This window comes from Manacus candei, unplaced genomic scaffold (assembly GCF_025592945.1).
Source record: "Manacus candei isolate 608988 ecotype Guabito, Panama unplaced genomic scaffold, ASM2559294v1 h1tg000107l, whole genome shotgun sequence".
Classification (NCBI taxonomy): Eukaryota; Metazoa; Chordata; class Aves; order Passeriformes; family Pipridae; genus Manacus; species Manacus candei.
Window position 1 is genome coordinate 426,577 of NW_026138155.1, and position 277,888 is coordinate 704,464.

The window sequence follows — 277,888 nt, forward strand, 5'->3', positions numbered from 1 at the left end:
TTGTATATTCCTGTACTCCTGTATTTATCTCCAATTTGGGGACAACAGCCCTGGCGTTGGAGCGTGTGCATCAGGAGATCCTCACTGGAAAACAGAAGTCATGGAGCAGTTAAACTACCTGAGGTGAGACAAGAAAAATTTCTCCATTGCATTGTTTCAGCAGCCGTGGAAAATGTGTTTCATGTGCTGCAGGAGGAGCGAGCTGCTTGTAAACAATGTCACTGCAGCTGGTCCCCACCAAAGGCCAATATTTTATGGTGGAAGGGAAGGTTTATGGTTTCGGAGAGAGAATTCCCATGGAAGACTCCTTCTAAGGGGAGAATTCTATTGCTGTAGTTAAATTAGTCTTTAAAACCAGATTCTAATTATGTACTCTGTTGCTTGGGGTTTTTGGTTGGGGGTTTGTTGGGGGGGTTTTGAGTGCTAATGATAAAACAGGGCTAAGAACAACACTCTGGAATGGGAATCTAAACAAAAACAAGCTGCCAGAACAATATTTTTTTTTTTTATTAGCCTGGGTGGAACCACAAAAATTCTGGTCTTCCAAACAACTGTGAAATGTGACCTCAGAACCTTTTCTAAACAAAAATACCCAGAAGGGCACATGTTAACATAACACTGTTACTGCAATCACAATGACAGGAAGAAAAATTTATAAAGGAAAATTATTTCAGTCCATCTTAGCAGGAAATCCACCTGATGGGCTACTTGCCCTCTGCTAGGCAAGGCATTATTTGGATCAGGCTGCTGCTGGCGACCTGCCAGTCTCGTGATTTGGGGAGGGAACTGACTCATGGGTTTGGGAAACGCTAATGCTGCTGGAAGCTCGGTGATGGCACAGGAGCCCTTTGGCAGCTGAAATGCGTTGTATTGTGGCATAATCCGATCCCTGGGAAGCTTCACGTCCCCTACAAGTTTTTCCCTAATAATCTGGCCGGAGAATTTTTTTCCTCTCGTTTCCCAGCGAAGCCCGTGACGATGCACGGAGCGAGGCGCACTAGCAGCTCCCGTCGCCGGCACACGGGAAGATTCCGGCTGTGCCAGGGCCGGCGGGCAGGAAGCAAACCTTCAGTTCTTTCGGGATACATCCAGCCTTTCCCGGCGAGCCGGGAGAGCATCCCCCGGGAGAGCCGCGGTCCACCCCCAGCCCCGCGGGGCGGAGGCGGCGGCTCCTCCCGGCGCGGGCAGGCGGGGCCCGGTGTCCGCCCGCCCCCGGAGCCGGCGCCCGGCGGAGCTCGGGGTGTCCCCGTTCGGCGGCGACAGCAGCAGCCGCAGCCATGAAGTCGCTGTGCCTCGTCACCGTGGGGGTCCTGGCCATGACGCTGCTCATCGCCAGCATCTCCCTGCTGGTAGCGCACGTCTTCCAGACGGTGGTGGATCTGCAGGTGAAGCAGGTGAGAGAACACGGCCGCGCGCCCGCCCCGCTCCTTGTTTACCGCCTTATTCCCGCTGAAAATAGCCCTGGGAGGGAGGGAGCGGGCTGGCTCCTTCCTTGCACCAGCCGTGGTTGGGTGAGCAGGAGCATCCTCGGGCAGTGAACACCCCCGTGCCCAGTGACAGCCCCCCCCGGGCAGTGAGCCCCCCTTGCCCTGCACCACCCGGCTGGGCTGGGGCTCGGGCTCAGAATGGAGCTCACAGTGCACTGGCCCCTGGGCTGAGTAGAGATTGGGTGAATATGCATAAAAATCAGCCCTCTCGAGGCTGTGGTGCAGCAGCTGTAGCGAGGAGGCCTCTCCAGAGCAGGAGCACATAGGGGGAGCAGGGGACACCTAAAGCACCCTTCCTTTTTGCCATTCCTGTTATAGATTTCTTGCAGCCTGCTCTGCTGCTCCGTTTACAGCTGCCTCTGGAGCACGGCCAGAGGTGCCATGGGCTGAAGCACGTGGTGTCTCTCAGGCTGGGTGATGGCAGCAAGGCATTGCACCCTGTTGTTCTACGCCTGCGGACATCCATCCTGGCCTTGCTGGGGGTGCAGAGCCCTGCACTGTTCCTGCTCTGCCTAGGCTTTTGTTCCTCTCCCAGAGTGGCTCTGTGCATTTATCCAGTGATCCAGTGAGGAGGGTCAGCTCTGTTAGGAACTCCCTGTGTAAATAAACAATTATTTCTCTTCCTGGCCTGAGGAATATCATCTTGGCTCTTCTTCTGACAGAGAGACCAGCACTGCGAACAAAAGCAGGGGTTTGACAAGTGCTATCCTCTTAACTGGTGACCAGATCACCTGTGATCTCCTAACCTACTGTTCTTCCCTTTGGGCCGTGGACAGGGAGTATTTCCTGCCACAGAAACTGTGTTGTCTTAACTTAGATCAGTTTGGGTTTAGTGCCATTTTAGGTCGGCAGTGAGCTTACAGCAGGTCGTGGCGCTTTGAGATGTGCCCGTAAACTTCAGCACAGCTCCATCTCCCAGGCCTTGGCTCTCCTTGGGAAGGAGTCTGCCATCCTCTGCATCCCAGAATTCTGCTGTCAGGTCTGTTTCATCCAAAGAGCAGCGGGGTGAGAGCGGTGGTTTGGTGTAGGACTGCCAGGAATTAGGTGTGATCCTCCTTACGCGCATTATCTCCTGGCTGCTGCTCCTTCCCCGGAATGGGGGGTTATGTAAGAGCAAGTTGGTGTTCGCTCAGCAGGGCTTTCAGTAATGCAGGATAAAGTTTCCAGAGCTCAGTCCTTTCCTGCTTGCTGCTCTCCGGCTCGTCCTGGCATAGGTCTGGATTGCAGGGAATGAGGCATGCTGGCTCCCCCGCCGACTGCCTGCTGGCCTTTTCCAGGATCCACACCACACACAGGCTGTGGAAGTGCAGCTCACAGCCCCAGAGCAGTGTGCTCCCAGTCACTCTGCTGATCCGGCTGCTTTCCACATGTGCTTTATCCCACATGAGCTTTTCCTCATTTGTGTGCAGTCTAGAAAGCTGCTGTCTCTTGTGTAACCTCGTGTGTAAGCTTAGAAAACCTTGTGCAAATAGACAAATCTCAATTTGCCTTTGAACTGGGGCAAAACCTCAGCTTTTGCAAGCAGTTCCTGTTCCTTTGAGGGCTTTCCCAGCCGTCCTGAAGCAGAGCTGACTCGCAGGGAAGGGCTGTCTGTGCAGTTTCAAGTGCAGCTGAAGTGCAAGACTTTATTTTGGAGCAGCTGGAGCCCCTGTGTGTCCAAACCCAGCACCTGTGAACCACTGAGGATGGCTCTGCTTTCAGCAGGGGGTTGTGTACAGCACCCTTTCCAGCCAAAGGCAGGATCTTGGATACAGAGGGGGTGTGGGAAGAGTGGGAAATCCAACCAGGTGCCAGACTTCACATCCCTTTTAAAATCCCCAGGCAGATGTGTAGTGACAAGGACAGTGGGAGCACCTTTCCCAGAAGGTGTTCAAATCATGCCAACTTACTCTTTGTTTTATTTGCAGTTTTATTTTTGTGAATTAAAAGTGCCATCCCAGATCGGGTGTCCAATACCTGTTTGTTATCAGGGGCTAGCACCTGAAACTCCAGAAAATAATGGGAAAGAACCTATAATGAACAAGAATAAATCAGCTGCCCCTAGGAGAAAGGCCTTCTCCACAAGGTTGCCTTGTTCTCTCTGTTGGGTAGATGCCTATGTATTTGTTGCAATAAATATGCTCTTCATGAATATAACCTAATATTTTATATAGATGGATATGCTGTTCGGAACACTTAACTAATCACCTTAAAAAGTTGCAGTTAAATTCTGTCAAAGATGAAGACATGAAAGCACATCTTGGAATTAAAATGTTTTGGAGTTCCAGGGGAAAAAAATGTGAAATTTAATAGAATGTTCAGTTTCCCACCATCGCTACCAGTAAGTTGTATTTGGGTGGGGAAGCTCCCTTTTCATTTCCTGTGTGTGAAGAACAGTCAAGACAAGGAAACACCGGTGAATAAGAGAGCTGCAAGTTCAGGGCTGGCTGGTAAATGCAGCCAGCAGGAAGGATGCTTTGCAACACTGGAGATGAGCATGGACTCCACTCGTGAAGGAGAAGCCCTGATGTGCTTGTAATATCATGTGAGAGACCCAAATATCCCTGGTAACAGTTGGTGGAGTTTTTGGGAGTCAATCTGAACCAGCTCTAAATACATTAATTTTTGTGATGTGCACAGAATACATGGGTTTTAATCCTTAGGGGAAACCAGTCTGCAAATGCAAAGTGCCACCAGCTGGGTCGGCTTTCGCTGCCATTCAGCAATAGTCCTGCCATCTCAAGCTCCTGCCAATAAGTTTGTCTTTGAAACAGTCTTCTCTTTATCTAATCCTTCAAAATTAAGGTCTACACAGAGAGAAAATGGCGTCTTAAGTGGGAAGGCCAAGAATGAGTCCTGAGGCAACTGTGGCTGATAAGACCCCATCAACAGTGACCAAGAGCTGGCAGCTGCCCAGCCTGCCCTGCTTTTGAGCTTCCACTTACAATATTTGACTTGTTTGCTCTGAAGAATAAAAAGAACAAGTGTTGATGAGACCCATTTAATTGCAAATCATTTCCCCCCCCCCTTTCTTCCGCCTACAGGTGATGTGGTTTTCAAAGACAGAGTTTTCATTGTGCCTATTCCTGGAAATTCACTCTGTGAGCCAGATTTCACTTCGTGACCACTGCAGCAGTACCAGTGTTATTACTGGGTGAAAGGCCTTGATTTTGGTGGTGGTGATGCTTCATGTTTGGGGTGAATTTGTCTAAAATGGGATGATAATGAAATGAGGGATTGAGGCCTGTGTTATGGAGCAACATGACAGGAGTGTTTGTGACTTTCTGTATAACTTGTATATGCTGATAGATGAGGGAATTAGTCTTTCATTTCTCAAGTGCTTCTGTTATAAAACAATGATTTATAGCTTTGCTTTTGTAGGGCCACGTTTTATTGATTACAGAATAGAGTGACAGACTGTGGGTCTGGAGATGCATGTGCTGCCATTGCTGTAGGAAAGTAATTAAAGGCAGAGGGCAAAGAATCTTGGCCCTATTCCAAGACCTTGGAAAGGTATGAATCGTAGGACACGTACAGGAAAGGAGTTTCTGTCACTTGCAGGTTTTCCTCTGAAAAACAAAGCCTGATTGCTTTGGAGACAGAATCTCACGGAATTCCTCCCTTTCCTGTAAATATCACCCAGCATCTACATCAGCATTAACAGCTAATCTGTCTTTTCTCTTGTTCCAGGGGACAGTATTGAAGAATGGCACAGAAACCTTTGAAGCCTGGGAGGACCCTCCTCCCCCAGTCTACATGCAGTTCTACTTTTTTAATGTGACAAATCCTTTGGAAGTGCTCCAAGGTGCTAGTCCTCTTGTAGAGGAAATAGGACCATACACCTACAGGTAGGACCCTTTCACTGTTTTCAAGTGTCATGAAAGCTGTTGTGTGTGAGGAAGCCAAAAGGTGGGATCCAGAACGCTTGGGATCCCATTCTAGGAGAAAACCTAGCTGTTAATGTGGGAGGGAAAGCTGATCCAGGGGGGCATGGTCACACCCCACCCAGCCAGCACTGACACTTGCAGCCAGTTGCAGATGAAGCCAGTGACTTCTGTCAGATTTTGGGCAAGGTTTTGCTGGTGTGCTGCTGTTCCTCAGCTGCTGAACGAAGAGGAAGCTGTTTGCATCCTGGCCTGCTGTCTTGTGAGAGGAAAAACAGTTGGGTGGTGTTTGAGAGTCTGGGGAGAGGAGTGTTGCATAAAAAGAGTGTGACTCCTGCTCACTCAGGAATTAGTTCCCAGCCAAAGTTGCGCAATCCACGTTGGTGAAATGCGGCCAGAGAAGCAGTTGGAGTGGTGCTTCAGGGATCTTCCTCAGCCAACCCTCACTGTAAAACCTGCTTAGGTTTTAGAGTTGTCTTTTCCTAAGCTGCAAAATGACCAGAATCTGTTGGTATTTCAAAAAAATGCTGGGGAACGAAAGCAAGAGCCTTGGTTCTGCAGTATCTCCTGCCTTTCCGTTTCTTCCCTCCCACACCTCAGCTTTGTTTCTGCCTCTGCCAACAGTCCTTTCCCCTGTCTCCTCTGCATTCCAGTCCTGTGTCTGTTTAGGCCTGGCAAACTCCACGTGGTACGTTGGCAAAATCCCTGGTGTTACATAAACCATTAGAGCCGGAGAAAAGATCCACAAGCTCTCAAGTTCCTAAATTTTTCCTTAGGTGTGTGTAGTGTAACACTGGTCCTTGGTCAGCAGTGCACTCTCTGTGTCTGGAGGATAAACAGGGGCAGCTCCAGGGCTAACAGAACTGCAGGAAAACACACAGGCTGGTGCTCAGTCCCTTTGCCAGCTGCTTCTTTCCCCTTTCCTCAGCTCCCAGTCTGTGCCGGCTGTCCCGCATAGCCCGGTCTGGGAAGCTGCACCTTATCCATGAAGGAGCATCATGGGATGGATGGGGCTGGTGGTGTGCTGGCCGGGTTGGGCCGTGCCTGAGGGAAGGCCCAGCCTAAGCTTGGTTTGCTGGGAGAGTCTTTCCCTGCATCCCACGCCACAGCCCCAGCTGTTTGTGTGTTTGTGGGAGGGAGGGAGGGAGGCTGCGCATTCCAGTTGCTTCTGGCTTGTTTGCTTAGCATGACATGTCTGGACAGGATCCCCTGGTGCTGTGCTCTGTCTGATAGAGGAAAGTTAGGAAGTGGAGCGCCCTTTTCCAGCAGATCCTTTAATCCCTGCCTAGCTGTCGCTGCAGCAGCCTGTCAGCAGTGGGTGGGAGGAGAGGAGGCGTGTGGGAGCAGAGGGAGCAGGGAGGGATGGTGCAGCCATACTGCACGCTGGAGCCAGGGAATAAATACCCAGCTGCTCTCACAGGCCCCATGTGGCAAAGCACTAAAGATTCATTTAGGTTTAGCATGTGGCAGAACACCCCATGAAGCTCATGGCTCCGTGTTTTTACGAACCAGGGTGTTTGGGAAAGGCTGGAAGTGAACTGGGCCAGAGAAGCAGAGGAAAAACATCCGGTGAGCGACAGAGAGGAGGTGGGAGGCCTCAGTGGAGTCTCTTCCTGCAGCTCAGAGTTTTGACCAGTGTACATTGCAAAGCAGTTGGTGCAGGGGTAGATTCTGTAACAAAAATGCAGTCCTGCTGGTGTTTTTAAATCATGGAAGTTGAATTGGCAGCATGTAAAACAACTAATTATAAAGTGCAAGCTGCTTATCTGCCTGAGCCTGCTGAGTCCCAAAGAACGCTGGAATATTGTCTGGTCTTGCACACATTTACAGCTTTCTGTCTTTAATATCTGAGAGCCTCCTACTCGTATCCCTCATCAGGGAGTATTATTTTCCTCTCCAGAGCTGGAAACGTGTCTCAGGTTACCCCCGGCCTATTTTAGGAAGGCATTTCACAACTGTCCATTTCCATCCCCTCAGTTCCAGCCCTGGGGTATAAAATAGATTGCTGTCCAAATCAGGTTGCCAGACCAAAATGTTGCTGGGTGGCAGGGATGCTGAAAGGGGTAGATACGCTTTTTGGGTAAGGAGGATGGGAAGTGGTTGGTTTCTAACAACAATAGTTCTGTGGGCCTTTCCAGTTTGCTTTCAATTTGAAGGACTGGAGCAGGGTAATGCAGCCTCTTGTGAAGCTGCATTGCTGGATGTGGTGCAGCCAGGATAGAATCTGGGATCTGAACTGAATGCAGAACAGCAGAACACAGGGGCTGGCACAATAATTCACTCTCACGTCTTGTGACTTGACGTTTACCCAGGCAGCAAAGCAACGAGCAAGTCGCTCTTGAGTGAGTGCAGGGTTAAGAAATACAGGGTATTGCTCTTCATGTGGGTGCCATGAGCAGCCAGCCTTTTGCCATTTCTCTTTTGGGGTTTGCTGGAGACACGTGTGTGGCTCATGCTGAGCCCGAGCCAACCTGTTCTGCAGAACTTCAGACTTCTTGTTGGTAGAATGGTAATGGCAGTGAAAATTGAATTATGCTTCTGACATGTGTTTCGAGGTAATTAAGGCCTGACTTCCTCATTAAGCCAGCAGGTAGCAGTTGATGTTTCTTGCCAATTGGACTGGTTTGTCAGCAATCCTGAGTTCTGTTCTGCTGTCTGAATACTTAGACAGGAACAGCAGCAACCTCCCAGGCCATGGGGAGCGCACAGCAAAAATGCAGTCGACTTTCTCTCGTGTCCAGGATTCCTGCCTGAGAATTAGAGGAGAAGAACTAAAATGAGTGTTGCTCTGTGGTTGTGTTACATGTCAGCCCAGAAGTCCTAGTGCCTAGTGCAGTGAATCCAGCTGAAAGATTCTGGTAGGTTCTTAGGTCAGGGCACTGAGACTTACTTGGAGCCTGCATCTGCCTGGGAGTGAATTATACCTGCAGCAAAGAGGCAAAAAATTCATTTTCAAACTGTACTTCAAGGGCAGTCCCCTATATGATGCCTCCAAATCCTTCTGTACCATCTGAAATTGTTCTCCTTACTTGGAAGTTTTTAAAGATGAGGCAGAAATATGAAATGGAATTAACACATGGGGTGGCATTTTTGGAAGTGCCCCATGAGGTCTGACTCAGCTCACTCTGACACAACGAGGAGTTTGTGTCAGTGAGGGAACCTACTCCCAAAGCACTGAAAATCCCACCCTTTCTGTGCTCAGAGCACTAGAATAGCCATAATTTAATTGCAGTTAATGCTGTGGGTACTTGTTTAACTTGATTAGAGAACTCTCTTGTTTTTCAGAGAATACAGGCCAAGAGTCCACGTTCAGTTTTTGGACAATGGGACCAAAGTGTCTGCCCTGAACCCAAAGACTTACGTATTTGAACCTCAGAAGTCAGTCGGAGACCCTGAAGTGGACCTGATCAGAACAGTAAATATTCCTGCAGTGGTGAGTTCTCTTTCATTCCTGCTTGGAAATCATCCTGGCACACTTCAGAAGGAGCAGCTCCTTGCTTCATCCTGTCCCTTGCCTTTGTGGTAGATAAGTGGGATTGGAGAACAAGAGAGGCAGCTCGTGTCTGGGGCAGGTGCCGCTCTCAGTTTTGGGTTGGGCTGTTGTGGGGTTCTTATTTTGTTCCTCCCTCCCCTCACAGCTCTGCAGGGTTGGTGCTGAGAGCTGGCAGAAATCAGGCTTGCTGGTTTGCCATGAGTAAGTGAAACTAGGGAATTTGCAGTGTCAAGTGCTTAGGAGGATCTTTGACTTCTGAATGGGAAGCTTAGGAATGCCCGGGGGTATGTTGTCAAAATTGCAGAAGTTGCCTCCAAGTCTGCTGCTCAAACTGAAACAAAACCACAGCAGAGGAGTTTCAGACAGGGCTGGATGAAAAGGACCTCTCAGAGTGAAATGAAGGTTAAAAGATGCACCCCTAAATCGTGTTAGGTGAAAGAAAGTGTCAATTTGGTGAGCAGAGGCAGACCATTATTCTGGTCTCAGACAGGATTAGCATGAGAACAAGCAGATCTAAAGCTGTCACTGCTTCCCGAGGAAATCAGACTGTACTCAAATACTCAGGTGTGTGACTAAGCCTTTACTCCCCATCCCAGTTTAATTTACTTCAGTTGCAGGCTAGTCATTTCTACTTTTTCCCCAGCCTTGCCAAAAATGTCTGATTTTATGAATGGCTACAAAAATGCCCTGGATACAGTCGTAGATAGGACTCAGCTTACTGAAAGTTGGAGACGGTGCAGACACTGTGTTTTCAGTTCCTCCCAGGCATCTCAGTGGTGGTCAGGATTATCTCTCCTTCAGATTTTTGGCTGGGATGTGCTAGGATGGCACAGGATGTAACAGGCAGCAGAAGAGCTACAGGTTGGTTTACCCAAAGAAATGCCCTTCTTTCGTTACTGCTTTCTTAAAGCCATGTTGTAAAATGACATTGTCAGCTGGGAAGGAAATAAACGTTTGCATTTTGGGGCAGTGAGTATCCTGAGACGTGTGCGGTGCCGAAGCGTGCCTGCCTTTGGCTGCAGCTGGTATGACTTGCTGCCCAATAAACCTGACCGTGGCTCCCTCGTTCCAACCCCCTGGCAGACTGCCATGGAGTGGACCAGGTCGACCCCTCTTCAGTTTGCCACGGAGGTGCTGCTGCTGCTGTACCAGGAGTCGCTGTTCACCGTGCGCAGCGTCCACGAGCTGCTGTGGGGCTACAAGGACCGGCTCCTGTCCACCATCCACGTCCTGCACCCCGAGATCGACCCCGTCTTCGGGCTCTTCAATAAGGTACCCGAACGGCCAGGCCTGATGGTGCTTTAGATGGGGAGCAGTGCCACTGTTACAGAGTCACTGTGGTCAGCCAGCTGGGAGGGACGTGCCTGGACTGCAGCTGCAGGGGTAGCAGGATGTTCCCTCTTCGGTTTGGCTGTGTCTGGGCACTGGCTGTGAGTGTTTTATCTGTTTATACACTTTATCAGGTATGGATAAGCTTTCCAAGGGCAAACCCTTCCACTGTTGCCTGGATAACATGGGCCTTGTGGGGCTGGTTGTGCAAACTCCTAGAAGATTTTCCTGACTAATTTCCTTAGTAATGCATTGAAATTGGATGTTATTTCTGTGCTGAAGCCATTTTGGTCCAGTCCCCACGTGATTTTGGGTTGTGGGGACTCCTCGTTTCTCAGAGATGTCTGCAGTGCTCAGGTTATTTTCTGTGGGGTTGTTTTCTTGCTGAGGGCTGTTTTTTCAGGGCCAGTTTTCAAAGGGAGAAAAGGCTCATCTGGTGTTGTATTTCCTGCCCTTGGGAGGTGTAAGAACCTTGCCCAGTCGCTTCCACATCATTCATGTTCAAGGTGGAGTTCAATGATCTGCACAGACCTCAGGGGGAGTCCATTGCTCCCGGGGTGGATTTGAAGTGATGGCATCTCAAACTCCTGCCAGCCCCTTGCAGTGGCCAGCCAGGTGTCACAGGATGAGTGGAGGGACTGAAAACTCCTGCCTCTGTTTGCAGATGAATGGAACCGATGATGGAGAATATGTGTTCCTGAGTGGGGAAACAAACTACCTAAACTTCTCCAGGATTGTGGAGTGGAAAGGAAAAGAGTAAGTTTTTCAGCGTGGTGTGGCCTCTGTCAGAATCTGCCCCTTGCTTGCCTGGCACCAGTTCAAAGAGGCTGGAGATGCAATTTAAACCCATTTTAATCCCTTTTCTTGTTAGCAGAGCTGAGATAAGAGGACTCAGCGCTGTGCGGGTCTGATTCTCGTTTGCCAAGAGCTGGCATTGCCTGACCACTGCACAAAGATCTTTTAGCCCTTGCTGTCTTTTCTTCCTTTTCTTCAGGTCCCTGAGCTGGTGGACAACAGAGGCGTGTAACATGATCAATGGCACAGATGGGACATCCTTTCACCCGCTGATTAGCAAAGATGAGAACATTTATATCTTCTCTTCTGATTTCTGCAGGTGAGGAGAACACACCTTAAGACTTTAAAGCAGAGCATTTATATCCATTTCTCCTGAGGTTTGTTGTTTAGACTGGTGTTTTTCCTTCCGTGATTTCATTTAACAGTTGTGTTGTGAGGGATGAGAGTGTTACAACAAAAAAAAAACCCAATCTGCAGCAAGTTAAGGATGTGCTATTTCAAAAGGAAGATAAGGGGAAAATTTTGAAGCTGAGTGGAAAGACAGACTGGACTGCCTTGCAAGGCTAGTAACAAGGGGAATGGAAGGATTTATGTGAACCTTCTTTCCTCCAAAATCTTCCTCTGTGCCCTGCTTTTTTTAGAGAACCCACTTTGCCCTCTTCAGAGATTCATGCCTTGATGCTGTTTAAAATGCAACAAGAAGCAGAAAATCCTGGTGTTTCCTTCCTTATGTTCCACCTTGTCTCCTCCCTCGCCCGTTCCCCGGTCTGTGGAGAACAAAACCGACCCAAAATTAGATGTGTGTTAGCCTGAACTCAGGACTAGCCAAACCTGGGCCTGGCTTTGCTTCCTTTCAGGTCTCTGTACCTGGTGTACGACAGCTCGGGAGCCGTGGCGGGCGTCCCCACCTACCGCTTCGTGCCCTCCTCCATGGTCTTTGCCAACACCACGGTGAACCCGGACAACGCCGGGTTCTGCATCCCGCCGGGAAACTGCCCCGGCACCGGGGTCCTCAACGTCAGCATCTGCAAGCAAGGTGTGTCCCCAGGGAAAACTTGGCCTGTCCTGGAGACAAGGAGCTGCTGTTGGTTTTGTAGCTCCAGAATGGGCTCTTCCCTGCGCTGTAAATGGCACAGTGGCAACAGTTCTGAGGCCCTCAAAGACTTCCCTGAAACCTGCTCTGCCTTTTTTTCTTTAGGTGGTGACTTTCTGTGTTTTCTCATTCCAGGTGCTCCGATATTTCTGTCAGCTCCACATTTTTACCAAGCGGATCCAAAGTTTGTAGAGGACATACAGGGCATGCATCCCAGAAAGGAATACCATGAGACTTTTCTGGACATCAATCCTGTAAGTGCAGCCTTTTTTTCAAGGGTTCTGTGGACGAATCCAAGCACCTCCTTGGATGGTGTGTATGGATTGTAGTCCCATTGACCTCAAGGAATCTGTACCAGTTGCATGATGCTGGATGGAAAGGGAGAATCCCTCTGGGCAGTTTGGGTCAGCTGTCCTGTCCCTGTCCCCTCCCAGCTTCTCACTCACCCTCTCTGCCTCTGGGAAACACAAAAAAACCTTGAGGCTGTGCAAGCACAGCTCAGCAATCACTAAAACATCCCTGTGATGTCCTGCTACCCAGCTACTATGGAGCAAGTGAATTCTCTCCCAGCTAAAACCAGTACCACGGTGACCTCTACGCCCACACACACACACACACACACACACACACACACACACACACACACACACACACGAATGTGGGTCGAGGAAAAGAGCACAGCCATGACCTGCCTGGCTCACAGAAACAGTGCTCTGACTCATCGAGCTGTTATGTGCGGCTAAAGCGGGAGGAAATTCCACAGTTCTCCTCTCGAGGTCTAGTGCAGATGCTGCTGGGTGTCTGGTTTGGTGCCAGGATCTTGCTGTGTTCTCGCAGTTCTTATTCTTTCGTGTTTACTCTTGGTTTTTTTGACGCTGATCTCTGTTGTTCCCCAGCTGACAGGGCTCGTCCTGCGGGCAGCCAAGCGCATGCAGATCAACGTTCACGTCAGAAAACTACCTGAGTTTTTGTAAGTGTTCCCTGCTGCCTGGGGGGTGTCTCAGGGCTGATCTGGCATTCAGAATTAATTCCTTTTGCAGTGCCCAGATGGAATATTGGTTGGAGAGAGCAGGTGTGAGAGAGGGAAATCCAGCTGAATCTCAGTTACAAGAGGCAGTGTCCTCTCTTCCCACAGATCCAGTAGATTTTTCAGTTCCAGCTGCAGAGTAAAGGCAGTATTCAAGAAGGGCAGGTAGATCGGGTACAGAGAAGTGTCTTGCCTGTAACTGCATTGGTATCAGAGAGAGAAATCTTTGCACTGCAGCTTTGGCAGTCAGGACAATCCTGCAAATGGGAACAGTGTAGAATCCCAGGTCACATGTGAGTAAAAATCCCCATTTTTATTTGATAGCAAGTGTGCTCTGCCGGTTTTCTGGGTGTCCCAGTGTGAGGGGCATGTCCCCAGATTGCAGCTCAGCTGTGCAGAAACACAGTCCCCTTCATCCTATGTCTTCCTGACACCTTGTTTTATTTGTCACTGGTGCTGTGTGGCAGCTATTCCTCCTACTCAGCTGATGTTTACTGGCACAGCTTGGCTATAACAACTAAAAAGCATTTTATCTGGCCAAACCCCTTAGGAGAGTCAGAGATGTTCCTTCAGAACAGCAGCACCTTGTTTCCTAGTGCCCAGGAGCTTCCACAGTAACAACTTCTGCCTGAGCTGGGATTCCATGTGTGCCAAATGTTGAGGGATTTTTGCTGCTGTGCCCGTGTTGCTTGGACAATAGTTCCTGTGTTTTACAAAAAGGAGTAACCTCCAACGTCAGCTTAGCTTCACATTCCTGCTGCCTGGCACAGATCTGTCACTCAGTTAGGAATGAACTCCGTGTGGATCCCTCTCATTCTCTCCCCACCAAATCCCCAAAAATGCCACTGCTCCAAATCCAGAACGTGTGATTCACCTCGGAGACTGAAGCTGTTTTACCCCAGTAAGGGAGGTAAAAGCCAACGATAAAAACAAACAGCTCAGAGGTTTCTTAGGGACACTTTCCTCATTCACTGTTCTATCATAATCTGTCTCACAACCCTCGAGCCGAAAAGCTTCCAAACCGTAATTTTTGGTTGTTGTTTTATTTTTGACGCAGTGAAACGGGCAACATCCGAACTCTGGTTTTCCCAGTGATGTACATAAACGAGGTAAATAGCTCTGTCCTGGCCTGGCAGCCTTGTGTTTGTGCTTGCAAAAACGCCCTCTGTGAGCCAACCAGAAAAGAAAATGCTGCTTTCCTTGTTGTTTTATACAGCGACAGGTAGGAAGATGTTGCTGTTTCTTATCTAACACCCTCCTGCTGCTTGTTGACCATAGTATTGAGCTCAGCCCTGCAAAACACCCTCAGTCAGACATTCCTTTTGGTTTCAAAGGAACTGGCCACGAGGAGAAGGGGGGAATTCACAAGATAACATCTTTTTTTGATCCCTCTTTTGTGAATGTTCCTGTGCTGTGGTTAGACCACTGAATTAATTGGATTCAGGGAGGACTCTAGGGGACTACTTTTCATGATGCACACCAATATTCCAGGCCTGTATTAGTCCATTCCTAATCCAAAAGTTAAACATCCCAGTTTTCCTTGGAAATACAGACCAGGGGATCCCTCTGGCCCCTGGAAGAATTCTTGGAAGGGGAGAGAGTATGTCAGGACGCGATGAAGCAGTGGTGGAGAGCTGTGGGAATGTTGTTTCCCTGCCCTTCGCAGAAGTGATCTTATATAAAGAACAGAAATAAGTTCTTTCTCTTTTTTTCTTCTTCATCTCTCTGCTCCAGAGTGTTCTGATCGATGAGGCCTCTGCCAGCAAACTCAGGCACGTCCTGCTGGAAGCCAGTGTTGTAACTGGAATCCCCTTCGTAATCATGGCTCTAGGGATTGCCTTTGGGATAGTTTTTACCGTGCTGGTGTGCAGGTCCCGGGGGACAAGCGAAGAGGTAAGAAGCACTTGAACTTCCTTACTGCCCATCTGCCTGTATTTGATTTCCTTTTGGTTGATTTGACCCGTTTGGTGTCTCTCTGCACGCGTTTTTATATGTTGTTTTTGTTTAAAATGACCTTTCCAGGGAGGGGAAGTTTTAATAGACTCAGAATAAACGCGCCAAAGCAAAGGAATGGAGTTAATCTAAGAAACCTGGTAAGGCAGGTCGTGTGTCTGTGCCTAATTCCCCTGCCAACAGCAGTGAAAAAATAAACCAGCCTGTCTAGAGGACCCTGAGGGATAACATGCAAAAATCTGAGGGCAGATTCAGTTGGCAGTCTGTCAGTGTTCTCAGTAGAAGCAGCTGTGTTGTGCCAGTGGATTGTTTCTGAATTTATGTCCAAAAGGACAGCTGAATTTCACAGACAGCAGCCTGTAGAGAGTTTTCTCTGAAGAGTTTGTAAATCAGTTTTTCTGTGACAGAAAAGTTCTGTCACAAGGTGACACACTGGCATTAACGTGCTTGTCAGGGTGAAAGCTGGTGCTAAAATTTCACCCTAACAGGCAAGTCAGTGGGGTTCAGATGACACAAACTGTGGAGCCTTTGTTTAGAGAAGTACTGGGTACTCTAGGAGGCTGTTTTGTCCTTGTAGTTGCTGTGGGCTTAGTGTGGTCTTGTGTGTTTAGTGTTCCCTGAGTGCTGCCTTAAAACCTCCAGAGCACCCAGCCACCCCTCTGGATCATTGGGTCCCATCACATCCCAGTGGAACTGTACTCCAGGCTCCTTTACAGGAGAGGCTGGTCCTTTTTCCTTGGAGCTTTGAAGCCTGCCTGTGTTATCAGCACCTCAGAGAATCAAACTGTGCCATTGCCCGAGGCCTGCCCCAAGCATTCCTGCCCCACCCTACATGTACAGCTCTCCTGGATGTGCTGGAATGCTCCAGGGGGATCAAAATGACAAAGGGGCACCTACATTCCATGTTTTTTCTGCTTTGCTTTAGTTGCTTTTCCTGCAAATAAAGGTAATTCAGCAGTTTGTAGCTCTCCTTGTGATCCCCTGGGTGGTTCTGGCCTTCTGTCCTCTGTCAGGTGCTAGAGCAGGTACCTGCCCAAGCTGCCACCCACCCTCTGGTGCTTTTTAAGGAAATTGTACTTAGCAGTAGGAGCCAAGAGCTTTTCCCTTCCCTGCCTGGGGTCTGGGCAGCCCAGCTGGAGGCACTGTCGTGTGCCACCTTTAAACTGCTGTGGTTTTTCTCTTCCAGAGTACTGAGGAGGAGAGGTCCCCGCTCATCAGGACGTCTTAGTAGATTTTCTTTACCATGTGAGCTTGGAGAATGAACTCTTAGAGCTGAGCTAACACCAACTACCACTTCCCAGCATGTCCCCTGCGGAGACATGGCCGTGTCCACATCACTTTTTGTGGGACAGAGCTGGAAGAGAACCCGCCCCGTCAGCCAGGGAGGAGGCTTTTCTCGCCAGCTGCTTTAAAACTCCATTTTAAAACTGCTCCAGACCCTGCTTTTCTCACCCCTGCCCTCTGTGTGTACGCATGGGGGGCCATAACCACTGTGTGGGCGGCAGCACACCGGCCTCATTCCCTACGGAAACAACACGGGAAGCCTCTGCAAACAGCCCTCTGGGAACACAGCAGGCTCCTGCGTGGCCCGGGGACAAGGGACAGTCCTGCTGGTGGTGTCTCTGCTGTAACTTAGTCCCGAGTGTTTGTTACTCATGTCCTTTACAGCACTGGTGTGTCACTAACCCCAGCCAGAACTTTGTGCAGCGCCGGCGGCTCCGGGTGGAACCAGACGGCTGGAAACGCTTTTCCACACCCACCTCCCGGCTGTCCCCGCCGTGCATGTTCGCCAGGCTTTCGTCCTTGGGGGTTGGGGTTGTCCTTCAGCTTAGAAACCCACGGCTCGGCGTTGTTCCTGGGGCGGGGGGGCCCAGAGCTGGGGGTTTGGCCTGGGGGTTTGGGGTGAACTGGGCATGTTTGGGATGGGAGCAACCCTTCCGTGTTAAACATGGACGGGGGCCCGGCAGCTCCTCGCACTGTTTTTTACTTGTCAAGCACAAACTTGTTTTAAAAATCACAAGTGTTGTTGGGTTTTTTTTCTCCCCGCCCCTCCAATTAAAAGACTGTTCTCGTGTGTTTCCATTAGACAGTGAAACGTGTTTTAAAAAGGTGTTATTGTCTTATGACCAGGGGCATTTGGGGTTTGCACTGGTTGGGTTTGGGGGGGTTGTCCTGGTTTGTGCTCCGGTGTTATCCCTGCGAGGTTGGTGAGAGGCTGGAATGGAATTCCCGGAGAAGCTGTGGCTGCCCATCCCGGCGACTGCCCAAGGCCAGGCTGGACGGGGCTTGGAGCAACCTGGGATAGTGGGAGGTGTCCAAAGGAATGGTGCCGGGAGGGGGACAGCGGGAACTGTGTTTCCAGAGGGAGAGAATCCAGGGAATCCCGCGGGAGGGGACGCAGGGATGGGGAAATCCCGGCCTGGGGCGATCATTATTTTCGCCCGCGCGATCATTTTTAATCCCTGTTCAGCCCAAAGAAGGGCATTTTCTCCCTTCGATACACGGGGGAAAGAGCTGTTTGGGTTTATTACCGTTAATTAGCCCTTTATTTCCCTGTCTCCCATGGTACAGTCCCCCGTCCCGTCCCCACCCCCTTCCGCCCTACAGCCAGCTGGCGCGCGCCGATTACGTAAGCAGCCGGCGCCCGCGCGTCGCGTCGCCCGCGCCACCCGGAAGCGCTTTGGCGGTAGAGGCGGTGTCTCGTGCGGCCGGTTTTGTTCGCGGCCGGACCCGCCGCGGGGGCTTGCACGCGCCTCCCGCGGGGGATCTCCCCCCGCGCCGCCACCCGAGCGGCCCCATGGCCTTCAACTTCGGCGCGACGGCGGGAGCCGGGGCCGCCAACCCGAGCGGTGAGCGCAGGGGTAGCGGGGCGGGGCGGGGTCGGGAGGGGCGGGGGGAGCCGGGCGGCGGGCAGCGCGCGCCCCCCCTCCGGCCAATGGGAACCGCGGCGCGTGCCCCTCGGCCAATGAGATCCCCGGCCCGCTCAGCGGCCCGCGCGTGCCCCCCCGCCAATAAGGAACGACCGCCGGCTGCACGTGCGCCCCCGGCTTTGAGAACCGCACGTGCCCCGCGCGCGATAGGAACCGCGGTGGCGGCCCGCGCGCGCCCCCCCGCCAATGGGAACCGCAGCCGCCTCAGAGCCCACGCGCGCCCCCTCTCCAATGGGAACCGCGGTGGCGGCCCGCGCGTGCCCCCCCGCCAATCGGAACGGCGGTCGCCTCAGAGCCCGCGCGCGCCCCCCCGCCAATGGGAACGGCGGTCGCCTCAGAGCCCGCGCGCGCCCCCCCGCCAATGGGAACCGTGGCCGCCTCAGAGCCCGCGCGTGCCCCCCCCGTGGGAACCGCGGTGACGGCCGGGGCGCGCCCCCCGGCCAATGGGCTGCGCGGTCCCCTCACGGCCGCCCCTCAGTGCCCCCCCCCGGCCACGACGGGACCCGCGAGTCGCTGCCGGGGCGCCCGTGACGGGGCCGTGCGGCTCATTCCGGGCAGCACTTTGCTTGCAATGACGTTCCCAGTTGGATGAGGTGCCCTGGGAAGTTCGCTTTTGGGCAAGGTAAAACACGGATTTTTAACTTGTAAAGGAAGAAAAACCTTTTCCCCCCTCTTATTTTGTCGCTGTCAGTCGCGGTGAAGTGTAAGCCTGAGCCTTCCTTACGCTCACTTGGTAAAATAAATCATTGCTGGCTCCTAGTAGACCGTCTGAGCAAGTACTTTGGGCAGGTCCCACGTTCACTGCAGCTAACCTGAATTTTACTGTGTGATTTCCCACTCCGAGTGTTTCACACGCTCTTTCTGACCCCATCTGAAAGTGAAGAACAACCTCGTGCTGTTTGTACACCGTGACAAGGTTTATTACACACACAGCCCAATATCAGAGGGAATTCTGGGATCGCATCCCAGGTCTTCCCTCTGTCTGTGCAGCATGGACCTGTTCCAGCCGCACCCCGGGCACACTGAGATGGGATGCAGAAGGTAATTCACCAGCAAGGCTGGGGTGGGCAGATTTTGGGATGTAACTTGGGTAAGTCCACCCTGGAATAACTGAGGCATGTGTAGTGCCTCAGGTGATGGAGGTGTGTTTTCATACTTCCAGCAGTGATGTGCAGAGCTTTTAACTGTCCTCCTTGTGTCCAATAAATAATACCTTACTCTTGTTTTTAACTGTGCCTGTCTGGTCCACGGGGATGTTAAAATATTTCAGGTTTTCTCTCCTGCCTTTTACTCAGAAGAACTAATGTTGCCTTGCTCTTTTTCTGCTTCCCACTCGTCAGGATTTGGTGGGCTTGAAACTGCAAACTCCACTGCCAGTGGGTTTAATTTTGGGGGTTTCGGATTAACTGCTAATCCTGCGGTGAATTTTAATATTGGGAATTTCGGTGTTTCCACTACCTCAACTCCACCGTTCAATTTTGGTAACAGTCTGGCAAGTGCAGGTAGATAATGAGGAAATACTTGTTCTGTGGTAAATGTTCCTAGCAGGGGTCCAAGAATGACGTCCCTAACTGGGAATCTGGGACAGTACTAATCTTCATATCCAGTGAAGACTGGGGAGAAAAGCTCTGGAAGTGGAGTGGGTCTGAGAGCCATAGGCTTGTAGGGGTTTTGCCTGTTAAATTCTGAAGGAATAACTTTTAAAGGAAAAACAACCCTGTACCAAATACTCAGTCTCTGAAATGGGAATGAATTGGGGTCACCCACCAGTCTGAAATTGGGCCTCAGTCAGAGCCAAACGGCGCCGTCAGGTCTCCATTCAGATCCAGGCGATTCCGAACAACCCCAGAGCTGCTCCCCATGCCACGTTTCCTGACATGAGATTCTTGGACTGCTGCAGTCATGTTTCCATCTTCCCCCTGTGTTCTCATTGGCCTTGCGTTGGCTGTCATGAATGCACCACACCCCAGCAGTTTCTGTGGAGAAACAAACTGTATACGACCGGCACAAAAACGCAGCCCAGCCCTGACCTGTTCCCCAAATGCTGCCGAGCATCCCAAAACCTCCCCGGCTCTCCGGAGGGAGGCTCGGTGCTCCGGGAAGGGCCCTGGGTGTCATGGGTGTGCTGGGTGGTGGTTAAGAATACCCTTCGTGGCCCCATGTAGAACCATCGGTGATGTGATTTCACCTTAAATCTTTCCCATTTCTTGTGAAAACACTGGGCTAGATGGATTTCTAATGCCTTTGCTCACGTGGAATTATCCCGGGGATCCCGTTGCCGCTGCTCGTATAGGAATTCCATCCATTCCACAGTGCCATCTCTCCCTGTGTCAGCGACTGTCACCTGCTGTGTGCACTCCAGGGACCTGGTTTTATTTGGGTTTATTTGCTGGGGACACTCTTGGACTGTATTTCTTTGGCTGAATTTGAGCTGCTCCAAAAGAGAACTTGGGCACTTAATTTGGTTTCCCGATTTGCACTCCCAGATCCCTTTCAAAGGAAGGATGACTAAAGAGTACAAAACCACCTAGAGACTGTGTCATCTGCTGGTGCTCCTGAGAGGGCGTTTCACTCGCTGGTAGGACAGAAATATGGATGTTAGAGGGAACAACTTCTTACGACCACTGGCATTAATATGACTGCTGAACGGAAATAAAATGTGATTGCACGTCAGCCTTGGTTTAAGCTTTTTAACTTGGCTGTGTACAGGAGGACTGTGAGTGTAGTAGATTTAAAGAACTTTTTTTTTTTTTTTTGGCATAGGCATGTGAGTTAGCAGTGGCAGCATCTTTTTGACAAATCCTTTGTAGTGTCTTTTTAAATTTGAACATGTGTCAAACCAGGCAGACACAGAGAGAACTTGGTTTCCTGGGCTGTCAGCACTCCACAGGCTGCACCTTGGGCCAGTGCTGCATTGGCACCACTGGAGCTCAGGCTCTCCCTTAGGCCCTCTGCTGCTGCCCATTGACTGCTTTTCCTGAAAATCTGTGGGAGACTGATTGCTTTTGCATCCGTCTTCCTATACTAGTGGTTGAATCTCTGAATGAGGTTTAATGGGGAAGATAATAGGGAATCTAGGCTTAAAGAAGAAAGGACCTTCTAGAATTTTACCTGTGAATTTTCCCTGTAAGCACTGTGACCATGGGCACGCTAGCCTCAGGCTGTGATTTGTTTCAAAGGGTTAGCAGTGTTTGAAAAGTTTAGAAAACATCAGGTTGTTTATTAAACACCCAGCAGTGACATTGAGCAGAGGTATTCCTGAGAATGAATGTAAGCAATACTACAATTAGTTGTGTCTGTCACAAGGGAAAGCACATCCTGCTGGTAAAGGAACAGGATGTCAGTTGACAGCTGCCTTTTTGTTTACTCTCTTGACACATCACACAAGTTCTGGCTTTCTGGTCCATGTTTTCTCCCCCATTTCCTCAGACAACGAGCTCGATCCCCCAGACCGTTGTTTAGCACATGCTTGTGACATGTCCCATCCATGTGTCAGCCCTGTTCTCATCACACCCCGCAGTGCGGTCGCTCGTGGCGCTGTGTCCGCTCCGCTCCGTGAGCCGCTGCCTGACTCCCGCTCTTTGTTTGGCAGGAGCGTTCGGAGGGTTTGGCACCACCACCACCACCGCAGCACCGGCGTTCAGCTTCTCTGCTCCCACCAACACGGGCACCGGCGGTAAGAGAGTCTGACCTGCTGGCTTTAGAACAACCCATGAGTGCTTTGGATTGCACAGGCACTATCCTCCTCTCAAAAATCCTCTCCTTTTCCCCCCAGGACTCTTCGGTGCCACCCAGAACAAAGGCTTTGGATTTGGCACTAGTTTTGGCACAGGAACTGGAACTGGCTTGGGTAGTGGGTTGGGAACTGGGCTAGGCTTTGGAGGCTTCGGAACCCAGCAGCAGCAGACCAGTGAGTATGGCCTTCTCTGCACTTACCCCTCTCTTTGCAGTGAGAGTGTAAGACTGTCACAGTTACTCAGGTAGCGGGGCAGAAGTGTACTGTAAAAGGAGGCTGTTACACACTTACCTCCTGATTGAGGGAGACTCCCTCAGAAATTTGGCATTTGAAGTGCCTACATTTGCAGCACTTGCCTTTTTCTTAACTAACTTTACTAGAGTTCAGTCGAGTTCCTGAGCTTCTGACAATATGTACCCCTTTGGTTTAGTGGTGGTAGAAATTGTAGTTACAAAACTGATGTTGCAGTCACAGCATTACTAGAAAGGGGAGGAAAACAGCATTTAAAACTCACGTGTTTAAATGTGAGTTGGATAATGAGCTGCTGCAGGCTCTGAGTCTGCTGAGTTTGTAACAACCAATCTGCTCTTCAGGTTTAGATATTGAAGGTGCCAAATGATCCCATGGATCACTACAGACCTCTTGTTAAAGAATAAAGAAAAATTAATTTTCTTCTAACTCAGCATTCAAGAACTACTGTTGTAGTTGAAGATTAGGAGTAAAAAAAAAATTATTTATTTATTCTGTACTTTTATTCTGCTTCTCAGAATGTGAAGTGGTGCCAATGATAGGTGATAGTAAGTGAGTCTGGCACGGTTAGTCAAGGAATTAATTTGGATTTTCCATCCACCACAGCATTAGGAAGCGGGTTGTTCAGCCAGCCTGCCCAGACACCCGCCCAGTCCAACCAGCTCATCAATACAGCCAGTGCCCTGTCGGCTCCCACACTCCTGGGGGATGAGAGGGATGCCATCCTGGCCAAGTGGAATCAGCTGCAGGCCTTCTGGGGAACGGGCAAAGGGTACTTCAACAACAACATCGCTCCTGTGGAGTTCACACAGGAAAACCCCTTCTGCAGATTTAAGGTAAGGAGTTGTACAGCTGCCCACAAAGGGCTCTGACACCCTTATTCTGTTTGCTGAGTCTGAGCATCTCATGGGTGTTAAATCAGATTTTGTTACTGGTAAGAGTATTCTGAAACAGTGTTTTTCCAGGTAATCCACACAGTTCTGGTGCATGCTCATTAAAAGGTTCGAAGATGCTGAAAATCTGGGTGGTGTGGAGGGACTAGATCATGAGCCCAGATGTGGATCATAAAAGTAACATTTTCTGATAGCATTCAGGTTAGTGTGTGTGTCACTGGAGCAAGTCTCTGGAAATGAATTTTAATGTGTATTTGTGGAAGTGACAGTATGACAGAAACCATGTAAAATAACTGTGTTAAAATAACCCTCTATGAACCTGGCCTGTGCCAGGTTTAAAGTCCACCAGCCTTCAGATTTGTGCCTTTTTCCCTCCCATGCTCCCACTGTAAGAGCTCACATGCTCCATTCCCTGTCTGAGATCGTCAGCAGTTCTCCTGTGGACAGAGAATTCGTGGCTCTTCATCCTCTGCCAATCCTGCCCCTGCTGACTGCCTTGCTAAGCCTCAGGCCTGGCAGGGATTTGGGGCAGGTGTGGTGATACCCTCCTTCCCCAAGCTGATTCTTACTTTGAGACTTGAATGTAGGTTAATACTTAATTAAGTCTAGTTTTGATTATGCACATCCTGAGACTTGTATAAAATTTTTGCAGCAACCAAGTGCCTGCCTAACAGATGTTTGGCTTGTGTTGCATCGCCTTATTCAGTGTTACCTTGGATATTTTGTTGGCAATGCACCTGGAAGCTTACTTTATTGTAAGTTGTCTGAAATCGCTTTAGAGGCTTTGAAAAATTGCCAAGTGTAAGTTGTGTCATGAAAACTCAGTTATTTTAGAGTTTTATTTACCAAAAAGAGTGGTTTTCGTTTTAGACAATGCCACATACTAGGTTCACTCTTGTACCTATGACTTGAGTGTTTCTAATGCTGTTATGAATTCATATACCTTAGTGAAACACTGAAAAATCCCATCTATGCCAGCAATGGAAGATGCCTAAATAAAATAGGGAGAAGTTGGTGGCACAGAGATAGGAACAAAGCATCATGAACTAGTTTGGTTATTACCTCTGAAAGCGTCAGGCACCTGATAAGAATGAGGCATTACCTGGAGGGCTTCACAGGCGTTCAAGGAATCCACTTGTACACACTTCCAGATGTAGGGCAAATGAAAAGCACGCAGCTCTTAGCCAAGAAAAGTGTGCTTCTAAAGTACGTGTTACAGGCTGCTGTTTGAAGGACCACAGTTAAGTAAATAAAATGTCATAGTTTGAAAATATTTTGTTGCATAAAAAATCATGAAGGATTTATTTGTTTAAAACAGAAATAGCAGAGGAGTGCTGTGCTTAAAACCAAATTCTTCCCTGGCTGTCACTGTTGTGCTCTATGACAGGATGGCTGATTCTGTGAGGCTCACTGTGGCAGGGGATTACTCACTGCTGACAAAACCAGGCTCTGGGGCACATCCCCAACTCGTTTCTCTCTTCAGCTGAACTTGCAGGAAGGGAAAGGTGCGGGTCACCCACCCACATGCAGTGTCAGGGCCTCAAAAAGCCCCCACTGTCCACCCTGTCACCTGTGGTATGTTGGTGTGACAGCTCTTGGGCAAGAGGAGATGAAAGCTGCCACTCTGCTTCTGCATGTAATGAGGTCTGGTCCTCTGGTCCCTTTTGCAGTTTGGGAAAAGGGTAAATTTTAAAATGTTCCTGATTTGCTGTCAGCTCTGCAGAACTCTCAATCCATAGGTTTTTCTTTAAGATGGGAAATCGCTACTTAGGAACTTTTTGTAAAAATCCGCTCTGTTTCAAAAGCTGCTCTACTGATATTTGTGTGAGAGAATGATTTAGAGAAGGATTGATTTTATGTTTCTGCAGCTCTGAGTATGTTGTAAGTTAAATTTTGAACCAATTGCTCTAATCAGAGGGGTTTATCCTGTCCCCTTCATGCCACATTGGATATGCTTTTGCTGAGTAATATTTCCTCATTCTTCATTTGTTCCTTTGCAGGCTGTGGGTTACAGTCTAATGCCCAACAACAAAGATGAAGATGGCCTCGTGGTTTTGGTGTTTAACAGAAAAGAAGCAGATATTCGAAGCCAGCAGCAGCAGCTCGTGGAGTCACTACACAAAATTCTGGGGGGAAACCAGACCCTCACTGTCAACGTCGAAGGGGTTAAAACGATGCCAGATGACCAGTATGTGAACTTCCCATAGTTCTGCCTTTTTATCCAGTACTGCATGTTGGAGAGGGTTGGTGCTTAAGTGTACTGCCTCCCCTTCTCCTTGATTTTGGATCTGTTCATCCTGAGTTCGATTGGTATCTCTCACTCCTTCATATTGCTTTTTATTAAGGCGTTAAACCTTTCCAGAGGTTTTAGGTTATTCCCAGTGTAGTACTAGTGTCACCATATAATGTAATGGTATGCACAGCTTTGCTCTCTCTGCCTCGCTGTGTTAAACCCTGCAGTTACTGGTACTTCACATCTCAGTGAGCTAAAGGGAGTTAAGAGCCAGGCAGGAGAAGTGGTCAGTTGGATTTCGGGCTGGTTTTGTTGTGTTAGTTCCTGCACGCTGCTGCCCCTTTGCTGACATTCTGCACTTTGCCTTGCTCAGGACAGAGGTGATCATTTACGTTGTGGAGCGCTCGCCCAACGGCACCTCGAGGAGAGTTCCCGCCACCACCCTCTACGCCCACTTCGAGCAAGCCAACATCAAGTCGTCCCTGCAGCAGCTGGGGGTCAGCCTCTCCATGGCCAGGACAGAGCTCTCCCCAGCACAGGTCAAGCAGCTCCTGCAGAACCCTCCTGCCGGTACGTGGGCTCGGCTTTTTGGGATAAACACAGGTGTCAGCCCGCTGGAAAACACCTTCGAAAGCTACAAGAGCTACACACAGTGCACATGCAGCTTTGTGTTAGAGTAGTTAAGTGTTTTTCATGCCATTTCATAAGATAACTTATCTTTACGTCTCTAGCTTTAATATATGTCTGTGTTTAAGATATGAAAAGCTATGAAATCAGGATTGCAAAAAGAACTGGGCCTACTCCTGCAGAAAAATCAGAGCTAGTTCCTGCTGGGATTACTTTGCCAGCTGGTTTTGGGTTTTGATCATTTATTTACTGATTTTTTTAAGATTTGGTATTTTTTACACAACTTGAAAAGGACAGATGACCCAAGTGTGGAATACAGTGGAAACAGTAGGAATTTCTCCCTTTAATGTATGAATTATATGATGGGATCACCTATGGGTTATTCCTTTCCCCTGCCCTCAAACAAGCAGGAGCATGTGACAGCCTTTGGGACTGAACTTACTGCCACAGCTCAGGAACTGGACTTTTAAGAACTACCCTCATTTAATTAACCTTAATTTGTGTAACAGTTCAGCATAGTTCATAGGGTTTATGTATGCCATAGCAATTTTTCCTGCTTAAGAGCTGTAAGATGAGAAAGCTATTCAGATTTATCCATACTAAAAAATTCCTTTGTTTGTTTTTTCCAGGTGTTGATCCTATTATATGGGAACAAGCCAAAGTTGATAATCCTGATCCTGACAAGTAAGTCCAATAGTCTGAGTATTGCAACAAAACTTGGAAAGGGGAGAAAGATAGTAATTGCATAGTACCCTTCAGGTAACTTGCAAGAAGCATATTAGAGAAGAACATGGCCAAGTGTTGATCTCCTTGCAAACACTGAAGATTACTAGAAGTGCCTCTGTTAATCCCTTTACCCATTTAGGTGCTTAGGAGCTGTCAGGATAAAGAGCCTTACTCACATGACTCAGAGCTGTGGTGTCCTCCATTGCATGCACTAGTTATTGTGACTTGTGTTTTGCAGCCGTTATGTTTTTTTCCCCTCTTCTTGCAGTTGAGGGTGATGCACCTTTGTACCCTCAGTAGCTACAGATAATTTGGGCTGATTTCTTTACAACAAAGGACCAGGTTGTTGGGAATAGTGAGGATATTAGAGCTTAGCAAAAGAAGATATTTTTATTTATTAGCTTACAAAAGGCCATGATTATCTGTGACTTCATATTAGACTCTATTCATAATTATTAATCTATACCACATGTCCAGTAAAAAAAAAAACCAAACATGATGCAAGAAACATTTGTGTTTTTGCAGGCTTATTCCTGTGCCAATGGTGGGTTTCAAGGAACTGTTGAGAAGATTGAAGGTCCAAGATCAGATGACCAAGCAGCATCAAACTCGATTAGATGTAAGGTTGCTCATCTTTATCATGACTGCTTGCTACTACTGAAGGATGTGCTATTAAAATAAACCTCCCCCTGTGCCTCCTGTGTGTTGAAAACTGAAACCAGAACTATGTTGTTAATGTATTTCTTAAATATATCTTTTGCCCAAAAGGGAGCAGCATGGTTTCACTTTTGTTTCAGGGTCAAGCTCGCTGTGTTGTTAGAGTAAATTAGACTAGCTCAATGAAAGTATGCTGGTATGGACTCTAGGCAACCAGTTTTCCAATGCCTTCTGAAAATCCCAGTTGCAGATGAAAATAAATACAAAGCAGAATAGTTGAGGTAGCAGAAGGCTTTCTAAAAGCATCTGTGGCAAGGACATGAAGTTGCTGGGCTGGGTACTGCTGTGAAACTCCCCATTTCAAATCAGGAGTGACATGTTCTGTTATCACAAACTCCTCTGACTTCCAACTGCCTCCATGTCCTCTGCAGATAATATCAGAAGATATCAGCGAGCTGCAGAAAAACCAAACGACAACTATGGCAAAAATTGCACAGTACAAAAGGAAGCTGATGGCACTTTCTCACAGAACACTACAGGTAACAGGGGTAGTGTAAATAGCTCCTTTGACACACAGTCTAGTGCCAGAGAGGGCAGGAGGACCTGTGCCAGCTTGTGCAGAACCAGTGTTGAAAAGGAAGTTCTGACTTCAGCTAAATGGTGTTCATTTAAGTACCAGGCAGAGCTGTTGGGGAAAGGTTTAGGTCCACGGTACTCGGGAGCCTTCTCTCTCCCTTCTCAGGGCAGTCCTGTAGCTCCTGGGTGTCTCAGAGCAGCAGACTAAGTGACAGAAAAGTTCAATGAGACCCATACTGGAAGAAGGGCAAAAAGACATATGAATGGAGTGGTGGGGAAAGAGATGGGCCAAGTCTTCTCTACTGAACCTATGAGGCTTCTTTTGTAGGTGTTAATCAAGCAGGAGATCCAAAGGAAAAGTGGTTATGCTATCCAAGCAGATGAGGAGCAGCTCCGTGTACAGTTGGATACAATTCAGTGTGAACTTAATGCACCAACACAGTTCAAGGTAGGTAGTTAGTAGAACTCTGCTACTCTTTTCTTACTAAAAAAAGTTAGTTTTCCAAACCATGCATGTATGTTTGTTGTGCAAAGCTGTCAGCAGTCCAGCAGCATTACCAAGACTAGCATTGCGGACGTTGCTGCATGACCAATAATTACTTGAGTATTTTTGAGTTCTTGAAAGTATTTGAGTCACGTGCCCTTTGTACATCTTCCAAAACATTTAAAAATCGAATGAGCAGCAATAGTTCCAGTCCTGGTGACTCAAGCAACAGTACATGGTGGAGCTCTGGCAGATGTTTGATTGAAGCCTGTTCCTCCTGCAGGGCAGACTGAATGAGCTCATGTCCCAGATCAGGATGCAGAACCACTTTGGAGCAGTGCGAGCTGAAGAGCGCTATTACATAGATGCAGACCTCTTAAGGGAAATCAAGCAAGTAAGTATGACTGGGTAGAATCCTCTTTGAACTTCATTTAAGCCAGATACACACTTGACTATACCTAGAATGCCATATTCTTGGAATTGTTTGCTGTTCTCAGTGCCAGCGCATCAATGTTACACAAAACCACTCTATAGAGTTAGGCTTTTGGTGCAGAAAATGCTGTTATTCCTTCTTCCAAGAAATTATGCCAGGCTTCTCCGTGTGCCAGAGGCACCAGTCACGACACCTTTGGGAAATATTACTTACAGTCTGCAAAGTTGGACTGTACTCACAGTGGTTTCTTTAACTACCTGCAGCACCTGAAGCAGCAGCAAGAAGGGCTCAGTCACCTAATCAGCATCATCAAGGATGACTTGGAAGACATCAAGCTAATAGAACACGGGCTGAACGAGAGCATTCCCATCAGAGGAGGAGTCTTCAGTTGACTGGATGCTGCTGGGCTTACACAGAACACGTTAGTCAAGTTCATGGTTCACCTTCCAAGGCTAAAACTGTTGAGGTAAAATAAAACATATCTTGTAGGAGCAATGGTATTTTGGCTGTTACCTTTAGAATTAGCAAAGCCTCTTCTAAGCTTTTAAAATTGACCTTTGGAAGGTTTATATTTTGTAAAGCTGTATATGCTTTAACAAAAGAAGGAAAACTGAATCTGTTCAGATACCGGTTTACTATAAAACTATATGTACTATTGTACATTTTTTCTTTTTTTTCCTCTCCTTTTTTTACAACAGCATTGTCCTAGAAATGCAGTGCTGAGGGGATTGCTTCACTTGTGACTTGGTTTGTGGAAAGCTTAGCCCCCTTCCGTGTTTCTGTTCAAACAATCAAGTAACATTGTGTAAACATTTAAGTTAAATCATTATGGGGATGGTAGTTGCTGTAACTATGTTGGTCCCTGCAATACCAGTAGTTTACTGGGGCAAGGAACTTCTTTCCAGTTTCTGTTCTTCCTTTGGACTGCACAGATCTGCAGGTCATGTTTTTATCACTTTACATATGTGATTTATACAGAGCTTTGGTGCCCCTCTAAGTAACAGGATGTCTGGACATTGTCTTCTGCCTTTTTTTAATTGCCCAAGAGTAATAAATTCAGTCTGACTTTGTAATAACTGGTGTGTGGTGTTGGCTCTCGGTTACATCAGTGACGCTGCTCACAGCTCCAGGTAAGTGCACTTCACTCTGCTCCAGGCACTGCAAGTCATGGGCACAGAGATGGTACCTGATGGCACAGAGCTGCTGGCAGCCTCAGTCCCCAAACCAAGATACAGAGCCATCTCCCTTGCACATCCTACCTGGGAGCAAGTGCTGCAGGGCAGGTACCTACTCCATGCAGTGGAGAGCAGTTTTTAACCCCCCCATTAAAAAATTCACTGATAATAACTGAAACAAAAGAACTTGTGTTACCTGCAGTAAGAGTTTGTACAGCAGAAACAGAGGAAGCAGAATAATTTTGTCCCTTAGCCACCAGAACAAAATAAATCCCATTCATAAAATTTGATAGATGGAAAAACCAAAAACACAGCCTAAGCATGCTGCAGCATGTATAGTCATGAGAGAGCATTTGTGGAAGCCTAGTTTCACTACAACTGAAAAAAGTGGGAAAAGGACTCGTTTGCTTTTGAAAGCACAGTTCCAATTAATTAAGTGTCTCCACTGTGCAATACAGGCTCTAACATGGGCTCTTTAAAGAACTCAAATGACTGTAAAATTCTCTTTTTCAGGGCCTCAGGTAGCTTAAGTGAATTCTTCTGCCATGGTCTGCTAGTCTGACTGTGCTGTGTGTTTGACATACCTTTTTTTTTTTTTGCTTTGTAAGCTTTTCAAACCCCCCACACTTTGCTCCCCTTAAGCTACAGTTGTACCACGCTCTGAAAATATCATGAATGTGAAGGACAGGCTCCCTAACAGGGAGCGCTTCCCTCACTTTTGAAAAAGTCAGTTACCTCAATCACTTTCTTAAACAAGACCCCCTGCTAGAGACACTTTGGAGGTGTTTGGTTTTTTTTTCAAAAGTATTGCTCCACTGCACTTATTTAGTTGCTTCAAACTTGTGGAACAAGCTTACCACAGCAAAGGAACACCAGCAGAAGTACATGTCATCACTGGAACAGCACTGCTGCTCACAGAGCTTACAAGCTAGGGAAAACAAGAACAGCCAAGAAACAGCAATCTAGAAAAAACTGTTTATTAAAAGGAAACCCCTGATCAAATAGGCGCTACCTTGTTAAAACCAAGTAATACCTTTACTTCCATTTTACTACTTTTGGATAGACCTGTAACTAAGTTGCATCTTCCCTTTGCACAGTCATTTCTACTTAAAATATAGCTTCTTGTACAAATGGTCAGAATTGCAGGGCATGTATTTTGCCTGTTGCCTCCCTAATGGGTCAGAGCTGCTGGTCTCTGCTTGGGGTACCCGCCGTCCCTTTCCCTGCTCGGCATCTGCAGGCACTCTGCAGTTGGGTGGGACACAGTCCCAGCTGCTCAGACATGAAGGCATTGCACATGACAGCCTCCTGAGGGCTCTCACGCCCGGCACTGCCTGACAAGGCGGAAGGCCTCCAGGAACTCGTTGAAGTCAATGTTCCCATCCTTATTGAAATCGATGCTGCGAACCAAGTCATTGATGCCATCATCCGTGAGCTCGATGTTCATGTGGGAGCTGAACAGCTTCCAGGTCTGCTGGAATTCTTCAAACGAGATGAGACCTGTGGAGAAGCATTTCACATGCTGCAACTCCATCTCCTAGTGTGGAGAACACTGACTAAAACACAACTTAAAGCAGGAAGGAGACATAACACAAATTGTGAGAACAAAAGGCAAAGACTATTTTCTCTTTCCCAAAGTAATTTGATGGAGATGACTACCTGAAAGCAGGTAACACTCCAGATCCCAATTACACTGCATTACTGTCACTGCTCACATCACAACTTTTCTGCTGAACTCCTCCAGAAAAAAGAACTATTAATTCTCTAGCTGGATTGCACACACTTGAAAATGCATCCTGTTTATGGAAACATGCAATGACATTTCAGAAGCTTGGGAGGGAGCAGAAGGATCCAAGCCTTAAACAGTTAAATAAAAACACTTCTGTATGTACTAAAGGGAGCCCTAAAGTAGAAGGGAACACAAGGCAGTCACCAACACCCCCTGCACACCTGCTTACCTGAATGGTCCTTGTCTATGATCCTGAATATTGTCTCCAAGTTGGATCTGTTCCGGTAAATGACTTCCAGCAGGCTTGACTGGATGTGCTGAAAGAAAACATGATCAGACTCACTCTACCCTTCTGACAGCCCTCTGTCCTGAGTGATTACTGCCCACCTCCCCATAAACACAAACATTTCTTGCTCTCAATAATGTGCCAGTAGTGTGTGATAACTAGACCCTCCATGCAACTGCATGGACCATCAGCAGCCTGTCCCTTCCGAACAGCACTTTTCCAGGCTGTGACCATTGCAGAGCTGGATTTGCTGGGTGTAATTAGGAAGCCACAACTCAGACTGAAACACAGTTTTCCCACCTGAAAGCCTGCATCCAAAGCTACCTCTTGGTAGTCCTTACCTCTTGGCTCCGCTGCTCCATGGCCAGGTCATCCAGCCAGGATTTGTACTCCAGCATGCCATCCTCCGTGCTGCGCACCAGCTGCGGTCTCAGCATTCGCCAGGGCAGGCCCAGGCGCAGGACTGACTCCACTGCTGTTGCCCAGTTGCTCAGTGTGATCCTTCCTGGAGGGAGAGAGACATGGAGACTTCTGGGACACTGGCAGCTGAAAGCACATGAAGTGAGGGGTCTCCCGACCAGCCACTCACTCAGCTTTGTCACTTCAACCTTGCCCTACCAGAGAATTAGCTTATACATCCCTCGGCTCAGCTGTACCTGTGTTGTCCTCATCGTAGGCCTTGAATGCACTGATGAGGGCGGAGGTGTGAGCAAAGAGCTTCTCCCGCAGGGCTCGGAAGGCAGACTCCTCTACTCTGCTGATTCTGGAGGATGCAGAACAGAGAGAAGCACATGAAGGACTTGCAAGAGAAGCTGCACCTTCCCAGTCCTCTGGCTTGTCTGTGGGTTTCCTAGACCCTCACACAACTGCTCTGCACAGCTACAGCTGCATTTCTGCTCATGGCAAGGCACTGCATGCCCAGGGCACAGTTCCCCACAGCTGATGCAGCAAATCCCCACGTCAGTATGTGAAGTAATAAAGCAGAAGGGAACCTCAAAGGTCAAAAGTTAAAAGTTGACTTGGAAAAGAAAAACTGAAAAAATCAGCAGTCTGTAAAAAAAATCCCCTTGGGATCTTGTAACACTCCCTCTTCAACCCTTGAGGAGCCTCCCTCTAACTTTTGCACAAGGTTTGAATCCTCCTCAAAGGATATTATTTAGCAAAATCAAGCTGTGAAAGTTTAGCTCCAGAATCAAAGTTTCTCAAAACCCACAAAGTTCTCCCTTTTGGAATTCTGATTTGTAATCCAGAGCAACCAGAACACCTTGCCTTTGGGTCATAGTGAGCATATGGGCCGACTTGTTTGCTTGGTACTGAACAAAGTGAGGGACGAGGTCTGGTCCCAGCTTCACATAGGCTCCCCTGTTGCTGCCAATCTCATAGTAGTTTGAGGCTGAAAATATGGTCAGCACCTAATCCCAAAAAAAGAGAGGCACTTACAGTCAGTACATGCATCCTGTAATATATATGTACATGTAAACAACATATGTGATCCCATCTAGAATCCAGACTGTGAACACACCTTGTTTTGTGTGGAAAAGGGAGAGTGAGGTTGCAGCTGGCCTGGAAGCCTTACACATGCAAGCTCCAGAAGGGCAGCACAGATCTCATGGACCTGGCCACATGTTGGGCTTGTGATTTCAGAGTGGTCTCCCAGCAACCACTGCCTGGAGTCAGAGAGTGTCCCTGATGAAGTCATTGAAGTGACAACACCGAGTCCTCTGAGAGCAGAGCTAGGCTGCAGCAGCTCAGTAACACCTTTTGTATGCCATCTTCAGGAACAGTTGCACTTAGTAGGGGCCATGGTACAAGTGGGTTCACACCTTCCCTGATGCCCCACATGAGAACATCCTCTACCTGCACAACCATTGTCCCCAGCAGAGCAGGTGGCTCCAGACAGCCCCAACAGTTGGAAACACTTCAGAAACTCCCAGTAAGGCTGTTCAGTGGTGTTGCACGTACTTAAAGCCCCATTGGAAGAAACTCAGAGCTGAGAAAAGCCACTCCTACAGCAACCCTACCCTGGAAGGATGCAGACACGAGCCATCCCCCTCACACCGACCTTCCGCCTGTGACAGAACTCGTAGCCCTCTTGCTTGCACTCATGGGAGCGGATAAGGAACTGCAAGTTGTACTTCTCAAGGATCTTCTCTGTCACATCAGGCCCAAAGTAGCAGCCGCCACCTCGCACCTTGTTTGCTCTGCAGCCCTCCTGAGGCATGGGGTCACTCCAGAGAATGTCTAAGATCTGAAAGGATTGGAAGAGTTCACTGAATAAAGTGTACCCACAGCAGATATCACCTGTCAGGGTTTACTAGGCAAATATAGCTCAGTCTCTGAACCCTTCCCTGCACTGCTGCAGTTATCATAGTGCAGAGGAGCAGACATGTTTCCTGCATTCCAGCTGAGCTGTCACAGACCTGGGCCACCTTAGAGATGACAATATTACTGGCCTGAAGCTACAGGCACACCCAAAGTGCCTGGGGAAAGAGGTGTGTCCAAAAATCAGATCTGATACAAGCTTTGCCTTTGCTGCCTCTAAGATGTCCAAGAGCCTTGCTTGTCCTTCTCCATCCCAAAGCACAAGTCCCAGGGCAAGAACACCCACCAGATTCTGAGGGCGCGAGCAGGCTTAGTATTAAACTCCTCTGTTCTCTACCCAGGACATTTTGCAGCCTCCAGAAATGCAAGTGCTGACTCAGTAACCACTGTCTGGATTAAAGTTTAATCTCTTTAACCCTGACCTCAATATACAGCTTTACACTGAGAAGATGTGCAGCACTGGAATGTCTTATGTAATGTGGAATAAGTACCCATGGTTACAGAACACACAGAGGAGAATTACAGACAAGAAAACCAAGGAAACCAAGTCCCCAAGGAGGTAGCACAGGTACCTAACAAAATATCCCCAGGCAGCAGAGATCATCACATGCTCACAGTACAGCCCTTACCAGCTATTTAGCACTGAAGGATCAACTGCTGCAGGAAGCACCCACGGCCCACCAAGCTCAGGGCCCCACAGACTCCTCACCTGCTGCCACTCCTCCTGATGAGGCTGGCACGGCTCATCCCCATACTTCAGGGAGACTGAGCTGGAGTAGGTGAGCTCCTCTGGCTCCGACTCGCTGATGTCCACCAGCCGGCGGCACGTGTCGATTTGCTCCTGCACCGTCTGCCGGATCCACCTGGAGAACTCCAGCCTGTTGGCCATGCTGGGAGCCTGGGCTGGCTGGGGCTGCAGAGACAGCCTGGGAGCTGCCTCGTTCCCTGCTGCATCAGCCTCTGATTTGCTCTCCCCGTTTATGTCCTGCATTTCCACTTTTCTATTTGACTCTTTCCTTTTCTTCATTCTTAGTACAGAAATAAACTGAAAGAAATTAGACAAATGGAGCTGATCACACCGCTTGGAAACCCAAAGCTCCAGCTGTATCATCTTCCATTGGCTGACCAAGTGACCCAACCTCCAAGCCCCAATTCCCTTTGCTGCCATCAACTGCTGATGAACTGTGGGAGATATTAGCACCTCTTGGATGTGCCATTCTGGGTTTACAGCTGGGCCCTGCACCCATCAGATCTCTTTATGGACTCCATGGTGCTCAGACACAGCACAAAAGGGAGAGCACATGGATTTAATATGCAATGGGAACTACGCTGCAGAACAAAGGAAGGGAAGTAGGAAATAAAACCTACTTTGTCCCTTTGAATTTTCTCAAGCATGTCCAAGTCAGTGGTGTCAGAGATGCCCCCGTGTAGAATAAGGACTTTCTGATCAATCAGGGTGGCCAGAGGCAGCCAGCAGAAGACATTTTGGAACATCCTTAAGATTTTCTTCCCATGCACCTATGAGGGCAGGTCAGAAAGGAAAAGATGAAGCATCCACTCTTCAAAGTCTCACACATAAAGGAGACACACACATATGCCTACCTTGTATTTCTGCATCACTTCCTTGGTGAAGCCATAGCTAAAGGAACAGGAGAAGAGCAGTTGAGTGGGATTTCACACAAAACCCTCAACATGGTGCTCAGCCCCACACAGAACCCGTACCGTAAGTTGACCATGTGGTCCTCGTGGTTCCCACGGTTGAGGTGAACCTCCTTTGGATAGATCAGCAGGAAGGTAAAGAGGATGATGAGGACCTCAAGGGACTGTTTGCCTCTGTCTACAAAGTCTCCATTGAACACGTAGGACTTGGAAGGGGAAGGAAGGCCATTCTGTAAAAGCAAGGAACAGGTGGATGTTACAAGAGAGGCCTCCCCATGGTCTCCATATTCCTCCCCCCCCAGCTGCACAGTCTGTCACTCCTGTCTCAAGTTACCTTATACAATACACATCCTGACTTAGCTTTATCCTGTAGGGCCCCAGTGCCAAAAGCAGTGGAAGTTTGAAGTCAGCAAGGGTTGCCATTGGTATCAGCACTCAAAAAATGCCCACTGGCACTTCCAAAATGGACATGGATATCAGATGTCAAAGTCACCAAGGGGATAAGCTAGCTGCTGCTTTATGAAGCCTTTTAAAACCAATTAAACTGACCTGGAGAACTGGACATGAAGGGCCCCATTTTGCAAACATTTCTCAGCATGACCCGTGCAATACCTCTCGCAATGCCTGGCCAGCCTCACTCGCCAAATTCGGTGCCTACCTTATAAAATATGAGGAACAAGTCGTCCAGCTGGCCGTGCAAGTCTCCTGAGAGGCACAAAGACAAGTCAGTGTGTTTACCTTGAACTTAAAAAGACACTAACTTCCTACAAAGTATATCCTTTATAAGTTAACAACCACTGAAACACTTTGGGAAGTGTAAAGTCAAAGTTTCCTTACAGTAAGGCAATGTGCCTGGACATGATGTAAGGCTTGAGTTGAAGCCTCAAAAGGACAGTTAAAAATATACACCAGCTGCTGAAGAGTGACTTAGAAATTTTGTTTATCTCTTGCAGTGACAACACAGTACAAGATTGTCATTATGTGGGAGAAAGCTTTGCATACAAAATAACAAATCTTAACTAAATTCTCATTTAACATGATACTGGAGAGAGAAAGGTTTGTTTTCCAGAAGCTGACTGAATGCAGAAGTTTTGAGGTCAGTCCTCGACTGGAGCAGTTTCTGTGATTTAGTAAAACTTGGAGAAGTTTGGGGTGACAGAACAAAGACAACCCAGGTATTTCAGACAGACAGTTGCCTCTCAGTGCATCACACGTCTTGCTTACAGACAGCATTTGCGTTTCATGTTCCACGTTAAATACAGAGGAGGGCATTGTGCTCTCCCTACCATTCCATGCCTTTCCCACGTGAGCATCCCACAGCCTCTGACGTACCACACACGGTGACCTCCTCGCTGTAGCAGGTGGAGACGTGGCTGATGTTTGGCAGCTGCTTGAGGTGCTTCCTGGTCTCATGCAGAAGGTTTAAGACATAGCGAGCGTGGAGCTGCTACTGGGAGAAAGGCAAGGGATTAAAGCAGGAAATCAGTGGCCTCTGAGCAGCACCGTGGCTCTGTCTGCAAAGGCCCCACCGGGACAGCCCAGATGGGAGAAACTCGCCCTGGGACAAATTCCACGGAAATTCCAGCCCAGTATCACAGGTAAGAGGCTGCTCCTCTAGATCCTTATTAGCTTTTCCACATTAAACCAAGCCATGAGTTTCCACCTGTCCTGCAGAAATATATTTGCTCAAAGCCAGGGTGTAAGCATTTCATATAGTTGGGACACAAGACATTTGGTTTAGGAATTGGGTTTTTTTGGAGAAGGGATATTTTGGCCTATTTTGCAGTTCAGCACCTTGGCTGAGGATGGCAGCGGAACACTGCAGTTGTACGAGGGCTTGTTCTGTTAGTGCTGCTCAAGTGGTACTGGACTTCCTCAAAGACCTCACAATTTACATTTTAAATGCAAGTCAAAGTTGAGTGGCACAAAACATTTTAATTGGCCGTTTCCATCTGGGTCATGCTACGCTTTTTTACAAGTGCAAAAATTTCAACAAAAAATAAGAAAAAGGTTCAACATGAGCTGTTACGGATTTCTTCCTTTAGAAATAAAATTCAGGTTGATACTGGTACACGCCCCCATGTAAAGTTTTCAGTTTTGTCAGAATTGCTTTCAGAAAGGAAACCACTCCCATGGCAGGGGAAGATATCGTATCATTTCCACCCCCCTCTGTTTAACAGCCTGCCAGCTCATTACACCCCAGTCAGTTTAGCTTGTTGGAAAGGCTAAAACCAGGTTATCTATCCTACAACCCCCACCGAGAAGGGGAAAGCATAATTCCTGTTGGGATCCTTACTTGTTTCTGTTTGAAAGCTTCCAGCAAGGCAGTTGCATGGTCAGGAAGGAGTGGGAAAGAGAGATGGGGTCCAGTGTAGGAGTCTGGCACCTCTATGGACTCATAGTCACAGTATTTTTCCAGCTCTGCCTCTTTGTAGCTTTCTCCACTTATGAACATGCGACTGATAAAATCCCCTGGATGGCAGATCAGGGGATTTGATTGATTTTTTTTTTCAAAAGAGAGAGACAAGAAAAAGTTGATTAGTTCAAGGTACCATTCTAGTAATTTTCAGAGAAAAGCTGTTTGGTTCAGCTGCAATTCAGCCTCCACAGAGCCTGAGTCCCGATTTGAAACCACTACACAATCTGCAGTGGGGAAAGGCTATAGGGACAAATTTCCATGTGTATCTGTCAGGCAAGATGGCTTCTTGCTTCAGAAATGGCCTCTGCAAAGCCCTGCTTAGCAGGGATCATGAGACCCCACCTGCAGTGCTGCAGCCAGCTCCAGATACATCACAGGGAAACTTACTCTCTTTGCTGCTGCTTGGTGTGAACTGCTCCATGAGGTAACTGAAGAAGTTGTGAAGCTGCAAGAGAGAGAGCCCATCATTCATCCTGGAATTAAATTCTGCAGAGTGGCAACTTAGCATGATCATCTTTCTGGAAGTATTATGTCTGCCCTTCTAATGTTGCCCAGTATGTAAAACAAATCACACTGTACCAATGCAAGTTTGGAATACCTTGTGATGAAGGTAAACAGTAGCTTTACCTGCAGCCAAACAGGCACAAGTACAGCTACAAGCCCTCCCTTCTCCCTGCCTGACAGCAAGGCAGCCATCTAAGAGAATCTTATTGAAGGATTCTTTCAAGGCTCATAACTTCAGGTTTCATCAGACACAAGCAGGTAGGGAATCAAATAGGCTAAGAGGGGGCACGAAACCCAGTCTTTAGCCCACTGAAGCACTTATGGGGTTACCAGCCAGCAGACAGAACCAAGCAAGCCTGTGGCACAGGAAACACCTTGCTATGTGTTTCCCTCCTTCCTTGGCACCATACCTTGATCTGGTCCTGCTCACAGGCGTACTCGATGGATTGGAAGATTCTCCAGGTGCAGCGGCGGCGCATCTCCAGCCGAGCAACATAGCGCCGGTACCACTGCTGGATCAGAACAGCTGCCTTGAAAGCTGGGGGACAAACAGAACCCAGCTGAGGTACCCTGCTACTGCTCCTTCACCAGCCCTGAAAACTGTAGAGCAACCTCCCTTTTACAGGAAAAGTCCTCACTAATTGTACTCTGACACCCCAATATTAAGGGTAATAAATCATCCACTTTTCAACACATTGCAAGAGGTTGACCTGATCCTGCCTGACCAGACCTCTGAAGCACTCCTAGCCATCACTGCTGGCTTCTCAGCACCACCATTAACAGCTTAAAGATCCAAACATATTCTTCAGTATCAATAGACAGCTGTTTGCCCTGATCTTTTCAACATAATCATTCCTCTGCATTTTCCCAATTCCAGTGTTTCATTAAAAGATTATTTCAGTTAAGATGTGTGCATATTTAGACTCAAGTACACTGGTGCAGTTTCCTATTTCCTCTTTCAAGTTCTGCCACAGAACTTTATGTACCTCTAGAAACTCTTCCATCCTCCCTTGCTGGCTTTGACCCCACTTGCACCAGCTCTGCTACTTGGCATTTCTCATTACACTCTGTCCCTTCCTGTTCATTTCTGGATCCCTACCCTTGAGCCCTGTGCTTAAAACATTTTCTAACTGTTTCTCCATCATCTTGAAATGAGGGTGGGAAGGATGGTTACTCTATCCACAGGTTGGCCCTGAAATCTGGTGGAAGCAACTGAGTTAGGCAGCTAGCCCTGCTGCAGGTGGTTTATTCCCTTGGCATTATGGTTTGTGAGAGGGCCCTGTCACATTCACCAAAGCAGAGAGAGCAATGCAGAGTGCAGGGGAAAAAAAAAGAACTTGATTAAGGAAATCCCCCACCCCTATTCAAAAGGCTGCTCCAGGCTTGCAAGAGACAAAGAGATCATATTAATTCAATTAGCTTGTATTAATTACATAACATAAACCACTCCTCATGTACTCCAGCAGGAAACAGTGACCTTTCCTTAGAGAAGATATCCTGATGGCTTACATATTGAAAATAATAATCTTTTTAAATATGGTTCTGTTTCAGCACTGGGAATTGCAGAGCACAAGAAGAAAAGTGTTACAGCTGCTGTGCAGCAGGGACCTGAGTCACAAGAAGGTAAAGACTTGGCCAGTTATTCATGTATAACTTCTGTATTCCGTGCCTGAGCCTTCCCTCATGTTGAGCAAATGCTTACTGGTCTGCTGGGCTTGGAAAGAAATTCCTAGTGGTGACTCCACACATGCCAATCAAAACCAGATCCTTTGAAACAGTAAAAACAGAACTTAGGGAAGACACATTATCAAGTGCACATATACCACCATCCACAGCATTTAAGCTTCAGATGGGCAAGGCACTGTTTTTTTTATTCTGCTTTTACATAGACTGACTCTGCAATACCTGCAAGGCCAGTTATTCTAATTTACCAGCTTACCTGGGTGAGTTTCACCTGGAAGGATTTGTAGCAGTTTAGATAAAACATGGATGAATCTTTCTCCCCTTTTTGATTAGTTTTATGAGGGTCCAAGCCATGTATCATGATAAGCTCCTGAAAGCATTGCAGAGTGGCAGCACTCAAGCCAAAATATGAACACTTGTGTAAGCAGCATAGCTCACACATCAGCTTCCAGGAGGGACTCCCCATCCCCTTCTTCACTCAAGGGCAGGGCCAGTTGAACAGCTCTGCTGGCTACACTTTCCATAATGAACAGCCCCTGGACCTGGTACAGGTAAAATTAGACAACACCTGGCACATTGTATGTGGGTGTAAAGTCCTAAGCAGCTCCTCATCTGCAGATCACCAGATCTGAAGGATTGAGAACCAAAGGTAAGAAATTCAGAGAGGTTTTACTGCCATGGGAAACTGTTGCTGAGGTATCAGATGTAATGCAGGGTTTCAAATAAATAACTGGTTTTGTGTTACACTGTTATCTGAAAATAACCCTGAACTTAGCAAAGTCCATGGTTCTCTGGTGCTATGGGTGATAGACAAGTAACTTAAAAGGTGGAGTTTTTCAACAAACAAAAATTACAAAGTCAGTGTATCCCTACTTTCTTAGTTTCTAAACACAATCCCCCTTTTCTTTTTAAAGCACTTGCAAACAGTTGGCCCCATCCCGATGTTCTGCCAATGCCTGATACAAACAATAAAGAAGTGAAAGTTTATTTTTAATCCTTCCCTATGTGTAAAGTCCCCTTCAAACTCCCTTTGTTCCACAGCAGATCTAGGCACACACACAAAATTGGTGCTGTCACACAGAGGGTTTCATACAAATTGATCGTTACAGCTTTGAGAGCCATAAACAGGTTAAGATCATTAGCAGAGATTAAGAGCATTGTGCTGATATAATTAGAAAAAAAGGCACACTTTGCTTTTCAGCTTTCTGTAGCCACACCATCTCACCTTCTTTAGAGCCAGGTTTATTTTGGCTTTGTTAATGCTTCTGCTTTAACAGTCCTGCACCACTAACAGCCTTGGAAAACAGCCCAGGAGAACGAGCAGGTTGGCACGTCTGTCTCACTGCCAGCACCCGACAACACACACTTGAGCCAGCAAGTCATTAGGCCATTAGGTGTCAATTTTAACTGCTGCTTCACATCTGGTCAGGTTTGGGTTGATTTTAATCTAATCCTGGCCTAAATAGCTGCTGTTTTCTCAAGCCTGTTCGTCTTCTGCTGAGAATCCTTGTCACAGGATGCTGAAATACAGAACCTCACCTCAGTGCTATCAGGAAAACCAGGTAACCCAGCACAAACACATCCACTGCACCCTCCTTAAAGCACACACAGCAAACAGGAAAAGATGACTTCTCAAAGAATCACTCACCATTTTCAGACTTCTGCAGGGAGTACTTGTAATCGACATTCACAGAACTACCAGATCCCATGTTCTCCAACCAATGCTCCAGTGTTGCAGACTGGCCCAGTGTCACCAGAACCACCAGAGAGATGCAGCAAACACCATTCAGTCAAAATCAAAACAGCTGCAACATGTCCCACAGTGCTGAGAATCTACAATTAAATACATTAACACTTAAGATCAATGATCAGATAGCCTCTCGTGCTCCATTACCACTACCAGGTTTTTACCAGCTACTTGGGCGTCTTTCAGATGATCCAAAATGAGGATTTTTGTCTCACTCTTTCCAATTTCAAGTCAGCTATATAAATAGGAACCAGTTCAGCACCTTTCTTACTTTCATATCTAGATACTGTGATTGTATGGCAGATGTGTAAAAAGTTTTTCAGTACTGGTCAGGAACTATAAAAGCCATGAAGTTGATTGATTACCAGTCAGTATGTGCAGATAAATATTCATGCATGTAGTCACCTGTGAAGGATAACTCATTATGAGGGATGAACACACACGGTATTTAATCTTGTTATCTGTGCAGTACCACAGCTGGAGGGTAGGTAAGTCTAAAACAACAATTACCTATCATAAGAAAATAATCAGCTTTGTTAAACACTGCTTTCCTTCACCTCATGCATATACTACAGTGTAGGAGCACATGATGCCATCGCTTGCCAGCATAAAAGGGCAAGACAGCCAGACTTTGGTAACTGGAAGGAAGCTCTGGTCAGAGCAAACAGATCCTATATCCTGATCAGGTCAAATTCTGAAGTATCTCACTGTGAGGACAACCAAAATGCCATTCACAGACACCTTTCCCCCTGGTAAAAAATCCAGTCACACACTACTGCCAAAGCAGCCCCAGGCTGTATTGCAAAATGATTGGATTTTTAATCTAACCCAGAATTTGCGGGGGAGAAAGCTGAGAAATGGAGGAAAGGAAATAAACACCTGTAAAAATGTTAAGCCTGGGTGCTTGCAGGAGACCACAGCTCATAGGGTTTTGAGGAGTCTGGACAAAGCAACTACAGAGGTGCTTCTCCCCGGCAGAGAGAAAAGTCCTTCTCCTTTTCTCACCTCCTGCAATCCTTGTGCCTCCTTCCATCTCCTTTCACCCATCCCACATCTCTCCTCCCAGAATAGCTCCGATCCAAAAATACTGATCGCAGGAGCACGTCCGGTGTTGCGTAAGGTGAGCACGTGCCATGTTGGCTCAGGAAGGTGAGCCCTGCTCAGCCACACTGCAGCACGGCAAAGTTCCAAGGCAGAGTAAGTGCTGCAATTCTCTCCCTTGCCCAGGATGCCCAAATTGTACCATGGCATCTTCACAGTAACTGGATGATGCAACAGGAAGGTACAAAGCAATGCTCTCATTTTATTCTAACATCATTTCATATCAGTGTCAGAAGTGGCCTGAAATCACCACTGAATTATATCCAACTTGACCTGGTGCTTTACAGCCTTTATGCTTAAATAATGCAGGTGCTCTGACAACTTTTCAGGTTAACTACTCCAAGGGACAATTGCACACAAAATCAGGATCCCTAACACTTAAGGGGCTCTTATTTGTAACCTCCTGTGCCAGCTTCAAGGGGAGGAGGTGGCTTCAGCTCTTCAACAAGATGAGTACCTTTAAAGATACCCTTAAAAAAGCAAACATGAGCAAAAGAGTCCTTTTTCAGGAACTAGGACACTTCAGATGACTTCTGAAAAATGGAGAACAGATTTGAAGCAAACACTTAAGTACAAGGTTTGGTACTTTGCTTTGAGGATGCGTTCAGGGGTACTGCCTGTTTTGTTGAAATGGGACTTCGAAATTAAGATTACCTTTGGCAACACAGAATAAAGTTTTCCCTCATTTCCTTCCTAACCTGCAAAACAAAGACTATTATTCAGGCAGCCCTACCTGAAACAAATTTTGGCCATCCATCCCAGGAAATGGTTTAGTATTAGTGTGCTCTAGGAGCACCTGTGGAGTACCAGCATAAGCAACAGCACCAACCTGTTTATCATATGAACAGGCTTATCAACAGGTCCCTCCCAAGCAGCTCCTGGAGCTGTGAAGTCTTTCAAGTTCATTACCCTCAGATCTTTGTGAGGGCCACAGCCCAAAGAGGACACAGCAGTAAACCAGAATCCAGTGGAATCAAAGCTGTTCCAGGGGTGGGAGGAGTGAGAAAAAAAATCCACCAGTCCAACTGCTCAGCACCTCTGATTCTTCTCATCCACCCAACAGTGAGGTGCACCCTTCCCTTCCTAAAGAAAGGCATGACCTGGAAGACTTGCTCAAGTTGAACACCAGCATCAGCTCAAATACAGGCTGTCCTAAACAGCCAGGTGAGACAACATGATGCATCGAGGGAATGACCAGCTACTGACCGCTCCTTCCTCTCCATGCTCTTGGCCACCATTCAGAGTCTCAGTAGGGAAGTAGCCACAGACATGTAGGGAAGATGATCCCTGTTCACCAGAGGTAATATTCCAAAGGCAGGAGAAAAACACATGACAGCCAGACTTCAAAGCTTCACAAGCCATTGGATACCACTTCTTGGAAGTCTTCAAACACAAGCTGCCGACTTGTTTAATAACAGTATCTAATACCACAAAACTCAGGAAAACTCACGGAAACCCATTTGGGTCAAGCACCCCAAAACAGGAACAACAAAAACCTAGGTCAGCTTCCTGCCTTAGCACAAATATTATTTTAACTTCTTCAAAACAAAAGCAAGTGACAGCATTAACTAAATCCCACATACTCTGAGCCTGTGCACATTGCAGATCTGTGCAGAACCCACAGGCCAGGAACACCACAGCTAACAGGAATCCTACTCCAAAACATGGCTCCTAGGAAAAGTGACATTGCATGGATCATACACAACAGGAGCCCTACTAACCTGCCCATTTTATAGACAGTCCAGCAGCTGAGGGAACAGATGAGCAGAACATGGAAGGCAACAAGAAGACAGACTTACTGAGATTTTAACAGGGAAAAACCTGAAAGACATCGGAGGGAAAGTTTCACTGAAAGAAAACAGCAACAGTTTAAGAGCTACAGATTAATTGATAAAATAACCAAATACTTCTCTCAAGAAAGCAAATCCCAGGTAGCACTAGGGAAAGTGATAATCCTGCCTTGCCCCCAAGAGTAAATACTTATGTATGGCCCATGTGTACATTGGACTCAGCACATCTTGTAGCTGGAAAGGAGATGGTGAAGCTTGTATACAGCTCAGTATATAAAAAGGATATTTCACCTCAAACTACGGGTGCTGAACATAACACCCTGTCACAAAAATAAAACGAAAAATGGAACTTACCTTGCCAATTCCTAAGTTAGGGATTTGTTGAGATAAACACAATAGAAGCTCTCCGCTTGGTAGATTTTTGTTCTATTCTGTACTCAAATAAATGAATGATCTTTGAAGTGATTGGTTTGATTACAGATGCAGAAACTCCTCCTCAGAATGCAATCAAGTGAGGTGCTCCCTTGAGCACGCAGCAGGACAGGCCATGTCTTCGTACATGTGCAGCCCAGAAGAGGTGTGGGCCCCTCGACTTATTTACTGCCTTAAAGAATCCTCTCTCATGTGATCCTTAAGAAAGGCTACAGGCCTGAACCGGGATTAGGATTACTGAAGGGATTATAAATGAGATATACAGCATGTTAGCCTCTCCCATCTTAAGAGTCAGCTCTAACACACTTGCTAGTCACCTTTTGCTAAATGCAAACTTACAGAGAAAAAACAATTAATGGTTTCACCCTTTACCTCTGTTGGACTGTAGCTTTGTAGCTAGGGGATCTATACTGCAGAAGGGAAAGGATAGGGAAAAAGGATTACTTAGCTCAGTTCTGTTTCATTACTTAACAATTCTAAGGCTTGAAAAGGCAGAAAAACTACTTTCTTTTTAAAAAGTGGACACACAAAGCAGATGAAATCTTAAACAGAAATAAGTGATCCTCCATTTTTAAAGAAGTAAAAATGACAGAACCATAGAACGCCATGCTGGACAAGTACCTTAAAGATCATCTAGTCCAACCTTTCTTGGCAAAAATTCCCACAAAATACCCAAACCTGCCAAAATAATGCATCAGCACTACATTTTAATGTTTCCAGCATTAAGAGTTTTATTTAAAGTATTAGCAATCCCATCTCTGCACTTCTGTCAAATTTCAGTTCTTATTAAAAGTAGCTCAGTTACTCACAGGTTAAATCATCTAGTTACTATGATGTGTCATTTACCACTTCATTAGTATTTATATTTTTAGCTTGTCATTAAACTAAAACCACAAAGTAATTTATGGTTTTGACTAGCACAAGAAAAGCATTCTAGGTGGCAGAAAGCTTTTTATTGGAAATGAGCATGTTTGAGTGTTTATTATCACACAAAATGCAAGGCTTTCAAGAAAATAATTTAGAAGAAAAAACCTTAAATCCTTGTTTAAACTTCACAAGCACAAACAGCTGCCAAGACCCAAACACAACAGCAGCAAATTTTTTTCTGAAAATTCATGGATACTTGTGATTTATACACACTAGATCTGCTTGTACACATTAAAACATACATTTGGTTAAATTTACATACCAGTAGCATCTGGGCACACCCCCGCCAGATAATCAGCCTAATGGTGCAGAGGTTAGGATGACAAAACAAAGCCACACCTGGAAGGATCCCTTTGTTGTAGAAGGCTGTTATTTAAGGAAAACCTGGTGCCATCAGGTGTCAGTGCCTGCTCTGTAATTTAAAACAATGGCATTCTGCAATCCCAAAGATGGTGAGCACAATTACATCTTCCTCCAGGAACTCTGTTCAAATTTATCCTTCTGGCATCCAACTGCTGTACAAACTGGGTCAGGGCAAAGCTTGCAGTACATTCATCCAGTCAGGAGGACAGGATGCAGATAAGCAGGTTACGAGACTCAGCACAAGGAGATAAAGGGCCCACAGCTCCAGAAGGTGCTCTCGGAGCAGTCTGCATAACCAGAGCACAAACACTGCACCAGCACAGCATGGATCTGGAAATGGTGCTCTGACCACACCTTCCCTCAGGTGAAGTTCTGTCCAGTGCAGGAGGGGACCTCTAAGCTTTACATAATCCAGTATCCACTGGTCTTGATTCTTCAAATCCTTCACTATTTCCAGGGTACAATTAAGTGCCAAAATTCAATATGCAGTCACAGCACAACCCAACAAAAACCCCACTGCTCAACATTGTAGAAACAACTTATGAACTTACTATTGCAGGCAATTTTATTTGATCACAAGAAAACATACATCCCCCTTTAACATCACTGCTACCCAACACAAGCTTCTCTCATCTACCAGGGAGCAAAGTATTATCACACTTCCTGAAACAGCTCCTGATTTCTGATAAATCAATTAACTATAGTCTACAGCTCTGCATGCTGCTGACTGTTGCATCTGCCCCTGCTAGGCTCATATCACCAACCCCTCACAGGTGAGGGGAAAGGATGAGCACATGCGAGTAACTCCACACACCTCCAGAAATCAGTCTATCAGCTGCATCTTTTTATTTCATCATGTTCAGACCTACTGGCCACGTAAAGTACAAAAATTTATTCATTAGCACAGAACTACATTGCAGTTACACAACTCTTACAAAACCAGTAAAAGCCATTTTTAACCAGTCACATCTGCTAGAACATCAATTAAAATAAAATTCAGACACCTCTTACAGTTCATTAAGAGCATTACCTGCAACACTTCAATGAGTTAACAAGTCACTATTTCCCAAATGGTTCACATAATTAATAAGCCAAAACGACTGTACTGCTCCCAAGAGTTATTTTAGAACCGTATGCTGATCCTGCAAAGCTTCAGCTTTTCACTCAGTCTGTTGAAATAGAAAAGTAGATAAGAGAGCACAAGTTGGTCTAGAGTTACAAAAAACCAAATTCTGTACAAGCTCTAAAAGGAATTACTCTTGCTAAAATCAGATCTGAAATATCTTTCTCTAAGTATATTGAAACTGCCACACAAGGCACCTTGTGAGTTCAAGGACTTGGACTTGTTCTGCAAGTTGACAGGACAAACCCCTCAGAGGGTGCTGCTCACAATGTCATTGCTGAGCAGCTCTTGCCAGTGAAGCTCAATTTTTTTCTGGTGCTAATGCACCACCCCCTCCTGCTGGGATTCCTGTCAGCCACCTGGAGACAAAGGAGTGCTGGACTGGGGACTGGTAAAACCTGCCAAAACACTGCCAGAGAGAACCTCTACCTCAGATCACAACACCAACCCCCTTCCTCTCAGATCAAGCACTTTTCCCTAAGATCATGTCCAAGAGCTTCACTGAGCAAGTCAATACTTACCAACCTTTAAAACAACAAGGGAAGGTATTTACCCCAGGGCAACAAGCAAACCAAGGACAGCATCAGGAGTTCAGACTACGTCACTGGAGTGTCACTGCAGCACTTTGTCCCTCAGTGACCCTGCACCCCAAATGTTTAAATGCAAGTACAACGTGCTACTTACACCTCTGCTCCTTACAGCTCTTCACTGCTCAGTTCGGATCCATGTCTGGTACTTGTCTGGAAATGCAGCACTCATCACTGTGGTGTACACTGTGTTACTGGCAGGGAGAGAGAAAGAGTCAGTGACATCCCAAAGGCTGCAAACACTAATTTATACAGCTAGCAAAGCAGCTTGATTGGAAACAAGTGTTCTGCTTAGGTACAGAAGGGTTAGAAAGACTGAGAAAAGCTGATGGAATTGAAGGCTTCTGGCACAGATTTTTAGTGTTCTCTCCCCAACTCAGTACAGCAAAACAATGGTATTTTGACATCCATTTCATCACTATATTAAACAACTGGTAGTGTTCATCTCAGGTCTGACAGATACAAACTCTCCCAATTTCCTCACATTTACAAGACAGAGAAGAGGTCCTGGTATTAACTTAGAGGAAGCCATTGCAAAGCCCCAGTGAGAATGAGTGATCCTGAGAATATACTGATCTCTGTGTGAAACATAACAACCTGTGTGTTGCAAAAGTGTGATTTCTGCAACAATACAGAACAAGATACTGAAATAAATCTCTCGAAAACACAGTAAATCATACTTAAAAGTTTGTCCCGTTTACTTTTATCCTTTCTACACATCAAGCAGACCTACACCAGAACATCGAAAAAAAGCCACTCTCAGTGTTAACACCAACCTAAAAGTTCCAGAAGTGGACAAACAACTCAGTGGAAAGTCCAGCTGCTCCTCCAAAGGAATCATTTGTTTCACTACTCCAAAACAACTTCCCACTATCAGACTGAGCCCAACCAATTGTAGCTCTTTGGATGGAAGGGCAAACCCAGGACAAAGAGTGTTGTAGAAGTGAAAACGGTGCCACAAACACAAGCCAAAAATCTAAACTGGGAAGCCACAAGACACTCAAACACACAGCAAGACCCTAAGGAAGCTCTGATTGACTCTGAAGTGGCCTGAGGCATAAGCAGGAGGCACAGATCATCTCAATCTAATACTTACATGTTTAAGACTGGCTTCACTGACAATACCTGTACAGAAAGTTCGAAGAGTTGTCATTTTGGTAGATGAAAGGGGAATTAAAAGGTTATTTATGAACAGCAGCAGGGTGAAGTTATAAAAGCAGTAATGTGAAATTAAGGAGTTTTCCAGCCTTTTTTTTTTTTTTTTTTTTTTTTTACCATCGGGCCATTTACAGAATTACTTTCAAAAGCCCTCTGAAATACCCATTTCAATTCCCAAAGCTAACTGGTAGATACCACTCACATCTGTCTAACACTGTCTGCAATAATTTCACTTGAAATACGGAACTGCAAAGATGATGGGATTCACCTCTTGCACTTTCCACCTGGATTGGCAGACTATTACAAAATGCCTACGCACAGGAATTCAGCAGCATTTTAACAAACTTTGTCTTCACCTCTCCAAAAATGACTGTGCAGTACAGCTTGTTCCCCACAAAAAAAGCATCTTTTAGATCCCTGACCAAACTACTGCATTTCTGCTTTGACAAAGCTTGCAGTGAAAATCATAACGCAGGATTAAAGAAATACCTTAAAGAGTGTATCAAAATTGATGTTCTGCTGTCCAGTAGCATTGAGGGCTTTGATGGCTGCAGTTCTGCAGGAAAACACAGTATCATCAACACACTTTCCTGTTCCAAAGGCTACAAAGCATCAACACAAACTTCTCACTAAGGGCCTTGACACTGAAATGCTTGCTTTGCCTGAAATAACCCAGAGTTGTGTGACAGGATCTGGTCTCACATTGTTGAAGCTACTGTTACTAATCCCTTGAGTACAGAACCTGCCAATCCCTTTCTGCACACTACACAGCCTAAGAAATCCATGTGTGAGCACCTTCCTAGTGCCATCAAATACTTTTGCACTGTGCATCCAAATCTACCTTCTACTAAACTTTACTTGAAGTTTTTGGCCCATGCCTTGCCTGGCAATTTCTCATTTATGCTAAGCCATGCCTCACAGATTTTGCCCTGGCATCTATGAATATTGCTCTTAACCTTATCTATTCTCTCTAGAGTGGCATCACAGGAAGTAAATAAGCTGCCTGCTCAAGGAGATAACACCTGCCCAGAGAAGGAGAAACCCAAACCTGTAAGCTCTTCCAAAAAGAAAGTCTTCACTCACCACAGAGCTCTCTATTTACCTGCGATCATCAAAAGGAGGAGGGGTGGTCCAGTGGTCATAGTTTGTCTCCACACGAAACCACCTGTGACCAAAAGGGAAGAGGTGAATCAGCAGGTAATTCTTGCAGGCCAAGCATCAGCATCTCTGCATTGCCAAAAGGAAAAGCCTCCCTCAAAATCCACTTCCCTGTGTCTTTTGCAAGCCCAAGGGCCCTGTGCTGATATATAGAACCGCCTGTACCATCAACTATGGAACATAAACAGAGTAACCCCTGAACTCCTGCTGGCTTGTGACAAAACCACCCTTGACTACAATAACAGACCTTTAGAAGTATGGTTGGAAAAGCAGTGGGTCTGCAACTGATGCAGCCTGCAGCACTCCATCTGCCTGTTTGCATTGGTGCCCCTTATCCCCACAGGGCAGTTCTGTACCATCACCTTCCTCTATTAAGCTACTGATTTCAGAAAACTAGATAGGAACAGTTATTTTTGAGCCTTTAGCCTTCTACCACATTGGGACACAACTGATTTCCAGTTTCTGAGTTTATTGGTGCAATACTTGGCAGAGAGATGGCAAGAGCCCTCCTTTGGAATCTGGCTAAAAAATTGAACAGATGCTTTTTCCACGTTTTTCCCTTTGCACTGGCCCAAAGTGACAAGGTGCTGCAATTCCCTCTCCAGGAGAAGGAACTGGGGCTCCTTTCAGAGGGTTTCAAGCTTTCCCTGTGCAGTTGTAAGCATTACCACCATTACTAACCCAACCTATCACTCAGGAGGCAATACAGGAAAAGAAAACAAAGCAGTTTTTTCCTACTTACGCTCCACCTAAAGGATCCAGAGGCCAGAGATCTGCTGGCCCTTTTCTGTTCCTTGTTATGACCATGCCTTCTTTGGGTGACACACCTCCTACAATATAGTAAACTTCAGCAATGATGGGAATGCCAGCCAGTCTGAGAACAGCTGACTGGAAGTCCTCTGCTCTGCTCAGGGTCTGATGCAAAAAAGGAGATGACAGTGAGGTCAGGCACAGAAACAAGCACTGGGACATCTTCAGAATCAAAAAGGTTCACTCTGTCTGGAAATGGTCAATGACTAAAGTGCTACTTGAGAAAAGCATTAGTATAGTAACATATCAAACAGAATAAAATAACCCCTGGGACAGGTATTCACATCTAAGAGTGCAACTGCGTTAACTGGTCACAACTAGATGAAATAGTCCCTAGGAATGAAGTCTTGGCACAGCTTCTCCAGCACTTCTGGCATTGATTAGAGATCACCCCCTTAAAGGACTGGAATTGTCTCTCATTTACTGACAATTCAGGGACAACACTTAGCTTCTCTTATGAAATCCATTTACTTATCAAACCAGTAAGCTTTCTGTGCAACTGAAAGTTGGAAGACGCAACTTTCCTGTGAGTTTAAGCACAAATGACCTAATGTGAGAAAGTAACCAGTGCACTTACATCCCGGACCAGCCAGCTGACAGGGTAATTCCGATTGAGGAAAGCAGCTATGGCATTTTCCCACCATCTACCACCATCTGGGGAGAAAAAAGTAATTATTATACATGCAATATACATATATACAATGAAACAGGACAGCTGCCTATCAGCACAAGATGTTAATATTTTATGGGAGAAAGGCCAACAAGGAGCACAACATCCTGATGGAATATAAATAGGCAACCTAATCCCAACTGACATTCAGCCACAACAGCTGGATTAACACTCCTGCTTTCCAGAAAGCATCTCAGACCTGTCATGAAATAAGTGATAATTATCTCCTAATTATTCATGTGACTGAAATAGTGAAACAGCAATAACACAACAGAAATCAGGAAGCAGCTAAAAAACAGTAGTGTTAGTGTTTGTGTTACCAAGCACATTAGGAGAAGTAAGAAATACAGAAGGGCAAGTTTGTTATTCTTCATACACCAAAACCACAGGACAGCCACCAGAATCAATATGCTTGTCACCTGATAGACCTTCACCCTAATTTAGTCACCCTCCCCTTCCTAAACATAGTTCACATGCTTATTTCCCATAATTTGTAGTTCAGTTGGAGTGAACTAAAAAAAGACCTTTTAGTTCAGATAAATCAGCAAGCAGCATCAACCAATTTACAGAAGTACAGCATGCATGGAATGAACAGACATTTCATGGTCCACACATGACCTGGTCCACAAGATTTCCTAAATCAGGCCTTTACAGAGACTTGATACACTTGGGACTATTTCTAAGCTGAACTAAAAGTGGTTTGCATCTCTAAGTATGACCCCACTACACTCCAATTTTGAAAGGATTAAATAACTACTCTGGTATCAGGAGCAGTATGTGTGCCAGCTATGGAAAGAATTTAGTGACTCCAACAAGGCTGCATTAACAAAGGACACAAGAATCCATAGGTCCCTGTGCTCCATACCAGAATCCCTACTCAGAGATAATGTATATGTGTAACACATACAGTGAATATTGTTGGCGTATCATATAAAAATTTCAAAAACAGATTGTCCAATTAACAGATTAAAAAGCCAAATATGCATATCACAATCACAAGAGGAAAATAAATATTTTCTATGTTGGCTCTGAGACTACATTGTTGCCAGTTCAAACAATCAGTCAGTGAAGAACAAAGTGTCACCTTCTTACAAAAAAAAAAACAAACCCAAAACGAACTTGAAAATGGAAGATACCAACCCCAGCTTTCAGTTAACTTAGCTTCCAATAGTTGTGAAACTGAAGTACTGATGGAAGAGGCAGTGACCTTTCCTTTGCCTTCCTCACTGCTCCAAGTTTTGGTTCTCAGCAGTGACATCTCTCAACTTCCCTGTATTACTGATCTTGCTCAGTTGCCTTTCCAGTGCCTCTGCATTCTCTCAAACCCTGCTGCCTTTCCCCTAAATCTGTCTTACACTTCTCTTCCTGTCCTCTTTCCAACTGCCTTATGATGACAGATGATGGAATACAGCAAAAGGGTCACAGAACCAGGAAAGCAGCTGTTTCTTTGCTATCCAAACTGCTTCTTGTTCTGTCAGCCCCTACTCTGCCACCTCCAGCTGTGACTCTTGACCAGACCACAGTTCGCCTTCTACAGCTCTCCCCAGGGCTCTTCCTGTCCTCTGACACTTTCAGCTCAGATGACAAACAAATACCTCCTCCTACACAGCAGCCAAAAACTGGCAGCATGTGCACTTTGACTCCCTGAGGGCAAGGCAAGTCATTCCCTTTCAGATCCTTCCTGGCAACTTTAACCTCACTTTTCCTTCTGGGGGAAAAGGGCCAGGGCAGGCAACAGCCAACAACAGAGCACATAATGTCAAGTGTAGAAGACATTTCATTTACCTCGTTCATCCCCAGAGATTGTGAACTTGTGTGGACGTTGTCCAGTCCATAAGCCTACGTAGCCAAGAAATGTGGTGCCTTGGTACGCTACCTGAAACCAGGAAACAGAACAGAACACAGCTGAAAATACTAGTAACATTTGGAAGCAGCACCCTGTCCTTCTTTCTCTGACTTTCATACTTAAGTTGTTACAAAATACTGTGCCTTAAATTACAGTAAAACTTGCCAAGTAAACTACAAAAAGACCGAGGCCCCAAATTCACTGCATTTCATTTGTTAGTGATCACCAGCTGCTACAGGAGTTTAGCTCAAATTAGCAAGCAGTCAAGCAAGAAACAAACAGCAAGTTTTCCATCTGCAAAAGGGACTAATGAACATGAACCAATTCACACTAAGACTGTACTAGTAACTAACTCGTCTTTTGTAATCTTGACCCAAAACCACACACACTGGTTGAAAAACTAGAAAGGTCTAACAAGTAAGCCTTAGAACTGATCCCTGCCAAAACTGATCTCTTGTTTTCTGTAGTACTTTTCTTAGTATCTTGACATTTTTTTCTTTCAACACCTCCTTTCAAATAACAATCTTGAGAATCTTTATTATGCTGTTCTATTTTCTCCAATGCATCACCATAAACTGGATGTCCAGAAAGCAAAGAAAACCTGCATTCATCCCACACTCCTGGAGACTAACTGTACTGCTCTAACAATCCAGTCTATGTGGGATGGGAACACATTCCTACAGTAAATCCCCCTATCTAAGCAGCTATAGGACAGACCACCCATCTGAGTCAATCCCAGACCATACCTGCCCACTCTTTATAAACTGCACATCAACTGTGATCTTGCTCAATATATCAACAAAATCATAATCCAGGTTCCGACCGTGGTAAATGTTCCCTTTGTCATCCTGAGCAACAATGCTTGTACAGAACCTGCAAACACACCAGACAAAAATCAGTGAATAAAGAGTTGTGACAGTGTTAGATCAACCTTTCAGGAAGAACTGGGTTCTGCTAGGTATTTTATTAATGTTTCCATACAAATAGGAGTTTGCTCAAAGTCCAGTGACACACTACAGTCAAGAAATCAGGTCAGAAACCACAGAGCAGGCAGAGAGCAGCACTTCCACTCAGGGACACATACTGCTCTTCTAAATCACAATGAAAAGCTGACATGTCAAGACACCCACAAAGTGTCCTGCTCTCTGCATTTAATTTTGATAGATCATTTCACTTGAATTTGGACCATGTTTATATTTGCAGTCATAACTAGATAAGTTCAAACTAAGTCCTTTCAGTGAAACCCATGCAAATAGTTGTTCAAGTATCAGCCATTTCAGTAAGAGACTAGTCTCTAGAACAGGAAGTGTGTTCAAACTCCTTGTGTAACACTTTCAGTTTCATTGAAACAGGTTTTTTTGTGGAATATATTCCATTAGCACGAAATTAACAACTTATTTCCTCTAGAGTTAGACGTTTCTTCTCAGTGATGCATAACCCTGTCTCAAAAATATAAAGGTAAAAAATTCCTCATGCAACTCAGTTGTTCCCAGTTGAGGGGTTTTTTTTTTAGAATCCTTGCTCAGACAGTTGCATGGATCTCACCAGGGCCAAGTATGATAAGCATCCTCTGTGAAACACTAACAAAGCCAGCATTTAATTAAGTATCCCGTCCAATATTAACACTTACTAAAAAAAAGGATCACTAACTGAATATCACACATAAAAAAAAAAACCCACAACAATCAAAATGCAAAGAAGTGGCTGTATATCCTGAATTTTTGTAAAACCTGTATGGAGAAACCTTTTTAGTATCCTCACAGGTAACCTTAAGTGTTCATTATTTTTCTGTACATGCTTCTAAAGCAAAAGAACAGAATGAAACTATTTTTTCCGCTGAAGTTTTGATTGCTGTTATAAATATTTCAGCCATTTTCCATTATACAAATCACAGAGCAACATTATGCAGTCATTGTGAACATTCATCCCCAAAGTGGTTTAGAGTAACTTTATCTCAGACAAATAGTTAAAATAATGAAATGGCAACTAATTGTTTTAGCTGCCTTTTGGGTGATTTTACATGACAGAAGACTATCTTACATGATCTTTAAAGATAAACCATCCCAACTACTTTGAACGGAGGGATCTACCTTATTAGCAGAAATTTTCAGATTTTTATCCACTTACATAGATGTATGTACACAAGAACACAACAGCTAGATTTTACTTTCACTAAGCCACAGAAAACAACTTTCTCTTTCCATGCAGGATCCAAACTGCCTAATGAGGCTTCCAGCTGAAGACATGACATGGTCCCAGAAGGAACAGCACAAGTGACCTGCCTTGCTGTGCCTCCTCCCACGCTGAACTGCCCCAAGTTCTACCCCTGCTCACACCAGACGCTGTAAGTACCGCACACTTACGCAGTGGACTCGTAGGCGAAGTTGAGCAGGATTCCATCTCCCAGACTGATTCCCAGTGCTTGGCACAGCCCCACAATCTCCCCCGCGAAGGGCTGCGGCATGAATTGCTCCAGCTCCGCTGCTATGGGCCGGATGACTTGGTGCACCCATTTCGGGACGCTCTCGCTGCAAAACACCCGAGGCGTTAGCCGAGCGAGGGACAGCGGTGCCAGCAGCTGCCAGCAGCTCACCCCGACACCTCCCCGGGCCATGCGGGGACCCCCCCGCACGGCACTCACTCGATGACCCGGGCCACGGCGGCGCGCAGGAAGGCGGGATCGAAGTGTCTCAGCACGGGCAGCCAGCGCTGCTCGGCCGGGCTGTCCAGGCTCACGTTGCAGCGCAGCGGGGCCACCGCCGCGGCCACCCCGCACAGCAGGGCCAGCAGCGCCCACGGCCCGCAGCCCATGGCGCAGCACAGCGCGGGGCCCCGCGGCCAGCCCGCCTTCCCCGCAGCCACAGCAACCACAGCAGCCACGCCCGCCGGGCAGGGCCGGGACACGGCAGCGCCCGCCCCGAGGCGTGCCCGCCGGGCCGGCCCGCAGCCGGCACCCCCGCACCTCGGGCACGACACGGGGTGACAAAGTAACCACCGAAACCGGTACAGGCTACCGCTTAACACGGGCATTTCCCCCGCGCTTCTGCTTGCCAAAGTTTATAAGAGGCAGTCCAACACAGTCCTTTTTACAAGGAGGGCAGGGGACAGACAGACTTGGCAGTAACTGGGCATAGCTCAGCTTGCTGGGTCACACGGCAGGGCTGTAAACAAGAGGGAAAAGGGAAGAGAGGACACTAAATACTTGTTCTGAACTCCGAGAGTAAAACTTCCCTCTCCCTTTCAGCCTCAGAAATCATTAGTTTTTGAACACATCCACATGAAGGGAAGCCACTCAGATCTTCAGCACAAAAGAAACAAGAACAGCCAGAAGTGGGCTTTATACAAGAACACACTGTACTTGCCCTCTCTTCCCCTTATCTTTGTCTCTTCAGCCCCTTCTCCACACTCCATCCCCACACCCACTGCAGGTCCTCTGCATCCCTTCCATCTTTCCGGCTCTGGGCTACACATCCTTGACCTGGCCAGCTCACTGCTGTCATTGCCAAGTAGCCATTTCTGCCATTCCCTCAGCAGTAACATACAGTTGCAATACAAAATGGCAATTTGTTAGAAAATCCTACTTAGTTCTTCTCTCCTGGCTCCCTGAAACCTCTGTAAGCTTTTTTGTCTAGGAAGATTGTGACAAAACAATACACAATCAATATAATTAGGAATTAAAGTAAATAGAAATACATATTCAACATGAAAAATAGCCAAACTGCACTAATTCCCACACAGAAGATAAGCAGTAACCCAGCTACTAAAAAATAAAGGAAAAAAGTACCCCACCAAATGCTTTTCCATTACACTGCGCTTGTGGCACCTGTTCCTGCCCCACAAGGAAATCCATTTCAAACAGATTTTGACCAAGGATGTTATAAATAAATCCCTCAAGTTATAATTTATCAACTCCGTTAAAACAGGTGGCTGGGGAAGGTACAAAGCCCATTAATGGTCTCAGCAGAGGTCAGTGCTGAAGCACAAGTTAAACCTTACATAAAGAATCCAGAGATGTACATTTTTCTCACATGTACTTGCCAAGAGACACCAGCCAGTCCCTCCCTTAGACCCACCAATATAGGAAAACATTCCTTTTTCTCTCTGGCATATAAGGGTAGCATCCTATTTAAATGGCAACATGAAAACCATCTCCCATATACTAATTTTATTTTCTTCATGAGCTGCAGTAACTATGATCTTACTTGAGCTTACCTGAATTACACAAGAATTTGGTCTGATTAGATTAGTCCAAGACAGTTGCTCAAACACCTCACTCAAGTCTGTACAGCCACACCCTTAAGACATGCACAGACACAACCTACACATGCTTTATAGACTGATGAGAATATTCTTTGCTTCCCATTACTTATTCAAGAATTGCCTCAAGTCAAATATTTTAACAATAAGGTTGTGTATTTTAATACTTACACTTACAGTGGGTTGTATGTTAATTACATTAAATAGAAAGAAAATTGCCTTCTCCCCCAGAATGCTTTAAAAATAAAATTAAAACCCTCCCAAGTTTAAGGCCTCTATCTGTCCTATAGATGCAGAATCCATCAGCTTCCAAGAGCTCCAGTTTTAACTCTGAACTGAAGAGAGGTAAATCCATAAGGCACCACAGTCCCTCTTTCCCTCAGGGGGATCGTGGGTGGAAACAAGTATTTCCAGGGCTATTTCTTCAAAGGTGATTAAGTTCTCTTCAGCTCTTATTTCAGCAGCTTTTTCCTCTTTTTCAGAAGTGCATCTCGAAGAGCAATCTGAACATGAGACAGGAGTGGAATGATCAGGTAAGGAGAATAATAACTGACACAACACCCCAATCCCATCAACAATCCTTTTCAATTTCTTTAACCTCTGAGAAAAACACTAAGAGCTCATCAGCTCCAACTGGGAGCAACAATAGCAAATGTTAACTGCAATGGCAGAAACACTTATTTTAGCTGAACTCCACAGTACAATTAAAGGGCTGAGCAATACCAAATACTACACAATGAAAGATAAATGTCAGTTCTTCCACTGACTCGTTTTCATTGGAAGATATCAAGACAAAGCTCCAGCACAGATAAGAGGTAAGTGAAAATGTTATTCCGGGAAGGCATATAACAAAACTTCTTTTCAAGGGGCAAGGAAGAATGTTTACAAGTGCCATATCACTCTAGAGAGATATTGTACATTTCAGACATGGTTTAGCTGGTAAAGGATCTAGTGGTATAACTATAGACAACAGGCTACTTTATTTTGCCACCCAGAAGTGCTGCAGAATGCAGTGTCACACACCTATGGTCCTCCAACCCACTCATAAAAGTTATTTGCAAGTCATGTTTAATAGAACTGATGCTGTAGCATAACACCAGTGAAAAATATGAATAAATTGTTCTTTCATTGTTTCACCATTATATTTAACTCTAAACATTAGTCAGGACTAAGAACAAAACATTCAAGAGGGCTTTTTATAAGTGAGCCAAGAACCACTGTCAACAGCAGTTTCCTGGAAGTGCCTAGATTGTTTATTTGCAACCTATTTTGTGTGTTTTGAGAGCAGGGTTAATATAGTCAGCCTCAGGTGAGGCAGATCAAAATACCACAGAGGATATCAGTCTACATCTTCCTGTTTAACAGAAACACTTAAGACATTCTCTACTGAGTCTATAGACAGCTACAGTCTTGCCATTCTCAAGGCAACAAATTGAAAACCAATACACATTATCCACATGATATGATCCTGCAACACATCACAAAAGAAGCCTCTGAAAGCACTAACAAGACAAACTAGCAAGGAGAAAAAAAACCCACCACATATAAGACAACTACATAACTGGATTATTCTACAAATTTCTGGGACATGCCTGGATGAGTTCAGTTTACTAACACCTTATGAAACCCTGGACTGGCAGGTGCCTCACCACTGAGAGCAGCATTAGAGTCAAACTACTGCTAAACTGATTTATTTTTCCCAGCTTGCTTCAGGTGGCAATAAATGTCCTTAAAGAACAGCTATAAATGGTATTTGTGACAAGCTATTAGATGACCTCAAGGCCAGGACAGATGAGTTCATAACACAATAGTAACAGGACAGAGGTCAAAGAAAGACTCTGGAGAGTGAAGAAACACACTAAAAGCTTGCCTTTAGAAAGAACTCCATACCAGGGAAACATTCCTTCTATCACAGAATTACATTCAGGATTCTATTATGATATCTTCAATGCATGTAAAGGAAAGCAAAACCTTCCAAACCTACACTTGACTCTGCAACAGGGCTTGCACCTCAAAACATGTTAGAGGAGCCTGCCAAAACGATTCACTACAGTCTCCAATACAGCTCCTCCTCTGGGGCATGATTCAGGGAAGCCAAGCCCACAGGCTTTGCAGCCATTACACCATCCAAGTTAGCAGCAACACCTCAGGATACAGAGTGCACAGCATTACACCTGCACTTTGAGTTTGAGCTCACACAGCCCCATCCTTTTCCAGCACTAATCATTACCTGTTTCTCCCTGAAGGAACGCTTGTTCTTGGTCCGGACACTATGGCTGTATCTCATCATCATGAAGTTCTTGTTCTTTTTCTTCTCTTTGTTGGAAGAGCTGGCAAACGGGTTAATTCTTGTCTTCTTTTTCACAAATTCTTTCCTGTCTGTTTTTCCAGCCTAGAATAATCATTGTAGTAGAATAACATGAGGTCACTTTGATTTTGCTTCCCCACAGTCAACATCAGCTGCGTGATGGTAACAGGTTCTATGGCAGTAACAATAAACTTGGATTTAGGATATCTTTGTGTCCACACCAGCATTCTCCTATGCTGGCTGTATTTCTTAAGTCACAGTCAAAGTCGAGTGTGTTTGTACTTTCATGGTCACCTGTGACCAGCAAGAGGCTGTTTCTTGCAGCCAAAGTGCAACAGCAAAAAACTGAAATCATTTCTCAAAATGCAAATAGCAGCTGGGCATCCATCTTACAGATGGAACTCCAACACCCCCTCTTTCTGCAGAAGGCAAACATAACCCTGAATCTGCAAAGACAAGACATGAAACATCCCAGTTCCTCACCATTGCAGTTGCCAGTCTGGTCTCCTTGTCTGACTTGGGCTTCTTATGCAGATGTTCAATATCTCTGAGTGAAAGCAACTCCCCCCTACACAAACAGAAATCCAGCAAAAGGTCACCACCCACAAAACTTCAGCTGGTAAGGAAAACAAGATGCCCTCTTGCTCTCTAACCCATGTCTTACACCACTGTCTTACCATAAACTCAGGCACAAACTTCTTGTTCTCTTTCAGGTTATTCCTCATGCATGGGACATCCCCCTCAAAAGCTGCCATTACTGTTTTTAAAGCCCTGCTTTATCCACAATTTCACAAGCTCTGGAGAAACAACTATGCAACTACTGCTACTGCTCTTGGCCTGAACAAGCCAAACAGGCTCAGACCTTCCATAGGCCCCTCATATCTTTTCTTCCAGGTCCAATGCTGAGCCAGGATCTATTCTAGGCCACAGCTGTTTGCTACCTGTCTCCAGGGAATATTGATCAACAGTAGAGCTCTGTACCCTGCCGCAATGAAATGCTCTTTCACCAGATGACAGTCCATATCCTACCTGCCCTCTTCCTCTTCATCATCTATTTCAATGTATTTCCTCTTGGCAGCTTTGCCAGGCGCAGAATTTATTTCTTTAGAAAGCTGGGCAAGACGTATTTTCTGGAAGTCTTCTTGAGTCAGCAGCCTGCTCGTACTGACTGCTGCAGCTTTGGCTTTCCGCTCCTCTATGGGCATGCTTTTCACCTTCTCTGCCTTGGGAAAAGAAACATGTACAAAAGAATCACCTAGAGCTTGGCCAGCCACTTCTGTGCCACAATCTATGACCCTTACCTCCCAAATATTTAGCATGTAAGGGCAGTATTGTTGGGAAATGCTACAACCAGTTGTTAAGATTCCTCTTAGTCTTATATCCAACATCTAATGTTTGAATACATTACATACATACCCTATTTTAGGATAAGTACAAGCACTCACATAAATATCACAGCTCTGAGACAGCATTCCCCCTTCTCCCCCCAAGATATGTACTTCAGCACAGTACACTAAGCAGTATTCAAATCTCATTTCTCCTGCACAGGTTACACTGAAGCCCTGTATAATTATTTATGAGCAGCCACATAAAAGTATAGAGCATCAGAATCTTGTCTGCAATTAACAAGACCACTGTATATTTGAGACAGCGGACTTGGAACTCACTACTTGTTGCTGCTCCTCATCTGAGGAGTGATGCACATCAATCCACTCTCCATCTTCATTGTCCTCCTCACTCAGACTAGCACTTTCCCAGCCATCTGCAGGGAAGAAATATAGACCAGTTAATGTGGACTCAACTACCTGAATGTGCTTTATAGCTACCTTACTACACTGTGTGCGTTGCTCCTCTTTGCTGCTGTTCTGACTGAAGTGCTGAAGTTACCCCCTTCAGAACCAAGCAGATCACTGCATTCACACTAATCACTGCATTCTCGTGCCTAAAAAGCATGGCATCTCAGGGCATTTATTCCTCCCATCACCTCCCCTGCAACATCTCCAAAGCACTCTAGCTTCATTTCCCAAACTCTGCCTTGCTTTCAAAGACTCCTCCATCTCTTTTCCCTCATTCAGGTGGGTGCTCCAGGCTGCGTAAAGCATTTGCACAGAAAGTGAGTTTAAGCCAAATATTACTTCCTAGTGCTGTTTCAGTGTCTGATAATTCTCAACAACCTCTCTTCAGCAGGAGCTAAACATAGGATGTTTCATAGCTGTACAATGTGCCTCTGCTTTTCCATCCCACAAAGCAACACAGCAACAGACCCCACTAATGCACTTCAAGGGTACAGGGAAGTGCAAGCTACACAGGAAGGTAGAAAAATGAAATGCACAAACACAAAGTGTTACATGAAATCTTACTGATAGTGATGCTCAAAATACAATTTAAAAAAAAAAAAAAAAAAAAAAAAAAGGCCTACCTTCCTCTTGAGTTCCTCCCTTTTCCTTTTCATCCTCAACCTCCAGTACTTCTGCTCCTGGAATGTAGTCTTTGGCATCCAGTTCTCCATATTCATGGATCCTGGCTTCCACCGAGGCCTCAGTAGGCTTACCCTGTACATTATAAAAAAGAGTACATTGAGCAGGCTGCTATTTTAGTGCCCACAAATCCATGAAAATATCTAGTAGAACAGGAGGGTGTGGCTGGAAAAAGCTAAATTTTGCTTGATGAAATAAAGATCTTAATTACTGAAGTTGAAAGAACTCTAGCCAAAGAGCTCACCTTCTGGACCACAATCTATCCATGAGTTAGATGAATTAGAACTAAGGAAAAGTGGAAATAAGAGTAGACCATGTCCAAAGGTAGCAGGCAAGGGAAGAACACAGGCTGGACTCCACCTCATTCTCAAGAGGCCACTGAGACCAGTTATTTTTGAGCACCTTAGTTCCCAGTGAATGCAATGCACACAAAATACTTACCCTGAACTTCTTCTGCAGCATCTCTGGGTTCAGGGAGCGGAACAGGTGTATCAGAGTTCTTGCAGACATCATCACATCTACCCAGGAACAGAGTCAGGAGTCAGTACCAAAAACCAGAATTCTGAGCAAACAAAGCCCACTCAGGTCATCAGCATTTACAGCCTTCTCTGAACTTATGGCTCCCTCTGATTTCTCTGCTGCAGAACACAGCACTTCCTTAGAGCTTGCTCTTAATCCATTTCCTTTTTTATCTTGGTCAGTTATTTCCCCTGCCATAACTACCCGTGACTTTTGCCTCCCATAGATACACACTCCAAATACAGCAATATAACCCAAATACTGCAAGTGTTCTCTTAGCCCATAAAAATCCATTAAGACAACACTATTACAAAGGCTATAAGAGAGGAGCACAAAATACCAGAGAAAAAATATTTTAAAGCTGTATCAATGTAATATTTACTTTTATTTTTATGAGTCTTGTACTGAACGAGGTCTTGGAGGAGATCTTCAGTCATGGCTAAAGGACATCTCGCAGTGATTTCTTTTATTGCGTTGATTCTAAAAGAATTGAGAATTAATCATTTTCTCACACCAGTTAGGACAAAATCCTACCAGTAGACTGAATTACGTGAAACTCAAGGAATCCTATACTAGATTTATACAAATCTAGTGTAATAGAAAGCCATTGTAGAATACTTCCACAAAAATACACAGTTTAAGCTGAGATATTGTCCTAATTTGTTTTTACTCCAGCAGGTTCTTGAAAGCATAGTAAAAGTGACAGGAATAGCTTGCAAGTGGCTTAAAAAAACACATTTTATCATAGTCAGAGTTCAAGATGTTTGTATGATCCTGTACCCACCCTACAGTCATGACCTCCCCTGAATTCTTGTCAGTGACAAAGTTGTTGGCAATGGTCATCAACACTGACTGAATGATCTGAAAAAAGAATGCACATTGAGTAAAAGTTTAGACATCATTAACACAGAGGTCAGGATATGTCACTACACTCCACAATTATTTTCTGGACACAAGTTCTCTTGCAGAAAGTAAGACAAGCATGTTCAGTTTTTCCCCCCTTTTATATGAAACAATACCTTGGAACTTGCAAAAATAGCCTGAAGTTACCATCAGCTTTTCCAAACAGTCTGCCCAGATTCCCCTTCTCCCCACAAATACACTCCTATTTCCATGCTGGTCTGCTGCCCATTTAGCATCAAACAGGAGGAATACTGACCTCAGGTGGTACCAGCTGATGTGAAGCCTGTGCAGCAAACAGAAGGATCTTTGTCACCTCTGGAAGAGAAGTGGGAAGATACCAAAATGTATTGCTGCACCTTCCTCTGGTCTATAAACACATCTGCCAAAACTCAACAAGCTGCTTACTCACTCAGTCCCAAAGCCACTCCAGTTTGAAGTTATCTGGGACAATTATTTCTCCACTCCCACCAAGCCTTGGGAACAATTCTGGCCTCCACCCACAGCAGTGCAGGCCCTCAGTGGCCACCAAAGGCAAAAGCAAAGGTTCCACAACTAGAGTCAAACATCTATAAAATGATGCAGCAAGAGGCAGCCATGCTTTGCTCAGCTGGTCAGGATTAGGGACTCAGATCCATTTTATCCCATTGCTGAAGTTTCTCAAATAAGAAGCCCTGAGTGTACACAGCTTCCAAAGAAATACAAAGCACTCAGCACTTCTGGCAGTCAGGGACTTGTACTTCCATCTTCTACACTCTGCACTGCTCCTACTTCCCACCAAGCCACTGCTACCTGTCCGCTTACAGCGCCACTTCCATGAAATGACTGCACAAGACATGGAGCAGCAGTGCTACAAAGTAGCTACTTACCTCTCTGATGGGGCTGTAGGAATCTCTGAACAAAGGGGTAGAAGTTGAAAAGGAACAGCTGCAAAAAAAGTTGTGACATTATCTTCTTGTCTTTGTTTTATTACATTATCAGCTTATGAAGGTGATCTCAAGTTTAATCTCATTCTGTAGCATGCTCTTCACATGCCTAAGATTTTATGGCATGATGTTGTCTCCTATGTTCAGTTTGATATTTGTGGAGCTAAGGAAATGACTTGTACTTGGATAAACACAGCTCAGCCTCTCTGCACCCACTTCTTCGCATTGAAATCTCTTCATCCTCTGACCCCCCCCACAACTAGGACTGAATTACTCTTCACTTCATACAGTGCACGTATTTTATCACTGGGTAGTCAGCACAAACCCCTGCAAGTGCAGGAGCTGCCAGTTCCCACCTTGTTCAGCACCACCTGACTGACACTGTGGTCAGCATGGGCAGCTTCTTCCCAGGAAGGTCTTGGAAGAGACAAGTTCTTGCCTATTCTTTAGGGATAGCTCAGCAATTCCAGACTAACCCCCTGCTCAGTGCCACACAAGTCAACACCCTATGCTGTTCCATGAGGCCTACTGGCATCCACCTGACCATCCATCTGATTTCTTGATATACAGAAGAATTAAACCTCATTTTCCTGAGGCACAAGCCCAGCACATGCCTCCACCCAAGCCAGGTGGGCTACCCAGCAGACCATTATAAAATCCAGGTACATACCTCATGTATTCCAACCAGCCTGGATATCAGGTCCATGAGCATCATCTTCACTTCAAATCGCTCCTTGCAGCTCTCCAGCTGCTTCAGCAATTTCTCAGCAAAGTCTAAAAGAGTATTAACAAATCTGTAGTAGTCCAAAAGAACACAACTCAACTAGGATTAGGATAAGAAGAGGCAGTCAGTTTTGACTGCTTTCAAACCACAGTGCCTTTTGCATAGAGAAATTCAAGGTGGCCAAAGCACTTCTCCCAGTGGGTTATTTTTCTTCTCACATGCCTAACAGTGCTGAAGCTGTGCACAGGTTCAGAGGAAAACTAGCACACATTCCCCATCATAAGCACAGGGTTTAAAGTTGGATTTTAACTATATTTTGGGCCCATCTAAAAAACAAAATCCCCCAAAGTTCACTACATCCAACTAAGACAAAATCAAGTGCTGTTAGACAAGTATCAGGCTAACAACAGAAATACTGTGTAAAAGGGAATAAGCCAAAGAAACTTCGTAGGTAAGCTGGTGGTGTTCCCCAAATTATGGCCTTCACACATGCAAGAGAAGCAGAGAGCTACATTCTGATATATAGCAACCCAAAGTAGATAAGATTGCTCCCTTCTTGTCTCACCTCCCTGTGTTCCGCTAAAACAAGCAGAACAGGACTCATCTCACTCTCTTAAAGTGCAGTGAAACACTAAGATAAAACACTTCAAGTGTCACATCTGCACCTACTCACCACTTCCATTCTCCTGGCAGAGCTGTGTCCGAGCTTTACCATCTGAGATTAACACAGACTTGCAATAAGAGGAAATGCAGTGCATGCTCACCTTGGGGATCGTGAATCAAGTGAATAGCAGAGAAGTTGAACACCTCTGGCTTGCTCTTTTTTTTCTGTTTCTGCATGGAAAAGAGACATCCTTCTCTTTTTATGAGGCAAGTGCTTCAGATTTAAGGTTGCTGTCTAAAGATGCCTCTTCAAAAAAGAGACACTTAGATTTTAAAAACTCTCCCTCTTTGAAACCACATGGGATTTTCTGCCACCTGCAGCTAAGCCAGCAGGGGCAACGGCACAACTCCTGCACTTGATGGATTAAGCTAAAACACTGTGAAGTCAGACACCCCTCTCCTCACCTTGAGGACCTTCATGGCTTTCTCCAATTTCTTCTTGCGCTTGGTGGTTTTCTTGTTGGTCGCATAGCGCATCATCAGATCTCTGGCTGTGGGGGCATCGTCCTTGGCAAAGGGAGAAACAAGGTTCAGCTGATGCCAGGCTTCAAATGGCAGTCAGAGAAACAAACTACCAATATTTTTCAGGAGCACATACTATATTTAAGAACTCTCCCCCCTTCCTAAGTGTCATCACACAGGTAACAGTATTTAAAGAGAAAAGCAAAGGAGCTCTTGGCATTTGTCTTTTAACAGACAGGTAAAGCTGGAGCCACCTGTCAGACACTGAACTTGGTGTGAAGCACAGAAAAACCTGGAGAAAACTAGGTGGAGAAAACTAAGCAACAGAGAAGCAGACAGATGGGCAGGGTCACTAGGATAGCAGACCTATTAAATGTCTGAAGAATAGAGAAAACACCCACCTCAGATTCTGAGTCACTGTCTTGTTTCTCATCTTCATCCTTCCCAAGAAAGAACTTCAAACTTGCAACTAACACCTGAAAAACCAATTGAACTCATGTGGGACAGGACAAGCTGACAGGAGTATTCACAACCACCCTACACCCACATCTCAGGCTGTGCAGAGACACATCCAGTTTTTTATAGGCTTGGATTTGATCAGAAAAACTGAAGGACAGCTTGGAAGCCACAGGTGTTTTACAGACCCAGACCATTTTCACTGCCCATCATCACTCAGAGGCACTCAGGCACACCTGGGCTCCCCCAACGCCTGGAGCAAATGCCCAGCTGCAAGTTCTCTATTATCCTGCAAAGCCATTGCACTAATTGCTTCATGTTAACATTGTTAAAAGCCCTTACACAGGTGATACCCAAGATATAATATTCACAACTCTAAACTTGCATTACTTTATATGGCTTTATTGTAGTTTTGGTTGGTTGGCTTTTATTCAGCAGAACAGCTTTTGGACCCTTAACAGGTTAAAAACTTCTCTTTAACTATAGAAAAAGTTGTTTAAAGCCTCCTGAATCAGCACAGAAGGCCCAATATTCACTCAGGCCCCAGGCAGGGCAGCTCCTCTCCTCATTTTTAACTAATTAAAGCCTCACAGCATGCTCATTTCAAAGAGGTGTTATTTCAACAGTCTCTTGTGCACAGCAGTGGAACATGCACCCACCCTCCCCATTCCAGCCTGCATTTGTTACTAGATAAGCTGCCAGTTCTGCTCCTCTGTACTTAACAGCCAAGCTCTGCCTCCTCCCACGAGTGCTGTTTTGAAAGTTTAAAATGAAGTCAGCGAAGTTTGTTTGCAATAAAATATTAAACTACATCCACAGGAAGAAGATATGAATTAACATCCCATTTCATCAAGTAATTTCTGTTCTCACCTTGGTCACTTTGGAAAAGCAAGCAGTTGTGATGACATTGACTGTTTTGGCATCATTCCTGGAATAAAAAGAACCAGCACCTTTTACTTGAAGTTTTGCCATTTCACATTGTTCTCAGAAAACTAGTTCTCATCACATGTTCAAATTAAGTAACTCATTTCACACAAGACATTATTTCTTCTCAGCTTAATCCTTGGCACAGAATACAGCCCCACTGGGACACAATTAATACATATGTATTTATGTCCCTATCCCCTGGACTGCTTTGGACTACACCCCACAAAGTCATGCCCATCTGCCCCACAACAAATCCTGGAATCAACACAAGCCTGCCAGACCTACCAGATGTTCCTTCTGTACAGTTCTATCATCACATCCAGAGAGATCTTGGCTGCAGTGGGATTGCTGTCTCTCAGCATTGTGTACATGAAGTTCTGCAGTGTCTAAAAAAAAAAAAAAGGTTGCAAACACTTTATTAGAAATGCTCCACAAGAGCAGAAGGTCAAATCCAAGTACAAGTGAAAGCCCAATCACTTACTGTGTTCACTTTGTTGTTTTTGTGCTTAGCATTGACATTCTTGATGTCTGTCACAATGTGAGTGTACAAGGTCTGTAAAGGAGAGATGACAGGGAGGAACACAGGTCATGCAAGGAACAGACATTACTGTGCCCTCACAGTTCCCAAGGACCAATGTGAGATCCAACTCACCACCACTGAGCATATCACTCCAGGCTGCAACTACAACAACAGCAAGTTCAAGTCTCACTTGAACTCTCTTCACATATTTAACCAGTGTATTTAGTTCACAGTACAGCAAGGCAAGACTAGCATCAGGGATTGCTGAATGAAATCCCACCCTGCCTCCTTTAGGCCTGTTCTGATAACCGAACTAGGGGCATAGTGTTCTCCCTTTCATGGCAGTAAAGCCTGTAACAGTTTACAGCAGCAGCTGTTTTGGTTGTAATTGTTTTACTCAGAGGTTGGCACACAACTGAGTAAAGGTAGCACCAACAGCAACCGGTTTATGGTTTTCACCTGCAGACACACCCAAGCTGCTCCATCCAAACACAGGACAGGCCTAGAGCCTGCAATGGCAAAGTCAGGGTGTTTACAGCAGCACAACACAGAGCTGCAGCCCCTCCTCTGACACCAACTAGCGAAAATCAGAGCTAATTTATTCTATTACCAAGCAAAGTGGAGCTGCTTATTGTGGAAATACTTCTGGCAAGTTGGTCCAAACACCCTGGAAACAAAGAAGACCATGAGCCCAGCTTACCTTTCGTAGCAGCTTATCGTGGCACCGCAGCAGCTGAAAGAAGAGCTCCAGCAAACTTGTAGGATTTATTAGATTCTTATTCCTCAACAGGATCAAGGCCTTGCAGAATGTCTATAAGAGAAACCAAACTACCAAATTGCTCTCCAGTCTCTGTGCCAATTGAAAAGCAACCCTTAAGCTCTTCAGCTCACACCAAGGGATGTGTTACCCTCGGGCAGGGAGCGCCCAGGGTGGTCTCACCATGCGCAGGTCAGGGTCCAGCACTGTGTGGTGGTAGGAGAGCAGCTCCTTCAGCTGCTGCGGGAAGTTGGCCATGTGCTCGGGATAGCAGTGGGCTACCTGCAAGGGAGAAGCAGGGTAACGCTCTAGGGCACACCTGGCAAGGTGTAAACAACCAGGAATACTGTAAGTGTTCGTATCATACCAATAACAAGCACTTAAGCCCGTACCTAAGCTAGGCTGCCCCCGCCGCCGCGCAGCCCCAGGCACTGGCGCAGGGCTGGGCGCCGTGGGCTTACCTGCGCCAGGAACATCACCAATTCGGCCAGCTCCTTACTGGGCTTGTCCGGCTGGAAGGTGAAGATCTCCACATGGGACTGGTAGTGGTGGTACTGCTGCAGGAACTGAGCACACACAGGGAATGGGTGAGCGCGGCCAGCAATACCCACCCGTGTCTCCCCCTCCACAGCCCGCAGCCCAGTCTGGCCTCCCCGAAAGTCTCCCCGCGCTCCGTACCTCCTCGGTGTAGGACGTGGGGTCCCTCTTGATGAGGTTCTGCAGCTGGGGCAGGTTGCTGGGCAGTTTGTTGCCCTGACGGCCCGACATGTCTGCGCGGCGCCCGCACTGCCGGAACACGTGAGCGACAGGCCGGGCGCCGCCATGTTGGCCCGCCCCCCTACGGGCACCGCCGGGGGACAAAGCTCGTCGGGAGGCGCGCACCTGCACAGCGCCCTCCGCGGGCAGCGCCCGGCAGCGCTCAGCGAGGGCACCCGGGGAAGGAGCTCTGCTGGAACCTCTTCCCCGCGGGGCAAAGGCCTGAGGGGGGACCTCTGGGATTAAACACAACGCCAACCAAGGGGACTGACCATAGCTGCCTCTGGACAGCTTCCCCAGGGATTTCCTCCCCAGCACTTGTACCTTGTCACTTCAGCACAGCTAATACTTCCACTCTTCCTCCCTTCCCAGCTACTTCAGGGAAGCTGTGTCATCATATATCTCAAATAATCATTACAGAAGTGGTGAGCATCAAAAAGGAAGCCTCAGTTAGGACAAGAAGTTTATTCTAGCTTCATCTTCTCTGAGTTAAACTTTCAATCAAGATAATAGAAAGCATTTCTTCATTTCCATAGCTTATACTGTTTTAAGCTAACTGCTTATTTACACTGTAGGAACAGGTTTATATTCCTTTATACAATTAATAAATGCTATTAAATAAATTATACACAATCATTCCTCTTCCATAGAGCCATATAGTAAGTATCAGAAGAACATCAGGACTCAGACATGGCACAGTCTGAAAAACATGAACGTACTGCTTTTATGTCAGCCAACACTCACCTCACTGAAAGGCTTTTTATTATGCTGGTAGGAATCTCACAGCCACATGTAACCACTTAAGCACATACTTACTAGCAGGTTCACCTGGTTCAAGTGAGTTTGGGCTTTCCTGTACCCATTAGAGCATAAAGAGCACATCCTCCCTTACACACCTACATAGCTACCAAACACCTGGTTTTAGTCACAAGGGGAGGGCAAAATGACTGTAAAAGTAAGAGCAGAACTTGTGGGCTGTTACCAACTGCATAGAACAAAAATAAGCTCTCCATTACCCAAATAAGTAAGTGACCGCTTAATATATTTATCTCACTAGATATTAATTAGCTCCTTCATTAGGATCTGGATCTGTTTAGCCTCTGCTCCCAGGCAGCTCTACTCTAGTCAACATTTTGGCCCAGCCCTAAAACAACACAGCTGAGGAACTCACTTGATCCTGTACATTCACTGGTCAAACCTTACCTCAACACCTTTAAGCCAAAGTTTTATACAACCAAAATACCACTACACAGGAGGTGTTCAGCTTGGTAGTCAGAAAAAATGGTAAGCTTTGCAATAAACTGCTTTAACAGGGAAGTAAGTCACTGACTTTAGTATAACACTTGCAGAAAAAGCAAGGAGTTACCACATTGATTAAAGAAACCATAGAACAAAACAACCTTGCTCATACTAAAGGATAACCTATAAGTAATTAATACTTCCAAAGAAGCAATACTATTGCTTTTGTTTCTGCAATAGCTACTGAAAGGGCTAGAGAAGTTAACAACTCACTTCAGCCATGTACAAACATACTGAAATTAGAAATTGTCTTGCTAACCAGTTTTTTTAAAGCTCTGCTAACTTTTATATTGCAAACCCACTCTTCCTTAAGCAGCCAGTACACAGTAAAACCCTTCTCATAGCATTTACAATACAAACCAGTTATATAAACTTTTAACAAGATTTTTACTGAAGAAACCTACAACCCTAAATTGCCATAGAATTTAACATCTATATCAGAAAGCATTATAAAATTATTTTTTTAAAAGCATTTTAACTTTAAGGTAGCATCAGAAAAAAGAAGCCCATAAATTAAGCAACCAATTCTTATTACAAAACCCAAAAGTTACCTTACCACATCCTCACTGCTCTAACACAGAAGAAAGCAAGGCCTGGGTTTGAGCTTTTATACCCTGAGCTCGTTGCCCCCTGCACATTGATTGGTCTGATTTCTACCAGATAATTAGGCCAAGAATATTTAAACTCAGGACAGATGGGCTTTACTACTTTGGTTTAATGGTGGTGGAGCGGGTGGATGCTCCTCAGGGAGGTTGCTTGCTCATTTTAAGGTAAGAAGCGTAAGTTTACGTCTTTATGTTGTTTTGTAAGCAAGATAGAAAGCATATTGTATCTTTGTGATGACTATAATGGTTTAATTAACATCCTTAATGATAACATTTGTGAAAAACATTTTTGGCTATGTTATAGACCAAAAGGCTTTCTTTGTTTTTGTTGTGGTTGTTTGTATCATGGGCGGGTCTTGGCTCTGTTTTGCCTTTGCTGTAGTCAGCCCCCTTCTTTCTATTCAGATGAGAGCTGTAGAGTTTGAGTTTTCACAGTGTCTGGGAGTTTTTCCTTGAACTTATTTAGTGTATTTGATTGCCAGCATTTCATTTAAATAGTGTCGGTTCTTGGCCTTCTGTTGCTGTAGGGAGTTTGTCTTTCTGGACTTCGTACTTGTAATTTTCTAATTAAGAAGAGGGTTAGTGCTCTTTTCCTTTAAAAAAACCCCAGGCAAGTCTTTAGGTCCAGCAGAAATACTTATTTCTGGATTGTGACTCATAAATTATTTACAGGCTTGAGGCACAGGAGTTGTGTGTTGTTGTTCATCAGAACAGGGAGATGTTACAGTAATGGCTTAAAAAATGCTCAGTCACTTGCAGGTCCTGTGGGACAAGAACAGTCTTGGCTAGTGGTGCTGATGTCAGGAATCTGGGGGGCACTGGGGGATACTCAGCCTCAGCTTTGCTTCCTGTGGTCTTCCTCTGAAGGGAGGAACTTCTTGCAAATCACTTTTTAATGGTCAAAATCACCATGTGCTGAGTAGTAACCAATCCAATGTCTAGTTCTACCTAACCTAAAAATATGTTGTGAGTTTTGTTTCAATAAAGGGCAGTAAAGGTGCATGTTGCAATTCAGTTTTAGAGTAAAAAATTTGCTTAAATATATTATTACACTTGAAGTAAATTCCAGAGGGCAAAGGTTAAGTTCCTGTGGGGGATGAAATGCAGCCTCGTGGTGACCTGCTAACTTGTAACATCACAGTACTGTGAGACAGGGGAACACCAGGATTCTGTAGGTGAAAATGTCTTTGAGGCAAATGTTGTTGAGCTTAGTACCTACCCACTGCAATGGGTACAGCTGTGTCAGTACCTGACAGGAGGCTCTTTGCCTCCCCTGATATTTGGCTTTTCTTAACTGGCTTACTTGAGGGGAAAAATCATGTTTTGCAAATGTTCATTTTCCATGACTGATGTAACCTCAGAATAATTTGTTTCTGTCCTTTTTACCCCTTTGCTCTTTAAAACTTGGCCCCCAGAAAATTGTTTTTTCTTCAGGACAGACACCTTATATATGAATGACTGTCTCCTAACTTGCTTGTCTTAAAGGCACTTTTCCAGGGGTGAGGAAAATATGTGATCTGTGGGTTGCAATTTCAACAGTAATTTTAAGTGCTGTTTGGATTTCGAGACTCTGATCCTGCTCTGACTCACAGGGCCTTGAAGCAGCTCGGTGATGCAGATAATGATAAACCAATTCAGCCCCAATCTGTCAGGGTTTCTGCAAGTGCATGGAAATATTTCTATTCTGAGATTTTGGGATACTTTGCCTGTAAGTATAAGCAGTTATTTAGGGAGAGTTTGATTCCTTGTGAAGGAGAAAAGAATATGATTATAGGTTTGGCTGTGTCTCATGTCTTCTTATTGAATTTAAATAGAACACACAGACTGATGCAGACAAAATTTTATTGAATATTTCACTAACAAAGCTACGACTACAGGAATAAGGTTTTTGCTATTTCGTTAGTCCAATTCTGAATCCCAAGCCAGGGTTCTGCTCTTGCACTTCATGTCCCCCTTCACAGATTTTTTTTTTTTTTAAGCTTTAAATGCAAAGCAAGGAAGAAAAGAAACTTGAGATAGATTGAATTTTTTTTTCAGTAATTCAAGTGGGAGCAGGGGTGGAAGAAGGCAGCAATAGCAGTGGAGCAGCATGGGAAGTGAACTGCCTAACATCTCCTGGAAGAGTTGGCTTTTCCCGGCACAGCTGAGGTCTTGGCAACTTTGCAAAACGCTTCAGGGTAGCGGCATCTTTTGATCTTCCCTGAATCTGTGAGAACTAAAAGCTTGCAGATGTCCAAGTGCTAGAAGGGTCTAGGATCATCAATGGTAAAATAACTTTGAAATGTGAACTCCTGTCCCTAAAATACGGTTGTACAACAGCCTTCTAAGGGTGGCACAAATCCTGCTAACATGGTCAAAGGTCTTGCATGAAGAGAGTGCAGAGGTTTGCTTTAGATGGCTCGGGAAGTGCACAGACATTCCTGCTGATGTCTGTGGCAGCTTGGCTCAGGTGGAGACACACAGGAGACTGTCAAGGACAGGTTCCCCAGAGCTGTAAATCGGTGTGGTTCCCTTGGCTTCAAGGGGATCACTGATTTGTATCTGGTCTATACAGTGATCATGTCTGAGACATGTACTGGTATTGCAGGTATGTGCCAGGGATATGAGAACAGAGTTGCTGACAACCAGGAGCTGTTCTTGGGAGATGGCACTAGTCTGATGCTGAAAATATGGAGAGGCAAGCTGGCATTGCTGTAGGGACTGGTATTTGGGACTCTGTCGCCCGGGTACTATGGTGCTACACCTGTATCTGGGATGGGAACAGGGAGTGCAGCCAGGCTTCAGCACAGCAGGGGTTCACCTAATCAGCGTAGCAGGATGTCGGTGTCAGAGCTGCTGGGACATGCTTCACCTCCCCTTGGTACAGGAAGGGCACAGGGGAGCTGTAGCACTGCTCTCTGTCGTAGGTGTAGCAGGTCTGGGGTTCATCACAGAAGTTGCCCTGCTGGGCCTGGACGATCCTCCCACCCAGATCAACCTCTACAGGATTGCAGTTTCTGCAGCTGCAAGAGATGGAGAACAGAACAAGTGTGAAGAGTTGTGATGACAACATGCCCTTGGTGAAACCCAAATCTTTCCTGTCGATCTGCAGATGGAGCCAGAGAGTCCTGTAGCCTTTATAGGTGTTATATGGGAACTCCCAGCCTTCAAGCACCTTTTTGAGCTGCTGTGGGTTAAATCTTGGGAAATTAAGACTGGAAATAAAACTACTTACAGTTCAGAGATCCGGTAGACAAATTTGGTTCTGGGAGGGGACAAGGGGTCAGAGATGTTCTCTCGAGCCTTCAGGGGGACTCTGCAAAGGAGGGAGAAGAATCACTCATGGAAATTGCTCACAGCAGAGAGGACCCTGTTTAATAAGCAATTCTAAACTCTCATCTCATTCCTTGGGTTATTTCCATTCTGACCCTCCCCAAGAGGACTGCAGCAACTCCCATGAGGGCAACTTTCAAAGTGACAGTTTGCTTCTGTTAAACTCTGAGCTGGCAGGTGCCTGGGAGACTTGCAGGACATGGACAGGAATGTTTCACTAGTGGCTCTCCTGTTGTGAGCTCTACCAGAGATCCTGCAGTTCTGAGCCTGAACTTGGTCCTTGTTTTCCAGACACACACACACTCTTCAGTTAGGTTTGTGGGAGTGGACAGGACCAAGTCCTACTCTTGAACTGAGATCTGTCTCATAGCATTAAGCTTTTCTGATAGTTTAGGCCTTAATTATTTTCCAAGACTTGCAATCAGATAGGGAAGTATCCAGTGGCATGGGCCTCATCTGGTTTCAGATTAGATCAGCTGTTGGCATGTTACACTCTACTTCCCCAGCCTATTTTGTGAAGTTACTACTGGACTGCTTAAAACATGGGTATGCTTTTTGTATCTGAAGGGACAAACACCAGAGAGGTTCACGTGAGGTAGAAAAACACTAAACAAAGGGAAGTATTTAGGATACCACAGAAAGCAGCCCATGGGACAGGTTGTTCCCTTCATCAGTGCCAGGACATGGGAAAGAGTGCACAGAAAAGGGAACACTTCATCACTTGCTCACCATCTCCATGAAGTATTTGTCTGCCACTTACAGGATACGTATGTGTCTCTCCAGGACTTCTTGATCAGGGTCTTCTTTGGAGGGGACGATCTTGGAGGTCATTGTCACACACTGACACTTGTTATTGACCAGCACATACTCCTCATCCTCGGGCTCCAGGGGGTACCCTGCAAGCACAGCACATGCAACCCCGGAGTCAAGGAAAAAAGCTGTGAAAGCTATTCTAGCAGAAAACCAAGGGATGAGAATGCCAGGAGGGCACCAATACAGCACCTGGATTGATTCCAGGGAAGGGCAGGTGGCCCTGATGATGTTTGTGCTTTGCAGGGAAAACTCTGGTCCTGATTTTCTTACCCAAGCTGTTTCTTCTCTCTTTGAGTATGTCTCCCACACTGTCAGCATGCTACATAATATGAAACTTGGTCAAAACTGGCTAAAACATCCCATGTGTCACCCAGAGGCTTTTGGAATGTTCCTGGTGTTGTGCAATGCTGCCTTACTGGGCAAGTAGATGGACTTGCCTGCTCTGCTTGCCCCTTGGTTTAATCATGGAGAGAAAGAAGAACTAGGCTGAAAACATCTGTGTTAATCATGTCTATAAAGGACTTTGGAGTCACTTGGACTTAAAAGCTTTGGTCCTTCTGGCCCCTATAATATACTGGTCTCATCAGCTCCTATTCCAGGTTTTCTGAGATTGTTACAGGCACTGTATCTGGGACAATGGCACCAAAACTGTGTGAAATGATGCCTCAGAGTGACCCTGGAGTTCACCTGCTGGTTTCAAGTGCTGTTTCTGTGGCCTTGGCTGCCTTTGGCAGCAGAACACCTGCTGAAGAAGATTCTCTGTGGAGTTTCTAGCTTGGGGAAAAAATCACTTTGCTTCTTTGCTCTGCAAGCTTCTTCTCTGCCAACTCATCACTCCACGTGAGCACTTCTCTCTGAAGCAGAAGCTTCCCAGAAAAGCCTCTCTAGTCCCTGGCTCCTTGTCCTGGTCTTTCTTTTGGCTCATGGAAGGTCTCTGGCTTGTCCTTCACACAGCCCTTGCTCTGCTGTCTGTGCTGTATTCCACATAAGGTTGTGTGCAGTTTTTTCCAAGCCCTTAATCTAAAGCCAATATTCAAGTCACATCCTATTGGCTTTGGGGTTGTCCCAAAGCCTTTGGGAGCAGCTTTAATTCTAAAATTAGTTTAACACGCTATTTTATGCATATGCAGGGTTTTTTGAATGCGCTCTAAAAATGCTGTCCTGATTTAATTCTTTGTGTAATGCTCTTGGCTTCACTGTAAAAAGTTACTGCAACTCCATTTATTTTTCAAGTAAAATTACAGTGCTCAAAAAATATAATTTTGTCAGCAATATCTCCATATGCCACCCAGTGAAGTCCCTCTGGGGAGAAGGTATTTAAGTACAAAATTACCTAATGCTGTTTTAAGTGTCTGCAGTTTGCATTTCCTGTGCTAAGGTGTTCCCTTCCTCCTCAATACTTACGTAGCTGTTTTTTGGACAAAATTTCTCATTTTCCAATATTGGATCATCCTGTGATACACTGTGAAGCCCAAGAGAATTGCCTGGGTGGGCAATAAGATGCCCTTTCCCAAAAGCTGGAGAAAATGCACGGATGCAGCTGTCCATGCTGTTGGGATGGTTATCCTTGAGCACTGACATAATCCTGCAGACCAGATGCACCATGTGCATGACAATGGCTTCAGACTGTCACAGAGAGACCTGACACCCACACTGAGGAGTGTGCTGGGAGCACACTCTGATCTCAGTGCAAATCAAGAGTTCCCAAGAAATTCAGTGGAGTTACGTGACAAACTACTGTTTAATCAAAAATAACTTGGCTGCAGCCATAGGACAGGATTACCAGGAAGGTTTTGGAAGTCTTTAAATCTAGCACCTAAGTCTTGCAAGGTCCCTAGCACTGCAGAAGAGCAAGCAAGCACGTTGGCCGTTTGTTGCTTCAGCAACCTGATAAGAAATGGCTAATCACCAAGGTTTAAATTTGCAGCTAGACATCACTTTGTCCTCAAGGCAGCAACTAAACCCACACAGCTCTGGTGCAGAAACACACAGAGGCGTCCAAGCACCACTGAACCATGATTGCTTGAGCAGGCTTAGAGTTTGGACCTTTGACTGTTGTAGATTACAGAAAACCTGTCACTGATATTTTAATCCCAGTTTTCCACCTACCTGCCACAAGGATGATCCCCAAGGAGACGGCCAAGGCCACGCACAGCAACCAAGAGTTCTTCATCCTGCCTCCCCTTCTTTTGAAGAATGTGGGTGCAGAGCCTGTCTCTGCCTATAAGGGTGTGTGCAAATGGGTTTCCTAAAATAAACAGCCCGGCTGGCTGCACTGACACGGGAAATGTGGCTTTGGGGACTGAAACCAGGTGTGTGAGTGCACCAAGACCTCTGGCTTTCAGAGGGGAACGGGGCGGGGGGTTGTGCTTTCATTGAGGTGTTTTTTCCTGTTCATCTCTAACAGTGAAGCTGCTTGAGTGCAAGGAGGTGCAAAACCACCCTGGTCCTTAGGGGACATCTTGCCATCAGGGCCAGTCTAAAGTAAGAAAGTCCAAGGACCACAGCTCTGGCTCCTAATTGTGAGAAACCAGACTTAAAAGATCACTTAAGTCATACTAAAAAACCACTTCAGGCTTCCAAGTGAGTCCTGTTTGGACCAGCTGTGTGCCAACCTGTATTAAGGGCCTGAGCTGCCCCCAGAGAGCCTGCAGTCAAAGCAGGCAAGATGAGAGGGGAGGGGTGAGAGAGGTAAAGCCAACAGCAGCTCTGGGGCCAAGCTGAGCTTTTCCTGCATCTCTGCCCACTGCATCCAGGAGTGTATTTCCTTGAGAATGGAAAAGGGACTCCATGGGACTTGTGGTGAGAGGTCCTGAGTCAGGTCCCAACCAAACCCTGAGGTACTGGGCGTGCAGGCTTTTCCTGAAGATACTAGAGAGGACCTGGATTTCTTTTGTCCCAGATTTAGTATCACTTATGGAACTCTGACACACAAATGTTGCAATGTAACCTGCAATGGTGAGAGCTGTTCCTGCAGCATTTGCATGTGTCTAGTGCAGAAAAGGCCACTTTTTAAGGAAAGCCCAGTCTTAGCAAGGGCCTGATTGCTCTTGCCAGGCTTCTCTGAGAGGCTGAAGTCATTAGGCAGTGCTGCCAGGCATCCCAGTTCCTGTCACCTTGCAGGCTCTCCTCCCTTTTCAGAGGCTGGGTCCCCAACCCTGGGGTTCTTCCAAGCCCCCTGATTCTGTGCCCTGAGCTTTTCCAAGCACAAACATCTCACCCTGCAGCTGCCTGATGCAATGAGCTTTCAGGTTACATCAGCAGTGTCCATGTGCAAGGTGAGTGTGGGAGCTGGGGGGGCAATGATGGGTGACAGCCCAGCTCCTTGCAGGGCATTGGGTTCTGCCATAGCTCTTAACAAACCCTGTTTTCTCATCATGGATACATCTACAGGAGGGCAGGATTCGAGTTTGCTTCCTCTCCTCCTCCCAGAAGGTATTGCCAACAGTTGTGTGCAGTGCTCTCTGAGGCAGTGGCAAGATGTTCCCTGTGTCCCACTTTTGCAGAAGGTAAATAAACCTGGCTCACCTGGGCTGGTGGGGGTGTCTGTTTAATGCACTATTTGCTTCAGTCACCCTTTTCTGTAACAAAGCATTTTCTTAGAATTATCCAAGAAGGGGGGAAAGCAGGCACCAGGATGAAGCACATGCAAAGGAGGCTGGGTCTGGTCTGCTTTGCCAAAATACACTAATAAAAATATGTCACTGGGAAAATCCAAGGGAAACCCCCACCTGAGTATTTTCTAACCCCAAAGCAGAGACTGAGCAGAACCATGTTCTGTGTTTCTGTTGATTTCAGTGGTTTTCCCTGGCTGCTGGTGTTCAGCATATCTGGATTTCGGTTGCTAATCTACACGTGTGCGTACAGTCCCTTCGGTCTGGATATGGTGACATGAGGGCTATTTTTAGTCCCCTTCAGCCACCTGCATGTCTCTGGGGTTTCTAGCAAGACTGCAAGCTCTTGAGAGGAAGGTCTGTTTTATGGACTGTTACTTCTATGGACGATCCCCTTTTTAGTGGGTAACATTTTGAATTACCAAAAAATTTATCTGGGCAAGCAGGTGTTTTGGCAAGGGACTGGCAGTCCATCAGTCCAGGCTCCATTTCTGGCTGAGTGAGGAGCTGGACTCCCAACCTCCCTGTGGGGCAGAGGCCAGCGGAGGAATAATTGAGCACTGGAAAAGAAATGGGAGCCAGCCTTGCAGTCTCAGTCTCCTTTCACTTGTCCTGTGCCTCCAGCTGGGTCTTGACAGGCTGAACTAGGATTTTCCAGGTAAGAAGCTGGGCAGGTACCTGGATGAAGTGAGGCAGAATAGTTGTCTGTGTGTGTCCTTGCTGTGACGGGTGAGAAGGATGACACCAGGGCACGGGGTCTCTCCAGATAACTTGCCATCCACAAACAGTCTGTCCTATGCTTCCCTTTGCTGCTCCTCCTTTCTCACTGGGATGCCAAGAAAATGGTTGATTAAAACAGACCCCGTAGCATTCCCTGATAATTGTGTTGATAGCAATGATTCCATTGATGTTCACAGCAGACTGCTTTGGCTTGAGCAGCTGCTGGTAACTGCCTGAACTAACTCATGCTGGAGGACATATCCAGCTTCTCCAGAAGTGGATGGTGTTTTCAGCAAGTCTTGGACAGAGTTCAAATATCTGTACACTGTTTTCTGCTCTTGGAAATAAACTTTGGGTTGAGAGACAATGTGTCAATGCCATTAAAATCCATGAGAGTCCAAGTGCAAGTTAGTCTTTTGTTAAGGCTCTGAATTTTGAAAGGCCAGATTTGAAACAAAATAAGGTCAGTTATTTGGTAATATCAGGGTCAGGGAAATGAGGGAGTCCTGGATTTTGCTAAGTCACACCTGCAAAAGTTATCTGGAATTTTAACCTTGCAGGAATTGGCTGCAGCTGTCTCTGGTTGGATTCACACAAAAACCCAGCAGGATTGAGCAGCCAGATGACAAAGCCTGATCACCAGGGACAGCTGCATTTCGTGGCCAACCAGTATCAAGTGAGAACTTCCCCTGAGGAGTGGCTAACAAATTAAGTGATACCAAACCCAACTTATACTTGTTGCTCTTTCTTCTACAGGTCTGTATTCAGGGAGGTGATGGCTGAAAACCAGCAGGGACAGGTTTGTAAAAGGCAGCTGAGGGAAAACCTGCCTTTGTGCAAGAAAGTGTTGACCCAGAGGTAACCGTGTGGAGAGGAGTTACAAATGAGACCTGTCTGCCATCAGATCGACCAGAATCCAAATGAATCACCTAAAAGTGAGTCAAGTTTTGCACACCACTCTGTTAATTTGAACATTTGCTTGACATATTTTTTTTTTCCATGGAGAGGTGGACAGGAGCATTTATAAATATAACTGCACCTGTTCTGTGGTGAGAAAAAAAGCACCTGCACTTCCTGAACACAGAACTGCTATTGCTGGGACGTGGGGGGTGCTTAATTTATCAGGTTCTGGGTTTCTGAGCTCGGAATACACTAATGTGATTCCGGCTGCTCTTCTGGAAGGGCTGCCTGTACTTTTCCAAAGTAGACTGTTTCCATGTGGCTGAGTAATAACATGATTTTTCCCTTGGGAAAGCTGGGAGGCTAGGCTGGGTGCTCTGAGATGGATGACAGGTACACACAAACACAGGATGAGAATTCAAAGGTGGATAAGTAGAGATTGCCTTAAAAACCCTCCCGATGTGGGGTCCTCGGGTGTTGAAAAAGCAGAATTGCTCCTTGACTGGGACGCATGGATCTATTTGCATACAAGGATGGGTCTAAGGAGTGCAGAGGTGGATTCAGGTGTCAGGTGTATTTTCCATGTGTGTTTTTCCCCCTCGTGCAAGATGACCACACAGACAGCAACAATACGGGGCTGTGCTTTTAGGGGAAGAAAAACCCCCGAGGAGTTAAAAAAGGCTATTTCCCCCCCTCTTTTTCCACGTGGCATCACCGATTGCGGAGAGCTGCCACGGCCGGAACCCCCTCCCCGGGGGCTGCGGGGGGTTATCACCACCTCCTGGTGGGCGTGGGGCCGATCCCGCTCGGGACCAGGAACGGGAAGGGGCCGGGCTGAGCTGCCGGGCGGAGCAGCGGAAGGAGAGCGGTGGAAGCGGAAGGGGCGGTGTGGAGGAGCCGGAGGAGCCGCGGGAGCCATGCGGACCCGGCGCGGCACCGTCCTGCGGCCGCCGGCACAGTCCCCCGAGCACGACCATGGGCTGGACGAGGCGCCCGGCGGCAGCGCCGGCCCCGAGGAGCTGGCGGACGACGTGGAGCAGTTCCACGAGGCGCAGTTCCGAGCCGTGATGGCAGCCCTGGACAGCGGCGAGGAGGCCGGGGACAGCGGCGACGAGGAGGAGGAGGAGGAGGTGCTGGGGCTGCAGCTGCCCGAGGAGGACAGCGAGGAGGAAGAAGAAGAGGAGGAGGAGGAGAAGCAGGGGCTGGATCTCTTCGTGGACCACAGCGCAGAGGAGGATGAGGATGGAGACGCGGAGGAAGATGAGGATGGGAAAGGCGAGGACGAGGAAAATGAGGTTGAGGATGAAGATGGGGACCTGTCCATGGAAAGCGACTTGGAGGAGAAGCGACCGGACACCAAGCTCCCCCACGAGCTCTCCTGGGGCCAGCGGAAGCAGCTTTACTATGACACGGACTACGGGAGTGATGCCCAGGCCAAGGGCAAGCGGAGCCAGCAGGAGATCGATGCTGAGGAGGAGGAAGAGGAGCAGGAGGCTCAGGTGATCCAGAGGCGGTTAGTGCAGGACTTGGGGGAGGATGACTACGGGCTGGATATGATTCAGGGCTACCTGGCTGAGCAGCGCAAAACCCACGATAGCACGGGGCAGAAGATTGACAAGAATCTGCAGGCCCTTTCCAAGAAGGAGCAGCTGAAGCTGCTGAAGCAGGAGTCCCCTGAGCTCCTGCAGCTGATGGAAGACTTGGAAGTGAAGCTTATGGAAATCAAGGATGAGCTGCACCCACTGCTGCAGATGGTCAAAGACGGCACTATCCCCCAAGGGAAGGGCAGTCGCTATTTGCAGACCAAGTATCATCTGTACCTGAACTACTGTGCTAATATCAGCTTCTATCTGGTTTTGAAGTCCAAGAGGGTGCCGGTTCATAGTCACCCCATCATCGAACGGCTGGTGGCTTACAGAAATATCATCAATGACCTTGCTGTCATAGACCAGAAGTTATCCCCGCAGGTCCGTGTGCTTCTGAGGAGCTACTATGACAAGAAGGAAGAGAGGTTACGGAAGGAAAACAAGTTTGCAGTGTTTCTCACCATGGATGGCAAGAAAAACAAATCAAAACAGGCCTCTGCACTTGCTAATGGCCAGGCTGCTGCTGCTTCTGAGTCGTCGAGTGAGTCGGAGCTGGATGAGGAGGCTGCCCTAAAATACTACAAGATGATGGAAGAGAAGCTGGCACTCAAGAGGAAGAGACCTGGAGATGAAGACGTGCTTGGAGAAGAAGCGGTGTCGGAAGCAGAGGATCCCAGTAAAAAGAGGGGGGTGACCTACCAGATGATCAAGAACAAAGGCCTCACGCCCAAAAGGAGGAAGATTGATCGCAACCCCAGGGTGAAGCATCGAGAGAAGTTCCGTCGTGCCAAGATCCGCCGCAAGGGGCAGGTGCGGGAGGTGCGCAGGGAGCTGCACAGATACGCCGGGGAGCTGTCCGGCATCCGCGCCGGCGTCAAGAAGAGCAGGAAGCTCAAGTGACACTCACTTTTCTATAAGAGCTGCCAGTAGCAGTCCTGAATCCAATAAAAGTTTTGTAAAGGATGTTGTGAATTTTATTCTTAAGGAAGTTGGGGGTGGGGTGGTACTTGGTTTTTGGTTTGTTTTTTTTTTTTTTTTCAGAAGGTGCCATCTCCAAGTGCCACAGGGCACTTTGCACACTTGCCCATGTGTTAAGGTATTTTCCTCTGTTGTGGTGCTGTCCTGTTTCCATAAACAGGGAACCTTGAGAGGTTGCAAGCGATGTGTCAAGCAAAGGGAGTGAAATGGGCCATGTGAGATTGGTGGGGAGATGGGATGGGATGGATGGATCTCCTGAGGGTGGCTTGAGAAGGGGGCTCAGCAGCTCTCACTCTCTTCTCCTTTTTGCTGTTGTGTTCTGGTCAATCCTGTTCCTGTGTTGCGCTGCAGAAGGAGAGATGTGGTTATGGTATTTAATTATTTTAATTAACTCCTTTGTTAGTTCTTAAATGTACAAACACTACTTTTAGGTTGTCTTAAATTACTTAATTCCATGTGATCTGAAATAGTGTTTCCCCTCCTGAGTGCAGTGAGAAGCCAAGCAAGGACTTGTCTGTATCTCCTACCTATCTGTCTGTGATAACACATTAAGTTCACCTATGATAAATGCTAACTGTTGTCTGCTGCTACAGGACTAAGTAGCATTGCTGCAGGACAAGTGGGTAAGATGTGATGTCTTCAGCTGCCAAGTAAACTTTCAGGATGTTTGGAATAACTCCATGCCTTCTAGTGGGTAAATGCATATTAACCCCATGTCAAGTTCTTGCCAGGAGCTGACTGTGAGTGGCCATTTCCAGCCCAGGCTGTAAAGGAGGAAAAAGTGATTAATTTTTCTTAAGTTTAACAAAAATTGTCTCAGGCAACACCTGTACTGGGTCTGGAACAGGTCTGGGGAGCCCATGCCTTGATTTGCTTGCCAGTACCATCTGAAAGGTGTTAGTTTCCCATATGAAATTAAGGGGAGTAATTGCCAAGAAAGGTCAGTGCATATCATGGGGAGGGTTTTCTGTCTGTATGATGTTCTTGGGGGAAGCCAAGATGTGAGTGTGTGTACCTGACCCTGTGCCAGGCCAGGTGCTGTAATTCAAACATGCAGGTGCTCTGCTCATCCTCTGTGAGTGCAATGTGCTTCTGTAGGGTTCTGATATAAAGCTTTATAGCCCAGGCCTGTTCCTGGCAGGAACATGCTGTTCATTGCTGTCTCAGGAATATTTTGGTAATTTTCAAGGCTGGTGGTTAGTAAGCTTAAGCTAGACAGATGGGATCAGTCCTTCTATGTCCAGATGGACTGAACAAATCTTCTGGTTAGAGCAGTGCTCTCTGTACCGTGATGGCCAGAGGTGAGATGTGTAACCTTTGAGCTGTGGGGATAAATGTCCTTCACCTGTGCTCACTCATCTGCCCTTATTCTGGCAGCAATAAACAGTGTTGGCTGCTCTTTCCCAGGGAGAAGGGTCCCAGTCCTGCTGAGGAGGGAACTAGAGCTTTTCCCACTGGGAACTGGGACTATGATGGAGGCTGCCACTGATAACACTGAGCTAGGCTCTGGACACTTTGCCAAGAGGTCAGTAAGAGGTAAGGTGCTGGAAAAAAAAAGCAGCTTAGGTGCTTTTTCGGGCGAGGAATGGTGTTGTGTAACAGGCATCACATGGGATGTGGAAAATATCCAGCAGAGGTGCTCCCTGATCTCATTACTACAGCACCTGCTCGTGCATGTTTCACACTTGGTACAAAAATGAAGGGCTCACTCAGGGTCTTTGATGGATCTGGCTCTCTGCTTCCTTGGAAAGCTCCAGGCAGCTGGCAAGCAAAACTCTGGCAACTTCCATGTGAGCAGTAAATGAGGGAAATAACCAATTAGCGTGCCATTACGGACACGCTCCCCAGAAATACTGGGATTAAGGCTGGAGGCCGGAGGGAATGCGGCGTGTCAGCTGCCCAGTGCTGGCTGCCGGCAGATGGCACAGCATGGCTCCCACTTTAATGAAGATTAACGGGGCATTATGTCCGCTTGGTTAGTTCAGAGATTGGACAAAGCCATCTATATCGTTCCTGGATGGTTTTATGTATCAGTGATCATGGGAAGGCCAGGATTATTAACCCCATGGGAGGGGGGACGCTGCTGCTGTTTTAAGAAATACTTGTGCCAAAGGGAAATCCCGAGTGGCAAACAGGTTTGAAAATCCCAATGAAAATGCACACATGTAAAATCTGGGAAGGATCATAGATAACGATCAGGAAAAGAAGCAAGAAGTGGAGCCAAGTTAATGCTGCTTTTTTCCTTTTCCAGCACAGTTTCTGGAGAAGGTGCTGACACTGCCAAGGACAAGCTTCAGCTGTGGGATGGCACTTGTCCTGGCCAGGGTGCTGCTTGGAGAGGACTGTTGGCCTCAGCAGCCCCTAATGCTGGTTGGGACTCACCTCAGGTAACTGCTCTGCCTCACCTCAATTGCCCCCACAGCCACGGAGGTACCTGCCCCAGGTCCTCTGCACCTGCTCATCTGGAGCAGGGTGATCCAAGGGATAGTCAGTCCTGCCTGCACTTGCATGGAAGTGATTCATATTTAAAATGACATAGGCAGAGCGTAGGAAGCTCTAGGGTATGAGCTGCTCTTTTGTCTTTGTACAGAGCACAATGGCAGAGGGGGGACAATGCTTTCTGTATCACAGAAAGAAAATATATTGACTATCTCACGTGGAAATATACCTGCTGCTGCCTTAAGTTTTGTTAATGCTTTCCTAGTTGTGTTCCATAATACCCCATCAGACACAGTTTGGATGGACATGGCTTTACTCTCATTAGCAAGTAGAAATTCAAACCTTCAGCTGTGAGATTGGTAAAATGGATTAAAGTATCTGTTGAATTAGTTGCAGCATGTTGCATGACTTGGGGCAGCGCTGAAAAATCAGCCTCCAGAAATCAGTTGCCTTTACAGCTTTGCTTTTGTAGTTTTAATGTGAGATTGGAAAAGAAAGCAGCCCCGTGTTTCAGCTTAACCTGAGTGCACCGAAGGTCTTCTTTAAAACTGGCAGATTTATGTGCTGCCTGCCTGCTGACAACACTACCCTCCACATTAAGTGCCCTGTGTTTATCCCTGTCTTCTGAAAGACAATGTATTTGACAGTTTTAATGTTAAGCAATACACTTGGACTTTGTATTGTCGCCTTTTGTCCCAGGATCAGAGAACGCCGCTGTCCATGCCGGGGGGAGGCAGCACACGGTGCGATGGCTTCGCTTCTCGGGTAAGAGCCCCTCGGGATCTCGCTGTCGGTGTCTGTGTCACCCCGCGCTCCCCCCGCGCCGGGCAGAGCCGCTCCCGGAGCACATCCCCGGCCCCGGGGGCGGAGGATGGGGCGGCCGCGGCGCCGCTTCCCGGCCGGGGCGGGGCGGGAGCGGGCGGCGATGGCGGAGGCGGAGCGGGCAGCGCTGCCGCCGCCGGCTGAAAGTTGCCGGGACGGGGCCGGAGCGGAGCTGCCCGCGGGCATGGAGCGGCGGGCTGAGCCCGGGGAGGCGGCGGCGGCGGCAGCAGCGGAGGAGGAGGAGGAGGAGGCGCGCCCTTCCTCGCCGCCGTTCTTCCTGCTGTACCCCGGCCATGGAGGCGGCGCCGCGGCCGCGCCGCCCGCGCTCTGGAGACCCCCGGCGCCCCGCGGCGGGGCCGGGCTGCCCGTGCTGGTGCTGAGCTACCCGGGGCCGGACGGAGCCCGTGAGTACGGCGGGGCTCCCCCGCGCCGGGGGCTCCCGCGGGGCGCGGCCGGCGGTGGGCGGCGGGCGGGGGTCCCTGAGCGCCGCTCCCGAGGATGCTCCTGCCCGGAGCGCTCCGGGCGGCGGAGGGCGCGGCTCCCGCGGCGATGGAAGCGTCCGCCCGAAAGGTGCCCCTGCCCCGCAGGGAGCCGCAGGGTTTGGGGGGGCCTGGCTGCTCCCCGGCGGCAGGGAAGGGCAGCGGGCGTGGACTGGCCGGAGAAGGGACAGTGAGAGCTCGGAAGGAGGTGGTTTGTGTGTGTGTGTGTGTGTGTGAGCCGTGCTGGCCCAGCAGGTCAGCAAAACCAGCCCTCCTGAGAGTCCTTCCTGCACCCTTTGGGAGAATTCGTGCCGGCCTCTGAAATCAAACAGGCTGTCCTGGACTCGGGATGGAGTTAGGGGCTGGGGAACCCCCGCTCGGGCTCCCTCCTGGTGCTGGCAGGGAGAACAAATCCGAGGCAAAGGCACAGCACGCTGGAGACGTGAGCAGACTGAAGTGCTTCGCTGTGTGGGGTGTGTTGGGTGGCAAATAGTTTTCTGCTTTGTAAGATTTCTTTGTGATATTCTTGTGGTGTATTTGGGTAAGCTGGAGTACTGTGAAGTAGTTGGTTGTGCTTTAAAATTAAAATAAAAACTACACTCATGAGTTCGTGTAGAAGAGATCTTCCATCTTCCCTTTTTCATCCTTTCTGAAAATAGCCAGCTGCTTCATCCTCTGGGCTGGGGCCAGAGTGTGTGTGACTGAGCTTTTGGCCTTTGCTTTGCCACCTCCTGTCCCAGGTAAGTGTTCACTCACACAGGAGCTGATATTTTTGGAGTAGGTATTTGTTTGTTTCTCCTTGGGAAGCTGATGTACTGAAAGGCATTACTCAGCAGAGTAATGTAACCACTGAGGTAAGAAGTCCATGCTTATAATGCCAAGAGGAGATGGAATGCCCTGACTTTGCTCTGAGCTCCACGAAGGACTGTCTGTGAGTGCCAACTTTTGTTCACAGTCCGAAGTCCCTCTGTGGTAAATTGTTGTTGGAACTGACAGCTCCCTGTCAAAACCTCCTTTTTTTCCTTGTAATTTTTTCCTAATCAGGAGATCTTTATCCCCAGTAAACCGTGTGATGTGCATGCAAGGGCTTGAGCTATTTCTGATGGAAAAGAAGACTTGAAGAACAATATTCAGAGCTGGTCAAACTTGGTTGTAAGAAGGCTGCTGTGTAGATGTGGAGAAACCAGAGCATCACTGAGCGTTTGCTCACAAGGAGTGGAGAGGCTCAGTGGTTGAGCAGTGCTTTATCCTGTGTCAGCCTTACTCTGTGGTGCCTGTTGGTGCAGGCTTTGTGAAAAACCTTTATAAAATGCATATTGAAGTTCCTTTGTTCTTTTGAGCCGTGGAGGTGACAGCTGCCTGTGCAATGTCTTGTGTCACGGTCTGCTCAGGGACTGGCTGATGTGGGTCCCTTCCAACTGGGAATACTCTGTGGTTGTGATGCTGTGATTGCAGTGTCTGAGGGGAACAGGGATCATCATCTATTTGGTGTGTTGAGCTCTGTTTCTCCTGGGGCCAACTCTGTCTTTAAATCTTATTTTCATCATCTCTTGTTCTTTCTTGTTTTGGTTTTTCCCAGTTCTCCCATCTCTAAAGCAGCTTTCATTTGCTCATCACAGAGGAGCAGCAGGAGCAGTGGGTTCTGCTGCGAAGTCTTATGTGTTACAGTGAGGTAGTGGCCAAGACACCAAAAAGCCAATATTTCACAGTATTTTGGAGGTTTATTTCAAGTATTTTTTTTCCTGTTAAAACACAATCGTTAAACTGTTCTCTCTGATTCTCACCTGATTCCAATCATCAGGTGAAGGCCACAGCTGCTTAGGGAAGGAGAGGGCAAAAGCTTTTCAGGCCAGCAGCACCTGCTTGTTTGTTTCAGACAGACAGAAGGAGCAAGAAGATTGCTCCTTAAATGTGCTGAGCTGCAGTAAAACCTTAAAATACTTCTTAAATACAGCAAAAGCAAATTGATTAGGCTGTCTAAAAAAAACCCCAGACCTAAAACAAAGTCAAAACCATTCCTTTCTCCCACTGAAAGCCTATACAATACCATGATACTTCAAGTAGACCTTTTCTTCCCATTTTTGGGAAGTTATGGGAGTTACTTGAATCCTTTAATAGTATCTCTGTATTTCACGGTAGGTAAACAGAACCCACTTTGTCACTTAGTAATTAATTAAGAAATTGTGTCACTGTTTTTTTGGTTGTTAAACTTTGTGTTCCCCACTCCTGTTTGAGGTTGCAGGGTTCAAAGTAGCTGGTATTTGAGGTAATGTGCATATCTGTGTGGCAGAGGAGCCAGAAACAGGCTTTGCAATGTAGATGCTGTGTTGCTTATTTTATTAGATTACATTCTGTGTCAGAGGTGGCTTTGTCCTTTCTGCTTTAGGATCTCTACACATGGAGGGAGGCAAAGCTTTCTCCTAATGATGGAAACTCAGCTTGCTTGCAGGCTCTGGTAGTAAAAGTACACTCGGAGATGCTCCCTGGAGTCCAAAAGGTGGTTTGGGAATTAGTTTGGGTTTCTTTGCTTAGATTATTCTAATTTATTCAACTTGTGAATACTTGCCAGTACAGTTGAGCTCTCAAATACTGGTGGCTGACCAAGTGCTTTGCTTTCAGGTGGTTAGTCTTAAAATTCCAAGGCAGTCAGTTGGTAATTCCTTAATCTTATAAACATTTTGGCAAAAACCTGCCTTGTTTTGCAATCTGGCCAAAGCCTCTAAGGGCTCGTGCCAAAGTGTGGCTCACGGGAGGGGTCGTAGGACCAGTCAAGGCTGTCTGACTGGTTTGAGATGGAGAAAGTGATTCATCCTGAAAAACTTCTCCTCTGCGTTTATCCCTCTATTATTTCTGTCCATCGGCCATCCTTGAACCCTGATGGAGCCTTATCAGGCACCCTTGAGTTGCCCGGTAGTTTTATGAAAGGCTTTATGAAAACACAAATGTTTGATACCTTTATTCTGTTTCTTAAAGGTTCCGTTGGTCTATAACTTTGAGACGCAGGATGGGGATAGGGAAAGGTTTCTCTTGTGGGTGATGATAAAAAGGTCACAAGTCAATAAGTCAGTTCCTCTTTGTTTGTTTTTTTTTGTGTGTGTTTGTTTTATAATCAAAGATGAAAAACATTTTCCAAGTACTTTAAATGCCCCTATGGAGTATTTGCAGCAGGATCATTGCCTAAAGGAGCCTGAAAATAGAACTGAGCTGGAAGGGACAGACTGGCTTCCGTTATTTCTTCATGTTAAAAGCAAACCAGTGAAAGTTGAACAGTTACAGATATTTTTTTTTAGCAGACCTGCCCTGTGATCCTGGTGTGGGGGTGGCTTACCAGCTGAGTTCAGCTGAAGACCGGGATTGTGAGATGGGAGCTGCAGGGTTACACCCAATGCTGTTTGTGTTTCTAATGCCTTCAAAGCAAAGAAATTAAACTGTCTGATAATGAGCTCTGTTGGATAATAGCTTGAGCAATAGCTTCTGTGCTTTGTGAGTTCTAAAGGGTTTATTTTGCCCCTGTGCTGCTTGTGTAGACCCTTTCCAAAGGTTAGCCAGGGCAAGCAGCTGTTCTGTAGCTGGTGGTGCATGGCCACTTTGTCTGGGTTTAAAGTTGGGAGTGGTGCAATGTGAATGAGGCTGTCACTGATGAAAGGGTGTGTAAATACATGAGTTAAGACGTTCAGCACAGTTTGTAAACTCTGTTCTCTTGGGGAGAAGGAACAATAGTAACTCAGTGGTGAAATAATTCCCCTTGGCATGGCTGTAAAAACAGGCTGTGTGATGCCTGCTTGGGTTTGGCCCAATGGGGAAAGAGATGCTGAGTCAAAATGTGCTGCACCAGGCAGGAAGCGTTCACGGAAAGCAACTGCTTCCTCTTGTCTGTCAGAAATAGCAGCTCTTCACCCTTTTTTCCAGTCTTATGAGGGTTTTACATAGTGGGTGCTTTTTCCAAAAGCTGCATACGTTGCTGTGCTGAACTGTGCATCCAGTGACCTGTTCTGGTGTTTCACATCCCTAGGAAACAGATGCACATCCTGTGTATCAGTCATGTGTTCTCACCAATATACAGTTCTGGTGACAGCCTGCTCCAAGGCTGACTGCCCATCCATTTCAGGTGGGTGCTGTGCATCTGCTCTCCTCAGATAGACTGGAGCCACTAAGGAACGAAGTCAGATAAGGGAATGTATTGGGGCCTGATAAGGTAGTTGAAGTGGGTAGTGAAGCAATAGTGACCTCAGTGTAGGAATGAGAAGGCTGTCTGGTGACCTGGGAGCACTTGTCCTCTGAAATCAGGGCAGTGGGGGATGTGGATACAGAGGAGGTTCGGACAACTGAGAAAGGACCAGGCAATGCAGTGCTGTCATATTATTCTTGAGAGGTTGAAAGCATGTTTCTTTGTCTCCTGAGAGCTAATATTGCTTCATCAGCCTCACCTGAGCAGCGCCAATTCTCAGGTGAGGTTTTTAAAGCGTGAGATTGGGTCACACAGCTGTGTTCGTGGTGTTCTCCCTCATTGTTCTTCTATATGCATGTGCCCTGCTGAAAGAGCTTCCTCCTCAGCCACTGAACTGCTTAGAACCAGATGATTTTCCTCATTGTTTCCCCGAGATGATGATAAATGCATCCTAACACTTTTTTGCACGTGGGGAATCTGAGCTCCAAGGTGCCCTTTGAGCAGGTGGCACAGCGAATAAAGCCCAAACTGCGACTCGCACACCTTCCGTGAAAACAAAGGTGCCGACTGAATTCCTGTAGTGGCATCCCGGGATGCGTAAGGAATACAAATGTGCCTTAGTACCGCTGGCGCTGCCCCTCTGTAGTCCCGGGGGCGTCCAGCTCGCTGCCGGCTGGACGAGCACAGCCCGCAGAGGGGGTGCCGTGTGATGAGCGCCCCATCGCCGTCCCTGCATCCGCGGCGCCTCGGCAGCATCCTGGGAATTGCAGGCGATCACATGAGCCTGGATTCCCAGCTCAGTTCATTAGTCAGCCATTTTGGTCGCCACCCTGCTCACTGCGCACAGCCAATCCCGGCAGCACTGCCGGGCTTCGCAGGGAGACGGGCACCAGCACTTGGATTTCGGCAAACCTGGAGATCTGCCTCCCGTTCGTCCTTTGTTTTTGCTGGGGTCATCACCAGAGGAACCCATTCTTTTTGCTTCGGCTGCTTTTCCCCCCTTCTTTTCGTATTTTGGACCTGTTTTTCCCTCCTGCCTTGGATGCCGGAGCCAGGTTTTCTGTGGATGCTGAGGATCGATAGCCTCTAGCATAGCTGGAGACGGCAGTCGGTGGAAAGGAGGGAGGCAGAGCAGAGCGGGAAGGAGCAGCGTTTTTACCTTGCTTGATCCATGAAAAGGCCAGAGCAGCCTCTGTGATCCTGAGCAATCTGTCCTTTAATCGCAAGGTATTTCTGATTTCCTTCTTCAGAAAGCTTTTATTTTTAGTTCTTATTTTTCCCCCGTTGTTGTTGTACCAGCTGAGTCATCATGTCTGCTCTGACGCCTCAAAGCGACATGCCAACCCCCACCACAGACAAGATCACTCAGGCTGCCATGGAGACCATCTATCTTTGCAAATTCCGAGTGTCGATGGATGGAGAATGGCTCTGCTTGCGGGAGCTGGATGACATCTCGCTGACACCCGACCCAGAGCCTACCCACGAAGGTACGGTCCGGTTCCTGCCCGGGATCTCTGCGGCCGTCGCATTGTTCCAGCCGCGGCACGAGTTGGGAGGGGATGTCTCCGGGAAGAGATGCTCTTGTCCTGCCTGCAGAGCCCAGACATCCTTTGCCACGTTAGAAAGCCAAATTACTGCTTCAGATGGTCCTTAGCATTTGTCGGGTTTTTTGAAACCCAACCCTTTGAGAGATTTGTGCTTAATCCTTATCTTTTTAGATGTATCATGTTTGCGTATCGCAGGAAGGAGGAAACCCGCGCTGTGTGCTCGGTGAGAGCATTTGATGGTGATTTTGCTCTCAGAACGGGGCCGATAGCTCTGTTAGTGAGCTGCCAGCTCGTACAAAGGGAGCACGCTGGCAGCACCCCAGCGGCGGTCGGGGGGAGTTTTTGGAAAGCTCCAAGCGATTACGCAGCGATGCCCCTTATCAGGTGACAATGCCATCACAAGTCCCCCAGCTGGCCCCTGGTGAGCGTGCTGCTCTTCGGAATGGCTGGGAAGGCTGAAGTGGGGAGGTGAAGCACATCTTGCTTTCTCCTGGTGATCTGGGTTGGTGGTAAAAACAGTTTAATGCCAGGATGAGGATTAAAAGCTCTCAGAGAACTGAAAACACGAGAGGACATCCACGCAGTGCTCTGCCAATCAAGTGGGCAAGAAGGAGAGGTGATGAATTTCTGCAGTAATTTTGCCCAGTAGCCACCAGCACTGCCCTTGCTTGATGCACCTTTTGGTCTTAAAGCAAGGAGGCTCCAGCTTTTCATGCCTGACCCTTTTCCAGTAGCTCCTGAAAAGCCACTCCACCAAACAGCCTTGCTTGACCCGTTTGCTGCTGGCTTGTCAAGTCAGCAAAGTCTTAAATCGTCTTGCTGGATGAGACAACTGAAATTGTGGTGGGGATTTAAATTAAATTCCCAAGGGACAATTTAATTTCCATTTGACAGCTGCTTTCAATGGCAGCAGCCCTTGGGTTTGGATTTGGCTTGCCAAGTACTTAGTCACACAGTGGGATACCAGACAGAGGTTTGAAAAGCAGAGACTTAAGGCTCCCTCTGAAGCATATCCCAGGGGCTCAGGGAGGTGAGTACAGGGAGAGCTGGAATTCAGCTCTTCCAATTCCTGTGTACCTGAGTGTGACATTCAGACCTTGCTTGCTCTTACTTAGGTGTTTTTAAAGCTGTAATTAGTCACTCAGAGTAGCAAACAGGGCTAGAAAACAATATTTGCTCATTTCATTGTCGTATTATTTAATTAAAGCGTCAAAAAAGAATTCAAGGAGGGAGCTGTACCATAAAGACCTCCATGGAGATGTTTATGCATAAATTAAGGTTGTTTGCTGAGAGGCATGAAAGACTGGTTGTTTGGGGAGGTGTTTTTGGACCCAAGTCGTATTTTGAACAGAGATAGAAGGTCAGGAAGAGTGTTGACAATAGAAGAGCTGACACAGCTGTATCCCAGGCATTGGATCTGGTGCTACTGCATCAGCACTGCTGCTGTGTCCTCGGGGTGAGCACGGGGCCAGGGGACAGGATCATGGGCTTGTGTCTCTTGTCATGTCCCCATAATATGAAAAGTAGGCATGATATGAAAAAGTAGGCATTACAAATAAGGAAAAAAAAGCTGTAGACTTCTGCCCAAGGCATAACAAAGGGTGGCAGGTTTTTTGCCTTACAAATTAAGGCATGTAAAATATATACTGCAGTAAGTAGGAGATCCAACAGCTTGTTGAAATAAGGATTTGAAGCCTCCCATTGCTCTCCATCAGCTCTTATCCCTGGCCTCTCTTCACTCTGTGATCTGCTATGCCCCCAGCCCTCACCAGCCATCCTGCCTTCAGAGCAATTCCCTTCCTGCCACCCAGCTGGAGCTGGAGAGTAACTCTGAGCAAAACTTGTGATCCATTTAAAAGCAGCCTGTAGCAGAAGGGTAAATCATCAGTGTAGTTACTGAGTCACTTGCAACTTTATATATTCCATATAGTCTGTAATATGGGTGCTTAATTTAGCAATAAAAGCGATTCATTTGTTCTTTCAACTGTTAGGAACAATACTGGGTGAGCATGCAAAAGAAGCTGATTTTGGTGTTTGCTGCAGATCTGCTGGGCTTAGGACAAGAATTTATTTAAAAAAAAAAAAGATTCCTAATAAGATAATCACAACTCTCCTGTGCTCTACAGGCACCTCAAAATGAAATGCAACACTGGTGGCCGTTAACCTTGTTTATTTGCAATGTATGTGATGGCCCTTAAATCATTTTTAGGGAGGGAGGTGAAAAACACCTGGCTCATATTTCTATTGGATGTTGAAGAGTGTGTGTGTGTATGGATGGCATTGAACACTGCTCTCAACTTGAGGAGAAGTTACACCAAATGGCCTTGCATGGTTTAACTGCACGTTAAATTTCTTATTGGAATAATCATGAGGAGCTTTGCATTAGAGCTGTGGAAGTTATCCTCATGGGATCACCTTGGAATTGAGACCGTAAGGAATACAGGTGCTAACTGGATGATCTGAATTTATTTGGAACTGTCAAGGATTACAGTATCCCTCTTTTATTAATCCTCTCTTTGCACTACAATGGAGAATTGGAATGATGTGTTTATAATATGCAAAGATGAAATTATCTCTTTTATAAGGTAGAGATAAGGTCAGACTTCTGTATTTTTTGGACCACTAATCTAAAAGTTTCAGTTAAACACACATGGTTGTGTAAAATGCCTCAAGCAGGAGTTGCTTCAGGAAAAGCAAATGCTCTTCTCAACACCTCATGCCCATTAATCTCTTGCACTGGTTATTGAAGCATCATTCAGATTCCACTTCTCTCCATTTTCTCTCCAAGTCTTTTTCCACGTTTCTTTGCACAGTTCAAAAGGATTTAGGGAAGCATCATGACCTTATTCATTATATTTTTGGTTTGCGAACTGGCAGCTGTTACTTTGGTTTAGGGTTTCTCTAGTAGTGTGGAATAGGAACAGTAAAGTGTTGGGAGAGGTGAAATTGCTCCATGGATTGGGCCTTTCCCATTATAAAACAAATCTGAACAGTAAATGCAAGTTAAATGAATTACAGTGTGTTCATGGTCACAAATCTCTGGAATAGCACTTAGGTCATGTAACCCAGACATCAATTCAGAAATTACTTTTGAGAGTTGTTTTCTTTGCTCTTTTGAGCTGATTCAGTCTAAATGAAGTCAGATATGGGAAACCTGGGACACGTTTGTATCCCTAAGAGATAGTCAAAAGGATGGCAGAGAAACCTCTTGAGTGTCAACTGAGCTGGGAAGTGAAAGATGGGGGGAGGGAAACCTCAAGGGTTTGGGTTTTGGTTTTCTTTGTGCAAACTATCAGGGGCCAAAATAGGATGAGAAATTTCCCATAGCACTTTGTCATGTGTTTCCCTCTGGAAAGAGGCTGGTTGTGGAGAAACATTTCATATAACTCCACACAGTTGCAACACAGAGAAATTGGGTAATTATTTGATGGAAATCACGTGGAGACGGGAATAAAATTTAGGGTGGGATTACACCATTAATGCCTGGGATGTATGTTTGGTATTTACTTGTCCCATACGTGTTATGGAGAGTGGACTTGGAGTTTCCAAGTCCTCTGTATTTCTTGATTTCTTCCTTTATGTTTTCTCTTGGATTGTTGCAGATCAACTCCTATTTTCTTCCATATGCAAGATTCTCCATATACATGCATATTTTGAGATGGGATTTTTATGCAGGGGGTTTAAAAAAAACCATTAAGCTACTTTACCCTGAATAGATTGTTGCAGGCTGCCTGGTGACTTCCCTGATTTTTGGATTGCAGGGTGTTTGAACATGATGCTGGAACCCTGTGCTGATCCTTTTCCTTTGTCAACACTTGATGATCCACCTCCTTTGCAAACCTGATCTGAAAGAATTCATTTAAGTACCTCCAATAATATTAACAACATCTACTTAATTTTCTTCCTCAATCTCTTTATTTGCTATTAAATATATTCCTAAGGCAACAAATACCAGAGAATGCAATTTAAACATAGCAGTGTGACTAGAGGTTTGTTTTATGATAGAGCAGTATTGGTCCCTACAGTTCAGGGAATGTGCCGGAGCAGATGTGGGTCAAGCCTTTCTCAGCAGAGCTAACATGGCACCCTTGCTCAGTAATTTCTATATCAAGCTCAGGTTTCACTTCCCAAACCCGATGCTTTGGGGGTTTTTTTAGGTTATTTTACTGACTACTCGGCTTCTCCTTAGGAATGTGTTAAAAACTTTTGTACTTAAAAATACTTTTAAAAGATCCTGACCTATTTAAAAACTCCTGGCCTATTCTTCCTGAAGGAAGAAGTGCTTCCCTGTGAAGGTGGGGAGGCCCTGGCACAGGTTGCCCAGAGAAGCTGTGGCTGCCCCATCCCTAGGAGTGTCCAAGGCCAGGTTGGACGGGGCTTGGAGCAACCTGGGATAGTGGAAGGTACAATGAGATGGACTTTAAAGTCCCTTCCAGCCTAAAGCATTCTGATTCTATGATTCCATTTCATCTGTCTGTGGAAGATCTCGATTGTCATATCAACATGTGGTGTTTGAGGCTGATAATATTCATTGGTTCAGGAAGGTTTTAACGCTGAGCCGTTTTATACTGATATCTTCAACCTTTAAAAAAATGCAAAAATTCAGCACTCTGTTTAATACCAGTGTTAAAATAATTTTGATGCTGTCCATTCTCACAGGGTTTACTTGTAAAAGCTTTTATTGGCATGGGAAAGTGTATCCCTGCCCCCTGAACCAAACCAGTGGAGACGCTGCCCCTGTGTCAGCGAAGGGAGGGACTGCAAAACCCTTTGTCCAAATAATGGATGGGATTTTCCTGATTAATATATTAGTGATAATAAGTATTCCAGTTCCTTTGTAAGGACTTATGTCCAGTTCCATAATACTAATCTTCCTGGGAATCTGGTTGGAACGAGTTAAACATTTTATGAAGACTTAAAAGTCTTGGTCATCCTGTTTTCTGAACTTGGTACAGACTTGGATGTTTTCCATCATAATCCAAAGTACTGAATTTGTCTTAGGTACCACAAGGGCTATGAAACAAGTAAGTTTCAGGCCTTTGTGATTTTTTTATTTGTTTGTGTGAAGGATTTTCTCCCCACTGTTGGTGGAATTTCCAGACAAGGGGCAAAAACTGTACAATGTAAGAGAAGAAATTAACTGTATGCGAAGTGCAGCTGGGTGCAACTGAAAAAATGAATAAAAATGAAAGTGCTAATTAAACGTGTGCTTTTGCCTCTAAACTGATGCAAATTCTGTAGTGCTGGGTTAAATTCATACAGTTTTTACTAGAAGGAAGATAGAGTTATTGTTTGTAAGGATAGAAGAGAAGAAAATATCTTTGTCTCCCCTGGACACCTGCCTGGGAGCCTTTATAAAGATCAGTTGCTAAGAGTTAAAACATATATGAGAGGGGTCACATGAGAGATGGAGTGGAGCCTGGCAGTTCTCTCTGTTCCTCTACCCAGCTACTGGTAAATCTGGTTTTGGTTACCTGTTCTTCACTGTTTATTCTTTAGATTAAGAAAAAACCTCAAAGTCTTGATATTAGAGAAGACCTTTCAGTGATGGTGTCTGGCTTCACTCACTGTGTGCAGGTAGGGATTCTGGGATGACCAGCATCTGGATCCGAGTCATGGAATCCCATTTGTGCAGTGGGGTCCTGGAAAGCATTGGAGACAGGTCAGTCCACCACTGAGAGATTCAGTGGACCCTCAGGAACCTGGAACACCTGTCATGAAAGACCAAAAGCCATAAATGTAGGACATGGGGAGGGCTGGTGGCAGGAAGAGCATCACCAGGGATTTGTTCTTGCAACAACAGGGGATTCCTGTCGTGAAACTCCGTGTTGCTCTTGCAGCAGTGCTTAGGCATAGGGCAATGTTTGTTAAGGTCCCTGGTTTGTGAGGAAAAGGGATGGTTAAAATTCAGCCCTGTGAATACAGCAGTCTCCAAGGATGAGAGGACTGCTGGGCAGTGGCGTTGGAGCATAGGGAGCTTTTGGGGCCCAGTTCTTTGTTAGCTGTCCTGGGATTTGGCTGCTGCTGTTTGGTGGATGAGCTGTTTGCTGCTCCTGTGGCAGGAGGCTGGCAGTGGCTGTGTGGGAGGGAGGAGGGCCCAGCACCGGGTGTACTTTGCCCAGGACTTTAGCATAGGTGGCTTGGGAAGCGGGATAGAGCCTTTCCTGTGCTTCGGACCTTCCTTGGATCACGGATTAGTGCTGGGGAGAGCAGGCGTGTAAGTGGAAAATGCTCAGGGGTCAGACCTTCCAGGGCTTTGTCCGGCTTGGCTTTCTGGGTTGGAAACCAGGGACTCTGTGGGTGTGCTGAAACCAGTTTTCCTTGTCCTGCCTGCTCCTCTTCCAGGATACCTCCCTCCTTCTGCCAAGGAGAGAGGTGCTTCCCTGATGGAAAACTTGGGGAATCGTCATCACGGTGACAACGCCTGTGACCCACATCAGGCTCAGCTGGGTCCCCTCTGAGGGATTTGTCACTTGGGGTGATGGTCATAACAGAGTTCAAGCTCTGTTTAACCTTCTTAAAGCACCCTCAGTGTGTCCTTTCCCTGAACGTGCCTGTGCCTGCTTCCCACGTGTGCCTGTTTCCCTCTTGGGGCTGGGTATGAGGAAATGGAAGCAAATGCTGACATTGCTTAAATATCTCAAGTTCAGTGCTTTTATCTTACAAATAAAATAATGCTTTTGTTACTTTTCCTTTTAGGAAGTGCTTTACAAAAACATTGCTTGTGTTAATGCAAAAACAAAGCTTCTGCAGCTTTACTGAAGCCTACCCTGATCTGGGAGGAAAATGCTTTGCTCTGTTGCTTTGTGCAGACTAATAAACCCTTTTGACTTGCAGATCTCTTGCCTCTCTGAATTAAGCCTTGTATGATGCAAATCTCCCTTTCAGTTACCCTTTTGCTTGTACCTTGATTTTGAATCTTTCTTTTAGATCACGGCTTGCATGACATTTTTCTTTCTTTTCCTTTCCTTTTGCTGTTTGCAAAGACTCTTGGGAGGATTTGACAGATGTGGTGGAGCAATTGCGCGATGATTCCGAAGGTGCGTTCCACACATCTCACCCCTCTTGTCTGTGCCCATCATTGCCTTCTGCCCTGTCACTCTGAGCCTGAGTGCAAAATGCACTTTTCCTTTCCAGAGCCAATAGCTGTGCCTTTCTGGCCTTTTCTCTATGTTGCTTAAAATAAATGTTTCAAAGTTGGTTGTTTTACTATTTGTACTTGAAGGGGAGGTAGAAAAAGTGAATCAACAAAGGCTAGTTGCCTTCTACTAAATGCATTCAGAGGCAATGTTTTCCTCAGCCTGACAGAAACACAGCTTAAAAGATTGCAGCAATATATGGAAGCTGAATTAAAAAAGAAAAATCAGAAATAAACCTGAGGATTCAGGTTTCCTCAAGTATTTATATTTACCTACTCGAGGCTTGACAAAAGTGATTCTAGAACTTGTAATGCAAAATGTCCATTAAAACTCGTGCAGTACTAAAAGGGAAATTTATTTATGGTGTTTCTTGCTCGATTCCTAAAAATGGTGTGAATGTGAAATAATTGAATCCCCAATTTAGGGAGCAGTCAGGCAAATTGTTAATTAGGTGAAATACTGCTGCTGCTGCTTGGGGTTCAAGTGTTTGCAGCACAAAAGGCTGATGTTCTGATGCACTGAGTGCACTGATCCCTTGCTGTCACCCTCCATGGATGGTGCCTTTAACTGCTGTGCTGGTTCTGTGCCTGGGCTCTGCCTGGCAGCCTCACAGGCACAGCAGCTTCTCAGCCACTGGGAATGTTCTCCTCTCTCCTGGCACAACAGCCCATTCTGCTTCCCAGCCAAGGGCATCTCCAAGGCAGGCTTTAAGAGAAAGATTTGAGACTTCCTTTTTTTTCATAAAATATTGTGCCGATTTTTGTGTTTATTTTGTCAGGTGGGATAAATTTCCCTGTCATACAGAAGCAACTTTGCCAAATGTCAGGCTGCTTTCAGTTGGTGTTTTTGCTGTAAGATGGATTCAGTACCTGGAGAACCTTGCTGAAATGCAAATGAATTGGCATTGTTTTCAGCAGGTTTGTTCACTTCTCCAGTGTTTCATCACTCCCTGCCTTTGATCAAAGTTACAGCTTTATTTTAGTTTATTCTTCATTGTTTTAGAGTAAATCATTGAGGAGTGATAAAATATATTGTCACCAGCAGAAATACTGAGACCACAGTCACAGCTTAACCCTTTGAGGTCCTGTATTGCATTGACTTTTGCCTTGACTTTCAGGTTCTTGGGTACAGATTGGACCTTTCAAACAAATTAGAGGATTTTTTGGTGCTTTTGGAGACATCTTCAGGAAGCAGCTGGGTAGAAAACATGTCTGTTCTGTACGAGCTGCAGTATTTAAGTAGCAAAGTGTCTTGAGAGTTTAATGCCTTCCTTTGAAACCCAAACCCTGTGGAAAGGCAAAGTTCAATGGCTGAGGTTTTACTTTTTGAGCTTTGTGACACGGAGTGTGTAGGATAACCCAGGTAGAGGGTTTTCATACTCTAAGTTAATTGGTCTGCAAGGTGAGAATCTTGGATAAGCTGCGTATGCAAAACACAATTGCTCACAGCAGAGTAATGAAGCAGAAACCATTGATTAGTGTGATATGACAAATATTTTTCAATGCAAATGAGTTAATAATGGCAGCTAAAGGGGTGTTTTCCATGTGGCTGTTGTGTACAGCTCCTTTAATTCTACATTAGGGATTGATTTGCTCCTAAGTGGAGTCACTGTGGATGCCTGACTTGCTGCCCATCAGATCAATGACCTTGGCCAGTGAGGAACCATGATTAGAGAGGATGAGGAGGAGGAGAGCTCTGTGTCTGATTTTGCACTATTATACCTGCCTTTCTTCCTGAGTCTCAATTCCCAGTGATGGTGACTGTCAGCTAGACTGCAGGTCATAAAAAGGACTGCAAATCCAGAACAGGTTGTCTGCTCAGTGTGCCAGATTCATCAGCTTCAAATAGTAGCTCACTCACTGAATTCAGTCTTTGCACAGTGCAGTGCTGCTGTGAGCATTGCATTCCTACATGAATACTTGGAAGCTCTCTAAACGTTGTGAATGCCCAATCTCAGCCTTTTTGTAAGGTGTGAGCCAGGACAGTCAGTGCTTGGACAGGACACAAATAGCAAAAACCTTCAGGGGATTTCATGGCTTTGCTCGTTGGCAGGAGGAGGTTGGGAGGAGACAGTGGAATAACTGGCTGTGTTTGCCATTTCTCTGAACAAGGGGGCATTTGTCCATGGCAGCAGATGTGGCCTGGAGCACAGCTGGGCTCGTGGCTGTCCATTGATGGCAATTCCAGCTGGCTTGGTGCTGTCTGTGCACTCCCTGCTCCAGCACACACCTGCCCTCCTTCAGCTGCTCCGGGTGGTACCTCCTGGCGTGGTTTCAGGCAAATTTAGGGAAGGAGACATGGTGCTGCTTCACCCTGGAGATCATGGGGGACGAGAGGCCTTGTCCTGAGCTGCTTTTGCAAAGACTGAACAAAGGGGCTGTGGTCTCGGGTTTGGATAGCACAGCTGCCCCTGCCCTGCACTCTCCCTGTGCTGTGGAGTTTTCCCAGCCCGCAGTGATGTGCGCTTGGGTGTGGCTCTGTAAGGTGTGCTCCTGGCTCTCTTTTCGGCTGGTGGGTGCTGACAAGGTGCCTCATGCTTAGATCTGTACCCTTAGGTTTCTGCTGCCAGGTGTAGTTTATTCACTTGAGAAGGTGGAGGTTGTTTCTAGCATCTGTGGCTGTTACCAACAGCCTTGGATAAGTGGGCCTTACAGGGATGAAACTGCCTGTGCCAGGGAACTGGGGCTCAAAAATTGGATGTGTGTAGGAAGTGTCAAGGTCTGGATGTTTATAATGTGGTAGAGGAAGAATATAGTTCTGGGAGACCTGTGAGTTTTGGGATTTAGAAGGAGCTGTCAGAAGGGCCATGAAGATCTGCTCCTTACTGTCAGCAGTAAAAACCAATGGTGTTGATAAAACAGAGATTAGTGGGAATTATAAACAGAGATGAAGTGTTACAGCCATGTTGTGGGAGAAATGCAAGGTGGGATACAGATACATTGCTGGATTAAGTGTGAGCAGGTCCATGGTGGTCTTTAGATGGAAGAACAAACCACAAGTGGAGGGTTCTTACCAGTTTGTAGCTGGGGATGTGAGCTGGAAGAAGTGACAGCCATAACACATTGTCATAGTGTAAAGCACAGGGTTAACAGTAGGCTTCAAACTTCTCCTAATGAAAATTGGGAGCTGCTGTAGTTACTTGAAGTACTGAGGCACCCTCAGTGTGATACATTGTCTATTCCTATGTTGTAGCTTTGGCCATAAAATACTAGGTGCTGTTGATTTTTCTCCACAAAAGGCCTACAGAGTGCCTCGTGTGAAAGTGTCACGGCCCCAAAAATGTCCTCAAAGCTGAGGAACAAAAGGAGAAAGGTGGGATGTTTTAGTGTAATAAAAATAGCTTTTGTTACTCAGCAGAATTTTTCTTCCTTCTTTAACAGACCCCAATTACCTCATGGCTAACGAACGCATGAACCTGATGAACATGGCCAAACTGAGCATCAAGGGGTTGATCGAGTCGGCGCTGAATCTGGGCAGGACACTGGACTCGGACTATGCCCCTCTGCAGCAGTTCTTCGTGGTGATGGAGCACTGCCTGAAACACGGCCTCAAAGGTAACCGGCCTGGGAGAGGTCTTTGGGGCTGTTGGTCATGGCTGGGGGGACAAACAGCAGTTTTGGTTTCAAAACCTGCAGGAGAATGAGGAGAGGCTAAGCAGGGTCACTGCTGTGATCCCAGTGGACCTGGCAGGCCACAGGAAGGGAAAAGAACCTGGGGGAGGTGGAACATGGAGGTGCTGTAGGTGCTTGCCATGTTTGACACAACGGTTCAGATGTCTCGGGTGTAACTCAGTGATCAGGGGTGAAACAAGCTCTCAGCAAACGCATGACTCTTTTCTGCACTTCCCCATGCTTTAGGGACATGGTCCCTTGCTGGAGGAGGAACTGCAACCCAGAGGTCTTTTTTCTCAATAGCTCTGTCAAACCTGAGGGTTTGAGCTGTGTGCAGCTCATGGCTTGAAGCTGCTTTTAAAGCAGAGCATGTATTTAACTGTACAAGAGTCACAGCTCAAATTGCCGAGTACCAGACTGTTCTTCAGGTGCTGTCCTTGCCTGCTGGTAGGTGAAGATGAAAAGCAGAGGGGAGTGGAACCAGGTGCCTTCAGGGCCCTTCCCACCCAAACTGCTCTGGGATTCCATGACACTAAATGCCTGCCCAGCAGCAGTGGCCCCAGAGGAACCTTTCTGGCAGCTTTTGGCTACTGTTTGTTCACTTGTTTGAGAATGTGTTATGTCAGCATGGGCCTAACAGCCTCATTTTTTGTCTCTTTGTTTTCTAGCCAAAAAGACTTTTCTTGGGCAAAATAAGTCCTTTTGGGGACCTCTAGAACTAGTAGAAAAACTCGTCCCTGAGGCTGCAGAGATTACAGCAAGTGTTAAGGATCTCCCAGGGCTGAAGTAAGTACACTCTTTTATTGCATGAATACATAGTATGGTTTTTATTGTGAGAAGGATCCTGAAGAAGGGAAGGAAGGGCAAACACAACTTTCAGGAATACATCTGCCACCTGCTGTGATTTAAATGGATCATTGCTCACCTATTCTTAACCAAGGATCTGCAGGAGGAGAGGACAGAATATATTCTTGCTGTGCTAAGAGCATGGGGACTTATGGACAACAGTTCCTATATTGCTAGCACTGAAGGAGTTATGATGTGTCAGGCATGGGAACAGCCTTTGCTGTTCATGAAATCAAACTGCAGAGGATGGGAATTAACAGGAAGGTCATGACAGGTTAAATAGTTTTGAGGCTGATGTCTGAGATGCTGAGGGAGGGTGGGGCTATTAGAGCTGATGGTGACTATGCCTTGCAAAGTGTCTGGAACTGTTTGTTTCTGGCCTTTGCAGGACACCTGTAGGCAGAGGAAGAGCTTGGCTTCGCCTGGCTCTGATGCAGAAGAAACTTTCAGAATACATGAAGGCCTTGATTAACAGAAAGGATCTTCTCAGGTGAGTGCTGGGCTTGCTCTCAGGTTGGGTTCACTTCTGCTTTCTTGTAAGATCTTGATCATCTTTGCCACCAAATGGTCAAGTATATGTGTGCTTTTTTTGAGAAGGGGTAACATCTGTGAAATGCAGAGCTTCCACTTAGCTTCTGAATTAAGCAAGAACACCGTTATATCTCCTCTGTCTCAAATATACATTAGAATTAATTCAGATTTTGGTTCTAAAGAGGTGATTGGGTGAAATATTTGCACAGAGGAGATACAACATTGTCTCACTGTAAAAGCCTGGCCCTGGGTTGATTTCTGACCTTGTCACTTCATTCCTACCTGACTTGGAAAAGCCCCCTCACTTGTCTCTCTCGCCTGTGCCCGGCAGTGAATTTTACGAGCCCAACGCGCTGATGATGGAAGAGGAAGGTGCCATCATCGCCGGCCTCCTCGTGGGCTTGAACGTCATCGATGCCAACTTCTGCATGAAGGGAGAAGACCTGGACTCCCAGGTACTGGGCATTCACTTAATGGTTTTGTTCTGCTCCTTTAAATTGGAAAGCTCATTAATTTTGTATAGCTTACTGGTATAATGGATCACTGCTCTAGTGCAGCAGGTATGATGTCGTAACTCTAAACTGTCACAACTGGAGACAGTGGTTTTGTCTCAGAAACCAAGAGTTCAATGTAAAATGCAAATTGCTTTTTCTCTAGGTTGGAGTGATTGATTTCTCCATGTATTTGAAAGATGGGAACAGCACAAAAGGCAGTGAAGGGTAGGTGCACACACACAGTTGTCCTGCTGCTCCTCTCTTGGGAACTTGTATTCAAGTATTCCAGGTTACCCTGTTTCTTTTTTTCCAGAGATGGTCAGATAACTGCTATTTTGGACCAGAAGAACTATGTGGAAGAACTCAATAGACATTTAAGGTAAGACATGATCTGTTGGCTCTTTATTATCTTGTAGAAGAAGAGAGAAAATGGGATTTTTTAAAAAGAAGGAATTACTGTAGGGTTTTTTCTCTTCAACAGTGCTACAGTAAACAACCTACAAGCCAAGGTGGATGCCTTGGAAAAATCCAACACTAAGCTGACTGAGGAGGTAAGTGTGATGGAAAATCATCTGATGCTTTGGCCTTTGGGAATCAGGGAGTAGTAACAAGGGAGGGAGGAGTTTATTCACATTTCTGGTGTACTGAATGATGGGAGTTTAGTGATGGAACTGGAATAACTCACCTGCCAAGCAATGTCACTTGCTGTTGCTACTGAGCATGAGGTGGAAAAACAACCATATGTTTACGTAAATTTGCAAGAAATAAAAGAGTGTCATTATAGATAAAATATTTAGTCTGAGCATTACAAATGGCTGGTACCTGAGGCATAGGTACAACCTGTGGTTTAAAATGGGTGTTGCAGCTCATTAGTAATGGCATAGATGTAGTGTAAAATCTTTTGGGGTCAGTTCCCTGACAAAATGGGTGACAGGAGGTCTCACCTGAGTAGAATAAGTGGCTTCTGGTTTATTACCTCCACTGTGACGTGGTATCACCCTTGCTGGTGATTTTTTAAGCGACTTTAAACCACTCACTTCATGACAGCAGGACATAAGTTGGAGTGGTGACTGTGGTATTTTTTGGGTTTGGATTATTTAGCTGCTCAGTGAAGTCTCCCAGTGGTTCTGGTGACACAGGGACACGCTGTGCCAGCCGGGGTGTACTTAATGAACTGTGTCACATGTCACAGCAGTGCGTCTTTGGCCTGAGCTGTACCAAGGACTCACACTTGGGTTGGGGTGATTTCTGTTTGGGTTTGTCACGGAATAGCGTGGCTGATCCCTTGGAATGTCACTGAGCCTTTAAGTTGTGAGTTACAAAGTCAGAAGGAGTTTTCTGAAGTTACTTTTGCCTTTGACTATACACTTACAATAATCTATTAGTCTGTGGTGGTGTCTTCCCTGGGAGTTGCTGTGAGCCAAGTGTCCTGTCCCTCAGGGTGGTGTGAGCTGCTCCTCCTGTTTGCAGCCAAATCACCCTTCTCTGAGCCCTAGAGAGGAGAAAAAAAAGTGAAATACATCTTGGATAGGTTACTGTTGTGTTGTGTTCCCAGCTTGCAGTTGCCAACAACAGGATCATTACACTGCAGGAAGAGATGGAACGGGTTAAGGAAGAAAGTTCTTACATCCTGGAGTCCAGTCGGAAGGTCGGGGTGTGTGTATGTGCATGTGTGTGATTGCTGAGCCTTGGGGCAGGCCCAGCCCCAATTCAACCGAGGAGTCAGTGTTGGGAACACACTTTATTTCCTGGTGTATCTCACACAAACCCCACAATAGATTGGAGTGGCTGCAGGTGGGTCCTGTGCAGAGGGAACAGATGGGCCTTGTCCCCAGGGAATGCTGCCTGGCTGTAGGCATGGAGCAGTGAGCGTGCGTGGAGCCGGGAGCTTCCTCAGTGAGCTCATGGCTGCCTGGGCAAGGTGTCAGGGACAGCAGGGAGGGGGTGGCAGGAAAACTGGGATGTAATTGTGCTGTTTTGGCCTGAATTGTTGCACATTTGTTTTTCTTAGTGGTGGGGAGAAGCAAATACTGAGGAAAAGTGAGGGTTAGCAGTACATGATGCCAAGTGAACTGTGTCTGTTACCTCAGGTCACCAAGGACAGAACTGCTGACGGGCAGGCACTGACTGAGGCTCGGAAACAGCTGAAGGAGGAGACACAGCTGCGGCTGGTGAGGACTGGGGGGGCTCAGGGGTCACCCCAAATAGCTACAGACAGGCCCTGCCACTCAGAGCTGTTCAATACTGTGTGTGGGGAGAAACATGCCAGAGCAGAAGGGTTTTAGGAAACAAAATCTACCAGCTTTTCCCTAGTCCATTCCACCACAAAGATGGGTCCATGTAGAATTCCCTGACTCCCTGCCTCCATGCTGCTCACCTGGCTTTCATACTGGCCTCCATGTGGATTCCTTGTCAGAGGTGTGACTGTGATGCTGTGGCAGTGCAGCACGCTCCTGGGTACGGGTGGTGGGCAGGAGCCCCGGTGATGGGGCTTCTCCCTGGGTGCTGAGGGGACCTCCTGGAAATGCTGACTGCTCCCTGTGTTCCAGGACGTGGAGAAGGAGCTGGAGGCGCAGATTGGGATGCGGCAGGAGATGGAGCTGGCCATGAAGATGCTGGAGAAGGATGTTTGTGAGAAGCAGGATGCGCTGGTGGCACTCAGACAGCAACTGGACGATCTCAGGGCCCTAAAGCATGAACTGTCCTTCAAGCTGCAGGTAGGGAAGTAGTGAAATACAGGGGATTCCAGATAAAAGTGAGAGCTCTTGTGCTTTTACTCCTGCCTACTGAAAGGATGCTGGGTGTGGAACGGGCACAGGCTGCGCACACTTGTGTCCTGCTGCAAGAACATTGGAGTGTGGTGGAGGTTAAAGGAAAAGGACATTTCTTCTGGAGAAAAATTAATGATCCAGAAATGTGTGCGTGAGACTGGGGAAAGCACCTTGTGTGGTTTGGGGGTGTGAAAATGGAGCTGTGGGAGCTTCTGTTGCAGTAGGATCAAGAGTTGGAGGGTACCAGCTGTAGTTACTGTGTGATGACACCATCTGCAAAGAGCAACACGATGCTCAGAATAAATCCTAAAATCAACTTGAACATTGGCTCCTTGAGCCAATGGCTTGGTGCAAAACAGTTGAATGATATTAAGATATTAAATGATATTAGCAGACACTGCATTATGGATTATTCATATCTAGGAAGCTTCATGGATGATGGCATTGCCCTGTTGTGGGGTCCAGATGGAGCCTGCACCTGTGTGGCAAGACATTTGCCCTCACAATACTGACCTGACCATTTGCTTTTTGAGCACCTTTTCCTGCCTCTTTGCCTTTTGCCCTGTTGTTTCACGTGCTGAATGATTTATTGGGGCTTATTTGGCATTTACTGCTCGTTTTCCCAGAGTTCAGACATGGGAGTGAAACAGAAGAGTGAATTAAACAGCCGCTTGGAAGAGAAAACAAATCAGATGGCTGCCACCATCAAACAGCTGGAACAAAGGTAAAGCAGGAGGCTTGGACCATGATCAAACGCTGTGTCCTTTAGTGGGGGTGTCCCAGGGACCCAGAATGAGCCAGGGGAGAGTCCGAGTGCTCTGCTGGACAGAGCTGCCTGAGGAGAGCACCGGGAGCAGGACAGCCAAGCCTGCAGCAGAGGCCAGGCTTGGAGGGGCTTGGGTGTTCCAGATCTCTGGTTTTGGATAAAATCCCCCCAGTTGAACTATTCTCTTGATGATCCTGAGCAATGTGAGCTTGGAAAAAGTACTCTTGTGAAAGTGAAGGGAGGATGTGAGAGGGCAGCCTGGCACAGCTTTCAACAGAGTGGCTGGGACCTGGTTAATGAGCAGGGCATTGCACTGCATTAGTGCTCTCATTTGAGGGTTTATATTGGGAATGGCTCCTGATGAACAAGGTCACTGTTTGTAGAAAGTCTCTACTTGAAAATATGTTATGGTACCGACTCAGCTAATTGATTTGCTCTTTTTCTCTTGCTGTTATTATTTTTCCGTTTTCTCATCATCCTCATTCTGACTTATTTATACAGTGAAAAGGATTTGGTGAAACAGGCAAAAACCTTAAATAGTGCAGCAAACAAACTGATCCAGAAGCATCATTAGACATTTTTATGTCTGGCCACCTCACAGCTCTGACATCAGAACTCATTCATGAGGGGAGAACTTGAGAATTGCTAAAAGCAACTGTTAAAATGTTAATTGTCACCTAAAGTTGATTTGGAATTTGCTGAGTTTTTAAAATCAGTGAGTTTTTCTGCCGAGATTTAGAGTCGGGTATAAAAATCCCAAACTTTGCCATTTAACCCATGTTCAAGTACCAAATGAGTTGGCCAATAAACACCCCAGGAAGGCACCGGGAGTGGGAGATCCGTGGCTCTGCCCACCTGCTGGTGCACACCCCGTACAGCAGCAGGAGCCCTCGGCGTGTGCGCGGCTCAGCCGGGATCACGTTGGCCAGCTCGGGAGAGTCAGCTCGTTTTCTGTGTTGCCCTTTTTTGTGAAGTAGATGAGAAAATGCATCCCTGGAAGTTGTTGACAGTAGTTGTGTGTGTGCCCCAAGCTGTTTCCTGTTCAATTCTGTTCTGTGGGTTCAGCCCCGAGTCCGAGACGAGCGGGCAGGACGCGATGGCCCGTCACGGCGAGGACCGGCCCTCCCGTAACCAGCTTGCCTGGATTCTGCCTTAGGGACGTGGTGGGAGGGTGGGGACTTTATCCTTCTTCCTTTAAACTTCATGTGTCCAGAATTAGTAGCTATAGGTGTCTTAGAGTAACACAATAGAGTGGTAAGTTCAGTGGAAACCTCCTTCTCTTTGCATTGCTTCTACCTCTGCCAGGAATCCCTCCAGACACGCCCTGCGGTCCTTCCCAAGCTAAGGAAGCTGAGGAGAGGTGTTTTGGGAGGTGTCTCCCCTTCTTAGAAAGGGAAGTTACGTGTTTTACAAAAAATAATCTGACCTTTCTTTAAAAGAAACAAACCCACACAAATAAAGAGGAAAGGAACCCAATGTGCAGCGATGGGGAATGGAGATGGTAATTTGGTCCTTGCCCTTTCCTTGTTCGAGTAGTTGGTAGTTGAAAGGGAAGAGTGGCCTTTTACACTTGTTTCATTTCCTTCTGAGTTTGCCTTGCTCAATACAAATGGAATTTGCTAAAGGAGGAACAGCTAAAGCTTGGAATCAGCTCGCAATAAGAGAAATAATTGCCAATTTAACACCCCGGTGCAAAACCTGAAGTAACTGTAGCTTGGACTATTATAAACTAATATACTCTGATCACACAAGTCCCCGTGCTGGCCTCTTGTGGGCCTTAGGTTATAAGCACTCGTAGAGATATTCTTTCATTTGGAAGATCAGATTTGGGGGTTTTCAGTGTTGAATAAGGGGATTTTTCTCTGGTGAGACGCCTGTAGTAATTCTTTGATGCCAGTTCTCCCTTTGTCCTGTGGGATGGCACTTCTTGGGGCAGTGGGTGGCAAACATGACTGAAACAAGTGGGGAGGGAACACTTTGGTCCTTGCTGGTGTGGTCAAAAATCCATGGGGCTCAGCCTGGTCCCCCTGGATGTGAGTGTGGGCCACCACGTGGCTTATTCCGTGGGCTCTCAGCACAGGCACTGGCACAGCCCTGTTGGAAACCTCCCTGCCACGCCCGAGCTGCATGCTTGAACCTATAAACTCACCCTTCAGTAACCTGCTACTACAAACTCCTAACTGCCTGGAGAAAAAAGAATCCTAAGGAAAAGGTGGAAGCTTTGATCAAGGTATCCAAAGAGCCCATTAGTACAGGGAGCCCCCCTGTCCCTTCCCACAGTTCTGCTGTAGGAACAGGGGGTTGGGGCTGGTGGGGTTGGTGTCAGTAACACTGAAACCAGACAGAATTAAGGATCTGGCTGTTTCTGATGTCAGGCCCAGAGTGGGAATGTGTTGCTGTACCGATGCCTGGCGCTTGAGCCGAGTGTCAATCCGTGGGAGACCAGGAACCTGCACTAATTCTCAATAGAGTAGCTATAACCTATGTTGCAAGTTCCAGTTACCTGTGCAAAGCTGAAATGTAACGTACATTAAAATCCAATTGGACTTTAAATTCTGTGTACTTGAGGTTTGCTTTGGATCTGGATAAAAGTGATGTTTTCTGTTTCTCATCTAATGGCTGTAAACTGTAGTGATAAAATAAAAACTATGGAAAATGAGAGTTTCTGCCTGGTTCACCTCCCATTTTGCTTTGCTTTGAACTGTCTTTCTCCTTTCCATTGTTTTTACCATTCCCTTTTTTTTTTTGGCTTTACCTTTTCACTGGGTTTTTTATTTGTTGGTTAAACTCAGTCTTCCTCCCCACCATGGCTTTTGTTTTTTATCACAAGTTCATGTGGCTCAAATCCAGATTGCGACAGGCAGAGAAGGAACGGCAGCTGGCCCAGCAGGACAACCGGCTCTTCAAGCAGGAGTTTGGGGACAAAATCAACAGCCTGCAGCTGGAAGTGGAAGAGCTCTCCAGACAGCGGTGAAGAGATCCTTTTCCAACCTCTTTCCTGGGCTGTTCTTGCTGTGTCTAATGGAGAGTAGGAAAACAGGGGATGGAGTGGGAGTGAGGCAAGTGACAGGCTAGATGCCAACAGGAGTAACCCCCGGGATGAAAATCCTTGGGAAAAGCCCATTATTTAGGCACTGGCATAGGCTGCTGGAATAGTTGTGGCTGCCCCATCCCTGGAAGTGTTCAAGGCCAGGTTGGACACGGCTTGGAACAACCTGGTCTAGTGCAAGGTGTCCCTGCCCATGGCATGGGGTGGAATGAGATGTGTAAGGTCCCTGTCTACGCAAACCTTCCTGTGATTCTGTGCTAATTTGGGATCTAACAGTTATCATGGGCAGGGATGGAACAGTGAAACCTCTGCCTAGAGCAACCACTGAAGGGTGTGGAGCAAGGGAAGTGATCCTGGTTGTCAGTCTGACACACGCTGCTGCGATTTGTACTTTTTCCCTGGTGAAGCTGCTCTTGTTTTTGCTGGAAGCCAAACGGAGAGACCTTGTCAAGAGCCATCCCATTTTCCCCTGCAGTGTCATCACTTGAGCAGTGTCAGGGACACAGACAAATCCTCTTTCCTTAAAATAGAAGAGCATCTCCTCCTGCAGCCATGACGCATCTGCGGCTTGTCGCAAGGTCACCGGGGTGAATTCTGTGGGGGCATTGCTGGATACACGGGGGGGAGTTGTCCCTTCTCCCCCTCCTGGCCCAGCTCTTTGTTTCCTTTTTCACAAAGCTGCAGAGGCTGCTCAGACAACCAGCAAGTGGCTTTGGTCCTGGGTGTCTGTGGGTGAGCTTAGGAGGACACAGGCAAATGGGTCTGGTTTTGCATCAGCTGGATGTCAGATTGTGCCAGAATTAGATGAAGGACTTGGAGATTTTCCATCCTGACGTGTTATGGTTTAACACACTGCGAGACAGCTTGGGAGTCCAAGAGGCACTTCTCAGCTCTTGAGTCGGAGGTGTGAAGAGAGGGTTAAACAGTTCATCAGCTCTCAGTGCCAACTGTCCCCAAACCATCCTTTAATCACAATTCCACCTCAATATTCCAGGAACCACCTAGAACTGGAACTGAGGCGGGAAAGAGACAGATGGTCCCACAGTCAGCAGTGTGGCCAAGAAAACAAAAAAGGGCCAAAGAACTGGCTAAGACAGGTAATGAGACTTAGGCTCTTGGCTCAGCTTTGAGGTGCAGTTTCACTTGGCTCGTTTGCTTTTCCTGAGCTTTCTCAGGCAATAAATAGGTGGTGTTCATGTGCCATGACCCAAGGGGCTTTGTAAGGGTTTTTACACACACTGAGCAGGCAGTTAGAGTTGTAATGATGTGAACTATGCAGTAACAGACGACTTCCACAGTTGTCATGTACTGCCACACTCGAGTTGCCTTCACTGGGCTCCCTGGGATGCTTCAGTGATGCAGTTCTGTCTTTTTTCACCAGTATTACACATAATTCCAGTGAAGTTTAAGAGCCCATCTCTGAAATGTGCAGTCCACTCTTTGTTCACAGCAAAAAGAAAGCACAGAGAACTGCTCCCAGGGGAGATTGGTGCCCAAATACTCCTCTGTGCCAAGGAGGAGCAGACCAGTATCCCAAAATAGCAATGCCAAGTCTCCCCTTGCATGTGGCAGGAGTGAAACTGGAGTCTTCCTCTAGTGTACCTGACGGGTGAATGTTTCCTTTTGGCAGGATGGGAAGGTCAAAATCCAGGAAGAAAATGCTAAACTGAAACAGGCACTGAGAGAGGAGAACAGTGTCCTGCCACACAGGTAGGGAAGGAAACAAACCTCATTCCTGCCTCCGTTCTGAAGTCCTGGTTCCCTTTCTCAGATTACTGTGCTGATGAGGAGTTTGGAATAGTCCAACTTCCCTTTCTGAGAAATATTTCCAATCTTTGTTGAGGCCTCTGCTGCTTTTCCATAGCTCTCAAAGGGAAGGAGGAGGTTCTGTTGCTTGCCATCAGCACTTCCAGATGGGAAAGGCTCCATCTGTCTCTAATTTACCTTTGAATTGGTTTCTATTGAAATCTGCTGCTTACTAATTTTTCTGACTCAAGAAACTTTGGTAAGCCAAGTGCAAGACCTTGGGGACTCATGTCCAAAGTATTTTTGGTGAGGGAAAGGAGAAGGGTTGGAGGATCAGTGGTGTTTAGAGCTAATAAAGAGAAGCTGTTGGAGAAAAAACTTAAGATTTTTAAGATGGCTGTGTAAAAATGTGGCTCAGATTGCTTGTGTCCAAGCTGAATATTAGAGAAGAGGATTCTCATTGTAGGGTTTCTTTAGTATTTGGTTTTAAATGTTAAAAGATGTTTTCAAAGCCCCTGGGCACAGCTCTGTGCTGAGGCCTTGGCTTGAGGATGGAACAGCCCAGGGGAAGTGCTCTGAATGTCAGGGCTCTGGTGCAGCACACTGAGTCCTGAAGGGAAGCTAATCAGGAAAGTAGCATCTTAAAAATAGCATAAGCTCAGTTCCAGTCTGCTTTCCAGATACTGAAAACCGTCTGTGCCCAAGATGCTTTTTAGCCCTGTTTCACCTGGAATGTTTTAGCAGGTGAGGGTCAGGCTGATGATTTACCTTCAAGGCCTCATGGTGCTTTAGCTGCCTGTTCACAGCATGTGTAGGCATCAAATCTGCAGGCCCAAGTTTAAAGCCAGTTTCAGGCTGTATTGGTACCATCTAAACAGTCTTTTCCATGTTCATGCCCCCTCTCCTCGGCTCTCCTGAAGGCATTCTGCAGGTTTTTTGCCTGTTCTTCCCATTTAGGTAGGAGTGCTACTCAAAAATCCTTATGGGGGAAGGGTTTTAAAAGCCAGGTAAGGCAATTCCCTGGTAGCCCAGGTACTTTATTTAAAAGCTGTGGTGATGGAAGCCCTGTTCCAAGTGACACTGTTGTTCCCTTGTAGGTCACCAAGCAGCAAGCAGGAAGAACAGGTGAGTGATACTCTGTCTTGGTTTTGCTCCTGTATATCCAATGAACTAAAATCCATTCCTGATTCCCCCTGGGTGCCTGGCAAAGCACAGCCAGACCCCAGACTGTCACTGGGATGTTACAACACTTGTGTTGTCCTGTTCACTGGGAATTCCTGCCTGTCAGCTCTTGTTTAAGATGCTTAGTTCCCTCCTTGTTGCTGCAGAGCTCTCTCACGGAGTGTGTTGGTTTTGCCTTGGTGTTTAGGAGCAGCTGTTGGGCCCTGGACATGCTGAGATGTGCCAGCTCTGCCAGGAGGAGAGCAGCCGGAACCGAAGAAAGGTAACTTAGGATTGACATGGCCCACACCAGGTGACTGCCTTCCCTCTGGTTTTTGTTTTGGAATCACAGATTCCTGCTGGTGACTTGGACAAAGAAATGAGCCCTTGCAGGTCCCTCTGCCCTTAATATAACCTTGTTAAATACTGGTGGCTCCAGGGTTCCCCTCTGCCCTGTTCAGTGCTTTGTTTTTCCTGCCCCTGAGCAGCTTCTTCCCTTTGAGCTCAGTTTTTTCCCTCAGTTGATCTGCCAAGTCCTGAACCTCTCCTTGATTTCTGTGCTTTTCCTGCATTCCAGAACATCTGCAAGAACTGTGGGGGTACCTTCTGTGAAGCCTGTTCAGCACACGAGCTGCCCCTCCCATCCAGCATCAACCCTGAGCGTGTCTGCAATCCCTGCCACCAGCAGCTCATCCAGCAGTATTCCAGCAGCCCCTTGTAGGGAATGGGTGGCAGAGGGGTGACAGTGGTTGTAGCTGATGGTGTTTCTGGAGTTGTTCAAGGGGAACGTGAGGACACTTGCTTGTGTGCTTTGGAGGTTGGAGGGAAGCAGCTTCTTGGTGTTTAGAGTCTCTTGTGACTAAAACAACATTCTGAGCCTTCCCTGTACCAAAATCCAATTGTGCTGTGGAGAACTGCATTGGGAATGTCACATGGAGCAGCCCGTGCGTGCTGGAGCAGTCTCAGGGCTCAGGGAGCCCCTGCCCAAACCAGAGCTGCGTTTGCATGTGTAAGTTGGGAATGTTCTTGCCCTCACACGTGTGGTGTTGGGCATGTGCTGCTGCTGAGCAAAGGCTCCCTGAAAACCAGCTGGAGCACTGGTATTCCTCATGTCTGGCTGCACTTGAACAGCTGTCTTGGACAGTCTGGCTCATCCCTGGGACCCCGGTACACAGTGTGAGCAGGCCAAGTGAGGCACTAGTTAACATGTTCTACCTGCATTTCCTTGGCTCAGGGCTGTGGCCAAGGGCTTGCTCTGCACAGGGAAACCCCAAACCAAGCTGTGAATGTTCTGTTCCCCCTCTGTGCTTTAGGAGATGGGCCAAATTCCCATCATGCTCTGGTTTAGGGCCACTTGGATCCACCTCTCCCCCTTGCGCGCATGGAAACATTGTGGCCATAAACCTGGCATTTCACTTTTTGTTGTATCAAAATAATACGGGAACACTTTTCACCTTCTCCCAGTTGTAATTGCAAACACAGTTCAGAGAGGTTTCATGGTTCATTCTTTGTTGCTGTTCCCTCAAGGAATTTTGTTACTCCAAAGAGCGGTGGTGGCTTCCTTGTGTCACAGGAGTGTTCACTCCTTTTCCCACTGGCACCTCCTGCAGTCTCAGACCACAGAATGTTCCACAGTCCATAGCAAATGGATGCATTGATGTGACAAATGCATTGGGGTTTGTACAGATGTTATTAGGGCTTAGTGGTTAATTCCTTGGAGGGGAATTAACCCTAGTTAATAGTAGTCTTTAGAGTGGCTGGAACTGCAGGAAAAGCTTCTCAGAGCTGAGGTTACTGATGTGGTTGGTGCTGGTTTGTTACCAGGAATTATTTCTCCTAGTTCCCTCTGGGCCTTGGTGTGTTCAGCCACCAAACTTACACTCTTTTTTGCTCTTTCCCCCACCTGTGGCAGTTTCCCAACCCCTTTCCTTGCTTCTATCCCTTAAAGTAGGACAGGAGTTGTAAACAGTGTTGAGATACAAGAAGCCTGGAATTCAAGTGAATTCCTGAATTCTCTGAAGGGATGACACACTGGAGATGGATGGAGAAAACACTGAATTTAGTGTCAGTAGTTTTCTGTACACACTCTATAGGTCCAAACCAGTAAAATTCTTGCATCCAAGCCCAGTGTGACTCATCCCCCCAGGAGAAAGTGAGACCTAGGCAATTTCCCTTGTAGAGGGAGCATTAAACTGGACACAGAGAATTAAATTCTATGGAGCAGGGAGGTGGCTGAGACCCCTTGAGAGCACAGCACTGGTGGCTGCCAGCTCCCTCTGTGCTCAGGTACTGCGTGTGATGCCAGCGTGGGCTGACACCTGGACACTGGGGTTGGGAAGGGGGGGGGCAGGTTTTCTGATGTTAATTTTCTGATGTTAATTTTGTTCCACACAATAAAGAAAACTTGATCACCCACTTCTGGTGTCCTGAGTGGTCCTTCCATCCCATTCCACTTGGGCTGCAGGTCTGAAAGGATTCAGAGCTACACTGTGCACCCGTGTGAGGACTCAGATCACTCAGCTGCTGTCAGTTGTCAATCCTGGTGTTTATTAATGCACCGTTCTGCACCTGGAGCCCAGGACTGCTCCACCCATTGACCATTCCTGCAGTGCAGCTGCTGCTGCTTTTGTAACACTCCCCACAGTCCAGCACATTTATTACATGCTCCTCTTACACAAGGCTAAACTAGATCTTACAGTTTGTCCTCCTTGCTGAGCGCTGACACTTGTACCCGATGTTCACCCTCATACACAAGGAACGTGTTCACCCGGCCTGATAAAGGGAAGAGGGAAAATAAAAATCATTCTCTTGCTGCAGCTTAGTGCTTTCCTTTCTCCCCCTGCCCTACTGCATTTTATTCCCAGTTTAAATTCTGTTAGAATAGTACAGGTTGGCAGCAGTAAAGTACCACAGACTCCAGGTGGGACATGTCTGGGGGGGCTGCAGCACATGCACAGAGGGAGGCAGATGGTAAATTCCCTCAGTGCATGGGACAACAGGAGGGAGCTGCCAGGGAGGCTGCCCACGATGCAGGTGGGAGGGGGGTGCGCATCCTGAACCTCCCCCAAGGGCATATCCCTGGCCTGGATTACAGACCTGGAACTGAGGAGGAGAGTTGCCCTCCCAGCCTTGGGGAGCAGTGGCCACCACCTCTCCCACTTTCAGAAGGGAATTAGTGGAAAACATTGTCCAGCATCTTCCATCAAGGTCCCATGAAACCCTGCCCCATCCAAAAGGCCCATTACTGTTAACCCACAGCAGTGGAAAATGTTTAGCCACATTTCCTCTTCCTTGCCAGGGAATACAACCCCGTCAGAGCTTTAAATGCTGCTCCTGCACTGTGGGACTGGCACTTGTGGAACCATCCAGGTGGGGTGGGGGGTCCAGGCTGGACACCTGCTCTCAGGTTGAGGGGGTGTTTCCCTTCAGCCACCCCCCACTTTACCCTTTGGGCAGGTTGAAATCCCAGTACCAGAGATCATCAGCCTGAGGCACACATTGCTAAAAACAGACCAAGAAGGACAGAGACAGATGCTCTTACCAAATCTGAGCTCGTGCCACTGTCATTAACAGTTTTCCTTTGCCTTTGGATGCTCATTCAGGGATAATTCAATGGCACTGCACTCTGGAAAACATGTGAGAGGCACTTGCGTGTGTGACATTTTCTTTCTCTTTTTTTTGCTTTTCTCTGCAAAGCCCACGGCACACTGTTAACTTGAAAATCTACATTTAAGGTGATCCCTCTGCACAGGATGTAACAGCAGCTGGACAAGCTGTGCCAAACTACCTGAGGCTTCAGTCCTGCTGTTGTAGGACCCACCCCCTTTTCCTGACTTACCCATCTGTGACCCCTCCTTCGCCATCGCCGCCACGGCGTCCTCGCGGCTCTCGAAATGCACCTCCACTTCTCCCGTGGCCTCTCCCTGGGAGTTGTATTCCACCAGGATCCTCGTGGGCCTCAGCGGAGCAAAAAACTGAAAAGAGAAAATCTGGTGAGAAAGAAACAGTAATCCAAGTGATGGGTATTAACACATCCCAGCAAGCCTTAATCCCTTCTTATCCACGGAGGGGAGAGGATCCCTGTTGTGCCCCAGAGGCCTCGGCTGCCCCAGGCACCTGTACCCCACATTCCACCCGAAGCCACACAGCTCTAAGAGCTAACACACACAAATAAATCAACAGCATGCAGTTGCTCCAGCTGTAACCATTAAGGGAGGGCTTGCACTGGGAATGACAGCCACCTCCCATCCGTAGCTTCACTGCAACTCACATTTATTATGTCTTGGGCAGTAGCTTGGGTAGGGAAACCCTTCATGCGGACACAGTGCCGTGCTGGTGGTGATGAGGTGTTCCCAGGCTCTAAAACGCTCCTGGAGGTTTCCGTTTCTCCCCTGTACAATCCTGTGGAATGGAAGGAAAAACCATCATTAGTGCTTGCAGTTACCCTGCCATAAAAGCTGTGGACGCGTGGGGTGAATCGAAGGGGCCTTGAAGAACACCCACAACAGGGAGGGACTCACTGTTTTCTTCCTGGGCATTGGAGCCTCTCATGCCTCTCCATCCCCCTTCTTCAGGGAGGGATTCATATTCTCTTCTCATTTTGGAGTAGGTCATCAACTGCCTGTCATAGGACATGTGCCTTTGCATCTGGTGCTTTCTGCTTACGTACACTTCTATATACCTGGAATGCAAAGGGGAAGAGCACATGGCACACCTGGCTCCCAGGGTCTGGGCAAAACACCTTCAGGATGCTTCCTGCCTCAGCTCTGCTCAGCTACTTGGGGTGAGAGCCCTGGCATGGGAAGATTCCATGCTGAATGATTCATTCTTTTAACTGTTTTCCCCTCACTGCACTTCTGCAAACTGAATTATTTCTACAAACCCCAAATTAAAAACAACAGCCAGCCCCAAAACAGCTCACAGAACAAGTAGACCCAGAAGACACACAGGGTCACACAGGCTCTATACTTCAGTGGAGCCCTGAGATTTTCCATATGGCTACAGAATTGATGGGATTGCACCAGCAGTGTTGTATCAGGCAACTTCCACAGCACTGAAGGAACAGAGTGGTGATGAAGGGAATATGCACAGCAAAGGGAGAGGGCTTTCCTCCCTTCCCAAAGCCAGAGTAGGGGAAGTAACCCCCTGTACAGGCTGGCAGAGCTGACAGCTCAGCTGCCCCTCAGACCCCCACTCTGTACTGGGCACTGCTGGAGGCCAGTTCTGGATAAAACCGGGAAGAATGAACAGGATCAACTACAAGCAGTTTTGGAAACCCCTCCATTTCCTGGCTAATCACATGGAAATGCAGGTGTGTGAGCTCAGGTGGGTCAGTCAGGTCAGCTCTCGTTCCACCACGACAAAGGAAAAGCTAACAGTAGATTCAGAATTAATCTCTACTGGAGAGGAGGGAAGTCTGTTAATTAATTCAATTAATTAATTAATTTCTGCCTACAGAGCAGCTGTCTACTTTTGAGGGGGAGGGGGCAAACATAATGCACTCTGGGAAAAGGAAGCAAGCTGTAAAAAAGCAGGAAGGCAGGGGTGTCCAGAAGAGGTAAGGAGAAATCTTTTGTTATGTGGGGTGCAGAAAAAGAGTTTTATAGATTACTGCAGTCAGAAAACTCAGCAGGGGGAAAGCACTTTTGGTTGTTTGGGTTTTCTTTCCTGAGCACAGTTCTGGAGGTTTTTAAAACCTGTGCAGGTGTGGTGCTTAGGGACGGGGTTTAGGGCTGGGCAGTGTTGTGGTTAATGTGTGGACACAATGATCTTAAAGGCCTTTTCAAACCCAAATGACACCTTTATGCTTGGAAAAAATGGTCTGTGCTTCTGCTTGAGAGGAGAGAGGCTCTGGTGAGGTAAGTGTGTGGCACAGGGCTCAGTGCTCTGGAGTAAAATGGTTAACTTCCCAAGGAAGGAGGGCAGCCCATGGGGATCTGGTAACCAAAGAGGTGGGAGATGGTGTGGTGTTGGGAAGGGACTCAAGCCAGGTAACCTGTTCTTTGTCTGGTACAGGGATGAAGGGAAGGGGGCTGGCTGACAAAACTGCCTAAAGCGAGGAGGAACCTGGTGGAAATCTGGAGGGTCACACGTCTGAAGGAGGCAGAGAATTCCTGTGCACTTGGGGCTGGGCAGCTTGTGTCTATCCAGTGTTCCCCTCTCTGAAGGCTGTCAGCCCTTTTTGCTGGGATGAGAACCTCTTCAGGAACACCTAAAAACACCTGGGACTCTTCTCCGAGAGGCCCCATATTCCCCCAGGCTACGAGGGCTGCAGGTGCCTCTGCTTTCCTTAATGACACTGTGAGTGCGAGAAGAGCCGTTTGTTCCACCCGGCAGGAAGGGAATAAGGTGCTCCATAACATGTTCTTCTACCCCCTGGGACCCCAGGGAAGTACCCACCTATTTCCCATATACTCTTTGTGCCGTAACAGGGCTTTAGCTGCCATTTCAGGAGTTGCAAACTGCACAAAAGCTTCTCCTGTTCTTCTGTCTCCCCGATAAATGAAGGCTATGTCTGCTATTTTCAAACCTAGAGATTGGAGGAGAGAAAGAGGCATTCACCTTGGCAGGAACTTGTGCTATAGCTAAGAAAGACTTCTTTTTTCCTTATTCTTCTGGTTTTTGACTGCCTAATCAGGCAGTTAAGTAGTTCTGAAACAACTGTTCATGCTAACCTAAGTATCTTCTTTAAATTCTGATTTATTTGCTTCAAGTTAGTTTTCAATGAAGGCTTAATTAAAAAAAATAAATCAACTTGAGGCTTCAAATAACTGTGGAAATAAGTAAATGCAAGTTCTAGGGAATAAAGAGGTCCAGAGCACAAATATTCTTGAAATTTTCTCTTATTATTATGGTAGCTTTTCCCCCCTCTCTTTAAAGCTCAGGTCAAATTCAGTGAGTTTCAATTTCTGTGCTGTGTATCATCATCTTGGGGAGTCAGGAACCACCTGGACTGCTCTAGCAGTGAGTATGGGACAAAGTCTCCAGTGGCATACATGATCCACCTATCCTGATCGTGCAGCTGTGAACACCCACACTGCATTTGCCTGGGCTGTAACTACCATAAAGGCCTTCCTCCTTCTCAGCTTTGCCAAATGTTGCACTGGTAGCAACCCCATGACAGATCCCAGCATCTGGCTCCCTCTGCTTTTCTTCCCCTGGCCCCAAGAACTGATCCTGGGTTAGACCTGCACAAAGTCAGAGGTTCAGGGAAACTCTGCAGCCTGAGTGACTTCCAGAGGAACACCAACTCCTTGTGGTGTTTAAGATTCTCAAGGCTGCACCTGCTTTGCTTTCATCCCTCTGGGGAACAACAAAGCATCAACTTAAGGCAGTAAATGCCTGGCCAGCGAAGAGCACAGAGCGGGCTGAGTTACCTGCGAAGAAATCCGCAATGTCCTCCTCGGTGGAGCTGAAGGGAAGGCCTCGGAGCAGCACCACTCCATCGTTCATGGCTTGGGATTCATCCCGCAGGCTCCGCATCAAGCCCTCCACATCGCTGTCGTGGACTTCAAACACTGCAAGGAACACGGGCAGGGAGCGTTCTCCCTCATGGCAGCACTCCGAGGGCATTCCCCTACAGCAGCTTTCCCCCTCTGCAAAGCTCCATCCCGTTTCTTCCCCTACCTCATGCTCTATGGTCCTGCCCCTTTGCTTTCCCTGCCCAGCCTTGGAAAATCTGGATCAACGATGCCTTACTGGCTGGTCTGCTGCTCAGTTCCCAACCCTGCACCTCTCCACGCCAGCCCAATTTATTACTGCTAACAAAGCTGCTCTTATTCACTTGGAAGTTTTGTTCCAACGTCACTCGTGCTGTTCCAAACCCACCTTTCACGTAGCGTGGGCCCATGTACCTCAGGTGCTTTTCCAGGGCTCTCTGGACGTCTGCTTTGGACTCCAGCTCGATCAAGGCATCCCCCCTGCGCCTCCCATCCCTGTTTAAGAGGAAGTGCACCCCGTTCTCACCGTTCCGAATTCTACAGCCTGGAAATCAAGGAACAGACCACAGAGGAACATACAGAACTACATCAAACACGGGGGTCTCTTTATCCTGACTACAGTGCACAGAGCTGATCCCATCCCAGCACTGCAAAACAAAGAGTGGAACACACCTATTCCTAACCTTGAATCTGACTTCAAACCGACTTAATTTAGTCTGGCAGGTTAGTAAGTAATTCAAAAACTTGGATCTGGCCTCTGGGAGGATGTGGCAATGTATTACAGTATGGAGGGATCAGCCCTGAAGAGGTATGGAAAAGCCTATGAATTAGAAAGCAACACTGAAGTTTAAACCAATCTGTAAAAACACACTGCAGTTTCTTAAAGAGAGGAGTTGATGGACTAAAGCCAGCCACAATGGTCTGTACAGGCATCACTTTGAATTGGATTGCCTTCGCTGTGGGAAGGCAAAGACTTGTACAATTAAACATAAAATGCCATAAGGGTGACCTTCTAGTCGTTGTCTGGCAGGTTGGAAATTGAATACTTGCTTTATATGTGCCAATTGTGGATATTTTTGCGGCAGTAATAAGACCTCATCTTTCTCTGGCTACCGATCTCTAAATTTTCTTTCTGCTAGGTAATCACGAGCTACGGTTTCAGAGGCAGCAGAGAGGACAGTCAGCCAGGAAAATGAACAGCCATACTATCAAAGAAGGTAAGCACATCTTCCTCGGTGCACGAGAAGGGGAATCCTTGTGCCCTGACGAGGTAGACACCGTCACTCTCTGCCTTGGGCGAGCCGGGCTCCTGTTCTGAGAGGCGACCTTCCTGGGACGGAGCATCGGTGACCTGGCGCCGAGAAACGAGAAACCGCCCCGCGTTAAGCGGCGGAAGGACGCGGGTTCCGCGGGGGCAGGTGCCCGCCATTCCCGCGGGCCGTACCTGGCTGTAGGTGCGGAGGGCGGCGCGAAGCGGCCCCGGGCGGGGGGCGGCGGGGCCGGGGCGGGCGGGCGGCGGGCGCAGGGCGGGCGGCAGCGGCAGCGCCGGGAGCCGGCCCAGCAGCAGCGCGGACAGACCGCGGCGGGCGACGGCGGCCACGGCCATGCCGGGGAATCGCGGCTCCGCCTCCGCGACCGCCCTTCCCGGCAGGCGCCGCACGGGAACCGCGCGGGGAGCGCTTCCAGGTCACCCGCGGCGGCGGCGGCGCTTTCCGCTGCTCCAGGGGGGCGGCATCCCCGTCCAGCCTGGGCTTGGGCACTGCCAGGGATGGGGCAGCCCCAGCTTCTCTGGGCGGCCTGTGCCAGGGCCTCACCGCCCTCACAGGGGAGGATTTCTTCCCAATATCCCATCATCTAACCCTGCTGTCAGTGTGAAGCCGTTCCCCCTTGTCCTGTCACTCCAGGCCCTTGTGAATAGTCTCTCTCCATCTTTCTTGTAGCTCCTTCAGGTACTGGAAGGCCACAATTGGGTCACCCCAAAGCTTTCTCTTCTCCAGGCTGAACAATCCCAACTCTCTCAGCCTTTCCTCAGAGCAGAGCTGCTCCATCCCTCTTATCATCTTGGTGCCTCCTCTGGACTCGCTCCAACAGCTCCATGTCCTTCCTGTGTTGGTGCCCCAGAGCTGGACGCAGCATTCCAGGTGAGGTCTCACCAGGGCACAGCAGAGGGGCAGAATCCCCCCCTCCCCTGCTGCCCACGGTGTGGGATGAGCCAAGGACACGGTTGGCTTTCCAGGCTGCCAGTGCACATGGCCAGGGCATGGCCAGCCTCTCGCCCACCAGCACCTCCATTTAGAGTTTCTGTCATCAATAGCACTTTAATTTTTTTTTTAATCAAGCCATTCGTAAAGGAGAAAAAAACCCAAACCACAGCCTACTTGCAATATAAAGTTTTAAGTCAGGCTTCAGCATGACAAGGCTTTTACACCCCTTCCCTGGAGAGTTATTGTCTAAGAGAGCTGATTTTCTCCCCCTCGCTCCCTTCCCTGCTTGACAGCCTTAAGAGGCCAGCACTGGCTGAACCTGTTGGCAAGAAACATTCCCCTTCCAGGTAACTTGGGAAAACAGTCCTGCTGTTGTTGCTGCATCTAAGAGAGATAAGGGGGAAAGAACAGGCACCAGCTTCTTGCATGTGCACACGTGGTGAAGGTAGGTCGTGCTGAACCCAGAGGAAAAAAAATTAGCGTGAAGCCAAATGAGCAGGAAGAGAAAATGCAAGCCAAAAACCCAGACCCCAACAGTGGAGGAACGCAGGGAGGCTCCACAGGCTCAAATCCAAGATATTTAGGCAGGCATCAGAGCAGTTGTTAGAGACGGGGGCTGTGCCAGCCTGGCACGTGAAGCCCAGTGTCAGGAAGATGGTGAGAGCTATGACAGCCAAGCTATTCCTCTTTTTTTCTGACATCCTGCAGTTTTAGCCTTAGGATCAGCAAGTAAGAGTTGCTATCTCAAGCCATTGCAAGCTATCAAACTCAAAATACAGTCTTGGGTTTTTCAGCACAAGTCTTTCGTCTTGCTGTGCTGCCAACACATTCTTTTATCAGAAGCCTTGAATGTTTCTTATCACCCTTTTGAAAATGTGAACAGGCTACTTCATGTCACCTCCTTGTTGCTGGCTTCTGCTTTTGTAAACTATTTCTTGTAACAAACTTTCACGTGACAGACTATAACCCTGATAACAGCACAGCCTCTTGACAACAGCACTCTCAACCCTTCTGAATTTTCAAGGTAAATCACTCATTATGCACATTTTTCAAAGGAATGTTGACCTTGGTGCTCAAGTGGTTCACATTCCAGTTTTTCGTAGCCTACTTGTCAGGTTTCTCTTCAAAACCTCCTTTAAATAAGCAAGCAAACATTATAGGAGAAAAAAATTAAGGTAACTATAGGAATGCATCTTGAGCACTTATCTGTATCTAGACTGGCTGTCGTGCTTTGTTTAATTGAATAAGCAGATCCCTGAATCTTAGGGACCAAGGGAACGTTATGTGCATTCCTCTCTTGTGACCCAAGCAGGGTGCAAGGAAGAGTCTCTTGAAGGGATGCAGATCTTCCACCCATTTTACCTTTGATTTATGTGCTTCCCAAGTACAGGAAAAAATACTCACTGATGCTTGTCTGGCAGCTGGTCAGGTTTGTGCAAGCTAGCTTTAGAGAGCATCGTGTTGTTGGGCATCTGTTGGCACTGACGTTGCCCAGGAATCTCAGAGCTTCCTTAGTTACATGAGGAATCAAAGCTTCTGCACCTATGATAGGAAAAGAAAAGTCATCCTAGGACAAGAGAATTTGCATTTACTCACTTGACAGAACTGGTGCTGAAGTCTACTTAGGAGAGGGAATCTGCCTCTGTAAAAATAGAAAATCTGAGGAGATGACTCCATACTGCTGTGGACCGAGAGGTTCAATTTATCTGCCTTGAGAGATGCCTTTTTTGATACTTCTTCAATTATGTTAAACAGGTTGTTTTTGAGAATAATTAATAATTAATACCAGCTATCCTTTAGCCTGATCAGAGAGAAAAGGAAAATCTTCTGAGGTGATACTAAAACAGGTGCTTATCTTATATTGGGAAACACTCCTTATCCCTCTGTGTAATTTATCGTTGAGAAGAACTGACCTTTATGTTCTGTGGTGGTATTTTCCAAAATTATTCATATTTAGTTACAGACTGTATTATTTGCATTTCAAAACAAAATGTTGTTTCCTTTTTTCCCCCATCCCATCCCATTAAGTTCTGTGATCTTAATTTCTGAGCTTCTTTCAGCTGGAACGTTCCGTGTTAACCCGGCTGCGCCGAAAAGCTGGAAACTTCAGCTCGGGACCGAAGCGCTTTGTCAGCTGGAGGGCCCTTTCAGAGGAATTCTCTAAGCTGTGCAGCACGACGGATAAACCGAAATGACAGACGTGGGGCCGGGGGAGCGCTGGCTGTGCCTTTCCCGGAGCGGCGGAGCGGCTCGGCTCTTGCGTAAGCCTGCGCGCGCTGCCGGCCCTCGGGTTGTCTGAAGGGAGCCCTTCATGTGACCCTCAGCCATCCCAAACGGACCGATGTTAACGTGAGGCATAAAACCCACTCGTTATGTAACCGGTTTCTCCCGGCCAAGTGTTTCCTGCTGCAGTAAACAAACGTTTTTTAATTTTAACTTGCCGCTAGAATAAAACGTTCCGTGGGTAGGAGGAAGCGCACGGGTGGGAACGGGGAACGCGGGTTATTCGTGTCCCAACGTGAATGTGCCAGAAAGATCAGTGATGTGTTTTTGTTTGAGTAACGTGGCTGATTTAGTCTGACAGCGTCTGTTAAAAAGTGCCCTAAGACCCATTTCGTGCTTCTGCTAATACAGCCAAAAGGAAAATTGCAAGCATCGCGAAATGCTTTTTAATTACACCTTTGCTGCCTGGTGAAACGCTGGATTTTAAAGGTGTCCTAAAAAACAGTAGTGTAATTTTAATTTACTTAGAAATGCACTGACCTGGCATTCTGACTTGGTCTGAAGGACAGAGCCAAAAAGTAGAAAATGCAGTTTCAGCATTTAAAAACGTGAGAGAAGCAGATGACTGTCAGTGTGGCCACGTAAGGCACCCCTGATGTGCCATATAACCTTACTGTTTTGTGGGATTGTAGGCTATTTTGATGTAGAGAAATTGCCTGATAAATCTGAAAGTCATAAGGTTTTCCTCTGGCCTACCTGCAGCAGTGTGAGGTTTTTGGGGTTGCTAAATCCCCTTGGGGCAGGAGGGAATCTCAGGGGGTTGTGTAGCCTGTCCTGTGTTCTCTCCAAAATCCGACTTCTTATTGACCTAAACAGAGGCAGATTTTTGTGTGAAATTACACCCTGGGATTGTAATTTCTGCCATAAAAAGCACTGGGATGTGATTAAATCTGCCTGGCAAGGTTTTCTTAGAAAAACTGGACTTTTTTTACCTCAGCACTTTGCAGCTGCCCATAGCGTCACCTCTGAGGTGTGGCCTTTCTTAAGCTGACTGCTCACCCGCACCCAGCCCAGTTACTAATTGCTCACAAATCACGTATTAGAAATATCAGAATCCATTTTGACGAGTTTCTCTAAAAAAAAAGGGTTGCGTGACAGGAGCAGAAACGCTGGTTAAGACCTTCCTCTTATTTTTCTGACCGTGATGGTGACCTGTGGGCTGGTACCTGGATCCCTTTGTCCTGAGGGCAAGAGGGGGAGGCCTGAGGGGACGAGGGGGGCTCCGGAGGTGCAGGGGGTGCCCGTTTCCAGGGAAATATCTGAGGGTGGACACACGGCCATCTCTGAGGAGAAGGGCGGCTGTGGAGGGGCAGGGGGTCCCCGTTTCCAGGGAATTGTCTAGGAGGGCACACATGGGTGTCTCTGAGGGGGCGGCGGGGCGGGATCGCCCCGAGGGGATGCCCGAGGGGGATCGCCGTGCCCGGGGCCAAGAGGGGCTGCCTGAGGGGGATCACCGTGCCCGGGGCCCTGAGGGGCAGCCCCAGGGCCGTGAGGGAAGCGGGTGGAGCGGTGGCCCCGCGGCCGCAGCCGTGAGGGAGGCGGCGGCGCGGGGGCCGCTGGGGGCGATGGCGGCCGGGCGGGCCGTGTCCCCGCCCCGCGGCGCTCTCCCCGCACCCGCCCGCCCTGCGCTGCCATTGGGAGCCGAGCCGCGCCGAGCCCAGGCAGCCGCCGGTCCCGCTCCGCCGCCATCGCCATGAGCTTCTTGTTGTGAGTACCCGCGGGGCGTGTGGGGGGGGTCCTTTCCTCTTCCCTCTGCCCCGTCCCGCCGGCCAGGGCGGAGCAGGGCAGCCCCGGCGAGAGGACGCGGCCGCCGCCCGCCCTCTGCCCGCCGCTCCCCGCCGGCCTGGCGGCCGCGCTCCGTCCCGCTCGCCGCTCTCTCCCTTTGTGCCCCGGTCCCCCGGGGGGCCCCGGCAGCAGCCGCTGCCCTCAGCCGGCGGGGAGTGCGGAGGGGCGGCCGCCGCTGCGCCGCGAGGGCGTTTGGAGGGCGGGCGAGCCGGGCTTCCCCTTCCCGCACGGCTCCCCCTCCCGCGGGGACGCGAGTTCGGGACCGTCCCCGGATCAGCCGGGGCGCCTTCCCGGTGAGCGCCGTGCTGGGCAGGCGAGAGCGGGGTCAGGGTAGAACGCCCACCCGAAGGGTCTCCCCCGGCTTTTGTGATGTTTCCGTAATGTTTTCCTCCTTCCCGGCGGGCAGAAGTTGGTGCGGTAGCGTTGCGTGCCCCAGCTGAGTTAGGAGCGGCTGGAGCGTGGAAGTGAATCCCGGGGCAGGTGATGGGGCAGGGGGGGCTCCCCGGCGGCCTGAGCCCCGCCAAGGACCCGGCCGAGCTTTACTGCGGCATAAAAAAAGCTCCCCGAGGAATCGGTGGCAGGTCCAGGTGTGCGCAGAACCCCACACTCGGCAGTTTTGCTTCGTGGGCAGCAACCGAATGAACTTTGGTCCCTCCCCTTGGGAACAAAGGCGAGGTACTTTGTGACAATTAACATAAACCGGTTCAGTGACCTATTAATTAAGGCGGGGATGCGCTCTAGGGAAAGAAGGGAGACCCAGGCAGCTGAAAAAGGCGCCCTGGCAGAGCCGAGCTCCATTAAGGCCTTGGCCCCGCTGAGCGTTCCGAGTTCCTTGCGAGCAGTTAGTGGGACCGCGTCCGTAATATCTGCCAGTTGTTAGAGCCTTACGCTGATAACCAGCAGATGTAAACGCAGCCTGCTTTTGGAGAGGAGACTTTATCTCCGAGCTGGAGCGTTCTAGTGAGTGAGTTGCGTTCTCATGGAGACCAATAACCCCGGCGCCGGCTTCCTCCTCGATCCCTGCCTTGCATTTATCTTTGGACTCTGCTGCAGCAAACCCGCTCCATACCCCCAGAGAGGTCTTGAAAGACACCTCTCAGCTGTGAGCGGGAGGTGGGTACAGATGATTGTCTATGGATTCAGGCGTTGTGCTCCTAATGAGAAGCCCAGCTGTCCCCCTCCTTCATAATTCTCAGCTGCCGCGGTGGAGAAGGGGGGACAGGATTTCGAGTGTCCTGGGAGTCTGGTTTGCAAATTAGAGAGCCTCCTTCTTCGTGGCATTTGGCTAACTGGGAATGGAAAAGCACGAAACCCTCCACCCTCTGTCACAGGCAATAATGAGATGCTTGTTTCTTTTTCCAGACCCTTCTGAAACCTAGGAAAGCAAACCTTTACCCCCACCTCCATTGTTCCAAGTGATCTTTCTGCACGAAGTATAGAAATGGAAACTGGAGTTGCTGCACGGCAAAGCCAGAAATGTTGGCAAAGCTGCCTCAGCTGCTGTTGGCAGAGTGCTGTAGGCAGCACCTAATTTGCTCATCTGCAGTATAGAAACGGATTTAAAAAAAAATAAAAAAATCGAAAATATGCCTGGTAGGCCTCAGGGAGACCAGGGAAACTTTCCGTGTAACTGGCAGGGAGTTATGCTCTTTTTGTTTGGCTGGGTTTTTTTAAGTACGCAAAAAGCTAGCATCACCTTATCGAGTTAAAATTGAAGTTTGACCAAGAGTTATTCCAAGATAGTGGCTGGATATCCTTACACTTTCTGCAGGCTTAGCACCGCCGACTTCCATTTCGAACCGCAGCTCCCCCCCCCCGTTCACAGTACTCGTAACAGAGTTTTTCATGGTACTTTTTCACGGAGGGTTTTCGTGGTGTGGAGGTGCCAGAGGTGTTTTCTCTGCGTGTCAGTGGCACTGCTGTCCTTTCGCGAGCTGACTCACGCTTTGGAACTCGCAGCAAAGACACGCTGAGACCGGGGAGGTTTTCCCAACCTGCCGTGCAGGTTTATCACCAGGGGCTTGGCTGGAGCTTGTCAGTCTGACACTCAGCACGATGCCAAGAGCCGTGTTCTCCTGCAGGCTCGCTGCTTGTCAAATAACAGGGCGATTGTGCCGGGATAACACAGGGTGCCGGGGGCCCCCCTCGCGCGGGCCTTGTCCGCTGGCAAATCCGGGGCTATTCTTCCCTGTTGCCATGGCCGGTGACAGATAGAGCTGCATGGGGGGGAAAGGAAAATCAAGGGGAGCCATTGTCTTCCCTCGTTATGGGGAACATTATAAAAAGACTGTCTTGTGAGGCGAGTCACTGAATTAATGCAACTTGGTTTTGACAGCAATTGTTATTTTCAGCGCCGCTGTTTTCTCTTCTCTGATCTGCTTCTTCCATTCTGAAAAGACTTTATAAACCCCACCGATGGTTGAATAAGGTCGTCCCGAATCTTTAAAAAGGGTTTAAAAATGGGAGTTGGGCTAGAAAATATCTTCAGTTCCAAAAAAACTGCTTGGTAAGTTCTCTATAAAAGGAAATTACAGCATAGTTGCAGGTACTTCAGCTTACATCTCCAAGGAAAAAAATTAAAGATAGTTCTGGTGGGCGTGCCATCTGGTGACATGCCCGTGTTATCCTCTGCTGGCAAAACTTACATAAAAAAGAAGCTAGATGAAAACCAATTTTTTTATGGAAGAGTTTTTATTATTGAAGTTGTCTCTTAAAAAAAAAAAATTAAAAATTCATCTTTATGTTAGTGAATCTCTCTCAGAAGATTCCAGCACAGTTTTTCTAAAAATGAGGTTTGTTTAAGTAGTTGTTGCCTGATGAGTCTGGAAAGACTAGGAGCTGCTGGAAGCAGCAAGTGAGGGTGAGGGCTGTTGTTGGGGGCACATATGTTTGGAGTGAAGGCCAAGTTAACTTGTAAACCAAACTGGGGGCAAAATGAGTTCTCCCTTGTCTGGCTTGTTCTGCAGCACAGTGGAGCCCGGCAACTGCTTCTCATGCTGCACACGGGTTATTTATTTTTTTTTTTTTAATTAAATTAAAATCAGTGAGATGTTACTTTCCCCCCCCTTACCTCTCTTGCAGAATAATCCCAAAATCTGAGCTGATGTGTTTGTTTCCAGACTGACAAGCAGTGCGGCCTTCCCGATTCTCCAGGCTGCTCCTGCTCTTGGAGAGCATCAGGGCTGTTTGTTGTTGTCCCTTCCTCAGCTTCCCGAGATACTGAGTTGTCTGGGAAGTAGAGCAGACATCCAGATATTTATCTCTCTGTGTTTTAATGCACTACTTTGCTTCACTTTTAGCTCCATGAGTGTAATACCACTGTAAGAACCGGGAAAGGGCTCTCCACGTGGGACTGTGTTCCCATAAAATCACTTTTAAATGTTCTTAGATACTGCCTTCTCAGATAGAAACATTTGGAATGAAAAAAAAAAAAAGGCATAGGAAGAAAGGCATTGTTCAGTGTGAAAGTTGTGTTTACTACAACGCTGTGATGTCCGGTCTTAATTGCTTCCTAATTGTTTGCTTTAATGTCTCAATTGTTTTCCCTTGTTTGTCCTTCCCTCTCTGTGTTTGCAGCGTGAGTGAACCTATGCCATGAGCTGTTCACAGGGAGTCGTGGTGGAAGGAGGATCGTTTTCGGGAGAGGGTTTGTGTGCTGGAAAGTGGCTTTTCCATTTTTTGTCAGTTTTTCATTTTTTATCAGTTACCTTCGGCACCTTTTCATTTTCGGACAGGGTTTCGGGTTTGGATTTAGGACCCCTTCATGGCAACAGCCCAGGGATCACAGTTCCATCTCGTGCTGTCCTGAGAGATGCACAGTCTGGTTTTATCCTGTTTGAAAAAGGACAAAATGTTAGGAGTGCTTGTCCACCGAGGGGCGGCTGGAGGGATGCAGAAAGGCTGACAGAATGAAGCCACCTGTTTTCCTTAGGGAAGTAAATGGCTGCATTAAATTGGGCCACTTCAAGTCTTCCCTCCTAAGCAGTAAGGCAGATCTTGCTGCCAGAGCCATCAATAAGCTTTTGACCCACCAATCAACCCAAACCGCAGGATATGCTTTGCGATGCTTTTGGCATTTGTAAACTGAGCCACTTCCTATTAGAGCTGAGCTACAATGGACTTGCTGTTTGGGTTTTGTCCTTTTTGTTGTTTTTTTTTTTTTTTTTTTCCTTAAATTTAAAATACGCAAAGGGCGAGATGGTGGGTTATAAACTCAGCTGCTGTAAAATCTGTTTTCAGCTACAACGGACTCGGAAAAACGTAGATTTCATGACATGGGATTATCAGGATCCAGTGCTTTGCTTTGTCATCTGTGCGTGTTGTCTTTTTTTTTTAAAAGTGGCGTTTCCTTCCCTTTTGCTTTCCCGGCACCTGTGTGGCATTAATGTGATGTTGGCTGGCAGGGTTGTGACCTCACCTGAAGGCCACGGGAGGGAGGCTGTGGTGGGCACCCTTGTGCTGCTGTGAAGGACCTTGCTCTGCTGGAGGAGTGCAGAGGTGACTGATGTTGAAAGCATTCGGGGCGGGGGGGAGGAGGAAAGTGGGGAAAAGTCCTTTGTGAAGTCTCTACAAAACACGTAAGGACAAGAAAATTGTTCTTCTCCAAGCGCTCAGGAAGACATCTGTTGCCTTTACCTCTTCTGGGAGGAAATACACTGAATTTTAAAACTGAGCAGGGTGCTATAAAGTCCCCTCCAGAGTTATATCCTGAGCAGCTTATCCCAAAGCCGCGTGCGTGCAGCTTTTCTGGATCAGTTTAAAGCAGCTCATAAAGAAGTAACCACAAAGTTAATTTTATGATTCCTCCAATAAATTTCCCAGGGCCAGCGTGGTGGTTAAGTCTGCATGTGGATCTCTCAGATGCTTTCCCGGGGCGCTGCTGCTCGGGTCAGTGTTTTGGGGAGGGGATTGGAAAGAAGGGAATGGGAGCTGAGGGTTTGCAGGTTATATTTGTTTGAAATAACTTGTAATGTCTCAGTTGGCTGGGTAGGCCTGTGCCTTCCAGGGCCTGACACCCCCTTCTGTGCAGAGTAGGACGACGTGTGGTGCATCCCAGGCGTGTTCCCTTTCATTCAGGGCTTTGCTTCCCAATTCAAATCCGTAGCCTGAGTCAGCAGACAGTCATTTCACGTGGATGAGATGGGAGTTTTGTGTGCCAGCCCCCCGCTGTGGATTCACGAAGGTAACTGTAGATTTTGCCTCGCAAATACGTTTTGATACTTTTAAAAGCAGCCCCGTGATCCTGCCCATATTTCACTTGAGTTTTAGTTGAAGCTTGTTTTTTTTTTTTCACATGCTTGGGGTTTTTTTTTTGTTGTTGTTGTTGTTGTTGTTGTTGTCTGTCCTTGCACCACTTCGTCTTTTCAGTGTGGTCACTTGCCTCCAGAGTTGTGTCCTCCAGAGATACGAGGGCTCCTGACGCACAGAATCTTAATCCCTTCCTCAGCTAAGGAGAACATCTTGCAGATAAGGACTTGATAATGCCTGGATTTGTTGGTCTTTATCACAAGTCTAATTCCTTTCTTTATGACAAAGAGAACAAATGAGCTTAAGTGAGCTTTGGTAAATTCCTCTTTTGCTAAAAATTGAGACGACTCATTCTCGACACTGAAATAATTTCCACACAGATAATCACTGGGTGGGTTCCTTATGCTGACTTCAGTGAAATAACCCATGTTTTGTTTTGGTAGCTGGTATTTTAATTGTGTTTTTACCAACTTGAGTAGCACAGCCCTGGTTTTGCTTGAATGGATTGTTTCAGGGACTTGCTGAGTGTTCTGGATCCAGGAATCAAAATGGCATTACTGTGTCTTATACTTCATGGCCACGAAATACTGCTTTTTCTAACACTGCAGTGTAGCTTTTAGAAATAAAACCCAAGTGTCTCTAATGTCCTGTTATTAACTTTTGTGGTTGACAACTCTTCTTAAAATTTCTTGCTGCAATGGGAGTGGAAAAAAAAAGGAGGAAAATCTATATTTAATCTCATAGAACAGTTGAACTAACTTTTTACTCAACTGGCAAAGGCACAAGCTGAAATAATTTCAAAAGAAATGTCCTCCTGTGTATGTGGTAGGAGCTGTCATTCCCCCTCAGATGCTTCAGGCAGGTGGGTTTTCCTGATAGGATACTTTGCAAGAGATAAGCAGATTTTCCTCGAGATGGTTACACGCAGCACATACAGGATTGTATTAAATGTGGGGGATATGTGAGAAACACTTGGGGGTGAGCTAATGCAGCGTATTTTTGGAAAGCTGTTGGATTATTCATTGCTGCCTCCTGTCCATTCCTTCTTCCTGTTGTTCTCCGTGTTATTTCTTGCCTCTGATGGTTGTTGTTTCCTGGATCCAGACCCTGTTTTGCCTCTTAATCCAAGTCTAAGTGTAATCTTCCATCTAAGTGTGAGGTTTTCTGTTGGGAAGTTGCCGAGTGTTTCTCCTTTGCCCCGTTCATATCCTCAGCCTGTGCTGCCTGGGGGTTACAGTCCAGGGCAGTCTTTTATAAAGTGACTCTTCCCCCATGAAAATTGAGCTAAATTTCTCCTTTAACTGCCTTTTTCTTGAACCCATTAAGAGATGGTTCCTTTTATTGTGTTTAAAAGGATTGAAGGCTGTCTTAAACTCTTTAGTTAGTCTTTTTTTTTTTTTTCTTCCCTTTAAAAATGCCCTGCTCCGATTTTTTAAGTTGTATGACTAGATTTGCTTTAGTCATTCATTAAGCGTTGGTTTCCAAAAGCACTGATCAGCATTTTGGGAAACCATCCATGTTCTGAGGCATGTTATCCAAGCACTATATTTGGTGTACAAGTAAGGATCTAATTTGATGCTAGAGCCAAGCTTTTATTGCTGCAATTTATCACCCTCAGCGGGTTGTAGATGGCTTTCTGCAAAGCTCTGCTTCTTAAATGTATTTACAGGGTGTGACTGTGACCAGCAGTTTGGGATGCAGAGGGCATTAGTCATGTAAGGATAATTTAGCTGAATGTAAGGAAATCTGTGTGGCAGGAGGAGCAGTTTGCTGTGGAAAAGCAGTGGATGCCTTTAGTGTGGGACACTTGGAAGAAGTAGGGGACTAAAGGAATCACAGGTAGGCAAACACTGTTGATCAAACCTGCTTTATTCCTGGGAAATGCTCCCCTTTTTCCTCCTGCCCCAGCAGCCTGGTGATGCTTTATGGGGCTGGCAGCGTGTGTGAGGCTGCCCGAGGCAAGCTGGGGCTCTCTAGGCCACTTCAGGACATTCTCAGTGACTTGGGGAAAGATCTTCAACTCCTTCATGGCTACTTAAACGGTTTAGTAAACCTTCTTCCTCTCTTAAAGCTTCCAGGGTCTTTTCTTTAAACACCATCCAGTGTGTTACTGAAAGAAACCACCCAGACTCGGAGCTTTATGTATTTCCTTATGAATTGCTCAGTTTTATATATAAGAAAGGGTAGGACTTTTTTTTACAAAAAAAAAAAAAGGTGCAGTTGTGTCCACTGAACAGTGTATTGGGTACGTTCCTGCAGCAAACAGGTTGGAACCTTTGTGGAAACCAAACTTGGAAGTGTAACTGTGCCGCGTTCTGACTTGAGTTTGAGTTCATGCTGTGCCCTCCCTTTTGAGCAGGCTGGTGCTAATTGACAGAAATAAGGGTTTCCTGAGAAAAGAGGGGAGACATTAGTGAGGAGATAGTGCTGTTTAGTTTGCAGGGAGCTCAATTAGTGACTGAAGTGGTCAAAATAGTAAACTCCATCTCGTAGGAAAAAAAACAAGCAGTTGGAGAAGAAGGAATACTTCTTGTTTACCTTCATCAAAGCTGCCAGTAGCCTGGCCTTTTTAAGATGTACTATCTGAATATTAGGGTATTAGAAGAAATAAATCTGGTTTTGATTATTCCCTACAGTACCATTGATGTGTGTTTGTGTACATACGTGGTAAGGTTTAATATTGAAGTAGTAAAAGAATGTGGATCTGATTGAAAGGACCCAACAGAACAGCCAGAAGTCATCAGCTTGCCTAAAGTTTTCCTGTGCTGGATGCTGTTGTAGACTCGTGTTTGTGGCTCTGGCCTGCCCCTCTCCTTGCACTCCTGTTAGTCCTGCAGGGGACAAGGCTTGGGAGGTTGAGTCACTTCCGCAGCCGTTGGCTGCCCTGGGAATAGTTTAATTGTGTTTGGAGTGCACAGACAGGGCTCTGGTAGTATCCAGCGAGGGCAACTGTGACTTGCTTTGTTTATTTTGAGGCTTTTCCCGGAGATGAAAGTGTATTAAGTGAATGTGTTGTAAATGAAGCAAGGGAGTTTATTCTGTGTGTGAGCATAGCAAAGTGGTGATGATGTCCTGGTTACGGGATGGGGTTCTGGACGCTTGCTCGTGCCTTGCCTTGGGAATTGCGATTGCTCGGGAGAGGGGTTGCATCCAACTGGGTAAACAGCAGGAACACCATGGGGTGGGGTTGTAGCGTAACACCTCCCCCTTGTTTACAGGCACATTCTGAGCCTGCAGACTGAAAAACGGAGGCAGAGAGAAGCTTGGCTGGAAAACAGGCTGTGGCCACCTAACATCCCTGTGGATTTGGCACTGAGTGTCACTGCAGGACAGCTGAGGGAACATGTCACAGGGAACAGGGGAACGGCCGCTCTCCAAACACCGGTCACCTATCCCCTGGTCAGAGCTCAGCCAGCAAAAGGTTCCCTGTGGGCTTGTTTTGGTGCTCCTGAGAGCTTCTGAGTTGTGCTGGACCGCTCCTGCATTGGCTGGGTTTCACTGGCTTCCAAATGTGTGTGTACAGGAGGAAGAAAGCGTGTTTAAAGAATGTGGATGTGTACGTGTTACGACAGCTTTAACACTGGGGGGTGGTGGCTGGGACAGGCAAAAGCAAAACTGTTCCTTAAGGCTACCTTAAATAACTTTCTCCTTCCTGGATGTGAATCATCTGATAAACTTCAGCTCTTTTAACGTGTCGAGTCTTGTGTCCAATGGTATCTGTGTTTTCGAGGAGCTCTTCATGAGGTTGTGAGTTTTCTGCTATCCTATATGGAATTTCAGTGTGTGAAGACAGCTGTTTTTCCCTGATTTTAAGCCAGATTTTAAGCCAGATTTTAGTCCCCACCACGACGGGCAGAGAATGAAAAAAATCTCATAAAACCCCACTGATTTTTCCTGTCAGTACTCCAGTGGAAGGAGGCACCATTTGAAACCAGGATATGATGACAACGGTCACTGTACCCCTTGAGAAGCATCTTCAGGCTGAAAAGCCCACGGAGAATTGAAATTACTCCATGGTGTAGCAAATAAAGAATAAACAACATCTGTCCTGTTTTTATAGGAAACATCATATGTCTGTGGAAATTTTTCAAGTCAGTGCCACTGATTCTTGTCTAAACAAAGAAAGAAACAATCCAAAATGAAAGCCCTAGGCCTGGAACTGCTTTCTGCCTCACCTTTTGGGAGAGCAGCTACGTTGTGGAAGGAGTTGGCAGCTCCTAACTCCTTCCCAGAGCTGCTGCATGGAATGCCTGCATCCTGAATTCTTACCTTGCTTTTGTTACCTGCAAATTCAAGTGGCTGGACTGAGGCAGGCTTACTGCAGTAAGTGAGCAGGAACTGGACTGGAAAACAGCTGAGTTTTTGGTGGTGTGGGAGCTGGAGGAAGCAATGCCTTGCTGGAGCGCTGACTCTCTTCAGGACAGAAATGTTGTGACTACTCGATTTTAAAAATAGAAATACTCAGGTTTAATCTCATCAGTGCAGATTTTGAACGTGTACAGTTTGATTTTACTTTCTGTCCTTCTGATGCTGTGGTTGTCACAGGGAAGACGTGTTTAAGTGCTGCAGCTATTGATTTCATTGCCAAAAAGTAGCTTGTGCTTCTATTTTCATTTCTATGTTGATGTGTTGGCTAGTGGAAACTAACCCGATCCCACTGTGATGTTTCTATTCTTAGCAGGATGTTATCATTTGAAGCCCTGTATTATTGTTTAAAGGCTGGAAATGTTTGCTTTTCTGGAATTTGGGTCTTGTCTTACAGTGTTTCTGTGTTTAAAAACAGCAGCAGGAGAAAGGAGACGAGGAGGTGCAGAACTCAAACTTGGGGCTTCTGTGGTAAACTCAATTGTTGGCCTGTGGCAGTGAGTCCCTGCCTCAGTTTCCCTGTGTCTAACGAGACATTAGTGATCCCTACTTCAGAGCTACTTTGTGAGGATTAATTAATGCTCACAAAGGCCTTTGAAGATGAGAAAAGCGGGAGCTGAAGCAGGAAAAGTTTCCATGCCCCAGGTGAATGTTCTGTGCGCTCTCTTGAGTTCAGCTTTTTCAGAATCTCTAGAGCGTGTCCAGATATTTTGAAGGGCTGATTTTGGTCTGGCCGTGGTGGTGGCTGCTCTGGGTAGACACTGAGTGGTACAGCTGTGCTTCCAGGAGTTAGCTCCTCACACCTTCCCCCAAGGAAAGGAGTGACACCCGTGGCCTCAGCATTGTGGAGCGGTCAGAGGGATGTAGGTGGCAGGTGTGTCCTGAGGACGGTGCCACTGCACAGCAGGTGAGAGCTTTGGGTCAGTTCTGTGGTAAGAACAAGCTTTGAGGGCATAACTTCCATTCATGAGCAGCCTAAATCCTTCTGGTTTGATTCAGGTTTCTGCAAATCCGCAGCAGGCTGGATGGAAATAGGTGAAAAGCTCTCTTGAAAGGCCCTGTGGACAAGTAACCACTCACCTGGGAGCGAGGAGGCCTAAGCCAGGCCAGCCCAAGTGCTTCCCCTGGGAGCACCGAGGTTTAGGTGGCTCCTTTCCTGCAGTTGCATCAAGAGCTGAGGCTGGATATTTAAGCTGCTGTGAGTGTAGATGTGCCAGTGGTGCGTTTGAAGCTGAAACGAGCTGTGGTGTAAGCAGGACTCCTGAAACTTTTCCCTTCTTCTGGAAACATCGTCTTGCCAGCCTAAAGCAGCACAGCCTGCAGAATCCACATCATGAAACCCACTCCCCTGTCAGCAGATGACTGGATAAAATTACAGCTCTGGAGGAAATTTGGTGTTCTTGCCTTCACAAGGGAGTTGTGACGTCTGTGTTGGGGCCGAGCGGCGCGTGGGCTTCTGCTGGTGGGAAGGGCTTGTTGTGGCTTCCGAGCCCGGCTCCAGCTCCGTGAGTCAACTGCCTCAAACACACTTCCTGATTTAGTGCTGGGTCGGGCTGCATCTGCCACTGCCAGAGCTGCACTTCCCTGTAAAAATAGAAGGGCATAATTTGCTAGAAACGGCGGATGTGGGAGTGAAGGGAGCAAAGCGTCCTTGGAATCGCAGGAATTCGTCGAGAAGCTGGGTCTTCTAAAAGACTGGGAACTGGCTGTGACAAATAGTGGGGGTGATGCAGCGTCTTCCCCCTTTCATGGCCTTTTTATGTCCGAGGAAAATGGGATCTTTTGGTGGTTTCTCTGTCCCCTCTCACTTCTGCATTAAAATTAAGAGATTCTCAGTTTCTTAACAGGGAAAGGCAGGTGCTGCCTGTTAGCTTGGAGCATTTTAAAGCCTGGGGAGAAATGGCTAATTCTGTTACGGGGATGTAGCTGAAAATGAAATGTCATGCTTGACCCAGACATTGATGATGGTGTGCATCGTTGGCCACCTGGCAGAACTCTGTAAAAGTTGCTTTTTCTCACTGATTGCTCAAAGATTTGAGGAAGTAGACCTGAGAGAAGAAGGCTTCGTAAATCTGTCACGTGAAACAGATTGGCATGATGGGAGAAAAGAATTATTACTTATTTGGTTAAGTAATAGGAGAGCTTCTGAACCAATAAGGTAATTGAAGTAATGCTTGCAGCGACGTTTATAACCAGGCTTTCCAAGAAAAACCTTGTCCTATAAAGGCTTTAGGTCAGAGAAGCTGTCCCTGAACTGTGTCTCAAGGAGTGTGTGACCGTGCATGCAGTTAACTGGCTTCCCATATGGTGAACTGCATAAATGCATGGAATTCTGATAATTTATTGCCAAAATTGCAGCTATTTCCATAGCACGTGACGACCAGCAGCCTGCCTTTATCCTAATTACTTTTCCTTTTGGATGCCTGCCTGCCTTCCACATGAGACCGTTTCCTGCTGTCTTAGGGTGCCTGTGCTGGATTTGGGTACGGTGGGAATTCCTGCCCAGAGTTTGTCAGAATAGACTACTTACTTAGGGAGTTTGCTTGTGCCTTATTCCCAATCCCTCATCCCTTACACCCCACTAACAAAAATTTCTGTTCGGCCCTTAGAGACATGGTGAAGAATTGCCCAAGTCTTTTGTATAAAGAAGGGAGATCTGGATAATATTTGCAGTGAAAATTGTGCTGTCTGAGTTTCACGTCCTTCCACTTGGAATTCAGAACTCAGTTTGCCTTGTCTGACAGAAATCTTTTCTCAGCTAAATACACGAAAACATTCGCAAATATTGGCTCATCTGACAGTTCTCTGCAAATATTTGATTTTGCACGTCATGTTTCTGACACGTTAGGGGTTCATGTGCCATCCGGGCTCACTGCCATCGTTTAAAATTCAGATGTCTGAACTTTGTCTTCTGAGCCAGTCTGTGTTTTTCAAACCAAACTGTAGGTAAGAAGATGGTTTAAAACAAACCAAAGTACCTGCAACTTTTTGCATCCCAGTTTTTGTTAAATACCCTGTTTCAATGTGAAAATACGTGAGTGGGGAAAGTATTTAATGTCAGCCTTGTCCTTACGTGGGGCTCGTCTGCTCGTTGCTTTTTTCTCATCCCATTCCAAAAGGCCTCCAAATATTTCCTCTCTCTTTTGCAGTGGTAGTCGCTCTTCCAAAACCTTCAAACCAAAGAAGAATATTCCAGAGGGGTCTCACCAGTACGAGCTGCTAAAACATGCCGAGGCCACGCTGGGAAGCGGCAATCTCCGGATGGCTGTGATGCTTCCAGAGGGGGAAGACTTAAATGAATGGGTTGCAGTTAACAGTGAGTCGCTGACCTTTTTTTTTTTTTTTTTCAGGAGGGGGGTGTTGGATGTGGGCTGACACTTGTGGGAGGACAGCTGTGTGCCTCTTCCTGTGCCTGGAGAAGGGGAGGCTCAGGGGGGGACCTTCTCGCTCTCTCCGACTCCCTGACAGGAGGGGGGAGCCGGGTGAGGGTCGGGCTCTGCTCCCAGGGAACAAGAGGCAGGACGAGAGGAGGCGACCTCAAGGTTCAGGTTGGACATCAGGAAGAATTTCTTCATGCAAAGGGTTGTCGAGCATTGGAAGGGGCTGCCCAGGGAGGCGGTGGAGTCCCCATCCCTGTCCAAGGAACGACTGGATGTTGGTCTGGTTGACAGGGAGGTGTTTGGTCACAGGTTGGACTCGATGATTGTGGAGATCTTTTCCAACCGAAGTGATTCTATGATTCTAATGGGCTTTGCAGTTTTCATCAAGTTACTTCCTTTTGTTTCTACCGAGTTCTGAGCCTCTGGTCTAGTAAGTCTGATGTCATTACTTTAACTTCCTCTAAAGCTGTCTGTCCAAACTCTGTGCTTTCATGCCGAACCATTATGCCCAAATTAATGTTTTCTGATTGCTTGACTCTGTTTCCTCCTCCTTCCTCTCCCTGCTGCATGAGTTTTTTCCCTCTGCTCCTCAAGAATGGATTATCCCACGTCCCATCACGCTCTGTAGCCTGTGCAGTTCTGGCTGCCACAGGCCCTGTCCGGGTGTTCCCTCACCTTTTGTCTCTCAGGCTTGGTGTGCTCCCGTGGTGGGGTGGGATTGCCTGTGCACTGCAGTAGAAATCACGCTCGAGATGAATGTCCTCTGATTGTTTCTGTGGTTCTGCCTATTTCTTCTTGCTCTTTACACGTTTGGGAAGTGAAACTGTCCCACTGACGTGAACCTTCCTGTTCATAATTAGCCACGCAGTGCCCTAGTGCTCCACTTGTCACTGCTTCCAGGGCCATGATGGAATTGCTGACACCATCCTTTGTAAGAGTTTGTTCACACTGCATTGCAAAACTGTCTAGAGAAAAAACCAACCCACTTTTTATGAGCAAGCATTGCTAAAGATGCTTCGTGTGTTGCTGGCATCCTTCCCTTTTGGTGGTTCCTTCACTCCGTGTCTCTGCTTTCCCGTGCGGCAGCAGTTTTTTCCCTTCCCAGGTGACTTAACTGCTGAATTAACTCAAATGAAATTATAGCTGTGTAATTAAAGAGTGCTCCAAAATAATCATGTGCTCCTTTCCCTGACAGCATCCCTCCACCACAGCCAGCCCCAGAGCTGCGAGCCCCTTCTGCTCACTGGGATGTCCCATAAGGAAATGAAATGTGTGACTCGGTGTCCTTGGTTTTACCCTGCGCAACCCCGAGAGCACAAAAACAAACGTGCTCTGCTCTTCCCCTTCTTGCCCAACCCTCTGCCCGACTGATGTCTTTGGGGAAGAGTTGACGGGCGTGTGGGTTTTGAGACTTCCAAGTGTGGGATTTGCCACCATCAGTCGTTTTGCCGGAGCCTGTGTGGGTTTTCTGGACACGCCCGCCTTGAAGCAAACACTGGGCCGTGGTTTCTGCTGGGAGCAGGGAATGGAAACTTAATTAACAGTTCTTGTGTGCACTTAGGAAGCAAGGGCTCGTGTCCTGCTTCTGCTGAGCAGTAGCTGTAACTTCCTGCCATGATGTTTTTGTAATCTTTCGTGTTGATTCTCTGAAAGATACCTGGAGATAAAGTGGATTTTATAAACCGGTTGCAGTGGCCACAGTTCCTCAGAACAGAACCTGCTGTTGGTTATTGTAAAACCTTCCTTTCAAAGAGTTTGGAGTAATGAAGCACCAATTTGAAGTAGTAAGAACAATGGGGATATTTAGGTGTGCCAGCTTCTGGGTGTTTTATTTCAGTAATTCAGCTGTAGGCCACAAAAAAACAAACCAAACAAACCAAAAAGGTTTTGGCTAAGGGAAATGCTTTTCCAAACATATAACAAAACTTAAAAAATAGCACTCCAGAACAAAACTCCCAAGGCTAGTTTATAGTGAGGAAACATTGTGGACTAAATATTGATTTGTGGTAATTAGTTGATATTCTAAGGACAGGAGTTGTTTGCTGCTGTAGCTCTTCCTGTGCCGTGACTTCTGTATCCAACTCCCGTGCATGTACCTAAAAGAGAGCAGGGTTAGGTGGGATATTGGGAAGGAATCCTTCCCTGTGAGGGTGGGGAGGCCCTGGCACAGGTTGCCCAGAGAAGCTGTGGCTGCCCCATCCCTGGCAGTGTCCAAGGCCAGGTTGGATGGGGCTTGGAGCAACCTGGGATAGTGGAAGCTGTCCCTGCCCATGGCATGGGGGTGGAATGAGGTGATCCTTAAGATCCCTTCCCATCCAAAACATTCTGGGATTCTCTGAAATGTTCCTGGAAAAGGTGGGCATTTGGAATAAAAAGCCTGAGGGAAGCCTAATGAGTCACCTAATGAGGAAAGTTGGGAAGTTTACACTGAAAATCTTTGTTTTATTCCACACTTGCCAGTAGGGTTTGGGATTCTGATAAAACACAGCAAAGTTTCAGAAAAGGAAGTAACTCTGCTTTCTCCTTCCTTTTTCTCCTTCCAGCTGAAGGTTTTGCTGCAGTGAACAATTAAATAGTTGTTGGAGGCTGTTCCAGAAAGTTGGTGGTTGCGTTCTGCATCTCTTTTATAATGGATCTTAAAAAAGCAATAACAGTGAAGTTTTTCCCACCATAAACATGCCAGGATCTCTGCTTTGCAGTCTGGGCTGTAGGAATCTTGTGTTGCAGAGTGTTAACGGGTGGTTTTGATGCTTTTCAGCTGTCGACTTCTTCAACCAGATCAATATGCTTTATGGAACCATCACAGACTTCTGCACGGAGGAGAGCTGCCCTGTGATGTCTGCTGGCCCAAAGTAAGAGCCTTTTGGCTTGCCAGAATCTTCCTTGTAGGTATTGTGCAAATATTAGATGCCTGGATAAGAATCCCCCACCCTGTGCCTCGCTTAAGTTTCGCTTCTTGGATTCTTGCCTATGCTTTTGTACAGACATCCAGTGTCTGTGCTTTTTTTCTGCTCTCCAGATGCTTAGTGTCTTCCAAGGAGGAAAATACCTGCATTTCTGAGTGAGGGGTAAGGGAGGCCTCTGCTTCCTTCTGAATTACTGTGAAAGCCTAAATAAACAGTAAAGAAAAGCAAACCTCTCCTCCACTTCCAGAAAGGGATATTTTCTAGTGAGGAAAATGAGCCATGATTGGGTTTTCTGTTTATAGATGGCCAGTAACTTGGGGTTTTAGTGTAAGAAAATTCCTTCCTCTGAAAAATGCATGGTGGTAGTGGGGGGTGAGGAGGGAAGGTTCTCATTGCTGGATGTTCTTTGGATGAGATTTTCAGCATGGAATTCTCTTTGTTGGCTTGCTCTGGCTCTAGTCTGATCCTGGAACCTCAGGATTGTCCCGCATTAATACCACTTCAGTCTTGGTATTAGGGCAGTGCCGGCTGACAAGGGGTCCTGATTTTTAATAAATCCAGACACATGGCCCATTTGGCACGCCTGGGATTTTTGCATGTGTTCTGAGATACAAAAATCAAAATGCTTTCAGGCCCTCTGATTTGTTGCTGTTGGAAAACTGGGATCATTTTATCCCGTTGCGAGCAACACCGTCACAGTCCCTCATCCAATTTGTTTATGGTGAAATTGTTCTCCCAGTTGGTGTTCTGACAAAACTGAATTTGTTAAACAAAACGAGAAGGCAGATTTATCAGAGGCTGTTAAGCGTTGCATACAACCATGTGTGTGATTTTTAAAAATAGAAACGCTTGAAAGCTGGTATTGTCAGGCTCCCCATGTTATTATGTTTGGGTGTTTTCAGCTATTATGTTTCCAAATTATCCACCTTCTCCCGTGTCTGGACTGGTGTCAGAAGAGTTCCCCCAGCCAGGCAAAATAGCTGTTCCATTCTGAATTTCACGAGGGCATGTTTCTCTCTGGTTGTGTGCATAGTCTAGAAGCTTTCTTAATCGTGGGGTCAGAATCCCAGACTGACCTGGGTTGGAAGGGACCTTAAAGTCCATCTTATTCCAACCCCCTGCCGTGGGCAGTGACACCTTCCATTAGGCCAGTTTGAAGGGAGGGTGTGTGAGCAGGGGGAGCATCCTCCCAGGCCTTGGCAGGAATGATTCCCTGGTGCTAAGGAATGTCTTGTCCCACCTCAGGTACGAGTACCACTGGGCAGATGGGACCAACATCAAGAAACCCATCAAGTGCTCCGCGCCAAAGTACATCGATTACCTGATGACCTGGGTCCAGGATCAGCTGGATGACGAAACGCTATTTCCTTCCAAAATAGGTAAACAACTAGAGCTGAACAGTGGCTCTGGGTTGCAGTTGTGCAGTAGTCGTCAAGTCTTAGGGCAATAAAAGGCCTCCTTAGTGACTGACACGTAGGGCCGGTGTAAAAGCTTACATTATCTGTGTAAACACACTTATCTCTCGAGATAAAATGGATGGGGCAGTGCATGAACTCTGATCCCTCTATCAATACTCCTAGTAAACATCTCTCGTCGTTCTGAATCCAGGAAGTATTGTTTCTACTTAATAACTGACTCCAGTCAAATCTGATGGGTTTTTTTTCCAGTTTGAACAGTGAGTTGTTTCTTTGGAAATAAAGGATTGGACCTCAAACCCTTATAACCCATCATTGGTACAAACTGGCAGCTTTTTGACACAGGAATGGTGTTTGGTCTTCATAAGGAATTTCTGGGCCTTACCTCCAAAGAAGCTGAATTGCAGCTTTGATCTTAATGATTTTTTTTCTTTTTCTTTTTTTTAAGTGAAAATGAAATATAGATGTTTTCAAGAGGTTTCTTTTCTTTTGAGAAAGTAGGATTAAAAAGCAACCAACCCCCAATTCAGAAACAATAACAAGAGAGATCCCTTAATTTCTTTAATTTTGTGAATAGTTTCTGAAGCTTTTGGCACATTTTCATTAAGCTTCTTCAGAGAAACAGGGCTGCCTTCAGAGAGAGGGAGACTTAAAGGCCACAAGCTAACCAGCTAAATAAGAACTTCCCATGGGCTGCAGCAGCCAGAGGAGGAAATGAGATGGACATGTGAACAGGGCAGGGTTAAGCAGGAGTATGAAAACATTGTTGCTGAGGTCTGAAAGCATTGGTGAGGTCCTGATTGGCCTTACAGCACCCAGAGCTTGGGCCTCTGGCCTTCAGGCAGGACCTCAGCACTTGGAAAGGCAGCAAAAGACCGAAGCTGACTGGGGAAACTGGTAGGTGAGGAGAAGCTAGACAGGTTATTCTTTTTAGATGGTTGATGCATATCTTTTTTTAGCCTGGGGATGTGTCAACTAGAGAGATGATTGCTCCCAGTAGCCGGTTGCCGTTTCCAGACCAATTTTAATAAAACCTGTGCGGTGACAAAGGTCTGCTGTTTAAACTGCTTTTACCTGTCCTGGGTCGTTTTCCCTGGAATGACTGAAAGGAGCATGTCCCAGAATACTGAAGCAGGCAGTTCAGAAAGCAGTATCCTGTGGCCAAGGGTTTGGGAAGAGCAGGATGGAGACGGGAATCTTTTTGCTGGGCACGAGGCAAGTGGAAGAGAGCCTATTTCTGATTCCACTTGGGTCAAGAGAAGTGTAATTATTCCATGGTTGATGCCAAAAGTGGTTTCAGTCACCTGCTCCCAGGTACCTGGTAGAGCTTGTCCTTGTGCCTCAGCCCAAGCCCGCTGTGATTTAGGGGCGGAATTGCCGAGCGGAACGAAACAGCCCTTCTTGTGCAAGAGGGAGGGTTGGGTTATCCTGGCTTTCCAGAGTACACAGGCGTGGAAAAAGAAGCCATCTGTTTCCTCATTTCCAGGCGTCCCATTCCCAAAGAACTTCATGTCAGTGGCCAAGACAATTCTAAAGCGTCTCTTCAGAGTCTACGCTCACATCTATCACCAGCACTTTGATCCCGTGATCCAGCTGCAGGAGGAGGCACACCTTAACACTTCTTTCAAGCACTTTATATTTTTTGTTCAGGTAAGGAGGTTGCAAACAGTGCTCTCGCCTCAAAGCTACATTACTCCCTTTCCCTTGTGGAAAAAAAAGAGCATTTTCTTACATTTCCGTCCTTTACATGGGGGGGGAAAACCTTCAGGCAGTGGCACGTGGGCAGGAAAGGCTGTAGTGGCTAAGCCTGGACTCAGAGAGCCTACTGCCAGATGAATTCTGGCTGAGTAAGGCTTCTCACCTGAGCTGCACGTGCAAAACTCTGTGTGTGTGTCTTTCTCCTCATCCTCATTGCAGGAATTCAACCTTATTGATAGAAGAGAACTTGCACCACTTCAAGAACTGATTGAAAAACTCACCTCGAAGGACAGATAAAAGGAAGAGGACTTCCTGAAGTCACTTGTTTCTTTAAGCAAGCGTGTGGTATTTGTTTTTTTTTGTTCATTTGGTTTTTTTTTAAAAAAAGAAAACAAAAACAAGCCCTGTGCTGTTACCAGTGACAGCCGAGATCTACTTTCTGTGCTTTTACTAGGGGAAATCTTTTCTCTGTTAGTGACACATGGTAAATAGCTTTTTTTTTTTATTATTATTATTTTTATTTTATTGTTACTCATTGTGGAATTTCTAGCAGGTGCTGAGTGTTAAAGGAAACGTGCTTGGTTGGGGGATTGACTCTGCTGGTGGATGGGTTCTTGTGTTGTGTCAGTGGTAGCCCATTCTCATGAAGTCCCTAAAAGACTTGCTTACATTCTCTAAGTGCCTTGGCAGACTCACTTCTGAGGTGCAAAGCACATACAATACTGAACATTGCTGGAAACAGAAGATATGTACTAACACCCAGACACTTACTGATACTTGTTCTAGAAAAATATATATATGCTTACACTAAAAAAAAAAAAAAAAAGCCATAACTTGCTGAAATCAATGATCTCCAGCTTTTAATACAAATACTTGTCTTATTTTTTTAGAGATGAATATGGAATTTTTCAAAACTAGGTAATTTCTTACAAAGAAAAGCGAAGTTCTGGTCGCTGCAGCGAAACGGCCAAGGTGGTGTCAAAATCACACACACCTCGTGCTGAGCAAGTACCTCCACCTCTGTTGCCATGGAACTTTTCCTGGTTGCTTTTGCTTTTTTTAAAAGGGAAGCACCAGTTGGGTCACTGAGCTTTTTGTTAAGCTCCCGAGCAGTTGCCAAACGAACGTTCAGTTTGCACAAACGCAGTTAGAGGGGAAAAAACATCCGTCGTAAAAAATTGCACTGGGGTAATGCTAAGGAAAACCTGGACGGGAAAAATGACTAGTGGAAAGGTATTTTTAAGTTAGGAGTACAAAAGCTCTGTGGGAGAGCTCCGATGGCCTGTGTTTGTTGTGGTGGGAAATCTGTCTTGGAGGGAAGCTGAGTTCATGGACCACTTTGGAGTTACATTAGCATAGAATCCCTGCTGCTGAGTACAGATGAGGTATTTCAGAAGAAAAATGTATAAAAGTGAGTCTTTGCTTGGAGATACCAGTGCAGTAATTCACATTTTTGGCATACTCCTGCCATGGGAGGGTTTTGTTCTTGTCGTTGTCGCAGCTTTTTTTTGCTTTTTACTAGCCAGTTATAGAAATCCAGAGGCATCTGCTGCAGTTCAGCCAATCAGAATTGGAATGTACTAAGTAAAAAAAAAAAGAGTCTTTGGTGGATAGTATTTTTTGTATTTAATATCTGGCAGTAGAGAGACTTTGAGTAGTTTCTAGGCACGTAATAAAAGCTTGGAGATCATGATTTGCCCGACAGCTGTATGAACACATTGTTTAATCACACAACACTTGAAAATAACACCATTGAAGGTATGTTTGCAGTGGTGGGGATTTAGTATCCCCGTGCTGTTTCTATTTGCAGCTTTTCATTGTTGGTTTTTTTGTTTTCGCTTGTAAAAGCTGTGGGACCAGAAGTTGAGGTGTGTTTACACTCTCGAAGTCAGGGCACACAAAATGGAATCTGGATCAGGTGAATGTGTTTATAAAATAGTGCATTTATGGGGGGGAGAGAGGGGGACACCCCCTTGCCCCCCAAACAAACCCCAGAGAAACAAACCCCGATGGACTCTGAGGGACCCCGAGCCCCTGGAGACAGGAACTTCCAGCTTTGTGGTCATTGGGAGCGGGAAGTGCTGGCCGGGTTAAACCAGGCCGTGCTGCCAGTGCTGCCTGAGGCCTGCCAGTCTGACAGGGTCAGAAATCCCGTGGTTTGGGGTGGCTTGCAGCTCTCTTGGACCTCATGAGGGATTCGGGTGGTGCCTTGAGGAGGGGCCACCTGCCTCGAGCTGGGAAGGGGCAGATGGCCGAATCCTTGGAGCTCAGCCACCCCGGCAGTGCTGCCAGCGCTCAGGTGATGGAGCCGGGATGTCTTGTCCAAGTCTTTCAAGTCAGGGATACGAGGTAACTGTGCAAAGAGGAAACAAACCCACTACGTTGTGCTGGTGCTGGGAGCTGAGGGCAGAGAACGGGTTCCAAGGCCTGTCTGCAAGTATCCAGTTTCTTTTCCTGCTTACTATGCAATGTAGAGCTTTGAACTTCTGCTTTTCCTTGGAGATACTGAGGAGCACTGTCCTTACTCAGTCCTTAGGACCTGAACCCTGTCCCCGTGTCCCTGGCCCTCAGTTAACAGGTAAGGACACCTATTTGCTGCTATAGACTCGACTCACCTTTCAGATTGTTCCTTTCTGTTTCCTGCCCCCGCCCTCTTTTTCCCGGATCACCAGACACAGTTTTACTGCCAACACCTCCTTTTGGGATAGTTGTTTTTTCCTTGCTCCCCCTTGCCTACCTGCCAGAGTGCAGTTACTGTACATAACCCCCCTTTTAGTTGGATTATTTAAGAAGCTGCAGCACAAACAGAGATTCCTTGCTTTTTTCCCCCCCTAAAATATTCCCTTTTACGCCGAATCTCGTTTCCTTCACTGCTGATAGCAGTTGTCTCTTTTCCAACCTGCACTCCTAAAACCACTGGCAGTTTCATGGGATGCCTGTTGTCTTTCCCTGGATATCGTTTCTTTTAACATGAGACTAACATTGGTGATTTTCAGTGTTAAACCTTCTTATTTCCCTGCTTTTCTTACAGTTTCCCCTTGCCAGGTTCAGTTTGCAGCCTGTAGGAAAATATCCAAATAAGTTTGGGTTTTTTTGTTTTGTTTTTTTTTTTTTTTTTTTTTTTTTGTTGTTGTTAATGTTGTTGTTGGAAGAACCAATTCCCTAAATTGTTCATAGAGTAATGTATTTTTAGGGGAGATTAATTTTTTATAGCCACTAAACTATACTCATTATTTTTGTACGTTTGCAACTTGGGACATTTTTCCGAGCCGTGTCGCGGAGGGAACACTTATTTTCATGGCTGTTTGACTACTTGGGAATGCTGTGGTTGTGTTGTGTGGAGGCACATCACCTCGATGTGCAGTGGAAGAGAGAGAAGGATGCAATAAAGATGAGTGAGGTTTCAATAAAAGGCCATTTCTGAAGGCAAAGAAAAAAAAATAGTATATTCCGAAAGCGACACTAACCTTTCCTCCTTTAGAATCCTAAAATATATGGGAGAAAATACAGTGCAAAGTAAAAAAAAAATGCAAGGAGAGAACCCTTACTGTGAGCTAACTGTGCCAATACCGCTTCAGTTTGTAGTCACTGATGGAGACTTTAGTTTTAAAGGAAAACAGCTTTTGATTTTTAAAAAAAAAAAAAAAAAAAAGAAGCTGAATGTCTGAAAATCCGCACCGTGTTTATTTGAGAGTTGTAAATAATGTATACAGATGGTTGTATGTGATGGGACAAAATATTTAAATCCTAGGGTTTTTTTTTTTTTTTTCCAATAAGAAACCGAAGGCTGTTTATAAGAGAAAATAAATAGCTATGTTTGACCATGACTGCCTTTATTTCCTTCTTGGACTTGTTTCTAAAGGATCTCCTACTCTCAAATAGATTTATTTTTTCCCCCCTCTGTATATTGTGAACATCTGCCCATGACACACCCGAGGATGTCACCAGGTCACCGACGTCACTCGTGGTGCAGACTCTTGCCCTTGGCCCTGCCCAGTAGCACAGGTGCCTTTTTATTTTGGGGAGCTCTTCTTTCTCCTCAGAGCCTCCCGTGACCCCAGTGGCTGCAGGGCTCCAGATTTCCCACCTCCCATCCCCACCTGGCTCTGCCCCGTGGTAAGTCCGCTCTCACGTGCGCTTTGTGGAAATGGTGGTGAAAAACATGAATTTTGCCACAGTTTTTCAGCACAGATCTTGGGTCAAGGCTGCCCCGCTGCCTGTGCCCAACCCGTAGATCTGAGGGGTTTTCCCTGTTTAACTCCATCCTCCAAGAATCAGAAGGGTCCTGTAGTGGGATGGTATTATGGGAAACGTGGGTTTGTTGCTGGCTGTAGAATCTTAGAATTCCAGAATGGTTTGGGTTGGAAGGGACCTTCAAGATCACCTCATTCCAATCCCCTGCCGTGGGCAGGGACAGCTTCCACTATCCTAGGTTGCTCCAAGGCCTGTCCAACCTGGCCCTGGACACTGCCAGGGATGGGGCAGCCACAGCTTCTCTGGGCAGCCTGTGCCAGGGCCTCACTGCCCTCACAGGGAAGGGTTTCTTCCTGAAGTAAAAAATCCCTTCCTAAAGTAATTCCTCCTTAAACTCAAGAACTCCATCCTAAACTTAAGAATTTCTTCCCAGTTGTTTTCAGCAACAACCCTCTCAATTCCAGTGCCGGTGCTCTCCTTTTGAAAACCCAGCCACTTCTGAGGTATTCCTGGAGCATTTTTTACACAGGCCGTGGCCCGGCGGGGGGGTGTGGGGTGTGTTCCTTTCCCTCCCTTCCCTGTTTGTTTTGCCCTGTGTGTCGGGACGAAGGGAGCCGCTGAGAACGGGAGCAGCTCGTGACGGGAGTCATCGATGCGCTCCGCGTGCCGCTGCTCTTGCCTGGGTCGCTGGGTGGGCGGATGGGCGGGCGGGGTCGGCCGCGGCGCGCGCGCGTGACGTCACGGGCCGCCCCGGCGGGCCCGCCGCTGCCGCGCGCCAAATTTAAAGGCGCGCGCGGGCAGGCGCGGGCTGGTCTCGCGCCCCCCCCCCCCTCCTCGCGCCCTCCCTCGCGCCCCCTCAGGCGGGTCTCGCGCCCACGCCCCCCCCCTCTCCCCTCCCCTCAGGTGCCCTCGCGCCCCCTCGGGCCGCCATGGCCACCCCGCCCAAGCGCGGGCGGCACGACCGCCGCGTCAAGAAGGTCGCCGTGGAGGGCAACATCGGTGAGTCGGGGCCGTCACCGCCTTCGCGGGGAGCGGGGGGGAGTTTCGGGGGGGGAGGAAAGAGGTGGGTCTCGCGGCGCTCGGGGGGTTCGGACGTGGCTGGGGGCGGCACAGCTCTGCCGACCCCACGCTCGCCTCTCCCTCCCCTCTCTCCGTTCTGCCGGGGCGGGGTGGGGCGGCGGGGATGCTTCCACAGGGTTTTCCTGGCCGTTTCCCCGCAAAAAAACCCCCCCGCTTTTAGTCAGGTCAGGAGGCACAAACAATCCAATGCGTGAGGTCGGAGACTTTACCGCGACGCCGTAAGAATTCTACGAAACTGACGCGATTTGCGATTCTATTTACAGTTTGTAACTCATTCACCTGCTTGGCGTTGACGTTTTGTTTTTTCCCGCACTTTTCCTGCTTGTGGCGTAAAACTCCCGGAGTCACAGAATCTCCCGGGCGGGAAGGGTCCCACAGGGATCACCAAGTCCTGGCCCTGCGCGGGACACCCCTGAAATCCCACCAGAGAGCATTGTCCAAACCCGTGTAGATGCAGATAGAGAACAGCCCTGTTGCTCCATTAATTGACGATCTGTGGAACACGATGGGCTCTGCTTCAAGCCCAGAGTGCTCGGGCATGGGCGACTGATTTGTGGGGATGGAAAGCGGAGTTGTGCAGTGGTTAAATAACACCACTGGGGGTGGTTTCTCACTGACAAAATCTTCCTGAATGCTTTTCCTACAGCTGCAGGGAAATCCACCTTTGTGAGTCTTCTGAAACAAGCCAATGAGGAGTGGGAAGTGGTTCCCGAGCCCATAGCTAGATGGTGCAATGTCCAGCAAAACTCTGGAAATGATTGTGAGGTAAAAGAGAAAAAAACCCCAAATGCTCCTCTAATTTCAGAAATCCAGTATATCCAATCCACTGGGTGTTTTTGTGATAGCAACACTTTTGCTGATTCCTTTCACAGCATTTGAGTTCCTCTTTTCTAGTTTGTTTGGTGTATTATGGAATAAATGTTATTCAACATCAGGATGCAAGTTCTAAAAGCACTAAAAGCCTTTTTCCTGTATCAAAGCAAGGGATGGGAAAAAGTGAGGCAGAGTTACTTGTAGCAACTCTGAACTATCCAGGTGAGTGCAGAGGGTTGTTCCTGGTGTGTGAAGGTGTCCTCTGAAATATCTGGGAAATAATGAACCACTGCTAAATGGTTTATAGTGCTGTTTTTTCTCCCAGCTACCTGTAATTCCACTGGCAATCCAGCTGCTGCCTGGTGGCCACAGTCTGCTGTGCAAGTGGCTTTTGAGGGACTTCCTTTTGTTTTGGCAAAAATACAGTGTATTTTGGTAAAATCAGTGTAAACTTAACGGGGGTGTGTTGGTCCTGACTTCCCCTCAGCTGCCTTCTCTCAGAGTTAGGCAGTTCGTTCTCTGCTGATTTCCCCTTTGAATCCAGGAGCTGAGCACGTCCCAGAAGAACGGCGGGAATGTGCTGCGGATGATGTACGAGAAGCCGGAGAGGTGGGCCTTCACCTTCCAGACCTACGCGTGTCTCAGCAGGATCCGGGCCCAGCTCGGCGTCCTCGAGGGCAAACTCCAGGACGTGGAGAATCCCGTGGTCTTCTTCGAGCGGTCTGTCTACAGCGACAGGTGTGTGGGGCCCAGGTCCTCAGGGGGAAGATCGCAGTTCTCCCGAGTAAAATCACAGGACACTTGCGGTGGAAATGTGTCCAGGCGAGTTTGGAATGTCTCCAGAGAGGGAGGTAGAATCACAGAATCAGTCAGGTTGGAAAAGACCTCTGAGGTTATCAAGCCCAGCCTATGACCCAACACCACCTTGCCAGCTCTAGACCATGGCACTGAGTGCCACATCCAGTCTTTCCTTAAACACCTCCAGGGACAGTGACTGCACGCCCTCCCTGGGCAGCCTGTCCCAGTGCTCTGCCACCCTCCATGGAAAGTTCTTCTTCATCTTTTTTTTTTTTTATGGCCAATAAAAAATACACAAATAAATGCCCTGTACTGCATTTCTGGGTTCAGAAGGTGGGATTTGATAACTGAATCCCATCCCGTAGTTCTTAGGAGTTCCCTTTGCTCTAAGATACTGACAATAAACAGTGTACAAGCCAGTTGTTTCGTGGGTTATTCCTGGACACCTGAGCTGTAAATGTTCCTGGTCTGTGTGGACACAGTTACAGGAGGAGGATGCCAGCTGTTTAATTCCACTCCAAGTGTACATCAGAGAGATGCTACAGTAGATTTACTACTCAGCTTCTTCTCTAGTTACTTCAGGCAAACCAAGGATTCCTGTGTCCGAGCCAGTTTGTGTTTCCATCGCTGTTTTGTGTTCCCAGGTACATCTTTGCAGCTAATTTGTACGAGTCTGATTGCATGAACGAGACTGAGTGGACTATTTACCAAGACTGGCACAACTGGATGAATGAGCAGTTTGGTTCGAAGCTGGCGCTGGATGGGATCATTTATCTCAGAGCCACTCCTGAGGTGAGGGATACAAATGTGTGACTGCACAGAGAACGAGAGTCCGTGTTCTGTGCCTTGCCCCTCAAGGGTAGAGTCCAGCTCAGGCTGCAGTGTTGCCCTGAACACTGTAATACTTGAGCTGTGACTAAGACTAAGTCTGGAAACACTTAAAAAAAAAGTTGTTTCAAACGCAGCCTGTGTATTTTAAAATCAACTGTGATGATAATGATCCTCTAATTATAAAAAAGAAGACGTGACAACAGCAAACCAGGAAACACCACTGGAACAAACCAAGCAACCCTGGGAAAGTACAAAGTAGCTCTAGGAATAGCTATTTTGCAGGGAATATAGCTGTACAGGGAAAAGAACAATTGGTGTTCTTTTAGTAATTAACCAGTCACAGCTGGTTTGGGGGGGTGGGCTATGAGGCCCCTACACCTGGGGCAGTGGAGCTAAGCCAGGTGAAAGCACCTCCTGTGTGTGAGGCCTTGTGACTATGCTTTGATCTTTGGGCATCTGGTGTTTGTTTAAAAGGAGAGAACGGCATCATGAATATCTCTCTTGAGTATGAAACCTGCAGGAACAGGAGAAAATGTGAGTTTAGAAGAGCTCTAATTAACCTACAGATCACGTCCATATTCCCTTGCTTCCAGTTTCCATGCTTTCAGCTTTGTTATGGTTGTAAACACTCCGCAATGTAGCACACTGGAGTAACTTTGAGGGCTTTTTTGTTTTTCTATTTAAGAGAAGAACATGTATTTAAATTACAAAGTACAATACTTGAACAGTTTTGGCTTGTTGTTGATGCTTTGGATGTGCTCAGGATGGGAACAAATGATTTACTGCATTGGAAAACAGTTCCTAAGAGCCAGAAGTATGCGGTGAGATTTGGGAATGCCTGTCTGTAATGTCAAATGGATATTTCTGTGCTCTTGGCACGCAATGCACCAATTTATTTATTGTTATTATCTTTTGCCTTTAGAAATGCCTGAATAGGATTTTCGTGCGAGGAAGAGACGAGGAACAAGAAATCCCCATCGAGTATCTGGAGAAGCTTCACTACAAACACGAAAGTTGGCTCCAGCATAGGACACTGCGGTAGGGTTTGTTGAATGGTTCCTTAAGGATGGATAAATCTTTGTAAGGGGTGTTCCATAATGCTTTTTCCACCAGTGAAACTCCGGCTTTTCTTACGGTTTGTAAAGCTAAACTCCAGGAACATTTCTATAATATTTCTATCAGTGCTAATGTATCCCAGGGGCCACGCTGTAAATTCAGAACTCCTGGCTGCAATTTAGAGATGCAGTTCTTTTCGTGTGTTTCTCAACAATGGAAATGCTGGCAGGGACTTGGATGCTGTCTGCTCTACGTTCAGCTACTAATATTTGCTTTGTTCCTCTCCCAATACAGAACAGATTTTGACTATCTGCAGGAAATTCCAATTTTGACGCTAGATGTTAATGAAGATTTCAAAGGCAAAAAGGACAGATACGACCATATGATCGAAAAGGTAACATTTCACAAATGGTTTAGGTTACTCTAATTACACATCACTGTCCAATCATCCTTCTAAAATGTTAGAGTCATGGAGTTACATGCAAGTAAGGAACAGTCTTGTAGCCTGCTGCAAAGCTTATTTTAAATCCAGGCCAAACCTTCAACATTTAACTGCGCAGGTGTTTGGTGTTTGAACCCCCTTGGGATTCCAGCGAGGACAACTTGCCTTTTATCTTAGCAGTTGCAATGACTTACAGACCTCAGCAGTGGGACACATGCCTTCTTCTGCTCTGTGGAAATAAACTGTTACCTCACAAGCAAAGCAGCTTGGTCCTTTGATCTCTGTTGATCCACCCCAAAGTGGAACTGTTCACCTGATTAAAACCAGTCTTCCTGGTCGGGCTTGTTGATCGATGGAATGACAGGACATGGCAGCTGTGGGGGGTGCCTGCTTCCCACTGCACAGGATGAGATGAGGCTCAGGAGACTAAATACGGATTTTGGAGGAGTTTATTCTGGTGTAGCTGGCAGGTTATCTGGGAATAGCCTAAGCCCTGTGTGGGCCCTTTTTCTGCCATTTCCTAAGTGGAGCCCCAGAACTGCTGCACTTGATGAGCTGTGCTTTGGGCTTTAGTGTGTGCTGATGTCCCACAGAAACCCAGAGCCTGTGTGCTTCCTTGCTTCATCTGGAAACTCTGCCTGGTGTGTAAATGCAGACAAGGTTCTCCAAGTGGGATTGCTGGTGCCACTCTCTAAAGTGGAGGGTGGCTTTCCGGTGATTCCTTTTAAGTTGCAGTCTTGGCACAGTTATGTGTTCCCTTCTCTACAGGAAGGGATTTGACCTCTTTATTTTATCCCATGTCCATGAGCCCTGACCTGGGAAGGGAAGGGTCACAGTTGGAGAGTGTGGTCCAAGATCTGTTTCCATTTCTCATCAGGAATTTGGACAAAACGTTTACAGATGGGCTGTGTGTAGGAGAGCCTCTGCCAAAAGAGTAACACTGGTTCTCTAGTAACTGGTCTATTCCATTCCATGGAGTAGCCTGGCTGGAGTGGGCAGAAAGGAGACTGCCCCCAGTTCAGGCTGTATCACAGCCTAGTTGCTCGGATGCTCCTGACACTTAAAGGCAGCAGTTGTGAGCCTGGTGTTGATCTGCAGTATCGGTTTTTTCCCAAGCACTGTGGTTTCAGTAGGTATTGCTTTATGATTTCTTTGCCAGCCTCATTCCAGGGAACACCCTGATTAGGTGCCCTGAGTTGTTCCCTGGCATTAAATCCCAACGGTGTCCTGGCAGTGGGCGTGACTCAGTGGTTTCCAAATGACAGCTCTTTTGAGGTGGTCATTATCCTCCTCCTGTTTGGGTTACACCTGCTTTTAAAGTAACTCCTTTGTGACTGTGGGCTGCAGTTCAGGACCATGGGAGGAGCGAGCATCATTCCAGTGTGTCTCTCCCTGCACCTACTAAATTACAGGTACCGTGTCTGGGAACGTTCTTGATGGACAGGTAATGGCATGGCCAAGCCCAAGATCCTTTTTCCCTGTTTCTTTAGGTTGTAGTGAAGCATAAAGCAGTGGAGAGGTAAACAGAGTTGCTGTCTATTTCTGTTGATACACACTTAGTGTGATTGACAATATTTGTTTCTTTTTGCAGGTCAAAGAATTTTTGAGCACATTATAATCCTCTTTGAAGTGCAGACAGAGCCAAACCATTCCAAACATCTGTGCGATCAAAGTCTCAAGTGCAGCTTCTGCTTTTATAGAGGGCCTCTGGAGAGGCAGGACTCAATCCTGGTGATTTGACTGTGAGGAACAAATAAACTTTGTGAATAGGGAAATTACTAAATAAATCACTATGTCTGTTCAGTATTGTGTTAAGTAACACACGCAGATTCTGAAGAGACAAGGATTCTGAGCGTTCCCAAATATTGCACCAGTTTTTGATCAGGCTCATGAGTTCTAGAGTATTTTATAGATTTTTTTAAATTAATTTTTTATCCAGTTGCTATTTAATTTTTGAGAAGGTAGTGGTTTTTTAGAGACCTTCAATGTTTTTTAGTGGCATTGATTAGTAATGCATGTCTCGTTCTGAGGAAGGAAAAAGTGAAAACCATTTTTGCTGCTAAGGGAATTGCAATGTAACCTGGAGTTTTATATTTTAAGGTACCAAAAAATGTCATCTGATGATTTTGGTAGATGAAGTTCTTCACAGAATACATGAATTAAATGCAAATAAGGCTGACATTCTGTAGCTGTCAAATGAGATTTTATATTTGTTTTCAATATGCACTGCCAACTAGGATATTCAGAAGCTTTCCATTCTCTAGCATGTTTGTTTGTTGGGTTTTTTTACCCTTTTTTAAAGCTTTTATTAAAACAGAGCTGTTTTTGCTGTTGGTAAGTCCTCTTCTCCTGGAGAGGAATATGTTTGCTTGCTGGGTACCGTAATAGGAAGAAGAACATTTTCCAAATGGCCTCCATCTGTAAATGATGTGTTTAGAAACCATCCCATGATCGCATTTGGGATGTCAGAGGTGGCTTCCTGCCTTTGTTCCAGCTACTCCACGTGTTCCCTGGGCCCTCTGGGTGCTTATACCAGATCCTGCACTATTTCAAGTAGGCTGTCCTGTCTCAACTGCTTCGAGTCAGAAGGGGACACCTGTGTGGAGTGGCTGCTGCTCCTTCTTGTATTGACTGAGCCTCTTGTTGCAGGTGCAGAAAGCACAGACTTGTCAGGGTGCAGCATCTCAAGTGTTGCGTTTTATGAGCTGCTTTGCTCTGCTTTAAAAGTTTCTGAGTGCACGGTTGGCTTTTGAAGGCAAAATTGTATTGCAAAGCATTTTATTGTCTACCTTGGTGCCGCTGTTACCTGCTTGTTGGAGATGAGATTTCTTGCTTTGTGGCTGGAATTGTGCTGGCTTTCTCTAACCATTGGCTGAAAAATAAAAGTGGTTGGAAAGACTTTTTCAGTGCCTAATACTGTTGGGTCTCTTGTCTCATAAAAGAAGTGATATTGTGGATTGCTGGTATGTAATACTGGTACAATGGATGACCTGAAGGTTGTGGATTCTTGGTGAATTTGGTGTAAAAAGTTATCTAAGGTTTCTGGGAAACTGACTGGCTTCAATTTTTTTTTCATGTGTGGGAAATGAACTTAAGGGAGGGACATAGGATTACATAAAATGCATCATATGTGTAACAGTGCTCAGTACAAGTGTGTTGTATAACATTCATGTTGTGGAAAGTAGAAGGAGTCTGGCAAAAAAATCTTGTGTGAGACTCGAAGGTTGCCCAGTGAAAGGAAAGATTTTAAGATCTTTGCTCCAGAAAGGAAGTGAAGTGGAATGGATGAAGATTCAGTTCAGATTTACTTGAAACACATAGTAGAAGCTTTTAAAATATTCTTGGCAAGAGTCTGAACAGTAACAACTTATTTTGACTAACAGTGCAATTATTCCTACAGTTTCAACTGTCAAAATTGTGGATTTAATTACAGGAATTGGAATGACAGTGCTCGTTGCAAGCAAGTAAACATGTCTGAGTTCTAATAAAGGCTTCTTTTGAAACCCATCACAGAGAGCACACAGAAATTCTGTGGCAGGTTATCTGCAGCCTGTTCCAGAAAGCTTTACAAAATCTCTGCCTGCCAAGTTTGGGTTGGAAGGAGCGAAGTCATGACCAATTATTAGAATGTTTTTAATTGGTGTGCAGAAAAAAAACAATACCAAACCCCAAACACACACCCCACCGGCCCCCGAGCTTCTGGGGGCTCTGCAAGTGGCTGGGCTGGAGCACACGAAGCTGTATGTAGGACACACAGCACCAGGGATGGCCTGAGACTCGGCTTAAACCTCAGCTCCAACAGTACCTCAGCCTTCTGAATCTGTCAGTATTTCCTTGGCTTAAATCTATTCCCAGGCTACCACAAACCAGGACTGTTCTGTTGGGTTTTGCCTATTAGAGATGCAAAAATTTTCTGCGCTGGTGTCTGCTGTTTGGGTGAGGATGGTTCTTCAGCCTTTGAGTGTTGTGTCCCTTTCTCTTGCCTTGGGTGAGAGACACTCGGATGCAATTGCCTAGGAATGCTTGCTTGTTTTAATCAATTGTCATCGTGATGGGGAAACAAAATCGGGATGTGGGTTTCTTCTGGTTAGGATGTGGATGAAATGAGTGATTAGTGCTGTTTTAGTTGTAACGCAAGTACCCGGGTGAGCAGTGGTCTTTGTATTGCCTTGTTTTATTCTCAGCCCTTGTGGTTGTTTTCTGTATAGTGCATTTTAAGTTCTCTTCATAGGAACGCTGCTTAGGACAGCAACCCATTTTATAGGTAGGACCTAATTTTCTACTGTTTTGTGTCAGTTACTTATTTGTACTGTTTTCTGTTTACTTAAGCAGACTTCACAGTAACGGGATTGTATATAAAATGTGATTAGTGTTGAGAGGATCCTGTTCTTTTTCCAGTAATTAGACACTGAGGAGTCTCCTTGTGAAGTAAAATGACCCAGGAGAAACTCACCATAAACTGTTAAGCATAGACCAGGGAAGTCTGTATGTATGTGCAGTAATTAAGAATATCTTACCAAAAACCAGTGTGCAAGTGCCTGTGCCAAGGGGTTTCGGCATAGCCAGGTATGGGGACTCCCAGGTGATTTTTCCCAGCTCCTGTTTAGACTCTCTGCATGACCACGAGTAAATAAATCACTCTTTGCCTCTGTCTTTTCATCTTTAAAATATTGATACCTCCCTATGCCTTCAGGAGGCTGGGAGGATGCGCTAGTTAATCTTGATGGGCTCTTTTGTAGGTCTGAAGTGCTCTGTTAAATAATTGAGGGGGAAGGCAGCCCTGGTTTTAGGTTTTTTTTCTCTGGGACGTTTGGATGCCCCTGGCCCAGATTCATGGCCAAAGGAACTTATTTATTTGTTCAAAAGATATTAAAAGCCACCAGTTGGCTGCACTGAAGTTAGTTTGCTGAAAAGTACAGCTGCTGAAAACACCGTTTGTGAGGAGAGGAAACTTAGGAGTAGTTGGATCTTGAAATAAAGACTGATGGCAAAAGCTGTGCTGCAGTCCCTGTAGCTATAGAGGCAACGGGGAGAAATCCGTGCTGGGATCTGCCACAGGAGGTCATCGTGTCCCTGGGTCTCACTCGCTGGGCTGGCTGCGAGAGGAGCATTAGGGCTTTAACAGTGAATGACTGTGGAAAAGGTAAAGAAGGAAGAGGTCACTTCCTCTCTGGGCCAGAGCAAAAACATAAAACTGATGAATAAATACTGTACTGAACGAGATAAATCTTGCTGTGGGGAGGGAGGGAGGGAGGGGAATAAAGCAAACCCCGCTGGATTAAGTGAACGACTAGAAAAGGCTGAGTGAATGGGAGGGGTTTGGTCAGCAGAAGGTCTTCCGTGCAGCCACCAGCTGTCTGTGTGCTGTGAGTGAATATTAGCACATGGATAACACTAATCCCGGGGTGTCTGAGCCGTGGCAGCCTTTAGCTCCAGACACAGCCCTGAGCAGTGCTGGGAAGGACAGCACTGAGCAGTTCTGCTGCATGAGGCCCTGCATGTGCCAAATGAACCTGAACTGGGGATGCTGGTTCAAATGCACTAGTGATGAGGAGTGTGGGATTCCACAACAGGAGTAAGCAGTGAAGGGCTTTTTTTTTTTTCCTTTAGGTTGGTATAATGTGATGCTCAGAACCCAAATTGGAGGCTGTGGTGTGCAGGTGACTTTTGTTCTTGGTTCCACGTTTTGCTCCATGGTATAGGGAACACGAGAGCAGTGTAAATAAGAACTTGGTGCATGGTGAATGAGAGTGCAGGCTGTATTACCTGTTCATTGGATTTCTGCTGACTGCTCTTCCCAATGTCCTGGGCGGGCTGGACATTCCATATATGTATGTCCAGGATGTCAAGGCTGTGCAGCTTGCACCACGGATGTTTGCTGGCTCATAGTACTGACTGGCTCGGAAAAAGGCAGTTGGTTCCTGAGGGTTATTTACCAAGATGATGCCACTGCAGCTCTTTGAGAGGACATGCTGTGCTTTCTCCTGTCCTGCATTTTGTGCTTCTCTCTCTGATTTCCTTCTGAGCTGTTGTGACTTGTCTTTTAATAACTGCTAAAACCACGATCTTGTACAAGTCATAACAGATGTGTTAAAGCCAGTGTTTAACTTGGATGCAACCTCCTTGAGGATGTGGCTTTGCCCTGTTCTACTTGGGTGTCTTAGATGTTCTAGTCCTCTTTTCCCAGCAGTTCTGCTGAGTTAGCCCACCTGATTGCTGGGGCTCTTCCTAACTCCTCCTGTTTTCAGCACTGTCCATGGGCGTGCGCTGACAATGTGCCCTTTTTGCCATAATTCCAGATTTGCCTCCTCTGGTTTGTTAAAACGATGGCTGTTGCTCCCTGCTGAGCCTCCCCTGCACCTGTGGCACGTGTGGCGTTGTCCTCGCTGTGGCTCGTGGCCTTTACCCCGACCCCTCAGCCCAGCACAGCGGCCTCAGGTCATTGACTGGCTTGTTGGTCAGTCACCTGTGTCCTGTCCGAGCTGCGCCTCGTGAGGAGAACGCCCGCGCTCGCAGAAAGCAGGACCTGACTCCTTAGGTATCACCCCTGAGCTGCAACGCTGCTGCTTTCCTCGGGGCTTCCTGCAATGGTCCAGCATAGTCGGGTAGGTGTTCCAGGTGCACTGGTCCTTGCCAAAGTTCCTGTGGGTTGGGACATGGGAATATAACTCAGTTTTGTGGAACTGAACAGTTTTAGGTCTTGGAGAGCGAACTGAGGTTCCTTGAGGCTGAGAGCTCTCCTTTCCTCAGGTACTCTCCGTTGTCAGTGTGCCTTGTGCTGCTGTGCGTGTAAGTGCTGAGATGCTATGGCATGGTACACTCCAGAGATTAATTCTTACTGTGCTTGCCAAATCTCATGGCTGTATCGCCACTTAAACTTGTGTGATACACATTTGCTGTTCTTTAACTGGTGTAAGTAATGGCTTTTGATGAGATCTGTTAATGACTTGCAGTTAGTTAGCCTCTGCCTGCGGTGGGGCCGATGGAATTTGTCCATGCCGGAGCTGAGTCACCAGCTCTTCCCATCTAAAAGTTTCCTTTCCTCCGAAGGTTGCTCACCCATGATACACTCAAAGTGATAATGCATCTTGCTTTTATGTTTTATTGACGGTCTGCACTTGCCCGTTGCTCTCAGATGACGACACCTCCAGTGTCTGGTTGCACTGTTGGCTTTAAATACTGCTGTTAGCATTGCTTTTGGGATCACCGGTACAGTCCAGCCGGAATCATATTGGCAGGAGGTCAGAAAGCTTTGCTGAAAGTGTAACCATTGTGTTTGCTTGTTGTGGAACACACACTGAAGGTGTCCGGGTCTTTCGAAGCCCTTCCGCAGAACCCTCCTTTTAGCCACTTTCATCAGGAATTTTCTGTGTCTCTGCTTTTGTTGTGCTGCCTGTGAGGGTTTCTTGTTTGTCTGTTCTACTCTGCTTGTCTCTAGTGCTGGAGTATAACCCAGTTCTCCCTCCTCCTCTGTTGTGCCACTTCCCATGGGCTGAACCTTTGCATTCCATTTCCCTACACTGGCACATACGTTGGATGGGAGCACCTGCACTGTGCTGTCACTTCACCTCCTCAGCTCCAAGCCTTGATATTTAGGCTAAAGTTTTGGCTGTTCCTATCCTGGTCCTTGCCTCAGATAGCTGTAATTGTTTTAGGTCTTGGAAGACATTTCTGTAGGGGATTAGATCTGTCCTATGACATTTCCTGCTGGCTGGAATAAGATATCCCTTGAATCATCTTTGCTTTCACTAGGAAGTACTTAAAGTCTTGAAATTCGATGTAGACACCAGAATTCTCAGCCTCTTAATGTAAGTACTGATTTTCACTTCTGCTTCTTGGTTTCAGGATGTTATGTTTGGTGATTTTTTTTTTTTTGGTTTTGGACAGTGCAACTCCCCAAACCTTTCAGTGCTCTCTCATCTCTGTTACCAGTTGGCAGATCACGGCACTGGTTAAAAAATGTCTGTTACCAATGTATGTAGTTTGGTGTAAGTTCTTGTTATTGTCGTGTTTGTTTGTTTGGGTTTTTTTTTAGAGGACTGTGGGCTGTTTGTAAAAATAGCTTTAATCTGAAATAATCCCCAAACTGTTAGTATTTGGTAGTCCTTGGTTCCAGGGGTGACTGCTGCTGACAGTGGGAGGTCTTGGACAGGTTGCTGTTCCGAGCATGACTCATCCACAGCACCTGTACTGCTGATAGCAAGGTGTGCCTCGAGGTTTGTTCCGTATTTTTAACCTTTTCACTACTGTGGAGGTGGTTGGGGAGGATGGAAGGAGCTAAAGGGAAGTTCTCAGTGGCTGTTTTTTAAAGGGAAGGGGGCTGAGATGGATGTTAAGGGAAATAGATTTCGTTACGAGGCAGATGTTGGACAGGGAGATGCTCATATGGTAGAGCTGACTCTCTTCTTACTGATATGACTCTTACAGTTTTATTCATCTGGCAGGATATGAGAGAGAATGAGATGCCTTGGACTGAATCTTTGGCTCGTGTTCATTATCAAAGCTTCATTTCCAAAATAGCTCCGTAGAAATCAAACCAAGGAACAGAGATCATAGAGATGGAGAAGCTTTGAATCCTTACAGGAAACAGCGCTGCTGTAATCCGTGGGGAGACTGAGGTATTTGTAGGCTAGCTTTGAAGCAGGCTATTGCTAAATGGAATCCATTAGGATCTCTGTGGCATGCACAACCCACCGGGAGTCTTGGGAAATAAGGCTGGAGTGGCTTGCACACAGCGGCTGGGGCTTGTGGGGCCGTGCTCCCGTAGGGACACAACCACGGGTTCTGCCTCAGCAGCACCGTGGGCTGGGGACACTCGTGTCAAACGGCAGCGTTTCATCAGCGCTTCTGATTTGCACAACCACGAGAGAGGAGAATCCCATCCACAGGATGGGGTTTTTTTGGTCCTTCAGTGGTCAAAAGGAGTGTTCTCAGCTGTTTTGAGGCACCCATGTTGACTGGCAAATTTGGAACTTGTGGACTAGCAGTCCTTAGTGCTGCTTCAGGGCACTTTCACAGATATGATATGCTTTTATGGAACCAGTGTCAGCCTCCTGAGAGCTTTTGCTGTTAGCTTTTGCAAATCCTTTGGTCCCTGGCCTCAGGAATCTGCAGCCTCCAGCTTGGAGTTAGCTTGGACTGCAGCTATTGCTTTGAATTACAGTGTGTTCCTTATTGAAATGACTGAGTGAGGGGTGGGAATGGGCAACAACCTGAATAAAGCAGAACACATCACGTAACTCACTGAGGGAATGAGGTGAGCAGAGACTAGACTCAGTAGCTTTACAGACCTTAGAAAGAAATTGATTGATGGAATTTTACTTCCAGGTTTGGAAGTAAAATGCTGAAAGGTCTGCTCAGTAGTGAGGGGATTTTGTTGTTGCTAAAGAAGGATAAAAATTTACCTGCTTTTCTGTAGCTGACAACTGTACCAGGAAGTGGGAAGTGTCAGCTAAAGGCATGCCTGAAGAGCTACTGCAGTATATGGAGTTTAGCTCCCATACCTGATGGAAGGGAAGAGGGACAGAGGGGGGGTTAGGAATGTTCTATGCCTCTAACCTGTTACCTTGAGTGGTTGCCAAAGCACTCAGAGGGCAGGTGGGTGCTGAGCTCCTGCCTTGCCAGTGACTCGGCAAAACCTCTGTGCTGGCTCCTGCCTGCTGGACTAGTGAGGGAGCAACAGTGGGAGAACAAAGGCAAGGGTAAGTCCCTCGAGGAAGTTTAAGATCCTTGCTTTTCTCTCTCTCTAGAAGGTCTGTGTGTCCTGGGCCAATTCCCAAGGGAGCTGTTTGGTGTTCTGCTCCTCGTAGATGGTGGAAGAAGGGGCTGAGCAGTCTTGCTGTGAGCCTACCGTGACGATGAAGTGGGACACGCTCTGCCTTATCAGTTCCATATCTAGACAGTTTCCAAGCAATTTCCAAGCAGTTTCCAAGGGGCTGGATGCTCCAGGGATGGTTGTAGAGTCCAGCCTTTACACCAGTGAATAAGGACTGCTTTGAAGGGGATCTACTGATACCTTTTCTCTGCCAAATAAACATGTTAATACCTAAATAAGGCCATTACAAACCTGACAGGCTGCTTTGTCTTCTGCTGGCACTGTTACTTTGGTTAAAAAGATCTTTCTGTCAGTGCAGGTTTTGCCCATGAAAGCTGGAATAATTTCTTTCAGCAAGACTTGGTTTTCACCAGGAAAGGCTGTGCTCACCCTATGAGCCCATCAAGTTGTACTGACAGTGAGCTCCCAGCACGGGCCTGTCCTGGGAGTAAAGGTCTGGGCACAGCTGTTTATTTGAGCTAAGCACATGTTGTGAGAGAATGAGGGTTTGTTGGTTTTTTACTTTTTTCTTCCCTGGCACGTAGCATATTATCAAAGAGAAACCCACCAAAATAGCCTGTGGGTTTTTTTGTTTGTTTCCTTAATAGCGTCTCCCAGTTAGGAAAACGTGTTCAGAAAGGACTTGGGAAAGAGACATTTTTGGTCCCAAACCTGATGGTGTTCTTGAGCCTCTCCGATCTGCATTTCATGTCTTAAATTTGGTGGGGTGAGAGGGAAAGTGATCTCTAATCCAGCTAAACACACCTGACTGCAAGCTTGGGTTTGTTTGCTCAAGATTGAGATATGCAGAGGAGCTCTCTGTCAATGTTTAATGAAAGGGGTTAGAGTGGTGGTTTGTTCTGACACTCATAAATTTGAAATACTTGTGCTTTGAGTACAGGTTTGTGTGGTTTGTCTCTTCTTTTTCTGCTCTTGGTATCTGAATTCTGCTGGGTTAGAGAACAAGTGTACTTGGTTTTTACAAGTCACTGATGGGAGATGGAGAAAGGAAATGTTTAAGGTACAACTCAGCTTCTCAGAGAAAGCATGTGTCTAAACTTCTGTTCTGTGAGAAAGTTGATTTCCCCCCGTGCCAAGAGGGTTCTGCTCCAGCAGAAGGAACATCACGAGGGGTGGAATTGGGCTGACTCTTACTGCTTTGGAAAAAGATTACTGTAGGAATGTAAAAACAGTATTGTTGAGATACTAAGATGAAAAATATGCTGTAAACATAAATAATGTGGAGGAAAGTGGCCTCTGTTTGTGAAATATGCATTGCTGTAGTATTGAGAGATCCATTTCACCCTGGAGTTCTTTGCTTATCTTCTGTCAGAAAGGTACTGGGCATGTTTAGATGTTACCTAAGAAAAGGAAAAGGGCGTTATGACCTCCTTGTAAGTAATGACTTCCTTGTAATTAATGCATTTGATTACAATTGATATGGAGCGGTGAGTCTTTGCAGAGGTTGGTGAAAATCCCCACCCCAGCCCCACTGCTGATTTCACTTGTCATAACTGCTGTTACCAATTTGCTTACCACAGCAGTGCACTCCTTGCCCCTGGCATCCTGTTGTTGCACAACCTCGTCAGCAGTGATTTGCAGCAATACTCTGATTGAATTGGGTATCGGTGTCCATCTATTTGTTTGTTTAAAGCTGAATGCTCCGTGGTACATGTCTTTTGAGTGGCTGAAAGAAGTTCAGAGGCAGTAGAGTGTCATTGACAGGTTATTTAAGAATGTAAAACTAGCTTTGCTGAGCTGTGGATCTCCTTTGGTAGAACAGGCCCCATGGGAACAGTCTCTAGTAGTGGTTGGGGCTGATCACAGATTGGCTCCAGCGAACGAGTTTCTCACACACTGGTTGCACAGAATTTATTACTTACACAGACTCATATCTGTTAAGAAATTAAAAATTTCCTTCTCTTTTTTGTTACAAAGCCTGCAGCCTTTCTAACCTTTTCTGCAACTCCATCCTCCTGAATCATGGAATCACAGATTGGTTTGGGTTGGAAGGGACCTTAAAGCTCATTGATTTCCAACCCCCTGCCATGGGCAGGGACACCTTCCACTATCCCAGGTTGCTCCAAGCCCCATCCAACCTGGCCTTGGACACTTCCAGGGATGGGGCAGCCACACCTTCTCTGTGCCAGGGCCACACCACTCTCACAGGAAACAATTTCTTTTGTACATCTAGTCTAATTGCCCTCTGTCAGCATTTTCCTTATATTCTATGACTTGGTGGCTTTGCTTGACATGTTCATGGAATTTGGCCTCGTGGGATTGCAGAGGTTCTGTGTAAATACGTGATGGTCCCCAGCGTGGACTCTGCCAAGGGACTTAGTGAGCCCTTCCCCACAGAAGATTTTTCTTCCTTGTATTTCTAGATAAAATGGTGTCATTGTGCCACGGGTAACTCCCCAGTAGAGGTGTTTGTGTACTAGCCAGAAAGGAGCAAAATGAGCTTCCTTCTTCCATGAAATTCTCACCAAGTTTGCTGTGTTGTTAGAGGTTTGTTGGGCAGCTCATGCTTTTATATGACTTACTGTTGAGTTTATTTTCCATAATGGTTTTGGAAAGCTGATTATGTTTTCCTCCCAGTCCAGGAACAGTTGCTCATCCTTTCCCATCACGGAGGCACTGGTTGGAAATAGGCAAAGATTTCACAACTTTTCGGAGCCAACTGTGTTCCTTCATTGTTGAGAGCCCTCTAGCACTCTCCTTATCTGCCTTAGAAGAAAAATGCAGCCTGTGTTAACATGCTTCATTTCATTTCTCCCTCTGACTCCACCTAACCTGGCACAGTCCGGGATCATTCTTGACTTTTACTCGAGGATTGTCTGTGAGTTAGCTTAATCCTGTGCCTTGTTGTCATCAGGGATGTCACCTCACTCTCCTGCCACCTCTGTAAGATGTCAGTCTGTTTTCTTGGTAGTGCTTGGATTTGCACAGGAGCAGAGTTTCTAAACTGATGTGTTTTGCCACTTTCTGCATGAGCTTTAGAAGGAGCTTCTGGGTATTGTTGTGTTTGGGAAAAAATGTGCCTGCAGCATCTAGCCAGAGTCTGTAGTCGGGGATGCCAAACGTAGAGTGCTGCTCTGTAACCACACACAGCACAGCTACTACTCAGTGATCTTCACAGCTCATTATGGTTTTGGGTTTTGCTGTCTCATGGCTGCCTTTCCTGTAATCTCTTAGCACAAGGGGTCTGAGTTTTGGCTTTCTTTTCTAGAAAGGTTCCCTGAAGGTTTTCTGTATAGCAGCCTGGCCAGTTCCTGCCTGCCTGCCCCAGCTGACTGAGGAGCAGTGGGTGTCAGGGTGCACATGTAAGGGCAGTTGTACAGTACAGATTTGGAAGGGACATCCTTAGGGTACCCAGCATAGTGGCAAAAGCGTGACTCTGTACCCAGGCCACTACTAACTCCTGAAAATAATTCCCTTACTGATGTACTGATCCTTCTGAGAATTGTCCTTGGTGCTCAGCTTCAGGATTTCCCAGACTTGCCCAAAAGCTGAACAGTTTTGGGTGTGTGCATGTGTGTTGTGGGGGGGCCGGTTGTGCCAACTGGCTACTGCAGCCTTAGGGCTTGTGCTTTGGTCTTTTGCTTCCTCCTTTCTCCTGTGAGTGTGGTTTAGGAATGGACTAGCTAATCTGATGCTTTAAGGATGGCCTAAATAGCCTTGGTGTCTGTGGTCAAACCACCTGGAGAGTCCTGCCTTTCCCACTTGTTGGGAAATGATGGTCTTTGCTGGATAAGCAAGGATAGACAGGAGCAGAAGCCCAAAGTTTGTGACACAATAACAATATAACAGCCTTTAGCAAGTCCCACAGTTGCTTGTCTTGGATACAGAGAGAAAAACACCCTTGTTGCTCTGTGATATCCTGGTGGGAATCCGCCTGCAGCAGAGCCCCAGGGCCTGCACAGCTAATTGAGACGCATTCGAAGCCGAAGCCTGGCCCAGCCTGGCTCAGCCTGGCTGCTGACTGTTTCATCTGGCAACTAACAGTCCTCTTCTCGCTATAGTTTGGCCCTGGGCCTTTTCAGAGGCCTCTGGGCACAAGATGAACCATCTTTTATTTGTCCTAGGCACCGGTGCAGCTCCTGGTATGGCTGGCACTATCTGAGACTCTCCCAATCCTCCAGCGTGCGCTGCTGTGAAGCTCAAAGGGGACCTGCTCCAGAGGCACAAGGACAGGGCAGAAATGCATCACAGGTAACGGGGGGAGTCCATGGATACAGCTCTGGTGGTTTCTTTCTGACTGATCCACACCCAATGGATGATTCAGCTGGACATGTGACTTAATATTTTGGTTGGGCACTTCCAGCTTGTGGTTATATGATGGGAAGAGAGGAAAAGCATAAACTGGTTCTCTAGTGTCAAAGTAAAGAGACATCCTCTGGTGCCTTTGGGACTGGGCTGTGGGCTGAGCAAGTGTGCCCTGGGTTGGTGGGAAAATACCTTGTGGGAAGAAGCTCTGTGGTCCTGCGAGCCTAAAGGAAAGTGGGATTAGACTCTTGGGTTGTTCCATGCCTGAGTAATGCCACAGAAGAGGAGGAAAACTGGTCCCTGCAGAGTGCGATATGTGGCGTTAACAACGGGACACTGTGTCCATGCTGCTGTTTCAAAAGGGTTTAACCAACACCTGTCAGTAATTAATTACAGTTGACTTTTAAAACAGTCTTTCTAATAGGTAAAAGAACGTTTTATTATTAAATCTGCACTTACCCTCACAGGCTGAGGAATTTTGAGTGTTTGAATTGGTTGCAGAGGCAATTAAGCACCTAAATCCCTTTTGAGGTGAGATCGTGCCAGTTCTTTCCATACCAAGGGTGTACGGTACTTATTCCTGCTTTTTATACAACTACCATTTTTTTTTAATTGTCTTTTGGCTCAGCTACCTAAAGCCAACCTCCCTTATTGTCACAGCCCTCTGACTGTGCCTTATAATTATAAGGCACCCAGGAGGAATTCAGTCTAACACTATCATCCTCTAACATGTTGTTACATCACTCATGGAAAGATCAGGGACATAACCCTTTGCCCCAGGTAAATTAGAGAGAGTAGAGCAGCATAAGCAAGCTGGAATGACTCCTTCCCAAAAACAATGTGAGGTTAACACCAGGGAGGGGACTGGCTGACCTCAGATGAGACTTGCCTCTTGGACAAATGAGGTGTCCCGCTACTCAACTCTAGGCTTTGGAACAAAAAGGTCCCAGAAACAGACTGGTTGTACTTGAGGCTGGTGGTCTTCTGAGCAGTAGTGAGATAGATAGAAACAGCGATGGCTCCCAAAGTCACACTGCTGTTTAAGATGTCCCTTCCAGGCTGCTAAGGAAGTGTGCTACCTCTAAGACATTTGAATTTTTGTTTAGAATTACCTATGTTAAGTAATGGTTTGAAGGGCTCAGCTGCAGGAGAATAAACAAGGGATGGATAGCTGTGTAAAGCCAAGTGAATGCTGTCTGAAAAACACTAAAATTTCAGAAATGACCATTTCTGAGTATCTGTGTTGTTGGGGTTTATCCCCTCTGGTACCAAGTCCCACTTTCTGATGGGAAATAAGCTGCACGATTGAAACTAAGAGAGTGGAAACACCTCAGTATTTCTGAGAGAGCCTCAGGAGGTGCTTACACAGAAGGGATTCATGGCTCTGGGAAGCGCCGTCTGGAGAAGGGGCCACTGGATGGAGCTCTTGTCCTGTGGCAGGCCAGCACAAAAGCTGGTTACCTGAGAGGTGTGACCTGTACCCGTGAGGAATTCCGCTAGAAAACCTGTCCTTGTCCAAGGTAAGGGGCTGGGATTCCAGTCTGACAAGTGTGGTGGTGATATGTGATAACCTTCTATCGCTTTGTGGGAAACCTACACCTCCTGCTCAACGAGGGAGAGGTCAAGGAGCGGCATTACTTGTAGGCATTGTGGGCATTTGGGAGACCACATCCACAAAGGTCAGCAAACAGGTATTGCCACCACTATCTGGGTAAAAACCCAAGGCTGCAAGGTGCCAGGTAAGGATTTGGGCTAAACTGGTGGCTCTGAGCTTTCGCTAAATTATAAATCTTTGTTTCAAATAAGCTGCTCGACTGAAAATCAAAAGAGTCCAAAGTTGTTTCAGGAAGACTTTATCCCAGTGAACACCAGTGAACATGTGTGTCTCTGCACTTCTTCAAAACCTACTGAAGTTGTTTTTTTTTTTTTTAGAAAGGCAAATTAAGTGTATTGTTTGGCTTGCCTGTTGGGCTTCCTTGAACTCAAACAGGCCATTTTATGTCATTTTATCTGCCTTTTTACCATGCATTTAAAATAGGCCTGTTGCCAGTTGCCTGCCTGGTTAGGAGTTAAAAGGAAAGTGAAACAGTGTTTATGACATACTGTATATGTTAAGGACATGGAGTTCTTTCAGAGGAAGGGATTAGAATTGGATTGCTTCCAATTTCCAGTTTTCATAAACTGTGTGTGACTTCAAAAAGGAACGATTTCTTCCTTTTCACTTTGTGGTTGTTCTCATAAAAAGAGTTTGGATCTGTGTGTATGTGCCTACGTACGTGCACGTTGCATCACCACTTTGGGAACAATCCTAAACACCAGGTTTAGGACACTGACTGGTGGCATCTCTGGACTGTAAAATCAAGCGGCAGAATGTCTTGCTTTAAGGACTGCCTTGCTTCCTTCTTTTTTTTTAATTTTTCTTCAGCAGTTTGGGCTAATATTTGCAAATGACTTGTTTCCAAAGAGGGTTACGTGTTTATTGCAGGAATTTGGGGCTGCCTCAGGGTTGCCAGAGATGGAGTGTTTCACATGCAGTTATGCTTCCAGGGCTTTATTTTCTCTACCTGCAAAGGCTGTGAAGGATGGTACATGTGACTGTTCTGCCCCCTGGCATTCAGGGAAGAACTAACTGCCCTTCCAGCTCCCAGTCCTGGCATTCCTTGTTAAAAGCTCCTGACTGACTGTTTGAAACTTTCTTTATTCATGTCTACACAAAGATTATTAGGAAAATCATTTGGAGCTAGTGGTAGCCAGAGGGCTGATACTAAAGCTGAAAGGAAGCGCTGAGGTGGTGCAGGGTGTCACTTCTGAGGCTTTTGAGAGTGTGCTGCCAACGGGTTTACCTGCTCGGTGCTGTTTGGACAGAACGTGGCTTGGTTCTCTGTGGCACAAACCGCTGTTGTGTGCTGGTCGAGGGCCACACACTGGTCTCCCAGTCCTGGCAGGAACTGCATCCAGAATGGCTTCCCAAAGCATGTGTTACTGGCCATGGGTGACGAGACGCTGCTGGTAGAGGGGCAAGGAATTGAAAGAGGATGTGGGTCACATTTTTTTTCAAGTTGCAGGTGACATATGGGTTGGGGCACCACGCCCCTGGAAAAGCAGACAGCGCTTCAGGTTTAGTCATGCCCCGATCTTAGTACAGTTCCACTGTGGATTCCAAGCAGCTCGCCAAGTGCCAGTGCCTAGCACTAGATAGTCATCCCAGCCACAGAGCCATCTGCCCCGTGGGTGGGAAGAGCCTCTGACAGCTGGTGGAGACGCCGCTGGGTGGGAAGAGCTAATGCACAGACAAGTGACATGCTAATCCCAAGTCGGGAAAGGGGTGTGATGCCAGCCGTGCGGGGCAGGGATTGTTGCCAGGCAGGTGTCTGCAAACCTGGTGGCTCCCCAGAACAGGCATCCCTCTCCTTCTGCCAGCACTGGCCTCACACTCCCAAATTAGCCAACACTTGGGCAAAGTGTGAATAGAAATCACATAGCTGGGAATCTAACTCTGCCCTGCCTAGGTACGTGTGAGGGTTATTGGGAAGGTTAACGTGGGTGTTTCTGCTGTGTAAGCTGCAGGAAAATTCTTCTGCCCAGATTCCTGCTGGCTTGCTGAGCTTGGACTGCAAGAATAGTGAAGAGAGAGCATGAGAGAGCTCTCCAGGGGATGAGCAGCAGGATGGGCTTAGGAAGGACAAAGTGCTGTGCTGAAGCTTGCTTTTCAGCAGCTGGTATCTTCTAATACTGAATTGCAGCCCAAAAATGTAGAGAAAGAATATAAAAATACAGCGGTGAAAGTGACTTTCCATGCTAATGGCTAATTTGGCTTTCTGTTTTTAACTCGGCCCAGAGTTAGCTTTGAATTTACTTTCGTGATGAAGACATCAGCATTGCCTGGCTTTGAGAATCAGGCTGGCATTTAAATGCGAGCTTAAGTCTATTTCTGTAAGCGTGATGCAGAGCACTCTCACCAAACTGTTAGAATTTCCTGCTAATTGTGGTGTTTCATTTCTGGCCAACTGCATTCCAGAATGACCTCTCTCTAATGTGCTATTTACTGACTCTATTTTAGTATACAAACTCCCCAGGCTTAGCAGTATGAAATTTCTCTTCCTTGTACAGTGTTCTAAAGCCCTTTTAAACCAGAAAGAAATCTGTAGGTTAATGTGATAATTTTGTTTTATTAACTTGAGCTGTAGGCATAAACTCTTCCTGTTGGAATGTTGACAGTGTTTAGCATTGGATGGAGATGCTGGCACATACTGTATGGAAGGCGTGGGATCTGTAATAAATACAAATATTTAAGGCTTATTTCATCCTGTCCTACCTTTCATGCATCTTTTATTACTGTTTAATTGGAAATAAAGCAGGTCTAGGAAGGGACACTATGCTACTTGTGGAAAATGGAAATAATGTTTTAAGACAATGCAAACCATCTTGGTGTTCCCTACAGGGGTGGATTTGTCATCTTGCAGAAGCACCTCAACTGACTGAGACCTGCCCACCCTCGGCTCTGAGCCCCCTGTCCCCCCCAGCCTCTCCCCAGCTCAGGCTCAAGGCACTTGCATCCAAACCTTCCCTCTGTCAGTTTAAAGCCATTTCCCCTTGTCCTGCCACTCCATGCACTCGTAAAAATTTCTTTCTTGTTTGGAAAATGTGTGTCTTAAGAGTTGTTTTGGGAGTTTAGAGTGAAGCCTTCCAACAGGAGAGACGATGCTGCCAACAGATCCTTAGCAGTGAATTGCATTTTTGTCCTTTCATTTTTACCTCTTTGCAGCGGAGAAGGAAGTTCATCTTGTTTCCATGTATTTATTGTTTTGAAGGACTGGATGTGGTCTGGGTGACTGTTAAGTGGAAAGCAAGGGGTTACTAACATGAAAAACAAGTCTTTCCAGGGCTTAGAATTCCACATGTGTAGCCTGTGGTGGTGCAGACTTAGCTAGGAATACCAACAACCCTGTTTTCAGATTCCTCAGCTTCTGTCTTCTTCCAGTGAGTCAGTATCTATTTGTGTGTGAAAAATCATAACATGAAACACCTTAAAAGCACTGATCCCTACAACAATAAACAATTAAAGGGGAAAATGGAACCTTTCCTCCAGTAGAAAATCAGAGCCAAGCTGAGCTTCCAAGGAAGAGCGTTTTGTGATGTCCTTGATAACAGTAATAACAATAAAGGTCACGAGAGCTCTGTCATCCTGAGACGTGATGTTGCCTGCTCAGACAAGTGGCCCCTGCTGAGGCTCAGATCAGGTAGGGCTGATAACGGGGATGGAACAGCCGTGTTTATTTTTGGAATGTGTCAGAGAACCTGTTTCTGGTCCTTGCTCTTTGGTAGCAGTCAGGTATTTATTTACATGGTCTGAAGCTCCAGGGCTTCTCCCGTAAAACGGAGTTTATGTATCTGAACAGTTCGTACCTTTCCTTCCCCTTTGTGTGCCGATGGCAGGAGATCTTAGTAGGAAAGATGGAATGGCATATTCCTGACCTGAGATGATACTGTTTCCAGAAAGGACAGTTCCACCCTTTGTTACTTCTCAAGGAATTAAATTGTAAATATTGGTGGTGTAAAATCTAATTTGGGGAGGGTATTGCATATTATAAAATACCGTGATGAGGCGGTGAACATTGATACCTATCAAACTATTTGTAAGGTGGTCAGGAGTGTGGTTTTTGCTTCGTGTGCTAATCCATATTGAAGAAAACAAAAGAAATCGGGAATCTCGTGGATGGCCTTGCCCTGGGAACAAAGTGTGTGCTGAACAACTAAATGGATGAGCGTGTCTGTGCCTGGTCGTTTTGTATATTTGGGCCCTTCTGTTTTAAAATCTTAGCAGCTGATTTGAAAATTGATTGAGAGCACTGCATTTTGATTTGAAATACAGACAATATAACAATAGAAGTCAGTGACCTGTTCAAGCTACTTCAATTAAGTAGCAGCAGGAAATCCAAATATACTGGTGAAGTCTGTTATTGGAAAACCTTCACTTCTGCTGGAAATGAGAAAATTACAGATGATGTGTAAATTGGAAAAGGTCTTAAGGAGGAAACATCATAAATAGAGGCCAGACTGAATCAGGCCCTTACAGAGTGAGGGAGAGAGACACTGGATTATGCAGCCAAAGTTCAGGATCTCTCCTAGACACTGCAGGAAGGATCCTAGGACCGATTCTGTAAGCAGGGACTCTTGCAAGGTTTATGAAGGATGTGGTTCAGTTGCTGAGGGAGAGGGAATATGCTGCTTAGCAGTTGATGGGACTTTACCAGGAAAGGTTAGAAAACTGCAAAGCCTGGATACTTTGGTACTTCTAGGCACTACTCCACATAAAGCCAAAGGCAGGCTGTTGTTTTAACACTTCAGGAATGCTTGGTCACAAACCAAATGTGGACGGTAAACATCACTTAAACCTTTTACCTGCACGCCTGATTTGGTAAGAAATGCCTGAATTGTTCTGCTTGTTGCCTGTTCTGGGAGACAGGTTGGAGCTTAGGCAGCAGCTCCCAAACTTGCAGCACTTCGGGACTTAGCTGGAGGAATCTGGGTTTATTTGTGTTTTCCTGTAGTACCTTGGGGGTCTTTGAACGCTGTTTTCACTGTGGCTCTGAGAGGCTCTTCTGAATCCAGATCTCAAGGTTTTAGGTGTCCCTTTTACAGAGGTGTTTAGTCCAAGGAATGTGGTGAGCACTTTGAGGTTTTCCTTGCTCTGGCTGCCATGCAGCGTTTCCTATTCCGACTGCTCCGATTTGCAAGCGGCATTGCCAGAGTGTCATGGATGGAGTACCATGGATTGCAGTGCATGGGACACATTCTCGCTGCTTCCTGGTATTCACTAAAACCAGTGGACTAGAAATAAATAATGCTCAACTGCTCTAATTTTAGCATAAAATTACGATAACTTGTTGACCAGCGTTATTGTTCCAAAGAGCATAACATTATCCAAGAAAGCAGCGGGACTCAGAGGCACGTTCTGCTGGAGAGTGTTCGCACAATATTCACCATAAACTGTTGTCCGTTGCTATGAGACAATCTGAGAAGATCAAATGGTGCATAAACATTGCATAACTCATCAAAGAGATCAAGTAAGGTGTAGAGATAAGGGATGGAAGTCATTGTGGCACTGGTAGAGACTTGGTGAGGGGTAGAGAGCTGAGGCTGGAGAACATCATTGAAGTGGTGTGGGCAGGAAGGAATAGACATCCCAGTTAAAACACTGGTGAAAGTTCTCCTTGGAATCTCCATGCATGGCACTTCAGTTTGATCCTGTGGTATCTTAGAAGAATTTCTTTTTCTTCTTCCCATGCAAAGGAGTCAGGAAGTATTTCTAAAAAAAAAAAATCTACGGGAAATTTCTTATTTGAAATTTTGAATAATTTTTCTTATTTTGGTCCATCTTGTTGCTTAGTTAGAAACTTCTTCACCTTAAAAGAATGACCACTGTCTTTGTGATGATGCTTTTTATAACGTGAATGCTTCACCGTCACAGAGCAGCCAGGCTGACAACATAGAGTTGTCTTTGCTTCCCAAATCACCCCAGACTCCTGCTTCTTCCATGTGTTTATGGGGAGTTATTAAGTCCATTCTTGCCATCCCTTAGCAGAAGAGATCAAACAGCAGATAAACCACTCATGCCTGCAGCAGCACTCCCGTGTTGCCTAACTGTCTATTCTTCTTCCAGAGGCACCTTTCTCCATCCCACCCCTGGGGAAAGTGCTTTGGTAAATAGATTAGCTCTGCTCTGTGTTCTCAGGGTCAGCAAACAGGGAGTCTGGCAGGTTGGCAGAAGAGGGAGGATTTTCCAGCAAGCTGCTAAATGGCCACGGAAATGTGTGGCCACTCGAACGGAAGGAGGAGGGAGAAATGTAAACTCTTTGGTTGATGAGTAAGAAAAGGCTTTGGCAAGTTTTTCAACCTGCTGCTTATCTGAGTTAGCAAGAAATTTAAAGTGATTTCAAGAGAAATGGATTCCCCCACTCATTTCACTGGGTGTCAACTCTGACTCGGAGATAATGTTCACTAAATTGAGTTAAAAACTTCCCTGCTTTTCAATACAGGAAGAAGGAGAAAGATCCTATTAAAAAGAACTGCAGAGACCATTTTGGAGCTCTTGCTTCTGGTGACCTTTTAATAATGCACAGCAGGACTGAAAGCAGCAGTGGTCAAGTTCCTCAGCTTCAGAAAAATGAACCCTGTTTTCTGAGGCTGGGCTACTTCAGCCTGTGACATTTGTGGCAGGTAACATTTTACAGGATTTCGGTGACAGCGGGGTGTAAGCTTGGAGAGGAAGGAACCTTTTTCATGTCTTTGCATCCCAGATAAATCCCCTTGCCTTTTGAGTTTTGGGGTCTTCAGTTGATTACTCCATGCTCAAGTGTGAGGGGAAATACTACAGAGCTAATTATAATCACTTTTAATTAGATCCTGCAGCAACTCCTGCAAGAAACTTTAAGTGAGTGATGCACACGGTCTGCGTGGTTGGTGCTGCTTTACCACCAAATCCCAAAATCACAGAATCCTGGAATAGTGTGGGTTGGAAAGGAACTTAAAGCTCATCTAGTTCCAACCCCCTGCATTGTGCAGGGACACGTGTCCCTGCAGCACATAGGTATGGGCCCCAAATCATAATGCACAAGAAAGTGTTGGAATACTTGGACCTGGAAGTATTCTGCTGATATTTGGGAACCTGGTGAGGTGGCTAACAAAGCAGGAATTTCTGGAGAAATTTCTGGTTGTACAGGAGCGGGAACCGTTTCAAATATCCACTCTGTGTCCTGGATGTGAAATAGTTCTTAGAAAACTGTTATATAAAAAGGTCTCACGAAATTACCCACTTAAACAATGCATCATTCCATGCCTCCCGTGGCATTAGCTGGAGTGAGTGGTGTTATTCCTGTGAGAGATGGGCTTTGGACAGGATTGTGTGGAGATATGGCTGGCTGTAAGTCTCCCGTGTCTTTTTTCCCTGTGATTTCCTCTATCACAAAGAAAGTGCTTGAAGAAATAATCTCATAACTATAGAACTGGATGGTTTGTTGTTGTTAACAGGAAAATTCTTAAAATTAAAATGAACCCTCACTTTGAAAGACTTGAGCTTGTAAATGGATCGATTGAGTCAAGGTTTCCAGGAAATAAACTTGCACCTTTAGGGCTGTGCACAACCTTTTCTCTGGAATGGCTGAAATGCAGGGCTGGGAGGGCTCTTCTTCCACTTCAGGGGCTTTTGTGTTTGTCAGTTTTCAGGCGTTCTGAGAAGGAAGTTCTGGCTTCTGGTATGGGGAGATCAAAGCATGGAGAAGGTTAAGGAACTTGAGTGGAGTTCTGGGTGAGTCAGCGGTGCTTTCCGACATTCGAGTCAGACTCCTTAAGGGAAACCCGGGTCCCACCCGCAAATCAATTGAGGCACAGGTTAATAACAGAAATAGGTTAATTCCTTTATTCTTTGGTTCTCAAAATGCCTTATAAAAGGAGTTCAGGATTTTCTTCAGGATCCTTGTTCTGTCAACAGAAAAACTCTTCTTCGTCTGTCCATTTCTTTAAATACATTTTTCCCTCCTTTCCTCACTAGTATTAATTTTGGGGTCTTATATCCCTTTTTTCTTTCTGAAACACCTCTAAACAAATATGCTTGGGACTGAACTAGGTCTTTTCCAAGAGCATGTTCTGTTTCCTCCTGTTTTCAGTAGGGATGTGGAAGGCCACACAGACAAGTGGTGAAAGCTAGAGATTGAGCTGGCCTGAGCAGGTTTTCCATGTCCTGTACTGGAAGCAGGTTCTCCACAGAAGGAATTGGTGTTTACCTAACCTTTTCATCTCCTGCAACGTTTCTATAAAGGCACATCTGCAGTGTTCAGTGCCACAATGTGCTTTAGTATGGCCCATTACTTGTGAAAGCTGTGCCAGCCGTAGAAGCCAGAAATGTGCATTTTAACAGGCAGTTAAAAATAGCTTGGTTTGTTGTAAATCACCCTCCCCTAGCTGGTATTAATTTCCATGGAGCTGAAGAATTTAGAATTCTCCTGGTTTCTGCGATGGCTGCACATTGAATTCGGAATATTGCTGCTTCCAAGCAGAGTTTTAATGACATCAACAGTAAGTTCTTTCCAGTGTACTGAAATCCTTAAGCCTTAAAGGAGAGATAACTGCTGCATACTCTGCTGTGTTCGTCTTCCATGTGTTTTCATTCTTTTTCCCTGTAGGTTTGAATTGAACAGGATTCAGTTCTTCATTAGGCGTTCTTGGACTGGCAGCAGTATTGCTTTGGCTTTGTTCCCAAGTACAAGTTAATGTAAGGGTGGCATTCCAGCTTTCCAGAGGGAAAAAATAACCAAACCAAAATAACCTGACAGGCTGTGATTAGCTGTGCAGGTGTATCAGGCTTGTAGGTTCGCAGGTAATCTGGCAGTACCAGCTTCATTTGCACCAGGGATGAAAACACAGCCATGTTTCTGTTTCCAAAACCAAAATATATCAGAATCTTCCTGTTATCCGTTGGATAACTCTGGGGCAAAAACGAGGCTAAGTTTGCTGCACTGCACACTTAACTGCTCTGAATCTTACTTCTATCACTTATTACCATTCTTACTTCTATCACTTATTAGCATTCTTTAAATCAAAAACATTTTAAAAAGTTTTCAGACTTGTTTCACAAAAGTCCTGGCAAAAAGGTAACAACAAAAAGTGAGTGTTGTGAAGAGTTAATTATGGAAGGAAAATCTCTTCTGAGGCTTAACTGGAGGCTAATAATGAGTTTCCATTGCCTGCAGGTATGTTGGGATGAGAAGGAAATGGCTAAGGCACCAGAGTGGGGCTAAACTGGTTTTGTTTTTTCCATGCTGGAGATGGCAGAGGAATAAGTTGTTTCCTCTTTGTGCCTGTACATCACAGGTGAGAGCATCTCCCCACATGCCTGGCCCACCTCCATACTGAACATTTTTGGGAGCATAGGCTGTCTCTGAGCCCCTCTGTGCAGCACAGCAGGCTCTGGGCAAAGCAGGGTGCTGCAATATCCAAATGCTCCAGCTGACGCTGGCGTTGCCACAGCTACACTTGCTTCAGCAACTTCAAAGAGAAAGGGGGAAAAAGTGCCTCAGCTGTATGTGACCTGAGCTGATTCATGCTGGGAATTAAATCCTTTCGAGACTTGCAGTGAAAAGATGGAGGGGAGAGGGGATTTCCTTGGGAACAGCTTTTGAGTTTTGCATTTTATTTCGCACCCTTGCCTTGGAAAGGGAGACACATGTGCTCTGTTTGCTTATAACTGCTGAGTAAGGTATGTGATGAGTTTAGGTAGAGCTGGAATTAAGGTGTGCTCTGTGTTCCAAGAGAGTTGGCTGTGAGGGAATTAATAAAATTAGGAAATCTTATCCATTTTAGTGTCTGAGATACAGGTTTTGTGGAGGCAAGTCTCGCATTTTGAGTGAGTAGTTGCTTTTGAGTACAGAACACTTGCTTTTGGGTACAGAACCCAGGATGGGGCAAGTGTAGGTGCCATGAAGAGTAACCCAAGTGATGTAAGGGAGGAGCACTGTCCATTGCTGAACGAGAGGTCACAATGTCTTCAATGCTTCTGTCCATCAAGAAAACGATATCCTGGCTCCCAGTCCCAGCTCTGCTCCACTCCTTTCTTTCTGGTGGCAGGTGCGACCTGGCCTTCATCTGGAGCTGGACGCAGCTCTCCCTTCTCGTTATTGCTGCTGCTCTTTGGCAGCCTGGAGCTGAAACACGAGACTGTGGCTGTGTCCTGCGTCCTCGCACGTCCGCATGTGTGAGGCGGGGGTCCCACGGCAGCAGCGGGGTAGGGGTGCACAGCAGGACATATGGCTGGCTTCTGGAGGGACTGCGTTTCCAGGAAAACCAGATGAGGGAAGGGATGGAAGGGGTGAGTGGGGTGAAGGATCAGGTGCTCAGGCCAGCCAGCCAGCACATATTCTTTACAGCGTCACTGGGCCAAGGGCTCGCCTTACACCTCCAGCGTGGGCAGAGCAAATTGTACTGGTGGGATATTCCCGTTTGTCCCAGACCCCAGGCCCTCTGAGCTGGCAGCAGGAAGGTTAGGTGTTCACAGGGTGGCCCCCACTTCGGGGCTCACCCCAATGGTGGGGGCACTGCTTGGCTTTCAGTGGATTTAATGGAGAGCCTCCCACAGCCTGTTGGGCAAGTGGAGCAAAATGTCACGGGGGGGGAAACTATTTTGATCCCTTTCCCTGGGGGGGCAGAGGGGAGGGAAGAAGTGGACCATAGTAAATGTCACATGGGCCCGAAGTTAGTGTCCCTCCGAGTGTGGACAGTGCTTGCTGGACTCTGCCTCTCTGTCTGAGCTGGAGCAAATGTGGAAGGCGAGCTGCTGCGAGCAGCTGGTTCTCCTGCTCAAGGAGCCCATGGGACAGCTGGATCTGTGGAAGGACTGGAGGTAGGTCTGGGCAGCCCAGTTTGGGACAGGACACTGAGAGGCAGAATGAGTCAGGAGGGGTGCAGTGACCTCCAGTCTGAAATCCTGACACTGCCTTTTCCCTCTGTGCCAGACTTGGTATTTCACAGAGTTTTTCCTGCTGATACGGGTCATGACCAGTATAAAACACTTTTCAGGTGCAAAGTCTTTTGCACCAATTCTGTTATTGTAACCAGGAGAGTTTTCCAGAGAGTTTAGGAGCTGGGGAGTCCTCTGAAAGGCAGCTCTGGAGTTTTCACAATCCTGTGCCTTGCAACACCTCTGAAAGAACCCAGACGTCCAGTGGAAACTTGTCCTTTTGCTGTGTGCTCCTGCTTGCTTAATTGCTGCTTGTGTGGGGATGATGACAGAGTGATTTCATGAAAATTAATTTTTTTTTTATTCTGTGTATGATCTGTCTAACCTGTGCTAGAATATACAGTTACTTCTCGGATAACATCAGGCTGGTGGTTTGTTGTCAGTGGCAAGTGCTCTTACTGAGCCAACTTTCTGATCTGTTTAAATCATTTAGATAAGTGGCATAACATCTCCCTGGAATGCTGGGATAACAAGATAAACCACGTTCGGTGTTAGGAAGAGAAAGGTTGTGTGTCTCTCCGTATCTCTCAGGAACTGTTGAATGTTTTTTGGTGTTAATCTGCAGCCGTAACGACACAGCTCTAACCTGCAGTTATTAATTGGGAGCAGAGCCAGCAAATGCTGCAGAGTTGGAACTGATATTCTGAGAATTGTGGAAAACAAAGCTGGGCAGAGGAGCAGCAAAGGGAATTGGTTTGTGATAACTGCATGTACAAGGAACAATGAGGGACAGAGGAAGGCAGGGGACGTGTATAATGGGCTCTGTGTTTCTCAGAGAGACCTAGTTAGGAAGATGTGGAATAAATAAGTCTTTGAGTCATTCCCTTTTCCATACTGGAAAGCCTCCTAAATGTGTCGTCACAAAGCATCTGCATGCTGAAGATGTGCAGTTTGATAAGGTATGATAGATTGTGCTGTAAGTGTGACAATAATAAGGGCATGTCTAAACACACAGCAAATGTTTTCCTTCTCCCGTGGAAAATGTTTACATGCACTTCTCAGTGAAGTGGGGGAAACAGAGTACTGGGATTTATTGCTTATGCTACAGGAAGGGAAAACATGGGAATGGCAGGCTCAGGGAGAGCTCTGGAGAGATGAGCTGGATACTACAGCCTCCCCTGAGAGTCACAGGGCAGTGACTGCTTGTCCTCTGCTGGGGCTGCTCCCCTCTCGTGGGGTCTTTCCCCAGTCCCCAGCTGCATCTTCTGCCTGCTCCCGTCCTCCAGCACAGCCGTGAGGGCAGGGCTGGCTGGTGTCCAGCCAGGAGACCCCACGCTGGGACTTCCCTGACAACTGTGCTGGGAAAAAAGAGCTGCTGTGGGAGCGCTTGGGGCTGTGGCTCAGGTGAGAGGGAGAGGAGCACAGCACTGGCTCACCGCCAACGCCATTTCTTCTTGCCATTCTTCCTCCTTTTATTTTCTTTCCCCACCCCAAAGCATGGGAATGTAGTAATTACATTTTGACCCAGTTTCCAAAATCACTGTAGCATAGACTTTGACGGGGGGGCCAGGGGGAACCACTTAGGAATGAAAACCAGCCATTAGCTAGTACCAGAGGGGCAGAACAGCAGCAGACTGTTACAAGTATGCACTAACAGCCTTGTAGAACAACTGTTACCCTGCATGTTTTTATGGAAAGAAAAAAAAAGGTAATTGCATTTACGTTTTTTTGATATTTGATCCCTGATACACAAACCTTATGAGCCCGAGTTCAGGTTGCCTTCAGCTGAAGCACTCTAAGCGCTGAGGCTTGTGTCAAGTGCTTGGATCTTCAAAACTTGGCTGGAGGTTTCATGGCAGCCTTTCTTGTGGTTATTTCTGGCACCTCTGGCTGCCAGTTGGAACAGGGGGCTGTAGATCTGTGGGGAAGTGGAAAGGAATGGGTGTGAGCTCCTGCACAGAGCAGGAGCCCTGAATAGCAACAGGCTTGGGTTAAGATGGGGTTTTGAAATGCGCAGAGACTCGGGGAGCAGATGTAAGTATGAAAACCAAACCAATTTCCTCATTCCGGCTATTAATACGAGAGGGGGGAAAAAAGGTCCTTTGAAGTGATTTCAAACAGCAGTTAATATCCCGTGGAATCTCCCCGTCAACTCAGTGAGGAGTCTTGAGTGAGAAGCTGGAATGTAACCTCACAAAATAAGACAGGCAGGAAGGGAGAAAGGAAAGGCCTGAAGACATTGTCCTGAGCGATGGGAATATAATGTCTCCCACCTTCTGCTGCATTGGTATTGCCACTGCCTCGGCTGCCACTGCGGATCAGGGCTGGCACCTGGAATAGTTACACCATAGGCCTAGGGGTACCACTGGTGCTTGGACACGGATCACACTGGATTACACTGCCTGTGCTGCAGTGTAGGAACAAAGGATGTCAGTGGCCTCTCTGCATTTCCCATCACAAGCAAGGCTGAACATGAAGACAACATCATGCCCTGGAAGGCAGCTCTTGGCCGCTCCACTGCAGACCACAGCTTTGTAAGAGAATGCTCTGGCCGCAGAGGACAGGCTGGTAGGTGCCTTGGGGATGTCCCCTCCCTTGGTGGGGAAGGACGGGGCTTTGAGGTGGGACCACGAGTGTGGGGGAAAACACAGGCGAAAAGTTGAAGGCTCTGAGAGATGGAGATATTCCTCGTGTGTTTGTGTTAACCAAAAGATACGTGAGATTCTCCAAAGGCAATATTTTATTCTGGTGTTATGTGCAAGCATAAAGCGAAAGCCTGCCCTTTGACAGCACTCATATTTTCTTAAAACGCTCCACCAGAACACGCTGTCCCAAATATCCATCAGTACTCCATCATACCCGAGCCCCGTAAAGCACACAGCGCGGGATGTTGTCTCAGGACAGCCGTCTCCTGTTGCTACACAAATGTTGAGGTGAAGCCCTAGTTTATTGGTTTTTAAGGCAGAAGATATTGTTTCTGCACATTTTTACTTCACACAGTGCCTTAATTTCTATTAGTCTTAAGATGATATGCCTTGGATTTATTTGGCTTACTGGAAGGCTGGAGGAGCTGAGGCCAGTCGGATACTTCATCTCTCGTACGTGGCAGCCTCGTCCTCGTGGCTGTTCTTGCAGGTCAGTGCTTCTGAGGTTCCACTGCCTGCCCTTCCTGGATCTGCCAGAGCACCAGGCACTCCTTGCCCTTGAACTTCTGCTCCCCAAATCGCCTCCTTCCCATGGAGAGGAGCTTGCATGTGGGCTGTTGGCTGCAGCCTTTTGTAGTGACTGCTGCTGAAGGGAACCACGAGAGGAATTTAAAAAGGTGGTTTCAGCAACAGGTCTTGCGGGCAGGTTTCTCCTCTGAACTTCCTGGTGCTGCCTCACATGAAGTGCACAGCTCAGCAACTGCTGAACGTGGGGAGCAATGCCCAGAATGTCATGGAATCACAGAGTGGTTTGAGTTGGAAGGGTTCTAAAATCTCACCTCATTCCATGCCCCTGCTGTGGGCAGGGACACCTTCCACTGGACAGGAGTGCTGGATACCTGACAGGGCTGGCCAGGGAAGGTTTTCATACTTACAGGTATCTATCCAAAGGTTTTCCGATGGACTGCGTGGCTTCTGGGTGGTATCAGCATAGGTTGCTTCTCCCTTCCGTTGGGGTGAATCCCAAAGATCTGGGGCTCCACGCTGGGGGTATTCCTTGTCTACCTGCACGTGCAGGAGCTGCTGTAGCAGAAAAACTGTGGAGCTGGGAAGAGCACTGAAAGAGCAGCCAGCTCTCAGGGATGCTTTTTCCCTTCTGTTTTTGGCCTTGTTTTGACTTGGACAACACATTTCTCCAGTTTCACTTTCACTCTGCTTTTTTTTTTTTTTTCCCCTAGAATGCTTTGCTCTTCAGACTGCCCTAAAGTGGCAAAGCCCTTTCGGAGTTGTATGTGCTCCTGGGGAATTGCTGTTTGCTCTGAACTAGTCTGTTTCTGTTGGAATTACCAAACAAATAATTTAAAAATCATTTAGTCCTCAAAGCTTTATTTATAGAGCAGACATTTCTGGCTAAGTGTAACCTGCCAATGTTTGGTTTTCAATGTTTTGTTTAGGATATGTTGGTATAAAAGATGAGAGACAGAACAAGAGATGTGAAAATCCAAAGCAGTGAATGATAATGCTGCTGTTTAATTATTTGAAAAGAAAACATTTCTGATGACCCAGGATGGACAATGGGATAATAAACCAAACCCCTACCCAAAGGAAAGAAAAAAAAAAAAAAGCAAACCAGCAGACCAAGCCAACCTTTGATGTGTGGCATCATAAATTGTGTCCTGCTTCAAATTGATCTGGAGTTTAGAAATTAAATGATAGAAGGGAATATATGGTGGAGTTACTGTATTGTAAGTACCAGCTGCTCCTGGGTAGCCTTTTTCTTCATATCAAAAGAGGGCCTGCAGAAGGAAAACCTGGCAACAACTTGAAAATTTAATCAATGGAAACACACTTGTTCCCTGGGAATAAAGAGTCTGTATTAGTACAATCGGAAAATGGTTAAAGGCAAAGAGCTGAGGTGAACTGAGAAAAAGAAGAAGAAACACTGAGATGAATATCTGTTGTTTAAATTGGCAAAGTAAGGGGAAAAACAGTGTTCCAAGAACAATAACCTAAATGGCACTGGAAATCAATTAATGATGGATTGGCTGGGGCTGAGCAATACAGATCTCCATAGATTTACTGTGTAGTTTGCTGTTGTGGTAGCTTTATAGCTTTTTTTCCAAGTGTCCATTGCAGGACATCACTTGAGAAGGACGCTCAGGTGTGTATATGGTTGGATTAGGTAGAGAAGTTTGGTGATTTTTCAGTACAGGACCTGTGTTACTGATGGTGTATTTCGGATTTCCTGCTGCTGCTGCCATTTGGCATCTCCAAAGCCCTGTGGAGGTGTCCCAGATGGGATTTTTTTACATCAGGAAAAGATGTAGTCTTGAATTAAGAGGATCACGGTGACCTGTCATTCCATTTACTTTCCTGCAGGATATTGGCTGCTCGAGACCAGATTGCTCTCAGTGTCAGGAGGCAAGGATTCAATTTTAGAGGAGCAGGCAGGAAGCAGTGTACATCAGGGAAACTATCTCTAATCCTGATGCCTGTCACCATCTGCTTGTGGGAACTTATCTTCAAGCAGAGGGTAAGAAGGCTGGCTGGGGGGCTGCTGAGCTTTGACAGCAGAAATCCAAGTGAGTTGCAGGTTTATCTGTACTAGTCATGTTGTTTGTTGGACTTGGCCTTACACTGAGAGAGGGTGAGATTTCTCCATGTCCTTCCAGTCAGCGATAAAATATTAGAAGCTTTCCTGAGCTGGTGCACAGGAGGTGAGGAGGATTTTGATAATGGTGGTGGTTATTGGTCTTGTAAGGATTTGGTGCTCAGGAGAATTGGTCTGGAGCACAATGCAGGTGCTGTACAAATGGGCTGGAATGCTGGTTGGCCCATCCCTCTGGGATTTCTTTGTGGTTTGTTTTTTTTTTTTTTTGGCTTAGGATGCCAATAGCTGAGGAATGAGGAAGAGAAAGAAACCCATCAAAATGACAGCTGGGGAGAAACTGGGAACAGAATAAATCCTCCTGATGTAAATTAAATACTGCTCCTCCCATTTGCCCACCCATACTTATCAGAGAGCAGAGAGGCACTTCCAGGTCTGTACCCCATTTTCATGGGGTTACAATGAGCCTTGTGCTGCAGGGGGCTGACTTCAGCCCTGGATTTCCCTCCTGCCCTGATTTGTGAAAGGATCCGTGTCCCTTCTGACCTGCTTTCTGCCTGAACTTGCTCCGAAGCAGAGAGCAGGCGATGTGTTTGAGAGCACAGAAGTGCTTCAGTCAGCTGGGCTGCTCCGCTCTTCCTTAGCCCTCCCCTCCTTCCAGAGAGGTGGGAGTATTTGTTGTCCCAGCGTCCTAACAGCTGGAGGTGGCGGAAGCACGTGTTTCGGCATCCTACGCTCTGGTGGGTTTTGTGGGTGCAGGAACAAACACACTTTCTTTATTTTAACAAAGCCCTGCGTTTTTGGCTCCGACCAGAGGCTGGTTTGGCCTCGTTCCCTGGAGCAGGGAGCAGGACATGACTTGAGGCGGGTGAAATCTGCTTTCTCCGCTGCTCCCCAGGGCCGGGGCTCACCACCGAGGGGACAGCGGCCACTCGCCCCTCTTGGCGGGCTGGAGCTGGGGTTGGCTGCTCCGGGGGTGCCGGGGGAAGGGGGGCTGGTTCCCAGCAGAGGGCCCCCGAGCAGCGCCGCAGGCTCCCGCCCTGCGCTCTCCCGGCCCCGAGCAGCGAGGGGGCTCCTGGCGGGCAGGGATGCAAGAGGTGCGGCGCTTCGGTGCGTGGAGGAGTTTGCTCTTGCTGAAAAGATAAGGGATGTTTTTGCTAAGAAATATGAGTGTTTTAGGAAATTCAATCCTGGAAGTTGGTAGGGGACCAGCAGGTCTCACTCACAGGTCTGTGCAAAGCCCAAACCTGTGTTTGGGCTCTTCTTCCCCACAGCTCTTCTTGTGCTCTGAAGGAGGGGACTGTTGTGACCTGAGTGGCTCCCCGAGTGCTCCAGGGTGGCTCGTTGCTCTCGAGCAGACTTGGTGCATTATTCATGAGAAGCACATCAAGGGCACTGCTGCCAAAAGCCCCTTAACTCTCCAGCATTTGGCTCTCTTGCCTCACCTGAATGTTTCTCAGCACCTCCTGTTTCTGCCTCTTGCAAAAGATCGAGCCAGGGGAAGTGAGTGGGAATTTGGCAGTTGGCTTCCAAGGGCCCTGCAGTGGTTTCACAGGGAGTGGGAAGGCAGGCAGGGCTGAGCTGGGACTCTTTACTGAGCCAGCTCCCCACTGCATGTTGTTTTCACAGCTAACTGAGGCGGGACTACTGGAAAAAGCAGGACCTGCTAATCAAGTTTTTAAAGCCAATAGGTTTGCTCACCTTAGACCTTTACTAATCAGCTATCAGGGAGTGCTTGCTGAGACCCTGTTTTCTGTCTAGATTTCCTGGGAATTGGATGGAAAGGACAGACAAGTCCTGATTCTTGATGACTTGAATACAAATCTGAGAGCTACAGACTTGCTTTTTGTAGTTCCCTTGGAAATCAGTGCTATTGGACTAATTCAGCTGTAATACTAAGGAATGCAGTGTGGGAATTTGTTCCCTTGAATTCAGCAGCTATAATGAGCTGCATGACTGTGTCTGCGTAAAACAAACAGAAAACCCCCCAACACCTCAGGGTCATGAGGAAATAGCTGTGAACAAGGACTGAGTCCTCAAAAATGTGTGTGGGGAATTTCGTTGGTGTAAAGAGGATCTCCTGCATGCACAGGTGTGTTCAGGGTGAGCTGCTTTTGTAATGATGACTTGGCACCGACGATTTGTCAGCCAAGGCAAAGCCTCTGAGACAAGCACAGTCTGCGGTCTTTCTGCACCTAGATCCTTCCATTGAGATCCTTTTATCCTCTGAAACTTCCTGACTTAGGCTGAATTACTCCTGACTTAATCCAACGTAAATATTGTATCACTGGGTAGTCTGCACAAACCCCTGGAAGTGCAGGAGCTGCCAGTTTCCATCTCGTTCAGCGTCGCCTCTGACTGACAACGCTGTGGTCAGCATGAGCGGCTTCCGAGGAACCTACCAGAAAGGCTGCAAGATGTATTTATGGAATAACCTGCCCACAGGGAAAGTTCTACCCTTCCAGTCCCACCGAGCATGCGCGTGTGTATGTTCTCTAATCTTCACCATCAGAACTTTGCCTGTTCTCATTATCCATACACATGTCAGATGCTGTCATTGACAGCGATACCTTGCGTGACCTCGCCGGAAAACGAGTTCCTGAGTTAGCTGAGTGAGGAGAATGTGTGTGTGCTGGATGATGAGGCAGCCAAATAATTCCCATACGGCAGCAGGCATTGTGGTGAAGGTGGTATCCTGTCCTGTGCCCTGCTGAGGCATTGCCTTAGCTGGGATGGGAGGCTGGCGTTGGCCAAGGCCGACTTTGTGCCTTGTGAGCAGGGCTGGATCCAGCAGGCTCGAAAGGCAGGTTCGAACAGCCAGCCAAAGGCTTCCCGAGCCAAACTGCTTCTCCGTGGCCTGTTCAGCGAGGGGAAAGCTAGCGGGCTGTGGGCCTGAGTGACGAGCTTATCTCCGGTTCTTAAATCAAACAGAGAAAATATTGGAAATGGCTGGGTAGGTTTGGAGCGGGAACGTGCGAGCCAAGCCGTGTAAGAAATGCCAAAAGGTACATATATACAGCGCGTCCGACAAGTCGGCTCTAGCCGGCGGGTTTTATTTTGTCAGTCACGATGACAGACAGGATTATTAGTGCATTTTACTTGGGTGTTTCTCTGCACAGAGAGCGTACTCATTTTCAAACTTGGCCGAGACAACTGCCCTGGCTCTTGATTTAAGGGCTTCTGGAAATGGCTCTGATAGGGTTTTAGATGATTAAATGTAGCGATGGTATATTTAAAGACTGACTTGGAATCATGCATCCTAATGGCAAAACATTTTTTTAGCCAGAAAATCCAATGCACAGGTTTAAAGTGACAGTATGTGAAGTTACAGTGAGGTGTGAGGAAAACTGGAATTGGTAAGGGAGTTATTTAGGTTTGTTACTAAAATAGCGAGCTAAGAGCTATTTGTGGCTCTGAGTGCTGCTGAGGAGCATCCAGGAGGTGCTTTCACTGAGGGATTGCAACCTTTGGAGGGATCCCAGAACCCCCATGAGTTGCCTAAGTGGCAAGAAGCAACACCAATCTTCTCAAGTGGCTAATGTGTCATTTCTTCAGGAGCTTCCCAGGTCATTTAAAAATAAAGTGAAGGTACAGACTAACTGGCACATCATCAGGGAGTTAGAGCATGGAGAGAGCAGTCCTTGCTTCAGAGCCTGTGGAAGAGGGGAAGAGTTGGGTTAGGTCTTGAGTATACAGAGGTTCCCAATTGATTTGGTTCTCTGCTTTTGTTAATAAAGGACTGTCATTAGTTGAAATGAAATACAGCTGTGAACATGGGAGTCATCACTGTACCCATTGGAAACTCACTGGTTGGTGAAGAACATGTACTTAGGGAACTGATTTATCAAAGAGAGCAGTGGAGCCCAAGTCCTGACCCATTCATGTGCAGACCACGGCTCTGACATCTTTGAAGAAAACATTAACCAGGGTGAGGGGACAGTGGCTTAAAGCCAATTGTCTGTTCTCAGGGGCTGGTTGACAGCAGCAGGGGAGAGGAGGAATTCAGCAGGGGCATCCTTTTGCAGTGCTCTCAACTCCACTCTGCAAGTGCTGTGGCTTCTGTTGCTGCTGCTTTTTTGCCCGGCCAATGGATTGCATGTCATTCCCTAGTACGGAGTTTAGACAGGTGACAAAAGTGGAACTTGGTAGTGAGGAGCAGCCGAAGAGGCAGTTGCCTGTGGTAATCCTAAACCTTGCCGAAGAAGGGGAGTTTTCCCCCTACAGAGCTACAATAGCCTCCTTTGTTCCCCTGAGAGTCTGTGTCCTTCCCGTGATGGATTGCTGCTCTGCCATGTTCCTTGTGAGCTGTTTGCAGAGCTCTGGGCTTTAAAAATATTTTATGGATCTCGTCACCTTGGCCTGGACAGTCAAGCTGAGGGCAGGAGCCACAGCTGACTGAACAAGATGTCGAATATTGGCACTGCTGCTCTCATCCAACACCAGTCCAGAGGGAACCTTTGGAAGTGATTAGTGTCCATAGAAGCGTGTGTGCAGGAGAGAGGAAAAACGAGGACTAGACTGGTGAACAAGGTGAGCCTTGCCGTGCTGGAAGCTACATGTAAGGTATTATTTCCTTGGAAAATTATCATGAGGTGACCGAATGATGGTTTCTACATTTTCCCTGGGGTGTTTTTTCGTTGTTCTTGTTGGGGATGTTTTTATGTTTTTGTTCGGTTGCGTTTTGTTTGGGTGTTTTTTTTCCTCTGTGCCGTGTCCTTTACGACCCAGATGCGCCCTGGGTCGTGCGTTTCCAGTGGCAGGGAGCGACACACGCTCGCAGCTCCCCTGGGCTGTGTCCCGGGGTGCCATCCTCCCCGTCTCCGGCCGCGGGGCTCCGCACCTGCCCCGGAGCGCGGGGCTCGGGGCGGGGAGCCGCAGACCCGGCCCGCAGACTCCTCCTCCGGGCTCCCCGCCCCGGGCCCCGTGACGCCGAGCGGCGGCCGGGGATGGGATGGGACGGGACGGGCCGGGATGGGAGCGGGCAAGGGGACGGCCGAGCCCGCCGGCGGCTTTAAATGCGGGCCGGGCCGGCGCCGCCAGCACAGCCGCGCCGCTCGCTCGGGCTGCCGCGGGCGCTCACCCGCACGGACACGGGCACGGGCACGGAGGGGCAGGTGTAGGGCCGCCGCCATGCCCCGCTGAGCCCGCCCGCAGCGCCCCCGCAGCCCCCGCCCGCCGCCCCGGCTGCCCCGCAGCCGCCGCCCGCCGCCAAGCTGGAGGAACGCCGCAAGCCCGAGCCCCGGAGGTGAGCGAGCGGGAGCGGCGGGGGGCAGCGCCGGGACACGCTTTTCTCTCCTCGCTCTCTGTTCTCGGTGCCCAGCTCAGCTGGAGCCAATTTTAGAAACCTTTCGCGGTGTTTGAAAACTTTTTTTTTTTTACGGTTTCGGTTCATCTTCAGCGAGTTGTCAGCAGCCGCCGGGTCGGGGGGATCCTCGTCCCTCCCAGAGTTTCAGTTTTCCACCTGGTGTATGGCCGTACGGGGTGTTTTATTATCCAAGACCAGCTCCTCGCTGCTTGTTTGCCCTTTTGGCGCTTCGTGTGGAACGCTGCCACGCAGAGCGAGAGCGCGCGGGGGAAATGAAGATTTAACCATCTTTGGGCTTGGTTTGTTTGTTTGTTTGTTTGTTTTTTATTTCTACAACGTTAGTTATTAATGTATTTCTCCTCCCTTAGGAGCGCACCTCTTGAGCACTCGCGTTCAGGAGGAGCCGGTGCACTCGGATGTGCCGAGAGCTCCCAGGGCGTGGGAAAAGGCGCCGGGCTCTTCCAGGAGCGCGTGGCTCGGGGCGCGGCGGGAGCCTGCGGAGTCGTTCCGCAGAGCTGCTCCTCTTGGTGAAGTTGGGTGCATGAGGGGCGAGGTTGGGCCCTGGGGCAGATCCGAGCGGGAGCAGCTCCGATGGAGAACTGCTCCACGTACTAAATATAGGGACTTGCGCCTTTCGTGTCAGAGAGGTGCAGTTACTATGCATCTAAATGTGACTTGGTGCGTGTGCTGCCGGCTACTTAGGGGCTTTGTTCTTCTGGTTGTTCCTGTAATGGGTCTATTTCCCATTTAAAAAAACCCCAAACTTTACTAGGTGGTTTTAACAAAACGTGTAGAGTTGCATATTGTGTGTGGGACAGAATATGGTGCTAAGTGATAGGCTGCAGGAATATACCTAGTTCTTATTTTGGTTGATATCAGTAGGAAATTGGGCATTAGAGCCTCCCCTGACCAAAAATCCTTTAGGCACCAGAACCTCAGCAAGTATTTAATGAGAACCTTCATTTTGTTGTTACAGTTTCCAGTCCTGTGCAGAGTGATTAAACAGGACTGTTTGCATCTCTGCTTGCTCAGAGCATGTACATGAGCTGATCCGTCCTAATCTGTGCTCTTCCTTCCCTGGCTGCCGTTCTGTGCTCAAAGACCTTTCCTGGTGACTCTGGTTGTGTCGGAGGATGGGTTCAGTTTTGCAAAGCCTGGTTTCAGCTGGTGATTTTAGCTCTCAGTAACTTCACCTGCCTGTGAGGGTTGTTGGGATCCGAAGGGCAAATGTTAATGCAATCTGCTTCTTCATCATTTCACCCCTCCTGCTGTCCACTTAAAAGTGGGATGAGAAGGAATTATGGATCTTTTTTTTTTTTTTCTTTTGTGTTTTTTTTTTTCCTCCCCCAAGCTGTGGGGAGGAGGGATGAAGCTTTCATTTGTGTGCACAGGGCATTCCTGGCAGGGTAACACCCTGCACTCATCCAGTCAGCTCCCAGCAAGGTCCAACATGATTTTCTGCAGCTCACAACTGTGTAGGGTTCTCTTTCAAACTTCCATGTTGTGATTTTAAATCTTGAAACTCCTCTGCAGCCAGAGAACAGCCTCATATACTGGTGCTGTGTTGTGGTATTCCTCACAGCAGGTTTTTAAAGGGAGCTTTTGAAATGCTGTAGGTGTAGGGCAAATGCTTCGATTACTGATGTCTTATGCTGATAAGAAAAAGTTGAATTTGTACACAAAGTGCAGTTCACAGAAAAACATCCCTGTGAGAATGGAAAAATCTATAAGTCCCTTTGTTTTCGGATCTACCTACTTATCAAAGAGGGTGAGGAAACCACTTATGTGTCTGGCTGAAGGGTTTCTAATACTGCCACCCTGGAGAGCTGTAATAAATAAAGAGCTGAGAGGTGTTTTGGGCAAAGCAGTGAAGGAAAATTGCTGTGTGAGAGAGTATAGACAAAAGTTTTCTTTATTTTTCTTCCAGTAAGTCTGCGAACTGCTATTTGCAGTCGGAGTCAGAGATGCTGTCCTGCCAGAGAGACACAGTCATAAAGGCAAGGTGTTGCTTTGAGCAAAGACATACTGGGGGAAATAGGTGTTTTTGGAGTTGAATGCCCAAAAACAGGCCCTGTGGGTACAGCAAGGGATGCTCCTGTGTGCCCACCTGCCACATGTTACTGTGGATTTGCCAATCACCTTGGTTCTGTTTTTTAAACTTAAGTTTTTATATTTTATGTCATGACATCGTAACACACCTCCTTATCAAAACAGTATAACTTTTACTGGTTTGCACTCCAGCTCCTTCCTCTGGGCTGGGAGCACCAGAGGACTTTGAAGGAGGCTTTGAAGACGCCTCGTTGCAAACAGCATTCAGGATGCTCCGACTCCGGTGCTGCGGCACCGGCCGGTCCCTCGGTGCTGGTAAAAATGCCTTCATGGCCTCAGCGCAGGAGCATCCTCCTCACGCTCCAGCGCCCTGCCTCGCACGTATTTTCTGTGTGCATTAGGTTTAGAATGGGAACTCTTGCTCTGAGCAAATTAAAAGGGGTTCTGATAACTCCTCGTTCCAAGTCAATTAGCTGCTTCCGGCTTCAAATCCACTTAGAAGACTCGGAAAGGGGGGGAGTGCTCTTTGAAAAGCCAGTAATAGCAGTTTACGGTTAATATTGATAAAGGAGCGCGGCTCTGTGTCATTGTGCTGCGTCTGGTGGAAGGAAAGCTTCTCTTTTGTGCTCCTGCTAAGCAGCAGGACTCGGATGGGAGGCAAAGGTCTTTCTCTTAACTCAGTTAAGAAGGCTCGGTTCCCTGTGTGGCTTGAAATGAAAATACAGCCATAAAATGGTCAAGGTTGCAGGAATTCCCACAACCGCTCAAAGCAAGGGTTCTGCCCCCCTGCCCTTGAACTTTGGGTGGCTGCAGCATCTCATTTCTCCCGAGTTTGCTCAGGATTGTGCACAGTTTGTGGCAGGAGTGCTTTTTATTGCCGTTAGACGATGTCGGAGACAATTACGGCACCCGTAATTGGGTGATAAAACAGCACGTGGTATTAAGGAAAAAGCTGCAGAACTCTTGTTTATCAATGGCCTAATTACATTAACTGAAGAGATAAAAATGTCTTCAAATTGCTGTCCCGCAGTTGGGAGCTTTTCACATAAGGAAGGTTTGAATTTGCCACAGGGACTGTCAGTGGGGTGAAGTTGCCTGGAGTTTTATGGGAGAAATTAGAAAATCAAAGAAGGCTACATCTCAGTTCTTGGCCTTCAGATTGGTTTGGAACTGTGCATTTCTGCCCAAATTGAACAGTGTAAATCTGTACTGTTTGTATCTCCTTTTCTATCCAGAAAAATCAGAAGAAATGATTCAATGCCACCAGTATCAGAATCCTTTGATTTTTGTGGCTCAAATGAACTTTCAACATCTGAATTCCAGAAACGTGTGCTGTTAGCAGAGCTCATTCTGCTGCCAGAGTAAAACAGAAACTGAAGGAGGATTTAAAAACAGAGGTATTATTTATATACATAAATGTGTATGGAGGGAGATGGAGAATATGACTGATCTGTATATTTCCTACTCCTAAGGAAATCCTTTTAGCGGGGAAGGAGAATTTTCCAAGTCCTGATGTTTCAAATCCTAGCTGTATTATATAACTACATTCTCTTTTGCTACTATATAATATATGATTGGTAAATACTTTGTATTAGATCTGTCTTGAAATAAGCCCTAATTGTCCTTCTGTAAGTATTGATCCATACATCTGGTGTCTCAAACTGAGTTGAAAACCTGAATGTGGTGATGGTGGGAATTGTTTGAATGACTTCTTTTAAGACTGAGGATTACTCAGATCCCTTTATTGTCTTAGGAATGACAATTACAAAAATAGCTTCGTTCAATTCTAATGATAATAATATAATTAGTAATAATATATAAGTAATACAGAACTGTGGGGACTGTGGTGGGAATGGTACCTCTTCTTTTGACCTCTGTGAAGTGACTGCTGCTCATCTGTGGAGTTAATGAAACAGGCTGAAATGTGATGTGATTGTTCCCCAGGGGAGATTGAATTTTACTTTCTTTTACAAGTTACCACAATGAGCTGGTGTTATGCAAGAAATCCTGATGGGTTTGCACGTGCAACAAATTTTTGGCTTTTTTCACTTAGCATTTATTCCTGTGGTGTCTTCGGTCTTTTTCTGCTACTAGTTTCTGAACAAGATGTGCAAAGGCCCTGATTTTGATGACTATGCAGATGTGTAATCTGAAGTCAAAGACGACAACTGGAGCATGTTAACTAATCATCTTTATTAAAATTTTCCTGTTTTCTCTATTCTGTATAGTAGGCACCAAAACAGAACTTGCCTCTCTTTTGCACTGGTGTGTGCAACTTGGAGATTAGAGTATTTCCCCCCCCCTTTTTTTTTTAATAAGTTTTTACTTCATTTTAATCACCTTTTGAAGGTTTACTGATCTCATTTCAACTCTTAACCTTGAACAGAAGATTGCAAAACTTAACTGCTTTTATTGTACCTGTGACTGTATAACACTTCAGACGCGTTGTCAGTCCTTCGATGTAAGCGTAAAGATCTTTCATCAAGGTTGCTAAATATGAGAAGACTGTATAGAATGAGGTTGGGAAATAGTTGCTCAGTAGCTCGAGGAAAAGTGACATTTAAACTGTGTGTGACATATTAAACCTGTGTGTTGCACCGGAGTTGAAGTGTATTTCTCATACATAGGAACTGGACCCGCTCATTTTGCTTAGGTCTCAGGGCTGGCAAATGTGGTGATCTTGAGGTGGATTTTACCTAAATTCTTGTTAAATTTGCCTGGTGTGAGCTCACTTCCCCGGGTGACAGTTTGTGCATTCAGCAGACACAGAGCACAGCTCAAGACCAGCAGCCCCACTCAACAGAGCCTCCTGTGTGTCCTTCTGGGCAGGAACAGTCATAACCAGGGAAAAAGAGATGGTGCTTTGTTCTCTTGTGTCCCCAGCGAAGCTCCGTTCCAGAGCCTCCGTGGCACAGCAATCCAGCGTGTGGTGCCACGGGAGTATTCCACATCCATTGTTTAACATCTCATGATCTCTTAGGTGAGCAGTAACCAGGTCTGAGGAGCGCTGCCCCAGGAGAAGCGTGTGTGTGGCATTCCATGGAAGCGGTGCTGGATGCCTTTGTAGTGCTGCTGGTGGAGTTTCAGTGCAGTGCCACCTGTATCGGTGCAGAAGGGTTGGAAACGTGGAGCCACTGCCTTAGTGCCACAAAACACTTCAGCACAGGTGACTTCTGGCCTGGAGGCAATTCAACCCATTGACCTTTAAGGCCACGCTGAAGTGCCGTGCTGGGGTGAGTCCTGCATGAGTAGTTCCACTGGCATGAACAGGAGAAATGTGTGGTGAGATAGGACAGTGCATGGAGACAATTGATCCAGTGGGGCCCGAGAGGTACAGGGACAAAGTCTAGATTGCAGCCGTGAGCTGCTTGCAGGGTGGGGTTGGAAACTGATGGAAGACAAGTGCAAAGTCTTGAGTGCATCTTTGATAGGACCTCGAAGGGTGGTGTCAGAGAGAGGCTGCATTGATTTTGATTTATATTGATTTACAGTAGCATATTTCAGTTGGAAGGTACCTACAGCCATCAGCTCATCCGCCTGCCTTTGTTGGCTTTTCAGTTGCCCCCTTGGCAGTGCTCCGAAGCTCAGCCTGAGAGCCTGCTAGCACGGAAGGAATGTGAGCAAGCCTGGGCTCGAGCGTGGGCTTAGGCCCGTGCTTCATCGACAGGGCAAGCCCAGGCGCCCTGCCTTGGCGATTGTGGGCATGGGGCTCCAGCCAAGGATGCTCTGACTGCTCAGCTTCATGGCTTATTCCTACTGGCAGTATAAATTAAAGGAGTGGCCACGTTACCGTGATGGTTGTACTGTAAGGTAACCTGGGATGGGCACTCTGGACCCGTGAACAAAACAGCAGGAATTGCTGCAAAAGTAAAACCTCTGTATTTCCCAGGTTTTCTTTGGGTCACCCATCTCTTTCCTTTGCCAGAGATACAATAACATAAATTTTGTTGAAAGGGAATACACTGCAAAACAACCCTGTGGAAACCCCGACTGTATCTTTCAGTGTCAGAATCCTCTCCAGAGACTGAATAAAGGGAGATCGTGTCTCCTGCTTTTAAAATAATTACTCGAATTAAAGATCAAGCTAGAAGAGTCCAGTTCACTGAACATTAGCAATACAACCTAATTTATTAAAAAGCATTGGAAGACCAACTTAAGCTCGTCGTGCTCAAAATATATCTCCCAGCAAATAGCCTGAATGTCCCTTCAGAAATGTGGGAGTGCAGAGATTCCTGTAAAAGTTTCTGTAATAACTTCTCTACAAATGAAGCCACCCTTCTTGAACCTGTTTCTGCCTTTTTAGTTCTAAATGATGAATGAGGCACCTTTGCATTAAGTGTTCCTGGTCCAGTAATGCCTTGGGTTACCATCACCTCAGTGTTTTCCTGGGAAGGTTTGACTTGTGACTCATTCAAGGTACCTGGGGGGCTTTGTGGAGAGGTCAGTACAGTTATGGATGTGACCCTTAACTTGTTATTCTCAGTAATATCTATGAAGTCTTGAACTGTGGTATCAGCCCAGCTTTTCTGGCTCTGTTCCCAGGCCAGTCATTCTGCTTAGCAATAAAAAAATGCAAGATAATGGGTGCAGATAACTGGGATTGAATATTACTGTGGCCTATTTCCTGTTTACCTTCAAACAGCCATGTTGCAACTGGGTGCTGGACAGAAGGCAGTTCTTTGTTAGCAGGTGTCTCCAATGTGTGTATGATTGCTGAACAGGTCCAGCTGGGTCCAGCCATGGGGGTTACAGCCTGTATTTAAGAGAAGTGCCCGCAACTGTGGCCGTGAGGTGGGTGGCCTGCCAGGGACACCCACAACTCTCCTCTCTCCCGCTTTCTGAGGCCCAAAAGGCAGCTTCCTATCTGAACTTCCTTTAAATTCGCTGGAGTTGGCTGCTTTGGTGCTGTTTTCTGGAATGGAGATTTGGAGTTGAAGATGTCTGGTAAAATTTGCAGGCACCAACTCGTGTAAGTACAGAACTGAGGAATACCACTGGGAAGGATTTCTGCTGAGTCAGGGATGAATCGGAACAGCTACGAAGAGCCAGGAAATGACCACATTGGGCAGATGATGCTCCATGGCTGCTGACCATGCATTGCCATCCCCATCCCCAGACATGCTGAATTGTTTTGTGGCCACACCTGAAATGCCAGACTGCAGAGCGGCTTTTCATCTTTTATTTATTTATTTACCTTTTGAATCACTACGTCAGCAAAACATTTCCTTGGCCCCGACAGCTTAAAAAAGGAGCGTGAAAATTGCTTTGTCCTGTTGTGCTTTTATGAATTATCTATAACAAAGCAAACCAACTGTTTCAGACCAGTTATGACAAGTTGTTTTCCTGAGGTTTCTTCCCAAAGAATGGCTGTCTGCAGTGTCTTAGGCAGGTGCACGGGGAAAAGAGGATGAAAGCAGACGGTGGGTGATTAACCCAAGCTGTGAGGCGCTCCGGGGTGACCTCATGCACAGCCACTGATGCTTCAAGGTGGCCAGATGCTTTGAGATGAACCTTTTCCAGCATGGACTTACCCTTCGGGGTGTCCTGCTCCTGCAGTACTCATCCACAGGTCGCAGCCCATGGACTCAAGTTCCCACTGGAGTGCCAGCCTGCCCAGTTGAGCAGCCGTGCCCTGGCCACGGCCCAGCGCGGCCGTGTTGTCGTTGCTGTTATCGGAGCGTTCCCAGGCCCGGCGCAGCGAGGTGATAAGGCAGCGCGGGTGAGCACCGAAAGCAGAGGCGGCCCCCGATGAGCTATAGGCTCCAGCACACAGGTGCCCATGGCAAGCCCAGAGCCTGTTGATTAATAGCCATAGGGCAATAACAGCTATAAATTCCATCCAGCACATTCCAGTCAGATCTGTCGTTATTTTGAACCCTTCGTGCCCCACATTGGGCGGCGAAGCGACTGTCCTGGTTTAACCCCAGCTGGCAACCGAGCGCTGCTGCTCTCTCCCAGGGCAGTAACTGGAGCTGTACCCCAGACAAACCAGCACAGTGCGTTAGCATCAACTTGTGGTTCTTGAAGATGCCTTTGGGTTTATAGTTCCTAAAACAGAAGTAGCAACTCTTGCTCTATACAGAGTTCCCAAAGAAGAGCAAAGAGAATGAGGGAGCTATAAAGTAATTTTTTATGGATCTTGCTTGTATTAAAACACCATGGCTTGAAACCCTCATGGGTAAAGGGCTGAGTTGGAGAGGAACCTGGGAAATCTGAAGAGAACATTTGAAGGATGTCTGGGAAGTTCATATTTATGGACTAGTACTCTGGAGTCAGAAGGAACTAGTTACCATACCAGGAGAGGAGCTCATTCCAGTGACAAACTTGAGTGGCTGCAGAGGGGTCTGAGTACCCTTCCTCTGGAAAAAGGAGATGCAAGTGGTCTTAATTTTTTATTTTTTTTCTCTCCAGAAGAATGATTTCTTTCAAAGTCCTTTCCTTGAGTGGATGAAGTTTTGCAGACATTGTCTGAAAGAAATACCAATGCTAAAATCTCATTTTCTCTTGTCTTGCAGAAGTCTGCTTGGTGTTCTGTCCAAGCTCACTAGTCATTACACTAGTGTTTAGGTTACTTTGGAGGACCCAGACCTCCTGCTTCGGAGGAATTGTTCTTCCATAGCGATGGATCACAAGGAAGGAGTTCACAAGAAGTAGCTGTGAACACTTTCTGGCAAGAAACTACTTTTCAGCTCTCGGGCTGTTGTTTTCTTCACAGTCTTGTTTTAGGCTGATACAAGTAAGTCTATTTTGAGCTGCCCTTAAATGGATGTCACGTAGAGGACAGTCTTGTTAAAACTTGGGAGTTGCCTGCTCAGCACTTGGGTTCTGCACTCTTGGCTGTGGTTGGAGGATACAGTGAATCCAGCTTTAGGGCACTGAGAACCAAACTAAGATCACGGCTCTCCCATGAAGCAAAATACCAACCCAGCAGCAAACACATTTTGCTGGTGAGGTGAGTTGAACATTTCTAAATGCGTTGCCTTTATGCAGGGCCATGTGTTGTCTGCTCATACCACTCTGCTTTTATGCTGCATCATGTTCCTCACGTTTGAGTTGGTGTCCTGGTGAAGGAACCCGCATCGCTCCGTCCGCTGACTAATGCGGCGAGAACGCCATCATGTGCCCCCGCCTGCTCTGGGCCAGCCTCTTATTAATGACTAATAGGTCTGCAGGGCCGAGTGTAAAGATCACGGGCTCGGGCCGCTCCTCACTGGCATCACCCCTCGAGGGCGAGGTGACGAGTGGGTCACTGTGAGGTGTTGCTCTCACCAGCTGAGTGCATGGACAGGCGAGGGCACCCGCAGGTGGTGCTTTGCTCTGTGCTCCAAAGTTTACAAAAAATCCCCCTTTGCTTTCTCTGCAGGTGCTGCCAAGGGTGAGACTGTGTGCATGAGCTCTCTGCGGGCTGGTGGCCATGGCAGTGAGGCTCCCTCAGACTGTCTTTTATCCCGGTGACTGCCAGTGCTCTGTTACAGCAGTTTCCTACCGACCTGCCCCTCCAATATTATGACATGAAATTTTGAGGAGTGAGAGTTTTCCTGCCTGTGGGCGCAAGTCTGGCTAGCGGTAGCCAGGGACCACACGTACGTGGTGTTGTCACCACAGCGCGGTCACAGCCCCCAGAAGGCACGGCAGATGCTCTCCTGGAGCAGGATCTGTGGCCGTGCAGAGAAGGCAGTTGTCACTTGCAGTCGTGTTTGTGCTGAGTGATCCTCGTGGGTGTCACTCGTGAGGGACCAGCATCCCTTGGACCCTGTGGCTTGTGTAATCAGTGTTTTGGTGAGCACTTGGCACTCCTGGGAGACAGAACGGCTCCCTGGGTCTGTGCTGCTGTGGGCTGTGACTTTCTTCTGACTGGAGCCTAAATTGGTGGAAGTGATGAAATTCTTTATTTCAGTTTAGTCTCAGATGACTTTAAAATAACTTGGGTTTGCATTTCTCTCCCTTCTCTCCGGAAATGTTGTTTCTTCATCTTCAGTAAACTTCCACTGGCTTGTGGTTTTGTGGGGTTTTTTTTAATTATATTTTTGGGTTTTGCTGGGTTTTGTGTTTGTTTTTTTTTTTTTCTCTCTTTTTTTTTTTTTTTTGTTTTTTATTTTTTTATTTCCCAGTGCAGCCATTGGAAGCAAGAAGGGAGTTTAGTTTGAAAGTTGGCTGTTTACGTTTCTGGCTCTCAGGTCTGCATTAGTTTTGAGTGACTGTTATTAAATTAGCGTTTGATGCATGCACCGGGACCGATGCCAGTGACCTTCCTCAGCAGAGATTTTGTCTTGTCACCCCAGGGAACCGTCGCTATAAAGTCTTCCAGATGAGCAGTTGGCACCCAAGTGAGGATGAGGTTGAAAGCCCACTGGTTTTCTTGCTTGTCTGATATTTTTGGAGAAGTTTTTTCCTCTGCCTGAGTCATGTGTGTATGTGCTGGCATTTGGTTTTGGTGGGTATGACCTTCTGGTGTAGTTTTACACCTGTGTGCTCTGATCACACCCCTGTGGATGTGAACTCAAGTGATATCATGTCCCATCTTACTTTGGAGTAATTGCTCCAACATGGAAATATTGCAGATTTTCCGAAGACTGTCATCGAGTAACCAGGTAAAGTTTGCAGGATTTGGCAATAAGCGAACTTGGAGAATTTCCTGCCTGTGGAAGTGGTGAAGCAGTTTCCTGAAATCATCCCTGTTAAAAATATCCTTTATGCTGGATTATGTTTTTGAAACCAGCATATCGTGAAACCACGTCTCACGTCAGAACACTTGGAATTGGATGAGAAATGCTGCGCCTGCACTCTGGGAAGTGCTGAGAGAGCATTAGCTCCCTTGGCTGCTTCAGATATGTCCAAAATGTTTTATACAACAGGCTTTCTGCCTCTGCCAGCCGAGCTTTGTGCTGGATCAGACCTTGCCTGTCCTCCTCACAGCAGGAAGCCAGCGCACTCTCTCTGTACCCGTGTTGCCATCAGTGGTCCAGAGCTTTGTGATGCTTTTAGAGTGACTTCACCATCTCAGAGGTGACTGGGGAGGTGATGGTGGGACAAGGCACAGCTCTAGGAGTTGAGCATTTCAAAGTCTGAAGCCTGAGGGAAGGGAAAAGCTCCAAACTGTAATTAGAGAAGTGAAATTAAGCTATGAGCTGGTCTCACACGTTTTGTGGGTTGTGCTGGGGGTGATCACTATGGAGAACTTTTCCCCCCCAAAGCAGTCACAGGGAAGGACAGGTGCAGGAGCTGCTTGCTGGGAAGCCAGGATTGAGCGTGCCGGGTTGTTTTCCCTGGAGAAAAGCAGTCCCGGGTGAGTGGTGCCAGTGACGCGCTGCCCCACCCCGCATTGTACACACTGCCTGTTCCTTTGCTCAGTGGTTAATGGACTTAAACCCAGCTCCTCCCATTCCAGATAGCCTTGTTCTCTTAAAGGCAGGACCGAGCTCGAACATCCTCACTTACAGATGGAAATCTGCCTCTGGACCAGGCTTCCCATGCCTTGCTTTTGGAGACTCTTGGGTGGGCAATACATGGTAGATGCTGGAAAAAAATTCCCACAGTTGCTGTTTCTTTGTCCAGGTTTCTACATAGGTGTATCCATATCTCCTGGCTATTCTGTACTTTGAAAATTGTGTGCTGAGCTGATGTCAGATGCACACTTGTGATGGTTCCCAGTTCAATGACACCACACACTTAGGCACAGATTCCCTGAAAAGAGCTCTTAACACCAGGCTGGAACAAGGAGCTGCTACTTTATAAACCAGAGCTGGTTTCAAACAGACACAGGGTCGAGTAAGAAGTTGTCTCCAAGGCATAAAACTGTAACAAAAATGTTGCAGGACATGACATTGTCACGGTAATAAATAGCAAAAAATAGATCAGATGCCACAGGGTGGCTTGAAATAATAATTTTTAGGAAAAATCCACTACTGCTTGTGGGTATAAAACCTGACATTCTGCCTCTAGAGAAAGCTTTTTTTTTTTATTATTTCTATTTCATGCTTTGCAGAAAATTAAGCTGTGAAAAATGTCTGGTTTATGTTATCCTCAAATAGATATATTCATAATATTTGCAGTCTGAAATCACTTCTTCCTGTGGATTCATCCCATTTGATTCCATCTCACAAAGCTCCTGCGGAAGCGCAAGCCAGAATTCCTTTCAGGGTGTCTCGGTACCTTTTCCTGGCTGTAGCTACATGAAATGTAGCAGATGGATGTGGGATGTGGCAGGAGCCAGGTGCTCAGCAGCAGAGGTTCACCCCGTCCCGCTGGAGAGGGACTCGCACTGAGATCCTACAATTCCCACGTGAAGCTGGAGTGCAGTACAGCCTTCTCTTTGCTGAGCCTCCAGTTCCAGCTGCATGGTTTCCTTGAGGAGAAGGAAATGAAAACAAAGAGGCAGCTGACTTTATCAGCTTTTAAAGAGTTATGTCATTTTATGGTAAGTAATCTAAACATAATGAAACAAAGACTTCAACTGTTACACCTGCCCCAGCATCCAGTGCCAGTGTTCTCCCTGTATTTTCCTGTGTTTTGATAGTGTTACTTTATTGTTTGTGCACAAGAAAACTGCAACTTCATTTGCTCCTAATTGCTTTTCCTAGGAGTTACTTCATTTTTGGAACGTATCCAACCTGAAAAGTTCTTGCAAAGTTGTCAGGGATTAAAATTGAAATCCAAATGATAAACTTATTTTGTCAACACAGACGCAAATGATTCTCACTTCGGTTTCAGGAAGGTGCTCTCTCAGGCTTCAACTGTGAGTTGAGATAAACTTTAAAGAGTTCTTGACGTTCCAGTCTGTAAGAGTTTTTGAAAACAAGATTTAGTCAAGAACTGAGAGTCGTATTTAAATCCTATCATGGGACTTAGTTTCAATCCCTGAGAACGCCTCCGTAGAGGGAAACATTTCACCTAATGGGGTGACTTAATTGGGAATTTATTTGGTGTATAAATATTACAGTGCAGGTTCTTTGTGCAGAAAACAGGGGATTCTGTCCTGCCCTTCTCGGGGTGAGTACAGCTTTTTGCTGAGAAAGCTTGTAAATAAATGCTGCTTTAGAGCTGACAGGGGAAAATGCATCCAAGATAAATTTGGCAACGTGTTCCAAAAGTGCATCAACCAGGCCACGCTGAGTATAGTCAGAAGCTCGTTTTTTCTGTGTGATAGGGCCCATATGCAAGTATGTGAGAAAACCAAAACACATCAGGGCCCTAAGAAGGAATGGGTCGCATTAGGTCTGTTTATTCAAGCGTTTGCGTATGGGCTGTGAGAGCATCAGCTGGGACCAAGTCTCCTCCTTGGTTTCCTGTTTATTTGGCCGCTACAATTGCAGTATCCGAATGCTTCACAGGTTGCAGAGAAAAGGAATAGTGTTATCTCTGTCTCTGTGCAGCCCGCTGACAGAAGCAGCCTGTTTGGCTGGCTGACTCATTCCCTTTGGGATGCACACTCGGCATCTAACCTGAGTGGCTTGGTAAAGGCACCGGCCGTCACTGACAGGAAAGCCTTTGGTGGCACTTCAACCTGCTCAGGTCCAGGTGCCATCTGAGGGACACTCCGGGTCTGGCCAATGGTTATGCTGGTCCCTCTGTAGTCGAAGGGTGGATGGTGTTGCTCATCACAAGTAGTGTTGGTTCTGCCTGTGGGGAGCAGTGTGGGGCTGTGGGTGTTCCTTACTGGAGCAGTCTCCCCTTTTGTGTTTGGGAGCTACCTGGTGAGGGGAAGTAGTCTCTGTGTGGATTCAGGTGTAATCCTTGTGGGATTTGGGACCTGGCAAACAGCTCAACCCGTGATCCCCAGTGCACTGTTTGCTTGGGTTTGTCTCTTCTCCCCCAGCATCCCTGTCCACATGCTCCCACTCCACTTTATGCACAGCAGTTTTCTGAGGGAAAAAATCTTAACAGGTCACTGGTGCTGGGCTCAGTGAAGCAGACGAGGGTGGTTGATTCTGCACACGCAGGAGGATCCCATTTGCCTTTGCCTTTCCCAGGAGTGTGGACAGCTTCCCCACAGCTGCCAGGCAGAGCTGTGGCACAGGAGCTGCTGGCACTGCTGCTCCGTGACCTGATGCTCTCCGTCTCCCCTCAGCCCTTGCCCCACTCCACGCCCCGGCTCGTTGGGTTGCTCTTTGATGTGACTTTCACGTTACAGAGTTTCAGTTACGGAACCGGCTCCGTTTCTTTTTCCTCCTGCGATGTGGAGTTTGCTGCAGTTTCTTCCTGATTGCAAAAGCCGTTGGAAATGGGCAGAATCATAAAAGCTTATCAGTGAGCAGTAACTCTCCCCTTGTGCTCCCCAGCTCGGTTAGGCGTTTATTCACTCCAGCGAGTTGTAACTCAGCGCAACAACTCGTGTTGCCACATCAGTCCTTCTTTATTTACGCCAAACACCACTTTCCCTCTCTCCTACCCTCAATCCCCGAGTTCCACGGCTCCGGAGCTGTGCAGCCGGGCGGTGGCAGCACTCCATCTCCCGGGGGAGCTGGGGCTGGCCTCGAGTAGCACCGGGAACAGGAACTCCAAGGTTACTTACTGCTTGGAAAATGCCTTGCAAGTGTTTGGTGCTGCAGCGCAGAGACCTGCGGAAAGATTTCCCTATGTGAGGAGCAAAACAAATGCTGGCAGATGAATGCAGCCATTAGGAAGTCCAGGATCCCTGTTAGTACTAAGCTGGTGTTGTTCTTTCTGAGTAGTCTGGTGGAATATTTCTGTGAGCTGTATCTGCTGGTGCTCTGCAGATCCGAGTTGCTGCTGTGCCGGGTAGGCTGTGTGTGACTCTCGTTCAAACCCTATTGACACATAGCATCATGTCTAAAAATATTTGGCACCGATCTGATCATTGGCCCGGAGAGGCCAGTTACTCAAGCAGCTCGTGTTTTTTCACTGGAGTATATTCTGTCAGATCTAGACCCTGAAAATAGAAACCCAGTATTTTTTTGATTATTTTTTTTTTTAGGTTTGTTTGCAAAATGTTCAGTAGCAGTCACGAGGATGTGAATCTAGATGAGAAGTGCCTGAATGTCCCTTTACTTACGACAAAGAGCTGGTAAACCAGACTTAGCTGAAGGCATATCTCCTTTCAGAGGCCCTAAAATTATTTCCACCCTTTTTTCTCTCCATATATCCTTTCATGGGATGGTGACAATATCTGGTCTTGCTGAGGTGCTTCACTGACAGGACTCTGCCAGTTTTCCCCTAAAGACCCAACTGAAGATTTTCTTGTTGTTTCATGTGATTTTTTTTTTTTTTTTTTTGGTAAAGTTTCTGCAACTCCCATTTCATGGTATTTGAAGAATTCCAGGGGGCTGAGACAGTTTCCCCGTGCAAATTGGTAAAGGATGTTTTCTTGCTAGATTTTGGCCCGCAGAAATGCTGTGTTAATCTGAGAAGGGCAGAAAAGACCAAGTCAAGGAGGGTGACGCTTGGAGTCTAATCACCAAACTCCTGCGGATTAGAGCCGGGGCACCGTGCCAAGGCAACACAAGCTCTATTCCTGGCCCTCTAAAACCCCCCAGCTCCTTCAGATCCGTGTTTCAGGGAAAGCACCAGCCTTGCAGTGTGTCCTAAGCAGTTTTCCAACCCTCTGGGGCTAGAAAGCGTGGCTGTTAAATGCGATAAACCCATTCCAGGTGCCGTTCCTGGGAGCGAGGGGGCCATTCCCGCTGCTGTGGGTGCTTGGTGCCCGGCAGGGTGACACTGGGAGGATGCTCTGCTGTTGTGGGCAGACATTTCAGCAAGGGGATGGCACCTGTGAACTCTCAGCACCGTACCCCTCGCAGGCAGTGGAAATTGCTCCCTTCCTTTCCCTTTTTCCACCTCTACCAGACTGTAGATTCTGAGTTGCCCCATGCCTGGGCTGATGCTGCCTATGACAGAGGAACTGGCCTTGGGACACAGTGTTTGGGAGGGCTGTGGGATACACAGGTGCATTATACACCTGCATATGTGTATAATACTCGGGGAACAGAGGTGAATCCTGGGGTAAGAACAGACTTAACTTGGGAATAAAGCGCCTGTGGTTTGTGTTGTGTCTGGAAATCCAGTCCCATCTGTTCCAGATGTTTCCAGTTGTGTTTATAGCAAGCTGCTACTGTACTGCTTTGTGGGAAAAAAGGATAAAATAAAAAAAAATATTGGGTTGTGCCTTCACAACCGTTGCAAACAGGCAAGGGCATCCATGGAATATGTTCCCTTTTGTTGCCTCAGAAAAGATGCATAAATAGTCTTGAATAATTGAGTGAAGAGCTGGAGCTTTCAGGGGAGGCTGGTGTGTGCCTGAGTGCTGGCTTGGCGTGCTGTGCTGGCAGGGAGCACATCCCACCCCTCTGTGCCCAGCAGCAGCTGCTTGGGGAATGGCACCTTTCCTAGCTCAGGGAAATTTCTGCTGGAAATCCTCTGGCTTCTGGGATTCGGGCAGGAGCAGCCTGTGCGAAGGGGAGCTGGGTGTGGACTGGACCTAAACCTGGGGGCTGGTGCTCACATATGGTTTTGGGTACGGTGCTTTATTATTCATTGCCATCCAATAATCCAAATGAAAAATGTGTATTTCCATAGGCTTTGGTAGTGGGTTTGAATCTGACCCATTTTTCTTCACTGTTTTTTTATCTGTGACAGATTTGAGACTTGTTTTTGGGAGTTCAGCTGCAGACTGAGAGCCAAGGATGAGACCAGTGGTGGGTTAGTAAAAGCACTTAGGGTGGAGGAAAACTTGGCAGAGGTGGCTCAGAGCTGCTGCTCAGAAAATGGGACTCTGGTGCTTTCTTTTGTGATTGAGTTTTATTTTTTATCTTTTATTTTTTACTTTCTATTCAAGTAGGTGTTGGCATGCAAGTTAGACACCCTAAGGCATTCTACTTTCTTGGTATTCATCTCTTCAGGTTTTACACTCGTGAATTTGAATATTCTCTTAAAACAATCGTAAAATTAAATGTTTGCTACTACTGCTTTTGGAGGATCTTGCATGGAAGCAATATGGATGAGAAGAAGTTTTGAAGGCCTTGTCTCTTTCTGGATTGAGTTTGTCTCTATTCTACCAAGGGAATATAAGGAAAAGGTGTTTTATGCCTATTTTTTGGTAGGAAAACAGGCTACCATCCCAGTCCCAGTTGTATTTGCATAGAAAGCTCCCCCAGCGACTGCCCAGCAGTGAGCAGCAAATGTGTGCTTAGCCTCTAAGGAGATTATTTAACACAGCTCCAATTTGTTGTTTTATTATTATTTTATTATTTTTGTGTTTGCTTGTCAAGAGTGGATTTGCAGATGTACCCTTGGAGAGTGGGCAGGGTCTGATTTTGTGAGGGAAACAGCAGCAGGAGCTCTGGGCAGCGCTGCAGGAGCACAGCAATGGCCGAGGCATGGAATTAGGAGTCTCTGTTGTCCACAGAAACGGATCAGAGGTGGAGGGAAAAGGGGAGGGGAAGGAAGGGCAACTACTAAAACCCTTCCCCAAATGGATGAATGAATGGGTGACACACATAAATGACTGCTGTGATGGTCTGACTTACTGTAGCTCGGTCTCGGGATAATCCTCATATGTCAGATTTCTGTAAGGCCAGCATGTGACACAAAGCTGGGCTCCCAGCAGACAAGTGTGCTGTGCTGGTATTAAGGGGCTGGCCGGGGCCGGGCTGTGCAGTGGAACGTGTGTCCGTGTGCGGGGTGCCTGCTCACCTCCGGACGCGGCCCGGCCGCTGCCGCCTGCCAGGAGAGCTTGACAGGGAAGCTGGAATTCCACAAACTCTTGGCTATTGCATAGACAGCCCCCAACCTGCCCGGTTGGGGAAAAAAAAACCCCAACACAAGAAACAGGAAAACCCCCAAAGACTTGTAGCTGGGATTACCTTGCTCACACCTGTCACCGCTGATGTCCTCTCAAGGTCAGAATTCGAGCTACGTGAGGCCAGCTTAGAGCAAACGCCATGTGAAAGGAGCTCTATGAAGAAACAGCAGGCACTGGAAGGAGGACAGGAGTGCCCACAGGAACATGAACAACAGCTTGCAAGTTAACCTGCCCAGGACCTGGGCTGGTTCGAACAGCTCCCTCCAGGAGAAGTCTGAGCATTCCTTTTTTCTTTTCTATTACTATAGGATGGAGGACGAGGCAGTACTGGATAGAGGGGCTTCCTTCCTTAAACATGTATGTGATGAAGAAGAAGTGGAAGGTAAGAGACTCGGACTGCTGGGGAGGAAGGGTGCCTTTGCTGTGGTGTTTGTACGTAGGATGGGCAGGGAATCCTACACACACATAAAACTGAGTGAAACACGAGTAAACTTGGTCGGGGCCAAACTGGCTTTTTAAAGAAATCCTCTCTTTCAGTTCAGGAGCGAACATTGTCGCATGTGCTGGCACACGCTGCCCCCAAAGTCCTGTTGGCTGTGTCTTGTACAGGGGCTGTGAGACACCTGAGCTGTTTGCTTTGCTTTCCTGTGGGAATAGAGTTTTGGCAACCCTTGCCTATCGCTGCTGCCCTGGAGAGTGCAGGAGTACAGAGGCAGGTGGAGAAGCCAAGTGGAAAAAGCAGCAGAATTTGTACTGAGTGTTCGGTGGACATTTGCCTGGGTTATCCTCTGAGCTCGAGAGGCATAAAGAAAAGGGTTTTCCCTTGAGGGAGAACTTTATAAGAGAGCAAACAATTTCCTCACTTTTTTAGGGAAAGAGTAGACTCCTTTGGAAGTGTGGGTTTTTTCTCTCTGAAAATGTTGTGAAATCTCAAAGGTGAAAGGAATGTAAAGGAGTTTACTTTGAGGTTGTTCCTGGAAAATTCTGAAGCTGATAGGAGTGAATTATTTGCAGCAAATTCTCTTTTTCTCATTTTCTGAGGATCAGTTGACCATGGGCTTGATAAACTAGTGGGGGAGAAGGAAGGGAGCATAATAGGGTAGGACTCTACTGGAAAGGAAAGGATGTCACCTTGCAGCACTATCCTTCTCCTCCTGACTTGAAGATATAATTTATTCTAATTCCTTTATTTGCAAACAAATGCCTGTGGGTTTTAGGTTGAAAATGCTTTGAAAGGTGTAGGGTTACAGGCATGTCATTGTCACCGGTAATGGGCAGGAGAGGATCCAGCAGTAGGAGAGAAAATAATCTCCAAGAAGAGTTAGAACACTTCCAGCAAACCAAGCAAGTCCTTTCCACGAAAAACCTGTTTTCTTGCTCTCTGGGATGAAGTAATCTGTGCTGAGTTGCTATAAATCATCATGTTGCATTTAATGAGGCCATTTGCTGTCTGCGGGGTCGGGTTTGTATTAGCCTTTTGCTGCTGGAATAATTGGCACTTTGGCACAGCAAAACCACTTGAGAGGGGAGAGAGGGAGAATATTTCTCATGTTTTATTGTCTTAAATGTTGCCACATGCTGTTGTGGTGTGTGTTGCCCATGTGTGACACTCCAGGAATATAATGGAAGTGGTTATTGGTGACGAAGAGTGTAGGAAGGTCCTTTTGACTGTCTGCAGGGGCTGTGAAAAACTTGTGGTTAATGCAGCAGTGGTGTGTTTATATCCCATGTTCCGATGTGCATATCCTCGTTTGGTTTAGTTGGGCTAAGAGACCAGTTGCATCTCTTAGCTGGGGGAAGGAGGAGAGGAGGTAAAACAAGTATTTCTAATTGCACACGACAGGCCTCTGGAGCTGGAGCTGCTCGGCTGAGCCTGTGGAGAGCCTCAGAGCTGTGTAGCCAGCTAGTTCCCTGGAATGAATTGTAGACTCATAGCGCTCTGGCTTGGAAAGGACCTTAAAGATCATCTGATTCCCATCCCCTGCCGTAGGCAGGGACACCTTCCACTAGCCCAGGTTGCTCCAAGCCCCGTCCAACCTGGCCTGGAGCGCTTACGGGGATGGGGCAGCCACAGCTTCTCTGGGCAACCTGTGCCAGGGCCTCCCCACCCTCACAGGGAAGAATTTCTTCCTAATATCTAATCTAACCCTGCCCTCGATCAGTTTAAGGTGCAGTGGAAGGGCTAACACGTCAGAGTACAGACCTTTGGCTGACACTTGGTGCAGATGCTTTTAAGTCCCTGCTAGATTCCTGCACTGCCAGGGGAGTGTTTTCAAGGAGGAGAGCATCTGTCTGGAGGCCTGGAGCCGTTAGCTCCAAAGTGCCCTTCATTACTGCCCCACTTTCATGCTGTGGTTTCAACCTGCTGTTCTAAAAGGCTTTCAGGGGCTACATCCTCTGTAGAAGGAGGTAACAGCGAGGGGAATTATTACCTCCAGGTGTGTGTTATTTTTCTGATAGTTTATACTTTTAGCCTACTTTCATGAGGAAGCAACATACATATCCTGAAATTGTTTGCCTCTCTTACCTCTTCTTTCCATTCTTCTCCCAAGTATTTTTTTACTATCAATATTGATTGAGTTTCTTAGGAAGGCGCTTCATTCATTTAATTTCACTGAATTTGAGTGGAGAGACTGTTTTCTTTACCCTCTGTGAGGGAAAGGGGAGTTGTAATCTTTATGAGAAGAGAGCTGATGGTGTAGTGATAGAGCAGTCGAACTTGGCTGCAGGAGTTTGCAGGAGAGAACAGGGGAAACCCTTCAGCAAAGCATTATAAGGTGCCTCGAAACCAGGCTGCCTTTGCTGCTTGTGAGTCGGTTTGATTCCAGACAGGTGAACGCAGAATTTTGAAGTTGTCACCTGGAGCATCCCTCTTTGGCATGTTCTTGGGGAGAAGGGAGGAACATGCCTTGCTTGGTCAGTGATGCCCTCGGGTTGTGCCTGTGGGAGGGAGATAGAAACTCTGAAAGACCACGTCACCCACTGATTTGATTATGTAACACTGCGGGGGAGAGGGAAGGACTTGGCTTTTTAAGGAGGGGGGCAAACGTGCATTTCTGGTCAGGAGGCTCTTGAGACATTTTCAGCGTGGCACAATTGCCAAGTAACCGTAACGTTAACAGAAACTGTCCACACCTGACAGAAGTGCGGCCCTGGCACTGCTCCCGGGGGGTTTACTGCCTCTCTCAGGTGGCACCTCAGCCTGGTCCTACGCTGGAATGTGTCCCTGTTGCATTGGCTGTTGACATTTGGAAATGGCCCCCCCTACAGCCCTCCCTGCTGCCTGTCTCGGCGGGAGGGCTCCGTGACGGGTTCTGTACATGTTAGTTAGGAGGAACTGCTTTGCTGGAGGTGCCCAGAAACATGACCTGGTGAGACAAGGGGTCTGCCCAGGTCTGGGGCAGAGTGTGGAAGGAAAGCAAGCATTTCCTGGGGGAAATGAGGAAGAGGCACTGCCCTGAGCCATGCGAGAGAACCCTTCCCATTCATTTAGAGCACTGCACGTTCCTTTCCTTGAAGGTAACGCAGTGCTGCTGTAATGCCACTGCGAGGAGTGCTGGTATGTGTGACATAAACAGATTACTTAATAACCGATTCTGCAAGAGGGGAAAAGTAAAGCTCCACCTTATCCTCTGAGATAAGGTATTCTTGGCTCTCCAAGCGTAACTTCCCTCGGGCTCGCTGCTGCCCTGACTCCGTGGTGGGGTGGAGGATGCTGGGTTTGAAGTCTGACAACTCCACTGCTGCAAAGCCCGAGGAGCACTGCAGCTCCACGTGTAGGAAACAGGGACCTCCTTCCTTTCCTGTGTAGGAAACAGGGACCAGCACACCTGTCCCGCCCTCCAAATGATGGGCAAAGTAAACGTTTCAATAGCATCTCTAAGATACCACTGCTATAAGAGTGAATTCAGGAAAGTATGCTGCTAGTGGAAACTTTCCCTGGATCCTATTATCATTGTGGGATTTACTGTTGTGCTGCTAGCTCTGCAGCGAGGCTAAACCATGGATTTTGTAACAACATTCCATAACTACTTGTTCCATTTTAGCACTTTCCTCCTCCTTGCTTTCTATTCTTGACCAGGTTGTGTCATTGCACTTTGCTGGTAGAAAGCTGTGTGATGCCATAAGCCCAAGATTAGTCCTTGATGGTTGGATCAATGAGGAGAGAGGTTAAAAGGGCAAAAATATCTGTGAACATCTTTACCTTTATTAGCAGCGTGCAGACAGTAGGATAAATGAGCTGTATTTACCCACTTACTTGATTTCTTTTTCTCCTCTCACCCTCAATCTTTGATCTGTGACTGCAGGCAGACCTCCTCCATTTTCAGGAATAACCACATGATCTGTTTCATATCAGAGTTTTTAATTGCTTCTAAAATAGATGTGATTAAAAAATTAATCAGGTAAAATCTGATCACAGAGTGTACTTCATTAATATTCCTTGGTACCTTTAATTTATGTGTGGAGACAAATGAGGCTCTATTTTGCTTTGGTAAGGCTGAGTCAGGCTTTGCTCCTGCAAAAGCCAAATGAGGAGGACTCAGGCACTGCCTTTTTGCTCTCTTTCCATACAGCAGCTGGCACAACTTCCCTGTGAGGGTGGTGAGGCCCTGGCACAGGTTGCCCAGAGAAGCTGTGGCTGCCCCATCCCTGGCAGTGTCCAGGGCCAGGTTGGACGGGGCTTGGAGCAACCTGGTCTATTGGAAGGTGTCCCTGCCCATGGCAGGGGATTGGAATGAGGTGATCTTGAAGGTCTCTTCCAACCCAAACCATTCTGGAATTCTGTGAACTTGGAAATGGCAGGCTCAGGTTGGGACCTAATGCTGCTCCACACAGCTAGTGAAAACAAGATGGGTGGTTTGGATCTTCCCAGCTTTGAAGCATCGGGATGAAAGATTTCAGATTTTCAGATTTTTTTCCTCTCCAGCTTTAATTCTCCATGGCACTTTGCAGGAGGCTGCTTATTCTTGGCAGTGTCCAGCAGGTCATTGCATGAGATACCGTTCTGGGCACTGCCCTTGTTTGTCCTCTGCTGCCAGGAATCAACCTTAGCTCTGGGGTTGCCGGGGTGGGCTGAGGAGGTGTTGATTCCTGCCTGCTCTGTGCTGGGTGAGAAAAGCTACAATCTGAGTTCAGAGGGTGATAAATGGACTTTATACAAGGCAGTGATAAGTTGGCTGTGCAGGCAGGAGAAATGGAGAGGAGCAACTGCGTCAATAGCTGGTGTGGTGGGTCCGTGGTGAGGGAGAGGTGGTGCTTTCTTTTCAGTGATGATAAGTTTTGTGCCAACACATGCTCAGTGCGAGGTGAAGGAAGGTGTTTCCATACCATTCTGACAGTGACTGGCTTTTTTTCAGCTCCTATCAGTTTAGAATCACAGAATCATTTAACTTGGAAAAGACCAACCATTTAGGAATGGTTGTCAGCTCTCTGACCTGGCGGTGAGGGTCTCACTTGGCGCCTTTCAACCTTGGATGGGAGCAACTCTCTTACTCAGGATTCAAGTCTAGGCTTGTTTGACTGCCTGTTCCCACTTTCCTCTGCCCAACAGCGCTTTTTTAAGGTACAGTAACTCTGGATGTAACAGTTCACATGGAGAGGATACAGATGATACAAAGGCTGATACAGCCTTTGCTCAGTCATCAGTTGTGAGCCCCAGATGTGCCAATGACCCTTCCTGGATTTTTCTGGGACATTTAAGATGAAAAGGTAACCCAGAATGTGTTGGGGAGATCCAGTCATGTTGCCTGAGCTGGGGCTGGGTAACACAGGAGTGTCCTTCCTTCTCTTAGCAGAACTGCTGGAGCTGAGCTTAACCTGGAAACAGGTGCTAGGGCTGTAGCTTGTAGGCTGGTTCAGGCATCATCCCAGCCTTCCTGGGGTTTTGTCCCTTCCTTTCCTTTGGGTGATGTTCCTAGTCTGGTTGCACAACACTGGGCAAACTTCAATAGAGGCTGAGAGGGGACAAAGGGAACTCGAGGCACTTCCTGAAGGAAGCGTTTGCTGCTGGAGAGATGTTGAGAGCCTTTGTGTTTGCATTCCTTCTTGGTGCCCTGCTGGCACCAGCTTGGCCTTCCGGGAAGCCCAGCTCCGGCTGCCTTCCATGAAACACGTGTTTAATTATGACTGCAACCTTGGAATCAAGGTTTGTTTGCAGGGGGCTGGTTTGGGGTTTTTCCCAGGGAATGGAAGCAGTGCTTAGTCATCATTCCACAACTCTTTCTTCTCTTCAAGGGGGGGGTCTAAAATCCTACCTGCATCTGTGAACCTGATAGTGCCAAGTACAGCTTGGTACTCATTTACTCAGCCTTGGTCATTAATGAGATGGAAATACAGAAAATGAGGCCAAGATTTTCAGCCAAAATTGGTTATTTTGGGTGGTCATTTGGAGTGTTTCGGAAGGGGACAGCATTTTAAAGGATGCCAGAAAATCCAAAGGTACCGTGCTTCCAAAGAGCTGAATCCAACAGTCCAGCACAGCTCCCCTCCTCTGCCCTGTTCCCCAAAGCCTTGCGTTTTTAAAGTCTTCTTTGTCTTTCCATGGAAGCCAAGTAGTCCAGGCCAGATTAGATCAGATCACAGCAGGACAGGTTCGGTGGCTTTTGTAACCTCTCACAGCTCCAAAGAAGAGAAAGAAAAGCAGCTTACGGGGTTGTGGGTAAGAGTCTCGCAAGGGCTTACGTAAAGCTCAGGGAGAATACCCCCACCACATGTTCATTGTTCTGACTGAACAATGTCCACTCCTTACTTCACTGCCACCCTCATGACAGACGTTGCTCCTTCTACACAAGCAGAGTTTGTAGGATCTTCAGGAAGTCAGTTGAAGACCTCATTTCATTTTGTTTTCATGTTCTTTTCCTGCTTAGATACCCTTGACTTCGCTTTATGTGAGCTCTGTCTTTTAGAGCCATCCTGTTGCTCAGGGCTAACTCCCCTTTTACACATGCTTCACTGGAGCAGCCTCTGGATCTTGTTAGGAATCCAACAGATCCAGTCTGGGTCATCCATCCACTGTTTGGAACAGAGGAATGCAAACTTTAGGCAGATGGCTGGGAAGACTTCCCCTCTACCTAACCATAGTGGTGTTAGGTGGGAACCTTTTGGAGGTCACTTTACATGAAGATGAACCTGACCTTTTGAAGATGTTGAAGTTCTAGAAGTCTGATGTTAACAAAAGAAGAAAAAAAACCCCAGTCTCCAGTTCCCATGCTGTCTTCCCCTGCACAGCTCATTCCTTTCCCCTTATAGGAATTTCAGTCAAGGACTGCATGTTAGGATGTGAAGTGCAGTAATGCAAATATATAAAATGATCTTTGGACAAGTTCCCTCTTTGATTAACTGCATCTTCATTGCTGATGCTGGGTCCTCTCTTGAATCTTAGCCATGAATGTGGGGTTCTTTTGTCAGAGCTGGCAGACTTGAAAAGAATCCCTGTTGTTCTAATCTTGTCTCTTCTCTCATTTGTCCATGGCACAGTAGCTCAGGGTGGTCTCTCCTGAAGCCTCTTTTATATTTTGTCCTTTCCTGCCTTTCTCTCGGGGGAGGCTCCTCTCCTGATGGCATTTATCAGGCTGTGAGGCCCCTACTCAGCCTTATGGTGATTGTTTCTGTTGCCTGATGGATTAACACCTGACCCTTTTCCTTGGCAAACTGCCACATGGTGGAAGAATCAGTTCATTGCCTACTAATACCGTTTATAGAAGAAGGGATTTGGATCTGATATATCTCCAACTGGTATGTTCAAATTTCCACAAAGTGATCAGTGAATCCTTCTACTGTTTTCCCTGATCGATGGGTTTTTACTTGCATGGAAAATTGGTCACCTGAATATCAAGATGTCCTAAAAATCCTATGGGGACTAATGGGTGAGCCTGGGACTGTGCCAGGGCAGCCCATCTAGAGAACTGGTTATGGCTTGGTTTTCCTTGGAGGTTCAGCATCTGTGTCCGTGTGCATTAATGGGGGGTGATGGTCAGGATGTAGGCCCTGCATCTGCTCCTCTGCTGCCACCAGCACCTGTAATTCCTGTTAAAACCAGGTAGAGCTAAGGGCACCAGGCACGTGACGGCGTGGCCTTTTTGTTCTTATTTCTTGAGCTGATTTGATACTAAGCAGGGCTTAGTTTGGGACTTCCTTAGCGCTACTTTTAGTATCTCCCCTTTAAAATGGATCATCCCTCTGATTTATTTGTCCTTCTGGGCCATCAGCTTTTTATGTCATTAATTTCCTTTGACTCTCACACAAAATGAGAAGCACCTTCTGCCGCCATCCCCCGGTTGGAAAAGCAACCTGGCTGCGATCCCGGCAGTGTCCTGGCTAGTGCCACATCTCTGGAGGCTTGGCAACGTGCCAACACCTTGGCCACAAAGCTGTACCATCTTCTGCTGACGAAGCATGTGGCGAGCTGTGTCCGCTGCCCCTCTCGTGTGACTCCTCCTGAGCAAAGCCCTTGGTGCAGGTGGCCCAAAGCATCTGTCCCAGAGAACCTGGGGACAAGGGGGGGTGCCCACTGCGGGAGGGGCTGCAAGTGGCCAGAGCTGGTGGAGAAGGTTTTTGGCTCTGTGGACCTGTCATCTGTAACCACGTGAGCCTGTCACAGGGCTCGCCGGGTTTAATGTGACTCTCCCTGTTCTGTGGAGAGGAGACTTGAAAGGAGGAACAAGGGCTGGGTGGAAACTGCTGATGCTCAGCTCATTTTCAGTCCTTTATGCATTTTTAATATTAGATTTTGGTCTTGTTTCCTTCTGAGGTGCCAATGTGAGATTCTTTATGAACTGGTCTGACCAGGCTCTGAGTCTCAAGAACCCAGTCATGTGGAAGGGATTCCTTCTTAGATGCAGCAGGCAGACTTTATCCTTTGATCCTGTAACTTCTGGCTCCTTTTTCCAAGTGACCAGGTTTTGGTTTTGCTGAGCAAAAGCCATTCCGTTGTCACCCTTTTCTTAAAAGAGTTAGTGCTTAAAAATGGAGAGGATGATAAATAAAGTGATCTTTCACAATGGTTTGGGGTTGGAAGGCACCTTAAGGATGCCTAATTCCAACACCCTGCCATGGGCAGGGACACCTTTGACTAGACCAGATTGTTCCAAGCCCCATCCAACCTGACCTTGATGATGAGGACCAGATATTCCTGCAGGCAGGGAAGGGGAGGGAATGCTGCATTTCACAGAACTTCAGTTGGGTGACACATGAGTGAGTTTTCACCAGTAGAACTGACTCAGGGAGTTTGCTGTGCCCCAACTCCAAATCTGGGTGCTGAATCACGAGCTGCTGTCTTCAGCAGCTCTTGATGAAGCAAAAGATGTGGTTTCAACTGAATTTTTCCAGGAGGACCTCCCTGATGATGACTGCTTCTTGTTTGATTAATAATCAGATGCAGTGAGTTTGCTGTGAGCTTGGTGCACAGTAAAGATTCTCCTTGGGCACAAACTTGAAGGGTTTTAGCAGCAGCTGGTGTAAGTCCGAGGAAGCCCTGGCCCACCACTGTCCCATAGAACAGAACCGGTGCCACTGGGACCTGCAGGTGGGGTTCGAGTGTTGTGAAATACACCCTGGTCAGCCAAAACAGCTCTAAAAATTAATGAGGTGCGCACACAGAGGGGAATGGATTCCCTGGGGAGAGCGGGGAGGGCGATGGGAGCAGCCCCTCCGGAGGAACCGTGTTGGGTGTGCAAAGCGAAACTGTGGACCTGGATTAGCAGGAGCAGTCCAGCACTCGGCTCCGTGCTTCCCATCCCCAAGCCGTAGGATCCCAGCCCGGTGCCTGTGTGCCACGTTACATTTCTCAGGCACTGCCTTTTTCAGCCAGTGGTTCTCATGGGAAAGGCTGGGCTCCCCCGGTGAGTCGGAAATGTCTCAGGAGCCCAGTGCATTGAGAGTATGTGTCAATTGTTTCCTTCCAGGCGCTTTGGGAAGGGAGCCTAGAAGTTTATCTCAGCATTTGGAACAATATAAACAGATGCCAAGCACTTGAAGTACACAGAGGAGGAAAATGTCTTGCTTGGCCTCCCTGAACAGACTGGGAGGGGGCAGAGGGGGGACACAGAAAACAACATTAAATAAGTCTCTGCCTTCAGACCAGGGAAAAGCAGCAAAGTAATGCAGATGTTTGCCTGTGTATATACAACTGAGTTTCATGTTACCAAAATCTGTACTGCGCACACGTGGCCCAAAGATTAAAGAGATTGTCCAGTTCTGTTGGCAGCATATTAAAGTATTAAGACTACAGGCTTACTATGATGTGTTTCTATTATCAAGCTGACCACAGAATTCAAGTGATTCAGAGGAGGATGTCATTTAATACGAATAACCTTTCGCATCAGGCTTCTGGATACAATCTTGGGTGTGAGAATCCCTTGGGAAGGGCTACCAGTGCCCTGTGTATCCGGGGTCACCCCCACCCTCCCGCTCCTGCTTGTGCTCCGACAAGATCTCCCCTCAGCTGTCCCTGTGCACGTTTAGGGGCCATCTGCCACATTAAAGCTGATGTTTCCAGTTGCTGGAAGAGCTTTCTGGGTTTCCTTTGGCACGCAAGAGCTAAATCGGATCTTCAGGTGTCGATCCGAAGGTCTTGCTGCAGATGCCTCTGTGGCTCTACCTGTTCCCTCTGTGGTGTGATCCCATTCCTCGGAGATGGCAGTGCCAGCATGCCAGGCTGGAGGCAGCACACACAGGACTGTTCTCCTGTCACTGTCCTGCTGCCTGAGTTTGAACCCCGCTCAGCTCTGCACTTCTGTTTCTTCTATCCCTGGAAGTGTCCAAGGCCAGCTTGGATGGGGCAGGAGTGCAGAAAGCCCTGAAAATAAAACATTTTTATCAAACTGATCAACATAACAATTGGCAAATGTAACTGCAGTGCTTTGGTTTGAAATGAGAGTCTCAGTGCGAGGGGAAAGGCATCCTCGGGGTTTACGTGCAGCATAGGAAATTTAGCACTCACTGCCTTACTAGTTAATTTTTGTTTTGGAAAGTGAGGAGTACTTAGGAATTGACAGGAACTTCTATGAGTAGTCCTTCCTCCTCTGCTGTGTTATAACAACACCCTAATGGTACTTAGAACATGGTACCTCTATAATGGCACCTGTATAAAGGTACCTAGTGGTACTTTGACACTTCTTATACAATAGACTGCGCAGTCAAGTGATGTAGATTTTGTTGGCCTAAGCTCTTCAATTAAGCTGAATCAGTTGGCACAAGGTAGTTGTTAAGTCCAGCTGATGTATTTGGCAAATCAAATGGAAAAATTAGTGTAGAATGTGTTTGAAGAGCACTCTAGTCAATATTACAAAATGAGTATGATGGCCTTCTGTTTTATATTTAAACGAGTCACAAGGACAAAAATTACCAGAGAGTCTGCACTGGCTTATGCTCTCAGAAATGAAGGTACAAAAAATACTTTTCCAAATGGAAGCTACAGAGGTCCAAGCTCACGTTGGAAGGCAAGAAAAACAGGACTAATTAATGCTAGGCCAGCATAGAAGGATAGTTCACTTGCCTATTGGAGTGAAACAGGAATAGAACAAGGAGTAATGGGTTCAAACTGAAAGAGAGGAAATTTAGGTTAGATATACGGAAGAAACTTTTCCCTGTGAGGGTGGTGAGGCCCTGGCACAGGTTGCCCAGAGAAGCTGTGGCTGCCCCATCCCTGGAAGTGTCCAGGCCAGGTTGGACAGGGCTTGGAGCAACCTGGGATAGTAGGAGGTGTCCCAGCCTATGGCAGGGGGTGGGACTGGATGGGCTTTAAGGTCCCTTCCCACTCAAATCAGTCTGGGATTCTATGAAAGGCAGCATGAACTGTGCTGGCCAGTGATGCCCAAACTGCCCCGAGCTGGCACTAATACTTGTGTGCTTGTGTTCCCCAGGGCACCACACGATTTACATCGGGGTCCACGTGCCGAAGAGCTACAGGAGGAGGAGGCGTCACAGGAGAAGACCTGGGCACAAAGAAAAGAAAGAAAAGGAGAAAATCTCGGAGAACTACTCGGACAAATCAGACATAGAAAACGCTGATGAGACGAGCAGCAGCATCCTAAAACCACTCAGTAAGTCCTGTTTCAGTTGTCACTCATTACAATGGTCTGTTGTCCAGGGATCTGCTCGTGGAGGAGGAAACTTGATCCATGAAAGCAGTCATCTCATGTTGCACTGTTGGAGTAGTCTTAGCCAGTTGCTGTGGATTGGTTGCTGTGGCTCGGAAAAGGCACAGGCTGGAGCAGACATTTCATCCCTCTGTATCACCTGAGTTGGCTCCCGAGTGAATGCCAACCAGGAACAGGCCAACTGTTTAAAAGCAATTTGACTCTGTGTGTAAAAAGATAGCAGGCAAAGGCAAAAACTGAGTAGGTGCCTGGGCAGATCTATTGCAGCTTCTGCCCTGGCTCTGGGGCATGCACCCGCTCTGGAATTCCACCTCTTGCTTTTGGCTTCGTGTGTCACTGACTTGTGGTGCTAATAACTTTTTTCCAACAGTAATTAACCAGTTTAAAGTTGTGCAGACAAAAAGAAGAATGAAATGTAGCATTGCTGTATGTTTGAGTCTCTGTAGGGGTTGAATATCTGAATTTTGATAGGCAGGTGAGGTCTGGTTTGCATACCCTGTTGGTCTTTTCAGAGAGCAGCACCTGGAAAGGAAGGCAAGTCCTAGAATCTGTTTGCTCTTCCTAGCTCTAGTTCCCTGGTTGTCCCGAGAAAGTTCTCTTGTCAGCACTCAGAAAGCAGGAGTTGGTTTTACACCAAAAGACATAATGACCTGGCTTCAAGAATTCATATATTTTAAGTTTAATTTTTATGTTTACGTCTCTGTTGTTCTTTGGCGTGCAGGTGACCCAGCCTGTAGCAATTCCTATTTGGTTTCTGAGTGTATCATACCCTAGGGGATTTGCTTCCACAGGCTAATTGTGCCCATGGTGGAAAGCCCATTTTTCCATCAGGTTTTCACGTTCTGCCATTCATTTCATCCACCATTGTTTCTGTGTCATTTGAGGAAGAGTTAATGGTGTTTTTTGTCTCTGTTGTTTCTATGCCTTAGTGTGTTCTCATCTACACTTATATCTGCATGTAAAAATGTGCAGTCTTTCCAGCTCTCTCCATCTGGGAATTTTCCTATCGTCTTTTCCCCTCTGACCTCTCTGCAGTGCAGATTTTTGGAATGTGATCACATAAATAGCACTCGATATTCCAGGTGTCCCACGTAACAGCGTTCATATCCCATCACTGGGACCTTTTCTCTGTTGTTCCCCATCTCACGTATCCGGATACTTTTCCAGGTCCTTGCAGGGACTTGCTGTTTCTCGCTGGTGGCCAGATCTTTTTACAAGCTGGCTCAGTTAGTTCAGAGCTCTGTAAAGGAGAGAGGTAGTTCGGGTTACTGTGTTGAATTACAGCTTGCCTCATATCCCCGGGTTTTTTTCTCTTCTGAATCTCTTGTCTTCAGAGCTAACATGAACTGTGTGTTTCCTACCCTTTTCTTTTTCACTTGCTCAGAAGCCTTTCTTCTCTATCCTCCTGCTGTATCACACAAGAGAGTCCAAGGGAAGCCCCGTTCTCTCCAGTGAGCACCTACCAGGTGTCCAGTACTGGCAATCCTGGCAAGAAATCCCAGTTAGAACCCCGGGTTTTTAATCTTCATCCCTTAACGGGCATTGATTGAGGGGTAGGTGGCTCAAATTGAATTTCCAGAGGGAAATTAGAAACAAAGAGCTGGGAAATACTGAGCAGCAACTTTGAGTTGGGAGAAAGGTGGAGTGAACTGTATTTCATATATCTGAGGCAGCTGTCAGTAGAGAGCATGGGGTATCAGGAGCTGAAATATGTGTAAGAGCTGTGTAGTTTAGCAGAGCAGGAATGAAGGTGCTGTTGATGCAGTTGTTAGTGCTTAGATTTCATAGTCTGTCCCTAAGGACCATGATATGCTAACTGATTTGTCAGGTTCTTTGGTGAAAACTGCACCAAATCTGGATCTGACTCACCAGGTGAAGCTGCTCATCCCACAACAACCGAACCCGATGGGACATGTCTGTGGATACTGGGAAGAGAATAAACAGGTCCAGAAATGCAAACCTTCCCTAGAAAAGTTTTGTCCCGGTTCCAGACGGGTCACGCTGCACTTCTCTATTTGGGAACTGGTGCAGCGTGGAAACGTCAGTCATTTTTTTTTAATCTGTGGCCAGTTCAGTCAAACAAGCCAAACTTCAGTAGTTTATAGACAACCTTCAGCTCTCCCATCCGGAGATCCAACGTGTACAGATCTGTTTTATCCTAAGGAAATTATTGCTTGGGAAGGATGCCTCCTTCACAAATCCAGACAGGGGTGCTGTGATAGACCGAGGAGGAGGCGGGAAGGCGATGTTCCCTCCTCAGAACCCTTTCAGGACATTCCAGGCCTGCAGGGGCTGTCTCTGCGCTCACAGAACTTCGGCGTTCACACCCTGGTTCTCAGGCAGGACTGCTGACGATGACAAATCCCTCTTCCAGGTGAAACATCTCAGCACCTCCTTTAACCAGCCTGGCCCTGGTTTCCACTTAGGGCCAGCAAGGAGGAAACACCTTTTAGCAGTGGTTGTCCTGCCTGGCGCTGCCTCATGGGGTTGGCCAGTTGCTTACCTCAGCACGAAGAGGATGGTGTAGGTTGCTGCTGCTTGCAAGGGATGAGACAAGGGAGGAACAAGGAAGGCAGACAGAAGTTTCTCCAAGTCCATTTCTCTCTTCCTCATTCTTTACTGCAGACGTGCAGAGATTTTTCCCATGAGGAAATGCATCTCTGTTTGATCTAGGAAGGGGTTTCTTCTCCTTGTGTGGTTGCCCTCCAGGTCAGTTTGGCTCACCTCCGTGGCCCAAACCCAGGGGCTGCAGTACTTTTACTGACTTTGTGCATCTGACAAATTGTTGCTGCCAAGGAATAGAATTCTCTCAGTGCTTGCATCCCTGAAGAGAATATAACCTGATTTTTGTCAGGAGTCAAAATGTTGCCGGGTGGATAAATATAACTGCAGAATCTAAATTTTGGAATCCCCAAAAGGAGAGATAAGAGGACCCATATAGAAAGAGAGAGGGGAGGGACGATATGTTGTCCCATGAAAGGTTTGTAAAGGTTTTCAGTTGGCTCAGAGAATTCTTCTTCCGCCCACCAGCAGTAGTTCTTGAGGGTTTTAGTGAAAAACCACTCTTAATCCCTCAGATCTGGGTTTGGAGGAGCATTTGCACATTTTCAGTGGAGTCATTTCAGTAAGAAGCTGTTGGAGGGTTGTGCTGCCCTTTTGGGTGGAGCCTGTCGTGATGCAGGTGAGGTTTGGGCTGGATGGATCAGATTTTCCCTGGAGGCAAGTAAATGGCTAGTACTGCTTCCCAACTCAGAGTGCCTGCCTTGCAGGAAAAAGTTACTGTGGGAACGTCCCAGCTGATAGGTTGCCCAAGGAAGTGGTGGATATCCCATCCCTGAAGTGTCCAAGGCCAGGTTGGATGGGGCTTGGAGCAACCTGGACTAGTGGAAGGTGTCCCTGCCCATGGCAGGGGGATGGAACTGGGTGATCTTTAATGTCCCTTCCAACCCAGGCCATTCTGTGATTCTGTGATTTCCAGTGAGGAGTGGAAGTTGCCAGTCTGACTGTGGAACTGTCCGTTCATAACAAGATCGAATTAATTGAACAAGGATATTTAAACATCAATTTAGGAAGGCTCAGGCTTGGTATCTACCTCGAAAGTTCGTTAAGGCAGCAGCTATAAATACCAGGAGACAGCTACAGGATGGAAATAAATGAACCTACTTAGCAGAGCAGATGCAGCGCAGGCAGGGCTGTGCCAAGAGTCTTCCTATTGGTGTTACTGGATTTTTCAGCCATCCAGTTTCTTTCCTGATTTTCCAGAAGCTTTTAGCTTCAGTTCACCACAGTGAGAGCAACAGCTGTAGATGAGAAGTACCAGGCAGGATGGCCAAAGAGTTTAGGATTTTTGTATTGGTATTTACATAGGGAAGGTGGTCAGGGAAACTTTGCCATAAATATACGGGAGTTTTGGTGTTTTGGTCTTCAAGAACTAGATGGCAGGCTCGTGGATTGGTCCTGGGTGGCGGGGTCAGCTGAGGCAGGCCTTTTTCTGCCCTTCCAGTGCTGCAGGGAGCGTGTTTAGGTCCCACATAGTGCAGTTGCAGAGGTAAATTAATTTAACACAGAAGTAATTACTGCTTCGTTTGCAAACGTGCGTAGCTGGGGGCCCGTCGCAGAGGCTGTCGGGGTGCGGCTGGCTGTGTCCGTGGGAAAGGGCATGGGAAGGTGCTCGGGGCAGGCAGGCTGTGGGAAGGGTGCAGGTGAGGAGGTGAGCCCTGCCTGTGGACACAGCCCTCCATCGGCTCCCACCCTGCCAGGGAAGGGTTGCATAATGCCAGGAGAGATGGCTGTTGCTGGGTCTGGATGTCAGCCTAGGATATGGCCTGGCCATGCTTAGGTGGGCAGGGACCTGGTTGGAAGAGACCTTCAAGATCACCTCATTCCAATCCCCTGCCATGGGCAGGGACACCTTCCAATAGACCAGGTTGCTCCAAGCCTCATCCAACCTGGCCCTGGACACTTCCAGGGATGGGGCAGCCACAGCTTCTCTGGGCAACCTGTGCCGGGGCCTCACTGCCCTCACAGGGAAGGATTTCTCCCTAATATCTGATCTAACCCTGCCCTATGTCAGTGTAAAGCCATGAAGATGCTGTTGATGGCAGTTAGAAGGACTACTTGAGGTGTGGGAGTGACAGGGAAGAGACACGTGTGGGAAAGAGGTACCTCAGCAGCAGCTAAAGCTGGCTTCCTTCCACCATTATTTACTCCAGCTCTCATTTCAAGAGAGGATCTGCATGGCATTTCTCTTGTTCCTGTGGCTCCCTGCAAAGCCCCACAGCTCCCAGTGAGGCCCTTGGGTGGGGTGAAGGCATGTGGTGTTATGAGGCTGGGCCTAGGTGTGACCTGTCGCCCCAAGCAAAGACTTTCCTTTTCTTCTTGGCGAGAGTGCAGGGCTTTACTCAGACAGCTAATTAAAAAAACTGCTGTCTTTGCAACACCCCTTACCTGAACTCCTGTTTTTTTTTCTTTTTCACCTTGACTTGTGCATGTACCGATCCCATCAGGGATCTCTTGGGATTGTTTAAAACCATTTACACTTCTCTTGCACCGAACATACACCTTCTTTAGGTAAATGCAGGGTGTACAGCACGGACCTTTCGTTCCATGCTTGTGACGGCTGGGAAAGGAGCTCAGGTTGGGATTTTTTTATTCCCTTGCACAGTCCACATTTTGGGTGGGTGTGCTAAAAGGTAAAGTCTTTCTCCCTTCTTAGTGTGTCCTGAGTCTCCCACACACAATAGCAGCAAGTGATCTGGTTGTTGAGGCAGATGCAGAGTGCCTCCGGTGCAGGGGATTCATCCTCTTCTCTGCCCAGAAAAGTTGTGAGAAGTTGTTTTGGAGAGTGAGGGTTGGAGGAAAGAAACATTTGTCCCTGGATAAGTTAAGTGCACTTTAGGACTGACTGATAAAATATGGGCATGGCTGGAGTACCCGTAGGAAGCACATGGACGTGCTCAGAGGTGGCATGTGGCGTCTGCCTTTCTGCCTGCCACCAGCTGCCCTCTGGCAAGTCCTTGGAGCTGGTGTTGAAAGTCTTCAAAGGGGCAATTCTGTCAGGGACCTCATACGAGTGAAAATAAATCTCACCCAAATGCAGCAGCGCTTCCCACACTCTCTGTCCTCACTGGTCGTTCCCCAACCTCTGAAGTGCCACCAAAGTGTCCTTAGGAAAGGGCTGTTCAGCCACACAAACCAACCCAGTCCTGTCTTTGCCATTGTGCATGGTTCCTCAACAGAAATCAGCAGTGTGGGCTGAAATTCCATACTGCAGCCTGATCCATTCCTGGTGTGTTGTGTTTCCAGTAGCAATTGTGTCACTGGGTGTTCATGTCAGTCCCCTTCAGCTGCAGTGGGGCTGTGGGTGCTTCAGGAGGGCTGGCTGGTGTTCCTGTAGGGTTTAGAAAGTGCCTTGTATTTCTAGGATTTCAGTGTTCCTTGGGTTGTGATGCTGTCAGACTGGTGCTGAAGGGCATGCTGTGAAACTGTTCACAAACACCTGGGCTTGGAATATTGTGAATATACAGGAGGGAATTTTCCACCTGTGGAGAGACCAGGATGAAATTGTTCAGATCTGAATTCTGTGATCAGAAATGGCTGGATGTGTCTGGCAGGAGCAGCCACTGGGGGAGGAAGAGGGAATGAACGCCATCGAGAAATGATAATGGGCTTTTGGTGAGGATTATTCCTGGGGCAGTGCATTTAAAGGGACAGTGTCAGCTCTTCAGGGAGCTTTTAAAACCTGCCTCCACTGTTTTCATCCTGGAAAACCAACCACAGCAGTTGCCATGGCAGTAACACCAATGTAGACAGCAGGGCTGTTGAGCAATTTCTCTTTCGTTGTTTACTTGAAGTGATCAAAATCCATGACCCTGAAGTAAAAAAATTCATTTGAGTAAGATGTGCAAACACTTCTTGCTGCCCTTTTGGCTCTGACACCCAAATGCTGTCACCCTTGGGCCACACCTGTTTTCCCTTCAGTTTGAGGAGCTGATACAAATATTTTGGTTTTGATTGAGTGAAAGTTAAGATTCTTCTCTGGCTGTAACTTCCCCTTGGGAGGGAGGTCAAAATGCCGTTGATTAATATTGAGTTAGTGGTGGCAAAGTTTGAGATAAAATAACAAGAATTATTTGATAAATGGGATCTGGGCAGAACAGAAAAAGTAACCCGCAGAGATGATCAGTCTCAAAATCCCTTGGTTTTGGGGAAGGTGTGAATGACACTGAACATTTTCATTTACTGCTGACTTCTGCCTTGATTAACTGCATCTTTGCTTGCAGCTCTATCGCTAAGCCTTTCTTATTTAAGAATGGTCTTTGCTGCTTTTTTCCTGACCAGGCAATTTTCTTAGAAATCTCCCCTGGCCCAAGGCGACATAATTAGTCATGTAATTGTCGAAGAAAATAATTCAGTATAACCTTTATGTGGAGTTTAAAGCCACGAGGTGTGTAACTGTCTACTTGATGGATTGCAAGTGGTTCTTCAGCTTGAAACTTCTTCAGTGTTTAAGTACCAGCAAAAGCACCTCTTGGAAGTTTTTATGGGGTCTGTGTTGCCACTTTGACATGGTAGGCTGTTCATGTTTTAGATAGCCAGAGCAAAAAAGAGGCCAGTTCCTTTCCCAGTATGGGGAAGACCCTTTAACTGGGAGCTCGCTATGCTAATCTTCTGTCTTGAACTGATAGCATGTGCCGCTATAATTACCTAAGCCACCTTAATTCTTTGCTTAATTCTGTTCCCTGTGTTCACGTGAAACTGCTAAGGGACAGAAAAGTCTAAGGAATTTACCATGTGGGGAAAAAAAAATCTCGTTTAGAAGCATTTTGATTTGAAGCCAGAGCTGTTTTTCTAGCTGACTTGGGGAGGGGATGTTTGGCACTGCAGAGCTGCCCTTTTTGGATTAAACTCCGTGCAAATCTGTTGGATAGCGTGGGAACAAGCCATCCCCAACAAGAGTTCATTATCTAGTGTCAGTATAACCAACACCTGGATTTTCTTCCCTGAGCCCTACTTTGTGTTTTCGGTTGACTCCTGTGAATCTCACTGAACTCCTTCTGTCGGGACCGTTTCAAATGTTGATCCTTGGTCTGGTTGTTCTTGAGGCTCTTCTCCTTTTTTTAATTCCACACTCTTAAAATCAGCAAAGCTGGGGTAGGTTTGCCTGTCACTTCTGGCATTTGCCCTGGAAAGGGGCACTTGGCCACTTTTGGGAGGGGCAGGACAGGTGTTAAGAGTGTCAGGACGGGTGGCAGAGGGGCTCTCAGTGCTTCCTGCGGCTTGGAGCCGGCTCTCCTCTCATCCCAGGAGGGGCAGAGAATTATGCTCGTGACCTACTAACCTCCTCCAGTTGGGATTGTGGGTTTGGGAAATGAGTGCACAGATGGTGGCTCTGGGATGGCAGCAGATGCTGCTGATCTAACGAGTGCGATCAATTGACGTTTTAGCAGAGTCGTGGAGAGCGGTGTAGGGATGTCTGCAGAACTCCCTCATATCAGGCCTTCCCGGGCCTTTCCCTTTTTCTCTTGGCACCCCACATTCATCTTGTCCTCCAGATCGAGCTGGCACAACGATAATGCAGGTAATTTTGATTGCACAGGGAAGCTGTTAGGGAATTAGATGATTAGGAAGCATGTGGAGGGTGAACCAGAGATCTCGAGGCCAAAAACCTGCTTTACTGGAGTGCCAGCAGGCTGGAATGACCAAATGGGAGTGTTTAAAAAAATAAAAGAGAAATCAATCAATTCCATACAGAATACCCAGCTGATAGCAACGGGCTCTCTCTGCATCCCTGTGGACGTGGCTCCAGTGTGGGCTTTGTGTAACTGGGAACCCTGAAATAAATACGTATCTGTCATGGTTCACGAAAGCCAAGCCTCAGTATGCCCTTACAAATGCTCTTGAGGCAAGACTTGTGTTCAGGCTTAGCCTTCTGCAGCTGTGGGTCATGTCCAGGGACCCACTCCGGGATTTCTCTTTCTACTGGGGTTATTTTGGGAATGGTGATCTTGCTTTGAAGTTTGGAGCAGATGCCGTGTCGTGAACATGTTCATACCTTGAAGAAATAACAAGTTAACGAGAGGCAAGAGCTGCCTTTCTTTTATGTCTTCTGCCTTTTATCTCTCTGACTTTGTGTTAAGCCAAAATTGACTCTTTTAGCTGTGACCTGAAGGACTGGCAGTCAAAGAGCTGCCACCAAAGGAAATGGAAATTGAGATTTGCTTGTCATAAACCTGAAGAATAAACAAGGTAGAGCAGAGAAGACCTCAGCTCTAGGACATTGATCATTGCAAATTATTTCCTTTCCACTTTTTCAACATCAGCCATTTCCCAGAAAAATGGTATATTTGGTAGAATAAATCTGTATGATATCTGAAAAGAAACCCTTGAGAGCTGTGGGCTGTTCTGCTCAGCTTTGAATCCTGATCCGACATCTGTTCAAGCAGGGGAGAGTCTTTACTTGGATTTATTTGCTGGTTTCTTACCCACTGGGTGAACTTTAAAATAATGATATTAAGTACATCAAAATTATGTGTAGGGAAGAGCTTGGTCATCTGCAAGCTGAAGAGGAAAGCAGATGTTAACAAAAATGTGGGCGGTTCTGGATAGATGTGTTTGAATTTGCCCGGCCAGATTTATGTCTCTAAAAAGGCAGAGCCCTTTTGGTACCTTTTCCTTACAGCTTGGATATTCCCTGGAAGGGCACTGTAAACCTCAGCAGTTAAATGGAAATAGAAATATGCATAAATCAGCAGAGCTTTTCCTGCTCTGTGTGAGGAAACCTAGGAATGGACTAGTCCCATCCTGAATGTGGTGTTGGGGTGTGTTCAAGCCTTGTTTCCAACTGGAGACCTAAATATTTAAATATAGTAATGGGAACTGAGTTCATCCGATATAACAAGGCTGTTTGGTTGGGCCCTGAGCTGTGGAGGTAGAAAACCCCGTGGCTGACATGGCTGGGCATGAGAGGAGAGGTGCTCTGGGCATCCTGCTCTATGGAGACCTCCAGCAGTTACCCTCTGGTGTATTCCTGCTCCGAGGGCAGTTCCGTAATGCTGGGACTGACGAGCTTGGCCTTCAGGCTCTCCCTGATAACCCAGCTCCACTGTGATCCACCAGAGAGCCACTCATCACCGTAGGAGTCTGCTTGGAGTGCCTGGCCCTGTGGGAGCTGGGAAGCCTGAGGGTGGTGGGGTGGATGATACTGATAATGGATCAGGAAGTAAGGACAGCAGTTGGAAGTGCTGTGGCGACAGCACGGTCCTTGGCTGCAGAGCACTGATGGTATTGTGGCTTTGGGGTAGTGGTGGTGGTGTCTTTGAAGCAGATAAGTAGCTCTTATGATGTGAGTCATCAGTCAGGGAAAAAGGACATGCACTGAAGAGCAGTCGGGAAGAGCTGGCTGGAGGCGGTGAAACGTGGTGTGCTTGGTGCAGAGAGGGCAGAAAAGCTGTTCTGAAACCACAGGATTTAGATATCAAGGCACTTAGCAAGTGTCTGGCACCACATCTGGGCAGAGATGGGTGTCACACAGGCTGGGAGAAGCTAAGTGAAGGTGTTCTATGGGCTGTGGTCTAGGTGAGTGAGATGAGCCCCTGTGAATTCCCTGCCTGAGAGCTCTGTCCCAGTAAGAGGGTGATAAGTGTGCCCTGTGGGAGCAGTTGTATCCCACAGTCAGACACTCCGTGGTGCCTGTGGAACAGGCTGTGTGAAAAGAACAAACTGGAGAGATGGCAAGTGATGGCTCCACAAAGTTTTGGGAGCTGTTTGGGGGCAGTTAGGTGGGTAGCACGGATCGGTTCCTGACAAGGAGATGCACTGACAGAAGTCACCCAGAACCGCGTGGTTTCAAGTCCACAAAGGCAATGGAAGCTTCGAGGCCAGAAAAGAGTTTCATGGATGTGGGAGGATTTCAGTGTGTGGTGTTTGGTCCTTGGGCCTCTCAGAGCTTTCTGGGGCACCTTGCAGGCTCCAGACGCTGAGGAGAAGGTGCTGCCTGCTCCTTGCTCCCAGGCAGAGTGCTGACTCAGCCGGGCACAGACTCTGCCTTGTGCTTTGGGTATTCCTAGAGAACATGCCTGACCCCGTTTTGTTGGCCTTGCTCTTATTTGGGTTTCCCTTTATCTGTGTGGGACTTTTCTGCTTACTTTGTATATCATGGTTTTCTTGTCCCGGCGTGTTGCGAGGTGAATTGCCCAGGATGGGAAACTTCAGAAGGATGAGTCTGTAGCAAAAGAAGAAATACAGTCAAGTGATTTCATTCCAGCGTGCATTTCATCGTGGGAATGGGAGCTCACGCTGCGGAAAGAAACTGCTCACCATCAAACAGTATAAATGTATTTAGTGGCAACAATTGCTCCTTTGGCAAATGCCAGCTAAAGCTCTCCAGGGGGATTAGTCTAGGCTTTGCATTAAAGCCGGGCTTGAAACATACTCCGCATTCCTAGCAGCAGGAAAGTAGTGCCATCCAGAGCAGTTGTTTCGTGTCTGCTGCAAGAAATGGGGATTATTTGGTGATGGACTGTTCAGATAAATGACTGTCACGGCCTGTAGAATCCCATTTGCTGGTTGGAGGCAAAAGAAACAGCTCTGGAACCATGGAATATGCTGATTTCAATTATTCACGTGGGGTTTTCCCAGTTAAATTTTGTCAGCTGTAGAGTTCAGATATCAAGCCCACACTCTAAACTCCTAAATTAGGAGTAATCCTGGAGTCATTTAGACTTTCCTTTGGCCTGGCCCGAGGGTTTTGCAGCATCTTGCAGCTCCCTGTGATGCATGTCATGTGTGGGTGAGGGAGGGGGGGAATGGGGAACTGCTAAAGGTCATGGGATGGGCAGCGTGCCTTGGGATCTGCCCCAGAAAAACAGTGCTGGGGGCTTTCTACTGAGCTCAGTCTGGTTTTTATTCCAGCTGTGTCAGTGGTGAAAAGGGAAGATTTCCAAATCCTTTACCTTGTCTACTTAAAATACATATGCGTGTATATGCAAAACAGGCAGTATTTTGTAACGAATTGTTTGCCTTTGGAATGAGATTGCTCTTTGTCTTGTGGGTTCCTTTAGGGCTTTGGCAATAAATAAGAAGCTTCCAGCTGCAGACAAAACCACATTTGGGGTTGCATGCGAGCAATTTTGGATTGTTGGACGTTCCAGCATCACCTCCTCTGAGGGTTTGGTCCTGCTTGGCTGTAGTGAAGGGAGGGACTGCGGTGGGACGAGGACAGGCTGCCAGGACACCTTGTGGCAGCACCTATAGGAACAGGGCGGGCAGAACGAGAGCCCTGATCCAGGGCAGCACCAGGAACAAATTTAACCCAGAGCATATATTTAGCCTGGCTGCTTTCAAGAAGATTTAAAGCCATATTTAAAGCTGAGCATCTGCTGAAGTGCCGGGTGGATTGCTGATATAAATAGTTACCCGGGCTGGAGCTGCTCTGGCTACGTGGGGAAACCTGGGAGCAGGCGAGATTTCGGGGAGTGTGTTTGGCCGCTCTGCCACGCTGGCAGGACTGTTCCTGGTATCGATTCTCCCTGTCCTTTCCCCTTTCATTAGCTCACTTTCTCAGGACCACAGGTTTTTGGAACCAAAGAATTCCCTTGGTCACAAGTGGGAGAAACAGAGCACAGATGGGATCAGGGTTGGACTTGGCAGATCCCTGCCCACCGCCCCGGCTGGCCTGGGAGTTGTGCGGCTTTCCCGAAGTGTGGCTCTGCTGGGAGCCTTCCTCCCTCATCGGGGCTTACTGTAAACTGATCCCGGGAGGATGAGCATGGCTGTCTTCATGGAAAAGCTGCCACAGTCTCTGCACAGTTTGTCCTGCTCTCCCTTGGGAAGTGGAGTACTGTGAAAGGGCTTTCTTCCCCCAGCAGTGCTTAGGAGGAGCGTTCCCATTTTCCCAATGCTTTTTATCCAGCTGTCACTAAATGGATTGCCAGATGTTTTCATAGTTTCTCCCTGTTCTTGTGAAAAAGGGCTCGTAGAAAAGGATCATTCCCCTGGGCTGGGATCTTTCTCAAGTCAGTTAGGGTGATGAGCAGCTCCCCTTGGAGTTCCCCTTGGAAGCAGTGATGCAGTTGCTGACCTTCCCCTTGAGTCACAAGTGAGCCAGGCTTCTTCCCACCTGTTGTGGGAGATCGGGTGCTGACTTATCCTACATGGAAAATGTCCGGCAAGAGCTGGCAGTGGTGGTCACAGCACCCTGCTCGCCCCTCTGGCTGGAGCTGCCTTGGACAGCTGTGTCCATCCTGCTCTGGCAAATATTTCCTTTGCATTCAGGTTTCATTTCCAGTCTCAAGATACCCTGATTTTTCCGTGTGAGAGTGGTAACACGCGTGGATTTTTGTCCAAAGCCTGTGCCTGAGGAATACAGTGTTTTCTATGCTTACGGTGCTTCTTAAGTATTGGAGGGTTCAGTATTAAAAAGCTGGAAAAGTCAGCAGCTGGGTGAGGTTTGTGGATGAAGGTCTTGTTCCCCAGCTTCTGCCTTATGTCCTTCCCTGATCACTACAGCAAAACAGGTTTTAGCAAACCCTATCCTCCTGGATTCCTTATGGAGAAGCCAAGTCCTGTGGATGACTTGTGTGCTGTCACAGCTCGCAGCTGGTACCAGCCGTGGAGAGGGTTGGCTTTCAGGACATCCCATATTTCACAGCAATTGGAGCTGTAGGCTTGTAACTGAAACTTGGCAGCGTCTGGGAAGCTGGGGATGTGTTTTCTTCCCCTTTATTTTCCCAGAAAGTGGCTATAATACCTGTGAACGATGTAAGGGGCTTTTCTTTGGCTTTCTGGAGAAGAGGAGATAGATTGCTTGCAGTAAAAAAAATTTCTGGTGGATCCATTCCTTAGATTTCCTAAACCTGCAGACCTTCCTTTAGGCAACTTAATTCTCTCTCCGTGGCTAACTCCGATTGCTTTGCAGGACCGTAGATAACCCTCAAGTGCATTTGAGTGTTATTTTGGGGTTGTGAGAATATTTAGCACGCCTTCATTACATCTCCAGCTAATCCAAGGTTGGTGACTTGACTCTTTTCGCTGCAGTGCTGTGACTAATCTCATACTTCTGTTGTTTAACATAATTATGTGCTTTTCTAAAAAGGGAAGAGTGCTGGGGCATTTGCTTCATCCCTCCACAGTGGTTATTGCACACGTTTGATGGCTAAAAACCCCTATTGATTAAAGTTCCCATGTTTATAGCCATTTTTTGCCAAGGAATTTGGGACAGGTGTGAGCAGGGCAGAGAAGGGGAAGGTGTGATGCTTTAGGGAAGAACCTGTTAATTCCTGTTGTTGAAAGGGAATGTGGCTGCTTTGGAAGCCTTTGAAAACAGAGAGAACCGTCAGAAGGTGAAATAATATTAATATGCAGTGGTAAGGAGCTACAGAGAAGGTTTCTGGCTGGAAGAGGAGTTGTGTGGTTTTGGATTGCAGGAATGCAGTGGGGTGCTTCCAGTGATACATGCTGATAGTGGCTCTTTATTTTCAAACCCTTGGGAGCGATTATTTTACAACAGCTTTGGAACTGTGAGAATGAGACTGACCAGAAGTGGTGTTTTTACTTCTTTTCACCCATTTTCCTAAAACAGAGAGGTGCAGTATTTACTCTGGGGTTCCTTTGAAATTTGGAGACTTGGGAAGTTGATCTTTTTGGTTGCAGCTGCTGGCCTTAGCACATTTTGGAAATGAGGGTGTGGATTTCCTCTGAGGTTCCATCTGGAAAAGAGGTTGCCAGGGGAGAGCTGTGGAAGTGGTGACTGTCTAAGCCTGCAGTCCAGGCGTGTGCACCCTCTGGTTATCTGCTGGAATTTTACATCCTATAGCTCTGTGTGGGTCAGGCACATGGTGTTTATTGTGAGCCCATTCACTTGCTGCCTGTGCTTGTCTGAGGTGTCTGGGAGCCGCGGTGACACTGTGGGTTTTTTGTAAGTGTTTGAACTCTGTGCTCGTGAGAAATACAAAGGCAGAAGGTTTTTACCTGGTCAGCTTTATACAGATGGAATGAGATGGTCTTTAAGGTCCCTTCCAACCCAAAGCATTCCTTGATTCTGTGGACGCTGCTCCCGCTGTAGCTTCAGGTTGTACGAGGAGAGGCCCTGGGTACAAATTCTTAGACAGCTTGAGGCCTTTGTAGGGGTGTGGGACAGCACTAGGCAGTATGTGGTGCTCTGTCAGATATCCTTGATGTGAAAGTGGTGGATCTGTGAAGAACATCCTCCTGGCTCTGGAAGAGCCCTCATATCCAAGGCAGCACGTGGTGCAGAAGGGAAGATGCTCTTTTCTTAGAAGCCCACGGCTTCAGAAACATAAGGTCAGTGCTGAACTTGTTGTAAAAACATCCTCCTCCAATTAAATCTGGTGTGACATTTTTCTGAGGAATGTGGGTTTGATGTCCTTCGCTTGGGAAGAACAGATGGATTTTACACAGCAAAAGGAAGAGTAAATGTTTTGCAAGAAATATCTTGCTTCCTATCAAGGTCAAGTATTTTCTTTCAGTTATGCAAAGCATGTGCTTAAAATGGGAATCTCCACTGGAGGACAGCTTTCAAATCTTGGAAAAGAAATCCTTGAGGTTTATTGCTCACAATTTCCTGTCTCTTTGGGGGATAAAAAAAATGAGTATGTTTTGAAGAAAAGGCTTTTTTTTATCTACACCAGTGAGTTGAACTGTTCCTATCTGAGACATTGTGGGCAGAGGTTTGACTTCATCTCAAAATCAAGGGGAAGAACTTGGGTTGGGGTTGAGGGGTCAGGTTTATGCAAGAGCTGTTCCGTGCTCCGTGGCTTCTTCACTGCCATAAAGTTGAGAAACACCTGGAAAACCAACCTTTTTTTCTACATCTTCTGTAATTCCATTTAAGTAGTCAAGTTGCACTCTAAATATCCTTGGTTTAATTTGATGTTGGAATCTGCAGGTATTCAGCATCCTAAATTTTGTGCATTAGAACATACTAACCAATGCTCTGCTCGTGTCCAAAGCCTGCCTGCAGATGGCTGAGGTCAGGTGATCAGGGTGTTATATCCACCGGGAGATGGAGAGTGTGGAAATTGAAATTCCATTCCAAGGGGGAGACTGCTTTTATTTGCATTGGTGCAACTGCTTGGTGTTTGGGGTTTTTCCCCAGTTAAAATCCCTTTAGGAATTAAAGGAAGCATTACCCGAGCTAATGAGCTAGTGGAGTTCTCTGTTCTCCCCAGATCTCATCTTCCTACCCCTTTTTAGCTTGGAACTCTGGAGAAATAAACAACCTCTCCTGTTTTATCACCTCACATTGAATTTCTTTAATGAGCTGCGTAATTTAATAATGTAAACTGACAGTAATATTACAATTATTTTAAAATCTTAGATTATATTAAAAAGTTATCGAAACTGCGGGTGCTGGCAGGGCAGGATCAGGATCGTCACGTCACGCTCCAGACCGAGGAGACACGTACCATGTTACGTGACCAGGGTGCTGGCCTGGCCACAGGCACTGTCTGCAGGCACAGTCTCTATTAATAGAGCTGAGAACCAGATGATTCCCAGTGTTACGTGACTCTGACTCCAGAGATTACGGGGGAAGGTGGTTTGGGGTGGCAGGAAATCACCTCTGCGGGTGATTTTGCAAGGGGGCCGAGATTTCAGATGCTGCGGTCTTGAAACACAGAAGATGCAGGAGTATGATGGAGAGAGTTTGGATTTGAGGTACAAGCTGATTAAACTCCTTTAAGGGCAGTGCAGAGCTATTCAGGACTCGGCAATGGAAGAAATGACTGCACAGAGGGCATATGTATATATATATATATATATCCATATATATATATATATATATATGACTGGATATATATATCCAGCCATAAATGCTGGATGTAATTCCAAGTAGGTACGTCCATCCTTGCTCTAGCATTTTTTTTTCATTGCCACCTAAGTCATAGAAATTCAGGGAATTCTCCAAATTCATGGCATCCAAGGAGCTATGAGTTCTTCTGTGAGTAGGGAAACTGTGCACTTGGACTTTCAGGGCTGTTGAGGATAAATTCAGAAGGACCATCAAGTCGTAGCAAAGGCAGTCTGAATATTGAAGCAGCTGGGAGATAGATTACTCACATCTCAGCCACCTATGCATTAAATATCACTCAAAAGCAGTTTCTTAACTCTTTTCTTGTCATTTTGTGACAGGGAACTCTTGAGTCTTTGCCAAAATGTAATCGTTAGGCCTGGAGTTTTCTATCCAGGTGCCTACCTTGAGCTCACATTTCTTGTGGGGAGGAGGAGGAGGAGGAAGGAAAGCTGGGATAAATTTCCATTTAAAACTTGAGAAAATATTTCAAAGAACTTAACAAAAAAATCATCTAGCAATCCTCATCTCTGGAAAGAAGTTCCCATCTGTGTTTTACATCAGACAGCTGAAATTAGAACTGTTGGCTGTGCCAGGCAGTGCCCAGGCGAAAATTTGTCCAAACTACCCCAAAGTCGTGGGCAGTAGAAAGGCCTTTGAATTGCACAGCTGAAACTTGTCAAGTCTCTTACTCTTCACCGGGAACAATTCCACCTGATCCACATCCAAAGGCCTGATCCACGTTAGGGACTCGCCTTAATGCCTCCTTCCCCCAACCTGGGCATAAGGGACAGGGATTGAATGGATCTTGCACTGGACGTAGGACAACCACATCATTGTGATCTTCCTGCCCATTGCTGGGGTATGAAGAGGAAGGCAGTGAACCGAGCAGTAACATGGAGTTAGGTTTGGACTGGACAGAGAAGGGCAGCCCCAAAACTTGGACAGAATCAGCCGTGTCCTTGCAGCCGTAGTGCCCTCAGGAGAGCAGCAAGTGGAGCCTGTTATCTCCCAGCATGCGGAGATCCTCAGAAGGGTGCACAGTGATGGGACCAGAGGGATTGAGTATGAGCTGCTCCAGGGAAAATTCCATCTGGGTACAAGAAAAATATTCTCCACTGTGAAAACAAACAATGCAGCAGGAACTGGTGCAGTTCCCTTTGTTGGGAATTTCAGGGGTCACCTTGCCGGGGCCCTGAGTGTTTTATTGAAGGCCGTGTTTCCAGCACCAGGATGGAGCAGATGATGTCCAGTGGGGTTCCTCCAGTCTCAGCTTTCCAGTCATTCTGGGATCTGCAGGTGAGGATCTGGAAGGGAAGGGTTTGGCTGGTGACGTGTGGCGGAGATGCTGCTGTTGTGAGCAGCAAAGCTGTTTCTGGGTTACACTACCTGTGTGAAATTTATAGATTATTTGTTTTTCCACAGAGCTCAGCCTTGTGTTCATGCTAGAGCGAGGTTTCCCTGAAATGTCTGTATTCCCTTCAGCCTGCTGTTGTATCCCGCTAGTTGGGTTCAGGGGTGCAAATCTCTGGTTTCTGGGTGTCTGTTTGTCACAAAGTGTAAGGATTTCCCATTTCCCTTTGATTTTTGTGCAGACAGCTGTGAGGATGGATATGCTGGTTGTACTGTTCCTCAATGGATACAGGAAGTTCAGGTTTGGTATCTCTGACAGAAGTTTTTCAAGGGGACTGATGTAATTTCTACCAAGAGGGTTTTTTTCAAACCCTTGGTCATTTAAATCTTTTGCAATGTGCGGATCAGCATCATTATTCCAGCACCAGATCTTGAATGTAAAGCTTCTACACCTGTTATTCCTGTAAATTCTCTTTGGAAAGGCCAGTGTGGCTCAGTATGGAAAACTTAAAATTATTTTAGGGTCACATTTCACTGGGAACAACTTTGGTGAGTGTGACTTTGGCTTCCCTTAGTGCTGTCAGGTCTGTCCAGTGCCTCGTTACCTTATTTTACATCAGTCCTGTGCTTTGCCTGACTCCTGTGGGAATTGGGCAGGTCCAGGCGTAGGAGAGTGGCTGATGGGATAGTTCAGCACCTCTTTGGCTGTGATGTTGTTTTCCTCGCTGTCGTCGCAGGTATAATCTGTGGTTAATCCCCCAAGTCTAAACCTGTGACTCCCCAGAGGACCTGAAGCCTTTTGTTGGTTTTGATTTGCAGCCTTATTATAGACAAATTAATGTCTGTGAGTGACAGCAGGTCAGCCAGAGACGAGAAGAAAATGAGTAATTAACATATATTGGGTATTACTGATTGCTTTTATGATTATCTGGATTTTAAGGTATTAGCTGGAAAAATAGCTCCTAATCCCTTATTAAAGATAAAAGGCAAGTCATTAAAAGTAGGAGGTTGTTTTCAGTCCTGAGAAGCACTGGAAATATGTCTTGGCTCCGGCAGCAAACTAACCTTGAAAGCCTGTAATTCCAAGTTACTCAGCTTAGTTGTTCTCCTCGGCGAGGGAATTTCTGAAGTTTCCCATGTGCTGGGAGGTGGAGGGGATGAGAGACAAAGCGACCCTTGTCGTGGGAGCAGCGTGCTTGGCACCGGGACAGGGCCCTTTCAATATCCTCAGCATTACCCCAGCCCAGCCCAGCTGCCGGGCTGGGAACATTCGACAGCTCCGTGGGGGGTTATCCCAAACTTCAGGTTTCTGTCAGAGGCACGTCTCCTGTACGAGGCTCCTGTCACACCCCAACTCCTTTCTACCTTCCCTATATCATTGTGGCCATCTAACTGGTTTCCTGCCCATCTAACTGGTTTCCTGCCCATCTGACTGGTTTCGTGGCTGTGCACTGAGCTGAATCAGCACAACAGTGGTCCAAGCCCAGAGCACTGATCCCAACAGGGAAGGGGGAATGAATGAGAGGCTGAAGTGCTGGGAAGGCTCTAAAGCTGAGGAGGAAGGGTGATGTTTCCCTCTTGCTGTTCTTAAACCCAGAGTGTGTGCAGGGTCAGGAGGAAAGCGACAGCACCCTTTGCTGAGTTATAATAATCATCTGCAGAAACTTGCCACACACTAAGTCATTCTTAATAATCAAGTATTTTTTGTTTTAAAACTAGTGCATTCCTTGTTTCTGGGTAATGAAATTTGAGCACCAGTAAAACCACAGCCTTTTCAGATTTATTTCCTGTATTTTAACAGTTTTGTGTTTCAACACATCGTGTTTTTATACTTGTACTGTACTTTCAAAAAGCAATTTAAAATGCACTGGGAGCAATTAAAAAGAAATAAAGATGGCATTTAACGACTCTAAGGAGATCAGTCCTTGTAAAGAGATTTACATTGGAGGAAATGCTGTTCTGATGGAACATGGTTTGGAAAACACTGCTCACTTCTGCTTTGCCCTTTTCATCCCGAGTTGTTTAAAAGATTATTGCTGGTACCTGGCTCATTTGTTCCCCTTATATTTTTTTTTTCACTGTTTGTTTTTTTTTTAAGTCCTGGACGATGTTTAAGGCCAACTGTGCTGTTGGCTGCTCAGTGCTTTCGATGCTGAGATGCTGGAGCCAGTTTTGTGCTTGAGGAGGGATTTAAAAAGTAGAGGTAGATTTTGGCTTTATATTGGGTTGGTCAGGGTTGATTCCCTGAATGCAAACGAAGCAGTGCAGCTTTGGGAATTGTTTTGCTGTTTTCCTCTGGTCTCTGTGGTACTGGGGCAGCCTTTGTTGTTTGTAAATATCTTCTGCTATAGAGTTGGGTTTTTGTTCCTTTCACTTCTGATCTCATCCTCCAGACCATGATGCCAAGCAGATCATTAATCCCAGCATGGGGTTTCCAGTCTCCCTTCATTACTACAAGTTGCTCTGAAAACCTAGCAAAGCGTTCAGGTTTGGGCAGCAGATGGGATGGCTGGAATGGAGATCAGCTATCTGGAATAGAATAAATGAGGTTGGAAGGCACCATCAGCAGGTCCAAACCTCTGCTCCAAGCAGGGCCAGCTTGGTAATTAAGTTATTAATGTTGAGTTCTAAGTTGTGATATCGCGTCCGGAGCGCTCTGTCATTAGATGGAAGTGCAGGTATCCCAGAGCCCCAGGCAGGCACACTGGTTATTTTTCCCTCTCATGGATATCTTTGGATCCTCAGGGCAGAGAATAGTTGGATCTCCTGGGGGTCTCTTTAAGCGCAGGCGGTACAAAATTATTCTTGCCGAGCGCAAGGAATTGCATCTTCTCTCTCTCTTTTCCTGTGGTTTCATCCTCACCTGACATGCAGGAGGTGAGTTCTGTTGTATCCTCCTCCTCAGAGGTAGAGCATAGGAGGTGACATGCCCCTGTGAAAGACACCACTCATCATGTTCTGCCACTTTGGGGCTACACAGGGGGTTGACCATTAGGAAGGTCAGTGCTTATGCAAAAATCCCCCCCAGCCATTCGGTTCAGTCCAAGCCATCCCCAAACCGACCTCCTACTTGTGTTTTCCTCCCAAATGTCTAATAATTAACAAGCTGCTTAATGCACGACAAAAGACCAATTAACCTTAAAGCATTTAGTGAACTACATGTAAATTAGTTGTAAAAGTGTCTGTAAACATTAAATGTTAGGCAATTACATAAACCAATAATTGCTAAAGTTGCATTTAGGAGCTTAAAAGAAAGAAAGAAAAAAAAATCTGCTTAAGTAGCCTTCAGAGAACTCTGCTAATGGTTTTGTTTTTAACTACAGCCACCCCAGTACGGGTAAGTCCCAGCAGGCTGGGGCAGCTCAGATCCCATGTGTTTTTAGTCGTGGAAGCAAAATAAAGGCATGGTAACCTTGTACACCTTTGGAAACTGCAATGAAAACCTCCAGAACCTGGAGTCTAGAAAGAAATGGCAGAAAGGTGGTAGGTGGTGTCCTGTTGGGTACCAATTCCTGGTGATTTTGCGGATTGGTTATTGTTTTCTTTGGTTTCAGGCTGTACAAAACATCCCAGACCTGGCAAAAACCTCAGGACTGGGCAGGGCCTGGTGAGGTGTGAGCACAAGGGACTTGGCCACTCATTGCTGTTGAGTTCACTCCCATCTTCTCTTCCTCATGCTGCAGCACCTGCCTCCCACGTTAGCCTTTGGAAAAGGCTAAGTGCCTTTCCACCCACCTGTGTGCTGGAGTTTCACATAAAGCAGCTGGTTTGCTTTTCTGCACAATTTTTAATCCCCTTAATTGGCCGCCTCACTTTGAGGTGGTCCGGGTCGCCCACTGCTTCTCAGGCTCCCGCTGCTAATGGTCTTAAATAATTCATTTTCCTTGTACTTATCCTCCGGGTTTTAGTGGAATCTTTCAGTTTGGTATTTTTGCTTTGACCTCAGCTTGTGTCGGACCCAGATGTTCCTAAATGGTGCAGTGAAGTGTGGCTTTGCCTCCTTATTCTGTGTATTTGTGCTTCCCTCCTGCTTTAGAGCCTCTTTGTTGTTTTGGTAAAAGTATCTCTCTGTGTGGCTCATGTTGCATTCCATAAGGAGTCTCCAAATGCGTCTCTAGATACCAGATTTCTCATTTTTCAGTGAAAAAACAAGTTGAGTTTGTTTGAACTTGCTTTCTTGGCAGTAGCCTTTCCTGGAGTATCTTAATTACAGCGCAGTCACTTACTGAAAGCTAACCTGTGCTTGGTTTTCCTGGATAAATCCATTGGATAATGGGCTTTTATTTTTCTTGCACACAATTTTACTAGTATAGATCCTGCTTGTGTTCCTTTCCTAAAAGTGGAAATATATTATACTTACGTTTGGTTGATTGAATTTACAGAAATTTGCTTAAAGCAGTAAAACCACCTTCCAGCGTAGGTGAAACCCCAGCAAATCCACTGGGTTTTTTTCCACGATAATCACACTCCGTGGAGGTTTAGTGCTCATGTAAGGAGTGGGGGGTGAGTCTGTGAAGCTCAGAGGAAAAAAGAGGCAGAAGCTTGAACTCCACTTGCCGTTGCAAGGGGAAACCAGTGAAGAGCAGGAGCTGCCCAAATGTCACCAGGCTTTTGAGAACAAGTTGAATTCAGGAGTTTCTGGGAAGCCAGTTGGAAGGAGTGTGCTGCTGGCAGCCTGGAGCCGTGCCGAGCCCGGAGTTAATGGTGGTTAATTTTTAAAGGCAGGGGCGAAACTGGTTATTGTGCCTGTGTCTCAATAGGGTCTTTCTGCTCCCGAAATGCCATTGCAAGAGCCCTTTTCTGAGTTGTCTTGACTCGGAGAGAAAAAGAAAATGCCCTCAGAGAAGTGATTTATCTGCCCAAAGCTTTGCTTTGCCACGCTGCTCACTGGCGGGGACAATTCCGTCAGGATGGTCGTAGCATTTCCGGGGATGCCAAGCGAGGGAAGTGCTGAGAACAGGATTTTTATCAGGATGTAAAATATGGAATAAATGCAGGCACCCAAAGGGCAGGTCTGTAGAGATGGAGCTACCTGATGGAGCTTGCTTTGCAGCAGCAGGGAAACGTGAGGAAAACCAGCATCCACACATGAAACCAACTGGTTTTATAACCACCCTGTCAGACCAAGTCCTGGTCCTCTCCCAGTCAATGGAAGCATTGTCTGGATTCTCAGGCTGGCTTTGCAGCTTCTTAGATAAGTGACTGTTAAACATTCCGAGCCAAAAGGGCAGTTTGTCATTGAATGAAGCTTTTCAGAAGGTGGTGGAAAAATAGAAAAGCCGTTTTCAAAGCATCTCAAAGGAGCCTGGCACCTTCATCCTGCTGCTAGTCAAGGCAAGGTGGCTTCCTGAGCTCCAAATGGATTTAGGCTACCAAATTCACACATGAAAAAGTAGGTGGAGACTCCCTTTTTACAAGGAGTCACATGGAAAAGACAAGGGGTAATGGATACACCTTTCTCCTAGAGAGATTCTCATTAGACCCAAGAGGAAAATTTTTCACAATGAGAACAATCAGCCATTGGAATAATCCCCAGTGATGTCCTTTAAGGGTCCCTTTCAACCCAAACCATTCTGGGATTCTAGAAAGTAGCTATTTATACTGCAGCTTCTCTCTTCTGCATGGAGTTTGAAGTGGGGCAGGTGGTCAGGAAGAAGTACCAGCCTACAGAACCCTCCCCAACGTGTGTCTTTTCCTCTTGTGCACCACTTGGTCCCTGCAGTGATGGTGAGGAATAATAACCCACATTTCTGTCCGTGCCTGGCATGGCCAAGGTGTTTGGCAACAGGGAAAACAGAGGGGACAGAATGAAAAGAGCTGAAAGCAAAAAGTGTGGGTGCCAGAGAGCCAGAGACGTTCAGTTCTCCTTGAAATACTGCCTGGCAACGGAGATGGGCTCCATTGCAGCCAGAGACACGGGACGAAGGGCTTGGCACCCACGGAAGCAGAGGGAATAAATAGGGAAAATCCTCGCCCGCCTGCGCGTGGCTTCCTCCCTCCGTGGGTGGGATCTGTCCCGCCGAGCCCCGTGGAAGGAGACTTCCAGAAGTGCTGAAGCAGTCCGAGCTGCTGTGGAGATTGATTGAACGGGACAAATAGACAGTGATGAAACCCTGCTTGTGAGAAGAGCTTAATAGGCAGAAAATTGGCTCTTGCAGCCCGAGGGCTGGTTGGAAAGCGCAGAGAGGGAAGTTTCTTCTTGTCACTGCATGGAAGCTTAAACTCAGGAAAAGAGAGCCCAGAGTTGTTATAGCTGTGTCCTTAAAAATGTCCCTGTACCCTCCCCGTTACCTAAAAGAGGTAAGTGATCAGTGATAAACTGAATTATAGTTTGGCAGGATGGCTTGTGGCTGATGCAAGGAAATGGCACCACTTATTCAGGGACTGCAGCGCATCAAACCAGCTGTAAAATTGTCTTTGGGGAGCAACACTGCAGTGTTGGAAAAGAAAATGGTGGGATTTTTTTTTTGCTCACCAAAAAAGCAGGAGTTTTCTCCTGTGCTGTCTTATGAGGAGCACTTGCTTTGTGCCCACGTGGTGCAGTTGATGCTGATGGAGGTACAGGAGGAGCTGTGCGTGATCATGAGTGATCTTACGATGTTTAAGATATCAAAACAGGACCCAGCAGGATCCCAGAGAGGATTGGATGGCACCAATCTCTGCAGGAGACTCTGATAACCACACTGCTTTAAAAAGGGAAACAGGGAAAAGCCAAAGAAGAAGGAAAATGCTGAGAATTAGGGAGCGATTTTTGATCTCTGTTCTGCGTGGCAGCCACTGTGCTGCTGTTTCACTGGTGACTGTTGTTCAGGTCCAAGGGAGGTGTGATGCCAGACAGCATCTCCTATCCATGTGACAGTGGGAAATGTTGCAGAGCTCCAAAGAAAACCAGGCTCTCTCTAGATGCTGCTCTTTATTAACGTCTTCTTGGCAACTGCTCAGGAATAACTCCTTAAAAATGTGCTGCCGTAGCAGTTTGACACAACTGGAAGTAAGATGGCTGATCTCCAGGACTAGTCCAAAAATCCCTTTGTTATCCATATTTTGTAAAGAATTGCTTGTGATGTAGTTTGTATCAGGCTTTGTAACCAGTAGGGTTTGGGACAAGGCACAGCCTGTGGACTAGTTGATTAATAAAAGTAAGGCATCACTGCCTTTGATACCATTTAAAAATGACACTTGGAGAATCTAGAAAATTTAAAAACAAGTGATAAAGAAAGAGAAATTTCCTGTTTTTCTAGCAGTTTGGAAGCCAGTCACTGCTGTGACATCTGACTCTGGCATCCTCACAGAGAATTGTTGGTCCATGTACACCTGATTCCACAGCCTTGGAATCAGGAGCCTGGCATTGATGTGAGCAGGCAGAGCCTTGCCTTGTTAATATTCAGTCTGGCTTATCATGTGTCTGTGGGAGGCTATCCATACCCATTTCCTTGGGAATCTGCAGCTGCCTCTACTCCTGGCAGGTTATGCAGATATTATTGGGTTTGGCTGCAGCTGGAAAAAACAGGCAGTTTTCAAAGGCAGAGTCTCCCTCGAGTGGAACAACATTGCAAAAAGTTCATTACTGGACTTGGGATATAGCGTGTGGTGGTCTCTCCATCATAGCCACGTGGTTGGAATTGGCAGGCTGTCTTCTTCTATAGGCATTGCCTTGTAGGATAATGATCACCAGCTTTTCATGAGATGATGCTGGCTTTGTTTAGAAGGTTCTCAGACTGATTGTTCACATATCCCACCTTGTCCCCAAGAGCTATCTGCTACAGGTGAGTTAACTTGAGACACTTTTGGAAGAAGAGTCCTTTTTCTCTCCCTGTATCTCCAGGGAATGTTTCAGTGAAGTATCTGCAGGCATAGCTTTGGCGTGTTATCCTGGCAGCACCCATGGCCAAGGGAGCTGGGAATGCTCAGCAAATTGTTACGTAAACGCTGCCGTTCTTCTGGCACTTGAGGGAACGTGGTATTAGTAAGCATTTGTCTAATACTGAAGATTTTTTGCAGATCAAAGACTTAATATATGCCACATGTTGCAGAGGAGCTTACAGCAGAACATGTACGATCATGCAGTCCAATAGTCCAGCAAAAATGGATTATTCCAGAGCCAGTCAGTGCTGTTCACTATGTCTGGGAAGGGGCAGGATCGAAGGATGGGGGGATATTTGCTTCAAGATGTGTCAAGCAGCTCGAGCAGAATTCTCTGCACCCCGTAGCCGTGCAAGAAGTGGCCGAGGTGAGATCCTGGTGGCGCGGGGAGCGTTCCCTCCCGGCTGCCAAGTCCTGCCTGTGGACAAGTCTAATCTGCCTCCCAGCCAGCCCGCCCCAGCACGGGGTCAAAAAGTAATCGCTCCTAAGCAAAGCAGCAAAACAAGCAAAAGAGAAATTCTCACGCTTGCTTAGGGTGATTAGCTGGAGAGCGGATCACTCCGGGGGGGCTCTGTGGGACCCTGGGAAAGGCCAGCGTGTGGGAATAGCATGGAGGGTCTGTGCTCCAGAAATGCTGGGCAGTATTGCTGGTAAAGCAGGAGAGCACCCCTTGCCTTACCCTGTGGCCTTGGCCTCGGAAGCCACCCAGGAACTGGCAGAGGTGCCCACAAGGACTATTTTCAATGACTCCTGGTTTTAGGTGTGATTCTGTTCAGGTTTGTGTTTTGAGGAAGCTGGTACAAGTGTGGGCCATCAGAGCCTCCCTGCTTGCCTTTATCCGGTGTCTTGTACTGACATTAATGCAGAGTTAAAATTGATTTGGGTAATGAATGAATTTCAGAAAGAAAACGACTTTAAATGTGGTAGAAGTGTCTGCACAAGTGTTTCACTGCTCTGACTGGGGATGGATTTGAACTGAGCCCACTGAGGCGGCCCCAGAAAGGAACTGGAGTACAATCATGTCCTATTTTAATAAGCCTGCTTGGAAAGCCCGTTTGACAAACGACCTTCCTCAATAACGTTGCCACAGGCTCTGGGCAGGGATTTGCACCAGGTCTCTTGGGGATTTCTGTAACTGCCAATGTACTTGGAAGTAACAGAGAACTTCCTGCCCGATGGTCCCTTTGGCCCCGGGTGGAGGAAGCAGTTGACTGAGGTGCAGTCCCAAGGGTCTTTAGAGGTGTCCCTGGTAACAGCACGCTGAAAAAGCAGGAGGAAAACTGTGTTGATTGAGTGGAGAAGAGGTTGTTTTACTTGTATATCAACACAGATGGGTACCCCCAGTTCCCTCATCCCAAGGCAGCATTGTACACCTAGAGAGCCAGGCTGAAACCACCTTCCATCCACCCCCAGCCAGGCCCTTGGCACTGAAGCAGGAGGTGACTTTAGGATACAGGCCGATGCCACAAAGCCCCCCAGCACTTCCGTGTGTGGCTCTGCCATCGCTTTGGACAGCGAGGGAGGACTCCCACCAGAGCCATTTTTGGAGCAGGCCTGGGAAGTTCAGTTGTGCCTGATTGAGGTTGTCGTGCTAGAATGTGTCTCTCCCTATTTCCGAGCTCCCTGAGATTCCTCTCTGTTGATGGAGATTGATTTTTGCCTTTGGGAACCCTAGGGTGTACATTGTGCTCGGAATTGGCCTGAGCTGAACTAGGAGAAACTGCTGATGTGTTAGTTCCCTTCTGCAAGTGATGGATTTTATAAGCTGCCTCACGAACCGTGTGTGGCTGAAAGGCACAGGAAAGGGAAGAGAGGGAAGTGAGAGGCATCACCTATGGATGGCATTACCCATGTTGTGTCGGAGCATTTCACCCTCTCCAATTCACATCTAAATTCCTCTCCCATTCAGGGGAAAAATATAATCCCAGCCATCTACACATCTGTGGATTAGCCTTTTCTCTGCTGCGTTTTTCTGCTGACCATCAGGTTGTTCTCTTGAATGAGACAGCAAGGAAAACCATATAAACCAGCTTAAGTGGCAGCAGCTGCTCCTGGCATCAGCAGTGCTGGTTCCAGCAGTACCCGAACTGGACGGATGAGGTGGAAATGAAGGTGATGGCCAAGGCTGGGGCAGGCTGACTCAAAAGGTCAGGCAGGGGAGGGCTCCAGGGGTCACCCCCTTGAGTTAATGACTCTCCAGTCCCTAAGCCCGCGCTGAGCACAAGGTGTTCGCCCGGAGATTAAGATGAAAATATGTTCTCCTTGCTAAAGAGAGCACATAAACAACCCATAAACGGCCCATTAACCCACAGAATCGCAATAAAGAACATGTGGTCAAGCGAGCCATCAGGGACCTGTGACCCAGCAAACCCCTTAATGGGATTGTGAACCTTATCATCGGTGCTGAACATGGATAATGGGAAATTACGGCAAGGAAGGAAAGAAGGGGTGTTGGGTGATGGGCACCCGGGTTTCAATGAGTAAAATGTTGTGGAATGGACATGTTATGGGATGGAATATCAGGGTAACACTTTCATGTAATAAAACTACTTCAAAGTGACTCAAAAGAGACAGTTTTCCCATCGACTCCAGCAAATGCCTTTGGCAGCTCAAGAAGCTGTGCTGTCCCTTCTCTTACAGCCTCTTCCATGTACCAGCCACTTCTGTGCTCCACATTGCTTTTTGAAGCAATAGGATGGACATTTACTTGTTTTCTATCTGTGATGTTTGAATTCTGTTTGAATATAAAAGTTTATTGTAGGTCACTTGTGCAGTTTGAGCAGGAGGACGATGGAACATGTGTGGTACAGGTACTCTGCCATCTCATTCCACCCCCTGCTTGGGCAGGGACACCTTCCACTAGCCTGGGTTGCTCCAAACCCTGTCCAACCTGGCCTTGGACACTGCCAGGGATGAGACAGCCACAATTTCTCTGAGCAACCCATGCCAGGGCCTCACTACCTCACAGGGAAGAATTTCTTCCCAATATCCTATCTAACCCTGCCCTCTGGCAGTGGGAAACCATTCCCCCTTGTCCTGTCGCTCCAGGCCCTTGTCAGAAGTCCCTCTCCAACCCTTCTGGAGCCTGCAGGAAGATGAATGCCTCATGATGGGAAGGCTGCTGTAGCAGTGGGACAAGGTACTTGGGTGCCCAGGGAATTCCAAAGGCATTTATGATCACAAATATACTTTCAATCAAAAAGAAATCTATATTATCTATGTTGCCCTAACTGATGAAGAAACGAATTTGCATCAACCTTTGCTGAATAATTTAGGAAGAGAGCTATGAAAGTTTATTTAAGGAAAAAGCAAAGGAGGAAAGGGCATCTTTGTTACTGGTTCCTTTTTTTCCCATTGCAAATTGAGATTCTGTTTACCCTGGAGAAATCAATGTGGTTGGACACCTGGTGTAATTAATTATTTTGCAAGAGACAGCCAGCTGATCTTTTGAAAAGAAAGGAGTTTTTAAGCAGGACTGTTCAAAGTTCATAGTCTGCTGTGTATCTCTAATGCTGATAAACATCCAGCAGAAAGGATGCCTGTCTTAAAATTTCCCGTGGCCACACCTTTGTTTTAAGGTGATACCCTCAGAAAAAGGCTGTAGACCCCAAGGAGCCCTCCAGCAAGGTGACTCTGGTGGCGTGGGCTCTGGTTGCCTTTGGGAGATGCCCTTAGGCCTTGGGATGTGGACACCGATGCTCGTGGGTTTGAATTTTGAATCACACGTGGTTCTTAACCAGGAAGGGGGTTTCTGCTCCTTTTTCTTGAGCTCTTAATGCAAATGGAGTTTGCTTGTGCTGTATGTTAAACTTTTCCCTAAGCGGGCAGTCTTTTCCAACTGGGACCAGTTGTTTCTTTTCAGTGCACTGGTGCCTGACTAAATGGCATTGGGTCGCATTCTTCATGTATAGATGAGACAACCCTCCTGTTAAATATTCCTGTGTTTTCCAGCGGTGGGCTGGGGAAGTTCCTGCCTGCCTTGCAGGCCAATGGCAACCCAAACCTGACTGCCAGGGAGGGAGGGGAGAGCCAGCAATGGGATGCTGTGCCAGCACGCCTCAAGTTGGTTTGGCCGGAACTGGTTTTAGGTCATATAAAAAAGTGGGTGAAGGATCTGGGCTGCTCAGAGAGCGGCAGGTCCTCGGGCAGCACCGTAGAGCACATTGGTTTTGAGCTCCTTAGCGCTTTTTTTACAAGGGCTACAAATTGCTGTAACATAGTTAAGGTCCGTAGGAAGGGACAAGTTTTCCTGAACTTTACTCCCAGCTTGAACTTGTCAGAAGTTCAGTGAGAGGCAAGGAAGAGGGGAGAGAGAGAGAGAGATAGAGGCTCCCTCGCTCTCGCCCCTGCGTCCGCGGCGACGAGGATGTCAGATGGCAAAGGCAGCCTGGACAAGCAGCTGAACGGCCTTGGGGAGCAGGGGAAGGAGAGGAGCCGCCTGTCCCTGGTCATCTCCCAGGCCCTTAACCGCAGTATTTTCACCTCTGCAGTCTCCCCCGCTGCCGAACGCATCCGCTTCATCCTCGGAGAGGAAGATGACAGCCCAGCGCCCCCGCAGCTCTTCACCGAGCTGGACGAACTCCTGGCCGTCGACGGACAGGAGATGGAATGGAAGGAGACTGCAAGGTGGGTTGGTTTTCCTTTACCCTGAATGGCGAGGGCAGCCAGCAGGACTCCTGTCCTGCATTCCGTTGGGTAATACCTGTGCTGCAGGACCATGTGGGGTAACCACAGAAAGGAGCCTGCGTGGTTCAGATTACCTTTCTTTGATAAACAAGAGAACTGAGGGTTTGTTTAAATGTTCCTTTAAAGCAAAAACTAGGAAAAAAACGGAGTGCCAGTTTGATTGGAGTAGATTGCCTGTGGAGAGACAACTATGGGCTTTACACAGGGGGACGTGTCTTCTGGCCAGAGTTGCCAGAAAGTGAGTGCCTGAGTCAAAACTGCTTCAACTCTGTTGCCTCAAAGTAGCTCTTGAGCCTGGTCCCACTGCACACCACAAGCAGGGAAATTTTGGCTGTCCCTCTCCTTCCTAATGGTGAGATTAATTTTAAATAGGGAAATAAACTTAAAGGTTTTGCTTGTGAAGAAGTTATTCAAGGTGTGTGTTAAATGCTAGATAGGGTTGCCTGCTTTGAGTTCCTTGGTTCTGTTCTTTGATGCTGCTGGTTTTTTTGGTCAAAAAGCCATAAAAAAAAAAAAAAGGAGTGTTTTGGATCTAGTTGCCACAATTTACGTGGAGTTTATTTCTAAATACCACTGAAAGAGGCATTGGATTGGATTTGTGACCTATTCCCACTCACCTTCAGTGAGCTTGGGGCTTTTCCTTTTCCTTTATGGTGGCTGGGCTAAGCTCTTTCCCCACCTCCCAATGTTAAGGGCACCATCCTTGTTCATAATTAGCCCGTGTTTGGTTACCTTAATCTTCTTTACCTTCAGTTTAATGAGCCACTCCACCACATGCCCATTTACCCCCTTATCATCCTTCATTTATACTTCTCAGTCACTTGGGGAACCTATTTAACAACTTCTCACCTTTTACTCTTTAACTTCTGATCTGTTGCCCATCCTTTTCTCCCTTTATTGCTTTTCTTCCCTCTTGTCATAAATTCAGTACTTTCTGGGTTTGGGTGTTTTCACAGTTCTTTGGTAGAAGGGCTGCATGGAGCTGTGTGTGGGATTCTCTCTCAGGCTCTTCTCCCTAGTTACAAGTCATAGGATGAGAGGAAATGGCTTCAAGTTGTGCTTAGGGAGGTGTTTAGCATGGATACTGGGAGAAATTTCTTCACCCAAAGGGTTGTCTGCCCAGGATAGCGGTGGAATCCCCATCCCTGGAGTGATTTAACAGGCACAAACCACCCTCTTGTGCCCCTTGGGCCCTGGAAACTGCACCGACAGCCCCAGCAAGGCTCCCCTGGCACTGGGCACTTCAGAACTAGGTACCTGTCAGCAGCAGTGGCTCCAAGGGGCTGAGATTTGCAAGAAAAATCTGTCCCCAGTGCACTTGGTGGGCTCCAGAATGATACTCCGTGCCTGGGAACCATTGTCACAGTCTGTGTGCTCTGGAGACAGCTCGTATCTCTGCCAACCGGGAGGCAGAAGGCATCTTTCATTTTGTAATTTTAGAGCTGCAGAAAGGGTTGTGTGAATGGTGTGTTGATATTATCACATGTAAAAGGGTGAAGGATATAAATGTACTGCCTGGCAGAGCTTATGTAATTAAAAAAGGCCATAATAGAAGTTTAAAAAAAACTCTGTCCATCACCCCACAGTCCTGTCATTTCCTTTTCTCTGTGATTCTGTCACCTTCCTGCCATCTCCCTGCCTTATAGAACAACAGTCCTCACCCTACAGTGGCATCTTGGTCCTCAGAAGGTCCCACTGAGCCTCAGAACAGTCTGGGGGCCTCCAGCTGCTGCAGGTTTTTTCCTTTTCCTACTTTCCTTTGTATCCTGTGACTGCTTCTGGAATGCAGGCATTCCCAGGCTAGCGCAACCTGGTTAGTGGAAGGCGTCCCTGCCCATGGCAGGAGGTCGGAACAAGAAGAGCTTTGAGGTCCCTTCCAAGCCAAACCATCCTGTAATTCCTTGAATAGAGCAGGCATTAGTTCACCCAGGTTTGCAAGCTAATATTTGTTTTATTGTGTTGATATTGTGGATTTTCAGTGAGAAAAGTAAACAGAAAGCAAATATTGATAGTTGTGAGTAATCGCTTTCCCTGGAAGGACAAACACTTGGTAATTTTCAGCCTTCCTGCTGTTACAGGGTAAATATGTCTCAGTCCCACATCCCACAGAGCCCCGGAAATGCACAGATTTGCATCCCCCCCCGGTCCCAAAGGTGTCCTAGGAAACACCTATTTTTTGTGAACTAGAAGAACTTTATTAATTGGAGATGACAATCAATCTTTTAGCTTGAGTTAAAAAGCAGCTTTAAAAAAACAAAGTCTCAAAAAGAGATTATTGCAATTGTAAAGCATAATTGATTAATCCCCAAGTAATACATTTTTCAGGATTAAATACAATTTACTTGCTGTTAATAATATTCTTTTGAACCCATTTATGAACTTCCTTACCTTTACCTTTTTGTGGGGGTTTTGTCTTAGTAATCCCCTTATATTAGTCACTGGAATTTTCATTTTCCACATATATTAAAATGTGTCTGAAGAGGGAATTAAAAAGCACTTCTGCTTTTGCCATCAGGGGATATTGAAACACCTTCTCCTGTGCCCCCACTTTACATCAAAGCCATTTCTGGGTGCTGTGGTAAAGGAAAAAGGTCTGGACCAGGTCCCAGCTGCCCATCCCTATGGACTCCAGGCTGGGCACAGCAGAGCCAAGGGCAGGGTCAAGGCTGGAGGGGGAGGTGGGGGTGGGCTGCAGCCCGGGGAATTGGACTTGGTTTTAGGGGTGTAAGGTATGTTTTGCTCAGACCAGGATTTAACCTTTGCTCTCACCTTCCACCAGAGATAAGCTTTCTGGGTTTTTCAGACCTGCTTGGTTAAATCATTAAACAATGGCTGGAGGGAAAGAACGAGCCCCTCAATTTGTGTCTTGTCCTTTGGTGGCTCACTTGTTCTCTAAGAACACCTTCAGATGTGGTTGGGATGTGCTCCTGTCCATGGCACAGCAGTATTCCATGCTGCAGAGTTCTAGCAGTGGCTGATTTTAGAATCCTTTAGGTTGGAAAAGCCCTCTAAGACAATCGTGTCCAGCCATTAACCAGCACTGCCAAGATACTCAAGGACAAGCCACCTTATTTCCAGAAATGCTGATTTATTTCCCTGCAAGGAGCCAGCAGCTTTAACCCAGTCCTGTTGCTCTGCCCTCTGTAGATGGATCAAGTTTGAGGAGAAGGTGGAACAAGGTGGGGAGCGATGGAGCAAACCGCACGTGGCCACCTTGTCCCTGCACAGCTTGTTCGAGCTGAGGACGTGTATAGAGAAGGGCTCCATAATGCTGGACCTGGAGGCCTCTTCCCTCCCACAGGTGGTGGGTAAGTACACTTGCCTTGGCTCTTTCCCTCGGCCCTTCCCCACCAATTTTTTTAACCCTGATATGGTTTGAACGGTGGTTCCTCTTTTTCCATAAAAGAGGAAAAGAAAGAATCCTCCAAGGAATAAGAGGGAAAACTAGAAAGCCCTAGGCTGTGTTTAGGATGGGGGACTCTCTCCTAGCAAGGGAGAGGGGAGAGCAGCCCCAGCACTAGCTGGAGCTCCACCCCATGGAATTGGAGGGCAGGTTTCTTGCAGTCAAAATAGCTGTGGCCTGGAGTGATGCTCAGTGACATTGCTGAGAGCCAGATCATGCTCCCCATGGCACGTGAGAACTCATAGAAAATAAACTTTCAAAGTGAGCCATCCAGTGGAGGGACCAAACCAAAATGCTGAATTTAAAAGCCATTATGTGAGGAGGTGTAGAAGAGCTAAATTAAATATCTACCCCCTCTTCCCCCCAAAAAAACAACTCAGTGCTTTGAATTATCTTCTCAGGAAGCAAGGTCAAAATTATCCCGGCATGGAATTGTCAAATACAAGGAGTTGCACTAGTTTGTAAGACCTGGAATTACAAAAGCTGCCTCTGGTGTTAAATGCAGAGTTTTGAGCTTAGTTTTGTAAGTGCTTTTGGTGGCATTTATCTTCCTTTGCTTTTGTGTCTGTGTATCCAAATGCACAGCTTTGCAAAGTTTAACAAAATGAACCCCCCAAAACCTCTGAACTTTTAGGCTGAAGCTGAACCTGCTTCAGAAGCAGCAGCTGATGTCCGTGGTCTGGAACCTTAAACCCTCAAACATTAGATTTCCTTTTGAAGTCCCTTTGAGATGTCACCTTCAATCTCCTGCTTCAATTTCCAAATTAAATCTAATTCCTGGGAGATTAAATTACACGTCAGTGACTGCTGTTGCTGTGACACTGTGACACCATCCTGAGCAGGGTATTTTTGCTGGTCCAGACCCTTAATCAGACAGGTAGGGATGTCCAGGAGTGGATTTCCAGGATGATTTAATCACGGTCACTTGGCTAGTGTCTGGTAGTGACACGTAGGAAAAGAAAACTCCAAAGAAAAGCTCTCTTTGTTGTTTGTGTTATGTGAAGAAGAGGGAAAGGAAGATGCCAGATAGAGAAGGATAAACTTAATGAAGGTTGTGGAGAAAATATTCCAAAAATCACTAACCAAAGCCATGTACAAGAAAAACTATAGAAAAATGACACTTTACAAAAAATCAACCTTTTCCTGAACATTTTGTGTAAAGGTACCTACGTGCATGTACCCACCCTGTCCTAATTTGGGAGGAACAACTAGTCTCTTCCCTAGGCATTTGGAGAGGTACTAATTCTTGGGCAGCACGCAGAGGATGACTTTCTGACTCACTGAGTTAGCAAATGTGATGTGTGTCCTGCCTCCCCCTTCCCATAACTTTTATTATTAGCACAAATAAAAGTTACCAGCAGACAAATAAGAGCTGCCACTTGCCCTCGGGGGACAGCGCGTGAATTCAAGTCATCAAGGAATGACTTCGTGTGGGATTTAATGCACAGTGGAGATCCTTCATACATCTGGTGACCTTTTTGCCTTTTTCCTCTGGGATAGGGCAGCAGAAAGGAGGGAATTGGTGGGAAGTGAGCAGGCTTCGAGGGGGCTGGGAGCCTTTTCTCCTGGTGATTCTGTGAAAGGCAAAGCCATGTAACTCATCCTGTGGCAATTAGAGCAAGTTCTGCCGCTCGTAGTTGCCATCACTTCAGTCCTGCAAGTGAATGATTTAATTAGGTGCTCATCTCCAGCATTTTTTCCTGTCCTGAGATTAGGTTTTATTGGGGGCCCGTGAGGTGAACTCAGGCCTTGTTGAATCTGATAGAAGTTTTTCCATGTGATTTTTGGGAGCACAATGGCACTTGCCACGGAGTTGTAGCTTCTTCACGAAAATCTAGGCTCAGAGCTGATTCCCTTCCCAAACTAAGAACCAGCTTACCCTGGGTACAGGTGATTTGAAATAGGATTTGTGGCATGTAGGAAATAGCAAAGGAAGTCTCAGTGCGATACCTGTGTGTTGGTGACTCGTGCTGGATGGAAATGCTTGTGTTACTTATCCAAAGAAGTGTCTAAAAAAGACTCCCAGAAAAATAAAACCTGTTTTTGAGATGGGGAGCAAAACCCTCAAAAAGGTGGGGTGAAAACAATCCATCCCCCTCTCCCTGCTCTCCCTGGAAGCAACTGAGTTTTGAGCTCGGTGGTTAATTTTGCCCTCCTCTCCCCTGCCCTTCCTGTGCCTGCCACAGAGATGATCGTTGACAATCAGATCGAGACGGGGCTGCTGAAACCCGAACTGAAGGACAAGGTCACCTACACGCTGCTCAGGAAGCACCGGCACCAGACCAAGAAATCCAACCTGCGCTCGCTGGCTGACATTGGAAAGACCGTCTCCAGTGCAAGTAGGATGTTTTCCAACCCCGATAATGGTAATGCAGAGGCTAAGTGGCTATAGCCTTCCCTGTCACGGCAACCCACCCAGCCCAGCCCAGAACTAACTGCGTGGCCCTGACAATGCTTCTCTAACCCCGAGTAGCATAGCGAGACCCGTGCTGATGGCACATCAGCAGTGGGCTCTGGAGGCTGCTTTGGCCCTGGCACGGCGCTCTAACCACATCTTCACTGGACTGAGAGGGACAGGAGGGCAGGAGGCAGCAGCTGGGGAAGGCAGAGGGATGCCCTTCCAGCTGCGTGGAGGAGATGATGTAGGAGCAGCGACAGGAAAGAGGGGTTTACAAAAAACTCTGTTGGGGCCTGGCCCTGAAAGGCCGATCACCTGAAATGTTTGGGCTGAGGCGAAGAAGCTTCCATGCACGTTCCATGTCTGTAACAGACGGTGTCGGTGGCACTCTGAATCAAAAATGAGCTGGCAGTAATATCTAGCTTACATTTTATTGCTGTACAATCATTGTCCAGTGGGGTAAAGCTGATTTCCATCTTGCTTTATTCGTCCTGAAATGGTTTTGTGGTGTGTGTCGTGACTATGTCTCTTTTTGTCTCTAAAAAGGGTGTAATAGGTAGTGCTGTGTTGGTAGTGGTGTCCCTACATGAGTGTGTGTGTGTGGATGCAGACAGCTACAGAGGCCTGGGCACTGACTGTACTTGTCCCTGCATGGAGATTTGGGGTCTTCTTACTCATGGTAATGAAAAAAGAGGAGTTTTGAGCTTCTCAACTGTCTCCTGTGGCAGTCTGGAAATTGGGCTAAACGCTGCCATTTTAAAATACCCAGGAACAAAAGCAAGTGAAGAAATTCTTTTCTTCTTGCTCCACCGAAGGCCTCTGAGCTTGCTGCGTTCTGCTGCTACAACTCACCCTAACACCTCTCCCTAACCTATTATCACACTTCATTAATATTTCCTACTTTGGATCATCCTTTCCTTTTGCAACAGGAGTGTATGTGCCTGTGGAGAATATTTATTGCTCTTGATGATGCCTCTTGTCATGTACGAGTGCCTGGATAACACAGTCATTGAGCAAGTAACCTGAACATGCAATAACGTGAACCGAGAGAATGTTCTGGGTGAATATCCCTGCAGGAGGGACTGGGTTCTGGGAAGCGCTGCAAGGAAATTCTGGCTCTGGGGAAGGGCTCAGCATGGCCAGATGAGGCCTCACGTTTTCACTCAGCCCTTGCTCATTTTTCATGGCTATGGGCATCCTTTACTTTGAAATCACCTAAAATCCATATCATTCATTTCTCATTCTTGTTTGAAAGGGCTTCACAGGTCCTGGTTCAAGTTGGACTAATCTCCAGGAATTCTATCCTGGCTCTGGCCTTCAGCCACTCCTTTCGTGTTGTTCTGCCTCTGTTCCCCCACCTGAGATGTTTATATATAACACATTATATTCCATGACAATTCAAGTGCTTTGATACTTTAGGAGGGCGAGACTGACATACAGAGGGAAATACCTCATGAATAGTTGTTACTGTTATTTATTATTTACACTTTAATGAAAAAGTAACTCCAGAACCTGTTCGATCAAGTTCTACCTCAGATTCAATGAGTGCCTCTCATGTCCTTTAGACAGATAAAAATTTAATGAGGCCAACAGGAGTGCAGCTGTCTCTCAACATGGCTAATCACCGTAATGCACATGCCTCCAGCCCCAAGCGCTCCTAAATTTCCCTCGAGTTCCTTTCCAGGTAGGTGTTCGCTTTCACTTCAGTGTCAGTGAAACTTCCATCCGATATTGATGCTGCCTCTGGGTCTGTGGGACCCTCTGAGCATCCTCCTCCCCAGGTACAACAGCTTTATGGGCTGGTATTGCTGCTGCCCGGCTCAGCAGGGACACCTTCCACCAGACCAGGCTACTCCAAGCCCTGTCCAACCTGGCCTTGGACACTTCCAGGGATGGGATCTATTTGTTAGATCTGAAATCTGGAAATAGCCCCTGGGCCTTGGCTCTCGAAGATCCCGAGGTGCCTGTACCTCACTTAGTTCAGAGCACCTAAAGAACTGAAGTCTCAGGGGCTCCAAAATGTTCTTATTTACACATGTTGATTGTTCATGTTGATGGAACTCCTGCAGGGATTTTTGACAGGTGCATGTCTGGTTTTGTTGAGTGGCTTTGTACAAGTTCTTTGTGTCCCTTCCTGGCACAGCCCTTGTCCTGGAGCCCTGGAGCAGTACATAACACCTGGGCTGGAGCTCTCCAGCTGGCACACCTTGGGCTTTGCCACAGTATAACATGGGCTGTGTGGTCACTGTCCCTTCTGCAGGTGCCTGAGGTCTGCCTGATCGATATTTACCAGCCCTCTGTGATGACATTTGCTATCCATTTTTGACATTTTTCTTTCAGAGCTTCGTGCCTGCCAGCGTTTTGTATAATGTAACACCTGTGGGAGCCTTTGGCAAGTGAGAAAACGATCCACTCCCACTAAACCCAAGCTGGCAGAGGCTGTAGAAAACTGTGATGTGTTTTAAGTGTGTGTGTTTAACCACCATAAATAATGGCACGATCCCATCGCCGCGTGGGTGCTGCCTGTGCTGCCCAAACTCCTCCTGAGCCGTGTTAGTTCACACTGTGCTGACAGAGGGGTTTGGAAACACTTGACTTGAAATAACAGGCTGTCTGCACAGTGCTGGCTGATGCACAGAGAGGAGGGTACCTGGCTACAGGTGAAAACTTCTTTGAAGCCTTTGTTCTGTGTATTCCACTATCCCAGGTTGCTCCAAGCCCTGTCCAACCTGAACTTGGACACTTCCAGGGATGGGGCAGCCACAGCTCCTCTGGGTTCAGCTTTAGTCAGTTCAGTGATGTTTTTTTTTCACATGAACTGCACCCTCAGTCCCTTTAGAGAGTTAGCAATGGCACCAGCTGAATAATATCAGCACAGAGGAGAGGAGTTGAAGTCAGAAATTAGATGTTTTCCAAGGAAGGCTTGGAAAAAACCCCTACCAGTGTACGTATTGGCATGACTGGAAGCTTTGCAGACTAAGGTGGGCATCTCCAAGCCCGGATTGGTGTGCCTGGTATGTATGCATGGGGTCAGGGTGCTCAAAATTGGCTCCTACAGGGACGTGACCTGATTTTTGTTGTCAAAAACCTGTTGTTACTGATGGCGCTGCATCCTGGGACGCTCAGCACCACCAGCACTGCAGCTGCTCACTCGCTTCCTTGAGATCTGCTTCTGAGATGCCTCAATTTTAGACACCGGGGATGGAAAGCTGGCTCCAGCCCTGCCAAGATGGAGCTGCGGAGGAGATGTTGGGATCTAAATGAGTGGGCTTTGATCACCGCAGTGTGCGCGTCAAACTCTCTCCTTGCCTGGCTTCCCCCCTGCTGCTGCTCCAGCCTTTCTTCCTCGCATAATTTCATTTTCTTTTCTTTTAACTTTTCCCCTTTGCTCTCTTCCTGCTCTTTGCTGCTGCTCCTGTCTCCTGCTTGCCGGGCACAAGCACGCAGCCCGCTCGAGAGCTCCGTGCCCTGCCTGGCCACCCGCACCTTGGATGATGAACTGGGAGTGCAGCGCAGCCCCAGCGTGGGATGGCTCAGTAAGTCCCGGGCAGGGCTCAGGGTGGGCTCAGGGCTGGGGGCCAGGAGAGGAAGAGGGAACTTGCCCCAGCCGGGCTCCTAACGCTTGCTGCTGCACTAACAATGGGCAAAGCATGGATGTGTTCCGTGGGAAATGGGGCTGCTCTGGCTGTTTGTGTTATCCACACTGTCCTCTCCACTGCTCTGTTTTGCTCTGTTTTCCTTTTTTCTTTCATCTGGAATGAAGCAGGTGGGTCAGGCCATACTCCCCTTCTGAGGGGGGTCTAAGCTCTCTGGTGGCATTTTTTTCATCTAGAGAAGTATTCTTTAGCGGTTAAAGGGGTTTGAATATTTTAACTTCCATATAAATTAACCCCAAAAATAGGCTGTCGGCTTGATCGCTCAGGATGAGCTGGACTGTTCTACCTTTTGTAACATCTGATTTATCTAATTGTGCTTGGCTTCAGCTGTGCCAATGTGCCAATGTTCCTGGACGTGGCAGGAACACACAGCAGGTATAGTGTGGTTCCAGGTGGCTCACAAGAAGGAATACTTTCAGTCTACCCACGTGTTGTAAAGAAAACCCAGCTCTGGGGAGTCCAGAGCTTTTTCTTCCCACTCCTTCGGTTTTTCACTCCCGGTGCTGCTTTATTATTGAGTTTGTTTGTGCTGGGAGCTGATGAGGACTGAGAACTTGGACATTCCTTTTAGCTGAATATCAAGTCAATATTGTCTCAAAGCGTACTTGTTTGTTGCTTATTTGTTTGTGTTTTGGTCGGTTTGGGGTTTATTTATTTATTTATTCTGCTGTGTCTCTGGGGATTGTCTTCCCCTCCCTGGTGAATTTGGTGTCAGGAATTGATGACTTTTGTCCTGTCAGTGTGGTGCACATGTTGTTCTAATCAGTGCATTGCTTAAGGTTCATGAGCTTACTTAATGGGCTCACTGGAGTGAGGGAGATGTTTATTAGGGGCTGTTGTGAAGGACCAGGAGCTACCACTCTCCCTCTCTTGTGTGAGCTGTGTACAGTGTCTGGGATGCTGAGGAGGGCAGGTGCCATCCACGTAGAAGAACTGAGGTGAGGGATTTGCACCCTTGGAAGGTCCCAGCTCTGTGGAGGGATGGATTTGTGGTGGGTCCTGGGTGACCCAGTACCATCAGTGTCAGCAGCCTGGTGCTGCTTTGCTTTTTCTCCCACAGGCAGGAGTTATGGAAGGTCATTGGACTCTTTTGCTGTCCTGGGAGTCACAGGAACGCTGTGAGTCGGAGATGACGGAGCATTAGCATCTTAAATCTCCCCTGTGCCACATCAAGTGACAGAAAGCAGCCTGTCAGGGTCTGGAATTCCCCCCATCAGCCTCCCAAGGAAAGGTGTTGCCGTAGCCTGAGCCTCTGTGTTCTGACCAGATCCAAACAGGTGCTTTAACTTGTGTTGGCCTTGTTCCTACAGGCAGCCCGGCCATGGCTCACCGAAACCTGACTTCCACCAGCCTGAACGACATCTCAGACAAGCCTGAGAAGGACCAGGTAAGCTCCAGGTCCAGCCTTCACTTGAGGATGTGTATGGAGAGGAGCTGGGTGTTGAGGAAAGGGCTCTCTGTACCTTAGCATGGAAAAAGGAAGAGGGTGAACAAGCATTTTTGAGCCCTCTGACTGGATCCTCCACTTTTTAAGCACCAACCCTTGAAAACAGCAGGTTAAACTCTTACAAGGTCTGAAGCAAGTGACACCACATACACTGCCTCTTGCTGATAGCCATGAGAAAGGAGGGAAAATATCCATGGCCTGATGGAGTTCTGATCCTCTCCCTGCTGAAGGATTACAAGGGTCCTGCCACACCCCAGGATGAGGTTCACAGGGACTATGGGATAGAGCAGGAGCACGCAGGGGGCACGTGTCCCTGCTACAGCAGCTGGTGGAACAGGGAAGGTGACTGTGCTGACAGGTAACATGGAAGAGCAGCTCCAAAGTGGAGTAATGAAGTTAAAATTGGCCTTTAGTACCGAGTCTCCATGGATCTGACCCCTTTCTTAGACTAGGGTAATGTTTGTGCTGTGGCGTACGGGCTGTCTTTGTCTGTGCTTCCGTCCTTTCCGAAGGCTGCCGGCTCTGAGGGGTAAGAGTGAGTTTATTCCAACTCTTAGAAAACTGGTGGCTGAATGAGGTCTCTGTGCAAGTTTCAAAAAACCTTTTGTCTGGGTTCAAAAAGTGGGTTATTCTCAAAGCCCGGCTGTTTCTTTCGGAGAATCCCTTTTTTTGCCCATGTCTTTCAGCATTCCCTAGTCCCATGGTGATTCTGAATGCAAATGAGAGTCCCTTTGGAAAATTATTTGGGTAACACAGCATTGCTGGCCAGTTGAGAATGACTCCAGTCCTTCAACAATGGCTGGTCACAACTGTCTGTAGGTACAACCTTAAAGGGACACAGCAACATAATCGAGGTAGAAAAGTGAGGTCAGAGTAATTAAATATTTTAAAAATAAAAATTTTTAAAAAAATGTGAATTTAAAAATTCACATAAATAAATATACTTTCATGGAAAGAGAAAGGGGGCAGAGTGTTTTGCACTGACCTCAGTGTCATGCAGTGTTGTAGCCTCATCTGTACTGACTGGGTTTCTGAAATACCTGGTTTCCTTTAAATTCGCAGAGCCACATGTGGGGAAAGAGGAAGATTGTAAAACAGCTTTTTGTTGTTGGACAAACTGCTGGTTTATATTTTTAATCCCATTATAACTGGGGTTTTATAGCTAGACCAGCCCGAAGCTGGGGCTGAACATTGCAGCAGCTTCACAGCTCTCAGCAGTGCAGACAGGCCCCATTGCCCCTCCTGCTCCAGTGTCTCTGGCCATACAGATAATGGACTTCTTGTGGAGAATTGGGTATAAAAATAGACGTTTTGGTAACACTAATAGGAAAATCTGTTAATAAATCCAGTTTGGGAGCACGCTCCAAAGTTTTTAACTTCCAATGTAGATAATGCCTGGCTGTTGGTCGTCAGAACCATTACTTGATAAGTGTCGAGTTCCAAAAAGCCTCTCAGTTAATTAGCCCGTGTCCTGCTGATGAACTTTGCACACTGGGAGCCATGTCCCCTATGCCTTGAGAAATCACCTTAGAGCTCAGTTTTTGTTGCTGACTGACTCAGACTCCTGCCTTGATAAAGTTTGTGGCATTGTGGTGATGCCTGGCAACTCCCTTGAGCAGAACTCAGCATGCCGTACGGGGGCACAGCAATAATCCATCATGTTTCCACAACAGGAGCTGGAAAGGGAACAGGTTTTCTTGCTTTGGCAGCAGAGTGACTGGCTTTTGTTATTCAGGCATCCCATCTGGGAACTGGACAGTTAGTGAGGCCATACAGGGAGGTGGGAGTCTGCTGGAGACACAGAATATTCCAATTTTTATTTACTCTTGTGAATAAGAACTGCAGCCGGTGAGGTCAGTTTACAACAGTTGCTTGGAGCAGGACTACCTTCCTACATCCTTAATCAGTCCCTGGTTTTGCAGAGATAGAGGATTGTGTCCCCATGCTTTAAAGGAAGGAAGGCTTTGAGCTAACTTATCTGTACCTTTGGGAACTTTCCTGACTTCCTACATCCTTAATTTTCAGTTTTGCAACCTTTAATGCTATTTGGAATGGTGCAATTAACAGTATAGGTATTTTGTAGCCAGATTATTCCTTTAATCTGTGGCTTCCCTGCTCCTTTCCTCTGGATATGTTGTAAGGTTCAGGTTTCACATGGGCTCGTGCCCCTTGGACAGTTGCCTGTCAGAGATCTGAGCTGTCAGAGAATCCTCCCAGACTCATCCCTCCTGCTGCTCTCCCAGCAGTGCCAGGCAGCTCTGCCTGGCTCAGGGGTGTTATTTATGAATACTGAATCAGGTAGTTTGCATCAGCCGGCTCTCTCTGCCATGGGAATGATGGCTTGATCCTTTGGGATTGCAAAGAGGCTGGCTCAGCATCCCCAGCGTCCTGCAGGAGCCGGCAGGGCCCTGACTCAAACCGCTCCGATGAGAAAGAGCTTCAGTAGCGGCCCACAGACTTGGGGGTTGCTGTTTTGTCATGTCTTTGCTTTGGGCTTGTTTGGAGTTTTATAAGGATAATTAGGGAAGAGGAGCTGTATTCCCTTTCATTGTGTTTGTGTTGGCAGAGCACTGCTCCTGAGGTCGCAGCACGGAGAAGGGATTTGCCTCCATTTGTTTTATTTTAGGAGATGTTGGCTGCAGGTAATGGCCTGGGCATTTGCAGCTGGAGAGTAGTGGCACTTTGGGACAATTTATACTTCTCTTCTGTTTTCTAATTAATACATGAGCATCTAGGCTTCTTGCTCTCTCCTGGACTCCCAGTTCTCTGCTGCCAGATGCATCAGTGGTGTCAGTGCCGTGTCCGTAAAACCAGGACTTCTCATGGCAGTAGAATTCCTGCAGCTCTTGAAGGTCAAGCTCTTGGATCAAGATTTTCTTTAACTCTGTATTCACAGAATCCCAGACTGGTTTGAGTTGGAAGGGACCTTAAAGCTCATCTTGTTCCACAACCCTTCCGTGGGCAGGGACACATTCCATTATCCCAGGTTGCTCCAAGCCCCATCCAGCCTGGCCTTGGACGCTTCCAAGAATGGGGCAGTCACAGCTCAGTAATTCAAAAAACATTTAAGACTTTTTTTCAGCTTATGTGTGAAGCAAAGGGGTTGAAAGGAGTCCTCTGGTGCCATGGTGCCAGCAAACCATAGGAGACTGGGGAAGTTCCTACTGCTGTTCCCACTCCGGTCCCTCCTCCCGTGAGAAATCCTTTGGCTGTGCTCTATTAGAATGTCCTTGGCACCTCTGAGTGGCTGAACCACCAGGACTCCTCAAGTGCTCAACATGTAAAATGAAGGAACATGAAAGAAAATCTGTTTTCCCAGGGACCTGCTATTCCTGAGCTGATGCAACAGCATATAGAAAAGGAATGTATGTTGATATACGGGGAGTTTCCTGACACGGCGTTATCTCCGCTTCCCAAGGGCTTGGAAGTGGGACAAACCTGGCTCTGAATGAATGTGGTCAGTGAGAGGGAGGCACAAAACCCTCCCTATTTGTTGTGGTGTGGGCACTGTGTATTCACAGCAGTGTTTCCATATCAACAGGGGATCTGTGCCAAAGCCAGCACTGCAGTTAAAAAAGAAATTGGCCTTGTTGAGAGAAACCCTCCTGCCTTTCCCGGGGACCAGTAGATGGGGAGGGCACTGGCAGGATCCCACTCATGGGAATGCAGTCCAGTGATTGATAGTGGGAGCCATTCACTGCTTTTCCTGTTTGAACATCTCCTCACCTCCACAGTTGCAAGCAGACATTCCCAATTTTGAGGTCTGTCAGCCTGGGTGACCTACTTTCACTCCATGGAGCTCCAATGGGGATTATTGTTTTCCAGTACAGATCACTACCACCTTTCTGGAGAGAAGGAAGAGTTTCCAGGAAGTTTAGTTAGCTGGGATTTCCTTTACTTTGGCTGTTTTTCGTGATGCAGAGAGCAGTTTTGCTTGCCTGGTTTCTCCCCATATCCACAGTGCACTGCTAAAGTATCCCTGGGTGATGGAGCAACCTGGAAGGTCCCTCTTGAGGCAGGTGTTCATGGAATAAGTTATGGGAAAGACTATAAGCTATATGTAAGCAGATACAAAAAGCAGAGAGACAGAGGCAGGTTCAAATTCCTGGGGGAATTAACCTTCCTTAAGTGCTACTTAGGAGTGTGTACTTAGGAGCTGCTTTCATTTCCGATCGATCCGAAGTGATGATGATTGGAGTGTACATTTAAGGAAATTGGAATTTTCGGGTTGCTGTGCCTTTTTGCAGCTGCAGTGCTGGGGACCTGCAGCCTTCAACACTAGTGGTCAGGTTGGAAGGATGCTCAGTTTGGCAGAGTGCAGGGGGAGGTGAAGCTCCCTGCTCCCGAGTGCTGCCGAGGACTTAAATCTTTCCAAAGCTGCTTCAGAGAACGGTTCAAATGGATTTTAAGTGCTTACTGCACCCTTCCCATCACTTGTCTGATAAATGATTTAAGAAAGTGGTGAGTGGTGCTGTAAAACTCATTTGGAGCTAAAAACCCCCACTATAATAGCAGCTCTTTGAAATTAGTCATGGTAGTTTGCTGTGCTGGGCGAGGGGAGACTGAAGGGGCCAGAGCCTTTGGCATCGGGAGCTGGGCAGTCACAGGAGTGGAGACTCTGCAGGTCAGTTCTGGCTCAGAAAATCACCTGGGTTTGGGCCATGTGTTCAAGCCAGACCTGGTATTGCCGAAGCATCCTTGTTCAGCAACGTGGCCAAGTGGATTTGCAACCTTCCCATTGTTTTTTTAATCACCACTATCCTCCCAAACACTGTCTATGAAAGAACTGGTAGCACTTTTCCAGGCTTCCTCCACAGAGCTCCTTGATGCTTATTTACTGTTTCCTCTGGTGATGATCCTGACTGAAGCATGCAGGGGTAGGATGGTTCCAGCAGTTTCTTCCTGCTTAATCAATTGATGCCTTTTCCTGAGACTTTTTCTATTTTTCTCCTTCCTTGAGTTGCCTGGTACAACTCATTAGGGATTCATAGCCCAGTCCCTGCCCCCTTAGTGTTCCTGGCAGTACATCCTCCCTCTCCATTCACCCTTCACCAGGCACACACAGAGCATCTCCAGAGGTCACCCAGGGAGAGAGGGCAGATTGGGAACCAGCTAAGGGCAGGGCTTTCAGAAGCCTCCAACTCCAAATTAATTCTGCTGCTGCTGAATTTCAGACAAAGGTGTCTTGCAGAGGCAGATTTTTAGAACTCAGTGGCTGCTGCCGCAGCGTTCTCCCATTCCCTGTTGATGACATTTCTCCAGAGTTGGAATTAGCTGACCTTTGTCAGCCTGAGGATGTGCGTTGCGGAGTGCGTGCACTTAGAGTACAGAGGTGCAGGGAAGCAGTACGGAAGTACGAGAAGAACATGCCTAACACCACTCAATTTTCTTTTCCTTCCTCTTTCACTGCTGCAGCTGAAGAACAAATTCATGAAGAAGTTGCCCCGTGATGCTGAGGCCTCCAACGTGCTGGTGGGGGAGGTGGATTTCCTGGAGAACCCCTTCATCGCCTTCGTGCGACTGCAGCAGGCCGTCATGCTGGGAGCGCTCACCGAGGTCCCTGTGCCCACCCGGTAAGGGAACCAGCCCCCAGGGACCTGCCTCTCAAAGTAAAAAACCTCTCACAGTAAAAACACGGGGCCAGAAGGAGGTCTTATCCACTGCTTTCCGTGCTGTGACATGGATACTGGTCAGGATTGGTGGCGTAAAGGAACAAAACTCACTGATGCTGCTTCATAATTTTCAGGTCCTGAGTTTGGTTATAAGTAAAGCATTACAGAAACTTAGCAGCTCAGTAGTAAAGGGCACTGTCAGTGTCACATTTAACACCTGGGGCTTTCTTCCTGCCCTTTCTGTACGGATCTCAGATTCCCTCTGCACATTTTTGCTGTACATATTGTTCCTCTTCAGCTCAGATCAGATGAAGGTTCAGTTCTGTCCCTGCGGGGGCAAAAATATATTTGGATAATCTGAGACATACAATTCTGTTGGGGCTGGTGGATTTGTAACGCATAATGGCTGAGGGAAAAATGTCAGATAAATATTTTATTTATTGTGACTCGTGTTGCAAGTTGATCTGAGTCTCACAAACCACAATGTATCTTGTGTTCTTAAATATTTGAAGTCACTGCTTGAATATGCCTGGCTGTCTGAGCTGCCCTGTGTGAATTCATAGCAATATCACAGCCCTTGCACGGAATGGAAGTTACGCGGCTCCTGGAATAATCTGTGCCTTGTTTCTGTGTACCAAACAAAGGGAAGAGAGCATCTAGCTTTGCCCTTTAATTGTAGTAGCAGTGTTTGTATGTCTTGGATTTTCATGAAGTGGTTTCTTACAGCCACGTCAACAACTGTTTGCACACGCTGGGTATTCGGGTAGGAGTGTGGGGACACAGAAGAGGCTTCATTTTGTAGCAGGTTACTCATTCCTCAGCATTCCTGAGCTCTGTGTGCTTCACTATTTCAGCTCCCAAGTGCAATCCCACTGACTCTGTTTTCTAAACACGCCTCTGAGTGCTTTTCCACAGATGTAAAATTAGGTATTGTTTGCTGTGGTGGTGGGAGCTGGGAAGTTGAATCCAGGATTGCTGGGCAGCCTCATGACTCAATAGCGTTAATCAAGGCAATATGTCCTTCCATGCCAGCATTTTTCCCAGGAAATAGTATTATCCATTTGCTGTCCTCCAAAGCAAATGCTGGCCCTAATCAAAGCAGGGAGGCTCATTAGATGGCTTTCATGAGTGATGAAGAGCCATTTGCAATGGCTGCATCCTTCGAAATTCAATCAAGGAAATCCCCTCAGGGCCCGAGGAGCTGTGATGGAGCATCTCCTCCCATGCCCTGGTTCCTGCTGTGAACCTGCACTTAAAGCCCGCAGACTCCACAGGATGCTGCAACTGGAGCCTCTGGCATGCCCACCCCTCTCTCCCATGGGGCTTCTCCTCTTATCTTGTTAAATTATCGATTTCCTGGTAAAGTTGTGGACACTACACTGTCCAAGCTGGGCACTTTTTTCCTTCATGGTTTCTTGCAAAGCATTTTAAGTATTTCCTTTACTTAAAAGCAAATTTTTACTTAAAAGAAACCAGGAAGATCTCACAAACTCCCCAGAAAAATTATCTCCACCGGGTGTTTTCATACAGCCCTAGTAATAAAAATCAGGGAGATCCAATAGGAATTGAGATATCCCAGCCTTTCCTGAACTTCCTTTTTACTGGTCCGATTGATAAAAACCATTTAAAACCTTTGATTTAATCCCACAGCACTCAGGACTCCTCGTTTGGAGAAACCCTGAGCTTGCAGCATGGCTTGGGCATGGCTGCTGCCAAGACAGCACAAGAGAAGGAGCTCTGTGTTTTCCTCAGAGAAATGGGCAGTCCCTCGTTCAAGGCTGCTGGTTAATGGAATAATAATGGGGAAAACGAAGGGGAATGAGCAAGGAGGAGATGTTTGTGAAGATAAACTGCACAGACTTGCACAGTCTGGTGTGCAGTGCTGGGAAAGGCCTGTGTCTGCAGGTCTCAGATGAAGTGAAGTAACTTGCCCAAAGGTCACCTGGGAAGCATGTGGCAGATGCAACATTAGGTTCTCCTCCCAGGCCTCCTGACTGAAGCTTTTCACTGCAAAGGCACCTTTCCTCTAGGACTTGTCTGACATTCCTTTGTTCAGGTGCCTTTAACCCTTATGGAGTTGCTGCTCTTGCTGCAGACTGGAGGCACGGATGAGCAGGCTGGACTCGCATCTTGGTTTAGTTGCTCTTCCTCTTTTTTTTCTTGTTTAGGGGCCAAGGATGAGGGGATGGGACATGGGATGACCCTGTCTCCTGGACTGACCATAGCAGGGTGTCCACCCCCTAATCCAAGGTTACTGGGCTTGTACGTCCCATTGCTGAATTAGGACAAAGAATTTGGAAAATGCCACATACTGCTTGTTTTCCAAGAGTGTTTTAGTAATGCAGGAGCATTCAGGTGCTGCTGCTCTGTGCTGGAAGAGATCCAGCTGATGGAATTATTGCAGAAGACTTATGAAAATGCCTGGTTCCCCCAGAGCACCGAGAGAATGCCAAGCAGCAACTCCTGAAGTTATGAACTCCTTTTTTAAAATTCATATATTTGGCTAAGTTGCATCCTGGAGTTTGGAAAGAGTTGGCTGAGGAACAGTTTGTCTTGAATGTTGTTTTATAATAGCTGGTGAAACAGGGAAAGTTCCAGGAGGTGGGAGGAGAGCAGGGGACATAACCTGGGTGTGTGTGGCTTACTCACCTCCACGTGAACCTCAAGTAAAACACTTGAACGCCTTGCGAAGAACTCGAGTAAGAAGTGTTATGTAGTAATGCCAATCAGTATGTATTTATGGATCCTGTCCTATCACTTGCTGCCTTTTTTTTTTTTATAGGACTCTAAATTTTTTAAATAGAAAGTCTACTTGTTTGGATATAATACTCCTCATAAGCCATTTGACTTAGTACCTCACAATATTTTGATTTAGGGAGCTAAAATAATACTTAATCCAGTGCTTGGAATGGGAGAGGTACTTCTGGTGAGGTTATTTCATCTGTGTGTTTGCTCTGACAAAGGTTTCATATCATAGTGTTTTTCCAGCTCATCAGCAGTGACTTGGATGTAGTTGCTGTGCAGAGAGATTATGTAAGAAATTAGGTTCCAAGGCCAAGTTGGATGGGGCTTGGAGCAACTTGGATTAGTGGAAGATGTCAGGGGTTGGAACTAAATGGCATTTAGGTGATAAGAGAAATAGAAACTTTACTCACGGTATCCCAGAGTGCCCAAATAAGGAGCAATATCATCTTAGAGAAGTCCTAGAGAATTAGATAAGGGATGTAACTCAAACAAACAGGATGTAAACTAAACTCTGTGTACCCAAACAAGATAAAGAACAAACGTTACATTTTTTGGTGAAACACAGTGATGCTGAGGTCTGAACTGAGGTCCAGATGACAAAGAAGACCCGGAAGGACCAAAAAAGGACTTCCAGTAGGGATGTGACTATATAAAGCAACCTAATGAATGAATATGCATTAAGCAAGACTATCTAATGAATATGTAAATGCTTTGTGTAATAAAGAGTCCTGTCTATCTGTCATTTGGCACATTCGATTAGAGGAGCTGTCCTCTGAACGTCCAGCACCGAACAAAGAATGCCCTTTTTAACACCCTCAAATTGGTGTTAAGAGGTTTGTTTCTGCTGCTTTTCAGTATCATAGGGTCATTTCCAACCCAAACTATTCTGTGGTTCCATGAAACAAGTCCCTGTGGAGGTGGACAGGCTTTGTGTGTTGCTCGGGACATGATGGGCCGCAGGGTGTAACCTCTGCTCCTGAGGTAGCTGGAGGCCGCTGGCAGCCTCTGCATCCCTAACAAGAACCACAACTTTTTGAAGTCATAGTTCTGTCTAGATGTTGTATAAATAATAAGCAATTTGCTTTGCCATACTAAATGGGAACAATCTCTTGGTTTTGTCAGATTTCTCTTCATTCTGCTGGGACCGAAGGGCAAAGCAAAGTCCTACCATGAGATCGGCCGAGCCATTGCCACACTGATGTCAGATGAGGTAGGTGTCTTGGCATCTCCCACAGAAAAGGGGTTCTCCCAGGTAATGATATCCATTTCCCCAGACTGGTCAGCATTCACGTAAAGCCGGAATATCCAGATGTCACCTCCTGATTCCATCTGTGGACATAGTTATTGCCTCTGGCCTCATGGTTTTGTAAAAGCGTGACTAGGGGAGGCGTTTGTGCACCGCGTGTGTTTTCCTGCTGGCAGTCACTCTTGCAAATCAACTGTGAATTAATTGTTGAATTAATTCTGTCGTGGTCTGTGCCTTGTGTCCCATTCCACCATCCCAGTATCCCACAGCCATGCTTCAGGTGCTGTCATTATTTCTATGTCACAGAGTTGAAAATGAGCCTGGGTTTGATAGACTAAGTAGGCGGCTTTGTAAAAGTGTCTTCTCAAATTGAAACTCCTTCTGTAGAGGAAAACTCTTTTTTTGGATAAAGAAATACATGATTGCTTTAGTAAAATTTTTAAAGGTTAGAAATGTATGTTTTGCTTAAAATTAGAAACATGCCTGCAAGAAAGAATCTCTGTCATTGTCCAGCTGAAGGAAGGGGCTTTTCTGAGGGTCACACCTCCACATGCCAAATGTCCTGATACTTCTTCAGAGGTTTTTGAGAAGGAATTAAGTTGGTTTTGTAGAATATAACTAGGCAGCTGCCTCTGGAGTCTGGGCTACAGAAAATGCAAACCTATTCCATGTGAAATCTCTCTTTTCCTTGCAGGTATTCCACGACATTGCCTATAAAGCCAAGGACCGGCAGGACCTGATTGCGGGCATCGATGAGTTTCTGGATGAAGTCATTGTGCTCCCCCCTGGGGAATGGGATCCAGCCATTAGGATAGAGCCTCCCAAGTCTCTCCCTTCTTCGGATAAGAGGTAATAGCAGGAGACAGTGTCCATGATGAAGGACAGTGTGCATCAGGTCTGAAAAGGTGATGGGAAGAACCGGTGCTTTGGTTGCACCAGGGGTATTTATTGAGTGACTTGCAGCTGTCTGTTCATATTTAGAAAGTCCTGGAGGTATTTTCAGGTCTTCCTTAGTAGCTGGAGGGAGGATGTTCCTGAAGTTCTGTACCTTTTAAGGTGATACAGGCACGTAACAATGTAACTGTGTTCTGCTTGGTCCTTCTGACATGCCACATTCTTGCCCAGGAAGAACATGTACTCGGGTGGGGAGAACCTGCAGATGAACGGGGACACCCCTCACGACGGAGGGCACGGCGGCGGGGGCCACGGGGACTGCGAGGAGCTGCAGCGCACGGGCAGGTGGGTCCAGGGGTTAAACAGTCATTAAAAAGGACAGAAGGTGACATGTACCTGTCTGCCACCATGTCAGAGCAGTCCTGGTGTTGGTGGGGAGCTGTGAGCAGGGGAACAAGAGGCTCAACAGAAACATATTTCAAGCTGGCAACGTCAGAGCCACGTGGAGTTTTTAAGAGTTAAATGCTGTCTTGTCTGGCATCATACAAAAAGGCATGTCTGCAAGTGAGTTCCCTTGTTCTCCAAGATTATTTCCTGTGTGTTTTTACGTCCAGTTCTTTTGCTGGTTAACAATTTGAAGCATTTTTCCATGTAGCAGATTGTTTGGCTCGCCCAGCCATGGTGTCTGCCATGTGGAGAAATTTAGTCAGGGATGTAGACCAGAGTTAATCTATTTTATTACATCAACTAATATAGTTGGAGAAAAAAACCCAACAGACAAGCTTCCTGAACTGCAAACTGTAGTGGTCTGTTTTAGCAAGGCTTGTGTTCCTGAAATCTGTCTCTTTCCAGCTGCATCGCATGTTCAAGATATTATCTCTCTTTACAACATTATCTCTGATATTCCTGGATCACCACAGCTGCAGTAAGACTGTGTGTAATGTGGTGATCTCACTCCTTTGAGATAATACCTCATTGCTGGCAGTGTCTCTGATGGCTTATCATGGTGACTTTCACTGTAAAACATTTTTCACGAGTCTCCTCTTTCTTGTCCTTGCAGATTCTGTGGGGGCTTGATCAAAGACATAAAGAGAAAAGCACCGTTCTTCGCCAGCGACTTCTACGACGCTTTAAACATCCAGGCCCTCTCAGCCATCCTCTTTATCTACCTGGCCACTGTCACCAACGCCATCACTTTTGGGGGATTGCTTGGGGATGCTACGGAG

The 277,888-nt window shown here is 46.9% G+C and overlaps 12 protein-coding genes and 2 long non-coding RNA genes across 38 annotated transcripts in view; 8 read left to right on the forward strand and 6 right to left on the reverse strand.

Annotated features, from left to right (window-relative positions):
- Positions 1 to 1,198: 1,198 nt before the first annotated feature.
- On the forward strand, positions 1,199 to 17,125 carry SCARB2 (scavenger receptor class B member 2). Of its 2 annotated transcripts, XM_051769403.1 has the most exons (13): positions 1,199 to 1,394; positions 5,157 to 5,314; positions 8,636 to 8,783; positions 9,927 to 10,115; positions 10,837 to 10,928; positions 11,167 to 11,286; positions 11,825 to 12,003; positions 12,196 to 12,314; positions 12,957 to 13,030; positions 14,145 to 14,196; positions 14,822 to 14,980; positions 15,110 to 15,180; positions 16,227 to 17,125. In XM_051769403.1, exons 1-12 carry the CDS (start codon positions 1,278 to 1,280, stop codon positions 15,137 to 15,139), a joined length of 1,437 nt encoding a protein of 478 aa, XP_051625363.1. In that variant the 5' UTR covers positions 1,199 to 1,277; the 3' UTR covers positions 15,140 to 15,180; positions 16,227 to 17,125. The 2 variants fall into 2 exon arrangements, with proteins under 2 accessions (XP_051625363.1, XP_051625362.1); XM_051769402.1 differs by lacking the exon at positions 15,110 to 15,180.
- Positions 17,126 to 17,701: 576 nt separating this feature from the next.
- On the forward strand, positions 17,702 to 40,303 carry NUP54 (nucleoporin 54). Of its 4 annotated transcripts, none has more exons than XR_007900102.1 (13): positions 17,742 to 17,889; positions 21,563 to 21,646; positions 21,746 to 21,880; positions 22,562 to 22,791; positions 24,849 to 25,036; positions 25,455 to 25,651; positions 26,338 to 26,392; positions 26,960 to 27,053; positions 27,523 to 27,630; positions 27,996 to 28,115; positions 28,435 to 28,545; positions 28,848 to 29,050; positions 40,230 to 40,303. XR_007900102.1 is itself a non-coding variant. In XM_051769401.1 (13 exons), the coding sequence occupies exons 1-13, from the start codon at positions 17,838 to 17,840 to the stop codon at positions 28,974 to 28,976; spliced, it is 1,665 nt and encodes a 554-aa protein (XP_051625361.1). In that variant the 5' UTR covers positions 17,745 to 17,837; the 3' UTR covers positions 28,977 to 29,660. The 4 variants fall into 4 exon arrangements, 3 of the variants coding, with proteins under 3 accessions (XP_051625359.1, XP_051625361.1, XP_051625360.1); XM_051769401.1 differs by lacking the exon at positions 40,230 to 40,303 and adding an exon at positions 19,311 to 19,472 and having other exon boundaries at positions 17,745 to 17,889; positions 28,848 to 29,660; XM_051769399.1 differs by lacking the exon at positions 40,230 to 40,303 and having other exon boundaries at positions 17,702 to 17,889; positions 28,848 to 29,660.
- PPEF2 (protein phosphatase with EF-hand domain 2) lies at positions 30,824 to 47,403 on the reverse strand. The gene is made up of 17 exons (XM_051769385.1): positions 44,931 to 47,403; positions 42,010 to 42,194; positions 39,089 to 39,216; positions 38,562 to 38,619; positions 38,052 to 38,227; positions 37,088 to 37,202; positions 36,414 to 36,460; positions 35,819 to 35,985; positions 35,699 to 35,735; positions 35,465 to 35,614; positions 34,806 to 35,141; positions 33,837 to 34,022; positions 33,044 to 33,186; positions 32,431 to 32,537; positions 32,116 to 32,279; positions 31,718 to 31,805; positions 30,824 to 31,259 (listed from the first exon to the last, which is right to left on the reverse strand). The coding sequence occupies exons 2-17, from the start codon at positions 42,068 to 42,070 to the stop codon at positions 31,078 to 31,080; spliced, it is 2,145 nt and encodes a 714-aa protein (XP_051625345.1). The 5' UTR covers positions 42,071 to 42,194; positions 44,931 to 47,403; the 3' UTR covers positions 30,824 to 31,077.
- Positions 47,404 to 47,544: 141 nt separating this feature from the next.
- On the reverse strand, positions 47,545 to 57,104 carry NAAA (N-acylethanolamine acid amidase). 2 transcript variants are annotated; one of them, XM_051769405.1, is made up of 11 exons: positions 56,715 to 57,104; positions 56,437 to 56,601; positions 54,820 to 54,946; positions 54,013 to 54,103; positions 52,135 to 52,211; positions 51,490 to 51,662; positions 50,692 to 50,754; positions 50,079 to 50,145; positions 49,528 to 49,556; positions 48,529 to 48,625; positions 47,545 to 47,890 (listed from the first exon to the last, which is right to left on the reverse strand). In XM_051769405.1, the coding sequence occupies exons 1-10, from the start codon at positions 57,101 to 57,103 to the stop codon at positions 48,550 to 48,552; spliced, it is 1,257 nt and encodes a 418-aa protein (XP_051625365.1). In that variant the 5' UTR covers position 57,104; the 3' UTR covers positions 47,545 to 47,890; positions 48,529 to 48,549. The 2 variants fall into 2 exon arrangements, with proteins under 2 accessions (XP_051625365.1, XP_051625366.1); XM_051769406.1 differs by lacking the exon at positions 47,545 to 47,890 and adding an exon at positions 47,917 to 48,203.
- A 1,361-nt stretch (positions 57,105 to 58,465) lies between these two features.
- SDAD1 (SDA1 domain containing 1) lies at positions 58,466 to 70,809 on the reverse strand. Its single transcript, XM_051769398.1, has 22 exons — positions 70,648 to 70,809; positions 70,431 to 70,535; positions 70,153 to 70,251; positions 69,913 to 70,023; positions 69,174 to 69,245; positions 68,978 to 69,078; positions 68,636 to 68,693; positions 67,711 to 67,785; positions 67,253 to 67,354; positions 66,949 to 67,018; positions 66,131 to 66,234; positions 65,404 to 65,461; positions 64,794 to 64,852; positions 64,419 to 64,495; positions 64,017 to 64,114; positions 63,557 to 63,633; positions 63,058 to 63,190; positions 62,306 to 62,400; positions 61,668 to 61,861; positions 61,122 to 61,206; positions 60,561 to 60,722; positions 58,466 to 58,833 (listed from the first exon to the last, which is right to left on the reverse strand). Exons 1-22 carry the CDS (start codon positions 70,735 to 70,737, stop codon positions 58,783 to 58,785), a joined length of 2,076 nt encoding a protein of 691 aa, XP_051625358.1. The 5' UTR covers positions 70,738 to 70,809; the 3' UTR covers positions 58,466 to 58,782.
- A 3,645-nt stretch (positions 70,810 to 74,454) lies between these two features.
- Positions 74,455 to 79,064, reverse strand: JCHAIN (joining chain of multimeric IgA and IgM). The gene is made up of 4 exons (XM_051769417.1): positions 78,864 to 79,064; positions 76,702 to 76,837; positions 75,844 to 75,924; positions 74,455 to 75,631 (listed from the first exon to the last, which is right to left on the reverse strand). Exons 1-4 carry the CDS (start codon positions 78,925 to 78,927, stop codon positions 75,430 to 75,432), a joined length of 483 nt encoding a protein of 160 aa, XP_051625377.1. The 5' UTR covers positions 78,928 to 79,064; the 3' UTR covers positions 74,455 to 75,429.
- Positions 79,065 to 82,374: 3,310 nt separating this feature from the next.
- On the forward strand, positions 82,375 to 84,537 carry UTP3 (UTP3 small subunit processome component). The gene has a single exon (XM_051769397.1). The coding sequence runs from the start codon at positions 82,375 to 82,377 to the stop codon at positions 84,472 to 84,474; it is 2,100 nt and encodes a 699-aa protein (XP_051625357.1). The 3' UTR covers positions 84,475 to 84,537.
- Positions 84,538 to 85,959: 1,422 nt separating this feature from the next.
- Positions 85,960 to 118,530, forward strand: RUFY3 (RUN and FYVE domain containing 3). 12 transcript variants are annotated; one of them, XM_051769388.1, is made up of 22 exons: positions 85,960 to 86,088; positions 86,804 to 86,939; positions 87,691 to 87,756; positions 93,760 to 93,947; positions 100,994 to 101,047; positions 104,527 to 104,700; positions 105,426 to 105,543; positions 105,992 to 106,093; positions 106,466 to 106,589; positions 106,792 to 106,853; positions 106,942 to 107,007; positions 107,110 to 107,179; positions 108,184 to 108,276; positions 108,719 to 108,799; positions 109,178 to 109,345; positions 110,026 to 110,123; positions 113,016 to 113,135; positions 114,209 to 114,311; positions 114,845 to 114,924; positions 116,058 to 116,085; positions 116,330 to 116,404; positions 116,699 to 118,530. In XM_051769388.1, exons 4-22 carry the CDS (start codon positions 93,770 to 93,772, stop codon positions 116,840 to 116,842), a joined length of 1,938 nt encoding a protein of 645 aa, XP_051625348.1. In that variant the 5' UTR covers positions 85,960 to 86,088; positions 86,804 to 86,939; positions 87,691 to 87,756; positions 93,760 to 93,769; the 3' UTR covers positions 116,843 to 118,530. The 12 variants fall into 12 exon arrangements, 11 of the variants coding, with proteins under 11 accessions (XP_051625348.1, XP_051625350.1, XP_051625351.1 ...); XM_051769390.1 differs by lacking the exons at positions 93,760 to 93,947; positions 100,994 to 101,047; XM_051769391.1 differs by lacking the exons at positions 87,691 to 87,756; positions 93,760 to 93,947; positions 100,994 to 101,047.
- Positions 118,531 to 118,647: 117 nt separating this feature from the next.
- On the reverse strand, positions 118,648 to 125,181 carry GRSF1 (G-rich RNA sequence binding factor 1). The gene is made up of 10 exons (XM_051769407.1): positions 125,005 to 125,181; positions 124,767 to 124,911; positions 123,949 to 124,104; positions 123,498 to 123,638; positions 122,521 to 122,650; positions 120,642 to 120,802; positions 120,392 to 120,522; positions 119,960 to 120,095; positions 119,663 to 119,746; positions 118,648 to 118,893 (listed from the first exon to the last, which is right to left on the reverse strand). The coding sequence occupies exons 1-9, from the start codon at positions 125,164 to 125,166 to the stop codon at positions 119,688 to 119,690; spliced, it is 1,221 nt and encodes a 406-aa protein (XP_051625367.1). The 5' UTR covers positions 125,167 to 125,181; the 3' UTR covers positions 118,648 to 118,893; positions 119,663 to 119,687.
- Positions 125,182 to 125,221: 40 nt separating this feature from the next.
- Positions 125,222 to 128,930, forward strand: LOC127461531 (uncharacterized). 2 transcript variants are annotated; one of them, XR_007900125.1, is made up of 3 exons: positions 125,222 to 125,701; positions 126,058 to 126,209; positions 127,825 to 128,930. It is a non-coding gene; the product is annotated as an uncharacterized LOC127461531 (long non-coding RNA). The 2 variants fall into 2 exon arrangements; XR_007900124.1 differs by having other exon boundaries at positions 125,224 to 125,701; positions 126,112 to 126,209.
- Positions 126,042 to 129,590, reverse strand: LOC127461530 (uncharacterized). Of its 2 annotated transcripts, none has more exons than XR_007900123.1 (4): positions 129,214 to 129,590; positions 128,744 to 128,855; positions 127,169 to 127,306; positions 126,042 to 126,148 (listed from the first exon to the last, which is right to left on the reverse strand). It is a non-coding gene; the product is annotated as an uncharacterized LOC127461530 (long non-coding RNA). The 2 variants fall into 2 exon arrangements; XR_007900122.1 differs by having other exon boundaries at positions 126,086 to 126,219.
- On the forward strand, positions 129,587 to 152,670 carry MOB1B (MOB kinase activator 1B). 2 transcript variants are annotated; one of them, XM_051769416.1, is made up of 6 exons: positions 129,587 to 129,754; positions 142,594 to 142,760; positions 145,583 to 145,676; positions 146,976 to 147,109; positions 148,632 to 148,795; positions 149,063 to 152,670. In XM_051769416.1, exons 1-6 carry the CDS (start codon positions 129,741 to 129,743, stop codon positions 149,138 to 149,140), a joined length of 651 nt encoding a protein of 216 aa, XP_051625376.1. In that variant the 5' UTR covers positions 129,587 to 129,740; the 3' UTR covers positions 149,141 to 152,670. The 2 variants fall into 2 exon arrangements, with proteins under 2 accessions (XP_051625376.1, XP_051625375.1); XM_051769415.1 differs by lacking the exon at positions 129,587 to 129,754 and adding an exon at positions 130,157 to 130,419.
- Positions 152,671 to 153,907: 1,237 nt separating this feature from the next.
- DCK (deoxycytidine kinase) lies at positions 153,908 to 161,001 on the forward strand. The gene is made up of 7 exons (XM_051769414.1): positions 153,908 to 154,036; positions 154,764 to 154,882; positions 155,475 to 155,668; positions 156,373 to 156,520; positions 157,482 to 157,597; positions 157,910 to 158,009; positions 159,649 to 161,001. Exons 1-7 carry the CDS (start codon positions 153,967 to 153,969, stop codon positions 159,673 to 159,675), a joined length of 774 nt encoding a protein of 257 aa, XP_051625374.1. The 5' UTR covers positions 153,908 to 153,966; the 3' UTR covers positions 159,676 to 161,001.
- Positions 161,002 to 184,184: 23,183 nt separating this feature from the next.
- The window catches only part of SLC4A4 (solute carrier family 4 member 4), a 120,936-nt gene continuing 27,232 nt past the window's right edge, over positions 184,185 to 277,888 (forward strand). Inside the window, exons 1-13 of one of the 6 annotated variants that reach the window (XM_051769384.1) lie at positions 184,185 to 184,531; positions 213,261 to 213,334; positions 224,814 to 224,993; positions 255,066 to 255,201; positions 258,409 to 258,569; positions 260,851 to 261,030; positions 264,503 to 264,598; positions 266,029 to 266,105; positions 271,581 to 271,738; positions 275,645 to 275,732; positions 276,463 to 276,617; positions 276,894 to 277,007; positions 277,723 to 277,888. The exon at positions 277,723 to 277,888 is cut by the window's right edge and continues 9 nt beyond it. In XM_051769384.1, coding sequence (XP_051625344.1) covers positions 184,449 to 184,531; positions 213,261 to 213,334; positions 224,814 to 224,993; positions 255,066 to 255,201; positions 258,409 to 258,569; positions 260,851 to 261,030; positions 264,503 to 264,598; positions 266,029 to 266,105; positions 271,581 to 271,738; positions 275,645 to 275,732; positions 276,463 to 276,617; positions 276,894 to 277,007; positions 277,723 to 277,888 — 1,668 coding nt within the window. In that variant the 5' untranslated portion in view covers positions 184,185 to 184,448. Of the gene's footprint in view, positions 184,532 to 194,902; positions 195,087 to 213,260; positions 213,335 to 224,813; positions 224,994 to 255,065; positions 255,202 to 258,408; positions 258,570 to 260,850; positions 261,031 to 264,502; positions 264,599 to 266,028; positions 266,106 to 271,580; positions 271,739 to 275,644; positions 275,733 to 276,462; positions 276,618 to 276,893; positions 277,008 to 277,722 lie in introns of those variants that run through there. The other 5 variants (XM_051769379.1, XM_051769380.1, XM_051769381.1 and 2 more) reach the window with 5 other exon arrangements.

Excerpts from the sequence above, each read along its gene's own strand:
- SCARB2 (XM_051769402.1), top strand. The coding sequence starts at position 1,278 with ATGAAGTCGCTGTGCCTCGTCACCGTGGGGGTCCTGGCCATGACGCTG. Across the intron at positions 12,315-12,956 it reads CTTTTCTGGACATCAATCCT|CTGACAGGGCTCGTCCTGCG; the intron begins GTAAGTGCAGCC and ends GTTGTTCCCCAG. Across the intron at positions 13,031-14,144 it reads AGAAAACTACCTGAGTTTTT|TGAAACGGGCAACATCCGAA; the intron begins GTAAGTGTTCCC and ends TTTTTGACGCAG.
- NUP54 (XM_051769401.1), top strand. The coding sequence starts at position 17,838 with ATGGCCTTCAACTTCGGCGCGACGGCGGGAGCCGGGGCCGCCAACCCG. Across the intron at positions 19,473-21,562 it reads TAACAGTCTGGCAAGTGCAG|GAGCGTTCGGAGGGTTTGGC; the intron begins GTAGATAATGAG and ends TTTGTTTGGCAG. Across the intron at positions 21,647-21,745 it reads CACCAACACGGGCACCGGCG|GACTCTTCGGTGCCACCCAG; the intron begins GTAAGAGAGTCT and ends TTTTCCCCCCAG.
- PPEF2 (XM_051769385.1), bottom strand. The coding sequence starts at position 42,070 with ATGGGATCTGGTAGTTCTGTGAATGTCGATTACAAGTACTCCCTGCAG. Across the intron at positions 35,615-35,698 it reads AAGTGATGCAGAAATACAAG|GTGCATGGGAAGAAAATCTT; the intron begins GTAGGCATATGT and ends CTGCCCTCATAG. Across the intron at positions 35,142-35,464 it reads AGAAAATTCAAAGGGACAAA|TTTATTTCTGTACTAAGAAT; the intron begins GTAGGTTTTATT and ends AATTTCTTTCAG.
- NAAA (XM_051769405.1), bottom strand. The coding sequence starts at position 57,103 with ATGCCCGTGTTAAGCGGTAGCCTGTACCGGTTTCGGTGGTTACTTTGT. Across the intron at positions 52,212-54,012 it reads AATCTCTGGGGATGAACGAG|ATGGTGGTAGATGGTGGGAA; the intron begins GTAAATGAAATG and ends TTTTCTCCCCAG. Across the intron at positions 48,626-49,527 it reads GTGAAGCCAGTCTTAAACAT|TAACACAGTGTACACCACAG; the intron begins GTAAGTATTAGA and ends TCTCCCTGCCAG.
- SDAD1 (XM_051769398.1), bottom strand. The coding sequence starts at position 70,737 with ATGTCGGGCCGTCAGGGCAACAAACTGCCCAGCAACCTGCCCCAGCTG. Across the intron at positions 70,536-70,647 it reads CCACGTCCTACACCGAGGAG|TTCCTGCAGCAGTACCACCA; the intron begins GTACGGAGCGCG and ends GTGTGTGCTCAG. Across the intron at positions 64,853-65,403 it reads CCTACAGCCCCATCAGAGAG|AGGTGACAAAGATCCTTCTG; the intron begins GTAAGTAGCTAC and ends CTTCTCTTCCAG.
- JCHAIN (XM_051769417.1), bottom strand. The coding sequence starts at position 78,927 with ATGAAGAACTCTTGGTTGCTGTGCGTGGCCTTGGCCGTCTCCTTGGGG. Across the intron at positions 76,838-78,863 it reads GGGGATCATCCTTGTGGCAG|GGTACCCCCTGGAGCCCGAG; the intron begins GTAGGTGGAAAA and ends CTGTGCTTGCAG. Across the intron at positions 75,632-75,843 it reads GTCTACCGGATCTCTGAACT|CTGCAGAAACTGCAATCCTG; the intron begins GTAAGTAGTTTT and ends CATCTCTTGCAG.
- UTP3 (XM_051769397.1), top strand. The coding sequence starts at position 82,375 with ATGACAGGTACACACAAACACAGGATGAGAATTCAAAGGTGGATAAGT.
- RUFY3 (XM_051769386.1), top strand. The coding sequence starts at position 87,917 with ATGGCGGAGGCGGAGCGGGCAGCGCTGCCGCCGCCGGCTGAAAGTTGC. Across the intron at positions 108,800-109,177 it reads AGGAGACACAGCTGCGGCTG|GACGTGGAGAAGGAGCTGGA; the intron begins GTGAGGACTGGG and ends CCTGTGTTCCAG. Across the intron at positions 114,925-116,057 it reads AACAGTGTCCTGCCACACAG|GTCACCAAGCAGCAAGCAGG; the intron begins GTAGGGAAGGAA and ends GTTCCCTTGTAG.
- GRSF1 (XM_051769407.1), bottom strand. The coding sequence starts at position 125,166 with ATGGCCGTGGCCGCCGTCGCCCGCCGCGGTCTGTCCGCGCTGCTGCTG. Across the intron at positions 120,803-122,520 it reads AAAGAGTATATGGGAAATAG|GTATATAGAAGTGTACGTAA; the intron begins GTGGGTACTTCC and ends TTTGCATTCCAG. Across the intron at positions 119,747-119,959 it reads GAAGGAGGGGTCACAGATGG|AGTGCAGTGCCATTGAATTA; the intron begins GTAAGTCAGGAA and ends CATGTTTTCCAG.
- MOB1B (XM_051769415.1), top strand. The coding sequence starts at position 130,316 with ATGGGGCAGGGGGGGCTCCCCGGCGGCCTGAGCCCCGCCAAGGACCCG. Across the intron at positions 142,761-145,582 it reads TGAATGGGTTGCAGTTAACA|CTGTCGACTTCTTCAACCAG; the intron begins GTGAGTCGCTGA and ends GATGCTTTTCAG. Across the intron at positions 148,796-149,062 it reads ACTTTATATTTTTTGTTCAG|GAATTCAACCTTATTGATAG; the intron begins GTAAGGAGGTTG and ends TCCTCATTGCAG.
- DCK (XM_051769414.1), top strand. The coding sequence starts at position 153,967 with ATGGCCACCCCGCCCAAGCGCGGGCGGCACGACCGCCGCGTCAAGAAG. Across the intron at positions 154,883-155,474 it reads ACTCTGGAAATGATTGTGAG|GAGCTGAGCACGTCCCAGAA; the intron begins GTAAAAGAGAAA and ends CTTTGAATCCAG. Across the intron at positions 157,598-157,909 it reads CTCCAGCATAGGACACTGCG|AACAGATTTTGACTATCTGC; the intron begins GTAGGGTTTGTT and ends CTCCCAATACAG.